The sequence below is a fragment of the Ustilago hordei genome (genome assembly GCF_900519145.1).
Source record: "Ustilago hordei strain Uho2 genome assembly, contig: UHO2_contig_01, whole genome shotgun sequence".
Classification (NCBI taxonomy): domain Eukaryota; kingdom Fungi; phylum Basidiomycota; class Ustilaginomycetes; order Ustilaginales; family Ustilaginaceae; genus Ustilago; species Ustilago hordei.
Genome location: NW_024545270.1, coordinates 357156 through 627182, shown reverse-complemented (window position 1 = coordinate 627182; position 270027 = coordinate 357156). Strand labels below are relative to the sequence as shown.

The window sequence follows — 270027 nt, the reverse complement described above, 5'->3', positions numbered from 1 at the left end:
ATGTGTGGCTCTTTTGTAACAAAGGCTGCATGTACACATACTTGCTGTGGTCATCAACCAGTACCAATGTGCATGTGTATTCTGTTGCATGTGATGAATTGACTATCAAGTCAATGTGGATGAGGTCAAGTGGGGAAACAGATTTCTCTCCACTACCTTGCCCCATTCAGGCTGTTGTACTCTTGGATCGGATGCAATGCTCACATGTCTGAGCTGTATCTGGATTCAGGTCTGCTATGTTGTTGCCCTTTAAGAAATTGATGATGGCTCTTGTCTTGTCTTGGCCTGGATGCCCTAGATGCTCATGCCATAATTGTTGTTTAGATACTTTGGCCTTGCCCTCTGCCTGCTCAAAATCTTCATTGACATCTTCAAGCAATGATGTTGATGTGATCATTGCATTTTCTTGCCATGTGTCACCTTGGAACTCTAAAAGCCCTTGCTTGCAATCCTTGGTCATCTTGAGTAGCATGCTGTTTGCTAAAAGTATCTGCCCACTGGTGGAATCCAATATCACTCATGCTCCTTCATCTGTCAGGGAATTAGTTGACAAAAGGTTAACATTGAGATGCCTAACATACAATACATTCTGGAGTAATACATCTCCATTGTTCATTGATACACTAGCATCTCCTATAGCTGTCACTTCTAGAACCTTGCTTCCAGCTGTGAATACATGCTTTTGACAGGTTTTAGGATTAATGAGCATGCTATAGGTGTTGACCATATGATAACTGGCCCCTGAGTCTAAGATCCAATGGGATGTCTCTCTTGAGTCTAGGGGCCTCTGCCATCTTGGTGTGAAGGAACACCAGATTTCCTATTTGGACTTGGTGAGGGAGGGGTTCTTGGGAATGGTTACTGTAGCATCACACTGACTGATCCCATGTCCAGGTTGCTTGCAGATCCAGCATTGAATCCTTCAGGGCCAAGCAGCAACCTTGGCACTGGTATGGTCTTCATCCTTCTCATTCCTCTCATCCTTTAAAGTTGGCTCATCTTGGTCATCACTGCTGGCAACTCTGGCACTGGCTTGGCAGGGATCAACCCTCTGAGCAGGGTTGTTCTCAATTGCCAACTGCCAAATGGTCAAGGCTGTAGCAAGGGTGCTGAAGGTGAGCTGGCTAATGGTGGTGACAGTCTCTTTGTACATTGGGTGGTGAATAGTGCACTTCTGTAAGTTAGAGAACAGGGTGTTGTCAGCAAATGGTTTTCCCAACAAGCTGCTTTCTGTCTGGATGGACCTAATCTCCTGAATGAGTTTTTGGACATCAGAGTTGAACATCTTAAGCTTGCCTAACTGAGTGATGAGTGCAATTCAGTGAGAGGTTGCAGTGGCTTTGTTGGTCAAGCCATCCTCAATCTTCTTCCAGACCTGATGGAATGTATGATGCTCCCTGATGATGTTGATGATCAAATAATTGACATTGTGTTCCCCAGTAGTATCAATGGTGCCATGCAATGCATTTGTCAAAGCATCATCAAAGGCACAGTTCCACTTAGGGTGCTTCTTGTTGTACATTCCCTTGAGGTGTTTCATGGCATGGGGAATGCATCAGAGGAAAGACTTGATATGGGCATTCCAACTGTAGTAGTTATGAGATGTGAGCTTGGGCACTGGCTCAAGAAGCTTCACCAAAGTGCAGAAGTTGTATTGTTTGCCACTGCCATCTAGGTCAGAGTTGGAGTCAGTTTCTTCATTGGCATCATCATTGATCACCTCAGTCTCCATCTTGTTGGTGGCCTTGTTGTTGGCAACTCATGGTTGAGAGGCCTTACCCTTTCTAACTCCTTTGGCTCTGCTTGCACCAGCTTGTGTTTCAGTGTTGTCTACCATAGTGGTTAAAGAAAAGGGAAAGGGGGGGGGGTCTCTAGCTCAGTTGGTAGAGCTTCAGACTCTTAATCAGTTGAAGATCACAAGTCCTATATGCTGACTTTAGCTACTAACAAGCTCTAGGTCCCAGGCATATGTCTACTTGAAATGTCTCTTAACCATTCAATCGATGAACTACTATCTACATAGGCATATATATACATGATGATTGCCTCCAAACATGTGTCAATCTGTGATGAGTCACGCTTCATGTCACCCCTGAGTTGTTGCCTCCTGTGTGTTATTATGATAATGCTTATGCATCCCACATGCATGCCACCATATGCAGTTTTGCTCCATTGATGGTTCGCTTATGCTCTATGGACCCCGTGAATCTCATTATGATGCCGACGCATCTTCAACTGGTGTTAGGGTTGATCTGGGTGAAGCTTTTCTGGTGCAAAAGCGAGGAGAGTGCGGGCCAAATAGGCGTTTAGAAAGCGGATCGCGCAGACTCAACACTCGCTCTCACATGTTCGCTGTATAAAATCTCACCGCATGTCGCATTGCAATAGACACGACAATGATGAGAAAGGCAAACCCAACTGCTGTTGCTATTCCAATAGACATGAGTGTCTTGAAAGGTAAACTCACATATGCTCGTCATCACTTGCACCAAGCAAATGAGCATAGTCATCAGCACTGGCAAAAGTGGGCAAGTTCTGCATCGACTTGTTCCTCTTCTTCTTATCCCCTTGCTTCTTGCGTCTCTTGGCATCTACACCTGTCAGCTCGTCTTGCTCTTGGTCATCGAATACAGCAGCACCGCGCTTCTTGCCGTTCAAGTCGGCGAAGGGAAGGAGATCATCCTCGTCCTCTTCAAAGACGTTGCCGGAGTCGGATTCGTCGTCTTGCCAGTCGTTAGCGTCAGCAGTGGCAGCAGCAGCTTTGCCGGCCTTTGTGGATTTGGAAGATTTGGCAGGAGCAGAATCAGCCTCGTCCTCATTCTCAGAGTCGGAGAAAGTCTTGCCGGGCATGACATTCGGTCCTTCTGCATGGCTCTCTTGCTGCTCATCATCCTCTTCGCCCTCAGCGGCAGGTACATCCTCCTGATCGCTATCAACATAATCAAACTCGTCATCATCCTCTCGATCACTATCATCAAAGGCCTCTAATTCCTCCTTACCAGGCATAGTAGCCTTGATCACCTTCCAAATCTCCTTCTCATCCGAATCATCGTCACTGTCCAGACTGGAATCGCTCTCATCTGTCTCCAACTCGATCTGCTTGGCACCGGCCGACAGCTGCTCATCATCCGATCCAGCAAGTGCATTAGAGTCATCGTCAGCACCAGTCTGGATGCTAGCAGCAGTTGGCTGCTTAGATTTGAGATTGAAGAACTTGTGGAAGAACAGCTGGTCGGCGGGGATAGAATCGGCGCGCTTCTTCCAGAAGGTTTCCGTGTTGAAGAATTCGTCCGACTTCAAAGCATGAGTTCGGGATCGAGTGACACCGGAAGCGACTTGTGTCATGGGTTGCATGGCACTTGCTCCTCGCAGGGAGCACTTTTGCTTGGGGTTGCGGTAGACGAATCGATCGAGGAAATGGGAAAGCGTGTTGAGGCTGAGATCGGCATTGGTGGTGATTTTGCCTCCTTCGACGAGTTGGAGTGCGTGGACAGAGACCGAGGGATGGTAATGTGAGAGTAGTGGAAGCACCTCCCAAAGGCACGTAGTGCCGGCGTTTGCGAATCGAGCTTCCCGTTTCCTGCCGTCGTACTTTGTAATCTCCTTCTTGGTCAGGGTGGAAGACTGCTTCTTTTCCGCAACAGCCTCGTCCTCATCGTCGCTGGAAGCAACGTCTTGGAAGTGTTCCTGATCATCTTCCTCAGGCTCGGTAAGCATCGCTCTTAACCCAGGCGTACGCTTGAAGAGCTCTCCAAGCAAATGCAAGCATCCACATATAAACGATGGCTGATGCAACGAAAGGATCTGACAAATACGCTTGACAAATGCCTTGACACGCTCTGCATCCTGATCTGCCTTGAGAGCCTGAAAGATGAGATTAAGATACATCGCCTGCTTACTTGAATCCTGCAACCTTGGATCCAGAAGGGAATCGTAAAGCACACGATAGAATCGATCCGTAATAGCCTCGGATATAAACACACCCTCAGATTCCTGCTGAGCGTTGCAAATGGTCAGCTGGAAAATGAGCTGCAAAGCCTGAATGCAAATGTTGAACGATCCCGAGTGTAAAATGCTGAAGATCGTATTAACATGCTTCTCAAACACAGAAGCTTGCATCTTGGCAAAGGGAAAAGCTCGACGAACACCAGTGAGGATAGCAACAACCATCTTCGACTCGGCCTCTTTGACAAGCTTCGCCTCTTCGACCATGGTGCTTAGAGCTCGCTTGCCTTTGGCTTTAGCTTTCTTGCCCTTGCCTCTGCGCGGTTGATGCTTCCATCGCTTCTTGTCCTTCTTTCTGCGTGTTTCCTCGCCCTCTTCGCCTTCTGCAGTGCCGTTGACTTGTTTGATCTCGTTCTGCTTGAGGATATCTTGGAAAAGTTCCAAGTAGAGCAAGATCAGCCGGTTGGCGGTAGTCTCATCTTTGATCGTCAAGAGAGTTTGGTTGAGTGTGAGAAGACCGTAGTATCGGGCGTGTGTGCTGTGGTTGCTCTGCGCCGGTGCCTCTGCATCCTTCTCTACACTAGCGACGGGTGTGGGTCGCATGATCAGATTGGCAATCTCGCCAACGACGATCAACTTGATCGCAGGGTGAGCGGTCAAGAGCTCGAGGATGTGATTGCTTGTCTTGGAGGCAACGCTACGTTCTGGATCACCGAGCTTGTTGACGAGCAAGCGAAGCAAGTTCTGTTCCTGCTCTGGTTTGTCACGGAGAAGAATGTAGATCTGAGTTGTGGCTTGCTTGCGAGTGAATGGGATAGTGTCGTGTGATTGAACTTGGAGGATTTGAAGGAACTGAAAGTAGAACTTCTTCAGGTGGTCTTCGAATGCCCACAACAGGATATGCGACTTGGCAGCTTCAGCAGCGACAAGATCTCCCGAGGAGAGTGCAGCAGAAGCGGCAGCTAGCTCAGGCTGGTCACGAAAGTATCGCAGCTTTCTTGAACCTAGACCACCTTGACTGGCGAGCCAATCGGCAAGAGCACGGGTAGCACGACTGGCCTCTTGACGACTTTTCTTGCGGGCCATGTTGAGCAAATTGTGCATATGCTTGACGTTGTGGACGGGGCTGCTCTGGACCAAGAGAGTGAGGGCAGAGATTCTGTCCGAGAGGGTGCCACCGCCTTCTGAGGAGAGAAGCGAACGAACGAATTGTGCATCGGAAGCAGTGAGAGTGCCGATGCTACCACCAGCCTTGTTGAGCGAGGACTCACTGCTAGTGATGTCATCGTAGGCACGGCTCTCTTGTCGCAGAAGATCAGCACCCATGTCGAGGAGCTGAGTGATGCGGTCATGCGAGAGGGAGTCGTTGGTGGCATTGGTGGGAGGAAGCTTGGGAAGAGATTGCGACATCCACGATGGTACGGCTCCGAGTCGTAATGGCCCCTTGACGGTAAGAGAGGGGTTCATCTTGGACTCCTTACCGACACCTTTGTCGTCAAAGAGCATCTTCTTACGCTTGGCGATGCGTTGTAGAGTTGTGCTCTCTGTGACTGTGTTCTGTGCGTTTTGTTTGGGTGGCTTCTGCGACTTTGTCTCGGCCTGCTTGCTCTGCTTGCCGGTCTCCTTGAACTTGCCATTGGCTTTCGACTTGTGCTTGGCGGTTTCTTGAGTGTTCTGCTTCTTGGTCTCTGCATTTTTGCTCTGCTCAGCAAGGGGCTTGGCATCCTTGCTCTGTTTCTTAACGGGTGTAGCCTTTGTGGAAGAGGGAGAAGCGAGCGGCTGAGAGGAGTTAGGGTTTGTCTGGAGCTGCTTCAAGAAGGCAGCTACTTGTCCGGAAAAGGCAACCTCATCAATCTGAACATCCGACTTCTTCTTGGCGTTGAGGTTTGAGATGAGCTCAAGATCTTCTCTGGATCCACCGAAGCTCTCAATCTCGCGCAGCAATGTTTCCTCATCGGCGCTGTCATCAGAATTGTATGCGTCTTTCTTCTTGCTGGCCTTGCTAGGTGTCGCAGCCTTCTTTGGTGTCGACTTGGAAGGAGCTGGTAGGTCGGCGAGTTGTTTTGTTGATGTGGTCCTGGCGGCTGGAGAGGAGGCGGCAGCAGTGGGTGCACCACCACCTTGAGATGGTCTGTCGGCCGCCGACCTGGCGCCCTTTGGTCTGAAGTCCCTCGCCATGGTGTCTAGTGAGGGTGTGAGATGGTATGACGGTGGAGGAGAGAGCTGGAGAAGAGAGCTGGAGGAGAGAGCTAAAGAAGCGCAGTCCTTCTTTGCTCGATAAAGGTGAGATCTGGTCGGAATAGAGTTGGCTGAGTTCAAGTAGATAAAGCCGCACAAAGCGTAGAGATAGTGTTTACGGCCGAGTAAAAGGCTTGCGCAAAAGGGGCTCAGCAGTGCATGCGTGCGTGCGTTGCAAGCGTGCGCGAGTGGCCAAGACTTGAAAATCCTTGTTCACGTTTGTATTTAGATCTATCAGTTGAAGTAGATAAAGCCGCACAAAGCGTGGAGACAGTGAAGGTAGTGCTTACGGCCGAGTAAAAGGCCTGAACATCTTAGCACGGACCACATGTGTCACAACCTACTCAAGGCAAATGCTTTGTTATGCTCCGCAGTCCGCCGCTCTTCTTTTGTATATATAGACTCCTAGCTCTCTCGCTCTCTCTCTCTCCTACTACCATCATCAACAAAGACACCTCAACCCCAACCACTGACGAATGACTCCAACACGCTGACGAATGACTTTAACTCTATCATCTTCAATCACAAGAAAACTTTAACTGGCTGCTGTTGCTTTTCTTCTCTCTCAAAAAAATGGAAAAATGGAAAAATGGAAAAAAGGAAAAGAAAAAAAAAAAAAAAAAAAAAAAAAAAAGTGAAATTTGGAATTTCTGATTTCTCGTCTCGGAAGTCGGACAAGCAATTAATGAGATCGATTTGTTTGTGTTAATTTATGACGGCCTAACATCCTGAAACCAACTAACTGGACAGCATGGTCGATTCAGACACATCCCACGTCAGCGAGAGATGCCTTCAAGCAAGGTCTCCAAGGCGCTGTGAGTCGATGGATCGAGCTTTTGCCTTGTCTGCTATTCGCTTACTTTGCATTTTGCGCTTTTGCTCATACTCTTTCGCCTAGAACAACGCCACGATTCTCTCGGTCGAGAGTGTGAGTGGGAGGCGTGGTTAGGTAAAAGGAGAGCAAGGGTCTCAGGCTTGGCTGCCGACGCAACCATGTCGCTGCTGGCAAAGCGCTATTCCTGCCATTGTGAGCTCGGAGATGGCATACTTGCACCTTGTCAAGATGCTAGAAGCCGCTCGGCGAGGGCGTGAGAGTGGGATGCGCTACGATGCACCTCTTGCAGCTTTCTCCCGAAGCTATGCTGGCGACGGCAGCATGCGCATGTGCGCATCCATCAAGCAATGCATCCATTGATTTCTGCGCCATGCTCTGCCTCCTTCTCTTGTCCTCCTTTGTGAAGCCGGTGGTTGTGCTGTCGAACTCAGCGACCTCGGCGCTGCTGCCGTTGTCGATGTCCGTTGGTGACCTTTTTCGCTTCGGTATCATGGTCGGCTGTCCCTCGCTATGCTGATCTGCTGCGCTACTGTCCTCTGAACACACCCAAGTCTGCGCAGAATCCTGAACTGCCAAGGCAGCTCTCTCTCTGTTCTCTCACGACCTTTGGCGCTCCTGAGCCTGTCTTGTCCTGTCCTGCGTTTGTCCTGTTCTGCTTTTGTCCTGTTCTGCTTTTGTCCTTCCTGATACATATACTCTCCCTAGACAAGTGCAGTTGGGCTGATTGCTCTTTCCTTTCTCCCATCGTCTATCTCACTCTCTCGCTCCCTGTCTCTTCTCCCCCCTTTCGACTTCTACTCCCCATCTTCTAGATCCAGCAGCGTTGATCGCGCTGGTATCACAAAGTCTTCCTCTATACACAGTCCTGTTATCAGGCTTTTGCACTGGCATCCCTTTCAACTTGAATCGGCTGCCTCATCACCAGCCCTTCAGTGCGCATATCCAACCACTTTTTTTAAAACACAATGATCTGCGCCAAGACCATCCTCCTTGCCTTTATGGCCATCTCGATCAGCCTCATGACTGTGGCGCAGGCGGCGCAGCCCACCATCTCGCAAAACGCAGCTGTCCGGCGACACGCGTGGATGATGAAGAACCAACAGATGCGTCGCTCGATCGCTGTTGCGCAAGGCAAAATGATCCCTCAGAGGAGACAGACTGCCGAGCAGATTGCTCAGGCTGCTGCTCTTAAGCAGTGGGACGATGACTTTCACGCTAAGAACGCTGGATGGCAGCAGGCTGCTATCGCTGCTCTTGAAAAGGGTCAGACACCACCCACCTTTGATGAATATTGGCAGGGCAAGTCGGGTTCAAGCTCTTCATCCAGTGCCGACTCTTCTTTGTCTTTATCTTCCGACTCCCCGGCACCTGCTCAGAAAGAGCAGAAGCAGCAACCCCAGCAACAGCAACAGCAGAAGCAGCAACCCCAGCAACAGCAACAGCAGAAGCAGTCTACCAACAACAACGACAGCAACAACGACAGCAACAACGACAGCAACAACGATGATGCTTCGTCTCAGGACAGCTCGGAAGACTGCTCTGATCAGGAGGAGGAGGTTCCCGCTTCCACCACGACTGGTGAAGCTTCCTCTTCCGCTAAGGGCGTTGCCGCTGCCGCGGCTACTGGTAGCAAGAACCAAGCCACCAATGGTAACGGCGGCAACAACAACAACTCCAACTCCGCATCGTCGTCATCGTCGTCGCAGGCTACTTCGGGTCACTACAGTGGACAGGCCACTTACTATGCTCCTGGCTTGGGCGCTTGTGGTTGGACCAACGGCGAGGCGGACTACATTGTTGCCATCTCTGCATCGCTCTTCGACTCGTTTGGTAGCGGCAACCCTAATAAGAACGCGGCCTGTGGTCACAAGATTGCTGCTACCTACGGAGGCAAGACGATTACTGTCTCTGTTGCTGACCGATGTGTAGGCTGTGCACGGGGCGACCTCGACTTTACCTCGACTGGCTTCTCGCAGCTTGCTGACATGTCGCAGGGCCGTCTTGATGGCTTGTCCTGGTCATGGATCGGTGAAGCTCCTCAAAAGCGCTCTAACGAACCTCGTTGAGATGGTTAACTGTTTCGTGGTCAGCTAGAAAGGAGTTTCCAACCTGGTCTCCACATTTCCTCTAGTCTTGTTGAAAGATGATTCCTAAACTCTGATCCTCTGAAACGATGCACTCATTAATACTATCAGCACTTGTAACTATACTTTTGTCTTGGTTGTAGCATACAGACACTCTTTGCAATCGTCTTGATCCTTTACCACCCTGCTTACACCCGCCTGTTATCGTTGAACGGCATCTTTTTCTTTTTTTTTTTTTTTTTTTTTTTTTTTTTTTTTTTTGTTGTGTGCAGCTCCGAAAGACATTCGATTGTCACGCGCGATGGTGGAAAGCGTGGTCAGGACATTGTTAGTTGTAGTTTCGTATGATTGATGATGATCGTGGGAGAGAGAGAGAGCGAGGAGAGAGAAGGAGTCTATATATATACAAAAGAGGAGCGGCAGAGGGCCGCATCGACTGCGGAGCAAAACAAAGCATTTGTCTTGAGTAGGTTGTGACACATGTGGCCCGTGCTCGGATGCTCAAGCCTTTTACTCGGCCGTAAGCACTACCCTCATAGTCTCTATGCTTTGTGTAGCTTTTATATACTTCAACTTTGTTATCGCGAGTTCGAGAGCGACAGATGATATTCGCACAACCAAGTATTGTCTAGAGGCTCCTCATCGGGATGGAAGGTGATCTCATCGGGATGGAAGGAAATCTCATCGGGATGGAAGGTGCTTCTAATCGCGTCTTTCGTCCAATTTTGCGAGGAAATTGCAATCGCTTTGTCGGGTAACAGAAATCTGGCTCGTTTGAATTGAAGATAACAATTAATACACAGCGTTATCGGGGTCACAATCAGACTCCCTTTACAACAGCCATATATTCTATGTAATGCTTGGTTTTCATTGGAGTAAACCTAAATGACAAACACACATATATATATACTCCATTCACTGCTCTAGTGACATACGAAACAAGATGTGTCACTTCATCTGTACCCCTGCATTGCTATGGTACTGGATGCCACCAGACCATCATCATGATGACTACTGCTTACTTCATTGTGTTCCTTGCTTATGTGAGCTCCCTGCACCTCAGTGTCTTGGCTGTGGTGCATGCATATTGCTTGAGATGCCAATGCATCTTCAACTCCCCCTTTCGACAGGATCTCCAAGCCTATCATCCTGGCCAATCGTGAAGTGTTGAGACCCTGCAGAGGCTTTGTCAGAACATCCGCAATGTTGTTTGCTGTTCCAGTATACTTGATCTCCACATTGCCCCCTTGCACATGGTTGCGGACGAAATGATACTGTGTGTCGATATGTTTCAGCTTCCAATGTTTGGCTGGATCCTTACTCACCTGTATGCACCCCTGACTATCTGTGTATAGTACGGGCCAAACGTTTGTGATCTCCAAATCCCAGAGCAGGTATGAAAAGAACAATGCTTCTCTCACTGCCTCGGAAGCAGCAACAAACTTGGCTTCAACTGCTGACAATGCTACACATTTTTGAATGTGAGACCTCCAGCTTACTGGACATCCATATACATATGTTATCGACCCTGAAGTACTCCTTTGCCCATTTGTGGGGTCAGATGCCCAGTTTGCATTGGTATACATCATTACCAGTGCATCTGAGTGCTCATTCGTTGACCCTCCTAGATGCAATTGATATCCACTTGTCTGGTTCAGGTACTTTACCACATGGATTGCTGCCTTCCATGCACTGTTGATTGGGGTCAACATGTATCATGCCAATATGCCAACAGCAAAGGCGATATCTGGTTGGGCTGTGTTTGATACCCATAACAGTTGACCAACTAACTCTTGATATTCCTTTGCCTGTTGAGGTTTGCATCTCTCACCTCTGGCAATGTTTGCTATGCACAACATGGGTATCCAAGATTTTTCACTTGCTTCTCTTAACCATTTGTTCACCATTGCTTTGATATATGCTGTCAAATCCAGAGATATCCTCCTCCATTCTCTATCACGTGTGATCTTTACACCCAGGAATTCTTTGATTCTTCTGTTGTCTTGCATCTCCCATTTGTCCATGATTTCCTGCTTGGTGTGATCTACTTCATCATGACTGGGTGATGTTATTAGCATGTCATCCACATATGTTGTGATGATTGTAATCTTGTTGCCTGTCCCTCTTGAGTATAAACATGGTGCACTTGGCATGCAGTGAAACCCAATTGTCCGGAGATGTGAGTCTAACTCAATATTCCATTCTCGGCCTGATTGTTTCAGACCGTACAGACCTTTCACTACCTTCAGAGCCTTTCCGGATGGTATTTTGATTCCTGGTGGAGGCTTGAGGTATACATCATGGTGTATGGTAGAGTTTAAGTATGCCTGTTTTATGTCAATAGAATCTATTTCCCAATCCTGTGTTGCTGTGATGGCAATCACCCCTCTGATGGATTGGATGGGTGCCACTGGTGTGAAAACCTCCATGTAGTTGACCCCTTCGCATTGAGTGAAACCTCATGCCATGAGCCAGGCTTTGAACTTTGTTGGTATGAGGTTTGCATCCATTTTGATCTTGAGTACCCAACACATGTTGACAGTGTTTGCACCTTTCGGGAGGTCGGCAATCTCCCACATGCCCATTGCTTCCAGTCCATCCAGCTCTTTTCGCATGGCTTCTTCCCAATGTTTTCTATCCTCTCCACTCATTGCTTCATGTATGGTTGGATCCAGGTTCTTCTTTTGTTCCAGTTGTGTCACCATGAGTCCTAAGAATTCACTGTCAATTTGAGTTTTGGTGATTGGTTCTGGTTCCATCATCTCTGCCATTCCTTCGCTTGATCTCTCTTCTGAACCTGTCTCCATATCTATGTATTCTTGCAATGGTTCCTTATCTGCTTCATCAAATATATTTTCCTCATTGTACCCTAGGTCTTTGAAATCCTCCTCTGTCATCATCGCTGGAGGTGTCTTCATGTCAACCGGTCGCCACTCCGTCCTGTCTGACCAACATTTGGATTCCATGAATTTAGCTGAGTTGCTCCAAAAAATGTTTGGACTGTAGTCTGGGCTGTAGAAAAGCCAGCCCTTTCTCTCTAGACTGTATCCCAAGAAAATGGATGCGATGGCTTGCTGGTCTAGTTTCTTATTGTCCTGTTTGACTTTGGGTATGTTTACCCATGCCAGACAACCAAACACTTGTAGGAGTCTCAAAGCTCGCTCTGGCAACTTGCCAAATATTGCTTGATAGGGGAACTCATTATCAATGCTCGGAGTGAGGTTGATTTTGAATGCCGCAGCTCTGATTGCATATGGCCAAAACCTCTTTGGCAGCCTCCTCTGCATTAGCAATGTTCTCATCTTCTCTCCAAGGGTCCTGTTCATTCTCTCCACCTGTCCATTTTGTTTGCTGTTGTACCCCACAGTGGTTTGCCACTCTATGCCCTTTTCTAATGACCATTCTAATGCATCGTTGCTTTTCCATTCAGTTCCTTGGTCGGATCAGATCGCTTTTAGCTTCCGATCCATCTGTGTCTCCAGGAACGAAACAATCCTTTTGAGTTGCATGAATGCATGACTCTTTCACATCAATGGCTGTGCATACACATACTTGCTATGATCATCGATTAGCACCAGAGTACACATATACTCTGTCACATAGGACAAGTCTATTATTAGGTTGATGTGGATGAGATCCAGGGGCCCCACAGCTCTTTCACCGCTACCTTGCCCCATCTGGGCACTTGTGCTCTTAGATCATATGCACTGCTCACATGTCAGAGCAGTGTTTGGATCCAAATGCATGGTATGCTTATTCTTTAATTTACTCATGATCATCCTGGCTTTGTCTCTTCCTGGGTGTCTGAGATGCTCATGCCATAGTTGTTCCTTTGAAACTTTCAGTTCATTCTTAATATGCTTGAACTCCTCATCAACACCTTCAAACAGTGATGCTGACATGACCATTGTGCTTTCTTGCCATGTGTCACCTCGGAACTCCAAAAGTCCTTGCTCGTGATTCTTTGCAATTTTAAGTGTCATGCTGTTTGTTAGAACAATCTGGCCACCAGTTGCATCCAATGTCACTCGTGCTCCTTCATCCATTAATGAATTTGTTGACAGAAGGTTAACATTAAGATGCTTCACATATAGTACATTTTGGAGGGAAATTTCCCCATAATCTGTTGATATGCTTGCATCTCCTATAGCTGCCACTTCCAAAACCTCGCTTCCAGCAGTAATTATCCACTTTCGGCAGGTTCTCGGGTGGATGAGCATGCTATAGTTGTTCACCATGTGATAACTTGCCCCCGAATCCAAGATCCAATGAGCTGTTTCCTTGGTGTTTGGGGGGTCTTGTGAGAGGGTGAGGGAGCACCATGCTTCCTATTTAGGTTTGGCAAGGGGGGAGTCTTTGGGAATGGTAACCATAGCATTGCATTGACTAATCCCATGTCCCGGTTGCTTGCAGATCCAGCATTGGATTTGGTGTGATCTTCCTGCATTCTTCAGGCTCGTGGGGCTATTGTTGGCTTTGGCTTCGGTCTCTCCAGTCCATTTGCTTTGATCATCATTGCCGGCAGTCTGGGCACTGGCTTGGCAGGGGTCGATCTTTTGTGCGGGGACACTCTTGACAGTGGTCTGTCAGATGCTTAGTGTGGTGGCGAGGGTGTTGAAATCAATTTGATGGACAGTGGCAACCATCTCCTTATAGACCAAATGCCAGATTGTGCATTTCTGCAGAGCCGAGAACAATGTATCATTGGCGAATGGTTTGCCGAGGAGGCTACTTTCAGTCTGTATGGACTGGATCTCTTGAATTAGCTTTCTGGCATCCAAGTAAAACATCTTTATGTCATTGAGCTGCAAGATGAGCACAAGTCTGTGAGATGTCTTGGTGGCTTTGTTCATGAGGCTGTTTTCAATCTTTCTCCATACTTGGTTGAAAGTAAGGTACTCTTTGATCACATCTAGAACAAGGTAATTTACATTGTATTCTCCAGTAGTGTTGATTGTTCCATGCAGAGCATTGATTAAAGCATCATCGAGGGAGCAGCTCCATTTCGGGTGCTTCTTGTTGTATGCTCCTTCGAGATGCTTCATCGCATGAGGCACAGATCGGAGGAAAGATTTCACGTGGGTGCTCCAGCTATAATAGCTGCGTGATGTGAGCTTTGGCACAGGTTCGAGGAGCTTTGCTAGGGTGCGAAAGTTGTATTGCTTGTCACCATCATCGAAGTCGGAGTTGGAATCGGTGTCTTTGTCAGCTTCATTGTCGATGGCCTCCGGCTTGTTCTCATTTGTGGCATTGTTGTCAACTCGAACCTGGGTGTTCTTGCCTTTTCTGCTTCCTTTGACCCTCATTTCGGTGTCTTCTACCATTGTTGTCGATGAGTTTCGGTTAGCTCAGTGATAGCTTCTTCAGACTCTTAATCAATTGAAGATAACAATTAATACACAGTGTTATTGGGGTCATGATCAGACTCCCTTTACAACAGCTGTATATTCTATGTAATGCTTGGTTTTCATTGGAGTAAACCTAAATGACAAACACACATATATATATACTCCATTCACTGCTCTAGTGACATACGAAACAAGATGTGTCACTTCATCTGTACCCCTGAGATGCCGATGCATCTTCAACTGTTTGACAGGATATCTGCCCTTTCAAAAAAAGAAAGGAAAAGAAAAAAGAAAAGAAAAGAAAAGAAAAGAAAAGAAAAGAAAAGAAAAGAAAAGAAAAGAAAAGAAAAGGGTTGGGGGCATCGTTCTGTTAGCCGAGACGCCAAGAAGAAAGAAAGCGCAAAAGACGCAAAAGACGCAAAAGACACAAAAGACGCAAAAGACGCAAAAGACGGCACAGTTGATGCGGTGCAATGCTGTGGTGCAATGCTGTGGTATAATGCTGTGGTGGAGGTTGGATTTGAGATCCAGTTTTCGTTTCTTTCAAAAAGAGTGATCGTGATGAAAGTTGGCAAGACCCCCGGGTGCTGTTCTCTTGTGTACCACTGACACAATGCCGCAGCAATCTTAGCACAATGTTATTCATGGCCCTTTCCACAGAAAGCATGTCATTCTTAATGAAAGCTGACGTGCAGTGACAGCGGGTCATGTGGCTTTTCGCCTGTAAGTCATCTCCTAAGTGAAGTTGCTCCAATCAATCGCTGCTGCTGGCCAGCCTCGAAGGGTTGAGCTGGAGTTGGCAGAAAAGCAAACCTACCGACCTCTGGCAGACAGAGATGCTCTCTGTTTCTCTCAGACTATGAGTTGGGAGAAGAGATGATCCTCTTGGCACACCTTGCTGTAGGCTGAGCCCTTTCGTGGCAAGTGTTGACTGGTATCAAGTGACGATTTACGAGGCCGCTTTGAAGCGTGCAAGAAGCTGTTTGTGACAGGAGCACATGCTCATGATACTGGCAAGGCAGCACAGTGGGCATAGAGAGATGAGCTGCCGAATGCATTCATTCATCTATCGGGCCGTCGAGTTGCCGCCGCTCTTCTTTGGATTTGCCTCTCTGCTTTTGCTCTCTCTCTGCTTTTGCTCTCTCTCTTTTTCTCTCCTTTTCCCCCTCTTCTTTGCTTTTCTCTGTGTCACTTGGCCCAACTACGTCCGTGCGTCGCGTTTTTGACTTGAGCAATTCTGCCCTCTTTATTTATTTATTTATTTTCTCTTTTGGTTCCACGCAAGATGCGGCACAGAGAGGCAGTGAGGCAGTGAACATTATTTCCGTGTGACACAGAAGAAAAAGAAAAAGAAAAAGAAAAAGAAAAAGAAAAAGAAAAAAGAAAAAGAAAAAAGAAAAAGAAAAAGAAAAAAAAAAGAGGGGAAATTAGAAACCTAGAAAAATTGGACTTCTCAGAAGAGGCGATACAGCTGAGACAGGCTCTGCTGCCCCATCTTTTTCCAGGCGCTTCTCTTCTTTGACTGTCTCGAGCCTAAACTCAGCCAAGTAATTCTCACTCTCTGACAGCGTCGGTCTGTGCTTCAACGACCATCTGCAACGACACCATCTGCAACGACCATCTCACTTTTCATCCTTCTCCTTTCTACCGTTTCCACTGCCACTCGGAACGACGGACGCTCCTTGTCCATTTCGCCAACAGTGCTCCTCTCTCACGACGACAGCTAAGTGTCAGATTGGCTTTACGCTCGGCTTTTCCTTGATTCGACCAGTCCTTACAGCCAATTTGTTATTTCATCTTGGGCTTCAACACCAGCTCCAGCTGCAAGCCCCCTTGCCAGCCACGAACACCGCTTCGAACCTTGGTTTGCTTGCGTCATGTACAGCACTCGACTCTAAACCTACTCTTGCGACGAGACGTTGTCCACTTGACTCCAGCAGCATCCGCTTCTCTCCGACTAGATTGACTCTGCAAAGTCAGACAGAGCCGCTCTCTAGCTTGTACACAGCCAACCTCGTGTGCTGCAGAGGCCAAACCTTGTCATCGAGAGAGATCAGCGTCGACTGCCTGCATGATTCTCGCTGGCCTCTTTCCAAGTCGAGTCCGTTCAGCTACCTCTCAAGGCACGAACCAGCTTGGCTCCCTCTCCCTCTCTTTTCCACCCGACCACTACAGTTGCTCTCGCCACAAGCTTGTGTGGACATCATGCCAGGCACCAACTCAACAGCCTCACCATCGGCCGCAGCGTCCAAGTCGCTTTCAGTCCAACCTTGCACCAACTTGGTCCGCAAACCAACCTGGGCTCAGATCAGCTTCGATGATGGCTTCCACCTCCATCTCGCACCTATTTCGACTCTACCTGCAACTGCAACAGCAACAGCAACAGCAACAGCAACAGCAACAGCAACGCTTCCTACTTCCACCAGCTATGCCAGCACCATTCACGCGCGAGCAGCATCGTCCCAGGATGGAGCGCCAACATTGAAACCGCCTGGAACCCCGCAAAACTTCTCGGATGCTTCGCCTATCCTCACAGCTACTACGCCAGAACAACTGCATTACGTCGATCCATCTGCTACACCAGTCGCTCGTTCTACTATGCATCAGCCTTTGCCGTCTCAGTCGGGTGGCATTCTCTCCTTCAAGCCGCCTCGACCCGTTTCCTCTGCCGACGCTTACATGCAACCTATTGAGACACTTCAGTCCGAGGCCTCAAGCCGTCCAGGCACCGCCAGGAGCCATCTCAGTGGTTCCAACTGGATGCACGATGCATCCGGCAACCGCAGCAGCGTTGGCACCACCTCCACCACTCCTTTCAACCAGGCCAAGCGCGCTTCTGTGCTCTCCTTTCAAACAGCCAACAGTGCAGGCTTCACCAGCGTCGATGATGCTAGAGGTTCAGATCGAGAGCATCTCACCGACCATCTAGTCCCAGCAGGCACATCTGCAGCTCTCAACATTGCTCCATCACAGCCCAACTCGATGCGTCCCTGGCTCGATCAAGGTCACTCTGGATACGCCTCCTCGCCAGACGAGCGTTGGTTCCCCGGAGGTCTGCCTGGCTCCTACTGGCACGAAGCCACGTCTCAAGCACCCACTCGAGCTCTGCCCACACCCGCAGCCGCCCCAGTAAGTCAACCCGTATCTGCCTCAGCCTACAGATTTTCTCCTTCCCTGCCTGCTCCATCTGATACACCCTCACGAGCGCTGCCTGTGACCAGCAAAACAGCCACAGCAGCCCTGCCAACCGGGTCTGCTGATGCTGTAACCAACGATACCATCACAAATCACCAAGCGCCGCAAAGCCCGCCTGTTGCGCCATCCTCAAACGTCGAACCGACCCTAGCTCCGATCAACACGCAAGCACTGGCGCCAACTTTGACAAACGCTCCTCTCTCTTCCACCACCATTGCTCCTCCTTCCGACGAGACAGCTCAAAATACGCGTCGATCGCCCCAAGTCACTCAAACGCCCAAGCAATCCTTACCATTCCCAGAAGACGATGCTCCACCGCCAATTGCCAAGGATGTTGGCATCGATGAGCCTGCTGGTCCCTTGTCCGCTTCTAACTCACCTCGCAATGCTCGCAATGCTCGCAATGCTGGCAATGCTGGCAATGGTGGCAATGCTGGCAATGGTGGCAATGGTGGCAATGCTGGCAATGGTGGCAATGGTGGCAATGGTGGCAATGGTGGCAATGCTGGCAATGGTGGCAATGGTGGCAATGCTGGCAATGGTGGCAATGGTGGCAATGGTGGCAATGCTCTTCTTGCCGATGCAACACCAGCTGACAATGTCATTCCACCACTCTTGCCATCCGAGGCAGTCACGAGCCGCCCACCACTTGCGCCGGATATGCTCATGAATGGTCCTGCCGAGCAGAAACCTGTCTCCGACTATCGCAAGAGACCTCTAGCCGATATCAGCCCAGCACAGAAGGCAGCAGGTCTCGCCCACCTTCAATCGCAGGCCAAAGCCGCCAAACAGGCCAACATGGAGATGCATACACACTCATCAGCTCCACCCACTGCTCCACCGGACGAGACACTACCCATCCCTGTCCTTGAACGTGGTCGCCGTAAGTCCACTGCCAGTCTCACAGCGAATGTGGCATTGGCACAGGCTGGTGCAACCGGACTAGCCACGAACGACATGGTCCATCGCTCAGACACACCAAGTGCCGAGAGTGCATCGCAGGAGTCAAGCGCACCCCCGGATGGTGAAGTCGAAGCGCGAGCAGAATGGGAACGAAGACGCAGGATGAAGCGCAAGAATGGCAAGAAGCAAAACGAAGCGACCAAGCCACACAAGGGACGCTCAGACACATTCAAGAACCAACTCAAGCCCTTGCAGCTTGTCCCCGCAGACAACTTGAGCAGCTTCTCTGATCGCAACCGTCTGCCGAACTCGGCCTCGAATGTTGCTGCTCGTGGAAATGGTGACCGACAAAGTATTGTTGTCGCCAATCGTGCTGCTAATGCCATTGCCTCTTCCACGCCCGATGTGCCTGGATCCGCACAGACGTACAGCACATCCCAGCTGCAGAGACTGCAAGCACGCGAGCAGAGAAGGAGCGTTGGTGCTTTCAGCGCTGCTATGGCTGCAGCCAATGTCGTTTCCAGCGGCAGCAACGGGCCCTACCCTCTCTTTGCCTCTCCCAACTCGGGTCCGCAAAAAATTGATGCAAGACAGTACGCCGGTCTCATGGCACAGCGCTCATTGGTCCCGCCTTTCGAGCTGCAGCATCGGCCAGACGGCTTGCCATCCGGCTTGATCGGCCCAGATGGTGTGCCAAGGAGCATCAACGATCCCGAAGTCTGCTTGGAATGCATGATGCGAGACGAAGACATGATCGACATCAATGTAACTGGCCAAGGGGTATGGGAGCGCGAGAGTGACAAGGAGTTTGAAGAGGCCGTTCGACTTGAGGCTGAAGAAGCAGCCAACGGCAACAGCCTCTACAGCCGTCCCAACGGAAGCAGCGGCCACAGCGATAGCATCAGCAGCCACCGAGACTCGCCAGGCTCCCGCAAGCACCGCAAGAAGATCGGTAAAGGTGAGCCTCTTACAGCAGACCGACTGAAACTGCACACTCAGATGAACCCACCCGCATCCTCATTCCGATGGCGTACGCTTCAGACATTCTTGGCTGTGCAAGCCAAATACATTGCTATGGAACAGCAGCGGATGCGCTTGGAAGCAGAGAAGAAAGTTCGACACAACAATGACTCGATCAGCAGCCGTGGCAGCATCTTGGCAGCCGAGTCTCCTCTGCCTGTCGAGCGTGGTCTTTCTTCACCCTTCGCGTCGCCTCGCGAGGCCTCCGCTGGTCAGCGTCAATCCATCATCCAGACCTCTGCAGAAGACAGCAATCTCACACCTCTGCAGAAGCAGGAGAAGGAGCGCGACATTGCTGCAGCACAAGCTGCACGCAAGAAGATGGCCACAGGCGCACAGGCAGCGCTTCCAGCTACAACACCACCTACGGGCTTGCCTGCGTTCCCAGCAACCCCATTGCAAACTCTCACGCCTCCTCAAGCTATCCCTGGTCGTCAGGGCAGCGACCCGGACGACTTGTTGACAGCATTGCCCACAGCTGTTGCAGCCGCGCCTGGCGGCATCTCGACTGCTACGAGTGGCCGCCGTGTGCCCTTGGGCTCCGCCCAGGCTGCTCGAGCTGCAAGTGTCCAGGATCTGCGGTCTGCTTGTGAGCAAGGCCGATCCGCTTCGGCCGGCTACCCACCAAGCCCGCCCGGCAGTCTAATGCCGCCTTCTCGATCTTTCATGGGCACATCACCTACCGCTACACCTTCGCGTCTCACTGCTCGTTCGGGCGCATCTCAGCTGTCTTTGATGCACAGTGGCTCGATGATCGACATGCATGTTGGACAGGAGGATCGCACAGAGCACCGAATCAACCAGAAAGGATTCTTGCCGGGAACGCCTTTAGCTGCCGAATCGCCCTCCGCTATGAACCGATCCTACTACGGATTCCCCGGGGACGGCGATTCTTCGCTACCAGATGCAGCCGCATTTGAGCGATTGCGCATGGTATTGGGCGAAGGTTATGTGGATCCGATGGAAGCAGGACCACGAGGACTCGGTCTGGATCGCGACGATAGCGGCAAGCGCAAGAAGAAAGGCTTGCGTGGTCTGTTGTCCAAACTCACTGGCAACAGCAATGGGCCAAGTCGTCAGAGTTCAGCTGGACCCGCAGATACCAGCATCAATGGCAGCACCGCCAGTCGCAACCCAAGCAAGCGCTCGCAAGGTTCGGGAAGCCCTCGTCCACGACAAAACTCGTTCAGCGCCGATCGCTCTCTCGATGCAACCGGTCCGACGATAAACGGCATGCTCAGCAAAGCACGCAGATCAACTTCTTCCTTCTTTCGCAATGGTGCCGAGCCAGATGTCGAGCCAAAGTCGCGCCCCATTGCTAACAACAGCAACTCCATCTTTCAGAGCCCTCCTGGTATGGCTAGCCAGAACAGCCTCGACCTTGGACCATTCCAGCCAGCCTCTCCCCAAAACAACACTTTCAGCAGCACAAATGGCAGGATCGTCCAGCAGCAGCCACAGCAGGCTTACGGAGGTTCCGACCCAGCCAGGATGAGAAAGGCATCCAACCCATTAATGCAAAAGTATCTCAACTCGCCCTTGCCTCAGACTCAAGCTTCGCCAGCGTTGCAGGCGTCCAACGGTTGTTTGACAAGCGAACAGAGGATCCCTGTTCACCCAAGCCAGATCTCGCCTGCCGACGCACGCAGCAGCCGAATGTCAAGCTTTGCTAGCATACGAGAGCTACATCCCTTGGCTTTGCAAACCATTCCGGACGGTGATGCACCGCCTGCGGACGGTGGAGTGGACGACCCTCGGCAGTCGGTGCGATCCAGTGCCGGCAGTGCAAGCTTGCGCAAAGAGCTTCCTTCGATGCCGACCTCCTCTGCTGGAGGTGCTCGTACAGGTGATGCTTCGTATGGCGCTCCCACTGAGCACCAGCGCATCGGCTCGAACGGTACGAGTGGAGTCAGAAGCTCGGTCGTCGACTCAATTCGATCCGCTAGATCTTCCGCTCTCGCGCCAGCACAACAACTCGGTCGACCGGCGCCTGCCGAATCCACTGGACGTGCAAGCATGCAGGCTTCGCGGGGTGCAAGTGGTCTAGGAAGGCAACCAGCTCCGCCAGCCATTCAGACAGACAATGGCTACGGCAGTATCATCCCGAACAATGCCTCTATCAACAGCGCATCCGGTCCCCAACGTCCACCCAAGAACCCTCGTCGACCAGCCGATGGAGCTCTTAATTCACCTAGCATCGTCGATCTCACCAATGGCAGTACCAACACCGGTCTTGTCCCTCCACCCCACGAGTTGCCTCAACACAGCCAATACGGTTCTTCATCAGACTACAACTCACCCGAAAGCACAGGCAAAAAATCGCGCTTCCGACTTGCCTTCGGTCGTAAGAAGCGCGAGTCGACCTTTGGACCCTCTGCAGGCATCAGCAACGACTCGAAACCATCCATCGTCATCGCTGAAGCTCCACCCGGAGCCAGTAGCACCTTCTTGCCAAACCTTGGCATGCGTAAGAGCTATGCAGGTGGGTTGGATGTGCCGAAACAGAGCTTTACGATGGAACGTCAACGTGTCATGTCTTTGCCCGCACGAGAATCGACGTCCTTGCCGCCTAGAAGTCAAAGCGCATTCGGTATAGCTCCCACCCAACGCTTTGTCTCAATGGACATTCCACGACGCTCAATGAATGTGGGTAGGGGTGGAAACAGGTTGAGCACAATGCCTTACGAGCAAGATGAACGATACCAGGAGGACGAGGATGATGAGATGGAGAGAGAGCCCGGATACGAAGCTGAGTTCGAGAGGTATGCCCAAGAAGCGGAAGAGGAAAGATATGCTGGTGCAAGAGGCGCCGCTGCCGGCAGAGGAGCAAGAGCAAGAGATGCCAGTTTCGGTAGGAAGAGCTTGAATCTCTTGCGAGAAGGTTTCAAGATGCCTTTGAGGAAAGGTTGAGCTGCTAGAGGTTTAAGCGCTTCATCTTATTCGCAACTTTTGCGACACAGTACAATTCTTCCTGTCATCTCCGAATCTTGTTTTGCTTGGAATGTGTGAGGTCCTGGCCAGAAGAAGTCTTTCAGTTGCAAAGTGGGTGGTGCAAGCTTCCTCATGTACGACTCTTCCAGAGCAGGCAAAGGCCCGAGGGACAAGGTTGCGGGCGGCTGTCTGTCTGTCACGTGACTCCAAACGCGTCCTGCCGAGAAGCAGATGTGTTGATGAAAAACGCCCTCACGCGAGGCGAACTCTGCACTTTCGTGCTCACCATCAAGCCGAAAGCATCAGGAATCGAAGCTTGACACACCACCATCTCTATAGTTTTGCTTGCACAGGCCCGTCATCATTATCTTCATCAGCACCGTATACACGACTAAACGCAACGACAAATTCAACCCCATCTTAGATCAGTGGTCAGCAAATCCAACAAAGCCGAAAAGGCAACAATGCCAGCCTCAACACTGTCGAGCGAGGCGAAAATCACGATGCACTCTGCCAAGGAGGTATATGAACACTTGAGCGATCTATCCACAAACCTGCATTTACCTGAAACCGAACATACATGGCAGAAAATAGAACAATCCCTCTTGCACATCCAAGCGATCACCCGTGGAGGAGCAACAAAGTGGCCAGACTTTATTCCACTGCTAAAAGAAAATGCTTCGCCCATCAACGATGCTCTTCTGTCTGAACGAACAAAGCTATCCGGCACAGCAGGGGACTTGTTAAATTCAATAGCTCCAAGGCTAGGCGATAAATTCGAGCCATTGGTGGCAGTGTTCGTGCCCACACTCTTGTTGATCTGTGCAAGGACCAATAAGGTTGCGGTGAAAAGGGCCGAGAAGAGTTTGCATTTGGTTGTGAAACATTGTAGACCGACCAGTGTTATTGCGTATCTGAAGGAGGCCATAAAGGATAAGGGCCAAGGCTTGAGGGCCGTTGCTGCTCGGACGCTGGTGTTGGCGCTGGAGGTTACGGAGAAGGAGAAGCTGGGCAGGAGGGTAGGAGATGTGGAAGCTTGTGTAAAGAGTGCCGCCACGGATAGCAATCCAGAGGTAAGAAAGTTGGCAAAAAGGTTGTTCGAGCTGTATCTTGACATCTGGCCAGAGAGAGTAGAGGCCTTTACCAAACCGATGACACCGACGATCAGGAGGTATTTGGCGCTGCCAAAGACAGGAGGCCTGCTTGTGGATATCCCACCACCATCCACACAGCCGTCTCTCTCAGCACAGCCTTACAGCTTCTTTCCCGACGTGCACAAGTCAACTTGCTCTTCCATATCTTGTTCCCGCGCAGGTCCAGGATTCAGCATGAACGATGCCACTTATGTCAAACGAGGTCTCTTGGCTGACCAAATCTCAGCAGCTCAAAGTGCTCGATTGGCTCGCATGCCATCGTTCAACTTTGACGACATGGCCAAATCTTCATCCGACAATGCAGCTCCAGCTGCAATGAAGAGGCAACCCAGCTTCGAGCATTTGCGTGGTCATGGTCAGACATCATCCGGTGCGCCCACATTCCGCGTGCACAGCTTCGACATTGGGCTTCAGGGGGAGCAAAGCAGACCGCGTAGCACCCATGCCCACGAAGCAGCCGTGCGCGGCGACATCAATGCACATACGCCGTCGTTGGCTTCAGCATCTGGAAGGAATGGAAAGACTGCCCTGCTGGCTGCTTACAAGCAGGCATTTGTCCGTGATGCCGGCGGAACAAAGCACAGTAGCTCTTCATTGGGCGAGCGTCGACACCGCGATCGATCCGACAAATCTTTCCAACACGGCGGCGACAAGAGGCGAGAAAAGACGGTTGCTGTCCGATTCCACTCTGAAACGGAGGTCAAGGATATCTCAGATAAGGACAAGGCAAGCGACCCTCTTCATCGATCAAAGTCGGTCCCTCACATTGCCATCCAAAGCAACACAGCGACAGACAGTCTTGTCGCTCAAGGGGCAAGCTTCAAGCCCAGCCACAGCGACCTAGCAGAATCCAAGAGAAGAGTGGAGGAGTGGCAAGATGACCAAGATGACAGGCCAGCAACTCCGTCCGAGCCGATCTGGCATGCACAAACCCCAAGAACGGCCGTCAAAGCGAGCCGAGTACCTGCGCAGAGGGTGGTCATGCAGTCGGCAGTCAAGGTGCCAGCTGCGCGCCTAGCTGCACCAACACCATCTGCTAAGGTTGCTGCCAGCCGTGTGACAAACGATTCGGCGTCGCTCGAGTCCAGTCCTGAACCCAAGGCCAGAGTTGCTCCTCGTACGCCAAAAGCTCAGCCCGCCAAGGTGGACGTGGCCATACTCACTCCATCTGAGGAGGCTAAGGAGCATGTCAAGCAAGACGAGAAAGCAGTGAAAGAGGCAACAGAGGCGGAAGCAGCCAAGGCAAAGGAGAACAATGACGCTAAGGCAACTGCTTCTAAGAAGCCCACTACCTCGACGTTGACTGCGCAGACCTCAAAGCAGCCGGTCAAGCCCACCACAGCTAAAGTAGCACCGGTCAAAGCGGCTCCATCAGCAGCAATTGCTGCCAAGGTGCGACTTGAAGCCAAGGCGGCTACCAAGGCGATTGCCAAGCCTGCTGGCACTGTTTCTAAGCCAACCATCACTCGAAAGCCTCTCACAGCTTCGACCGCAGCATCTCGCGCAGCGCAAAAGCCAGCCGTCTCGTCAACATCCAGCAACAGAACTGTCAAACCTGCAGGAATAGTCAAGCCAGCAACCTGCGCCGCCAACTCAGCTACTGTAGCTCAAGCCAAGCTCGCTGCATCCGTGAAATCAGCAACCTCGTCGTCCGCACTATCGACGACCGCAGTCACGAAGAAGCCAGAGACAAGCCTGAAATCACTTACATCTCGACTCACTGCCCCGACCGCCTCGACACGCAACAAGATCGTACCTGCAGCTACAATCAACAAGTTCCAGCCAAAGCCGTCGAGCTTGCTATCGAGTTGGTTGGCGTCGAAGCCTAAGCCAAAGAGCTCGATCGCCGCTTCGCTAAACGCCAAGAGCAAGCTTCTTGGTGCACAGTCTGGGGCTTCGCATAAGGCCAAGGCAGTACGTAGGGCGAGTATCAGAATGACAGCTCGCATCGAGAAGCATCGAAGAGTTTCAGCGACAGGTGCTCCCCCTGTTCACACCACTGCCGTTGATATGCCTGCCACGAATGCTGAGGAGACCGGTGTTGATGGTACAGTAGAGCCCGTAGTGGAGGCGCAAGCATTGCCAGATGTTGCTGTCGAGGTGTTGCCGATGCAAGATTCCGAGATAGCAGAGGACAAGTGCGAGGAGAAAGCACCGAAAGAGGAGGAAGCTGCTGCACTGTACCAGGAGACAATCTCGGAAGAGGTTGACGCTACAGGGCCTAGTCGCACGGAGGAGCCCACAATTGCTCAGTGCGACACATCTATGAAGAATGATGAAGCTCAAGTCTCTGAAGCGCAAGAGGAGTCCGCGGACAAGGTAACTTCATCCAACGACAAGGTGCAAGAGGAGCAAGAGACTGAAGCTACTCCAGTCAAAGCGCCGTTGACCAGGGAGGCGACTCCGGCCAGAATTCGCACGCCCTTGAGCGCCAAGGATGTCAACCTGCCCAAGGCTACATCAATCGGCAGTATGACGGCTGAGAAAGTGTCATCACCTCTTCTCTCTGACCAAGGGTCACGCTCACCTTTCGTCTCGTCTCCGCTGCGTCGCTCGGCTACCACCAACTCTACACTGCTTGCCCAATTCGAAACGCAATCTTCCTTCGAACAGAGCGAGTCAGAGTCAGACATGCACTTCGAGTCAGACAAAGTAGTACAGCTCAACTTTGCTCCTCGTCCGACCGTCTCGAGGTCACCAATGACCAAGACGCATCAGGTGATCACTGCTGCAAAGAAGCAGCTCCTTCTAGGCTTGGACTCTTCCAGTGACGCCTCGCTGGTAGAGGCTAATGCTAGCGACGAGACTCTGCTCCTGCAGTCGGCCACCAAATAGAAACTCACAACATTAGCGTATACCCTAGCACATACAGTATCTATCCTATCCAAGTGCTCTCCGTCATCGCTGTGCCAAGGAACAGTGGTAAAGTTTTCCACTGACAGGCTGTGTTGATGTGAGTCATGCTTGTCGATGCTGTCTGGGCCGATTTCTAGATCGGGCAGCTTTGTAGTTTTGACGCCTGATTTGGCCCGATGAGAAGACAGGTCTAAAAATTATTGCGATTGCTCTTCACTTGTTCACCTTTCCTCCTCACTTGTCAGCCTCCAACAAGCAGCTATACCGCATCCCTCCTTTTCTTGCATCGGACCATCGGACGTCCTCAAGAGCGGTCACGATCACCGGCCTGCGATCATATCGACGAACCTCTCTCGATCGGCTTGAGATCGCGGGAATCATCTTCCTTTCTGCAATCGTTATCAGGCTTAGATGCGACTTGGATCTTTCTACCGCTAGTCTGATCAGCTCTCTTCCATCATGTGGCCAACGGCCACTGCCCTCGTTGGCGTCCGCTCGTCTGTTTCAGCGGCCGAGCTCAGAGTAGCCTTGGGCTCAACACGCTCAATATCGACTCGTGCAGTCGCCATATCTGCACAAAGGATCCCATGTCAACCTGTCCTCTTTCCCAAACCATCCATCTCGGCAACTGCTCTGTCTAGACGCTCTTTTACGACTTCATCCGTCTCCTTCAACAAGGCCGAGCCAGTCAAAGCAGTGGCGCCAGGATCTCAAGCTCAACCAACACAAAATGACAAATCCGACCCCGAAAAGACATCAGCGGCTCAACAAGCTGCGTCGGGCTCGTTAGCTGCAACGCTCTCTTCACGCATCCGGGCACTCCTTCAAGCACAGCTGGCCAAGTCAGCGCCCAAGTCCAAGCATCGTGCCTCGCCCGCTCCGACCAATTTCCCAGACCTCAGGCGTTTGTTCTCCCTTGCGGTGCCTCAGAAGAAGAACATCCTGATCGCTCTTGGTCTGCTTCTCATCTCGTCATCAATCACTCTCACAGTTCCTTTCGCTATCGGACGTCTGATCGACTTCTTCACTTCCGGTCAGAAGGCACTCTACGGTCTTGGCTTCGGCACGGTCGCCGCCCTAATGCTTTTCACTTTCGCTCTTGGCGCCGGAGCGAAAGCGGGGAGCAACATTCTCCTCGAATTGTCCGGTGTTCGTGTCATCCAGGGGATCCGCAACCAGGCTTACCGATCGGCTCTTCGACAGGACGTCGAACTTGCTGACAAGGGTGCAGGTGATGTTGTCAGTCGACTCAGCGTCGATACCAACATTGTCGGGGAGTCGCTCACTTCAGACATTGGCGATGGTCTCCGTGCTGGTGCAACCGTGTTCTTTGCTGGTACTGCCATGTTCATGATCTCGTCCAAATTGACGCTTCTCATGATGGCTGTCGTACCGCCTGCTGCCATCGGTGCTGTCTTCTACGGTCGATATTTGCGGGATTTGACGCACAAGACACAGGAGGCAATCGGCAAGATGACACGTCTTGCAGAGGAACGCCTCTCGCCTCCTGCTTTCAGAACGTTGACCGCCTTCAACACTCAGCGTCAAGAGGCGCGCCGTTTCGAAGAAAATATCAGGGCGATTGTTGATCTGCAGACCAAGGAGGCCTACGCATCTGGCTTCTTCTACGCCGGTACCGGCTTCGTCGGCAACTGTGCTATCCTGACACTCTTGACATACGGTGGACACCTGGTTAGCCGAGGTGAGATCTCGGTCGGTGATCTAACTTCGCTGCTTATGTACACCGCATATTTGGGCGGAGGCATGGTCAGTTTGACCTCGTTCTTCGCTTCGCTCATGAAGGGTCTCGGTGCAGGCGCTCGAGTCTTTGAACTCATTGACCGCGAATCCAACGTTGCGCTTGGCAAGGGAGAGACACTTGAGATTTCTGGCACCTCTGCTCGCCTTTCGGTGCGTTTCGAAAAGGTTCACTTCACCTACCCATCGCGACCTCAGCAGCCTATCCTGCGTGGTGTTTCGTTCGACATCGAGCCCGGACAGTCGTACGCCCTGGTTGGTGGTTCTGGCGCAGGCAAGTCCTCTATTCACTCTCTCTTGCTCCGATTCTACGACCCAACAAAAGGTAAAATTCTACTCGCTGGCCAAGACCTCGCATCCTACCGCCCTGAAAGTGTCCGGAAACACTTGGCCTTTGTACCGCAAGAACCCATCCTCTTCGATGGCTCGCTCGAAGAAAACATCAAATACGGCACCGAGTCAGCTACCCGCGAACAAGTCGAAGAAGCAGCTCGTATGGCAGGTTGCGAATCCTTCATCTCAGAAATGCCCAAAGGCCTCAACACAATCATTGGCTCTCGTCAACTTTCAGGTGGTCAGAGACAACGTATCGCCATCGCACGAGCATTGGTTCGTAAACCTTCAATCCTTCTTCTTGACGAAGCAACATCTGCACTCGACTCAGCATCGGAATTGTTGGTCAACAAGGCAATCGAAGAGATTATCAAACAAGGAAAAATAACCGTTTGGATAGTCGCTCATCGACTCTCGACTATCAAGAGTGCAAATAATATTCATGTCTTGCAGGGCGGGAGAATCGTCGAACACGGTACTTTTGCTCAGTTGGATACGCCAGGTTCGAGGTTTAGATCTCTAATGGCTGCTCAGTTGCATGCTCGGCCTAAGTTGGTACAGGCAGGAGTGGAGGATTGTCGACAGGAGAGGGAGGGGAACTCATTATGTATGGTACGTTGATTTTATTCTCACTTTTCTCAATAATCGTTTTCATTCCCAAATCCATCACGTCCTTCACCTCCTAGTCTGTGCTACAACAGACCAACTTTTCCCCCCCAAAACCCTCACTGACACACTTCCTCTCAACAATCCCCCCCCCCCCTCCTCCACTCAGACGCCACACCCATCACCACCGGCACCAACACACCCAGCAATCCCAGCAACACCAACATGGAGTCTATCCTCCCTCCTTCCCCCCCCACTCTCCCAACTCAACCCAGAATTCGAACCAGAATTCGACCAAGATCAGCTCGACAAACTGCACAGACTCTCAGCGCTAACTGCACCACCGTTGGAATCCCAAGAACGAGCGTTGCTCAAATCCAACCTCGCCGCCATGTTGAGATTAGTCAATGGAGTTTTTAGCGATCAAGGCGCTTTGGCAACTGTGCGAGGTCCAGTTGACGCGAGACCGTTAACGAGGTATGATGGAATGTGGAATTTCTCTTTGCCTAACGAGCGCTCGGAGAATCCGCACAAAGCATGCGAGAATGATGCAAAGAAGAAAGAGGAGAAAAAGAAAGAGGAGAAGGAGGAGAAGGAGGAGAAGGAGGAGGGAGTTTTGCCTCGGCAAGCATTGCTGGCCAGGGTGGATGCCGCGAGGAAGTACGAGCGGTTTTTCGTTGTTGATCATCGCACTTAGAGTCGGGTATTCGAGACACAATTTGTACATACAGTATACCAGTACAGTAGGAGGGGCAATGCAGTGGTTTCATCCGAAGAAACAGTCGAGGAGCAATCCTGCTTGGTTTGAAAAACAATCATGCTCGTGCTACAGTCCGTAACACTGATTGTAAGCTCGACTTGATTCTCCTTTACGAGAGAGATGCCAACTCGCACTTGGGGTTTGAGGTTAAGCAAGTTTTGTCTTGGCTCAGATAACAGAAGATGCAAAAGTGCACAATGTCAGCACCTTGATTCTCCGTGCTGAAAAGATAATGTTGAAACAGTATTGAAACACGCTACTCGTACAAGATGAGACTAGAAGGGTAGAGGTACAAATAGAAAGACATGGGCGATAGGATATAGCGATAAGATATAGCGGTAAGATATAGTCCCATGAAAAAGGAGAGTCAAGATTTCAGAAGAGATTAGATAGGCATATCATCAAGAGCGAAAGCAACCGAAAGCACGACATTTGTAAATTCGTCCTCGTTATCGAACAAAGTGCAAGCCCAAGGCAGGTGTTCAAGTTTAGCCTTTGTTTCGTCTGACTGTGATACAGCAGCTGCGAAAGATTTCTTGCGAAACTGAACAAGTTGACGCAGAGTGGGTTGTTTGAACGGTATACCTGCCTCGATGAGAGCGTTTTGGTTGGCCTGACGAGCTTGCAACCAGTCGGCTTCGTTATCCGCTTCGAACTCGCTAGCGCCTGCAGGGAGGGGAAGGTCGAGAATAAGTGAGCAACCGGCCAATCGCTCGCCTGTGTTTCCGGCGTTTTCACGAAAACGCTGAAGGATCAGAAGCGAGTAGGAGGCAAACAAGGTTCGAACCATAGTTTCAATCCATCCGAACATGGCGTAACTGTGTGAAGTCAATTCCGAAGCTGACTTGCATGCTGCGACGGTATGGTTCAGAAGCATCTGAGATAACTCAGATAAGACCAAGAGTGCCTGGTCGAGAAGAGAAGCATCGACATGGTCCGTAATCGCTGGCTCATCCGTAAAGACAATGAGGACGAGGTACATCCACAGGGAAGCGACAGTGCCAAAGACGACTACTGCATCGCAGTCGCGCTTGCCAAGTTCGGCTTGCGAAGAGACAAGTAGTCTGATTTGTTCCGAGATCAGCTTCCAGACAAAGCTCTGACTTGCGGGCAAACGGACGTAGTATCCAGCAAGAATGGAACGAGCACTAGCCAGACATTCAGGCACTCTAGCGCGGTTCTCTTGCAGCCACTTGCGGTGGATGAAGGGTGGGATAGGAGCTGTGGGATCAGTGAGAACCATCAAAGCAGGGTAGGAGACAAAGTGGGCAGCACTGGCCTGAGCGATGGAGGCCGTCACCTCGCCGTTCTGGTCAGGTTGAATCCACCACTGCTTGGCGTTGGGCAACTGCGGAGCCGGTACGACCAGCTGGCCATTGCAGTCATATCTTGATTGGGGCCGTGTCTGAGCATCGGACAGAGAGCGACTGAGCGGATGACTGGATGCGTTGTTCGACAAATTCGAGTTACCTGCGCCTTGGGTGGATGGCTCCTGAAATGTTGGGAAGAAGCCTGGATTGTTCGAGAGACCCATAGTCTGAGCGAGTGATGCTGCAAACTTGGCCGAAATAGGTTTCTCAGCCACAGGAGAGTGCGAGATGGCTGCAAAGTTGCCGCTGATGGCTGAGTGCAAGCTAGGCCCCATCCTGTAAAGAGGAGATGGCACCACTGGCTCTGCAAGCCAACCGGAAAGGTCGATACCGTGCTGGAAGACACCGGATCGCAGAGGCGAAGGGTTGGGCCATGCGTTGCGGTTGTTCAAATTGGAGGTGATCAGTGTAGGAGGTCGTGGGGGCGGCATCATCGCATTGGCTGTTGCAGCAGAAGCTTGCTGTTGCATTTGACGAGCGTTTTGTGGCTGGAAAGTGGTGTTGCTCATGGCAGTACGAGCATTCCAGGGCTCCTGCATGACGCTGTCTTCCGGTATCGTGTTGTCTGGTACTTCAGGGAGGCTGGTAGTCCTGTGACGGCTCGAGGGCGCTGCGAGATAGTGGTTGTTGACGGTAGCCTGCAACTTAGAAGGATCGGATCGAGCGTGATTGATGTTGTGGTTGTTGAGACGTACGATTGGCGTTTCCTCGCCCTCCTCGTTGGCAAAAGTGACGTCGGATCGGTTGATATTGGTCACAATAGGTCCGGTGTTGGTACGTGAGAATCCGCTCGACTTTCTCGAGTTAATGTGCTGCGGACCAGGAGCAGCATCCGAGTCGAGGGTGAGGTCGTGGGAAGAGTGAGGCGACTCAGTGCGGATGGGTGGAGCGATGGAGGGGTATGGCTGACCAGAGATGGAGAAGCTGGCAAGGTTGGGAGGCACCGATTCAGGTTGTTCCACGATGCTGTGCTGCGAACGAGGCGACCCAAAAGCTGAGCCGGAAGCAGAGGATGCTGGATCATGCCATGAATGAGGCTCGCTGTCACTTTGGCTATCATAGTGGAATTCTGTTTCTCTCTTGACGTAGGCTGGATTGAGAGTCATAAAAGAGTTGGAGGACATGTCGAAAGCGGGAGTTTGCATCGCCCAGTTGGCGTTGGGCATGGTGGATCCCATGGCTGCTCCTGATGGGATAGCAGGGTGCATCTGAGGCGTCATGGAGTGCATCTGAGCATCCATAGCAGACATAACTGCAGCGGTTCTTGCCTTGCGGACGTTAGGATTACCAGATCGAGGGGCGTAGACGCATTGTTTTCCTCGGGCACGGCATCGACCACAGGAAGGGACCTCGAGATCGCATCTTGCCTTGGATCTGGCACACTCGTAGCAGCTCTTTTGTCGGTCGAAGGAGGGCTGAGCAAGCGCTCTGGCTTCTCTTGCGAGATGGCGGCGAAGCAAGTCATCGCGTGCAAAGACCTTGCCGCAGTTGGGGCAAGGAAAGCCCTGAGAAGAAGAGGAAGGACCTGGGCCTGAACGGCTCGAGGAGGTCGTGCTGAAGCTGGCGTCTCTTTGCGGCTCGAAGGAGCTCGAGTAAGATTCGTGATCGCTGAGTTGATCTGCAAGCGAAGAGGAAGACGCTGAAGCGTGAGAAGAAGCGTAAAAGGGGTTGTGAGCGGTAGGGACCTGTGCAAAGGCTGCAGAGTGTTGGAGTGACATTGTCGACACGTCCTGTAAACTGGGATGCGATGAACTCTGGTGAGCAAAGCCAGGATTGCTTGCGCTCATCCTTGTGCGATAGTCGACTGAGCCATCGAACGGCGTGCTAATGAATGGAAGAGGAAGGGTTTGAGAGCTAGAACATTAGCCTCTTTCTCGAAGCCGGAGCGCGGCGCTGGCCGTGTTAGAGACGATGGTGGTCGGAATGCTTGCGCCAAAGTGAGCTGTAGAAAACAAGAGCAAGGCTGGCTGGCCTGACTTTTGATGTCGGTCCCGAGAAGCGCTCGACCTATGATCTAACAAAGAAACCATACAGAAAAGAATAGCAGTGGGCGCCGTGTGGGCAAAAAGGGGAACAAGCTGATAAAAGTTGAAGTTGTTTGGGTCCCAATACTGGTGATCGGGGATAGTCTAAGTACAATGTCACTACTCGTTATAGCAGAAACATATACTCAATTGACTGAAGGAATGTGGCAAGAGCCTAGTGCTCTCTGTGAGATATATATACATGCAAGCAGCACATGTCAAAGGTGGGAGTACTCCTACTCAATGATCTAGCCTGACAATGAGTGGGACTTGGTTGTACCCAATCCTTAACTAAATTGGTTCAACTCAATCTTCAATCAGATCTGATTGGCTCCACTTGACCTTCAATCAGATTGGTTTGTGTCATCATGTTGGATTGCCAGTCTTTTCAACACCCCCTCTCAATCCAGCATGCCCCTCCATCACAGTTAGTCCAGAGAGTTGATGGAGGAGAAGCAGCATAGGCGCTGCCAGCGGTTTGGTCATCATGTCGGCCAGATTCTTGCTACTTTGGATTGGAGCAATTGCTAGTCATTGGCTTGCAACTTTGTCCTGTAAGAAAAAGTGTGCTATATTGATGTGTTTTGTCCTTTTAAAGTGTTGTGGGTTATTTGCAATAGCATGTGCTCCAGATGAGTCACTGTACAGAACTGGTATGTTCCAGTCAAAGCTTAACCTTTCATCACAGGAATGAATGATCAACATCCCAGCACTTACTTGTATCCCTGTTGTTGTTGGTGTGGATTGTCTTAATTTGCTTAAGAACATTGTGGTCCAGATTAATTCCCTTGCAGCTCCCACCAGTGCTACATACTCCACTTCCACTGAGCTGTTCACCACTGTCAGCTGAAGTCTTGATGACCAACTGCATATGAGTCCATCTATAGCAAATATGTATCCTGAAGTCAATTTGCAACAATTACATGATCCTGCCCAATTGCTGTCTGCCCAACCAGCAAGTATCGGCTCACTGATTGGCTCCCTTGCCAAGAGATTGATTCTCATTGTTCCCTTCAGATACCTTAGAATTCACTTTGCAGCTGCAAGGTGTTCTCCAGAAGGGTTTGCTATGAATCATGCACAGCATCCAACAGCGAAGGCAATGTCGGGCCTACTACCTTGTGCAATCCACAGTAGTGACCCCACCAGTGATGCATAGTGACACACCTCCTCAGCACTGGTGATGTCGGCTTCCCATGGGCTGAGTGAGTTGATTGTCTCTGTTGCTGGTGTTGGGGCTGTCCAAGCTTTGCTCATCCCAAACTTTGTTAAGACACTGTCAATATACCCATTCTGATCTATTGACAATGTGCAGGCTTCGCGATCGTATTGTACACTCAGTCCGATGATATGCGATACATTGCCCTGGTCCGTAATGCTGAAGACACTTGAGAGTTGCTGCCTTACAGCTTGGTGTATCTGACGGTGCTGGCTGTGATGCTTGTCTGTGCTGATGGGAAAACTGTGTGTCAGGGGTCTCGCGCCTGAAATCCAGGTCGGTCTGTCGAGATACTCGGTGACTATCAAACTGTGCGACAGCTATTGTCTCGGTATCGATCTCAATGAGCTTATCGCTCGGCAACTATCAAGTTGCGCGATGGGTGGCGTTTGTGTATACACTATCATAGGTTTCGGCTGACCTCTGTGGACACTCCATTCAGGGGTAGCTCGGCACGATCAATATCAATGCTATGATGACACCAAGGTCTGGTGTGAGTGTTGATGATGATGACGTTGATGACGTTGGTGTTAAGGTTGGTGGGTGTTGTTGATAATGAGGTTGATGGTGTTAGTGATAAGGTTGGTGGCATCAACATGAGTGTCCAGTGTGTTAACTTGATGCTTGAAGTGATCCCTGGACCACAGTGGACTACTGCCTTCGGTTCTATCTTGATTCAGACTGCTAACCTGCTATGGGCACCTTCAGACATCAGGTAGTGGTGATACAACACACACACTATGATGAGGAGCAACCTTGATAGATTGCTGCTATGCTGACTGAAACTAATATATACTTATGCTGAAGTGATAACTAGTTATGGTGAGTAGAGTGGATGAGGATCCACTCGACCTATGATGATGAGAAAGCATGGTTATATACCTCTTCACAGCATCGCCAGTGATGCTGCTCCTGCTCTCTCTCCAGAGAGTACCTTCTTCATCGAGTACTGCTTAGGGGCCTCTCCTGCTTGGCACCCCTGTGCCTCTTGAGCTGTGTCGACTCCTTCAACACTGCTCCTCCTCCTTGCTATCCTGTGGCTTGTTTGGCACCCCTGTGCCTCCTGAGTGGTGTCGACTCCTTCGACACTGCTCCTCCTCCTCATGACCTGGTGTCGACTCCTTCAACACTTGTCTCTCGAGCCCCTGAGTGGTAACCATCTGAGCTTGGTCCTCTTCGTGGCTGTGCCTGCTCCTTGAGCTTGGTCCTCCTCGTGGCTGTGCTTGGCCCTCCTTTGCATGTGAGTCTATAGGAGTCCATGGTCTCCATGGAGACTGCACTACGACCATGCTCTCTACTGGTGTCGACTAGATCTTCGATACCTGTGCTCCTTCCATATGAACCAGCGACCCTCCTGCTTCCTGAGCATTTAGGCCCATGACACCAACGAACAGAGGTTTCGGAAGGCAGTGGACCAGAGCTCTCCTTGATCTACATGGACTTCTCGAATGCCTTGGTCAATGATCACTTCATTGGGTTCCTGATGTATGTTGGCATGCACTTCCAATAACCACCATGCTGCCTCTTGGGATGCTTGGCCTTTGCTCATGAGACCTTGTGCCCAAATCATGCTGGAGTAAGTGTCATGGATGATGAGCACATATGTGAACTTGGTGGCACCACACAGTGGGCCCATCACATCCATTGACACTAACTCAAGCAGCTTTTTGACACTTCTGGGAAAGGCTATGTTCCGAGCAACAGCCTTACTATGTACACAAACATCACAGAGTATACCTGCAGGAGGTGTTGGACTCGATGGGATGTCATGGGATAGGGTCACTGGCCATGTGTGTTGAATGGCATCATGGCTTGCATGACCCAATCTGTGGTGCCAGAGCTCTGCCTTGCTGCAAGGCTTGTGTGCATGGTCCATGACATTCATCATTGCAGCAAAAGCCATGGAGACTGCAGGCTCAGGCATTTCATTGCTCCAAATCATCATTGCAGCAGCTGGATAGCCATCTCCACTTGTATGTACACAAATCGCATTACCATGCCTGTCCTGGACCATGATGAGTTGGTCCTTGAAGATCACTCAACTGTGGTTGCATGTGACTGACTTTGTCCTGATGAGGTTTGTCACCAGACCAGGGATGAGTAGACAGTTCAAGTATGTCATCTGCTCCCATTGGTGTGTCTTTGGGCTGAAACTGAGCAGACTGACTGTACCACCCATCTTGGTAGCATCAAGCTTTCCTCCATTGGCAGTGGTGATGCTGATTGAGTTATCCATATCATGCCACCCTTTTCCATGGTGTGAGGAGTTTACCATGACACAGGATGCTCCTGAGTCAAACACAAATGGTACAAACCATGGGGGGAGTTCAATTGGTGCCAGCCTAAGTTCCATGAAGAAGGCTAAGACTGGTGACACATCCTATTCCTCTTGCATGTCTGTGAGTGGCAATACAATACATGTGTTTGCCTGACCTTTTGGGACAGCCTTGATCTTACTCTCCTTCCATTGGGCATGTGCTGTGTCATTCAGACAGCAGTTGGCAGCATGCCTGATGTCACTGCATGCCCAGCAATTGATGAGTGTGGTGGCTTGTAGCATGATCAGCTCTGATTCCTCAGTCATGTTATGCATGCTCACTGAGGTGCTGTTGGCAGTGAGCTCATAGCATTGGCAGAGGACATGGGCCACACTTTCCATTGTTTCCTCCCTCCCATGGAGTTGCTCATGTAGAATGAATATCGAATTGAAGAGGGCATTCTTATCAGATGGTAAAGCCCGTTTGAGCATTCTATACCTGTGGTCTGGTGTCCAGGGTTCATGCAGGTATGCATGTAGCTCTGACACAAGTGCCTCCCATTTGATGAGGAAGTCGTATGCATTGCTACTGACTTGATCCCAGCGAAATGCATAAGCTGCACTAAGGAGTTCATATTCTCTAGTGGCCAAATGCTTCTTGCATTTGTCCACTGCCCAGTCAAAGAGGTCGACAGTGATCGGCATCAGCTGATCTCCATGTTCTGCAAAGTATTCAGTATGTAGTTTGTTTGAGAAACTACACATGACGATCAAGCTAAGCATTGAGTCGGCATCCTCAAATGTTGTCACCTTTCAGTCTAAAATGTTCCATGTGAATGGGACAACAGCCAGCATTGCAAAGATCCTGCGTCACCACACATGTATCGAGACTGTCCTTGGGTTGAGGAGATCCTGATCATCCCATCTCATTTTGTCATTCAAGCCAGAGAGCACCTTCAGATGATGATTTGTGAGTGGGCTAAGTTCAGGTGTGGGCCCTGGAGTGGCATCACACCCAACTAGCCACCTATTGGGTCCATCTGGGTTGAAATAGGGGGGATTGCCTCCAACAGATGTGGGGGTATCCATCTTCATTGGAAGGTTAGTCTGTTTGGGTGTGAGTTCTGGTCATCCTTCGATCTTGAGGTCAAGTATGTGAGACACATCCCATTCTTCATTTCTCACAAAGAGGTTCACTCTAGTTCACATTTGTTTACCAAGCTCTATTTGGTTTGCAAACAGGCCAAGACTGTGTGTTCCTTTGTAGAGGGCACTAATGCACTTGACCAGGATGGTCAGGGGTGAGATCATTTGCTCTTCATCATTGTCGATAATGTATTTCAACAACTGGCCATCCTTCGGAGCATTAGGCATGCCATAGACCTCATCTTCCATGACCTGATTAAAGTGGTCTTGGACCATTCTAGGCAGTTGTGGCAGGAGATTCTGCACAGTGACAATGAAGGAGTTGTAGATAGAATAGTTTACTTTAGACATACTGGTAGTGTTTTGGCAGATTGGGCTCATAACCTGATAAAAGTTGAAGTTGTTTGGGTCCCAATACTGGTGATTGGGGATAGTCTAAGTACAATGTCACTACTTGTTATAGCAGAAACATATACTCAATTGACTGAAGGAATGTGGTGAGAGCCTAGTGCTCTCTGTGAGATATATATACATGTGAGTGGCACATGTTGAAGGTGGGAGTACTCCTACTCAATGATCTAGCCTGACAATGAGCAGGACTTGGTTGTACCCAATCCTTAACTAAAATGGTTTGACTTGATCTTCAATCAGATCTGATTGGCTCCACTTGACCTTTGATCAGATCGGTTCATGTCGTCATGTTGGATTGCCAGTCTTTTCAACACAAGCTTGCTAAAGGTGGGGGGAAGGTGGGGGAAAGGTGGGCGCGGGCGTAACAGCACATCGCGTTTCCGACGACAGAGTTGCCTTTTTCCTCAACTTTTTCGCCTCTTTGTTCGAGCGATCCCGATGAGATCGGAATCTTTTGGCAGTACCCGATCTGGCTGTGCCCGATTCCCCACACAAATGAACGTGACCAAATCGCGAGCTTCGCGTCGCAGAGTGTTGTTGTCTTCTCTGTGTGTGTTGGTCTGGAAGGTCCAAATTTCAAAGAACGCAAACATGGAGACCTCTCCACAGCTCATACAGACAGTAGAGTAGCATATGTGCTCCGCATCGTCTCTCTCTCACCTCCATCCAGAATGGCAGCCACAGCTTCTAGTGCCTCTTGATCACCTCCTTCGAACTTCCATCAAGTCTCTCGACAACGTCAATCCGGCGTACAAGCAGCCAGCCACTAGGCGCGAACAAACATCCTCCAAGCGATCTCGATAGTCTTGACCACTCGCATATCTTGCTGGTCGCAACCACAGCACTCAATCGTCTAGGATGGACCTCAACTTCGGCACACCCGCTCGACTCGAGCGTCAGATCGCTCAGGATCTTTTAGAGACACAGTCCGAGTTCGATCTCTCGGTCCCAGGTGGTGACATGCGCGATATCAGCGCTTCCATCACACGGACACCTCTAGCTCCCTCAAATCGTCAGAACTCGTCATTCTCCAGCCCATCAGTTTCATCCGAAGCATCTATCACTTCGCCTTCCAAACACACCCATCTCGCCACCCCTCATGCTAACAGACAGCCTGTCACCCTTGCCGCCGCTATACAGAATGCGCGAGATCGTCGCAACAACGACGCTGGTCATTTAGCCAACGCCATGTCAGCTTCTTCATCCACATCGAGCCTCTCCGACACGCCTCATTCGGCTCAGTTTTCAGATCCATATTCTCACGTCAGGAGCTCCTCGCCACCACTCACTTCCACCCCTCACCCTACTATCCGCCCGCCCTCCACCGTTGGCTCCCGATCTCGCACAACCGTGACAGCACGTCTGCACCGTCCATCGTGCGCAGATGGCACCTCAACCCAACGATACGACGACACAACAAAAACATCAGCTTCTAGGGCAACTCGCTCCGCCCGTTCTGCATCCGTCGTTCTCGATGACCTCACGGAGTCATCCATCGCCCCGGAGGATGCCCCCCATCAGCAACGAGATGGCACAGAGCCGGAGACACATGACGTGGCGCAGCAGGATGGTCAAGAAGATGGCCGCGACTTTGTAGTCTATAATGCGCCCTCGGCCTCGTCAACCTCGCAGCAAGCCTCGTCTGCTATTAGTCAGGATCAAGAAGGCGCAGCCGGCGATGCAATCGATTGGCGCCAACGACGAGCGCAACGAAGGCAATTGGTTCAAGTCGATGAGTCTGCTGTCGATGATGACGAGAGTCAAGTTCAGCCCGATACAGAAGCACACACCCTTGCCTCGTCACAGCAAATCGCAACTATCGCAACGTGCGCCAGCTCTGTTGCCGAGACCGAGGATACTGTCGCTGCCTACTCAAGTCCTGCTGCTGCTCGTCTGGCCCGTCAGGGTATCATTCCAGCTTTAGCAGCTGCAACCAGGCCCGCGCCAGGCTCTGCAACAAGCACACCCAGTCGCCCGCTTCAAGAGAACTTTGCTACACCAAAGCAAGCTTCAGCCTCCGGAGAGCGCGCCAGAATGAAGCAGTATCTCCTCAACAGCGTCAAAGCAACAGGCAGGACACGTCCACGAAATGGCAGATCTTCTGACGCCCATCACGAGGCAATCGAACGTCTCAAAGCACAAGCACAACTTCAAAGGACACCAGCTTCACTTTCAGAAGGTGACGCCAGAACCAATCAAGACAGTTCCCCGCTCACATCTACTCATCCCACACCGCGCCGTAGAATGGACCGTGTAGGCAAAGCCAACACATTCGCTGCTGGCCGCACACCATTGCCCAAGGGAAGCGTCGCCGAGCTGCTTCGACGAGGCGCGCTCTTTGGTGTTTCCGACTCGAGCCATTCCTCGAGCGCGCTTGTCGAGAGTCCTCTTCGGGAAGGACCAGAGGCAGGCGAGCAAGCCAAGGATGATGAAGCTGCGAGCGCCCTCGGCTCTACAACCTACTCGGAGGCCTCATCCAATGACCTCGCCCTTGCTCCCAATCGCTCAAAGCATGGCGCAATGGGCTTGAGGGCCAACACATCTTTCCCAGGCTTGGGCGCCGCTGCTGCTGGAACAGAAGCTAACTCTGTTGCAAGGCCACGTGTCGACGCTGCAAAGTTGGCATTGTACCAAAGCAAGCTCAATGCTCGTTTGGATGCCGAGAATGAACAACTTAAACGTGAACGTGATCAGCTGCTGCAGAAGCTTGCTAAACTCGAGGCAGCATCCCCGGCTCAATCTGCACAGCCAGACGTCGAAGCGATCAATCAGCAGCTGCAAAGCCAACGAGAACGAGCCGATGTTCTCGACAAAGAGGCACAGGACCTTGCTGACCTCCTCGATGAGAAGCAACGCGAACTTGAATCCCTCCGAGGCCCACAGAGCCCAACACAAGCCAGAGGCGAGAACAAGCAGGAACTGCGGGACGAGATCGACGAGCTTCAACGACTGCTCAAGGAAAGGGACGAGGACATCGAAGAACTCCAAGCTCGCCTTGAGAGGGAACGGACACAAATGGAAGAGCAGGTCCAGCAGGCCAAAGCCTTCTCTTTCCAAACGCTTGACCGGATCGAGACCGAGAGGGACCAAGCACTTGAACGCATTCAAGCCTTGCAAGCAGAGCTTTCGGAACTGCAAGAGCGCCAACAGCATTCAGGCACTCAGCCACGCAGCGACATCAACGAGCAGTCTTCAAATTTGCAGCGCCGCATCGACGAGCTTGAGTCGGAGCGAATCATTTTGAAGGAAGAGCTCGAGTCGAAGACAGCGTCAATCGAGCAAATGAGATCGCAAATGGACCAGCTTCGAGACCAAGCAAGAAGCGATGCGGCCCGCATCCGTGGTCTCGAACGACGCTTGAATGCTGCCACCGCTCAGCTGTCCAAGGCAGGACACGCAGGCCAGGACGCCGACGACAGTCAACTTTCGCAGCTTGAGTCCCTCAAACACGAACTTCGCCAGACACAGGCGCATATGGCCGAGCTTGAAGCAAAGGAGGTCGGCCAGAAGACATCCACATCAGGTTCCGTGCAAGAGGAGAGAATTCGATTCCTTGAGCGCCAAAAGGCAGACCTGGAAGAGCGCGTACAGCAGTATCGGGAGATGATCAGCAAGGGTGTTGGCACGAACCTGGCAAACCTTTCCAAGGACGGTGAGATGGGCCATGCCACGCCTGTCCCACCAGCGACACCGGGAAGAACAGCTCTCGGATCTTCGCCACTCCCAAAGTCGGTTATGAGCTTGCGAAACATCTCGGCTGTCAAGACGCCTCGCTCTCCCGGACCTCTCAGCGAAGCTTCGTGGCTCTACAACGAATCGAGCCTCGGCGCAGCCAACGTCGTGGACAGAATTGCGTACCTCGAAGGTGCTCTCGACGACGCCAATGCCTCCATCGACGCCAAACTACACCAGCTCGACGAAGCAGGTGTTGCCCATCTCACCTTGGCCGAACGACTTCAGCAGGCGCACGAGCGTATCGCCGAGCTCGAAGCCGAGATCGAAAGGCTCCGAATGGCCGGTGGGCACAGCGCAGATACCTCGACTGCTAGCCCAAGCAAGAGCGTCAGCCAACGACAAAAGGTCTTCGCCGACGTCCATGCTCAGCTCGAAGCTCTTAAGAGCCGGTGGGCTGCCGACCACGACAAGCTGCAACAGCGCGAACGCGAAATCAAGCGTCGCGAAAAGGAGTTGCAAGACCGAAGCAGCGAGAAACATCAATATCAGGAGGTGCTCGCAGAGCTCAACCGCTTCAAGGAAGCCGCATCTTCATTGCAGCAAGACTTGCAAAATGAGCGAGCCAAGCAGAGGAGCAAGCTCGCCGAGACTCGAGCTGCTAGTCACCAGAAGGACTCGATCGAAGGCAGCTTATCCCGTACGCAGGCCGAGCTGGATGCGGTCAAGCGCAAGCTGGAAGAGAAAAAAGGCGGACTCGAGCATCTTGGACGTCAATACATGCAGAAGGCTGTACAGCCGGACAGCTCATTAGGCCATCGTGAGAGGGTCCAGCTCGATAGCCAGACTGAACGTCTTGCTGAACGCTTCCAAGCGGCACAGACTGAAGTTGAGCTGCTCAAAGCCGAACGTAACGATCTTCTTTCTCAGCGAGCCGGCCTGCACAAGAAGTTCGCTGACGCCAATGAAAACTACGAGCAGGTCCTTGCTGACCTTGCTGCTTCTCGAACTGCCTTGGCTGAGCACCAGGCGCAGTTGGACGAGCAGATCCTACAAATGGAGGCGGCGCACGCTGCATTGCGCTCTAAGAAAGCTGCTTACGAAAAGATCGCTGGCGATCGGGATAGACTCAGGGCAGAGCGCGACCTCATCGTGCACGATGTGGGCATGTTTGAACAAGAGCTACGCAAGCTTCGACGTGAAGCTGATCGACAGGGTCAAGACCTGCAGGCACTCCGAGCAGAGCGCGAGGAGGCTCGTCAGCAGCTTGCATTGGATGGAGCTGCAAAGGACCGAGAACGTGCCGAATTCATAGTCCAGCTCAGAAGCCTTGTGGATCAGCTCAAGTCCAAGACGCAGGAGGTGGATCGCATCAAGACCAAGCTCGACGAGCTGGAGCGATCCAGGACAAGCTCTGTTCCTCCACCATACGCTGAAGAGCCGTCGCTTATCGCAGCTAGGAAGATGCACCAAGCCGAATGCAAGGGTCTCATCCTCCAGATCAAGTATCTCAAGCTCAAGCTCAATCGTGAGATGGACCTTCGCGCTGACCTAACGCACCAAAAGCAGTACATCAGCCTGCTCCTTCAAGGCCTTGCACGCTCCGACGCCGAGCTTGGCCGACTCATCTTCGATCTCGACCTTCAACATCACGCAAGAGACACACGAAGAAGGCAGTCAGACGCCAAGAGAAGGTGGAACAAGGCTCTCAATGCAGCAACGGCTGTAGCGAGGATGCAGTTGCTGGCGAAGAAGGCAGAGGAGGTGGTAGACATCAAGCAGAGCTTGCAAAAGGCTCACCAAGAAGTCAAGTCGCGTAGGAATGTCTTGCCTTTGCAGGACCAGAAAGCAGGAACGGCGACCGCTGCCGACTTGGTTGGCTTCAAGGCTGGGTTAGCCAGCAGAAAGTGAAATCACATGACCTCTTCTCTTCGCTCTAACATCTCCGCCAACCTCGCTCACCGTCGTCATTCATCATCACCTACCACGGTTGCTCAGATCCACATTAACAGCCTCCTATTCCTATTGTACTACCAGGCAAGCCCCTACATCACTTCATCCCACACACGCACACACTGATCATCAGCGTTGAGGAATGCACAAGCAAGGGCGGCAAGTAGATAGCAAGATCGTCATAATTAGGAAAGCCTAAGTACAAAGCAATGCTACATACATATATATGTCTCTACTCATGGCTAGTGCGTGTGTGTGAAATGAGATGACACCTAGGATTGCACACTGTCGTAATAGGGGTAAAGGGGCATTGGTGGGCGATGATGAACGTTGATGAGCGTTGGTGGGTGGTGATGAGTGGCGACGGTGAGCGAGGTTGGCGGACATGTTAGAGCGATGAAAGGAGGTCATGTGATTTCACTATCAGGAAAGATATATATGCTTCTCATTGTTTTGTACCTACTTACTCTTGATATCAATTAACGATCGCTATCTACTCTGTCGCTCCTCGCTTGTGCATTTCTCAACACAGAAGACGATGATTGCCATGTGCTTTCGCTCTTGTACGGCACAAACATATCCAATCACTTTCTCAAACCACCATCGTAGCTGTGTGATTTCAGAGTGAAGTTTGACGGTGAGATTGCAGCCGTCGGCAACTGTGCGTGAGAAGGAACTTTCGGTAGACTCTCGACCGTTGGCAAAAAACTTTGTCTTGAATACCATCGTTGAGTGTAAGCTGTCAGGCGTATCCTCGCAGCGTCGGTTACGGACATCTGACAACGCTGCGAGGCACATAAAGCGCAGCAACTACTGCCGGCAGCGCCGAACCTCTTGAAAGCACCAGCGACGTGTGCTTTCAAAAACTGTCGCCAATGTCCGCGAGTTAGGGGAACATGTCTGTCACCGTTCTATGCCCGCTCGACCCGGCTAACTTGGACAGGTTGTTGTCGAGCTTCAGCATGCGACATTCTGATGTCCCTCACGTCACTGTAAAGACATGTGTCCTCGGTCTGCTGTCGGTTTCGCCTGTCTCTGCTTCTCCGTCAGGCAACGGGATGCCTTGATTCAACGGTACTCTGACACCACGGACGAGACCACTTGAAAACTCACACTTTTCTGCGCTATGCAGCGCTGCTCGTGTATACCAGCTCTTTGACCGACTGATTGAAGGCTCACTGTACAAGACATCATCAGCGAGACGGACATCACACGTACTTGACATGTCTTTTTATTACATGGTTTCCGTGTCTATGGTTGCCTGAGGTATCATACACTGTCCAAGTTGGATCTCTAAAACACTTTGTGCATTCATTCTGCATGATCGTCACCATTGTTGTCGTCTTCCGCGTCGTCGTCGTCTTCTTCCTCTTCTTCTCCTTCTGCCTCGTCAGCGTCACTGTCGCCTCTCTGTACGGCTTGCAGCTCGGGCACAAGCGTGAGCTCATCCTTCTTTGTGAAGTCCATGAAAAGCTGCGTCAGTGCGAACACTGCGAAGTCTCGATGCGTCCAATACGCAAGGTGGGCTCCAAACATGTCGAGGTATCCACTGAGACTGATACTCGCCGAAAGATGGTAGTCGATACACCCATGAGGATTGAGAGCACGGAAGCGACGTTCGCCACGCTCGAGCGAGTCCAGATCAAAGCCCTCCTCGACCGACTCCTCACTTAGGGCTGAAGCATGAATGGCTGCTTCAGGCTGAAGCAACTTTTTCCGGGTCCCAAACTCCGTCTGAATCTGACGAGCCTTTGGTGAAGGAGCTTGAGACGAGTGAGAGGATTCCTCTTGGAGATGCTGCCACTTGCGAACAATGTCGATGTAGTCAGAGTCCTCGACGACTCGTTGGCCTATCTCTCTGTCTTTAACCTGCTCCTTCTCATCACGGGATAGGTCAGCTGGAAGGACTCCTCGGTCGTTTTTAAGTATTTTAGCCTGTCTAATGATCTTGCCGACACCTTGGAAAGGGTGATCCTTATACTTTTCGAAGATGCGACTGACACTGATGCGGGGCAGAGCCAAGCTTCGAAGCAAAGCCTCCGTGGCGTTCTCGATTGAGATGGGTTTCACGAGCTTCGCATAGGCTGAGTCGACTGTTGGAGCCAGCTGGAACGCCACAGGGTCGTTCGGATTGAAACAGTTGTAAACGTTCTCGGCAGCAAGGCAGCCATAACGGCCCGCCTCGGGGTGGACGGCGTCCGAATCGACTTCGCAATCAGGATGACGATCGGTCCCACTCCTCGCAATGAATTGGCCACCGTCAAGGTGGAAAAAGAAGGCTAAAGGAGAGCCTATCAAGAAGAGGTTCTTGGTATTGAAGTGAAGGCAATCGTTGCGACGTAGATCTTGATCTGCATGTTGTGCGAGGGGAGCCACCTTGGAGGGCTGTGCTGACAAGATATCGGCTGCTAGCGCTGAGCCCAAGGAGTGACCAATGATTGACACACGGCCGCCCAGACGCTCAAAGTCTGGGTTCCGCCTGCAAAAAAGGCGGTATGTCCGGTTCAATTCAGACCTGACTGAATCGATCATCTTCTGGCGATGACGTGAGAGATAGAAGGGTACGTCGAGGACAACCTTGGTGATGACATTCCGGACCAACGGAATCGCAGCGCTATTGGTGATATCGTCTAGCGTGTAGAAGTTGTCGTTGCCTTCGGGCCTGTCGTTGAACTCCATATGCCTGCGCCAGCAGATGGGGAGGAATTGGGCACGGCGACCTCGTGATAAGCGGCGAATGGCAGGATCGCTGCTATTCTCGCTGGCAAGATTGCGAAGATGTTCGACGTCATAGATGAAGTCAAGAGCCTCGAAGTCCTCCGTGAGCTGTTGACCCATACCGTGGATGGCGAAAACGAGCTCCGGAGGCTCATCCTTGCGGTCGTCCGGTAATAAGTCAAGATCATTCTCGGAACGTCTCTGTCGATCAAGCTCATCTTCAGTCATTTGCTGCTTGACTTTCCGCTTCTCCTCATCTGCCGCTTCATTCTCGTCATATCCGAACAGCTTCTTGAGCCTTACGAGAGGTCTGAGTGCAGCATCGCTGGACGGTATAAGTTTTGCGGCAAAAGACCTTCGCTCATCCTTGTCTCCATTCGTCGAGGGATCCGCCTGATTCGATCCGTCGGCACCTCCTCCGGATGGCGGCTTGGAGGCAGTCTGTGCTGCACCTTCGCGTTTGGATACAGATTGAGCTCCGGCGCTGGAAGCCTTTCTTTGAGCTTCGGTGTACGTGGACAATCCTTTGCTTCGTGAAGCGCCATCTTTCTCATCATCGCCAGCCCAGGGCAGGGAGATATTGAAAAGGGGGCTGAAGGATTTCTTCTCTGCAATCTTTTCAGCCCGATCGAAGCCTCTGACGACAATGGATCCACCGACGACCGACAAGAAGCGTCCGCGCAGGTCCTGGGAGAAGATTCGACCGACCTCGGCGTCTTGAAAAGAAACGCAACCTTTGTCCTTCATGCTGGGAAGTGCGTAGAGATTAGACTTGTCTGTCTCCTCTTCAACTTCCGGACCGTCATTCTCATTGTCCTCTGTGGAATGCAGCCAGGGTTGAGCTTGAGAGTAAGCATTGTCCAGGTCGCGAGACAGAGCGTCGTCCCAGCTGATGGGGACGTACGAGGAATCCGTGAGACTTGAATAGAACCAAGTGGCGCGAACAACTTTCAGTGCGACACCCTTCCAGAAACAAGGAAAGAGAGTCATAGACTCTAGGTCGACGTCGAACAGGTTGTCTTCCATGACCTCTACTTTGGCCTTCCGCCCAGTTTCGGGCTGGTCGGGATCAAGGATATAGTTGACTTGGACCTTGTCGGAGTCTTTCTTCTGCTTGTCGCCCTGGTTGTTTGACTCTGCTTGCGAATCTCGATCGTGCTTGCTGCGTTCCTGTCCAGCGAAGGACATATAGTTGCGCAGCCCACTGAGCCAAGAAGAGCATGAGGGTGTTTGTTCTGACCAAGATGATTGACTTGCTGCTGAGTTGCTTGCAGACTTGGCCTTGTCCTTCGCTCGCTTTGCGACGTCAGTGGAGCCATGAAGAGCAGATTGAATAGCATCTACACCGGAGGGTGGTGCTCGAGGAAAAGATGTGGTGGACTGCTCCTGTTCATCTTTACCTTGATCTTGTTGCTTGCAACGTTGTCGCGCCCACCCCTCTCCGCCGAGCTGCTGCCATCTCTTCTCAAGCTTTTCATCGTCGTGTGGTTGGAAGGTGGCCCAGGTATCTCCACGAGCGTACATCCATCTTGCTCTCTGGGGAGGTGGAGAAGTCCTTTCTTGATGGGAAGATTGCGGGAATGATTGCGCTCGAAAGGGAGATGCATCTGATCTTTCAGTCATTTCGACGTTAGTGGCAGCAGGAGAGGCATCGATCGGTCCTTTGAAATAGAAGACATAGATGATCTTCTTGAAAAGTTGCAAGGCTTGCCTTCTGTTAGGTAAGCCGCATACTTGGAAAAGTGACAAAAATAGCCGAAACGAACCACCTCCGCGTGATATGTCAAATGACGACACGTTGACTTGGGATCTGCACGTGTGCATCTGATCTCCCGATAGCCTCAACCTTCCCGATCCGACTTTCTGGTGGAAAGAAGCAGCAGCAGCCCAAAGTTCCGTGAAAATGAGGCGAAACGCGCTCTAGCCCGGAGGTTGAGCCAAACAAAACAGCCAAACGACCCGGCCGAAAGGCTGGAATAGTCTCTAGACCAAAATCGAAAAAGGGGGTTCGAGGTATGTGGTGGGCGAGCGGCACAGACTCAGTTGAAGATGCGTCGGCATCTCAAGTAAGATGCACATGTTACGGCCGAGACATTGAGACACGGGAGGCTCACGTAAGCGAGAAGTACAATGAGGTACGTAATTGTTGTCATGGTGACAGCACAGTGGCACCCGGTATCATAGCAACACAGGAGTACAAATGAAGAGACACATCCTGCCTCGAATAGGACCAGAGCAGTGAATGGAGTATATATATGTGTTTGTCATTCAGTCTCATATCATGAAAACTAAGCATTACATAGAACATACGGCTGTGGTAAAGGGAGTCTGATCGTGACCCCGATAACGCCGTATATTAATTGTTATCTTCATTTGACTCACATGTTGTTGTTGTCCCCTCTGCAATTACACGATCGTCCTTCATGTCGACCACTCAGCCAAGGTGCATTGCATCCTCTTCTTCACCTATGCTATAAACCCTTCGCTTTTTGGCCTCTTCACCTTCAGCACGATACAAGGTCGGGGTGTCAAGTGTGCTCACATCCATATCCGCTGTCATGTTGACACCACCAAGTACAGCCGTGCTACTCCTAGTGCTTAGCATCGCTCCTTTTCCTACAATCGCACAAGCATCTAATCAAGCGACACTACTAGCTACCTCACCATCGCAATCCTCTACCAACCCTTCAGCTGTTGCCGACTCCTCAGACTCTACCGCCATGTCGTCCTCCTCTTCCCAGTCCTTCTGGGACAACCTGAGCAAGCATTGGACAGAAGCGGACAGCACAAAGCAGACGTTCATGGCTATTCTGCTCGTCATTCAACTTGTCGCTCTCTTTTTCTTTATCAAAAGCACCCTCGACAAGATGTTCGGAAGACGTGCAGAGTATCGCAACCAGCGAACAAAGAGGTTCGCACGCAGAGCTGCCATTGCCGCCGCTGGTGGTTCCTCCAAAGCCGGCATTCCTCTCAGCCATCAGCGCCCTCTCTATCGCTCTGACGCCAAGCCACAACTCCCGCCGAGACCAACGCAGGACCATCCGCTTGCTCGACCTTCCACTTCCTTGTCTCCTCAGTCCGCTTTCCAGACCACCTCCACCGGCGACATCATTCTCCCCTCTTGGACCGAGTCGGGTCCCACGCCACTCAACATCATTGTTGAAGAGCCAGAAGAGGGCCTTTCCCGTAGCAACTCTCCTCTCTCATCACGGCCACACTCGCCGCTTTACTATCGCGACTCCCCTCTTTCGCCCGTCTTTCCTGCCCGCCAGGATATGCCCCAACAACCCTGGTCAGCCCGCTCCGCCTCACCTCGTGATAACACTTCCCTCAGGCTTCGTGAACGCAACGACTATGGCATGCTTCCCTTCTCCATCGACCGCTCCTCTACTCCAGACACTCGTCTCGAAGATGTCAAACGTCCCTTGAACCGTTCCATCTACCATGATGAGCCATCCTCCCACTTCCCTCCTCAGTCTCCCTTCCCAGAACCTTGCTCTTCACAATTTATTTCGCCAGCTTAGAATTCACCTTGGTACATAAGATACCCGTTCATTCACAGGTCACGCCGTACACTAGTTCATCGCCATGCCCCTTACCCGCCCCCCTCTGCAACAGTCACCTTTAATTAGCATTCACCTTTAATTCTCCATCTCTGCTCCGTCTGCTCCACCATCTGTTCGCTTGTCTCGCATTGTTGATTCTTATCGCATTCCATTCACCTTGTAATTCTAAGAAATCTTTTCATCACTTTGCTCTCGTCCCTTCGACTGATCTGCATTGCTTCTCATGTTGCAATCCGGAAGGGTTCAAAAGTCATTTTGTATTGCATCTTGGTCTATGATGTGAGAACAGCCGCTTCATAGGCTAGAAGACTTCGGGGACAATGTTTCAGAATCATCCCCGCGCTTAGCAAACATGCACCGCTCCAGTCTTGCCGCTTGTGCTGTCCGAGATGGCTGTCCATACGCTAATGACGAGGACGATAGAGCCAAAGATCGCACAGGCTACACTGAGTGGTCGTGTCGACTGCCACCACTTTCGGTTGGCTGCTGCTGGTCGGAAGCGTACACTTGCTCCTGGCCGTAATGGCAGCTCAACGTCATCAACGTCGACCGACTCTCTTGCGGCACCAATGCCTCGGGCTGTGCGACCACCTTCCATTCTTTCCATATGATCGAGCGTTGATGGCTCTTCGTCGTCTGCATTATCATACTCGGCTGTTCGAATAAGGTTCTGACCTCGATCGATCGAGCCGTTCGACTGGTCGATGAGCGCTTCGTTCTCTTGGTCGGCCCGATCTTGATTGTTGTTGTTGTTGTTGCTTTGACCGCCCCTTGTTTGCCCTTGATCCCTCCAAGAGGAGCTTGTCAGATGAGGAAGATCCGCGGTAGGCACTCGCTTGCCTGTCTCGCTCGTCAACTTGAGGTAGCAAATGCTTGGGAAGATGAAAGCCAACGCCGTCGCACTGAGTCCACCAGTGAGCTCTAATACGATTCCAAGATCGCAGGTCAAGAGTGACACGATCATAGCAGTCATCACGAGACTCGAGGTGAAGATGAGATGGCGATTGCGGTCGAATTCTCCTGCAAAGAAGTAGGTCTCAAGTACCTCGCGGCAGACGAAACACTCGAGTGGCAGAGTGGTGAGCATGTTGAGACCGAAGAGTCCACGGGCGATATTGACGACCACGTCGTCATCCGGGAAGTTGTTCTATTGAGAGCGATGCGGATGAACGTGTAGTGTCAGTGAGCTGTTTGGCAGCTTTTCAAGATGAATTCGCGCAACTTACGAGAACGTTACTGAGGGTCCTCTCTTCGAAACTCCAGTAGCCGGCGACACTCATTGTGATAGTAGCAGCAGCAGCAATGACGGTCGAGTAGTGAGTCACTTGCCCAAACTTGTTCATCGAGGGCTCCTTCAACGATCCGTAGATGACTGTCGATCGGTGACAGTAGAAAAATGGATGAAGTGTATGTCAGCGAATCTGAGGACGAAGTTGATCAATGAGAGAGCAGCCAGAACATACGCAAGGAGTTGTGATGGCAGACGAAGGCAAAGCTGATGACAGAGATTGAACGGACTAAATTCGACACGTTGACGATGGTGAACTGTTTCAGGGTAGTGTTGAGATGTGGGTCAGTACATTCAACGCACCGGCGTTCAGGCGGGGGAGCATCTACTTACTCTGAGGCTAGGATCACCTTTGAGCTCTGCGGGCATGGCAGGACCGCGGATGGTGACAGCAATGATGATGACGACCATCGACACGAGTGCGATGGCACTTGCTTTGCTAAGCTTTTCGATGTTACGATAGAGCGACAGTGGATAGGATACTGCCAAGGTAAAGAATGTGATAACGAATTGTCGATTGGCGAGGAAGCTTCCGGCTAGAGACGGAAAGAGCATCTTGATGACGTGTGGAATGGTGTCGCCGATAACAACGCAGAAGGCACACATGCCGCCAAAGCCGAAGGCGAACTGGAAAATGGAGACAGCAGCCTTGCCGTTCTGACCGAAGCAATGCTCCATGATCTCGATGTAGGTGATACGGCCGCTGAGCTTTGCATTGAGTACGATAAGTCGAATCGTCCAGTCTGTGAGGAAAGAGAGACCGACGAGAAGGACCAGACCAGCAATAAAGCCAGACTCCCGCATTGAATATGGCAGACCAACGATACCGGCGCCGAGAATACTGTTGGCCATGTTGACAGTGGCATCGAAGACGCCCGCGCCTCTCTTGAGCCAGTCCGGCATACCTTCTCCATCCCAGCCAGGTACTCCAAGCGATTGGCGAATATTACGAAGATCATTGCTGAAGACGTCGAGAGAGGCACGGATGCGGGTTCCCGGTATGCGATCAATGAGCGACTGAGCACCTTCTCTGTTCAGCTGCGTGCGCTCATCTGAACCTGCGACAGGAGTATATCCAGTGCCATTGTTCGGTCTCAGGCCGATGTGAGATGACTGAACAGCAACGATGTCGTCTTGATCATCGATGTCGTCTGGATCCGCTTCGAACTGGGCTTCTTTGGACGACGTCAAAAATTTGAGAGGTAGAGGAGCGCGGTTGACCCCTGCTGCGGTGGAATAAGACGGTAAGTCTATGTCTGATGATGTTGAAGATGATGCTGGCAGTGCGTGGCTTGTTGAAGCCTGATGCGACGGACAGTTTGTGTTGTTGTCTTCGTCGTCGAATGAAAAGATTGTGGTGTTCGCGGCGCCTCCATTACCCGGACGCGGGATGGTATGGGAAGGATTGCTCATTGCGAGCTATGGTGCATATCTATCGACTGATCACGATTGATGGTAGTGCTCGCTCGCATCAAGATATGGGCGTTGCGATGCTGTTTGTGGAAGCTCTGGCTAGCGCAGCTTCGATCGGGAGTGCTGAGTTGCAGCTCCTGCACGGCTATATGGGATGCAGTGTTGGCCCCGTCGTACTAAGGCTGTAGCAATGATGGAAGCTTTGATGAAAGTGGTGTAAGTTATCAGGATGGTTGGTCTGTCATTGACAGGTGTGACTTGCACTGCCCGCATGAACCGTGCTCAGAGCCCAATTTAAGATCCATGTAAGATTTTCCGTACTAACATTCACAAGAAAAATTTGGCTGGAAGAGCCACGTGATGGAAAGGAAGCGCCGCCTGCTCGACTTTTTTTGGAGGTTACACACTGTTCTTCTTTCAACAACTTACCTCCACCATACCTCCTGTTCGACAGTCATCTGCCACGCACCCGACAGATAGCGTTTGTGCCCGGTGTCAACTCATCGATATGGCCGCCATCAACTCGGGCCCAGCCCAATCTCACCCTTCCCTGGTCCAGCCCATCATCTTTTGCGGTCCCGGCAGCAACCTTTACCCACTTTGCTCCAACACCGTGGCTACAGATGTCTCGAATGATGCCGCTTCATCCGCTCAAAACGGCCTGCCAAAGGCCATGCTGCCTATATTCAACCGCCCCATGATCGCATTTGCGCTGCAGCAGCTCCTTTCCGCCGGTCTTCGTCACACCATTGTTTTCGCACCCTCCGAGCAGCACTCTACAATCGCCGCCGCACTCAAGTCGCTCATCCTCATCCCACCGACACTGATCCAGTCCGGCAAGAAGAATGTGTCCACAGCAGCCGCTGCTGCTGCTGCTGCCGCCGTCGAAGAGGCTTCGAGGAATCCCAACATCTCTGTCTCGGTCGGCCTCAACAGCACTTCCGCATCTTCCAACACTCCAGCCGCTAGTAACGCTTACCTTTCAGGCAATACCTTCGCTGTCTCGTCCACGCAGCACGAGACTGTCATGCGCGTGGATCTTTTGCCTTTGGGGCCTGATGATCTTAACACCTCAAAGTCGGACTCGCGCAACTCCAGCGCAGCTAGCAAGTACAAGAAGCTCGGCACCGCTGGCCTGATTTCGTGGCTTCATTCCATCGGCAGGCTCGACAAGGATCCTCTCATCCTACCCGTCGACTTGGTCACACAATCGATCTCGCTTACGAATATTATCAACAGCCATGTCTCCGGTGTGCCTCATCCACCTGCTCTCACTTGTCTGATGTATGAAAGGGGTGCCGGTGAGGGCACCGGCAAAGAACGCGAGAAGGATGGTCCTCCTAAGCTCTTCAGCGCCTACGGCCGCACTTCGTCGCAATCCAGCAGCTCCGTCTCCGGTGGAAGCGATCACTGCACAACGCATCAGCTCCTTCTCCTCCACGACTCCGACGACATCTCTGATCTCGATTCCTCGGATCTTCACCTCCGCATGTCTCTCCTCTGGTCGCATCCTCACGTTCGCATCTCGACTTCCCTTCTCGACTCGCACGTTTATCTCTTCAATCTCCAGCAACTTCTCGGCTTGTTACGGTCCGACGGTGGTCAGAAGATGAAGAGTCTCCGCGAGGAAGTTGTTCCGTTCATGGTCAAGTGCAGCTGGATGACTGGTCTGCGCGAAAAGGCCGGCTGGACCAGTCAGACAGCCAAGAACCTGTCCGCAGCCGAGCACCTTCCTTCGTGGTACACTCATGCCGGTAAGGAGAACGCCACTTCCGCTTTGAGATCCAGCACCTTTGTCGAGTCCGAACTTCTACAGGCAGGCTCGCCCTTCCGACCTGCTCTTGTCGACATCGACAACCGTCCCTCACCTCTTTTCACCCCCGATCGTTCCCACATGGCATCACCTTCCGGCAAGCATGAAGATCAGAAGAGAATGGCCAACTTTAATAGACAATCCAAAGCATCAGCTAAGAAAGCCGCAGCTGAGGTTCAGGTCAATGCTTTGATCTTCCGACTCTCAGCTGACCGCAAGCACCCCATCGACCCTTCCACATCCGTCGAAGAGATTCGAGAACGCGAAGAGAGCGCCAAGCGGGAGCCTTTTATCGCTCGAGCAAACACGGTCCCGACCTACCTCGAGTGCAATCGATACGTGAGTGGTTACCACTTCATCCCGGATCTTCAGGCTCAGTGAAGTTCTGACTCTGTGAACACTTATCTCTTTCTTATTTACAGCTTTTGCGATGCTTGGCCAGTGGTCCAGCAGGGCAGGTTGGCGGCATGGCGCCCGGCGCTTCGGCATCCGCTGCCCTACCTGCCTCTGCCCTCTCGCACCCTCTTCCGAACCAGTCTTTGCCAGCTTCTGCCACTGCGACTGCCGCGCTGTCTATGGGATCCGCACAGTCTGCGATCGACTCGGCTTCAGCTTCGACCGCTTCAGATGCTGCAGCAAAGGCTCAGTTGGTGGATTCCAAAGCGCAGATCTCGTCCGATTCCTTTGTCGAAGGCCATACACGTGTGGGCGAGCGTACCACCATCAAGCGAAGCGTTGTAGGACGTGGTTGTGTCATTGGCAAGAACGTCAAGCTCATCGGTGCCATCGTCATGGATGGAGTTCGGATCGGCGACAAGTAAGTACCGCACAATGTGTTGCTGTATTGTGACCGTTTTGGCTGCTGATCAAATTCTCCCCTCTTTCCCACTTCTGCTTCCGTCATCTCTTCGCAGCGCCAAACTTGAGAACTGCATTCTAGCCGCCGGCTCCGTCGTCGAGGAGAAGAGCAACCTCAAGGATTGCGATGTGGCTGCTTCTGTTCGAGTTCCCTCGGGCACAAACAGCAAAGGCGAGAAGTTTGACGAGTGAGTTCGCTCGTACGCATGCATGCTATCGCAATCGCAATAGAAGTAGGGAAGCAAGTCTGGTTGTCTTTGTCCTTGTGAACAGTCTTCCTATTCCGCCCACCTGGCGTTGCCATCAAAAGCCCCTTGTATGAGATGAGATGCGCAGCGTCGTCATTGACATGAACGCCATCGGCAGTGCGTGACACGCAGCATTAGGCTGGCTGGTCCTGAGTGATGAAATAATAATAGAAGGACAGGTGTCGACACTCAGCGGTCGACGACAGTCAGAGCACAGTGTTCAAGCTATTGAGCAGAAACACTATACTATATTGACCTAGGGAAAGAACTCGGTGGCAGCCTCGAGCTCTCAGCTCGATATCTATATACAGTTGCGGCACATCCCCAAAAGTCCCTCTTAATGACGAAGTACGACAACGAGCGGGATCCAGTAGTACCCGATCCCTTACTTGTATCGGCTCTGCCCGATTCTCGATCAGGTCGGCTTTTCCCGATCCCTTCTCAGATCGGCTCATGTCATCTTCAGTGTCTTGCTGGATCGTTACCTTCAGCACTGAGGAGCTGTTGTAGAACGGGCGGCAAATAACGGCGAACACAAGTAGCGATTGCGCCAATTTAGAGAACTACGTGCAAGACAAGGACAAGTATATATATCTCCTCAGCATTCTGTGCATGCGTGTACGATACAGAAGCATGCTGGCAACTACCTTCTCCTCGGGCATCTGATAGCCGGTATGTCGATGCCTATCGCGATAATCGGCCCGACGCTAGCCGATACGACCTAGGACAACATGCTATGGATCCGAGTGAGCGAAGGTGGTGAAGATGTGAGATCGGAATAGAGGTCACATAATTTCCCTGGAGCCTCGGCCGCTTCGGGATTTGTGGTCAGGTTGACAATGCGCCCTCTTTTCTGCTGAAGATGACGATCCAGCACAACTCCAAGAGATCGGGCGGAACGGTTCCAATCGGGGATCGGGTAAATCTGATCTAATCGGGGATCGGGCAAGCTCGGTCTGAGAGAGAGATCGGATGTTATTGGATTCCACACGTTGTTACGCTCTGTTGTTGAGGGTGATGTTCCTACATATGGGATGTGTCAGCTTTTGTATATATGTCAGGCAGAGAGCTCGAGGCTCTCGCCATGTTATAATCATCATGTCAATATAGTATAGTATTTTGCTCTCAATAGCTGGAACTCCGTACTCAGACTGATATCTCCCAATCTTCCTCATCACTAAGTGTCGTACTCCTTTTATCATTTTCGTCTCGGTTTTTGGTGTTCAAACCTTGAAATCCTAAACTTTTAATCATTGCCAACATTTCCGGAATGCAAAGGTTCCCAACTCGGTCGCCGTGAATCCAATAAAACTTGACACGAAACATCTTGCTTAAAAGCCATGCAATCGTTTTACCAGGGCAAAATAAGATATGTCGAAAGGTGCTGAAGAATACAATCCAGCAAGGTATTGATGGGAACTCGGGCCAATACGGCTAGACATAGGGTGTGGCTTGGTCCCGCACGATGCAACGCTTCATATTAAATGGTATACACTCATGCAAGTTGTGGAAGGCCAATACTCCCACCTTCGACGGCTCCTCTCTCCCATATATATATATATCGAGCAGAGAGCTCCAGTCTGTTACACTGCTTGATCTAAGTCAATAGAGTTGAGTGTCTCTGTCCCAATAGCAGCAGTACTGTGCTTTGACTGATTTCGCTCGTTGAGCGTCGCTAGCTGTCATCTTTTATCAATGATCTGCTAGATTTTTCAACTTGACAAAACCACGCCGACACACCATGCTGGAGGTAACGATCCAGCACGACCCTGAAGATTGGGCAGAGCTGATCTAAGTGAAGGATCGGATACTACTACTGGGTCCCGCGCGTTGTCGTACTTTGTCATCGAGGATGATGCTCCCACATGTGGGATGTACCGACACTATGTATATATATAAGGGAAGAGCTCGAGGCTCTCACCACATTCTTTTCTTATGTCAATATAGTATAGTGTTTTGCTCAATAGCGTGAACACCTTACTAACACTGATATCTCCTGATAAGCGTTGTCGCTAAGTGTCACATCTTTTATCACTTACACCCCACGCGGGTAACAATGTATAATCAAATGAAGCCTTGCGACAACATTGTTCTTGAAACTGGACGAAGAATTAAGTTATCGAAAGTACGACTGTTTTTACTTATCAAAATTAAGTGATTTGCTGCCTTCCAAAATCTCTTTGAGGACGGCCCTACAAAGAATACGTGACTGCGTGATGTGTGGCAATGCTTTATCAAATTCACGACAGAGAAATCATCAAGGAGCAATAAACGGAACGGACACATAAATCCTCGACAAATGATTATGTTTGTACATGTCGTGGAGCATGATTAAAATTAACATATTACAGGACCCATTACTTTGAACAAAGATATATGACACTTAGCGATGCTTATCGGGCGATGTTAGTCAGAGCACAGTGTTCAAGCTATCGAGCAGAAACACTATACTATATTGACCATATACATAGTAGTGTCACATGCCAAAGGTGGGAGCTTCCTTCTTACTGACGAAATGTGTCAACGAGCGGGACCCAGCAGTCCCCGATCCCTGCTATATCGGCTTTGCCCGATCTCTCGTCACTTCGACTTATGTCACTTTTAGTGTCTTGCTGGATCGTTATCTTCAGCACATGGTAGCAGTCTCGAGCTCTCTGCTTGCTATATATATATATAGTGGTGGCATATACCCAAAGGTGGGAGTGTGCCCCTTAATAACGAAGTGCGGCAACGAGCGGGGCGCAGTAGTACCCGATCTCCCCCATATCAGCTTATATTCCCGTCATTATCTTGCTGGGTCGTATTCTTTAGCAGGGCACACTATTCAATCACTCGCTGCCACTTTTTTTGGGCCCGGAAGACACCAAAACAGAGTGCCTGGAAAAGACGGAAGTGCACTTTGCGTTTTCGAGCCTTGCACGCCTGACTTTGACTTTGTGATGATCCATTGTTTTCGTTAGACGGCATGCAGACTCGCCATCAGACGACATTCTTGATAAAAGATGACAGCTGGCGATGCTCAACGAGCGATATCAGTCGAAGCATACAATAGAAGAGGACATTTGGCGACACTCTATTGTGATGTATTCCGCTTCGACGGAACTGTTCACTGATAAAAGTGATTAAAAGGGAGGACAAGTTGCTGAAGGTAACGATCCAGCAAAGAAACTAAAAATGACACAAGTCGAAATGGCAAGAGATCGGGCGGAGCCGATACAGCGGAAGATCGGGTGCTGCTTAGCCCCGCTTGTTGTCAAACTTCGTCATTAAGAAGGATGCTCCCACCTTTGGTATGTGACACTACTATGTATATGGTCAATATAGTATAGTGTTCCTGCTCAATAGCTTGAACACGAGGGGGTTTCAATTCTAAGCTACCTCTGGATGGAGTGTCCACAGCAGTCAGTCAAAACCTGCAATAGCAATCAATCTATCACATATTCAAGCAAGAGAAGTCATAGAGGCATTCTACAACAGATCTTGACAAGAATAATAATACATGGCAACTTACCACATATCTTGACAGGATCTGTAATAGACGCATCTCTACTACAGATATCAGGTTTCAGGCGCGAGACCTCTGACACCGAGCTCCGTTGAGGCCCATTCTTGGGTGTCAGATGTCCTTCTCCACCATCTCCTTCTCTTGCCACCGTTGCCCCCCCTCGGTTCAGTCATCATGCCGTATCAGCTTCGTTCTCGATTGGCACCTGGCACCCCTCCTACTGAACCCGACGCTTTGATTCCAAAGCGTGGTAGGATCATTCTCCATTTGAGGCCTCGTGATGTTCCAGTCCCGGAAGCAGTCCTCCTTCTTCCTCAGTGGACCTGGTGCCCCTGGAGCCCCTTTTCTTGGGTATTGACCCCAAGACAGGTTTGTTCTCAGGTGATGATGATGAGGTTGGGTCCTCTACACCCCCCATTGTTCCTGCCTTGGTGCCTGCTGGTTCGGGCCTTTCTGGTCAGGACTACTCCCTGATGTCATCTCCTCCAGACCTTTATGACATCGACTCCAGATGTCCTCCGGTAGACCTTTCAACTCCCAAATGGCAGGCTGCATGGGAGGCAGAATTGGCTTGTTTGCCAACCCCTCCTCCTACTGCCAACAAAGTGATCAATGTGGCCTTGGCCTCCTCCAGGCCTGGTATGCCCATTTTCTGGCTGGAGGTCCAGCCCTTAACTCCTCCTCCTTGCTGGGTGGGTTGCCAAACCCCACCACCACCTCCTCCCAACTGACACCTCCCTACCAATGGGGAGATTGCTGGCTGGTCCAAAAGATTTGTTGTAGCCAACCTCATGGCCCAGATTGCTGATAGGTACTTCCTGTGGGACTGGGATGTGCCTACCAGATCCTTGCATGAGTGCTGACTTCATCATCTGGCCATGCTGCACCTGATGGAAGGCTGCATGCCATGGCCAAGCTGGAAATGTTGCTGGTGTTTCAACCTTGGCATCCCATGAGTACTTTTCTTTTGGCTTCTTCTGACTTTGCTGATGCTGACCCCCCTTGCCTTTCTTCTCCTTCAGCTGCTTCACCTTTGCCTTCCCCAACCCTTTTGGGGAGCGCAACCGAATTCCGTGTGCTTGTGCGCACTGCTACCTCGTGTCATAGGACCGGATGCACAGGAGGATCTGGAAGCATATGAGGAGTGGTGCAGGAATCGTCAGATCGGGCCGAACAAGGGTCCAAAAGCCGAATCCAACAATATCAGTAGTAGCGAGGTCCTACAACAGATCTCACTCAAATTGGTAAGAGCAGGAGCTTTCAGTGAAAACCACCAGAATCAATAGTATCATGATCATACAACAGATCTCACTGAAACTGGTGAAAGGATAATGATATCATGGATGGGTGGCAATGACATCTGGGTCTGCCACCAATGAAGCAGGGGACCTGCTTGGTAAATGAGTCCAGGGGTGGTAGATGGGTTAAATGAAAGGGGGTGCAAACTATTGCTCAGATGAGGTGGGAATGACCCCTGTTGATGATGAGACAATGTGAAGACTGTCCATTCACAGGAAGCACAAGACACAATGCTGACAAGCAGCACCACAGGATGGGTAGGAGGAATAGAAAGGATGAGGAGGAGGAGGAGCAGTGCTGAAGAGACACCCAGAGTAGGGCACAATGTTGCATGGTGACATTGCAAGAATGGTTATATAACCTTGCTCTTTGCCATAGCCATTGAGTGGATCTCCATCCACTCTACACCATACACTACTAGTTATAGCTTTCACATAAAATATACATTAGTATTTTCGTCAAGCAGTAGCAATTGTAAGACATTGCTCCTAATGTAGTGCATGTGTTGTATCACTGCTTGTTGACAGTCTGAAGGTGGTTCATAGTAACCTGTGGTCTGGATAACAATTGACACTGAAGGCGGTTCATAGCAACCTGTGGTCCAGCTTGCAATCATAGAACTGAAGGCAGTTGTCCACTGTGGTCTGGGGATCATCTCAAGCACTCAGTTGACACACTGGACACTTGTGTTGGCACCACCAACAAGTACACTCACACCAGACCTTGATGTCAGTACACAGTTCCTATTGTTATTGATTGTGCTGAGCTACCTCTGGACAGAGTGTCCACAGTGGTCAGTCAAAACCTACAATAGCAAACACACTACTACATCTTTGGGCAAGAAAAGTCATAGAGGCTTCTCTACAACATACCTTGACAAGAACAGTAATAGAGAGCACTCTATGACATATCTCGACAGGATCTGTAATAGATGCGTTTCTATTACAGATCTCAGGTTTCAGGCACGAGACCCCTGACACCTCGCTGGGTTGGGTCACTGCAAACATGACATTCCTGCTCATCTGGGCATGGAATATCCTGGTGACAGTACCCCCAGCCTACAGCCTCAGGGCTTGCACCATGCTGAGCAAGCTTACCTGACTGTGGCAGGTGGCAACAGTCCTGGACTTGTTTGTTCTGAGGAGTGGGTTGGTCTGTCATACTGCTCATCTACTACAGATTTCTGCATAATCTGTAGTTACATGTCTTCTCTCACAGATTTCGCTCAAATCGGTCCCAACTTCCTTTTTACAATTTCACCTTGTGTTGATCTAGCCTCGTCTCCCCCAACACCTCATACTCCTGGATGAGGTCTGGGCAGTTAAGATTAGTCATGGGTTCCCAAGAAGCTGCTTCTTCTGGGTACCCTCTCCAGAGCACTTTGTATTTGGTTGCCTGGTTGTGTATATGTTTCCCAATAAGTGCTTCAACCTCAAACTCAAGCTCTTCATCTGGTAGTGGCAGTATGACTGGTTGTGTGGACCATTGAGGTAGTGAGCTTGTCCTCGCCAGTTTGAGCAGAGACACATGAAACCCATCATGCACCCTCAGGTTCACTGGCAAGGTGATCTGATATGCTCTTCAGCCCACTTGTTCTTGGACCAGGTAAGGTCCTGCAAACCTGGTATCCAGCTTTGGCATAGGTTGCCTTGTCTTCCAGTTCTGGCAATTGATGTAAACCAAATTGCCAACCTTGAACTTGATGTCCTTGTGCTTCCAGTTGTAGTGTTCCACTGTTTGATGTTGTGCCTCCCTGATCTGTTCCTGGAGGTACTTGCAACACTCCTCTCCATCAACCATGTACTTGAGGCAACCAGGGTCATTCACCCCTAGTCACAGAGGGATGTCTGGATGGGCTTTAGGGTTCCATCCATAACATGTGAAGAACAGGGAGACTCCAATGCTGTTGTGGACTGTGTTGTTATACACAAACACCACTGTGTTGAGCAGGTTGGCCCAATCATTCTGCTCATAGTTGCAATACATTTGCAGGTACTGCTCCACCACTTGGTTGACCCTTTGGTTTGTCCATACATCTGTGGATGATAAGCTGTGCTGAGGGAGTGCTTAGTGCCTATGCCCTCAGCAAACTCTTTCCATGCTTTGGGTATGAATTGCCTGCCCCAGTCTGAGACCATATGGTCAGGGTAACCAAAGTGTCTGACCAGGTATCTCCAGAGCAACATGGCAGTCTGTTCCACCATGACAGTTTTGTGTGTTGGGGCTAGGATAGCATACTTGGTCAGTCTGTTGACAATGACCAGGATGGAATCATACCCTTTCAATAGTGGCAATCCTTCAATGAAGTCCAGCAATATGGAGCCCCATGGCCTGTCCAGTGTGGCTAGCAGCTGAAGCAGACCATACAGGCAATGGTGAGGAGCCTTGTATCTGGCACACACAGGGCAGCTAGCCACATAGTTGGCAATCCAAGCTGCCATGTTGGGCCACCAATAGTGTCTTTGTGCTGCTCTGATGGTGGTGTCCCAGCCCACATGTCTGGCCATGATGCCATCATGGCATTGAGACATCACCATTAACTGCAAGTGTTCAACAGAGAGAGATTGTCCATCAACTTCCTTGGCACTTTGTGTTTGGCAATCATTGGTTCTTCCCAGCATGGTTACCTTTGGTATGACCAATCTACCACCACTGTGCCACAAGCCATCCTTGATCTTGAACAGCTTCTTCACATGTATCTCCTGGAGCTCCAGGTCTAAGGGCTGGAAGATCTTGGCCAGCTCCTTGAGCCCTCATGTGGCTATCAACTCCATTGTGAGCATAGGTGCTACTAATACAGAATCGTCATCCAAACCCACTGTTAGGACTGATTCCACTGAAATTGGTAGTACTGTGTTTGCTACTACAGTTTCTGATGGATTTTGCTGTATCCTCCCTTGTTCACCATTTTTGCATTCTACCTTCTTGAATACCCAGGAGGGCAGCAGTTGCTGCACATTGTGCTTCTACTCCTCACCAACCAGCTGCATATCAACCCATTGGGTTCACCACCCTTATCTCCTGGTCTGTATTGCAGCACGAAATCAAAGCTGGCCAACAATACTGCCCATCTGGCTTGTCATCCTGTGATGCAGCACTGTGACTTGAAGTACTTGAGCACCTCATGGTCTGTGAGAAAGACTAGCTGGCTCGGCAGTCCTGCTAGCATGTGTCACCACTGGGTGAGGCATGCTACCATGGTGAGGAGTTCCTTGTTGTGAATCTCATAGTTCTTCTCAGCAGACAACATCTTCCTTGAATAGAAAGCTATGGGGTGCCAGCATCCTTCATGCTCTTGTTTGAGCACTCTGGTGATGGGGAAGTCACTTGCATCCATCTCCAACCTTGTTGGGAGATGGTAATTGAAGTGCCTTAGCACTCCAGCCATTGTGAATGCCTGTATGAGCTTGTGGAAAGCCTGTTGGGCATCTTCTGGCAACTCAAACTTCTTGAAGCATTCCACTGGTTTCGCCAGGGAAGTTAGTGGTTTGGCAATTTGTGCAAAGTGGGCTATGAATCACTGATAGAAGTTGGTGAAGCCTAGGAACCTCTGGATGTCATGAATGGACTCTGGCATTGGCCATTCCTTGACAGTTCACACCTTCTCTGGGTCCATCTCCACCCTGGTGGGTTTGATAATGTACCCTAAGAACTCAACTGTAGTGGTGTGAAACTTACACTTAGACAGCTTGGCAAACAGCTGGTTGCTCCTTAACCAGAGGAGGACCTGTGTAACATGCTGCACATGTTCTTCTTCAGTGTCACTGAAGATCAGGAAGTCATCCAGGTATACCACTACATAAACTCTGATGATGTCTCAGAAGATGTTATTGATGAATGATTGGAAGTGGGCTGGCACATTCACCAGGCCGAAAGGCATCACTAGGTACTTGTAGAGTCCTAACTGTGTGCTGAATGCTGTCCTCCATTCATCTCCCTTCACAATGTGGATGAGGTTGTATGCCACTTGCAAATCCAACTTGGTGTAGATCTTTGCCTTTCGAAGCAGGAACAGCTGCTCCTCAATGAGTGGCATTGGCACCTGGTTCTTGATGGTGATCTCATTCAGGCTGTGATAGTCCATGCAGAGTCTGAGGCCTCCATCTTTCTTTGGTATGAAGAGCACCAGTGATCTTGCAGGGCTCTTTGATGGTTGTATGAACCCCTTTGCGAGGTTCTCATTCAGGTACTTTCTCAACTCAGCCATCTCCTTGGGTCCCTTGAGGTACAGTGGGCCTTGCAGTGGCCTACTTCCTTCCATCAACTCGAGGTGGAGATCATGCTCAGTGTGTTGGGGCAGCTTATCTGCTTCCATCTCATCAAACACCTCCTGCAAGGGTTAATATGGCTCAGGTATATCTTCTTTCGATACCTTCTTATTGACTTCAGCTTCCATTTCTACACCCCTGTCAGCTCCAGTAGGTACAAACCCAAAAGCCAGCAGCAATGAGGGGAGAGTATCCAACAACATGAACCCAATGGGTCCATCTTCAAGGGCAGCCCATATCAGACATTCTGCCAAAACAAACTCATTCCCATGTATAGTGGGACATTTGGGTTGCTCGCCATAGAAGCTTGTTACAGTCAAATTCCTTGAATTTGGTGATAGACCTGTGTCTATCACAATTTCCTCCAACTCGTGTGTTACGGCAGTTTTTGCTGAAGTTGGTAATACTCCCATAACTCTGGCAGATTCTGCTGACTTTGTGTTCAACACCCCAGTTCCAGCTACTCCTGGTAGCTGCTTCCGTGCCTCTCCTGTGCCTTCCTCAGTGCTCTCCTGTGTTTGGGCTTTGAACTCTAGTTGACCCATGTCCCAATGTATAGTTGGCTTGAGCCTCCTTAGCTCTGTGAAGCCTAATATGAGGTTGTAGTCAGTGGTATTGGCCACCAAGACTTCTACAACTCCCAGTTTGTGCTCACCAATAGTGACCTGTATCGTCACTGAACTGTTGATGGTGAGCTGGTGTCCAGTGACACCATGTATCGATCTTGTTTTTGTGGGTTTTGTGGGTATTTGGTACTTGCTAATGAAGAAATCTGAAACTATAGACAAACCAGCACTGGTGTTGGTGAGTATGCAAGCCAGATGGTCTTGAACTGTTTCAGTTAGCTCTAATACTGCTTTTCCTCCACTGGTGGAGAAACATAAGGGGCAATCTTGATATATACATAGGGATGGCAATGGGGTTTGTAGGGCCATGCATGCCATTAGTGCATCACCCCACTGACGTTTCCCTTGTCACCATTGTCTTGGACCTCTTTATGGCCAGTGTCCACTGGTGGCTGGTACTGGCTGAAGTCCAGGTCATCAGGATTGGCCATTTCAGGGTCATCTGTTTGCTCATCTCCTGACTCAGGGGCTCCTTCCTCGAGGGAATCCTCTGTGGCCATCATGACTTTTGGTCCCATGGGTCATGGGCCCAGGGGATCCTGCTTCTTGCTCAGACAGTCTCTGGCCCAATGTCTGATGCCTTTGCACAAGTGACAGGCACTGCTGTTTGTCGTTGCAGGGCTCCTCTGTCTTGGGCCCTGAACAAGCTGGTGTGGAAAAAGCCAATTGGTTGGCCAGCCAGGGTTTCCCTGAGTTGCCTGTGCCAGCAGACAAGCTGGGTAAGCTTGTGCCAGCTGGTGAGCTGGGAACAAACTTGGAGCTGGTGGCATAGGCTGGCCTCCTGAGTTTGGTTGTGGTGGAGTGACACTTGGGTGCCTAGCAGTGGACTGCAGTAATAGCATCCTCTGCTGGTCGATCTCTTTGACCTCTTGGTACCATTCCCACCTTTTCACTGGTGGGTTCCACTCAAACTTCTCTTGCAGGCTGCATGTGAGACTGCCCTGGAAAAGATCTATGACTAGCTCATTATCATCTAGGTTGACTTGTCCTTCCAAGTCTCTGAAATGTTTGACATGGCATGTGGCAGCCCCTGGTGCATCACTAGTAAGGTGGAGGGCAAGCAACTTATTGTATGCCTCCATCCTGGTGTTATGAGGATTGAACTGTTCTGCTAGGTGCTTGGTAAAGTAGTGCCAGTCATGGAACAGTCTCCCTTCCTGTGCTCTGTCAATGCAGAGCTTGGAGGTCCACCATTTGCAAGCATTCCCTTCCAATTGAGCACCCATGTGATTGATCATGCATGCTTGCTCATAAACTTGGTTGAACTTGAACCAGGCTTCGGCTTTGAGAATGAAAATCTCAACATCCCTTGGGTTGAACTTGGGGAATGGGGTGGCAATTGGCTTCAATTGCAAGAGGTTGGGGTCTCCTGCTGCACTGGTGTTGTCCTCTTGCTTGAGGCTGTACAGATCCATCATAGGCCTGTTGTACAGGTCCACCCAGGGTTTGAGGTATCTGGGCCCAGTGGGGGAAGCATACTTCTCATAATTGATGCCAGCCTGCTTGTCCAAGTCAGTGAATGACACCAATCGCCTTGGTCATGATGCCAGGGTCAGTGTGGGCAGGTCTCCTATCATAGATCTGTCCCCTCCTGCCTGGTCCTCTGAGTGAGAGAGCACCACAGTCTCCTCTTCACTCAAGTGAGTGCAGCATAGGCACTCCTCACATTGGGCTTGTCTGGACAACTCTAGTTGAGCCTCCATTAGGACAAGTAGCCTCTCGAGCTTATTGTTAAGGCTTTCATCTGCCATGTTGATCATGGGGTGCTGCTTGAAAGATCCACTCTAATGTCAGGGGTCTCGTGCCTGAAACCTGATATCTGTAGTAGAAACACTTCAATTACAGATCCTGTCAAGATATGTGGTAAGATGCCATGTATTATTATTCTTGTCAAGATCTGTTGTAGAATGCCTCTATGACTTTTCTTGCTCAAATATGTGATAGATTGATTGCTATTGCAGGTTTTGACTGACTGCTATGGACACTCTGTCCAGAGGTAGCTTGGCACAATCTATAACATTAGATGTATTGTGCTGACACCAAGGTCTGGTGTGAGTGATGCTGTTGGCATTGACACAAGTGTCCAGTGTGTTGACTGAGTGCTTGAAGTGATCCCTGGACCACAGTGGACAACTGCCTTTGGTTTCTAATTATAGAGAGAGCCAGACCAGAGTATGAACCACCTTTGGTGTTGATTGATATCTGGACCACAGGTTACTATGAACCACCTTCGGATTGTCAGTGAGTGGTGATACAACACATGTGCTATGATAGGAGCAATGTCTTCCAATTGCTACTGTTGATGAAACTACTAAGTATACTTGTGTGAAAGTTATAGCTAGTAAGGTAAAGTGTAGAGTGGATGAGGATCCACTCACTTGCTATGAGGAGGAGCATGGTTATATACCATTCTTGCAGTGTCGCCTGTGACACTGCTCCTGTTCGGAGAGGCCTCCTCAACCCTGCTCCTGCTCCTCATCCCTCCTATCCTCTCCATCCACCTTGTGATGCTGCTTGTTGGCACCGCTTCCCTTGTCTCCTGTGGATGGATGGTCCTCCTGCTGCCTCATCATCATCAGGGGTGTCAGGGGTCTCGCGCCTGAAACCCAGGTCGGTCTGTCGAGATACTCGGTGACTATCAAACTGTGCGACAGCTATTGTCTCGGTATCAGTGACTAGCAAGTTGTGCAGTGACAGCAGGTGGCATTTGTTGTATATACTATCGTAGGTTTCGGCTGACCTCTGTGGACACTCCGTTCAGGGGTAGCTCGGCACGATCAATATCGATGTTATGATGACACCAAGGTCTGGTGTGAGTGTTGATGATGATGAGGTTGATGGTGTTGGTGATGAGATGGGTGATGTTGATGATAATGAGGTTGATGGTGTTGGTGATAAGGTTGGTGGTGTCAACACGAGTGTCCAGTGTGTTGACTTGATGCTTGAAGTGATCCCCGGACCACAGTGGACTACTGCCTTCGGTTCTATCTTGATCCGGACCACTAACCTGCTATGGGTGCCTTCGGACATCAGGTAGTGGTGATACAACACACACACTACGATGAGGAGCAACCTTGATAGATTGCTGCTATGCTGACTGAAACTAATGTATACTTATGCTGAAGTGATAACTAGTTATATGGTGAGTAGAGTGGATGAGGATCCACTCGACCTATTGATGATGAGAAAGCATGGTTATATACCTCTTCTCAGCATCGCCAGCGATGCTGCTCCTGCTCTCTCTCCAGAGAGTACCTTCTTCATCGAGTACTGCTCAGGGGCCTCTCCTGCTTGGCACCCCTGTGCCTCTTGAGCTGTGTCGACTCCTTTGACACTGCTCCTCCTCCTCATGACCTGATGTCAACTCCTTCGACACTGCTCCTCCTCCTCATGACCTGGTGTCGACTCCTTCGACACTGCTCCTCCTCCTTTGATCAGTGACAGTTCCTTTGGCTCTTGTCTCTTGAGCCCCTGAGTGGTAACCATCTGCATGCTCCTTGAGCTTGGTCCTCTTCGTGGCTGTGCCTGCTCCTTGAGCTTGGTCCTCCTCGTGGCTGTGCTTGGCCCTCCTTTGCATGTGAGTCCATAGGAGTCCATGGTCTCCATGGAGACTGCACTACGACCATGCTCTCTACTGATCTCGACTAGATCTTCGATACCTGTGCTCCTTCCATATGAACCTGTGACCCTCCTGCTTCTTGAGCATCCATGCCCATGACACTACCCCCCTCTTAAGAGCCGAGCTCCGTCGAGGCATGCTCTGGTCTGGTCCATGCTGACTCCTCCTCCTCCTCCTCGACAACATCGCCAACATCATCCTTCCTCCTTTTCTCAACATCATCCTCCTTCCTCTTCCTCTCTCTACTCCTCCTGTTCTCTCCCCCTTTCTCTACTTTGTCCACTCACTCGTCCCCCCTCCGACACCTCATACTCCTGGATGAGGTCGGGACAGTTGAGGTTCTCTACTGGTTCCCATGAAGCAGCTTCCTCTGAGTACCCTCTCCACAACACCTTGTACTCCGTAGTCCCATTGTGTGAACGCTTGTCGATGAGTGCTTCGACTTCGAAGTCGAGGTCCTCATCTGGAAGTGATGGTATGGTGGGCTGTTCAGCACATTGAGGAAGAGAACTTGTTCTTGCTGGCTCGAGCATGGAGACATGGAACACATCATGCACCCTAAGGTTTGCTGGCAATGTGATTCGATAAGCTCGGCGTCCTACCCGTTCCTGAACTGGGTAGGGTCCTGCAAACCAGGTATCTAACTTGGGTGTGGGTCTCTGTGTCTTCCAGTTTCGACGGTTGATATAGACCATATCACCCACCTTAAACTCGATGTCCTTGTGCTTCCTGTTATACTGGTCTACTGATCTCCGTTGTGCCTCTCTGATCTGCTCCTGGAGGTACTTGCAACGCTCCTTTCCATCCATGAGGTACTTGAAGCAACCTGGATCATTGACTCCTAGTCATTGAGGGATGTCAGGATGAGCTTTGGGGTTCCATCCATAGCATGCAAAGAATGGTGAGACACCAATGCTGTTGTGGACTGTGTTGTTGTATACAAAGGCCGCAGTGTCCAGCAGGTTGGCCCAGTCATTCTGCTCATAGTTGCAGTACATCCTGAGGTATTGCTCTATGACCTGATTGACTCTCTCTGTCTGACCATCAGTTTGAGGATGGTAAGCCGTGCTAAGTGAGTGCTTCACACCCATTTGCTCTGCAAATGCCTTCCATGCTCCTGATATGAACTGCCTGCCTCGGTCCGAGACCATGTGATCTGGGTATCTGAAGAGTCTAACCATGTGTCCATATAGCAACACTGCAGTCTGTTTGGCCGTGACTGTCTTATGGGTTGGAGCTAGTATGGCAAACTTGGTTAACCTGTCGACAATGACTAAGATAGAGTCATAGGTCTTGGAGTCATACTTCTTCGATGGTGGTAGTCCTTCGATGAAGTCGAGGGATATGGAGCCCCAGGGCCTGTCTGGGGTTGCTAGTGGCTGTAGCAAACCATATGGACGATGACGAGGAGCTTTGTACCTAGCACATACAGGACAACTTGCTACATAGTCTGCAATCCAAGCTGTCATGTTTGGCCACCAGTAATGTCGTTGAGCTGCCTTGATGGTAGCATCTCTTCCTACGTGTCCAGCAGTGATACCATCATGGCATTGGGTCATCACCATGAATCGCAGATGCTCTACAGAGAGAGACTGTCCATCTACCTCTTTGGCACTCCTCGAGTGTCGGTTGTTGGTCCTCCCTGGCATGATCACTTTGGGGATAACCAACCTTCCTCCACTGTACCATAGGTCGTCCTTGAGTTTGAAGGGCTTCTTCCTATGTATCTCCTGTAGCTCTTGGTCCAAGGGCTGGAAGGTCTTGACCAGGTCTTTGAGACCTTTTGATGTTATGGACTCCATCGAGAGCATAGGGGCCACTAGGGTCGAGTCATGGTCTGCTGTCTCCTTGAACACTCGAGGAGGCAGTAGTTGCCTCACATTGTGATCCTGCTCTTCACCAGCTGGTTGCATGTCTGTCCTTCTGGTGAGAGCATCAGGTTCACCACCTTTGTCTCCTGGTCGATACTGCAATATGAAGTCGAAGTCTGCTAGTAGTATGGCCCATCGAGCCTGTCGACCTGTGATGCGTCTCTGTGACTTGAAGTACTTGAGGGCTTCATGGTCAGTGAGGATGACCAGTTGGTTTGGTAGTCCAGCTAGCATGTGTCGCCACTGAGTAAGGCAGGCAACCACAGCTAGGAGCTCCTTGTCATGGATTTCATAGTTCTTCTCGGCAGAAGACATCTTCCTAGAGTAGAAGGCCACTGGATGCCATCGTCCTTCATGCTCCTGCTTGAGTACTCCTGCTATAGCAAAGTCACTTGCATCAGTCTCCAACCTTGTTGGAAGGTGGTAGTCGAAGTGCTGAAGCACTCCTGCTGATGTGAAGGCCTGGATGAGCTTGTGGAAGGCCTGTTGGGCTTCCTCTGGTAGCTCGAACTTCTTGAACCGTTCTATAGGCTTTACCAGTGCTGTCAAGGGCTTGGCTATGTGAGCAAAGTGGGCTATGAACCTTCGATAGAAGTTGGCAAAACCCAGGAACCTCTGGATGTCATGGATTGACTCCGGCATTGTCCACTCCTTGACAGTGTGCACCTTTTCTGGGTCCATCTCTATGCCCATTGGCTTGATGATGTACCCCAGGAACTCGACTGTCTTGGTGTGGAACTCACACTTCGACAGCTTAGCAAAGAGCCTGTTGCTCCTTAAGCGAGTGAGGACCTCGGTGACATGCTTCACATGTGCTTCTTCAGTGTCACTGAAGATCAGGAAGTCATCTAGGTATACTACCACATATATCCCAATGATGTCTTGGAAGATGTCATTGATGAATGACTGGAAGTGAGCCGGAGCATTGGCTAGGCCAAAGGGCATCACTAGGTACTCATAGAGTCCCAACTGAGTGCCAAAAGCTGTCTTCCATTCATCTCCTTTAGCAATCCGGATGAGGTTGTATGCTGCTCTAAGGTCTAGCTTGGTATAGATCCTTGCCTTCCGGAGTAAGAACAGCTGCTCCTCGATGAGGGGCAATGGTGCCCTGTTCTTGACAGTGATCTCGTTGAGACCTCTGTAGTCCACACAGAGTCTGAGACCTCCATCCTTCTTTGGTATGAAGAGCACTGGTGATTGTGCCAGGCTCTTCGATGGTCTTATGAACCCCTTCTCGAGGTTCTCATCCAAGTATCTCCTCAACTCGGACATCTCCTTGGGTCCCTTAAGGTATAGGGGCCCTTGAGGTGGCTTACCTCCTTCTATCAACTCGAGGTGGAGATCATGCTCGGTATGATGGGGCAGCTTGTCTGCTTCCACCTCATCAAACACATCTTGCAGGTGTTGGTATGGCTTTGGTATGTCTGCAGCTGTCACCACCTTGTCTACCTCCACCTCCATCTCGACTCCTTTGTCTGCACCTGTAGGTACAAAACCAAAGGCCGGGAGTGATGATGGTGACTCCTCCAACAGCATGAATCCTATGGGTCCATCTTCTAGAGCTGCTCGTAGTATGTGCTCTGCTGAGACAAACTCGTTACCATGAAGGGTTGGTCTCCTCATGGTCAGGTCCCCTGCTCTTGCTGCTTCAGGGGGTCTCCTTGGGGGTTGGTCCTGCTCCTGAGTCTTGAACTCCAGCTGGCCCATATCCCATTGTATGGTGGGTTTGAGCCTCTGTAGCTCAGTGAACCCCAGGATGAGGTCATAGTCTGCAGTGTCGGCCACTGAAGCTTCGACCACACCCAGATTGTGTGTACCAATAGATACCTGCATGCTCACAGAACTATTGATGGAGAGTTGGTGCCCGGTGACACCATGGATCGATCTTGTTTTTATGGGTTTTGTGGGTATTTGGTACTTACTAATGAAAGAATCTGAGACTATGGACAAACCAGCACCAGTATCAGCTAGTATCCGAGCAGGATGGTCTTGAACCATTCCAGAGAGCTCCAGTACTGCTTTGCCTCCACTGGTAGAGAAACATACTTGACAATCTTGATATATACAGAGTGATGGCGAGGAGGTTTGTAGAGCAATGCATGCCATCAGTGCATCACCCCACTGACGTTTCCCTCATCGTCATCATCATCATGCTCCTCCTCGTGATCGGGGTCCATGGGTTGCTGGTATGAGCTGAGGTCCATGGCCTCGGGGTCACCTGTCTCAGGGCTGCCTGTGTGGCCATCTCCTGAGTCGGTGGCCTCCTCAAAGGGGTCTGCTGTGGTGACCATAACCTTTGGTCCCACGGGTCGAGAGCTAAGAGGGTCTACCCTCCTGCTGGGGCAGTCTCTGGCCCAATGGCCAATACCCCTGCATACATGACAGGTGTTGATACCTGATGGAGCAGGGCTTCCTTGCTTTGAGGGTTGGGTGGGATGATGAGGAAGGGGTCGGTTTAGGTTTTGTATAGTTGCTTGTGTAGTTGCTTGTGATGGTGATCGAGCTGGATAAGGTTGAGTGGGTTGTCAGATGGGGATTGAACTTTGATTTGGCCGAGACCCAGTTCTTAGTGGAGGTGACATGGCATTTGGGAGTGAGTGTCTAGCAGAGGACTGCTGTAGTAGCATCCTCTGTCAATTGATCTCCTCGACCTCTTGATACCACTCCCATCTCTTCCCAGGTGGATTCCTCTCGAACTTCTCCTGTATGCTACGAGTGAGACTACCTCTGAAGAGATCAATCACTAGCTCATTGTCATCTAGGTTGACCTGTCCTTCCAAATCTCTGAACCGCTCTACATGACGGGTGGCGGCACCAGGAGCATCACTTGTGAGTCTGAGAGCCAACAGCTTGTTGTATGCCTCCATCCTAGCATTGCATGGGTTGAACTGCTCTGACAGTCGCTCTGTGAAGTAGTGCCAATCATTGAACAACCTTCCTTCTCTAGCTCTATCAATGCGGAGCTTGGAGGTCCACCACTCTCTTGCTGTCCCTTCCAGTTGAGCACCCATGTGATTGATCATCCTAGACTGCTCATACACCTGGTTGAACTTAAACCATGCTTCAGCTTCTAGAATGAAGATCTCCATGTCTCGGGGATTGAACTTTGGAAAGGGGGTGGCGATGGGCTTTGACCGGTTAAGCTCTGCCATGATGCTGGTGTCCTCCTTGTGGTCCAGGGGGTAAGGGTCCGTCCTAGTCCTGCTGTAGGGGTCCAGCTTAGTCTTGACATATCTTGGCCCAGTAGGTGAAGCATACTTCTCGTAGTTGATGTCCTCCTGCTCATCCAGGTTGAATGAGACTGATCGTCTTGGTCATGGTGCTGGAGTAGGAGTATGTGGGTCTCCTATCATAGACTCATCTCCTCCTCCTGCTTGGTCTTCTGAGTGAGAGAGGTCCATTGTCTCCTCCCTGCTCAGTTGAGCTCGTTGTAATCGTTCCTCTCGATGACCCTGTCTGGTAAGCACTATCTGTGCTTCCAATAGAGTGAGTAGTCTATCGAGCTTATTGTTGAGGTCTGGGTCTGTCATGGTGATCGTGAGGAGCTGCTTGAATGATCCACTCTAATGTCAGGGGTCTCGCGCCTGAAACCCAGGTCAGTCTGTCGAGATACTTGGTGACTATCAAACTGTGCGACAGCTATTGTCTCGGTATCGGTGACTATCAAGTTGCGCAGTGACAACAGGTGGTGTTCATTGTATATACTACCGTAGGTTTCGGCTGACCTCTGTGGACACTCCGTTCAGGGGTAGCTCGGCACGATCAATATCAATGTTATGATGACACCAAGGTCTGGTGTGAGTGTGGATGATGATGAGGTTGATGGTGTTGGTGATGAGATTGGTGATGTTGATGATAATGAGGTTGATGGTGTTGGTGATAAGGTTGGTGGCGTCAACACGAGTGTCCAGTGTGTTGACTTGATGCTTGAAGTGATCCCCAGACCGCAGTGGACTACTGCCTTCGGTTCTATCTTGATCCGGACCGCTAACCTGCTATGGGCGCCTTTGGACGTCAGGTAGTGGTGATACAACACACACACTATGATGAGGAGCAACCTTTGATGGATTGCTGCTATGCTGACTGAAACTAATATATACTTATGCTGAAGTGATAACTAGTTATGGTGAGTAGAGTGGATGAGGATCCACTCGACCTATGATGATGAGAAAGCATGGTTATATACCTCTTCTCAGCATCGCCAGCGATGCTGCTCCTGCTCTCTCTCCAGAGAGTACCTTCTTCATCGAGTACTGCTCAGGGGCCTCTCCTGCTTGGCACCCCTGTGCCTCTTGAGCTGTGTCGACTCCTTTGACACTGCTCCTCCTCCTCATGACCTGATGTCAACTCCTTCGACACTGCTCCTCCTCCTCATGACCTGATGTCGACTCCTTCGACACTGCTCCTCCTCCTCATGACCTGGTGTCGACACTGCTCCTCCTCCTTTGATCAGTGACAGTTCCTTTGGCTCTTGTCTCTCGAGCCCCTGAGTGGTAACCATCTGCATGCTCCTTGAGCTTGGTCCTCTTCGTGGCTGTGCCTGCTCCTTGAGCTTGGTCCTCCTCGTGGCTGTGCTTGGCCCTCCTTTGCATGTGAGTCTATAGGAGTCCATGGTCTCCATGGAGACTGCACTACGACCATGCTCTCTACTGATCTCGACTAGATTTTCGATACCTGTGCTCCTTCCATATGAACCCATGACCCTCCTGCTTCTTGAGCATCCAGGCCCATGACAAGTGCCTGCTAGTGGCCTCTGTATCAGTGTATCTTAATTTAACTGGCTCCCAATGTGGGGCTCGAACCCACGACATTCACCATGGCAGGAGAAGGAGATCACCAAGCTGGTGAGACAGCCAAGAAGACAAAAGGAGGAAGGAAAGGAAAGGTAGTCCAACAAGTACAGATTGACGATGAGGCCACTGATGGTAACAAAACTGAGTTCAATTAAGCAGAAGAAGGGTCAGACTCCGACGATGACAACGAATGGTACGACTACCACACCTTAGCCAAGATCGTGGAGGCAGTCCCCAAACTCACGTCGTGAAACTACTATAGCTGGAGCACCCTCATCAAGGCCACTCTCAGAGTTGTTCCCCATGCCATTCAGCACTTGGAAGGCACATATGATAACAACCATCCAAAATGGGACAGAAACTTTGATGACGCTTTAGCAGGTGTGCTATGTAGCACTTTAGACACCGAAGGAGAGCACAACATCCTCTACTTATTGCTTGACATTAGTAAAGCATATTTGACTTTCCACCAAACCTGGAAGAAAATCGAAAATGGCCTGACCAGTGAAGCTACTAGGATCTTGTGACAAATTGCACTCCTCACACAACTCAATGAAGTCAAGATGTTTAATGCCAATGCATGGAAGCTAGTCCAAGACATTAGAGTCATGCAAACAGAGACAAGCCTACTGGGAGCACCTTTCAGTGACGATGCCATATACACAGCACTCCAAAGGTGCACGATCTGGCACCCGGTCTACAAAGAAACGGTCGCCACTGTCCATCAAGTTAGTTTCGATGCACTCGCCACAGCATTAATGATGCACCAATCTGCAATCAAAAGCATCCCTGCCCAAAAGGTGGATCCATGACAGGCAAGTGCTCAGGCAGCTGGTAGCAATGAGCAGGACAGTGACACTGATGAGGATGCTGAAAGCTCAAAGGCTAAGACTGGACCAAGGAGGATTCACTGCTGGGTGTGCAGATGCTATGGACATGGCGCGAGAAAGTGCGATGCCACTGTCACCATCCCCGAGAACTCCCCCCTCACCCAGACTAAATAGGAAGTCTGGTGCTCACTCACTCCGAGTTGGCGAAGGCCCCCAAAATCAGACCAATCAATCCATTGGGTTCTAGATTCGGGAGCAACCTTCCACATGATTAATGACTACAGCATGTTGATCCATCCAAGAAAGTGCAGAAAGCATGTGTATACCGCCAGAAGTGAAGTCTTAGAAGTGACTGCTGTAGGGGACGTTAGCATATCAACAGAGTATGGAGAGATACTGCTCCAAAATGTTCTTTATGTTCACAGTCTCAATATTAATCTATTGTCAACCAACTCATTGATGGACGAAGGAGCACATGTGACCCTAGACCCTAAAGGGGGACAAATATATTTGGCAGATGGCACGATACTAAAAATAGTAAAGAATCACAAGAGTGGATTGCTGGAAATACAAGGTGATACATGGTGACCAAATGCGATGACTGCATCAACACTGCTGTTGGAAGGGGTGGATGAAGAATTTGGGCTAGCTGAATGGAAAACAAAAGTTTCCACAAAACAGCTCTGGCATGAGCAACTGGGACACCCAGGTCAAGATAAGTCCAGGGCAATCATCAACAAATTGAGAGGTGAACCTGTAGAAGCATTGGACCCAAACACAGCTCTGACATGTGAGCCATGTATACAATCCAAGAGTATGGTCGCCAGGATGGGGCAAGGTAGCGGCGAAAGAGCTGCAGGGCCCCTGGATCTCGTCCATATCGATCTAATCATTGATTCATCCCATGTGACAGAGTACACATGCATATTAGTACTGGTCGATGACTATAGCAAGTATGTGCACATACAGCCACTATCATGAAAAGGTCACACATTTGTGCAGCTCAAGAGAATCATTTTATTCCTAGAAATGCAAATGAATAGAACATTGAAAGCAATTCGGTCTGATCAAGGGACCGAATGGAGGAGCAACAAGGCACTGGAATGGACACTTGGGAAAGGGATAGAATGGCAGACCACCGTGGGATACAATAGCAGACAAAATGGACAAGTGGAACAAATGAACAGGAGTTTAGGTGAAAAGATGCGGACATTACTGATACAGAGAAACCTACCAAAGGTCTTTTGGCCATATGCAATCTGGGCAGCGGCTTTCAAGGTGAACCTAACTCCTAATGTTGATGGAGAATTCCCTTACCAGCTAATGTTCAGAAAGTTGCCAGAATGTTTCATACATCTCATGCATGTATTTGGATGTTTGGCTTGGGTAAATGTCCCAAAAGCCAAGAGACACAACAAGAAATTGGATCAGAGAGCAGTCCCAGCCATATTCATAGGATACAGCTTGGAGAGAAAGGGATGGCTGTTCTACAGCCCTGGTTACAGCCCAAACATCTTCTGGAGCAACTCAGCCAAGTTCATGGAAACTCAATGTTGGTCAGACCAAACAGAATGGAAGCCAGTGAACATTCAACCACCTCCAATTCTGAACAATGAGGAGGACCTAGCTAACTTGGGGTACATGGAGGAGGACCTCTTTAACAAGGATGATCAAGATCCCTTGAGTGAATACATGAGCATGGAGACAATCTTGGGGGAAGGGGAGCACAAGGAGCCGAGATATGAAGCACAAAATTCTTTTGGGCTAGTAATGACAGGGTTTAAGAAGGAGGAAAGGAATCTCAACCCAACCATTTGGGAGGCACTGGCTGGAGAGGACAAGAGGTTCTGGGAGGAAGCAATGTGCAAAGAGCTAAAAGGGCTAGAAGCAATGAATACATGGGAGACCACTGACTTACCATGTGATACAAACACAGTCAACACGCATTGGGTATTGAAAATTAAGATGGACACAAATCTGATACCCACAAAGTACAAGGCGAGACTAGTAGCACAAGGGTTCACGCAAAGGAAGGGGATAGATTATATGGAAATCTTTGCACCCGTGGCACCCATTCAGTCAATCAGGGGAGTACTAGCGATTGCTGCCATGCAGGACTGGGAGGTCGACTCAATCGATGTCAAGCAGGCTTACTTGAACTCCAGCCTACACCATGATGTCTACCTCAAGCCACCCATCGGAATGAAAGTGCTGCCAGGGAAGGTACTAAAGCTCATGAAAGGGCTCTACAGTCTGAAACAATCAGGCTGCGAGTGGAACATAGAGTTAGACACACAATTGCGAAAGATCGGCTTTCACTGCATGTCGAGCACCCCATGCCTGTACTCGAGAGGGACAGACGATTGACTCACAGTGATAACAGTGTATGTGGACAATATGCTCATTGCATCGCCTAGCTGGAAGGAAGTTGATCACACCAAAGCAGAGATCATGAGCAAGTGGGAGACAGAGGATAATGGACCAGTAAAGGAATTCTTAGGTATGAAAATCACATGAGACAGGGGCCAAGGCAAAATATCGCTCGACCTAATGGCGTACATTAAAAGCATGGTAAGTAAATGGTTGGAAAGGCCAAACAAAAGGTCATGGATACCGATGCAAAGCATTGCAAACACTGTTGGAGGAAGCAAATGTACTCCAGAGCAAGCTAAACGATATCAGGAGTTGGTGGGTCAATTGCTATGGGTGTCCAACACAGTATGGCCAGACATCTCATTCACAGTTGGAGTCCTAGCACAACATATGTCAGAACCAAATGATAGCGCATGGCAAGCGGGGATACATCTGCTGAAGTACCTGAACCAAATGAGCGAATATTGCCTGGAGCTTGGAGGAATGCATAGGAAGCATGTGAAACAGCCAGTGGTCATGTATACCGATGCAAATTGGGCTTTGGACCCTACCAATGGACGAAGGAGTATGTCTGGGGCAGTCACATATGTATATGGATGTCCAGTCAGTTGGAAATCGCATGTACAGAAGTGCATAGCATTGTCAGCAGTGGAGGCAGAACTAGTCGCTGCATTGGAGGCAGTGAGAGAAGCCCTTTTCTTCTTGTATTTACTCAGGGATTTAGGGATCACAGAAGTCGAACCAGTCTTGTACACTGACAGTCAAGGATGTATACAGGTCAGCAAGGATCTGGCCAAGCATTGGAAACTTAAACACATCAACACTAGGTATTACTTTGTTAGGGACCATGTGCAAGATGGCGACATATCGATTGAGTATGTTGAAACAGCCAGTAATGTGGCTGACATACTTACAAAGCCTCTCAAGGGATTCAACACAACAAGGATATCAAGGATGATAGGATTGGGCATGCCATTGTGGGGGGGAGTTGAAGATGCACCAGCATCACCAGCGCGCGACACAGTAAAAGGGAACACACAGGATTGGGGAATTGGAAAGGTATTGGGTGATGAGGAAGACAAACAGAACATGAAGCTAGTGGGAGCTAACACAGCCTATGCATGAGGATTAACACCATGGTATGCAAGGGGCATGTTGCTATGACAATGCCTATGAAAGCAGATATGTGGCATATGGACATGACTTGACAAAGTAAGTACAGACGGGTGCCCAGAGCATGTATATATAATACAAGTCATGTTGCTACCATACAACGAAAATTTAAGCCTTTTTATCTGAGACTACCCGATTGTGAGAGTGCCTGCTAGTGGCCTCTGTATCGGTGTATCTAAATTTAACTCATATCTTCCAACAACTGGCACTCTCTACCATGATGGCAAGGGATGTGATGACTTGCTTGCCTTAAGTGCCACTGGTGTACTCAAAGACTGGTCCATCCTTTGGTTCTTCAGGTGTACTGTAGGCCTTGTTGTTGATGACCCTACAGAAACAGCCTTGTAGCATGTTTGGGAGACAAGGGACGAGGTCCTCGATTGTCTCAAAAAAGTCCTTGTAAGCGGAGTAGTAGTGGTTCGACATAGTAGTGAATCTTCTTGTTGGTAGTGGATTGACTTGGGCTCATAACCTGATAAAAGATGACAGCTAGCGACGCTCAATGAGCGAAATCAGTCAAAGCACAGTACTGCTGCTATTGGGGCAGAAAAACTATACTCAATTGGCCTAGATGGAGCAATGTGGCAGACTGGAGCTCTCTGTTCGACGTATATATACAGTAACAAGGTGCTGCCGAAGGCGGGAGTATATCTTTCAAGATGAAGTGTGGCCTCGAGCGGGACCAAGCAACGTCCGAGGTCTTGCCGCATTGGCCGATGTTCTCACCAACACCTTGCTGGATCGTACCCTTCAGCAAAGCAGTGTGCGACAAGGCTGGTCACGGAAACAAAATCTTGTCCCAGGCGGTCGACATTGCCGATGATGCTTCCATCCACTGCCATCGCATCTGCCTTTCGATCGGGGCGTCTCCAATGAGAATTGATCCTGAGCTGAGAAGCCGATGACGGCAGGATTCTATAAGTCACTGCAAGGACATGGGACCCGGAAGACTGCCGGGACTGTTCGTCTGTTTCACTTGGGTATCGCTGATCCCTAGGCTCGGAGAGCGATCTCGGCGTCATCGTATCATCATCTCACCACTGGCGTGTAATTAGCTCAGTGCCCGAGACAGAGAGAAGAAGGCGCGACACAGTCTACTATTCACACAGTCGCTTTCATACTGCTGCACTTTGGGCTGACGACAAAGGAAAGGTTATCATTGCAAGCCGCTAATGGTGCCCTCAACGCCTTTCCTTACACGGCTGAAGATACCGGTGGCCAGATCTTTGGCACCACTTGCTGCCTCGCCCAGGTATTCCGGGTGGAGAAGATTGGCAGCCGCGCCGGCAACGGAGCCATCCTGCCTCGAGCCACCTGCTCCACCTCCGACCGCTAATTGCACGGGCCCAATGCTTAAATTCAGCGCCGGTCCACCGCTGCCCAGGTTGGCGGGGGGCTTTGCAAATCGCCCATCGAAGCGTGAAGCGGCATCTTGTATCATATCCAAGTATGTTTTGCTGTTGTGTATCGAGGTACCGCCGAGCAGAAATCTAGTCCCAGTGCCAACCATGCCACCGACAGGCGACTGTTGTGCTGCGACCTGTGCACCGCGTTGATGCTGAGCATTGAGGAGCGCGATCGAGCGAGCTTCTTCGTAGGTTGCACCACCAATGATGAACAAGATGACGTCTTGCGGTCTCTCTGCGGGATTTGATGGTGTACCAGTTTGGCTCGGAGATACGAAGGGATAGCTTGTGTCTCTTAACCTTCCGCGCATCAGGTTGTCCACCGTTTGGACCAGATGAGGGGTGTGCTGGGTGTATACATTTTCAACACCCTTGAGACCCTTGAGTGCGCTTCTGCCTCTGGAGAAGAAGTTCTCATTGGCGAACAGGTCATCCTGCCTTTGATCCGCTCCGGCGATGTTGAGTGTAACAAAAACTAGTGCGGCTCGACTTTCTGGAACGCCAGCTTGGAGCAGATCTTGCACCACCTTCTGGATCTGATTGCTAGGCAGCTTTTGATATCTCAATGCATAGAGGATAGCGACGCGGATCTTGGCGTCATGGGGAATCTTTGGTGATTCGATCTTGGCCTGAACAGCCTTGAGATCTGCAGCGTGACTTTCCACGCTGGCAAGACTCTGCTCCAACTCCGAGATCTCCAGCAGCGAGTCTTTCTCCACCCGACGACTAAGTTGGCCCAAAAGTGCAACGTGCTTGCTGACATTGCCGCCAAGTTTACGGAACTCTGGATACTCTTCAACGAAGCGTTTCATGTCGGCAACCGTATCGATGGTGGCATTCGAAGCGGTCCTGGACTGGTATTCTAGGACATACTTCTTGATCGAGGCGCCCAAGTCTCCGAAGTTGTCATAGAGGTTGGCGGAGAAGAAAGGATCCTGATCTCCGGACAGAACGATTTCCTGTAAAGAAGAGCAGGGATAGGTCGAGGCAGCGGCGTACCGCAAGGTCGTCAATCAGAAGCCGCTTCGCACCTTCGGCCTGCCCGTATCAATACTCACCTGGAGATCTGGACGTACACCATCGGCGTCAGCAAGACTAACACGCCCATTGCGGATACCGAGAAGCTCGTGAACCATTGCCTGATATGTCCATTGCGTCAGCAACGGTGTGACGGGGTCATTCCTGCGATCTAAGATTAGGAGCAAAGGGGCCGTTTCTGTTCTCCTGAAGTCGAAAAGACCCGCTTGGCTATTGTTGATTTGGTACTGTGTGGCGGGGAGCAAGAGCAGGGGAAGCATTGTAAATAAGTATCAATTAGTCTGACTTAATAGGTGTGGCAAGCCCCAAGACAGACAAGAGGTAGCACTTACTGAAAGCTCTTCTCCCAGCTTCTTTGCGAGCGAGCTCATCCTCTCGTATCGTATGATGGGGCGCTTCTTGAGGCTGAGCAAGAGAGCAAGGAGGCCTTTGATATGTTGGTCGAGACCTTGCTGATCCCATGCGGCGGGGCTGTCGGCCCAGATGCGTGATGGGGGGGTATCAATATTGAGTGAGAAAAGATCGGAATTGACTGGAAGGTAATCGGCAAAGAACTCTTGAATCTCCTTGACCACCTCGTGCTCGTCTGCTTCTGCGAGAAGTTCAATGTCCTGCTTCTGGAGGACGTTGGTGAAGTAGAGCCAGTAAGACTTATATTTTGGCTGGCGAAGCTCTCGAGTCAGAGCTGAGATCGATTGCGGTGTTGGACGAACTAGCGCGATGCAATTGAGATGGCGCATACGGTCGCGATTGGCATTGTCGACACGATCGGTGAGGTATACCTCATGGCTGAGTAGCGAAGACTGCGTGAAGGAAGTTGAGATGATGGGTGTGGTGTGCTGGTCGAGCAAAAGAACTTTGATACCTGTAACCTCGGTTATCATGCGTTGAATGTACGCCGACACGGCCTTGGTGACGTCCATAGCGGCGTCTAGCAGCGCGGTGTAGACCGACAGCGACAGCCTTGATGTGTCAAGGACGTCAGTGGACGATCCGCGGCGATTATGGGGAGACGGTCGAGAAGATGCTTGGTAGTGTATGTGTGGGTGAGAAGAAGGCAAGGTTGAGGCGGACGTGTGTATTTGTGTGGACGAGCAGCGCTGGTCCGTGCCATCGCCTAAATCCGAAATCCGAAATCCGAAAATCCGAAAATACGGAATACGGAATACGGAATACGGAATATGGAATGCGGAATGCGGAACCCGGGACTCGAAACTCGAAACCCGAAAAGTGCAACACAAGACACAAACATGTTGGTTGGTTGGTTGGTTGAATGCGTGCATACCACCATCTTGCGCAAGACCTCCTGTCGAGTGCCAAGGCCTGGACCACGATGCCATCAACTATCAGCAATGTGGTCCCCTACCATCCCAACGAGTACATCCAGACCGCGCTGACGGGCAACAAAGTGTCACGGAAGGCGACAATTCTGGGTTCACAGAACATCATCTTGGGCGGCAAATGCGTGATACAGCAGGGCACCATCATTCGTGGGGACCTCAAGAGGATAGCACCGCCATCGACTGCCTCAGCGACGACCGGAGTCCAAGCGCAGCAGGCACAATCAGTAACCATCATGATCGGGAGATACTGTCTGCTGGCGGAATCGAGCGTGGTCAGGCCACCATACAAAACATACAAAGGGTGAGTTTGGACGCTCTCGGCACATTCTTATCTGTTCAGCAAACATTGAAATACTCATATCCTGCCTTGTCCTGTCTGCAGGATTTTCTCCTACTATCCCATGAAGATAGGCGATCATGTTTCAGTTGGAGCTAACACGGTGCTCGAGGCAGCATCAGTAGGCGCACACGTCGAGATCGGCGCCAACTGTCTCGTCGGACGCTTCGTCATTATCAAAGACTGCGCACGCATCTTGGATGGCAGCGTAGTAGCGCCCAACACTGTTGTTCCCTCCTTCTCCATCTTCGGAGGTAGCCCAGCCAGACTGGTGGGCGAGCTGCCCGAGACTTTCTCTGAGAGCTGCGAAGCCAAGATGAAGGACTTCTATCAACGCTTCAGACCGGCGAACGAGCGTTGAGGATGATACTTGGCCAAGCGTGCATCCCTAATCCACTACGTCTACTTGTTGTCAAGGGCTAACAACAGCGTCCAAGTGTCATATCTGCTTCTAAGCTACTCAGAAATCCCAGAAAGGGAGGGCAACTCGGCTTCCTCAAGAAAGGTTTGTTTCCCTCCAACTCCGACCACTTGTACGTGCTTTCCGGCTTCAATGCTCCCCACATGCTCACTTTGCACCTTTTAACACCGAAAGGACCAAACACACGCACCTCTTTTCGTCGAACGAGATGGAGAGTAAGGAACTCAGTTAACAACACCTTCTCCCACCGCACCACCATATCTTGCGCAGCGCCAGCGAATCAATGCTCGCTTCGACTTGTTATGCCAGCACGCACCTTTCTGTCGAGAAACGCTGCGACTGCGCTTCTTGTCGACCTCGACATTGGCGACTAAAGCAGACGTAATGAAGATGCAAAGGTACAATCTGTTGATCGACTTGAACGGAACATGCCATATTGGAGATACTCCTACGCAGGGAGCTATTGAGGCGATATCGAAACAGGCTCGTCTGCAGCAGCGGTTTCCAGGCCGTGTCAACCTTGGCTTCTGCAGCAATACCAGCAAGGAATCGTCATCTTCGCTGCTCTCACGTTTGCGACGAGTGGGCTTGGGTGAGATGGTGTTTGGTGTAGCGGCTCTTTGCTTTGAAAAGATCCACGTTGAACCCTTTTCCCAGTCTCTTGGCTCGTCTTTCTCGCCGAGCTGGTTTATGCGAGTTGAGGACCTCACTGCAGCATTGGCTCCAGATTCATATACTCTAGCCTTCTGCCGTTGCAGTAAGAAGACTTGACATGCTGCGTATGAACAGCGTCAAGCCTTGATACCGCAACCGGCCACCACCATTTTGCCATGCCATGTTACATTTCGAATTTAACAGCGTACAATACACTTGAAAATTGCCTCCACCTCTGCCAGCCAAGGAACCATAGGCTTCCTTTCCCCCCCTTCTTCCCTGATCTGCTTCCCTGATCTGCTTCCCTCACCTCCTTCCCTCGCCTCCTTACAACCATCATCATCAAAAGTCGCCGCGACTGATAGCCGCAGTCTATACTTTTCGCACAATCTTCAATCCGCCCATCCGGTCACGCAGCCGCTGTTACTCATCGTTGTGTTGTACAACAGACACCACGGCTTCAAAACAAGAGAACCCATCTTTCTATCCGCTCATTATTGGCTTCTTGACTTTCTTGAACTACCAAACAAAAGCGGAATCACACTGCACTTGCCCGGTATCAAGCCGTATCCTTGGTCCCCACCGTGTATCCAGAGCCAGGATGTCGCCCAACTCGATAGCATCGGGTCCGACCTCATCACCGGCAGCATCAACCAAGAGAGATCGTTCCAATACTGTTCAAGATGCAGCAGCTCGTGGTCAAGCAGATCGCGGTCAAGCAGATCGTGGTCAAAAGCGAACCAGAGTCCGTCAAGCGTGCAACCGTTGTAAAGCACGCAAGATCAAATGTGGCGATCTGAGACCTTGCAAGAACTGCACCAGCCTCGGTCTCGTCTGCCGCGACTGGCGACCTGGAGAGGAGCCATACGAGCAAAACTCGCTTGCTCATCCCGCTGGACGATCTTCATCCGCACTCACCGAAAACCCGTCAGCTCCATGGCCTTCGACAGACTACCACTTTCCTCCACACTCTAACTCGGATCCACAGTTCCATCGTGCCAGCCGACATGCTGAGATGGATGCTAGAGCCGAAAGGTCGGGTTCCGCCATCCCTTGGCCCAATACCCCCTATGAACGATCACATCACACTGTAGCTTGGCCTCCCAAGCTTGATCCAAAACGTCACCGCTACCTTGCCTACCCATATGTGAGTCTCTTTTGATTCTACTGAATGTCGACTGGTTGCTCTAATACTGACCCTGTTGCCCTTGCTTCCCTTTCGAACCTGTAGGACTCAATCTACCGCAACGAGTTTGGCCACTTGAAGGCTCTCTCCTTGTCATCCGGTCTTGGCACGCTCTCTTATCTTCACGAATATCACAAACTGGCCAATGAGCAATTCCTCGATGCCCTCTGGCAGGTGCTCGAGGGCGAAAACCAAGAAGGTGCCAACATGCAAATGTTTGCTCTTGAAAACGAGTCGCTCTCTCCTCACTCTCATGGCAGTCACATGGGCTCTGGTCTTGGTGCGCCAACTGGTGCCTTTCCCGACTCTCTCGCAGCTCACTGGTCACTGGGCGGTGCTCCTTCTCTCAATGTTCCTTTCACCTTTGATGCAGCGGCTGGTCCCACACCCGAACGGTTCGCTTCCATGCAGATTCCCGCCAAACCTACCTTTTCCATCGCCAGCACCTCGTCCGCAGAGACCTCACCGGCCAACATTACTCCACAATCACAAGAGCCACGTCGGACTCGCTCAAAAAGCCACACTCTTTCCTCAGCCGCTAGTAGGAATGGCGAGCCTACATCCACCTCAGAGCAGAGCCAGCCAGCAAAGACCTATCTCGAAGCTGGGCCGCCGCCTGAAGACCTTTGGACTTTCATCAGCACCAAGATACCACAGCAACACCGACGCTCTCTCCTCCATACCTTCTTGTCCACCACCTACGTCCTCTGGCCAACCTTTATCCTCTCCGAGTTTCTTGTCACTCTCAAAGACGAACGTGAACGTCAGAATGCCACGTTTGTCTGTCTTGTCATCGCATGTTGTGCGGTCGCTGCTCGTCAGGAAGCAGGCAGCGTCAAAGGTGGACAGGCAGCAGAATGGGGTCGCAACTTTGGCTTCTTCGAGCTTTATCTCGACATTCGTAGGCTTGCTCCACGCAACACCGATTGGGCAAGCTTGAATCACATCCAGGCTCTCTTCTATCTTTCTCACTATTGCTTTGGCGCTTCTGGACCATTTGGCGTCACGAGGGCGCATTACCTGATCAACGGCTGCGTCTCGAAATGCTTCGACGTCGGACTTCATCGATCTGCAGAAACCTACACTGAGGCATTCACTGCTTCAGAGATCGAAGCCCGTCGTCGTACACTATGGGCTGTTTATTGCGGTGACAAGATCTCAGCTGCTTATGGACGACCTGTTATGCTGCGTCTCTCCGATATCGATGTGCCCGAGCTGGATGTCGACTCGGAGGAATACACGGAAAGGTTACCTGCTGCGACATCCTTTGACCGTGCATGCACGCTACGGCCATGGCATCGCGCTGCTGTTCGCCTCTTCTGCGTTCTGGAGCGTGTTATTGACAAGATCAATCTTCCCGCATGCAGTTCGTCGGCAGCTCTTGAGCGCGTTATGCGCAAAAAGCCAAAGCGACCTAGGCAATCGCAAAATCATGACGATAGTTGCATGGCTGACCACGAAGCTATTGGTTTTGATGAAGAGCTGGAGCGTAAGTATTATCAGCGTCCAGCTTTCACTTATGATGCTTGATGTAACTGACATTTTTTTTGTTTCTTCTTCATCGATCTCTTCGTTGTGCAAGTTGTCGATGATTTCCGATTCGCCGATACTCCCAAGCCAACATCGGCTCATGAAGATGACGCTATGTATCAAGCTCACGTAGAGCGTCTGCGGACAACAGCAGCTTTCATTAAGATCTTTATCTATCGTCATCTTTTTTGTATGGCAAACACCAATCTCTCTCGTCAACCACCGCGTATCGATTATCGCGATGAGATGGTCAAATGGTGTCGAGAACTTCTTCTTTCTCAACGCAAGATGATCCAACGCGGTGATTATACAGACTTTGGTTCTGTTATGTCTTATCAACTTAGTCAGACTGGTCGAGGTTTGATTCCTGCCATTTACATTACCTCTCGTTTGATCGATCCCTCGCAAGATTCAAAGTCGTCCGCTATTCTTAAAGAGGCACAGGAGTTACTTGTGCTTGCGTATGATTTGCTTAGACAGTTGTCTAACCGCTTTACAGCGTCTAACCGACAACTTCAGATTATGCAATCTGCTTTCCGTCGTCTAGATCTCAGTCTTAGGAAAAGACATCATGTCCGTCGTTCGTCAGGCGCGCATCAGGCTTCGTCCCATACCCGTGCTCACGGTAATGGAGAAAGAAATGACATTCAGGGTGTCACTGCACCTACATGTACGCATAAGGAGATCACTAGTGGTCTTGACCTTATCGCAGGTGTTGCTGGAGCAGAGTTGCTTGGCACAGAAGGTCTTGGAGAATCAACGGCGAGTAATGAAGAGGAGGACGACTTTGACGATCTTGATAGAGATAAGAAGCCTGGATGTAAGTTGACTTGTATCAACGTCCCTTGGGTTGCTTTGCTCGGTTGCGCATGCTGACTTTTACCTATGACAATTGCCATGGATTTTGTATCGACAGGGATCTCGGATTTGCCCATCAATCAACCGGCGGAGAAAACAGCTCCGCATCCGGTGAGCGCTTTTGTAGGATGGCCTCCTGCATCTGGTTCAGGGAATGCCTCCTCGTGAAGAGTGATCTGCCTCACAGGCATGCACACGCCAAATCCGTTTGGCACTTTGCACCATTCGTCCTCTGTGAAGCGTGATGTTGAGTCTGTGCGCGGCAGACTGTGTGAGCTGGAAGAAGGCCTCATGGCTGGAATGCGTGATACGATGAGATTGCAAGGAATGTAGAGCGATTGCAGCTTGAAGATGCTAAGAACTGCCTTCAGGCCTTGGCAGCAGCCACCCAGGCAGCAGAAACGAGGATAATAAGCATCCCTAAGCCACTCAGTGGCTGAATCGGCACGTGCAGGAAGACTAACTGATACAAGGATGCATAAACGATCTGCAAATACGTCAGCGATACAGCCCTTGCTGCCTTTTCTCGCTGTAGACCCATAGCCAGCAAGATCTGTGCAGCGAGACCGAAGATTCCGACGCACACAAGAAGTGCGATCCACTTTGGCTGAGTGGGGAGGAGGAAGTGTGTCCCTGTAAACCACATTAGGAAGCCGCTAACGATGGTCGAGTAGAGCGAGAAGTAAGCGACTGAATGGGTTGCTGATGCTCGATGACCGATAGCACGGATGGTGATGTACGCTCCCGCGCCTCCACAGACTCCTAGCAATGCAAGACTGATGTGGGGGGAAGAAGAAAGTGGATCGTGGAAGTCAGTATTTGGCATGCAGGAGAAAGACTGGGGGCGGGGGGAGGGCAAGGGTTATATGCTTACCCAACAGCAAAAAGACGCTGCTTCTCAGTGACGCCGTCAATGGCGACTAGGCCATCTGCGCCGTTAATCAGCGTCGTGTTGGCGCTGTTTCGTCTCAAGACATCAGTTGCAGTCAAGTTCTGCACGAGATGCTTGAGGACGGCGACGCCTGCTTGGAGGGTAGCATTGTGGCCATCAGTGTCGGTCACATTGAGGAGATCGACAGTGAGTGGATGGTCGAGGTCGGAATCAGCAGCCTTACGACCAAAGATGAAAGCCGGTCGTGCAATCAAGACGACACCTGATAGACTGATGATACCACCCAATGCCTCACGAAGGGTGAATGGCTCACCAAGTACGAGCAAGCCGAGCAAGCCAGTAGCGAGAGGAGCCAAGAAGGTGATGACAGTCGCATCGGCAAGCGATAGGAACTGAAGTGAGTAGTATAGACCGACTGCAAGACAACAAGCAAGAGTAGGATGAGGTGAGTAGAGTGCTCGAATCATGAGGTGCGGGATGAGCAAGTGACTTACAAAGACCAAAGAAGCCAACAAAGCCTCGCAAAGCCAAAAGCTTACGAACTTCCTTGGGCCCCAAAAATGGATTCTCGACACCAGAAACGAGCATGAAGCCGACACAACCAACCCAAGTGATGGACATCCTGATTAGGATGATTTCGAGCGCCGTGACGGGTGCACTCTCTTCTGGTGGAAGCATGTTAATCAGCTTATAGAAGAAGTTCATTGTCGAGAAGAACAACTGAGCCAGACCGAGGAGTAGGATACCCTCATTCCGCTGAATAAAGCCTCTCAACTTGGAAGCGTTGTTCTTCATGCGATAGTTCTTCGGACGTAGAAGCTTTGAAGGATCCTGTTGGGATGGGAAGGGAAGCTCGTTGATGCCATCGTGATCTTCGAACGAGCTACCGCGCTCAATGTCGCCAGAGGCAGAGATGGAATGATGACGGTCTTGAATTGGACTGCTGTCTGGAGTCCGATCGAGAAGGCGTGCTGTTTCGGGTGCATCTTGTTGATCGAATGATGGCCTTGTGGTGATCGAGACTTTACGTGATCTTGTTGCGGATGCTGGAAGCGCAGAGGCTTTGAATGCAGGTGAGAGGGAACGAGAAGGGATCGCATCTTCTGAAGGCCGACTTGATGTGGGTTGCTGAGCGGAGAGAAGAGGGCTTCTCTCGTTGCTCCGTTGCGAAGATATTGACGTTCTCTTCATTGTGTCTGGATGGGTGAAGGAGAAGGGAAAGTTGGGGTCAGGCAGTAAGTTGGCAATGCCAGGTCGTATCAGCAGAGCGCCGGGGCCTATCAACACGATCAATAATGCAGGATCGAGCAGGGACCTTTTCCCGCTACTTGCAGCGTCCTAACCAGCGAGAGCAATCTTTCTGAGTTCTTTTATGCTGCGGTCTGCTGCGGTCTGCGTAATGGAGGGTCGGATAGAGGGATGATGTTGATCGAACGAAGAAGCAAAAGGTAGGTCAAGCCGTGTTGGCCGAGTGAAAGGTTTGCAAGGGCTCGACTAACAAGATGGTCTCGGCAAATGATTGCCCAACTGTGCTCCAAGCTCTTCGATGTGGCGGTTGCCCACTTGACGGTTGTCGTCGTTTAGCACAAAGGAACAAGTGTCAAGCGGCACAAGATCGCACAAGCCTCTCTCCTACGGCTAAAGTGACGGTCCGGGCATGGCTGAATGAAGTAATGAAGAGTTGAGGGAGACACGTCGGCACTCCAACTGGATTCACAGGGTCCATGGAGTGTTACGGAGCCTGTGGAAGATAAGCGAGTCATCAATGAGACAAAGACACATATAGGTGGTAACACATGTGGGATGCATAAGCATTGTCACACTAACACGCAGGAAGTGACAATGCAGGAGCAACACAAGGAGCAGCTCATCACAGGCTAACACATGTGGAAGAGATTACCAAGCATATATAGATGACAATGTACATAGAAGCTAGTAGATAGAATTAACAACATAACAATGAAATTCCTCAACTGATTAAGAGTCTGAAGCTCGGCAGCTTCAAGGCACTTTGCCATCAAGATGCCACCCAGAGTAGACAGCATAGCCCTACTTGAATGCACCATGCAAGTGATCAGAGAGGTTCACACTGACTGGAATGAAGACCAAATCTTGGAGCATGCCTTTTCTATGATGAACCTCCAACCAAACACCAGCCAAGTCGAAAAGATTCCAAAGTCAGTACTCAGCATTGTATCACAGATCATCAAGCTCAACAAGAACAACTGGGCTATTTGGGAGCCCATGTTTATGGACTGTATATGGCCCATCAAGAATGCAAAGCAGATCCTTACCAGGGAAATATCTAGCAACCACATGGACTACAATGAAGAACTAAATAGTCACCTGTTAGGCCTCATCCTGTCATCATGCAACCACAGTCCTGAAAGCAGTATTCATACATACACCATTCAAGAACAAGGTGAAGAGGAACAACTCAGCTCTACACTGTACAAGAAGCTCAAAACAGCACTCATGATCAATGATGAAGTTAAACTCTCTGCCATTAATGACTGAGTGCATGAGATCAAGTTAGTCCACTGAAATGTCATCAACCTTGGAAAGGAACTAGATCGAATTTGGAATGATGCTGCAAGGCTGGGCAGTCACATGGATGAAAAGCTCAAGAAGTCCACCCTCTACTGCTGCATCAAGGACAACTGGCTATACACCCAAACTGTAGATTCCCTCAAGGCCACTCAACCTGGTTGCAACTATGAATATGCATACCATGCACTAGCCAAGAAGCACCAAGAAGCTGAGCTCTCAGGTCACATCCAAGCCACAGCCAGAGTCACAAGCAACAGAAGTTCAACAGGCCAAGCTGATGAGCATAGGCAGGTTCTCAACCAAGAGGGCTACATTAGGGGTAGGCACGACCCTGCAAACCCTAACGAACTGGCCAAGTGCTATAAGTGTAGGCAACCTGGGCACATTGCAATCAATTGCACCAGCAGTCAAGAGCAAACTCCTGCTCAGCAGGGATAGGGATTCAGGTGCACCCTTTTTGTAAGCAACACTGGCAACCATAACCAAAACAGTATGTGGATTCTCAACTCCAGAGCTACACATCACATGGTACATGATGAGGATAAGCTCATTGCTCCGATGCCAAAGCAAGGATCCATAGACACTGCAGGGCATGAACAGTTGCAAGTGCAGGCAATAGGAGATGCAACCTTGCAAGTTGGAGACATTAAAATACCCCTCACAGATGTACTTTATGTTCCCAACCTTAGCAAGAATCTATTGTCTGTTCCAGCATTAACTGAAGATGGTGCATGAGTGATATTTGAAGAATCTGGAGCTACAATACTCCAACATGATGGAAGCATGGTTAAGAGCAAGACCAACCAATGCCAGAAAAGATGGGAAGTTCACAGCAACTCCCTAGCAGCACAGCTCAATGACCCCCTTGAGGGCATTGATGATAACATGACACCAGCAAGGCCTGCAAGCCACACGATAAGCAAACTATGGCACAAATGATTTGGCCATCCCAGTAGAAATAAAACCCAGCAAATCCAAGCTCACTACCTAGGAAGAGAAACACAGCTTGAGCACAACTCAAAGGACTGCAATAGTTGCAGTCAGGCAAAGCAAACACATGCAAGAATGGCAAGCAGCAAGACAGAACGAGTGCAAGCACCATTAGAATTAATACACATTGACCTAATGACAGATCTACAAGGCCACCCCAACTATCATCATGTGCTAGTAGTTGTAGAGGATGCCTCATCATATGTATTCGTGAGACCACTCCTCAGCAAAGCAGAAGCATTCCCCACCTTGAAAGCATGGATCAAAAGGGCAGAGGTAATGATGGACCACATGCTAAAGTGCATCTGCAGTGACAATGGAATGGAATGGTCAAGCTTGGCAGCAGAGGAATGGAAGAAGAAGGCAGGGTTTAAATGGCAGAAAACCACCCCATACATCAGCATGCAAAATGGAAGAGCAGAGTGCACCATCAGATTGCTACAAGAAAAGATGTGAGCAATGCTCATCCAAAGATCAGTGCCAAAAGGTTTATGGCCCTATGCCATCATGGCTGCTGGACATGTACTTAATTTGACACCATCAGCAAATGCTAACAGAATTCTGTACAAAGACTTTCATTGTACAATGGCTCATGGCTTGGCAAAACAATTGCATGTCTTTGGCTGTCTCGCATGGGTTCACCTCCCAAAGAAAGATCATGCAGGCAAGCACAGTGTGAGAGCCATACCAGGAATTATGATCGGTTATGACGATGAGCACAAAGGATGGAAATTCCACACTCCAGAACACATGCTGTCTATCTGATGGAGTAACTCAGCTACATTTCATGAAGATAAAGGCTGGCATGATTGACCCAAAGAAAGGAGCCCACTGCAAATCGGATTTGAAAGTCTAGAGGCAGAGGGTACCAGATCAGAGACTGTCAACTATGAACCCATACTAGAGCCAGAGGAGATCAACATACAAGACCTGTCCTCACACATCTTCACTATGCAACCCATCAACACCGTTGAAGACAACCAATCCAAAATTGCCATTGAAGACATTATTGGGGAGGCCAATATGACCACCATGAACCTTACACCAACTTTGAGGGAAGCACTTGACAGTGATGAGGCACAGCAATGGCAAGAAGCCATACACAAGGAGTTAGATGGGCTCGAAGCCATGGGGACTTGGGAAATCATGGATGTACCACCAAACACTGAACTCGTTGACTCTAAGATTGTCCTCTGTCTCAAGCTGGATGCTGATGGGGTACCTGTCCAACATAAAGCAAGACTCGTCACACAAGGATTCACACAATGAGAGGGCATAGACTTTGAAGAAACTTTTGCACTGGTGGCACCACTCAGTGCAATAAGAGCCCTGTTGTCACTGGCAGTGGAGCAGGACTGGGAGGTCCATCAACTCGACATCATGATGGCCTACCTCAACTCCACACTCAAGCACATCATCTATATGAAACTGCCAGAAGGGGCAAAGGTACCAAAAGGAAAAGCTTATCAGGTAGTAAAAGGGCTATACAGACTCAAGCAATCAGGATGGGAGTGGAACATGGAGTTCAATAAGTTCCTGTGGTGCACAAACTTCCATAGACTCGATTGCACACCATGTATCTACACCAGAGGAAAGGAGGACAACTTTGCAATAGTGATTATCTATGTTGATGATACATTGATTATATCTCCAAAACTGACAACAGTCAAGCAAATTAAGAGGGAGATAGGCAAGAAGTGGAAAATGGAGGAGGGTGGCAACATATCCCATTTTCTCAGGATCAAGATCTCCAGAGACTGCAAGGCAAAGACTATGGACCTCATGCAAACCAGCTATGTCAAGCAGCTATTAAATGAGCATTTAGATAAATGCAGAAGAAAATCCAGCATACCACTCCAGGACATCCCAGTACCAGAGACGACAACAAGCATAGCCGAGCAGAAGGAATACCCACAAATCATTGGCAAACTCCTATGGCTTTCAAATGGAACATGTCCAGACATTAGCCAAGCCATGGGTGTCCTCGCACACTACATGACACAACCATCGAAGGAACATTACAATGCAGCACAGAGAGTGCTCCAATACTTGGACTGCACCCAGGATGTCCACTTGCAATATGGTAGCAACAAGCAACAAGATTTTCTGGTGGCACATAGCGATGCAAATTGGGCAAGCAATGCCATGGCACAATGTAAGAGCTTGTCAGGGTCAGCAGTTTTCATACACAGAAATCTGGTAGCATGGAAGTCAGTGCTACAGCACTGCACCACCTTATTGGCAGTAGAAGCAGAATTTGTGGCAGTGACCAAGGCTGCATGAGAAATTCTCTTCTTTGGGCACCTCTTCAAGGCCATCAGGGTTGACATTGGTATCCCCATAATTTTCTCAGATAACACAGGCACCATCCAGGTAAGCAAAGACCCTGCACAACATTGGAAGTTGAAGCACATTGACACCAAATACCATTTTATAAGAGACAATGTACAAGATGGAAAGGTCAAAATCAAGTACATTGGCACTGAAGACAACTTAGTGGACATCTTTACCAAACCAATAGGCAAGGAGGCATTGTGACATGCATGACAAGGGCTAGGATTGACACCACAGCAAAGTACAGCAGCTCAGCAGCCTACTGCCTTGCTGCTGAGGGAGACACATTGGCACTCCAACTGGATTCACAGGGTCTGCAGAGCATTACAGAGCCTGTGGAAGATAAGTGAGTCATTGATGAGACAAAGACACATATAGGTGGTAACACATGTGGGATGCATAAGCATTGTCACACTAACATGCAGGAAGTGACAATGCAGGAGTGACACAAGGAGCAGCTCATCACAGGCTAACACATGTGGAAGAGATTACCAAGCATATATAGATGACAATGTACATAGAAGCTAGTAGATAGAATTAACAACATAACAACGAAATTCCTCAACTTGAAGGATTAGCCGCTCTTCATTCCTGTTAGATCTCGTTTGAGCGAGAGGCGTGTGATTACAAATCCTCACCTAAATTCCAGTCAGCGTGTCTTGGAGCTGGGAGATGGTGTCTGTGCAGAGAGCGTTGGCTGATGCGCTGGAACCTCTGAAGTCTTGGGATCTCGTGTTTGCTTGAGCCTTGCGCACACCATTCACCTTTCGAACAAGCAATTGCGGCTCGACCGGTCACCGTTAGCCGTGCTGCACATCGATGGTACCCACGTATCATAGCCTCTAGTTGATCGAATAGCACACAATGGCCACCATCACTTGCCCCTCAGCGGGACTCTCGCTCTCTGCTGAGCGCCCAAAGAACATCGAAACGCAACACGAAGACATGGTGCATGACGCACAACTCGACTTCTACGGCAAGCGTCTTGCAACTTGCTCCTCGGACCGCACGGTCAAGGTGTTGGACATTGTCAACGGCACGCCTTCTACCAACGCAGAGACTCTTGAGGGACACCAGGGTCCAGTCTGGCAGGTCGCTTGGGCGCATCCCACGTTTGGCGACATCCTGGCTAGCTGCTCGTACGATGGCAAGGTGATTATCTGGAAGGATAACGGTGCAGGCTCGGGCAACAACACTGCTTCAGGACGGTACGGTTCTCAGTCAGCATACGGCGCTTCTGGATACACAGCGGGCGGATGGACAAAGATCAAGGAGCACACCCTTCACACGGCCTCTGTCAACTCGATCTCATGGGCTCCTCACGAGCTGGGTTCGATGCTGGCATGTGCTTCTTCCGATGGCAATCTTTCCGTTCTCACCTTCAACAATGACGGTACTTGGGCTGTGGACCTTGTAGCTGCACACCCTGTCGGATGCAACGCCGTCTCTTGGGCACCTGCTGTCGTGCCTGGCTCTCTGATTTCGGCAGAGTGTAGTGGTGCTAACGCATCCGGAGCGAGTGGGGAAGCAAAGCTGGTGAAACGATTTGCATCGGCTGGATGTGACAACACGGTCAAGATTTGGCAGTTTAGCGAAGAAGCCCACCGCTTTGTCGAAGCCGAGTCGCTGCAAGGACACTCGGATTGGGTTAGAGATGTGGCTTTCGCTCCCAATGTCGGCCTTCCGCGCAGCTACCTCGCCACCGCTTCGCAAGACCGTACTGTTTTGATCTGGACGCAGGACTCTGCCAATGGAGCATGGACAAAGACTGCATTGAACGCGAGACCTGCTTCCGGGGCTGCGGGGGATGGTAGTAACAAATTCCCCGATACTGTTTGGAGGGTAAGCTGGAGTGTCAGTGGTAACGTGCTCGCAGTGAGCTGCGGTGATGGCAAGATTACGTTGTGGAAGGAGAACCTTAAGGGCGCTTGGGAGTGTGTTAGCGAGATGGACTCCTAGCGCAGGGCTGACAACCGGCTTGCCAAGGCCTGTTCATTGGCTCGTCGTTGTAGTATCGTAGATCTGAGAGATTTGTTGTGCAAAACAAAGCATATCCCACTAATCGTCTCGGGAAGAATGTGTGCAAGCTCAACGCTCGGAACTCAGTCATTGGCAATGAGCTACTTTATGAGGATTGTGTATGTCGCAGCAAGCTTGCAATTCCTTCCAAGACGCGAGAGGAGTCCTGGGTGGGCAGTGGGTTAGTAACTTGGGCGATGTATGAAACATGAATTGGCCGCTCAAGGTTTCATATCAGTCATTCATCTCCAGATCGCACCGAAAGATCCTACAACTATGTCGAAGCTGAGCAGAGACCGGTGGGTGAAAGTATTAGCTGCCTGTATTGTAAGGTGTAGTGAGATATGAGATGCGATCATGCGACCAACTCGGAGTAACTTTCTCTACCAATCGCAGTGCCACCGAGGAGGTTGGGGAGATGAAAAGGGTTCGTGTGATATGCTTTTGTCATGACCGAAAGCGAAAAAAGGGTTTGGGGGGGAATGTAAGATTGGCGCAAGCTTACTATGGATGCTGGATTAGACGAGGCTGAGGAATGCGAAAGCTTGAATGTAAGGAAAGCGACTCAAGTGTCAGAAGATGATGCCGAGAACTCGCAACTGCGTCAAAGACTGGTATACCGGGAGGAAGGCGCTACGGACAGAGTTGCAAGCTCGCTCAAACGGGGCATCGACAAGATCTCAAGACTTTCATGCCGAGTCGCGCTCGCTGTCCTAAGCGTACTGAATGGTAGGGACAGGGCAATACACTAGCGACTCGGAGGATGTGACGATGGAGATGAGAAGAGGGTGCATGATATGATGAGAGACAAGGAGAGGGCAAGGGGAGATGAAGCTTGTTGTTATCGCTGTGCCGCTGCGTCTGCATTCTGGGGGGTGCCATGTGATGATGATTGTCGCTCATGTCTCGCTTGCACTGGCGTTAGGTCTGGGTTGGTGCGTAGATACTTAACAAAGTGCATTCCAGTTTATCACTGGTGAGCTGACAAGCAAGTGGAAGCTATGCAGCTGAACAATGCCTCCTTATACGGTTGCAACCCGAGGCAGAGGTGTCCATCTTTCCAACCGAAGGCGAGAGCATGAGGTCGAGGGATGGCCAACTGCGTCTGCATGGGTCTATGCTTGGCTAGGATGGAATTAATATGGATGCAAGTATGCGAGAGCCTACTGAGTTATAGCCCCTGAGCGTGAGTCTGAGCGTGAGTCTGAGCGTGAGTCTGAGCGTGACTGTATAGCAAGATACGAGAATCTTGGAGCCGCTCAAGGTGCTTGGTAGCGGGCAAGTTGGGTCTTTGGATCGTCGATGAGCAGTCTCTGACAGCGACGTTCTTGCAGCTTACCTATCCCTAACGCCGCTCATTGGACATAGCCGCCGACCAGATTAGCAGCCTATTAGCAGCCTGGGATGATGCAGGGGCGAGAATCTTCCGCAAAGAATGCCAAGGGGGGGGCGCTAGTCTAGGAGAAGCTCACATTGGCGTTTCATTGAAAGGTGCGCATGCTCTTGGAGACAGTCGAGCCTCGCCTCGTTTGCCCAGTCTAGTGACAAGGTTGTCCTTGGAGGGGAAAGCAGGGAGCGAACCATGAACTGGAAAGCTGTATGCAGCAGACGATCCTCAGGCCACCTGGATGCTGTCTAGCAGACTGATCATATGAAACTCGACTCTCTTTACCCACACCAACTCGGGGCCAAAAGAGATGTCTGCGATCTGACAGATTACGCTGAGTGTTTATAATCATTTTTGGATGGATTTTGTGATGGTGTTTTTCCCTTTTTTTTTGTCCCTTTTCCCCTTTTCCCCTTTTCCCCTTTTCCCCTTTTCCCCTTTTCTCTGATTCTCTACTGCTTTGTTGTTTTGCCAAGCGTGACAACCGATCCTCGAACAGTGCGGACAGAAGCCCGGGTGTGCATTTCCCTTTTTTCTTTTTTTTCTTTTTTCTTTTTTCTTTTTTCTTTTTCTTTTTTCCAAATGATTTTTGGATTTTTGTGGGTGTTGACATTATTATTATGATTATTGTTTATTATTGTTATTGGGAAAGAGGCGCGCGCTCTGTCGGCTGTGTGGATGTGATATTATTGAATTATTGCATCTCAGGAGAGGCTTGCAAGTTGAATTTTGTTTTTGCTGAGATAGACTGACAATGTACACTGGCAATCGACAACTCTCATCCTTGCTTGCTTTCTTGCTTTCTTGCCCGCCTCTCCTGCTGCCGGACTTCCGTAGTGACAGTCTGGATTAGTATTGGTCATGCTTTGTTCAACTGAGCCTTTTCGGAAGCGTTGGCGCTCTTTCTCTCTTTCTCCCTCTCTCTCTCTCTTTCTCTCTTTCTCTCGTCTCCATCATCCTCATCCTCCTCAGCCTCTCCATCTCTCCACCGATCCGCCTCCCGAGCTACATCTGACATCCCCGCTAGTTGGCATCGCATACAACCACCCGCACTCTCACTCTTCTCTACTCGACCCCCCCCCCCCCCCCGACTTGCCTTCAGCACGGCATTTCCCATTCGATTCACAGCCCTATTTTGCTGCTTTTCCAACCGAACTTTGCTGAATCACAAGTGCATCATCCCATACAAGCTTGGAGCTTATCTTGTTATCCCATTGGTCGAACGCCAGTGCACCTCGCATCGCAGCCACATCTCGATTCGCAACTGTCGATCGAGCTAACCCCCCAGATCCGCTCTCTCCCCCCTCCCTCCCTTTGATGTACTTTGAGATCCAGCTCTAGCTCAATCGCAAGCTTCCAGCTCAAAGGTCGCCGCTCATTTCCCATGCTCGCCATTGCTTCTATTGCATCCAAACCTTAACTTGTTCATCTCTCGACAAAGAACAACCTAACGTCATTCTCCAGTGAGTATTGCTTTCCCACCCCATCCTAGCCCTTTCAAAGGCCTCGACCAACCTCTCAAGGTTATCCTTTTCCGCGATCTGGTCAGCTGCTCCTTTCCTCCTCAGCACCGAGCTAACCCTTTGGCCGTCAATTCCGCCTCCTCCTCCCCGTCTCCACAGTCCTTGGCTATAGTAAACCCCCCGCCAGACAACAGTCAAAAAGCCCGCTCGGGCAGGGATGGAGGTCAGCTAAACCTCTCAACTCTCACACATTGGCTCTCCACAGCCAATCCCTCGAATCTGCAATGGCTGCAGCGACAGCTACCATCTTGGCTTCGCCTCCCGATTTCGCCAGTATGGAGCACCGTACCGCTGATCCGCATCGCCATACCAAAACGCTTCGTTCCCAAAGGTCCGCACCGTCGCCATCAACACCAGCATCCCCTTTCCGACTTTGTCCAGCCTCACATTCGCCATCCATCCCACATCGTCGCATCTACAACATCGATCACGAGTCTTCACCAAGCCCATCTCAATCAGTCGCTCCCGAGCCTCGATCTTCTTCTACCTCACTTACACCTTCTCTCTCTGCATCCAACCCTTCACCGACAAAGTCTCTTTTACCTTTGGCCCTACCATTGCCTCCAGGCTCACCAACACCTCCTCTCGCTCGCAACAAGTCCCCTCATCCTAGCAGCAGAGCAACCCGCAATCAGCATCTCACCAATCTTCAAGCCGCTTCCCTCTCCACGCCTGAGCTTCATCTCGCTTCAGATCCCATGCTTGATACACAAGAGCCATCCTTCTTACCCAAGCTCCTAAGAGCATCGCCCACTCACTCCCATCAGGCCATGTCCACTCCCCGCAGCCAAGGTCAGCCAACCGCCCATGCCCCATCCGACAGCGCCTCTCCCTACACAGCAGTAAAGCCAGGTCTAGCCTATGCAAGCTTCCGTGCTGCCATGGACGCCGTCGATTCCCACAACCACAGCTCGCCTTCCCTTGCCATCCCCGGCATCCCCGGCATCCCCGGCATCCCCCATATCCCTGGCATCCCAGCTGAGCTCCACTCACGGAAGCAGAGCACTGTTACCTTGCGAAACGCAGATTTCTCCACAACAGCATCTTGCACAACATCATCCTCCTGGACCAGACAGAACGTCAGCACAGATACTCTCAGTCCACCCAAGCAATCCAGCTCCCGACCTTCATCCGCCAAAGGCACGCCTCAATTCAAGTCCTCCGGAGCTACTTGGTTTCGACGCAATCGCAACCAAGGCAAGACGAGTGGAAATATGCATTTCAACCCTTCCGCCCATGACGACGGTGCCACCAGCACTCCCGTAGCAGACTCTTGCACACAGATCTCGATGCAGCCAAGCCAGACGAGCGCTGCGACAGCCGGCTCTGGCACAACATTCTTGTCTGAAACCAACCTCACCATGCTTTCGACTGCAACCGACGCATCCTTTGGCATGTCTGATCTCGCATCGCCTCAAACCGCACTCGACAGCATCCGTAAGGCCCGTTCCTTCATGATCAACCAGCTCGCTCGTCTCGCCGAGCCAGAGCGCAGCCTTGACGAGCAGCGCATCTCTGCGCTTGTCTCTCAGATGAAAATCCACGCTCACGACCCCAGCATCGAGGCTTCACGCTTCTGGCACAGCATTGCCGACGGTGTCCTTCTCTGCTTACTTGCCAACAGGCTTCGACCCGGTAGTGTCGATCGCATCGACCGCAGGCACCAGCAGTGCCTCAAGGCAGACAACATCTCGAGCTTTTTAAGAGCAGCACGAGACCATCTCGGTTTGCGATCCAAAGATCTCTTTCAGAGCTTCGATCTTACCGATGGCACTCTTGAAGGCTTGCTTCGTGTTGTGCACACGCTTCAAGCAGCCGACAAGATGATCAAGCGCACCTCCAAGGTGTCTGCCACACGAGCCAACCCTATCAAGATTGAGCCAAGAACCACCTCCATCACTCCTCCTTCCACACCCCGCGTCCAGGAGCGAAAGCTTCTCTCTGCCGGCAATGGCGATCTGGAACGCATCGACAACAGCTCCGAGCTCTCCCTGAACCAAGACACACCCAAGAGGACTATGCTCACCATTCAGCAGAACAGGCGTGAGGCCGAACATATCCTCATTGGCAGATCCCACTCGTCGCGCTTCGATTCTTCTTCCTCGGACTCGAAGCGTCCTTCCATCGAGCTTGGCTATCCAAAGCAAAAGCCTTCTTCAATCACCTTTGCCGACTCGGTCAAGCAGAAGAGCTACAACGGCGACGAAGAAGGTCGTATGCCCTACCGCGATCGCAAGCTCAGTGAGTCAGCCATCAGCTTGACTGGTGTCGCCGAGGAGCCAGAGGACGGTGTGGCAGCCAACGGTGACGTCTTGCCCACTGCCGACTCCTTCTCCAGCACTCCATCTGCCGCCATGGAACGAGGACAAGGTAGGAGGGGCAGCAGCGAATCGGACAAGTCTAGCAAGAATCACGCTCTCAGGCCCGTCATGCTCGCTCGCAGCACATCTCAGAAACGAATCAGTCAGGAGCTCGCGCTTGGACAGCTTCCAAGAGCGGTCATTGGCTCCACTGAGAACCTTGACGACTACCTCTTCACATCAGGCAGCCCTTCCCGACACGCTCCGACTCGACGACACAGTGCTCGACTCTACCCTGGTCCTTCTCTGCTCAACCCATCGCGCGAGTCACTGCTCAACCTCAGTGCTCCATCAACCGGCGAGTCGGATGTATCGCCATCCGCTCGCGTGCCCTTCCCTCGCGGAACGAACGACTCGCCAGGTGCTCGTAGGATGGCCCGTCACCTCTCTATCAACGCTGGCAGCCTAGACTCGTTCTCTCTGACATCCGGGCCCAGCTCATCGACTACAACCAACGGCAGCAGTGGCTCGCCCAAACTCAGTTCTCGACCTCAATTTAGGCACATGCGCTACTCTTCTGATCTGCATCTACCGCTGCTCAACCGTCCGACGTCGATCGGAGCACGCTCGCCGGACCCTTGCCTCGACGAGCGATCCTACATCTCGACCTCTCGCAGCCGCTTCGACTCGGAGATTGGATCCATCTACACCAACCCCCTTGGCAGTCTCACCACCGATGAGAATGGCTCTGCAGTCACGCGTGCAAGCCGCGATGCTACAGCTCCCAAACACAAGCTTGTCGTCACAGAAGCAGGCAAGAACATCATCACCTACCAGCTTGGCAACTGCATCGGACGTGGTCAGTTTGGATCCGTCTATCGCGCTTTGAACTTGAATTCCGGCCAGATGGTTGCCGTCAAGCGAATCAAGCTCGAAGGCCGCACTGATGACGAGGTCACCGAGCTCATGGGTGAAGTTGACCTTCTCAAGAGCCTCACACATCCAAGTGTCGTCAAGTACGAGGGTCTCGTCCGTGGTCCTGATGTGGTCTCCATCATCTTGGAGTACGTCGAGAATGGTTCGCTCTTGCACACTCTCAAAGCGTTTGGTAACTTCCCCGAAAAGCTCGTTGCCAGCTACGTTGTCAAGATCCTAGAGGGTCTCAATTACTTGCATGAGCAGAACGTAGTGCATTGCGACTTGAAAGCGGCCAACATCTTGACGACAAAGAACGGCAACGTCAAGCTTTCCGACTTTGGTGTCTCGCTCAACCTCAAAGCGGTCAAGAAGATGGGCAACAAGAATGATGCGATTGGCACTCCCAACTGGATGGCTCCTGAGGTCATTGAGCTCAAAGGTGTCACTACCGCTGCCGATATCTGGTCGCTTGGATGCACAATCATCGAGTTGATCACCGGAAAGCCTCCATACTACGATATGCTCGCCATGTCGGCCATGTTCAGGATTGTGGAGGATGACTGCCCGCCTATCCCGGAGAAATGCTCGGATGCCCTTCGCGATCTCTTGCTGCAATGTTTCAACAAGGATCCTACAAAGCGACCCAGCGCCGAGACACTCTTCGAGCACCAATGGATTCGACAGGTATGGACTGGACACAAAGAGTTGCGACCACAGGACAGCGTCCCCTTCCTGCGTAGAATCAGCGCCGATGTGCGCCGACTTGATCCACGCATCTTTGAGGAGAAGGAGGAAACCTCTGCAGCTCAGCCAGCCACGCAAAGATCCTCTTGTTCGCCTCCTCGTGCCATGCTGCAGCGTCCCGACTTTCAGGGACTCCGTGCTCACACTTTGCCAGCCGAGTCGTCTGCTGGAAGCGTCACTGACAAGGTCAATGGCATCTCACCCACCACTTCTCCGCCTAACCCCACATCTTCGCTTCCTAGCCTCGACACCACATCCACGCACGCCTCTTCGAAAGCGACAAACCAAACAGCCTCGCCGACACTAACCAGTCCAGCGCTTCTCTCGCCTATGGCTGATTCCTCTTGGCTTGATCTTGGCTTGATCGCCGATGAGCAAGCCAAACCACACGCTTTCGTCAAGAGCACCTTCAGCAAAGCTGTCGTTTGCAAGATCTGCCGCGAGCCTGTCAAGAAGCATGCTGTTCTTTGCGAAGAGTGTGGTCTTGTGTGCCATGCTAGGTGCGCAGTCCATGCTCCTTCGCCCTGCAACTTGCGTGCTCAGCTGCTCCTATTCCAGCAGCGAGCTTCTTTGGATCAGACGAGTCCCGTATTATCGGCAGCTCATCTTGCCTCGGTCTCGCCTCTGCATGGCAGCGGCGGCGCGACAAACGGCTCTGCTCCGATCAACTTGCGCTTCCCCTTTGGTATGAGGAGGCAGTCCAAGTCACCCACCGTCGACTCGCAGCCTCAGGTGGCTTTTGGTGCAGCGGCGTGTCCAGAGAATGAGGCTGGAATACCGCCTTGCCCTCGGACCAGCAACGGTGCTTTGGGAGGCAAGCCTGCCAAAGATCCCAACCTTGTTCGCAAGCGTCGTATTTCGTTGATCGCCGGTCGTCAAAGATCGCCTTCTCCCTCGCCTGAAAGCACGGAAGCTTTGCGAAGTCCCTACGGCAATGCCGCGCTGCATGGCGTTCGACGACATAGCTCGATGAGCTATGGCAGTATTAGTGGCAACAGTAGCATCTCAAGTGGTGGAGGCCACATTATCATGGGTCACTCTAGCTCTCGGGCTTCTTCGTCCCAGCAACAACTGACGCACCAGCAGCAGCAAGGATTTGCACAACTCGCATCAACACCAGTACTGCCCATGGAACAAGAGCAACTTCACCATCGTCCACCAATGGAACGATTCCGTCGACGTTTGAGTTCTGGTGTAGCACGTGGTACTCCTGATGTGATGGCGTCAGCTAAGAAGATGGGTAAAGCTGGCATCGCTACAGGACAGGTTACGCCAACACTTCAGACGACGATCGAACGCAAAAATTCTCGTAGAGTCTCTTCCAAGTCTGATTGCATTGTTATGTAGGCGCCAAGCGCAACTTGCTCTCGTCTCCTATTGCACATTCGAGATGCTTTGCTTTGCTTAGAACTTTGATATACCAACTCTAGCATCTATACTTTATATTGCTCCATCTCATCATACCTATCGTCTTGTCCTATACCTCGCTTTCAAGCAACGCTTTTTTTTTTTTTTTTTTTTTTTTTTTTTCCATTTTTTTTTTTTTTTTTTTTTTCTTCTCTGTTGAAGACGACGATTGCAAAATGGCAGAAAGTTTCTGCTGGGTTGAGACTTTGTTTGCTCATCTTGGTGCAATTTGTTCTTGTAGCTTTTGATATCATGCTACATTTTAAGTTTCTTGGATTTGGCTTGATGACACACAGGAGTTGGGTTAGCCATGATATGATGGGTCGTATCGGCCAAGTTTGTGGCGGTTTGAGAGAAGGTTGATGATTGGTAGGGTGATGGAAACTAGTAATACAAATGATTCGGTGTACAGTTATGTTGGAGGCGGATGGTCAAGTGAGTTGGGATGTGATGGTTGGGTGGTGCGGGAGGTTTCGGGGTTGCGGGATGGCGAGTGTGGTTGCGTTAGAAGGTGGATTGGCGGTTATCTTGTTCGGTTGCTTTGTGTTTGTTGTGTTGTTGTTGCTGTTGTTGAGTGGGGTTGTAGGGTGAGTTAGGTTGACTTGCAAACGGATCTTTGGTCTTCGCTTCTCTTGCACTATCTGCATTGCCCCTGGTTGCCGGCGTTGGGTTGTAGTTCGGCAATTCAAACCCGCCTCCTGCTCCTCCTGCTCCTCCTGCTCCTCCTCCTGTGTTTTCCTTGCAATGGCGATTAGCTCGTCTTGTACTAGCCCAATCCAACTGTTCCCTCTCCGTGCTCCTATCTCTTGGAAGTGGTTTTGCATCTTGCAACGACAACCCTGGTACCAACCTCTGCATATAACTTCCCCCTGCAATCACCTGCTCTCCCGCACAACTATGATCAACACAATCATCCTGCTCCTTAACCTCTTTCTCCTTCTTCCTCCTATACATCATACCTATTACCAACAGAAGAACCAAAAGAAAGAAGGCTCCGAGTACAATGCCTATGATCGTTGCAACCATTGTCTTCTGGGCCCCTGTTGTCTTACGTCTGCCTTTGTCTCTGGCCAAACAGCTAGTGTTGCCGAGCGCGTTGGGCAAGATGGCAGCTTGAGAAGAGGTGAGAGAGGTCGTAGAGGGAGATGTTTGATCGAGGATGGAGATTAGAGCGATTGAATTCGGAGGTAGGTCGACAGGGTTCCAGGTGACATGATCGACACCTTGGTCGATATGTTCATGGAAGACAAGTTTGTGGGTGGCAATGTCTCGGCCTTGGATGGTGTAGTTGCCAGTGGCGGATATGAGGATTTCAGCAGGTTCGCATGATGTTAGGCTTGGCAGAGTCACGTTAGCCCCGTGAACTAGCAGGAGGGGAAGAATGCTGAGTAGCAGCGTTAGATAGGCATGGTTTGATTTGATCTGCATTGTTAGTAAGTGTGAGATGGGGATCGTGTATGCGATATCAGCAGGAGTGATCGGTCTAGCAAGGCCGTGTGATGGTGAATTGGCTAAGGATGATGTCCAGTATAGATGAGAGTGCGCGAGCGTTTCCTATATCAGCTAAGCAGAGCAAGCCAGGTTCGCCTTTCGACTCAGCAAACAGGGACCACCGGCGCTTTGCTGCTACGACGGCGCAACTCTACTTGGCAGTATCCAGGCCAAGCTTCACTGGTGGGAGACGGGCGTTGAAGGTGGGTGGCAAATGAAATCAAACCTTTCCCTCTGTAAGTTGACGCTCCGAAACACACTCATACTCATACTCATACTCATACTCATACTCACACTCACACTCACACTCACACTCACACTCACACACACTTTACTCACGCTCCGAGAGGTTTGGATCGCATGTCAAGTCTCTCTTCTCTGCGCTGGACAAAAGGGGACAGAGAAAGCAGAGGGTTAGGGAAGGAGGAGGAGGAGGAGGAGGAGGAGGAGGAGGACCCGTGGGGTTGGAGCAACGTGGCAAGAAGCTCAGCGAATTCTTTTGGTATGAAACTTTAACGGCCGAGTCGTTGGGATCGGATCGGGAGAAAGAGTGATGCATTTCCCGATACCGACCCGATTAGACTCGTAAACTCCACATCATAACCAAGCTTGTGCTCATCTTGTCCTCCTCCCTCTCAACGACACACTAGCAAACTTGATCAGAGCTTCTTGGCAGCTACGAGCCCATGCCAGGCGCTCTGCCACTGCCCATCCTCCTACCATCTTCTGCACGCTCCCTCCGGCAGCTTCATCCGCTTTTACACCCACAGCCGAGCCATTTCTTTGCAACCATGTCCTCCTCCTCCTCCCCCTCCCCCTCCTCCCCCACCTCCCCTCACCCAGAAGCCGAGGAGCCAGGCTATCCAGATCGAACATTCACAACACAACACCTCCCCTGCGATCCCACCTGCACTCTCACATTCTCCGAAGCCGGTCCTTCCCGCTACACCCACGCCCCAGAACCATACACGAAAGCGATCCCACTGATCACCTCTCCTCTCACCCGTTCATCCCTTTCCACCGCAGCCGCACATCTTCGTTCCAACCAGCTCGTCTCGTTCCCCTCCGAAACAGTCTACGGTCTCGGTGCAAACGCTTTATCCCAATCCGCCGTTTCCAAAATCTACGCCGCTAAGAAAAGACCTGCGGATAACCCGCTGATCGTCCATGTTTCGGACCTATCTATGCTCGACACCCTTCTTCCCGCCACCTATCAACTCGGTGCAGCATACGAAGCGCTGGTCAAAGCCTTCTGGCCAGGAGCACTGACGCTTTTGTTTCCCGTGGATGTGGACAAGCCAGCGGTGCCGAGCGTGGTAACGTGCGGACATGCGAGTGTTGCCGTTCGAATGCCCTCCCATCCGATAGCCAGAGCGCTTATTGCAACCAGTCGCTTACCGATCGCGGGTCCGAGTGCGAATGCCTCTGGTAGACCGAGTCCCACTACGGCGGCACATGTTATGCGTGATCTTGGTGGTGCGCTTGATTCTCATCCCAACCAAGAGGCTGGTCGAGAGCACAAGGGGAGGTTGAAGTATATTTTAGACGGAGGACCGTGCCAAGTGGGTGTCGAGAGCACCGTCGTCGATGGCATCACAGCGGAGAATGAGTTAAGGGTCTTACGACCGGGTGGTGTGACAGTGGAGCAAATCGAACAGGTGTTGAAAGAAGCAGGATTGCAAGACATCCTGAAATTGTCCGTTTACGGCAAAGATATGCAAAGAAGTTCAGAACAAGAAAGTAAGCCAACAACACCAGGGATGAAGTATAAACATTACAGTCCTACTGCTCCAGTTGTCAAGCTTTTGTCAACTAAACTCTTCCCTAGTGCCATCGCTCGACCTTACCATTCTAATGCAACTTCATCGACTCAAGCGCTGAACTCGCTCATCAACCAATCCCCTAATTCAACACGTACAACGCCTCAAACTTTCGCCAAGGTCGTTCGGGAACAGATTGCCTCCCTCCTCACCTCTTCCAACGCTGGAACAGGAATGATCAATATCGGACTAATGACTACTCGGGACTCAGACCTCTCCCGACACATCTTTTCTTCCTTCACCGCTTCTCTCTCCGTACACGATAGTAGCGGAGAGAGTATTCATCGCCTTCTCCTCCCCCCACGCCTCCTGATTGGATGCGAAGGAGTCATGATACACCCCTTCGACCTCGGACCTTGCACCACAACAGAGGTGTACGCACAACGAATGTTCGATGGACTTCGAACCCTCGATGAAGGTCCATTACTCGGAGGAGTAGGGCGGTGCCATCTGATCTTTGTAGAGGCCCTAGACGATGCAGGAGTTGGGTTGGCAGTGATGAATAGACTCAACAAGGCTGCCAGTGCTACTGTTCTATTGGATTGCTAGTTCATCTCGACCGAATAGAGTGCTGTAATTGAAGATAACAATTAATATACGGCGTTATCGGGGTCACGATCAGACTCCCTTTACCACAGCCGTATGTTCTATGTAATGCTTAGTTTTCATGGTGTGAGACTGAATGACAAACACATATATATACTCCATTCACTGCTCTGGTCCTATTCGAGGCAGGATGTGTCTCTTCATTTGTACTCCTGTGTTGCTATGATACCGGGTGCCACTGTGCTGTCACCATGACAACAATTACGTACCTCATTGTACTTCTCGCTTACGTGAGCCTCCCGTGTCTCAATGTCTCGGCCGTAACATGTGCATCTTGCTTGAGATGCCGACGCATCTTCAACTGCTGTGTTACCTGTTCAGATGCACCATTTTTTTATTATTTTTTTTTGGCTGTTTGTGTTAGAGTGTTGCAGTGTGCAAAACGCGTTTCAAAAAAAAGAGGCTGCGCAACGAGTTAAAGCATGTCGTTTCTCAGCAAGAAGCATGCGACCTCTGAGAGTAGACATGCATCTATACCAAGCCCATATATAAACACCAACCTCACCCACTCTTGCTTGGCACATTACCCAGACTGACTGCCAAGCATCAGGATGCTGGCCAATAGATAGCTGGTGTCTTTCCTTCACTATATTTTCTCAATCATGTTTAAGCCTGATCAGCTCAGTATCATACATGCATATTCATCAACACAATCAACACTTGTGATCATTGACTTTGACAGACACTCTTCAACTGATTAAGAGTCTGACTGCTCTTGCCATACAATCATTGCATTTCGCCTTGCTCACAACACACTCTCAACTTGATTTGCCTTGAAAACTAAGACCACTGCACCATGCCTTTGCAATCCAACGACCCACACATTGCCAACAATGCCTTACTTCAGAATTCATCCAACAATCAAGCCGAAATGATTCATGTACTCCCCAAACATCACGGTGTCATAGGGTCTGCACAGAGGATTACACCTGTGCAAAAAGGTCTGGAATGAGACATAGGGTGCCTTATGCACACAAATTGTGAAATCAACAGCATTGCGGGTTTCCAGTTGATTTTGCCAAATGCACCACCAGAAGATCCTTTCAATGCATAACAGGTCAGACATTCACATGGAGGTAATGGGATAGTCATACAGATGGTTACCATCACTAGGGGGCAAGAGAGACATATTGGAGGAGATCACATGCAAAGAAGGGGACTGAGCTCAGAAGCACAAGGTTGCTTACCACACAAGGGGGGACATGCTCATGACCACATGAGGCTAACCACAGGGACAACCACATGGATGGGAAGCAGGACAATAAAGTTGATCACCCAATCAGGGGATTCACAAAATAGGGGTCTGGAGAATGGTCACAGCTTAGGCAGAAGGAGAGCTGTGTTAAGAAGACCAGCATATAGGCCATGGGGAAGAGGAACAGTGTCGACTCCTTCGACATACAGGTGAAGAAGAGAAAGGGGACAAGGAGCAGTGTCGAGAAGATCAACACACAGCTCAAGGAGAGGAGGAACAAGAGGATGAGGAGGATGGGAACACTCCTCAGAAGGAGCAGGAGCTGTGCCGCAGGCGACATCGTACAAATGCATAAATACTCTCACTTCTCCATAGCATATGAGTGGATCATCATCCACTCTACTCTATACTTTACTCACTCTTTACTTGACTCTTAGTTTCATATCATTGCAATAGCAGGGTGTCACAGGATCGGGAATCGGGTAACCAAACCGAACATAGTGAGCAGTAAAACCACTACACCAGCTAGACCCTTAGCTGGTGTACCTGATTCACACAACACTGAAGTATAAGCATTTTCACTCTCAAATGCTCCAGACTCGGAGAACGGAATTCCTATTCCGGTGACACAGGGCTTTGCAACAACATCTCAAATGTGTGTGTTGTATCACTGTCAGACATCAGTTGTAGGCAGTATCTTCAACACCTGCAGTCCAGCATCTCACTATAGGCAGTGTTGTTCAACACCTGCAGTCCAGTCAATCACTGAAGGTGGTGTATAACACCTGCAGTCCAGTACCTCCTCTCATCTGTAGGTGATAACCTTATTGTGGTCCAGATATCAATGAATACCATCAAGCAACAGCACTATGAACACTTGTGCTGTAACAGAAGGCTGTATCTTATAAGCATTCCCAATCTAAGTTCTACAGACATGCCACATAGCCTCTGAACAGAGTGTTCAAGGTGGTCAGTTGAAACTTACCAGAACTTGGTCATCTGGTTACTTTCACCAAACATACCAAAAAGAGCTCACTCAGTTGATCTCACCCATATCAACTGGAACCACCAAACCTGGTTTCAGGCGCATGACCGCTTACACGCTGCTGGCGGCGCTATGCGTCATCAGATATCTGAATCAGACTCAAGATGATGTGTTGAAGGGCATTTGTCAGAAGTTAATGATCACATGTGTCGAGTCGATTGCGATAGTGAGCATCTCTAAGTACATGACAATTGCTAGTGTATATATATGTCTTGGTGTCCTGTGTATCCATGTGCTTACACAAGAGCAATGAGGTTGAGGCCCCAGCATGGAGATTACAGAGATATGTGTCAGCTATCTACTGGTCAGTGCTCTAAAGCCCAACAGCTGGCATGGTGTCCATTGGCTGGTACTCTAAAGTCCAGCAGTTGGCCCGGGTGGTGTGTATATACCCAAGTAAGCAAAGTTGTTATTTGTGTGAAATTGGAGCTGGAGTCACATGCTTGGAGAAGCTGCATTCCCAGAGTAGAGGTCACATGCTTTCACTTGATGTATTGCAGATTGGCAGAGCAAACATGAATGAAAATGTCATCAAAGCCTACACAGGTGCAAATTGGGCTCCAGATCCCAACACAAATCAGAAAAGTACCTCAGGCTTGGTTGTTAAAGTCTTTGGTAGTATTTGTCAGCGGTCGCATGCCCAAAACCTGATATCTGTAATAGAACTGCATCTATTACAAATCCTGTCGAGATATGTGACAATGCTTGTGGTATTATGATTCTTGTCGAGATATGTTGTAGAGACATCTCTATTACTTTTCTCACTTGAAGATGCAGTAATGGTTTTGCTATTGCAGGTTCCGACTAACTGCTGTGGACACTCCATCCAGAGGTAGCTTGGCACAATCAATAACTTGAATGTATTGCATGACACCAAAGGTCTGGTGTGATTGGGATAGTTGATGTTGTTGACATGAGTGTCCAGTGTGTCAACTGAGAGCTTAAGGTGATCCCTGGACCACAGTGGATGACTACCTTTGGTTCTATGACATGAGCTGGACCACAGGTTGCTATGAACCACCTTCAGTGTTGATCATATCCAGACCACTGGTTCTATGAACTGCCTTCAGATGTCAGTGAGCAGTGATACAACACATGCACTACAATGGAAGCAATCTACTTGTGATTGCAACTATGCTGACTGAAAACTAATGTATACTTATGTTGCAGTGATAACTAGTTTATGGTGTAGAGTGGATGGGGATCCACTCACTTGCTATGAGGAGCATGGTTATATACCATCCCAGCAATGTCACCTGCGACACTGCTCCTGTCCTGTGAGGCCCCTTCGACTCCATGTCTCCTCCTCTTTCCCACTGCTTTTCCATCCACACTAGATTGCTGCTCATGTCATATCCCTTGACCTTTGTGGATGGATGGCCACTCACTGCTTCATCTCCATTGGGGGCCATCCCACTTCATCCAAGTGGTGACTCACCCCCCCCCCCTCCCCCACTCTCATTACTCCATGTCATTGGTGCCCACCTGCTGGCACCAACTTCAATGTCATGTAGGGCCCCTACCTCATCCAGTGGCAACCCCAGGTGTCCTCCCCTTCTAGCCTTTTATTGTACAAACACCCTTGCCATTGATCTCTGCAGGACATGTCATACAATCCAGTTTATTGCAGATTCCAGTGTGATTCATGATACCCTTATTGCTTGTACCAATCTAGATGAGATCTGCCTTAGAGCCACTTCTCCTACAGATTTCAGTGGGCTCTATTGCAAGTCCTATGATCTGCCCAATTCCTTGATTCCCATGCTCCCTTCATATGACTTGACAGATCTTCCTGATTCCTGCACATCCCGTCCCATGACAGTATTGTCAGCTGGAACTCACACATCCAGAAATGTGTCACCAGTTCAGAAGTCAAAGCTGAATATATTGCTGGTTTGGCAGCCACCAGAGAGGTGCTGTTTCACAGACACCTCCTCTGTGGTTTTGGTTTTGGAGATCATACACTGGTCATGTTTACCAATAACACAGGTTGTATTCAAGTGACAAATGATGTAGCCATGCATACCAAACTTAAACATATCAACACAAAATATCATCTCATCCAAGACCATGTACAAGAAGGGGATATCGAGATTAAGTATATTAAGACCATTGATAATATTGCTGATTTCCTTATGAAGCCAGTTTCCCAGAACCTCTTATCACACACTCAAAATAGACTGGGAATGGTCAATATCAGACCATACGATCACTCAGTTAGCAAAGGGGGGAGTTAAAGCATGTGGTTCCTTGGCAAGAAGCATGTGACCCCTCAGAGTACACATGCATCTATGCCAAGCCCACATTTAAACACCAACCTCACTCACTCAGGCTTGGCACATTACCCAGACTGACTGCCAAGCATCAGGATGCTGGCTAATAGATAGCTGGTGTCTTTCCTTCACTATAGTTTCTCAATCATGTTTCAGCCTGATCAGCTCAGTATCATACACACATATAGAGGGCATTGAGGCATATATAACTGCTTGATTCATCATGTACTTAGGAATGATTCATCATCGCAATCGACACTTGTGATCATTGACTTCGACGCACGCTCTTCAACAACAAACCAAAAAAGAAACCAAAGATCGGCACGGGCCAACTCCTTGCCGTCTCTTCCCCTCCCCCCTCCCCCTTCCCCCTCTCTCCCCTCTTCACTACAACCACCACGCACTCTCAAACCATCTTTTACGATCTTCTAGCAACAATGAAGCCCGTCATTCTGTACACCGCGGGCACGCCCAACGGCCAAAAATGCTCCAACTTCACCGAAGAACTCCGCTCGGCCTACCCTGACTTTCAAGTGGAATACGTTCCCATCAGCCTGGGCAAGAACGAACAGAAAGAAGCCTGGTTTCTCGAAATCAACCCCAACGGTCGAATCCCCGCATTAAAAGACCCCAATAGAGGCGGCCACTGCGTCTTCGAAAGCGCTGCGATCATCCTTTATCTCGAAAAATACTATGATCCAAAACATATCTTTAGTTGGACGGATCAAGGAGATGGCATTGATAAACGCTCTGAGGTGCTTAGTTGGATCTTCTTTGTCCATGGTGGAATTGGTTTGTATCAACTCTTATAGCAGGTGAGAAGAGAGATGGGATTGTCGCTGACGAAAACCATTTTTGCTTTTGGCGGGATTGAATAGGTCCGATGCAAGGTAAGCCTTCCTTCTTTGCACCCCTCTCCCCCTCGTCCCTTTGCTTTCTCAAAGGCTAACTCGGTTATGCTTTGCATCTTGGTCTGTGATGGTAGGTCAAGCAAACCACTTCGTCCGATATGCACCAGAGGACATACCATACGGCAAAACACGCTACGTTGACGAAACTAAACGGCTCTATTCCGTTCTCGATTCTCGGCTTCGTACCCACCCCTGGCTTGTCGGTGACAAGTACTCCATCGCCGATATCAACGCCTATCCTTGGTTACAGTACTACAAATGGGCTGGCTTGGAGGATGAAGATGTTCCCCAAAGCGTCAAAGATTATATCGATAGAAACTGGGAAAGAGCAGCGGTGAAGGAGGGGATGAAGGTTCCAGGTGGCAACTTGGAGTGGATCGAAAAAATGAGAAGCAAAGATTTCTTTGAGAAACATGCGGACGAGGCTGAGAAGGTAAGTCCATTACTCACCAGAGACTGTGGCTATCCAGAGGAATAGCATAGCTGACCAAAACTTGTGCTTTGTGTGCCAACGGCGAGTCAGAAAGCAGCTGAGGCCTCAAAGTGGATTCAAGATGCAATGAAGAAAGATCCCCAGTCGAAGGTTTAAACGCCCTTCCAACTTGTCACCATGACATGCTTCGTCCCAACATGACCGTCTATGCTCTACTGAAATACGAAACCCAACTGTGTCCCTTGACCAGCGTCGATCGGCCTACTTTCCTGTCGCACTTTCCTGTCGCACACTCAAGACGGCTCCTGTTGAGAAAAGGATGCAATGTAATGCTAAGCAGCATGAGATTTGGTGCGGTTGCTAGTGCTACAAAAGGGAAAGAAAAAAAAAAAAGAAAAGAAGAAAAAGCCTATACGACTTCGTAAACAGCCATCACAAGACAAGCCAAAGCGACGTACGGACTTAATCGTTCACCTGTTCCAGCGGAGGTTGCAATGGACCAAAAGGTCAGCTTTTCTTTCATTCACGTCGGAAACCAGAGAAGAGAGGCAAGGGGGAAGCTTACCGATGCGAGCTGATTTGAAAAACACTCCTAAGAACCCTTCTTTGTTCCGATCGATCAATGCTGGTGCAGTAGCTCGCACATATGTGCAGGTGCAAATGATAAGCAGGACTACGCGGAGGAGCGAGTGAAAGTTGAACAGCGCCGACTGCCGCAAGACAAGAAGCCAAGAGCACAATTTTCCATCATAAACAAGTACACAGCGTCAGTCAAGTAGCAGTAACACCAACGCAAGCAACAGTCTGCGACGAAGAGACCTACCATTCTGACCCTGTGTTATTGTGTTGAACTTCAGGCGACTGCACGTGCCGAAGGGTAATACAGCTAGCGATGACGGGTAGGAGCGGCTTCGAAGGCGTACCGAATGCGAAGATCGCCTGGTACCCTGCTCGTTGCTTCTGGCTGCAAGCCAGCTGTGGGAGGATGGGTAGCGAAGCGTCCGAGGAATGGCACGATGGCGGACTACGTGGAGATGATGATGGTGCGGTGGAAAACAGGCTTGTCCGTGCGATCTTGGACAGTCTGTGCACGGAGGCCAATTTCCGCGGGTGAAAGTGTGTGTGTATGTTGGAATGTAACATCCCGACAAAAATGCTGGCAGCACACGTGACATCACTTTCAGAAGTAATCGGATACAGAATCGTACGATCGGGCCGATCTTGCTATGCCATCGACCTCTTGTCGCATCATTCGACATTGCCTCGCTCCCCTTGATCAGAACTACCTTCCCTGCACACAAGCCTCAAACACGACAAACCTCGAACTCGTCAAAACACAGACCGTATCGCCTGCAAACAATGACATGTCAAGGCCCACCCCTCGGTCGAAGCGACTACTCACGATGGCGTCTACGAGTTTCCGACGGCGGTCGACATGTATGGCACTACCTCCGTGACGATGCTGAATGCAAAGCATGGCCGCAAAGCATTCAAGACAAGTACTGGCTCGGTCTTCCCACCGACCTTCCGCAACTGCCGAGAGCCAAAATACCGCTTGATGCAGCCAAAAACGGCCTCTCGTTCTACCGCAACCTCCAGTCTTCCGACGGTCACTGGGCAGGTGAATATGGAGGACCGATGTTCCTTCTCCCCGGTATCGTCATCGGGATGTATGTCACCAAGACTCCGATTCCGGAAGAATGGAGGATCGAAATCGCTCGCTATTTGTGGCACCGAGCGAATAAGGATGATGGTGGCTGGGGGATTCATATTGAAGCATCTTCAACCGTCTTCGGCACTGCTCTTAATTACACCCTGCTCCGTTTGATCCGGGTGAGTGCCGATCATCCTATGATGGTCAAGGCGAGGGGGACGTTGCATAAGTTGGGTGGTGCGACGGGCATTCCCTCTTGGGGGAAATTGTGGTTGGCCATCCTGAATTGTTATGAATGGGAGGGGATGAACCCTATTCCTCCCGAGCTTTGGTTGTTGCCCGATTGGCTTCCCATCCACCCCTGGAGATGGTGGATCCATACACGCATGGTTTACATCCCTATGGGCTATCTTTGGGGGAGGAGATTCAAAGCCGAGATGGACCCACTCATCGCTTCCCTCCGCGAGGAATTGTACGTTCAGCCGTATGAGTCGATCGACTGGCCATCTCAACGTGGCAACATTGCCCAAGTAGACACCTTCTACCCGCACACCAAAACTCTCAAAACCCTCATGGCTCTCGTCGGTGCCTACGACCACTGTCACATCCCCGCTCTCCGCAAAGCTGGCATCCAACGTGCATACGATCTTTTGGTGCTGGAAGACGAAAACACATCCTACCAGTGTCTCGGACCGGTCAACAAGATGCTCAACTACATCGCTCGTTGGGATGTTCAAGGCCATGATAGTCACGCAATGCGAATGCATCGTGAAAAGCTCAAGGATTTCATGTGGATCGGTGCAGAAGGAATGATGATGACAGGTACCAACGGCTCTCAGCTCTGGGATACTGCTTTCATCGCTCAAGCTATGGTCGATTCCGGTCTTGCTGCATCCCCGGAAAACAAACAGCTCACCCAAAAACTGCTCGATTGGCTGGACGACTGTCAAATCCGCTCCAACCCACAGCATCACAAAACATGCTACCGATTCGCCACCAAAGGCGCATGGCCATTCTCCACCAAAGAACAAGGATATGTAGTATCCGACTGCACCGGAGAAGGCCTCAAAGCAGTCATCATGCTGCAAGAAAACGTTGCTTACCTCGGCAAGCAAGTGTCTCGCGAACGCATGCACGACTCGATCGACCTCCTACTTACAATGCAAAACAGCGGTGGTGGATTTGCGAGTTACGAGAGGATCAATGGACCTGCGATGCTCGAGCTGATCAACCCAGCAGAGGTGTTTGGAGATATTATGATTGAATACGCCTATCCCGAATGCACTACTTCCGTCGTTACCGCCCTGCTCAAGTTCACCAAAATCGACGACTATAGGAAGCAAGATATCAAAAGCACCGTGCATAGCGCAGTCAAGTATATTCTAAAGGCGCAGAGAAAGGATGGAAGTTGGTTCGGAAGTTGGGCCATCTGTTTTACTTATGCGACCATGTTCGCGGTGGAAAGCCTGATGTTGGCTGGACATACGTATGAGAATAGCGATGCGATTAGGAAAGCCTGTGAATTTCTGGAGAGTAAACAGATGCTCGATGGCGGTTGGGGCGAGACTTACGAGGCAAGTTGTCCATCCTTCCTTGCTTTCTTGAGTCGATGGAAGCGGTGAGTGTAGAAAGCTGACATTGATTCTTCTTTTCATGTTGTGGTGGTGGGCAACAGTCCTGTGTGAAAGGAGTCTACACGCATGCGGCTAAATCGCAAGTTGTACAGACAGCTTGGGTTGTTATCACGTTGCTTCATGCCAAGTATCCGAAGAAGGATCGAATCAAGAAGGCCGTCAAGGTGATCATGGATCGCCAGCTTAGCGATGGATCTTGGGCCCAAGAACAGATCGAGGGCATTTTCAATAGGTATGTCGCCAACACCGATGCAGACCGATGCAGCATTACAACCGAGCCTTAACGTCTGCGCTCTGCCCCATTTCTCAATCTTGCTCGCTTCCGTCCCCCTTTGCGCAATACAGAAACTGTAAGTGTTCCCGCTCAGCAAGAAGAGCTGACCAAAGATTGGGATAGTCCGAGCTGACCCTTACCACACACTACACACTCTGTTTGATGTGGACGACAGGTGCGATCTCCTATCCGAACTACAAGTTCAGTTTCACCATCTGGGCGCTTGGGAAAGCTGCTCGCGAACTGGACTGGAACTGACCCGAGCTAGGCATCTAATGGAATTGTCTTTCTCTCGTCTCTTTCGACCAGTGTGCGAGTGAAGCTAGGTGGGATCCGGGGTTCAAGCAGGTCCGGCCTCTTGAGCCGCTTCTGAATTGTTTGGCTCTGGTAAGGAGCGAGCAGTGCCCTGCTTGTTCTGCGATGGAACGACAGGTTTGAGATGCGGGATACCCATCTTCGACTCCAGCTCGAACCATGGGTTTTCCATGAAAGAGGTCTGAAAGAAGCCGAGTTCCGCTGGTTGCGGTGCCAATGCCGGGTCTCGAGATGGGTCTGATAGTGGGGTGAATGGTGCTGAGCCGCCGCCTCGGTGACCGCCTCGGGTTCCTCGTCCACGACCACCACCAGGGCCGCCCCGATGTGGTCCATGTCCTCGAGCAGCCTGTGATCGTCGGCCTCGATTGGGTGGGGTGTAGGAGTTCATGATGGCTGAGCAACCAAAAAAAGCACTGCTGGGTTGCTGGCTTTTGATCGAAATGCCGATTCAACCGACGAGGTGGTGTTGGGTGGCAAGAAGATGATGGTTGGCAAGGTGATGGTTGGCAAGGTCAGTTGAATGGGTTGCGACACGTCACGTGCGACACATCACGTGCGACACATCACGTGCGACACATCACGTGCGACACATCACGTGCGACACAATTCCACACACACTGCTCTTGTGCATCGGTAAATTACTGATTTCTCAGCCTTGGCCCATTTCTCTTCTTGCTTGCTAACTTTCCTTCCCACTCACCACCACCACCCCTTCCTCACCGCATAGGAAAGCTGGACCATACAGCATGTCATCAGGCTCAAATCGCAAGGGCCTGTTGCCCACATCCCAAGACAACCCGAGCAACACCGCCTCCAATGTTGCCAATCCACCTCCTTCCGTCCAACGTCGCTCCTCCCAACCGCTTCCCGGTATTTCGGCCACTGCCTCCTCACTCCGCAGTCGTAGAGTCCGTTCCACCTCCGCTGACTCGACAGGCTCCATTCCAGAACTCAGCGGCATCGATGATGAAGCTCCTGGCGACTACGATCCTGGCATGCAGCCTTCCACTACCAGTCGCTCTGCTCGAAGCCATCTCCCCGCCAACTTGCTGAGAGCTGCTCTTGTGCCTGCTGGCTCATCCCAGAACCAGTCCAACAAGCCAGGATCCAACGCAAGCGCCCAAGCACCCAAAAGAATCGCCCCTGCTGCCCCACTCTCGCCCCCTCCTGCACCATCGAATCGTTTCAAGGGTACTCCTGCTCGTGCAACTCGCTACTCGCTTCCCGTACGGGCAGAGAAACCAGTCCGAACCACAAAGACATCTGGAAAACACGTCGTCTTGCCCTCCGAATCGCAGCTTGCACCTTTGCCTGGTGAGGAAGATGATGATGACGATGACGATGACGATGACGACGAGGAAGAGTCGGAGGAAGAAGAACAAGTGACGGATGATCAAACCGATGATGCAGATCAATCTGCTACTGTAGGAAAGACAGCTGTGTCTGGTCAAGATACCAAACCAACCTCGGATTCACAAGCTGTTCTGCTTGGGGGTCGCGGTGTTGGTCGAGCCCTGGAAGTCGTTGGTGCTACCAAGCCACCTGCCAAAGTGCCCGTCACTACTCCTCGACCCGGTCCTACCATCCCATCGAATCGACACACAGCACCTGCTCCAGTATCCGGCAAGCTCGTCACCCCAGCTGCTAAGGGGTCGCAACGACCTGCAGCGTCTTCCGCCCTTGCTCGTGCCGCTGTCTCTTCCGTCTCTGCTGCGCAGGCACGTCATGCACAAAAGGCGAAACCGAAAGCTGCCACTACTTTCCGTGGCGCTGCTACCCGTGCCCCGCCTCTTCGACCGCATAAGTCGGGACCTGTGTATCACACATTCGAACGCATGCCTCCGAGTGCTAGACTCATGACTCCACTCCCTCGCTTGACCGCATACAGTATCTCCACGTCCATCCATCTAGGTACGCTTCTGGGCTTCTTGCGTCGTGAGCACGGCGTCAAGCCCCGTCTCTACGACGAGTGTGCTTATGCAGTCTATACAAAGCCGCTCTTGCCTGGGTTCGGACGTGCAAATGTCAGGTCTGCTCCGGAACCACGCAGTGCTAGCCCCGGTGCCGAGTCAAGGCGCGAGAGGGAGTTGGAACAGCGAGAAGAGTTTGGTTACCTCGGAACGTATTTCGAGCATCGGCAGGAGGAGGAAGAGGACATTGATCAAGATGGTTATATCAAGGGTGGTGAGGGACGTGGTTCCCATAGCGAGAGTCGAAGGAGGGGTGGTGGAGAGACTTCGGCTTGGGAGAGTGAGGCCGAGAGGTGGACTCCCGGTGAAAGAAGAGCTAGTCGCCAAGAAGCAATGCTGGTTGATCGAGATCGAGATCAAGCTCAACGTATTCCAGAGGGTAGCGGTAGCGCTCATGCTCGAACGCAGTCGACGGATAGCAGCACTCTTCCTGTCAGCAGTAGTCTGGATGATGAGGATCAAGGTATGCTTGCTACTCCACTTGCTAGACCTGCTCGTGCTCCACGTAAGGCTTCCGATAGCGATACCGAAGCGGATGCGGGTACGGGTGGAGAACCAAGATCTTTCTTACTCGAACGTCGTCGTGCAAGTCAGAGCTCTGTTTCTGACGTTGAAGCTCTACCGCCTTACCGTCGTTCTGCATCCCGCACCGACATCGCAACTGATCAGAACGAGCTAGCTATCAACATCTCCGACTCAGCCGGTGCACGCGATATGATGCTCCAACAACGTGCCGAAGAACGAGGCGAAAGCAAACGCATGGCTCATTCCTATCCATCCAACGAACTCAGCATGAATTCCGATCTGGACGAAATCCCCGCCAACCCTTCTCCCTCCCCCCACGAAACTCAAAGTGCTTGCTTAACACAACCTTCGGCCCTTAACCCCCTCCAATCTCTGGACGAAACAACCGTGGCCGACCGCTTCCCCACCTCCAACGCCAACGCCAACGCCAACGCCGAACCCCCTTCCTCCTCTCGTAAGCCTGATGACTCGCAAAACGAGGCATCGCAACCGAAAGAGCGCCGAACGCGAAAGTTGCGTAGACGAAAACGTCGTTACGCAGGCCCCAACATGGCTTCTCACAATCACGACACTTCCGCCAACCTAGACACGGCGCGACCTATTCTCGAAGCGCTCCAATCCGCCGAACTCGTTATCCTTCCCTACGGAGTACTGGTAATGTACAACTTTTCGGCCGCCGAGGAGCGAAGGATCATTGAAGATGTTCTCTCCTCCGGATGTGCAAGAGAACGGATGGATGAAGGGGCAAGAGAGACGGAGGCTTTCCATTTCTGTTACGATCCCAACATCTCTGCTCCTAGGATTTTCAACGATTTCTTTACTTTCCGTGCCCCCAACCACCTCTTGAAGCTTTCTCTCGCTCACGCCATTGCCCAATCCACGAAACTTTCCGTGTTCGAAGAACGAATGCAAGCAACGCTAGAGCTCACAAGTCATATTCCAAAGCAAATGGCCAGCACTGGCGAGTTGAAGCTAAAGAGGAGAGAGGCACTACGCTTGACTGGAAGGTTGTTCAAGTTGAGGGTAGATGTCAACTTGACCAGTAACGTCTTGGATACTCCAGAGTTGTTCTGGTCCGAAGCAAGTTTGAAAGCGTTGTACGATGCGATTAGGGATTATTTGGAGATTGATGAGAGGGTTGAGAATTTGAATGAAAGGTTGGCCGTTGCCAATGATTTGTTGGAGATCATACATGAACATATTGCCAATACGGCCATGTCGAAGATGTAAGTGGTCCAACCCGCAGCAGCCTTACTCTACTCGACTTGGTCAGGATGGGATTGATTGCTGACGCTGATTCTTATTCTTTCTTTCTTTCTTTTTTTTTTTTTTGGTGATGGTAGTACATGGATTGTGATTATCCTGATTATCGTGGCATGTGCCGTAGCAGTGGGTGAGATTTCAGCAAGGTTCATTGTAGGAGCGAACAGAACCGCGGAGGAAGGGTTGAGGATCATCAGGGCTGCACAGCTGTTGGTTGCTCAGTCGCAGGGCGAGGCGCAGTCGTTAGGGATTGGGCAAGGCGGGTCTTATCTTGCCTTGCCTGAGTCGCTTTAGTCTCTCGCGATGTGGATTGTGCTAGCAAGCAGCGCTTTCTTTTCTATTCCAGCATGTGTGTATTCTTGATGCCCATCTGAGGATGTGTTGCTTGATAAACTCGCCTTCATCGATGATTTGTGATTTGGATATGGTGTCAGTCTATGGCCTGTCTCTTTCGCTGCATGGTCTGTGCGCGCAACTTCGGATCATCGGCAAGAATTAATTTTCAGTTTTACAGTCACGTCCAAAATTGCCCTGCATCTAATTAATTTGATATGGTCTTCTCAGGTCCCTTTCATGATGATGACCAGTACCCTTTGTTCTCTTTGACAACACCCACTTTGGGTGGTATGGTTGCAAAGCTTTGATAGCCTGCTATCAGAATACATGAGAAAAAAGGATGGTCCCACCAAAGAATATGCTGGAATTTAGGTTGCCACTTTTTGAAGCCCCTCCTCCTCCTCCTCAATTAATTCTGTACCTTGTGTAACTCATCACTTTGCACAGAATTGAGCTAACAGACCATGCTTGAAACTTTGTATGATTGTAGTATGATATAAATGAAGATGTTTCAGGGTGTTTTGATGAGCTTAGGACAACATCTGGCAATACTGCTGCCAACATGGCAAGGAGGGCAAAAAATTGATATGGGGAGGACTAAATACACCACTGCTCACCTATTACAGGTCAAAGAGCTGCTCCAAGCAGGTTTCTCAACAAGGGAGATAGCAACTAAACTGTCTATCAACAAATCCAGCATTGCTGAACTGGCAAAATGGGTACCAGAGAGTGAATATGTGAAAAGGACCCCTGGGAGGTCCTCCTCTCCTCACACCAACAGGCATTACTCACCAGAGGAATTAGCAAGAATTCTTATACTTCAGCTACTGAAGCTTCAGCCCACTGGCTATGGAACTATCAACTTCATTTGTCCAGACAAACCATTACACATGCACTGAAGCAAGCTGGACTTAAGTTTAGGGCAAAAGAAGAAAACCCTTGCTCACAGATAAACATAGAAAGGCAAGGAGGGTGTTTGCCAAGGAGTATAGACATTGGACTGTTGAACAATGGAAGAATGTCATCTGGAGTGATGAATGCAAGGTTCAACACATTGGAAAGGGCTTGGAAAAACAATACTGGTCCATGGATGTCAACTATGATATCTATATACCTACACTGCAGGGGGGTTGACCACAGCATCATGATTTGGGGGTGTATGACCTGGGCAGGCCTAGGTCTAATGGTCTATATAGATGACAAACTGAATTCAGAGTGTTACATTGAGTTGCTGGAGGAAGTGGTGCCTGGTAGCATCTTGAAGTGGAAGAATATACAGAGAATTCCACCAAGGGATAAATTGAACTTTCAGCAAGACAATGCCTGCCCTCACACTGCCAAAGTCACCAAGGAGTACCTGGAGGAGGTCAAACTCAATGTATTGCCCTGGCCTGCAATGTCTCCAGACCTGAATCCTATAGAACATGTGTGGCAGCAGCTGAAAAAGCAGCTATATCAGTAAAGATATATTATCAACAACAAAGCTCAACTCATTACAGCTATCAACAGGTTTTGGGCAATGTTTCCCAAGGAATCAGTCCAGGCACTCATAAAGTCGATGCCCAGTGTCATGGGCCTGGATGCGCAGGAAGCAGGAAGACCTGTCAAGTCATATGAAGGGAGTGCAGGAATTGAGAGATTGGGCAGATCATGGGAGCTGCAGTAGAGGTCACCAAGATCTGTAAAATAGAAGGCTCTATGACAGATCTGACCTAGATCAGCACAAGCAATAATGGTACCACAAGCCTCACCAGGATCTGTGGTAAACAAGGTTGTATTACATATTCTGCAGAGATTAGGGACAAGGAGGATTGCACAACAGATCCATTGGAGACAAGTGGCAAGGACTTTCGAGGGCACCACCAGATGAGGGAGGGGCCCTACATGATGATGAAGTTGGCACAAGAAGATGAGGGCTGAAGCCAAGAGGTAGATGAAAGAGGGGGTGGGGGAGTGTGCACTGTCAGTAAGATGAAGTGGGGTGACCCCTATTGACAATGAGGGGGAGCTGGCCCTCATAGCCACAGACACAAGAAGAGCAAGAGCTGCCAAGGATGAGACACAATGGCAGTGCCTCTGACACAGTGCTTGAGGAGGGAGTACACCCCTTGGTATAGCAGGAGCAGTGTTGCAGGCAACTCTGTGAGAGGTGTTGTTATAAGACATGCATTCTATTCATGGAAGTTGAGTGGATCCCCATCCACTCTACACCATACACAACTAGTTATCACTTCACATAAGTATACATTAGTTTTCAGTCAGCAAAAGTTGCAATCAAGTAGATTGCATCCATCATAGTGTGTGTGTTGTATCACCACTCACTGGCATCCAAATGTGGTTCATAGCAAACCAGCAGTCTGGATAACAATAGAACCAAAGGCAGTTGTCCACTGTGGTCCAGGGATCACCTCAAGCACTCAGTTGACACACTGGACACTTGTGTCAGTGCTACCAATTGTATCACTCACACCAGACCTTGGTGTAGTTGCAATACATTCATCATTATTGATCATGCCAAGCTACCTCTGGATGGAGTGTCCACACCAGTTAGTCAAAACCTGCAATAGCAAAACCACTACTACATCTTCAGATGAGAAAAGCAATAGAGAAGCCTCTACTACATATCTCAACAAGAATCATAATACACAAGACATTACCACATATCTCGACAGGATTCATAATAGATGTGTTCCTGTCACAGATATCAGGTTTTAGGCATGCAACCGCTGACACCCAGGAGGTTACAGGCTGTATGGGTTGCAAAAGGGGGCCATACAAAATACTAAAGTATAGTATATAGTAATTTAGGAGGAGCTTTACACTCAAAAAAAGTTGTGGCACTTTCACTGTGCACAAATGTGGTCCAATCACAACAAAACTTATATGAACTTGTAGCTCTCAATCTCAGCTTTCCAACAATATGCCACAAGCTACACTTCATTGAGGATACCTGCTCTTCAGAAGCCAAGTTGATGTGTGGTGATGAGCAATTAATTATCCTAAAAGATGCTGGGCAATTTTGGATGCGACTGTATTTAAAAAGGCGCTCCATACGACACACGATTGATATTAGTAAAGAAGTTTTCGGTCCCGATAACTGGTGATTAGGGAGAGTCCGAGTATGATGTCACTACTTCTTTAAGGCAGAAACATATATACTCGATTGACTAAAGGAATGTGGTGAGAGCCTAGTGCTCTCTGTCTTGTATATATACATCTGAGTGGCACTTCCCAAAGGTGGGAGTACCCCTAGCTAATGATCTACCATGACAACGGGTGGGGCTACGTTGCGCCCGATCTCTTGTCAGATCGGTCCTCCTGAATCTCTGATCAGATCGACCTGTCCCGATCCTTCCACCATCGGCTTGTGTCACCTCTCATTATCATGTTGGATCGGTACCTTTGTCAACGATGAGCTTCTAAATTTTTTACATTCCCAACTCAAGCTCAGCTGCACACCTCCTTCCACCACCAACGACCATCACCCACCAACCTGGCCACTTTGTTGCAATTCAAGATGGCCGACACAGCCACCGCTAGCGCAACGGCCAGCAGTAGTATCACCAACAGTCTCTCCTCCACCATCCCCGATTCGGAATGGAAGCACCCCGTCTACGGCCCAACTGAGAAATATACTCCTGGCATCGCCCCCATCAAACCTGAATACCTCCTACCCAAACCACCCTCCGCCGCTCTGCAGACAAAAGCTATTGACGATGATGCAGCGGAGAGATGCACGAATCCAGCCTCCAACTCGTCTTCTTCCAACACCAACATTGGCGCTGAGAGTGGGGGAGAAGCGGGGAAGAAGTTAAAAGGAGCAGCACGCAAACGAGCACGAAGAGAAGAAGCTGCCGCACTAGCCGCCTCCCAACCTTCTGGAAAGAAGAGCAAGGCAGGGGAGAAAGGTGGACAGAATAAAGCTCGTCAATTCGCCTCCTTCAAGGATGGTAAGCGCTACTGTCATGGGTTTCTTTCGAGAGGCGAGGAGGGATGTAAGTTCGCCAGGGAGGGCGGGGAGAAAGGGTGTAGGTTTAGCCATGATTTGGTAGGGTATCTCCAAGCGAAAGATAAGGATGTCTTTCTTCCGCCTGTACCACATGCAGAATTGGAAAAGTTATCAGAGGAGCAGAAACAGCAGTGGTTGAGAGAACAATACTCTTTAAGCCTCCTCCCATCGTCGGCGGGCGATGGAGTTCAAACCTTCGTCCGACCCAACACATCCCCCTCAACAGAGAAGGCGGAAGAAGTGGCAAAGGCTCAAGTGGATCCAGCACATCAGAGCCTGGACCTAACCACATCGTGTCCCATTTTTGCGGTCAAGGGATTTTGTACTATGGGTTGGAAGTGTCGTTTCCTTGGCTCCCATGTTAGAATTGTAGGAGCTTCGAGTTTGATTGATAAGGATGGGGGCAGTGGGTTTGCAGCAAGTGGATTGGAATTGGTCAGGGATGAACAGAGGCTTAAAGCTTGGAGAGAGCGACCGCGTGCGTTTACCCTTGCAAACAAGCATGCGGAGCATGATGCGGATCAAGAGGAGTTAAATTTTGGCACAGGCGCAGGGATGAAGTCTATGCGTGTTCGCAAATACCCTTTGCCCAAGACGAAGGCTGTGTTGAGGTATTTGGAGCAGGAAAGTAAGCAGTTGGCCAAGGTGGATCCTCAGGGATCGACTGCTGGGAAAGCGCCGGTTCCGATCGAGATTGTGGAAGAGGCTGTTGCTGCCCATAACAACCGCCCTTTTCCCGCTGCTCCTCCTGCTGCTGGTGATGTTGGTGGTGGGATGGGAGAGGGGGATATTGAAGAACTGGAGAACGCCATCTGCAACTCCACTTGCTCTGCTGTTGCTACTCGCGTAGCTGAAGCAGCCAACGCTTCGACCGGGATTGATATCGCGCGCATCCGCCCATCAGAAAAACGTCGTCTAAACTGGAAAGGGGAACTTTATCTCGCTCCCTTAACCACCACTGGAAACCTTCCTTTCCGCCGGATCTGCGCCTCGTTTGGCTCCGACATTCACTGTGGAGAAATGGGTCTCGCCGAATCTTTCCTCCACGGAAACGCTTCCGAGTGGTCTCTCGTTCGCCGCCACGCCTCGGAACGAATCTTTGGTACTCAATTATGCGGTGGCAAACCCGATCTACTCGTCCCCGTAGCCGAAGCGTTGAAGGCCGAGATCGGAGATGGGTTGGATTTTGTCGATATCAATTGCGGATGCCCCATCGACTTGGTTTACAACAAAGGGGCCGGTTCTGCTCTCCTGGATCATCCAAGCAAGCTTTCTAAGATCGTCAGAGGAATGAATGCAGTCCTCGGGGATACACCTCTCACGATCAAGTTAAGGACGGGAACAGGAGCAAAGCAGACAACCCACAAGATCTTCGCCAAGGTTCAAACCGAATGGGGTGCCTCTGCTGCCACTTTACACGGTAGGAGTAGGAAACAGAGATACAAGAACGATGCCGATTGGGGCTACATTGCCACTTGCGCCCGCACTCTGCGATCTTCCGTCCAACAATGGAACGAAGAAAGTCGGTATGCCGACGAACCAGAAATGGTGCCCATTCCCATCTATGGAAATGGAGACGTGTACAGCTGGCAAGACTACTACGAACGCCTATCCCGGACCGCAGTAGACGGCGAAATGATTGCGAGAGGCGCACTGATCAAGCCTTGGCTGTTGACGGAAATCAAGGAAAGGAGGGATTGGGATATTAGTTCCAGAGAGAGATTGGATGTGTTCAGGCAGTTTGCCGAGTATGGTCTGAGTCATTGGGGAAGTGATACACATGGAGTGAACACAACTAGGAGGTTTATGTGTGAGATGATGAGTTTCACCCATCGCTACGTTCCCACTGGCTTGTTGGAGTTTCTGCCCGCGAGGATGAATGACAGACCGCCGCTTTTCAAGGGGAGGGATGAGCTGGAGACCTTGTTAGCTAGTGCCAGAGGAAAGGATTGGGTCAAGTTGAGTGAGATGTTCCTGGGCAAGGCGACGGAAGGTTGGAGTTTCACTCCGAAACACAAAAGTAATGCCTATGGGGATGCGGAGGGGGCCGAGCAGCAGGGATAGGGAGAGGGTCGAGCGATTGATTTGTGTTGCGAATGATGATTGATTTGTATCCTGTTGCTACTGAAGTTGTATGTGGGAAGTGTGTGCTGTTTGATGTTGAAGAGCGTAGCGACGATGACGACGGGAGTCCAACTGAGAAAGGGCTGTTAGAGCGTGAGAGCGAAACATGCTTGATGGGTCCGATTTGGGCGATTCTAAAAGTCATTCTTCATCGTCCAAATTGGACGTTTTCAAAGCAACTCGGCCATTTCCTTGATGATTGCAATCAATGTTACTGCCACTGGAAGCTGCAGCCTCGTTCGGCTCATATTGACTCAGATACCACAGCCAGATGACACATATCTGATAGAAAGACAACAATTCCATTCTGGAACACCAAGGTAAATATATATAAAAGGAGCCAACCATTGAGATCAACTACATGTCCAGAGTATGACAACTGCTGGAAGACTCGGCTTGATCCCTTGCCACTTTTTTTCCCCACCTTGTACCTCTTGTCAACCTTGCTCTTCCTCTTCCTTGAAATCCAGGTCATCTTTGACCCTCTCCAGCTGTTCCCTTGCCTTTGCAGCATCCTTACTTCTCTTAGCCATTTTTTCCTCCATGTTCATGCTGGCATTCCACACATGACAATGCTCCATATTCTTTCCATTGTTCTCTACACACATTGCTTTGGCCACCTCCTCATCCAAGAACTCCTTGTACCCCTGCTTGTACTCCTTCCTTTTCTTACTCTGCAATGCTGGCAGAGCTTTTGTGGAATGCATCACTGACTTATATCCTTTCTTGGCTTTCATGCAAAGTGTATTGTAGTTCTGCTGGGCATAGCAGCCATTGAATTGAGGGTACAGGTGCTCAATCTCCACATCACTCATGGCTTTCATGCTCAGAGGAATGTATGGCAGTAATTGTGAAAGCTTGTACTTGTTGTTGGTGCTGACAGCCTTGATGACACTATTGTCACCAGCATGAAGGATCAGAAACTTGTGGTCATTGACAAGATGGGAAACAAAAGTAATCTTACTGGCTGAACCTTGGTTCTAATGGTGGTGACAACAACAGACAGGACAGATTATTGTTTTTTGTCCAAAGTCAAAAGGCAACCAAATGGAACTTTCGAACTTCTTTGTATTGTTGGCCTCAACAATGGTGGTTTACTGGTCTGGTCAATGATGCCTGTGATGTACAAGTATGTCTTAGCATCTGCATCTGGCCTTGTATACCAGTCTTGAACAATGCAAGAGGCAACAGGGCAGACAAAGAAGGTGGTTTGCTTCCATTGCTAAAAGCTGCAGGTGAACTGCATGCAGATGTTGTCAAAGTCCAAGTTGTGGGAGGACATGGCATCATAATGCTTTTGGAAGCATTTGGGGGAGCATGGTCAGTGTCATCAAGAGGGGAGTATTTGCTGCAGACAAAACAACAGAACTGTTTTTGTTTGTCTTTAAGAAAAATGTTGAAGATCTTGGAGACTTTGACAAGCTTTCTTGCCCAACTTCTTCTCCATCTGGTCCAAGTGAAATGTCTTGTTGCAGGAGGGGCAGAAGTGAGAGGCACTGTGCAGAAGCCACTGAAGCAAGCTGGCATCAGAACCATGTCTAACACTGCCATTGTTGAATGGATGAGGTTGCTGTGCAACAGATATGAATGACAGCATGTTTGCGCTTGTCAGTGCCAAGAGACCAACTAGAGCATCTTTGAAAGGGAGCTTGACACCACTGTTGATCAGGTGGAATGTGTCAATAATCCCATCTGTCACAGGGCCTGTGCAGAAAACCCTGGACAGGCATTGGATGCACAGAGTGCATGTAATGCGAAATTGGTCGAGTCCCAGGTTTCTGACCGATTTCAGCGAAAACAATCAGAATGAGCCCATTTGAAAGATATTGCAGGCTGCACTGCAAAAGGAGATCATCAATGCAACAAGAGTCATGCAACCACATAGAATTGAAGGGACACCTGCCACTTGGGATGAAGTGGGTGATACCCCTCTTCTACAATGAAGTCACAGGCAGGACTGGTGGACTTGGTAGAGGCAGAAGCTCACTTTCACACAAGGCCAGGAGAAGTAGGAGGAGCATGGGAAGTGTCAAGGAAATGCCCACGCCACTCATGAGGAGGAGAGGCAGTGTTGCAGGCAACACTGTCCATACATGTATATATATCTTCACTTTGTTGCAGTAGAAGAGTGGATCCTCATCCACTCTTTATTATCTGGCTATAGGTGCAACAATAACAGTCCTTTCAAGTATTGTCTTCAGCTGCAATCCAGTCCTGGCTAGTCAGGCATATGCAAGCATGCTACCTGCCCTCACAGACAGACCAAGACAGACACACATGGAAGCAGCCAAAACTCTAACATTATTTTTTGGCCATTTCTTCCTGATGAATTCCCCTGGGTTGAATTAGCGGCGGTCGCTAATTCTGTTACGCACGCATCGACGCCCCTCTCTCCCTCTCTTGCAATATTTCCAGTCAAATGCACCGACCACCACGACCACGACGATCACCAGACCAACATTAGATCTCGTCGACATCATCAATCATCGTCACACCATCATCTTCCCCCTCGATACCTTCACCACACCTCACACCCTCAGCTCGCTCTCTCACATCAACCTTGAGTACAGATAGGATAACTTCAAAGGAAAGGGTATCGGTGGTTACAAAGGTCGTCAGAGATGGTCTCAACTTTATACCTCGCCGGAGGATCCGGTTTGACCACCCTTTCCGCTGTGGGATTGTATATGCTTTTGACAGGTAAGTTCAATCGCCTTGCCCTCCCATGTTCGTTCTGATGTGCTGCTGTGCTAACACCTTTCCCCGCTCTCTTACTTTGTGCTCGCTCGCACAAACAGGCAAGGGTGAAGCATTCAACATAGGACAATTCCTGGAAGAAACCTCTCCTTACGCATGGGCAATGATCGGTATCGGACTTTGCATCGGTCTTTCTGTCATCGGTGCTGGGTGGGGAATCTTTATCACAGGTGCAAGCATTCTGGGTGCTGGTGTAAGAGCTCCTAGGATTACAACCAAGAATTTGGTTTCGTAAGTTGATCATCCCTTCCTCACGATCAGGTGCATTCTGGTGTGTTCTTTTCGGCTGACTTTGGGTTTTGCTTTCTACCGAACCCTCGCTGTCTCTTCCGGGCACGCTTCTTGTGGATCGTCTATCTGATACACCATCCCCGCTTACGCTCGCTCACCATCCCCGCTTACGCTCGCTCGAATACACTCGAATGCTCCTTGCAACCTCGCTCGCATTCAACCTCATCCGCTCGCATCCCGCATCCCGCATCCAAACTCGCTCGTTGCAACAGAATCATCTTCTGCGAAGTCGTAGCAATTTACGGCGTCATCATGGCCATCGTATTCTCCGCTAAAATCACAGGCAACTTGGAGGGGGGAACAGATGGGTTGTGGACACCCAACAACTATCTCACTGGACATGTGCTCTTTTGGGGTGGCTTGACGGTTGGAATGTGTAATTTGTGTTGTGGAGTCGCGGTGGGTATTACGGGTAGTAATGCTGCGGTGGCTGATGCAGCTGATCCACAGTTGTTTGTCAAGATCCTGATCGTAGAGGTTTTTAGTAGCATCTTGGGGCTGTTTGGGTTGATTGTCGGATTGATTATGACGGGGACTGCTGAAGAGTTCAAGTGAAATCACCTGGGGTCGATGGTGGTGGGGGACGGGAGAAGAGAAGGAGAGCAGGAGAAGGGAGAGCAAGGAGGCAAGGAGGCAAGGAGGCAAGGAGGCAAGGAGGCAAGGAGGAATTTGTTTGTACGGCTAACTTGTATCCAAATGCCATGTTGCGACGTATTACAGCTTGCACAAGCTTCTGCTTGACGCAGGCAAGAGACGAGAGACACTCTTGTTCCAGCATAGTGCGCAGCTGTGCGAGTGTCGTTGCGCTCAACACCTCTCAGATTCGAGATGCTGAAAGTGGTTCGTATTCCCCGTATTCCCGTTGATCAAGCTCAGATCTGTTGGACAACTCAGAAGCACCATCTTTCGCACACACTGCCAGAGAAGATTGTGAGATAAGGATGCAAAGTGTATGCATCCAAAGTACAAGTCCGCTGCAAGCGTTTGCTTATCCGTTGCTTGCTATCGCTGTCAGCATAGCTCATCCTCCGAAAGCCACCGCCTACGATTTCACCTAACAAAAGCCCATCTAAGACACCTTTCTGCGGCCCAACTCTCTCTCGGCTGTATGTTCAGTGACTGAGTTTAGCTTTCCCTCGGAAGCGTCTCCTGGTGATGGTTTTTTTACCGTTTTTGGTTTTGATTCGGGCCAAGAATCCATGTCTACGTTTCCGGATTCGTTGAGATGGTTGATATTCGGATCCGTAGGTTACTGTTCTTACTTGCTCCCCGACTGTTCCTACATTTTTGTTCGATGCGAGTGGGGAGAGGACTGAGCTTGTGCTTGTGCCTCCGAAGAGAGGTGATGTGAATTGTGGTCGACGGAGTAATGGGCAAGGTACGAGTTTTGGTGTAGATGTGCGAACAAGTGGTGTGGTGGGGGAAGAGGTTGATGCGATGGGTGTTGGGATAGCGGTAAGTGTAGGTGTGGCGATATGTGTGGTGGTGGTGCGGGTTGCTGCCCGTAAGAGGGGACGGAAAGGTGATAGACGAGGCATTGCTTGCTATGGCTTTTGAGGGGTGATCCTGTGCATTGGTTGATCATGGTAACGAGGAAGAAAGTGCAAAAGATATATGGAAACAATTCTTGCACACTTTTTGCACACTTTTTGCTCACGTGACTCGAGCTGAAATTTAACAGAATATATCTTCGTTTTTGGGGCTCCGTGAAATAAGTTAAAGTTTTCGTATGATTGATGATGATGGTGGGACAGAGGGAGAGAGAGAGAGCATGAAGAGAGAAGGAGTCTATATATACAAAAGAAGAGCGGCAGAGAGCCACATCGACTGTGGAGCATAACAAAGCATTTGTCTTGAGTAGGTTGTGACACATGTGGTCCATGCTCAGATGCTCAAGCCTTTTACTCAGCCATAAGCACTACCTTCACCATCTCTACACTTTGTGTAGCTTTTATATACTTTAACTCCCCCCCTCAACAGCATATGTACCCCGTCCATTATGCTGTTGTTTCAAGGTATATCCTCCATTCTTTAACATCATCACATAGCTCGGGGACTCTGTTTCATACGCCACTGCCAGTATTTGCAGGTGTAGCCCAGATCTTGCTTGCTGTATTGCCTGTCTCCCGATTGGCTTGGTGAGTACATCTGCCAAATTCCTTGTGGTGTCCATGTACTTGATTTGCACCCTTCCCTCTTGAACATTGTTATGGATGAAGTGATACTTGGTGTCGATGTGCTTAAGCTTCCAGTGCTGTGCTGGGTCTTTACTAACCTGTATGCATCCAGTGTTGTCTGAGTAGACTGTTGGGGTGCCTGTGGCAATGCCAATTGAGTGTAGCAGCTGCTTGAGGAAGAGCACCTCACATGTTGCTTCCATGGCTGCAATGAACTCTGCCTCGATGGCGGACAGTGATACACATTTTTGTGTTGCTGACTTCCAGGCTACTGGGTTCCCGTACACTAATGCCACTGACCCTGATGTACTCCTTCTCTGAATGGTGGCATCACTTGCCCAGTTCACATCACTATGCACAATCAGTGGCTCTTGTGACATATTTCCCCTATAAACTAATCCAACATCCTTTGTGCCTTCGAGGTAGTGTAAGACCTGTTGTGCTGCCTGATAATGCTCTTGAGATGGTTCATGCATGTGTCTAGCAAGGACACTCATGGTGAGGCTGAGGTCAGGCTGGGTGCTGTTGGCAACCCAGAGCAGCTTGCCAATGATCACCAGATACTCCTTCTGTTGTGCTGCACTTGTGACAAGGGTTCCCTCTGGTATGCTCTGCATTGGAACCATGGTTGGCTTGGTGTGTTTGTCCAGGTGCTTAGCCAGCACTTGGTCAATGTACCCTGACTGACCAATCATCATGGTGCACATCATACAGTTTCAACTGATTTTGATGCCGAGGAAGTGAGAGACCTTGCCACTATCTTCCATCTTCCATCTCTGACCAATCTGCTTCTTAACCTTTAGGACTGTTTCCAGCCGTGGTGCTATGACTAATGTATCATCAACATAGATGACCACAATGGCCATATCTTTGCCCTGTCCCTTGGTGTAGATGCAGGGAGCACACTCTACCTGGAAGAATCCTATGCATCGCAAAGACCTGTCGAACTCCTGGTTCCATTCTCACCCAGACTGCTTTAGGCCATACAGGCCCTTGACCACTTTGTATACCTGTCCGGGTGCTACTCCTGATCCCTCCAGTGGTTTCATATAGATTGCTTCTTTTAACCTGGAGTTTAAGTAGGCCATTGTGATATCCAGTGCATGCACCTCCCAGTCATTCTGTACTGCTAGTGCTAGGATAGCTCTGATTGCTCTGAGGGGTGCTACTGGAGAGAAGGTTTCCTGGTAGTCGATTCCCTCTCTCTGTGTGAAGCCCCTTGCCACCAGTCGCACCTTGTGCTTTATGGGCACACCATCAGCATCGAGCTTTAGCCAAAGCACGACCTTAGAGTCCACAAGTGGTACTCCTGGCGGGTGATTCACCACCTCCCAAGTCCCCATTGCCTCGAGTCCTTCCAGCTCTTTTCATATTGCCTCCTTCCAGAGCTGGGCGTCCTCACCATTCATTGCTTCCCCAAGTGTTGGGTCCAGGTTCAGTACTGCTGTGTTGGTGGCGCCTACTGTGCTGTCTACAGCTGGTAGGAGATCCTCCACTGCGGCTTCTGATCTGGTTTCCTCCTCCACTATGGCTGGTGTGACACCCTCCTCCTCGACCTCTGTGGTCACCATGGGCTGGACTGCCTCCTGTTGGCGATCACTCCATCCTTTGTCCTCATGGAATGTTGCTGAGTTGCTCCATTGAATTGATGCAGGCTGGTCTGGGTTGCAAAACTTCCATGCTTTGTGCTCATCATCATATCCAATCATGATGGCTGGCTTTGCTCTAGCCCCGTACTTGCCCTGCTGGTCCTTCCATTGAACATGGACCCATGCCAAGCATCCGAAGACTTGCAGCTGCTGGGCCAGCTTGTGTGCAGTGGTTCCATAAAAGGCCTCATGGGGGATGGTCTTGGTGGCCGATGGGGTGAGGTTCATCACATGTGCTGCTGCTGTGATTGCATATGGCTGCAACTCTCTGGGGCAAGCTTGACCAATGAGCATTGAGCACATCTTTTCTTGGACTGATCTGATCACTCTCTCTGCCCATCCATTCTGGACACTGATCCCTGGGACACTCTTTTGCCACTTGAAACCCTCTTGAGTTTGCCAGTCTTCAGCTCCCAAGCTGCACCACTCTCCTCCATTGTCGCTGCAGAGCATTTTGAGTTTCCTGTCTGTTGCTCATTCCATCCTGGTGATCCACCTTCTCAGCACCAGGAGTGCAGCACTCTTAGTGCAGAGTGGTTCCATGTAGATCAGGGAGGAGAAGTTGTCCACAGCAATTAGTGCATAGTGGTAGTTGGCATGGCCCTTAAGATCTGTCATCAAGTCTATGTGTACTAACTCTAGTGGCACCTCCGCTCTCTTTGACTCTGATTGGCTCATCTGCGCTCGGGTCTGTTTTCCTTGACTGCATGCATTGCAGTGCTTTGATTCATGCTCCATTCTCTCATCAGTGCTGAGGTAGTGTGCCTGGATTTGCCTTGTCTTATCTCATCCTGGGTGTCCAAACCTCTCATGCCAGAGGTAGCTATCTTTGTCTTCCTTTGAGTTGTTGTCTCGGTTTCCTGTGTTCTGGTTGTCCTCTGGGACATTGTTGATTGTCTCCTCCAGCTCCAAAGCCAGTGCTTGTCCTCGCATGTCAAAGCGGCCTTGTCTCCTGTTCTTCTTGAATTGCACTTGGGTACCATCATTCTGCTTTATGGTAGTCCCAAACTCATCAAAGATTACTTGTGCACCATTCTCGATCAAGCCTTGTATGGACAATAAATTAGAATTGAGCTTCGGCACATAGAGCACATCCAATAGCTGGATGGTAGCCTCACCAACCCAAAGGGAGGCATCTCCTATGGCTTTTACCTGAAGCTTTTCATCCCCTGCTGTACTGATCTGACTGTCCTTGCTCATTGAGGTGAGCAGCATTCTCTCATCATTTACCATATGATGAGTTGCACCTGAATCAACAATCCAGGTGTTGTATGCTGATTGCTCCCCCCTGTCGATCGCTAGGAAGGTGCACCCGAGTTCCTAGTGACTCACTTCCTGTGCCACATGAGCAGCAGGTTTGCTCGTGTTTGGTGCAGGGTGGTTGTTGGTGTTTGTGCAATTACAAGTGATATGATTGGGTCCCCCACATGCATAGCATCTTGGAGGAGCTGAGGGATTACATGGATTGCACCTGCCCCTGGGCCCCTGCTCCACCTGACCAGTACCCCCTTGCTCTGTGCTTGTAGCAACCCTGGCTGCTCCTCTGATATGACCTGAAATCTCACCATCCTGCTGTTTCTTGGCAAGTGCGTGGTAGGCTTCATCATACTTACAGTCTGGTTTGGCTGTCTTGAGCACATCAACAGAGTTGGCATAGAACCAATCTTGTGCCATGCAATGGTAGAGCATGGATTTCTTTAGGTCCTCATCAAGGTGCTTCCCAAGATGTGCAGCATCATTCCAAATGGAGTCAAGTTCCTTGCCTAGCCTGACAACATTGTGATTGTACAGATGTATGGTGTGGATGCAGTCCTGCAGGCCCACTTGCTTCACCACATCATTCAATGTTAGTGCCTTCCTAAGCTTAGCATAAAGCGTACTTCCAAGTTGGGCCTCCTCATCCACACCCCTGACAGTGTATGTGTCGATGCAGCTTTCCAGGCTGTGATCACAGCAAGCATGGATAAGACCTACCAGCGCCTTGTCCAGGTCCTCATCATATCCCTCACTTCCAGGTGCTATTTCGCTGTATAAGATTTCCTTTGCATTATGCACCCATTGCAGACAGTCGATAAAGGTGGGCTCCCAGGTGTGCCAGTTGTTATCACTAAGTTTCTTAATGTGTGCAATGGCACTTGAGACATCCTTGGGAATCTTTTCTGCCTCCCCTCTTGGAGCTTGATTGCTAATGCTGACGAGACCCATCACCTGTACAATTGCCTCCTCTGCTGTCAGCGCTGGGTTTGCCAACTGTAGTATCCTGACCACCTGCATAAGCCAACCCTCCTCCCGACCATTGCCCACAGTCACAGCCACTTGATCATCATCTCTCTCCTCCCTTCCTGTCTGTCCTGCTCATGTTGATGGTGGCATTATGCTTATTGTCAGACTATTGATGGTGAATGTCGTGGGTTCGAGCCCCATGTTGGGAGCCAGTTAAAGTTTTCGTATGATTGATGATGATGGTGGGACAGAGGGAGAGAGTGTGTGTGTGAAGAGAGAAGGAGTCTATATATACAAAAGAAGAGCGGCAGAGAGCTGCATCGACTGCAGAGCATAACAAAGCATTTGTCTTGAGTAGGTTGTGACACATGTGGTCTGTGCTCAGATGCTCAAGCCTTTTACTCGGCCGTAAGCACTACCTTCACCATCTCTACGCTTTGTGTAGCTTTTATATACTTTAACTAAATAGGCCGGTGATAAAGTGAGTTCTTCTTGGATTGCGTGACTCGGCCGTGTCCTAACCACCACCCACCACCTCCTTGCTTCCTTCTTTCTTTCTTCAGACCACCATCATCAACCAACACCTCCATTACCCTCCTCTCCACTCTTAGAAGGGGGAAAAAGAAAACAAACAAACCCCACAACATGTCCGACGCAAACCAAGCTGCCTCATCGGCAGAGCAAATCGCAAAAAACGCCCGCCTAGCATTCGAACAATCCTCCCAACTGCTCTCCACCTCCTCCTCCGCCGACTCCATTCGTTCTTCCGCTCTTCTCTCCATCCGTTCCGCTCTCGAACACAACAAATCTCGAATCGAGGATGCAAATTCTCTCGACATGGAAGCAGCTAACGCTTTGGTTGCTGCTGGAAAACTCTCCTCCTCGCTCGCCTCTCGTCTCGACCTATTCTCCAAACCCTCCAAATGGCAATCTCTCCTGGATGGAGTATGCGATGTAGCCTCACTCCCTTCTCCCCTTGACCACGTACAGCTTGCACGACGTCTAGCCGAACCAACGCGCACTCAATCTGCCATCGATCTCTACCGCATAACTTGCCCTATTGGCGTGTTGTTGTGTATATTTGAAGCAAGGCCGGAAGTGGTGGTTAACATTGCCTCTCTCGCGATCAAGAGTGGAAATGCAGCGATATTGAAAGGTGGCAAAGAAAGCAGAAACACAGCGGCGGTGTTGAGTGAGATCATCGCTGAGGCATTGAAGCAGGCTGGCTTGCCAAGGGGATTGGTGCAGAGTGTTGAGGGGAGAGAGTGTGTCGGAGAGTTGTTGAAGTTGGATGAATACATTGATTTAGTGATTCCGAGGGGTAGTGGAGAATTGGTTAGGCGCATTAAGAGGGATGCTAGGATGAGTGTTATGGGTCATGCGGACGGTCTTTGTATTGGGTATGTTCATGAGGATGCTGATCTGAAGCATACCATTGGAACTGTGGTGGATGCCAAGACGGATTATCCCGCTGCTTGTAACGCATTGGAGACACTATTGATCAACCAAGCTTTGGTCCAAGACTCTGCCTTCTGGCCTTCTCTTGCAGAAGCGCTACTCAACGCTGGAATCGAGTTGCGTTTGGACTCTGCAACTCTATCTGCTCTTAAAACTTGCTCGCCCGATCTCTTGACAAAGTACACAACCGAAGGGAAAGTGAAACACGCAACACCAGAAGACTTTACCACCGAATTCCTCGATCTCACCCTCGCCATAGCCACCACTGCCAACCTGGATTGCGCAATCTCGTACATCACAACTCACTCCTCAGGCCACACAGACTTGATCCTAACCTCTCCGACCCTAAGCCCCAACGCAGCAGCCGAGAAGTTTGTGAAAAGTATCAACTCAGCAAACGTTTTCGTCAACATTTCCACCCGCTTTGCCGATGGATTTAGATTCGGCTTGGGTACTGAGGTAGGTATTAGTACGGCTAAGACGCATGCTAGAGGTCCTGTGGGTTTGGATGGTCTGTGTATATACAAATATGTTGTCAAGTCGACTGTGGAGCATGGCGAATGTGGCGAGCGAAAGAAAGGCGCTCAGATAGCAGCAGAGTTTAATGGTCCAAGGAAATGGTGTCATAAGCATATGGAGGCTAAGTATCCCACTTTGTGATCCGAACCTCTTTGTTTCGTCAGTATCGCTTTACGAAATCCACCAATGCCAACGATCTGGTTCAAACGAGCTGGTTCAAACGAGCTGGTATGATTGTTCTGTGCTCTCTGTTCAACTGCACATCGATCCTTGCATACACTCAGTCGAACTGGATGCGATTCAGAACCTGAAACGACGACGGAATCTTTGTTACACAACATCAACAGACGAAAAAAAAAATCAATCAAATCTACATGTCTCGAGAAAACACCTTTGAATCCATCCCACCTCTCCAAAGATCTCGCCCTGCTACAAGAAAGCGTCGAGCTGAGCTTAGTCAACGTCCATCTCGCCAGGACCATCAGCCTTGTCATCCTCGGCGTTCTTGTGAGCCTCAGCCTCGGTGGACTTTTCGTCCTTCTTTTCGTCCTTGGCAGGTGTGGGAGCTGAAGTTGTATCGACGCGAGGCTTGACCTTGCTCATGCTGTTCGAAGTTCGTGTCGCGGACCAAGGGATTGGAAGGGAGTAGGAGAAAGGAAAGGTGGAGATGGGTGTCAGTTTTTCAGCTTTGGTTTTTAGGCAGAATCGTAGGGCTGAGGGCTATTCCTTCTCCGACGTTGACGATCGGGTCTACCACCAGCGCATTTGCGGGGAGAGAGAGAAGAGTTTGTGTTGCTTTGACTTCCCGAGGCAGATGGAGTTTCTGATCTGGGTCTTATGCGATCATTCGCCATCACCGCTGCGGGAATGGTAGGAATGTCGACTTCACCATCTTCTTCCTCGTCATCCTCGAAATCCTCCTCGGTGGACAGAGCCATTTGAGCCGACGGCCCAGGATCAGCGTCAAAATCGCTCAATTCGCTGGGCAAATCCAACGCTGAAGCAGGAGTAGACGAAACGTTGGTTAAACACAAGCCTTCACTACTGGGTTGCGTTTCCATTTCGCTTCCTCCACTAACTCCTACACCACCAGTAGCAATAGCAGTGGAAGTAGTGGCAGTAGTGGGGATGCTGGTACTCCTACTCCTCGTGTTGCTACTACTGGCCGCAGTATTGGTAGTCTTGGTCGTCGAGGAGGGAATAGGAATAGGGGGTCTAGGGGATACGTACATAGGATGGCAGAAGTAAATCACCTCATCCTTCTTCTTGAGCATATCACTGCTCAAAATCTTAGGATCGGCATTCTTAGGCAATTCGCTCTGCTTGTAAAGTCCATCATCCAACCATTTCGCCACGGTAGCACATTTTTCAATCACCTTCTGCTTGTCCTCCTGGGAAATGTGACTGTAAGCGTCATCACCACTCTGAGCCATCTCCATGTACTTGTTAATCGCCTCCCTCAGCGCGGAAGCTGCTTTGGGACGATCCTGGAATTCGCTGTATCGGAATTGAATCGGACCGCCGATCTTCTGCAAAGCATCGATTCTCTCGACGTAGGCAGACTTGTTGGCATCCTCACCTTCTTCCGAGTAGAGCCACTCCTCCTGTGCGTTAAGAGCAGCGAGATACTTGTCCTTTTCTTCAGGAGTAATGAAAAGCTTGTATCGATCGTCAAGCTTGGATCGCTGGTCGTAAATCATCTCCTCCAACGCGTTTTTGCGGTCTTCGGTGTCGATGACAAGCTTGTCGTTCGAGTAGAGCTGACCTTCGACCTCCTTCATCTCGGCAACGAGAGCGGCATCCTTGCCACCTGTGAAGCCGGAGACGATGGTGAGATCAGCCTTGCGCTGAAGCTTCTTGACCTTGCGGATCTCGGTCTTGAGAGCGGCAGCATCTTTGTTGTCACCGTCGGTCTCCATAGCAGCGGGGTCGGTAAGGGGAACCTCTTCCTCCTTCTCGACCTCCTCAACAGTGTAGGCGGACTCGAAGTTGAGAACACCGTGGAGATTGAGACGAGCCTTGACCTTGACGATAGAGTGGTCACCGTCAGCGTTAGGGGTAACACCTTTGATGGAGAACTTGCCGATCCAAGGGTTAATGCCCTGAGGGATCTGATCGGGAGCGGCGTAGTGTGCCTCGAGGTCAAAGTTGTCCTTGCGATAGAAGGTGAGGATCTTGGTGGAAGGGATGGGGTTGTTGGGCTGGAAGACAACAAGCTCCGTGTCCTCATCGGGGACATCGGCAGCCTTGTCCCAAGTGACCTTGATGGAGTAAGGAGTGGCATCGTGGATGGTAAAGTCACGGACCTTGAAGACGGGAGAGAGGACGGCACAGGAGAGGGTGCAACCACGAGCCACAGCCTCGTCCTGGTTCGAGGTGAAGGAAAGAGACTTGCCGAAGAAGTCAGCAATGCGCTCCTTGAGGGCGGGGACACGCGAAGAACCACCGACCATCTCGATCGAGTGGATCTGGTGCTTGGCCAAGCCAGACTGGGCAAGAGCAGCCTCGAGGGGAAGAGTGACACGCTCAAGGAGGGGAGCAATGAGCTGCTCAAACTCGTCACGCTTGAGCTGGGAGCTGGCGTCAATGTCCTCCATCAAGTTCTCGACGTTGAGAGGGGCAAGGGCGTTGGCGGAAAGGACCTTCTTCAAGCGCTCGCAACCAGCAGCGAGACGGAAGGTGGCCTTGGGGCTGGAGAGAACATCGATCTTGTACTTGCCCTTGAACTCGTTGGCAAAGTGGAGGAGCAAGGCACGGTCAAAGTCACGGCCGCCAAAGTTGCGGTCGGCAGCGGTGCCAAGAACGGTAAGTTGACCCTTGCTGAACGAGACAAGAGCGACTTGGTAGGAAGAGTGACCAATGTCGCAGAAGACGACGTTGCGCGGGTTGTCGGCGTCGGGCAAGTCGGTCTTGGTGATACCGTAACCGAGAGCAGTGGCGGTGGTGTCGTTGAGGAGACGGAGAGGGTTCAAGCCGGCAATCTCGGCGGCGTCGAGGTAGGCACGTCGCTGAGCATCAGTGAACCAGAGAGGAGTGGAGAGGACGACATCGCTGACACCGGCACCACCGAGTTCCTTGGAGGTAGTGTCACGGAGCTTGACGAGGTACATGGCCAGAAGCTGAGTAGCGGAGAAGACCTGCTCGTCGCCGGCAAGACGAACCTTGACACCGACCTCACCCTTGGCATCAACAAGTTCGGCATTGATGAAGTTCTTCTCGACCTTCTGAACCTCAGGGTCCTGGAAGGTGCGACCTACGAGACGCTTGAGGGAGCCGATGGTGTTTTTGAAGTTGGAAGTCTGAGCGGTGGCAGCAGCCTCACCAAGAGCTCTTGCCTTTTGACCGAAAGAGACGAGGGAAGGAGTGGCACGGTTGGAAACCTCGTTGGCGATCACATCGACACCACGAGCACGGGCAACGCCGATCTTGGACGAGGCATTGCCCACGTCGATACCGACGACGGACGACATGTTGTGCGGAAAGGATGAGTTGGTACAAGGACAAGCAAGACGACCTAGATGCGAAAAGAGAGACGACTGTGTTTAGTTGGACAGAAGCTCTAGAGTACCGAGATGAAAGGATGCGGAAAAGGAAGCCGACAGTGTGCGAGTTAATACGAGAGGTAGGGTATATTCTCGAGTCGAAGGGAATGATGGTGGTGAGAGTGATGGTGGTGAGAGTGATGGTGGTGAGAGTGATGGTGGTGAGAGTGATGGATGATGGTAGTGGCGAGTGTGCTCTGCTGTGGCTATGAATCTTCCTGAGAGGGCGAGAGTTACACACAGTTGGTACGTGCGAAAAAAAAAGAAAAAAAAAAGAAAAAAAGTTCTTCTCGCTTCTGCCAAAACCTTCTTGAAGATTCGCGATCCTCTAGTTGAAGTAGATAAAAGCTACACAAAGCGTAGAGACTGCGAAGGTAGTGCTTACGGCCGAGTAAAAGGCTTGAGCATCCGAGCACAGACCACATGTGTCACAACCTACTCAAGACAAATGCTTTGTTATGCTCCGCAGTCGATGCGGCTCTCTGCCACTCTTCTTTTGTATATATAGACTCCTTCTCTCTTCACACACACTCTCTCTCCCTCTGTCCCACCATCATCATCAATCATACGAAAACTTTAACTCCTCTTCCCAATCGAGCCTTTTCCACCCTGGCAAGTAGTGAAGAGCAGAGCCATAAGCACTTGTAAGCATAGCAAGCCTAGCCTCGTGGATTGGTAGCTTCTCTTCAAGGTTCGCCTCTTCAAGGTTCGCCTCTTCAAGGTTCGCCTCTTCAAGGTTCGCCTCTTCAAGGTTCGCCTCTTCAAGGTTCGCCTCTTCAAGGTTCGCCTCTTCAAGGTTCGCCTCTTCAAGATCCGCCTCTTGGTGATCGTCCTTGGAAATTTTCACGAAAAGGATGTAAGATCGGCACAAACTTGTCGGCCGATTGAGACAAGATCGAAAAATAGGATGTTAAATGTTAGGCTACGGACAGCCTAACAGCAACATTCTTTGCTAAGCTCCTGCCTCATGACCTCATCCTACACCAACAGCTGAGCTCTACTTGGACATGTCCGACCACCTGCTCCTGATCCCATATCAAGTTGCTTCATCTTGCTTTATCTCTTCATCATGCCGCTTTCGACTATATCATCCTTCTTCTCTAGCTGGCTCTTCCTTTGGGTCTGCTCTTCTCGCATTCTTCAACACCACCTAACGCAAAGCAACAATGACTCGCAACATCCTAATCGCCCTACTCCGGAATGACCTTCGGCTTCATGACCATCCCATCTTGCATCTTTGTTCCGACCCCACCCCCTCCAACGCACAGTTTCAACAACCCGTGACTCACGTTCTCCCCGTCTACGTCTTCGATCAACGCCATATTGAGCTATCCGGATTCCCCTCTCTCATCAAAGCTGATCGTGCCTCTGGAGGAAAAGGCTCGACCCAATTCGCCAAAACGCGCCAACTAGGCTTGTGGAGAACTGGAGTCCACCGAACCAAGTTGATCAACCAATCTCTCTTCGACCTCAAACAATCTCTCCGTTCCATCGGAAGCGATCTGTCGATCTTCGCTGGAACTCCGGAAGCTGTTGTGCCCGGGCTGATCAAGGGTATTCGAGACTCTGGGGATACGGTGGAAGCAGTGTATTTGGGTAGGGAGGTCAATACGGAAGAGGTGGATGTGCAGAAGCGACTGGATACGCTTCTGGGCCAACTGCAGTGTCCGATCAAGCTGTTTGAGGGCAAAAGTTTGATCCATTCCACAGATTTGCCCTTTCCTGTGGAACAGCTTCCGGATGTGTTTACGCATTTTAGGAAACAGGTTGAAAGGCCGGATATGTTTAGAGAGCCAGTGCAGGCTCCCAGTAAGCTGAAACCTTTTCCTAAGGACGTAAGCATCCCTGATTCCGCCGGGGTCTTTTCCCTCTCTACAAAGAAGGAGGAGGAGGTGGAAAAGCATCTACTCAAACCTCTAATCGAACAACCAGCGCTGGCTCATAACGAGTTGCTAAGTAAGGTATTCAACCAGTCTACGGGCCAAGTGAATGTTGCTCACTCTGCATTCCCCTACAAGGGTGGAGAAACAGAAGCATTGAAGCAACTCGACTACTATTTTGCAGGTGGAAAGCGTTCCCCTGGTGCATCGTACAAAGAAACTCGAAACCAGATGTTGGGTGCAGGCTACAGTACAAAATTCGCTGCCGCCCTCGCTCATGGCCTTCTCTCGCCCCGACTCATCGCTCAGAAAGCCAGCGAACTGGATCAAGCCACTGGCACAGCAAACGCAAAGGGAGGAGGTTATTGGATCATCTTCGAGTTGCTCTGGCGAGACTACTTTTATTTCGTCGGATGCAAGTTCGGTTGGCATCTCTTCACTCTCGGTGGTATTGAAGAGGTTCTATCTCCCGAGCGTGCTCGATCGAAAGCTTACGATTGGAAGCATTCCAACTCACTCAGTGACCAGAAAGACCCGTTTGTTAGGTGGGCAACAGCAAAAACAGGTGTGCCCATGATCGATGCCAACATGATCGAACTCGTTCAGACCGGGTTCATGAGCAATAGAGGAAGACAGAACGTAGCATCCTTTCTCACAAAGGATCTCGGCTGGAACTGGAGATACGGAGCGGAATTTTTCGAAACTTGGTTGGTCGATTACGATCCCAACTCCAACTGGGGCAATTGGCAGTATGTTGCAGGCGTTGGCAATGATCCAAGGAGTTCGAGACAGTTTAACCCGATCAAACAAGGCAAGGATTACGATAATAGGGGAGAGTATGTTGCTACTTGGATCACTCAGTTGAAGCTGGTGGGTGAGCAGTTTAGACATCATCCTTGGACGCAGACGGGAGGTGCAGAATTGCGAGATTACCCAAGTCAGCCCATGTTGGAGCAACAGATGTGGCATAAGCATTACTCCAACCTTGGTCGTGGAGGAGACCGAGGTCCCGGTAGAGGAGGTCGTGGTAATGGAGGTCGAGGTCGTGGTAGAGGAGGTCGTCGAGGCGGAGGAAACAGACATTAATCCTCAATACCTTCTCACTCATCACACAATGCACACCATAGACTAGACCAAGCCAACAATTGCAAAGCAATAGAAGCTTCGATTCGAATGATATTGGTAGACAAATCTCATGTCGGTCTGCCTACAGAGAGAGAAAGAGTAAGTATGCCTGTAGGTATTGTGTTGTGATCTTTCTGTGCGTCCATCTCGTACTTCTGATCGATCTTACGGTCGTGTGCTAGTAACTGCAGATCAGACAGGTTTCTCCTTCACCTCTTGCTCGTTGCTCGTTTGTATCTGCTCAAGCTTCACCAGGCCAAATCTGTCGACCACCAAGCCTACAATATCGCTCCATTCGACCATGGCACCCGTACCTAAATCTCCACAAGCCAGCTTCTTTTCGATCGGAGGCATGACTTCATACCCCAAAACCTGCCTCACTGTTGCAAGGTGCAGCGAAGTGAGCGGATGGAGGTACATAAGAGTGTTCATCGCTGGGAATAACACCACCGAAGGAGAGTGCGAAGTGGTAGGCTGGGGTAGCGCTCTCAGAAAGGATGTAACCAAATCATCACATATCCCAGCATTCAACTTGGCCAGCGTATTAGCACTGCACGGGGCTACCAGCACTATATCTGCCCATCTCCGTAGTTGGATATGTAGGATGGGATCTCCTATCTTTGTGAAGCTCGTCCATTCGTCGGTGTTGGTCCAGACCTTAGCCCTTGGTAGGTGTTCGCTTGGCGATGAGTTTTGACTTGCGGCAAGGTTTTCCGCAGCCAGATGACCCACACCGTACACCTCATCCGCTTGCGCTTGCGAGGAGTATTCTCGATTGAGCTCCTGTATTCGTTCCTTGTCGTAGAAATGCAGTGAGTTATCAGTAGCAACAACCATCACCCTCACTCCCCTATATCTCAGTAACTCTTCCACCATCAAAGGCACCTTGACACTCGCCACACTACCCGTGCTGACTAGGACCACATGTAATGGTCTATCCTCGCTCGGCGGTTTGCTGAGGGGTGGGTAAGGAGACCTTAGCGATGCCGGCAATTCCCTCTCCTCCTCCGCTCCTCGTCTTTCTTCTGTAGTGATTGCTACTGCAGGAGCGAGGAAAGTTGAGGATGCAGATCTGGGTGTACCGGTGATGCGGTTTAGTTGAGCAGCTAGGTAAGATGTTGTTCTACCCAACTGCGGTTTGGAGGGTGGTGGTGGGCCGGGCAGCTCACGAGATACGATGCGGGGCGAGGCGATGGATGGAGATGCACTACTGGTGGCGGTAGAGGTGGGAGCATCTGAGGGGTGACCGAGACCGATGCCGATGCCGAGCGAGGTAGATGAAGGTGAGGAGCCTAGACGGGATAGCATGGAGAGACTTGCTAGTCTGTCTCCAATACTAGGCTTTCCTTCGGTGGGCGTGCTGGCGATATCTTTTGTCTGTTCCCCAACATCCGTGTAATCAGTAGCTTTGACGTTGGGGAGGGAGCTATTGCTCCATGTCGTACTGCCCAGTGTCGGTCTACTGGTCTCTGTAGACTCTGTTGAAATCGCCGCAGTGTCACCACCATTGGCAGGCGGAGCGGGCGGTGGATAAGCACCCATCATCCTCCGCCCCCAAACTCCTACACCACTACCCATAACTCCAGCTGCCAATTCTCCTATCTCTTGCGCTACTCGTCCTCTCAATAACCCCCTTCCCCCTGTTCCTCCTCCCCCTGTTCCTCCTCTCCCTGTTCCTCCTCTCCCTGCCTCTTTAACCCCCTCGACACCTTGACTGCCCTTGCACTCCTTCTCGGCATCATCGACTTTCAATGGCCCACCAATAACCCCAGCGTCCAAACCTAAATGCTTGACATCCACCCCTTGCAAAAACACCACGGCAGCTTGCACATTCACCAAACAATAACTGCCTTCCCCCCTCATCAACGACTCTCGCCTGAACCTCTGGACGTATAACAAATTACTCGCCAACCTGGGCGGATTGGACCTGACTATACTGTAAATCAGAATCGGTAGGATGAGATCTGCGCTTGTCCCTTCTCCTCCTTCTTTTCCTCCTGCTGCTTGATTCTCGTCGCTAGTACCAACAAGGTGGATTTTGGGAAGTTTGCCTAGCCCCTCGACGAGAACTTTATGAGACTCAATCAAAACATCGAGTTTATCTCTGGGAGAACGGCGATGTTGAAGTTTTGCTAGCTCTGACCCACATGCTGAGACTAGAGCTTCTAGCTGATCCAGGAAAACCTTTTCTGCACCAGTTGAGGAGGGTTCGGGGAGATCTAATCCTAGATGTCTCATCGATAAACCGAGAAGGTTCAAGGCAGCAATACGCGAAGACAAGGTATGATCTTTAAAGTCATCTTTGGAAGTGGTTGGGTTGAAGATTCGATCGTATACCTCTTCGCATAATACTGCTTCGATTGTTTCTAGCTTTGCATGCATTTGCTTTGCCGCATCTTGTTCCTCTTCTTCTTCATGCTTAGTAGCTGAAGTGTGTATCTTATCTAGCTGATCTTGAACTGAAAGGAATAGATCCTGAAAAATCGAGGCCAAATCCTCAGCATCGACCAAGTACGCCGGGTTAGCAACATTGACCGGCGAGTTTACCCTCTGGCCTCCTCCGCCTTCAGACCTAACGGAATGGATGGGAGGCAAAAATGAACCAGCAAAGGCCGCTACCACTTGCCTCACATCCTCTTCTATTCCTTTGTGCGCAAGACGAGCTTTGATTCTCGCATCTAGAGTCTTTCTTATCCCACGCATCACTGAAGATCGCCGGACGAGATGGTCTACTACCCAGACTGAAATTGTTCTTCTTCCTTTCTCGTTTGCCTCTATACTTGATTGGCTTCGGGCGCTTTCTGAGATCTCAAGGCCCAGGGTGCAAGATGGTTCGGTATCCCAGTTCTCCTGAGGTGTAACAGCATTAGGCGAGAGTCTCTGAGCATCAACCATCTCCTCCCCCACAGTTCCAGCCTGAAGTTGTTGTCGTCTTCTCTCCCTCCCACTACCGCCAAAGATACTTGCGAATGACGCTGAAGCTCGAGATCCAGCTGCGTTGAACTTTGAATTTGATCTCGCCCTGCCACCTTGACTGTTGTGCTTACTTGCATTGATCGACAAAGGCAAAGGGAAAGCAGTGTTTCTCTCTCGCAACTTGAAACTGGGATACTTGACTCCCTCTACCTCGGTTAGATGCGGCAATGGTGAAAGCCGCTCGATCACTTGTTGCCTTATGGTTGCGTCTTTGAGGTTTGAATTTGGTTTGGTAAGAAAGCTCTGCATTACTAGCTCTACCTCTCCTTGTTCTGAAGTCGGTAAAAGAGTGCCTCGAAGACCAGAAAGTGTTAGCGCCGCAGATTCTTGTTTCGTCGAGAGAGCGAATAGTGTATGGTCATACGCAAAGCTCGCACTAATCTGATTCGAACTCGTAAATATACTCGGTGCATCCCGGGGCAGTAACAATGTCGCTTCACCATTCGCTAGCAACTCGGCAACAGAGGCCCATTCTCCATCAGTAGCTGCTTGAAGAGCTTCCAATATGAGCCAACCGGCAGACTTGTCGTTAAGCCCCAATCGGCGCGCTTCGTCTTGAATCTGTTGCAACTGCATTTTCGCTAAAGCTACAGCAGTGTCGTTGTGCGAACTATCGCGTGGTGGTGGAGCCGCGGCATCTGGGAGGGAGATGGTGGGGTATGAAGGTGAAGAGCGGGTTGAAGGTGAAGGTGAAGGTGCTGCTTGTGAGAGTTGTGATGAGTGAGATTGGAAGATGGAAGCTGCGTTCGGGCGGAGTGAGGTTCGTTGTCGTGGTGCATAGTTTAGGCTGTGGTAGGCTCGAGGGGGTGGTGCTGAGGTTGTAGGGGTGGAGGATTGGGTGGAGTCGTTAGTAGCCGAGGTAGAGGTTTCGGGGTTGAAATTGCGTCCGATGGTACTGCTTTGCCATTCTGCTCGGTCGGCGGCCTCGAGGCGGGTGATGGGGAAGCGTGGTGAGGTGCAACGAGAGGAGGATGAGGTGCTTGTGCCAGGTTGGGAGCTGCTTGTGCCTCCGCCGCGGGTAGACTCGCCGCTGTCGCTTGGTGTACGCTGCATCCTTCAAACTTGCCGCACCGTACACGACTGCTGATGTGGTAAGATGGAGGATTGGAAGGAGTGGTCCAAGTGAGGATGGTGATGATGATGAGCGTGTGGCAGCGTCTTAACTTTCCGCTGAGAAAAGGCACAACAACGAAAGCGTGTTGGTCGCACAAGGCCAATTCCAGTCTCTTTGCATTTCCCGCCCTTCTCGCACGGACATGAAGCTCACCAAGATCCTTCATACCTACACCTCTCAGACATGAATCGACACAAAAGGGTCTGGATTGTGAATGGGCATGGTATAAATAGATGAATAAGTTGGAGAGCTGCAACGCTTCCTGGCTAGGGACTGGGATGCGGGTATAGGTTGTTGTTTGCCATGTTTGTTTTCCTTCTGCCTTAAGGTACCGCGGTGAGACCTCTACCCAACCGCTCATCCATGCCAACCGCACCCACACTAGGTGGATAGCCAGTCTTGATCGCAAAAGTTGGACTCCTCCCCTTGCCACCACCCGCCACCTCCTCTTCCCTGCCCAACCAGTATTCATCCCTTATGGGCAACTGCAGAACATTCATCTTGGGCGTTATACAGACGAGTGTATTCGATGGAATCTCCATCCAATCTGCCTTTTCAAACGTCAAAGGTTCGCTTGCGACGACAATGATCTTCTCTCTCTTGTCCATCTTTACCATCCTATACGTTCCCGGACTGTGTTCGTAAAAGCTCGTCCCGGAGGAGAAGTAGAGCGACGCAGCTTGGTCGTGTTTACTGGAAACGTAGCGGGTGCAAATGATGCATTCGCCGTCCGTGGCACAGAAGTTCATAAGTGAAGGCTCGGTTATTCCTGCCTCGCGGGCCCAAGTGTTGAAGTCGGAGATGGTGGATAGCATTGCATCTCGCAGCTCTTGATATGAGAAGGGCTCGGTCTGGAGCGGGTTGGAAAGGTGAGAGAGGAAGACGGCGAATGCGAATTCCGAGTCAGTGTGTCCTTGTGGGAAGAGGAATAGAGGTTCGGGTAGGGAGGCAAGCACCTTCCTCTTGATCTTGGAGAAGTCGGAGATCTGGCCATTATGCATCCACATCAACCTGCCGTATCGCCAGGGATGACAGTTGGTCTCGGATAGCGCACCAGCGGTGGAGGCTCGAACATGAGCAAACACTAGCGGCGATTTGATCTTGTCAGCGAGCCGTTGGAGGTTTTGATTGTTCCAAGCGGGAGTGACGGAAGTGAAGATGCAAGGGGCAGTGCCGAGTTCGGGGTCGGGGAAAGGGTCGTACCATCCAACACCGAAGCCGTCGCCGTTGACTGCCCGGGTGGCGTCGAGACGAAGACGAGAATCAAAGGCTTGGTTGATGATCGAATGGGCAGGACGGGTTACGAGGTGGCAAAGTTGGATCGGGTCCGCGCCTTTGAATACTGTATACGGCATGGCGAGCAGAGCGAGCAGAGCGAGCAGAGCGTTGCGAGAAGAGTGAACGAGGAGAGTAAGTGAAGAGGAGGAATGGTCAGCTTCAAACCCATACAAAGCTGCGTTGAGGTGTGAGAGGCTTACCGAGTAAACGACACATTACTTCCCAACCTCGTGTCTAGCAGTGTACTTGCTTTCCCGGTGACGAGCGTGAGCGGGAATGTTGTGAGATAGAAGATGGTGTGCGAGAGTCAAGAGGAACAGACTAAAAACGACTCGGGTTGCATGTCATTTGCCTATCTTATCGCGCCATAAATATTCCTTATCGTCTCATAAATATTCCAGTTGAAGATGCATCGGCATCTCAAGCAAGATGCACGTGTCACGGCCGAGACACTGAGGTACAGGAGGCTTACTTAAGCGAGAAGCACAATGAGGTACATGATTGTTGTCATGGTGACAGCACAGTGGCACTCAGTATCATAGCAACACAGGAGTATGAATGAAGTGACATGTCCTGTCTCAGATAGGACCAGAGCAGCAAATGGAGTATATATATGTGTTTGTCATTTAGGTTCACACTATGAAAACTAAGCATTACATAGAACATATGGCTGTGGTAAAGGGAGTCTGATCATGACCCCAATAATGCTGTGTATTAATTGTTATCTTCAATTGATTAAGAGTCTGAAGAAGCTATCACTGAGCTAACCAAAACTCATTGACAACAATGGTAGAAGACACCGAAATGAGGATCAAAGGAAGCAGAAAAGGCAAGAACACCCAGGTTTGGGTCAACAATGATGCCACGAATGAGAACAAGCCAGAGGCCATTGACAATGAAGCTGACAAAGACACCAATTCCAACTCCAACTTCAATGATGGTGACAAGCGATATAACTTTCACACCCTAGCAAAGCTCCTCAAACCTGTGCCAAAGCTCATGTCATGCAGCTATTATAGCTGGAGCGCTCACATGAAATCTTTCCTCCAATCTGTGCCCCATGCAATGAAACATCTTGAGGGAACATATGACAAGAAGCACCCAAAATGGAGCTGCTCCCTTGATGATGCTTTAATCAATGCCCTGTGTGGAACAATTGACACTACCAGAGAATACAATGTAAATTACCTTGTTCTAGATGTAATCAAGGAGTACCTTACTTTCAATCAAGTATGGAGAAAGATCGAAAATGGTCTCATGAATGAAGCCACCAAGATGTCTCACAGACTTGTGCTCATCTCACAGCTCAATGATATAAAAATGTTTCACTCAGATGCCAGAAAGCTAATTCAAGAGATCTGGTCCATACAGACTGAAAGTAGCCTCCTTGGCAAACCATTTGCTGATGATACATTGTTCTTGGCTCTGCAGAAATGCACGATCCAGCATCTGGTGTATAAGGAGATGGTTGCCACCATCCATCAAATTGATTTCAACACCCTTGCCACCACACTAAGCATCTGGCAGACTGCTGTCGAGAGTGTCCCCATGCAAAAGATCGACCCCTGACAAGCCAGTGCTAGAACCACCAGCAATGACAATCAAAATGAATGGGCCAGAGAGACTGAAGCTGAAGCTGACAACAGCCACACAAGCTTGAGGAATGCAGGCAGACCATGCCAAATCCGATGCTGGATCTGCAAGTGACCCAGACATGGTATTAGTCAATGCAACACCTCGGTCACCATTCCCAAAGACTCCCCCTTTGCTAAACCTAAATAGGAAGCATGGTGCTCCCTCACCCTCCCATTGAAATGGCAAGACCCCCCAAACACAAAAGAAACAGCTCATTGGATCTTGGACTCGAGGGTGAGTTATCATATGGTGAACGACTATAGCATGCTCATCCATCCGAGAACTTGCCGAAAGTGGATAATTACTGCTGGAAGCGAGTGTCATGGGCCTGAATGCTCAAGAAGCAGGAGGGTCACTGGTTCATATGGAAGGAGCACAGGAATCGAAGATCTAGTCGATACCATTAGAGAGCGTGGTTGTAGTGCAGTCTCCATGAAGACCATGGACTCCTACAGACTCACATGCAAAGGAGGACCGAGCCCATATGTGAGGAGGGCCAGGCACAGCCACGAAGAGGACCAAGCTCAAGGAGCATGCAGATGGTTACCACTCAGGGGCTTGAGAGACAAGAGTCAAAGGAACTGTCACTGGTCAAAGGAGAAGGAGCAGTGTATAGGGAACCGGCAAGCAGGTCCTGAGGAGGAGGAGCAGTGTCGAAGGAGTTGACACCAGGTCCTGAGGAGGAGGAGCAGTGTTGAAGGAGTCGACACCACTCAGGAGGCACAGGGGTGCCAAATGTCAGGGGTCTCGCGCCTGAAACCCAGGTCGGTCTGTCGAGATACTCAGTGACTATCAAACTGTGCGACAGCTATTGTCTTGGTATCTGTCTTGACGAGCTAGTCATTCAACGACTATCAAGTTGTGCAGTGACAGCAGGTGGCATTCATTGTATATACTATCATAGGTTTCAGCTGACCTCTGTGGACACTCCATTCAGGGGTAGCTTGGCACGATCAATATCAATGCATAGGTTATGATGACACCAAGGTCTGGTGTGAGTGTTGATGATGATGAGGTTGATGGTGTTGGTGATAGGGTCAGTGAGGGTTGATGGTAATGAGGTTGATGGTGTTGGTGATAAGGTTGGTGGCATCAACACAAGTGTCCAGTGTGTTGACTTGATGCTTGAAGTGATCCCCAGACTGCAGTGGACTACTGCCTTCGGTTCTATCTTGATCTGGACTGCTAACCTGCTATGGGGCGCCTTCGGATGTCAGGTAGTGGTGATACAACACACACACTACGATGAGGAGCAACCTTGATAGATTGCTGCTATACTGACTGAAACTAATATATACTTATGCTGAAGTGATAACTAGTTATGATGATGTGTAGAGTGGATGAGGGTCCACTCGACTGTCAGGGGTCTCGCGCCTGAAACCCAGGTCGGTCCGTCGAGATACTCGGTGACTATCAAACTGTGCGACAGCTATTGTCTCAGTATCGGTCTCGATGAGCTAGTTGCTTGGCGACTATCAAGTTGCGCGATGGGTGGTGTTCGGGTATATACTATCATAGGTTTTGGCTGACCTCTGTGGACACTCCATTCAGGGGTAGCTCGGCACGATCAATATCAATGCTTCGATTATGATGACACCAAGGTCTGGTGTGAGTGTTGATGATGATGAGGTTGATGATGTTGGTGATAAGGTTGGTGGGTGTTGATGATAATGAGGTTGATGGTGTTGGTGATAAGGTTGGGCATCAACACAAGTGTCCAGTGTGTTGACTTGATGCTTGAAGTGATCCCCGGACTGCAGTGGACTACTGCCTTCGGTTCTATCTTGATCTGGACTGCTAACCTGCTATGGGCACCTTCGGACATCAGGTAGTGGTGATACAACACACACACTACGATGAGGAGCAACCTTGATAGATTGCTGCTATGCTGACTGAAACTAATATATACTTATGCTGAAGTGATAACTAGTTATATGGTGAGTAGAGTGGATGAGGATCCACTCGACCTTTGATGATGAGAAAGCATGGTTATATACCTCTTCACAGCATCGCCAGCGACGCTGCTCCTGCTCTCTCTCTCCAGAGAGTACCTTCTTCATCGAGTACTGTTCAGGGGGCCTCTCCTGCTTGCTTGGTACCCCTGTGCCTCTTGAGCTGTGTCGACTCCTTCGACACTGCTCCTCCTCCTTGCTATCCTGCTTGCTTGGCACCCTTGTGCCTCCTGAGTGGTGTCGACTCCTTCAACACTGCTCCTCCTCCTCAGGACCTGGTGTCAACTCCTTCGACACTGCTCCTCCTCCTCAGGACCTGCTTGCCAGTTCCCTATACACTGCTCCTTCTCCTTTGACCAGTGACAGTTCCTTTGACTCTTGTCTCTCGAGCCCCTGAGTGGTAACCATCTGCATGCTCCTTGAGCTTGGTCCTCTTCGTGGCTGTGCCTGCTCCTTGAGCTTGGTCCTCCTTGTGGCTGTGCCTGCTCCTTGAGCTTGGTCCTCCTTGTGGCTGTGCCTGCTCCTTGAGCTTGGTCCTCCTTGTGGCTGTGCCTGGCCCTCCTCGCATATGGCTCAGTGCTCCTATGTGAGTCCGTAGGAGTCCATGGTCTCCATGGAGACTGCACTATGACCATGCTCTCTACTGGTATCGACTAGATCTCCAATACCTGTGCTCCTTCCATATGAACCAGTGACCCTCCTGCTTCCTGAGCATTCAGGCCCATGACACACGAGTGATATTGGACACAACCGGCAGTCAAATTTTTCTAACAAATGGCATGACACTTAAGATTGCAAAGAATTGCGAGTGAGGACTTTTGGAGTTCCAAGGTGACACATGGCAAGAAAGTGTGATGGCCACATCAACACCATTGTTTGAAGGTGTTGATGAGGAGTTCGAGCATATTAAGAATGAGCCAAAAGTTTCAAAGCAACAACTATGGCATGAGAATCTTGGACACCCAGGAAGAGATAAAGCTAAGGTGATCATGAGCAAGTTAAAAGATAAGCATACCATGGAATTGCATCCAAACACTGCTCTGACATGTGAGCAGTGCATACAATCCAAGAGCACAAGTGCTTGGATGGGGCAAGGTAGCAGCAAAAGAGCCATAGGGCCCCTGGATCTTATCCACATTGATCTAATAATAGGTTTGTCCCATGTGACAGAGTACACATGCATGTTAGTGCTGGTCGACAATCATAGCAAGTATGTGTATGCACAGCCATTGACATGAAAGAGTCATGTGTTTATGCAACTCAAAAGGATTGTTTCATTCCTGGAGACACAGACAGATCGGAAGCTAAAAGTGATCCAATCTGATCAAGGAATTGAATGGAGAAGCAATGATGCATTAGAATGGTCGCTAGAAAAGGGCATAGAGTGGCAAACCACTGTAGGGTACAACAGCAAACAAAATGGATGGGTAGAGAGAATGAACAGGACCCTTGGAGAGAAGACAAGGATGTTGCTAATGCAGAGGAGACTACCAAAGAAGTTCTGGCTGTATGTGATCAGAGCTGTGGCAATCAAAATAAACCTCACTCCAAGCATTGATAATGAGTTCCCTTACCAAGCCATGTTTGGCAAGTTGCCAGAGCAAGCTTTTAAGACTCCTATGAGTGTTTGGTTGTCTGGCATGGGTAAACATACCCAAAGTCAAATGGGACAACAAGAAACTGGACCAGCAAGCCATCACATCCATTTTCTTGGGATACAGTCTAGAGAGAAAGGACTGGCTATTCTACAGTCTGGACTATAATCTGAACATGTTCTGGAGCAATTCAGCAAAATTCATGGAATCAAAGTGCTGGTCAGACAGAATGGAGTGGTGACCAGTCAACACAAAGGCACCTCCAGCAATGATGACAGAAGAGAATTTTGAAGATCTAGGATATAACAAAGAAAATATATTCGACGAAACAGATGAAGGGTCACTACAAGAATACATGGATATGGAGACAGATTTGGAAGAAAGGTTAAGTGGAGGAACAGCAGAGGTGATGGAACAAGGATCAATTGCTGAAACTCAGATTGACAGTGAATCTTTTGGACTTGTAGCAATGTGTCAGGGGTCTCGCGCCTGAAACCCAGGTCGGTCTGTCGAGATACTCGGTGACTATCAAACTGTGCGACAGCTATTGTCTCGAGATACTCGGTGACTATCAAGTTGTGCAGTGACAGCAGGTGGCGTTTGTTGTATATACTATCGTAGGTTTCGGCTGACCTCTGTGGACACTCCGTTCAGGGGTAGCTCGGCACGATCAATATCAATGTTATGATGACACCAAGGTCTGGTGTGAGTGTTGATGATGATGAGGTTGATGGTGTTGGTGATGAGATTGGTGATGTCGATGATAATGAGGTTGATGGTGTTGGTGATGAGATTGGTGATGTCGATGATAATGAGGTTGATGGTGTTGGTGATAAGGTTGGTGGCGTCAACACGAGTGTCCAGTGTGTTGACTTGATGCTTGAAGTGATCCCCGGACCGCAGTGGACTACTGCCTTCGGTTCTATCTATATCCGGACCGCTAACCTGCTATGGGCACCTTCGGACGTCAGGTAGTGGTGATACAACACACACACTACGATGAGGAGCAACCTTGATAGATTGCTGCTATGCTGACTGAAACTAATGTATACTTATGCTGAAGTGATAACTAGTTATGGTGAGTAGAGTGGATGGGGATCCACTCGACCTATGATGATGAGAAAGCATGGTTATATACCTCTTCACAGCATTGCCAGCGATGCTGCTCCTGCTCTCTCTCCAGAGAGTACCTTCTTCATCGAGTACTGCTCAGGGGCCTCTCCTGCTTGGCACCCCTGTGCCTCTTGAGTGGTGTCGACTCCTTCGACACTGCTCCTCCTCCTCATGACCTGTGTCGACTCCTTTGACACTGCTCCTCCTCCTCATGACCTGTGTCGACTTCCTGTCTCTCGAGCCCCTGAGTGGTAACCATCTGAGCTTGGTCCTCCTCGTGGCTGCGCCTGCTCTTTGAGCTTGGTCCTCCTCGTGGCTGTGCCTGGTCCTCCTCGCATATGGGCTCAGTGCTCCTTTGCATGTGAATCCATAGGAGTCCATGGTCTCCATGGAGACTGCACTACGACCATGCTCTCTACTGGTATCGACTAGGTCTTCGATACCTGTGCTCCGTCCATATGAACCAGTGACCCTCCTGCTTCTTGAGCATCCAGGCCCATGACACTACCCCCCTCTTAAGAGCCGAGCTCCGTCGAGGCGTGCTCTGGTCTGGTTCATGCTGACTCCTCCTCCTTGACAACATCGCCAACATCATCCTTCCTCCTTCTCTCAACGTCATCCTCCTTCCTCTTCCTCTCTCTACTCCTCCTGTTCTCTCCTCCTCTCTCCACTCTGTCTACTCACTCGTCCCCCCTCCGACACCTCATACTCCTGGATGAGGTCGGGACAGTTGAGGTTCTCTACTGGTTCCCATGAAGCAGCTTCCTCTGAGTACCCTCTCCACAACACCTTGTACTCCGTAGTCCCATTGTGTGAACGCTTGTCGATGAGTGCTTCGACTTCGAAATCGAGGTCCTCATCTGGAAGTGATGGTATGGTGGGCTGTTCAGCACGTTGAGGAAGAGAACTTGTTCTTGCTGGCTCGAGCATGGAGACATGGAACACATCATGCACCCTAAGGTTTGCTGGCAATGTGATTCGGTAAGCTCGGCGTCCTACCCGTTCCTGAACTGGGTAGGGTCCTGCAAACCGGGTATCCAACTTGGGTGTGGGTCTCCATGTCTTCCAGTTTCGGCGGTTGATATAGACCATATCACCCACCTTAAACTCAATGTCCTTGTGCTTCCTGTTATACTGGTCTACTGATCTACGTTGTGCCTCTCTGATCTGCTCCTGGAGGTACTTGCAACGCTCCTTTCCATCCATGAGGTACTCGAAGCGACCTGGATCATTGACTCCTAGTCGTTGAGGGATGTCAGGATGAGCTTTGGGGTTCCATCCATAGCATGCAAAGAATGGTGAGACACCAATGCTGTTGTGGACCGTGTTGTTGTATACAAAGGCCGCAGTGTCCAGCAGGTTGGCCCAGTCATTCTGCTCATAGTTGCAGTACATCCTGAGATATTGCTCTATGACCTGATTGACTCTCTCTGTCTGACCATCAGTTTGAGGATGGTAAGCCGTGCTAAGTGAGTGCTTCACACCCATTTGCTCTGCAAATGCCTTCCATGCTCCTGATATGAACTGCCTGCCTCGGTCCGAGACCATGTGATCTGGATATCCAAAGAGTCTAACCATGTGTCCATATAGCAATACTGCAGTCTGTTTGGCCGTGACTGTCTTATGGGTTGGAGCTAGTATGGCAAACTTGGTTAGCCTGTCGACAATGACTAAGATAGAGTCATAGGTCTTGGAGTCATACTTCTTCGATGTTGGTAGTCCTTCGATGAAGTCGAGGGATATGGAGCCCCAGGGCCTGTCTGGGGTTGCTAGTGGCTGTAGCAAACCATATGGACGATGACGAGGAGCTTTGTACCTAGCACATACAGGACAACTTGCTACATAGTCTGCAATCCAAGCTGTCATGTTTGGCCACCAGTAATGTCATTGAGCTGCCTTGATGGTAGCATCTCTTCCTACATGTCCAGCAGTAATACCATCATGGCATTGGGTCATCACCATGAATCGCAGATGCTCTACAGAGAGAGACTGTCCATCTACCTCTTTGGCACTCCTTGAGTGTCAGTTGTTGGTCCTCCCTGGCATGATCACTTTGGGGATAACCAACCTTCCTCCACTGTACCATAGGTCATCCCTGACCTCGAAGGGCTTCTTCCTATGTATCTCCTGTAGCTCTTGGTCTAAGGGCTGGAAGATCTGGACCAGGTCTTTGAGACCTTTTGATGCTATGGACTCCATCGAGATCATGGGGGCCACTAGGAGCGAGTCATGGTCTGCTGTCTCCTTGAACACTCGAGGAGGCAGTAGTTGCCTCACATTGTGATCCTGCTCTTCACCAGCTGGTTGCATGTCTGTCCTTCTGGTGAGAGCATCGGGTTCACCACCTTTGTCTCCTGGTCGATACTGCAATATGAAGTCGAAGTCTGCTAGTAGTATGGCCCATCGAGCCTGTCGACCTGTGATGCGTCTCTGTGACTTGAAGTACTTGAGGGCTTCATGGTCAGTGAGGATGACCAGTTGGTTCGGTAGTCCAGCTAGCATGTGTCGCCACTGAGTGAGGCAGGCGACCACAGCTAGGAGCTCCTTATCATGGATCTCATAGTTCTTCTCGGCAGAAGACATCTTCCTAGAGTAGAAGGCCACTGGATGCCATCGTCCTTCATGCTCCTGCTTGAGCACTCCTGCTATAGCAAAGTCACTTGCATCAGTCTCCAACCTTGTTGGAAGGTGGTAGTCGAAGTGCTGAAGCACTCCTGCTGATGTGAAGGCCTGGATGAGCTTGTGGAAGGCCTGTTGGGCCTCCTCTGGTAGCTCGAACTTCTTGAACCGTTCTATAGGCTTTACCAGTGCTGTCAAGGGCTTGGCTATGCGAGCAAAGTGGGCTATGAACCTTCGATAGAAGTTGGCAAAACCCAGGAACCTCTGGATGTCATGGATTGACTCTGGCATTGGCCACTCCTTGACAGTGCGCACCTTTTCTGGGTCCATCTCTATGCCCGTTGGCTTGATGATGTACCCCAGGAACTCGACTGTCTTGGTGTGGAACTCACACTTCGACAGCTTAGCAAAGAGCCTGTTGCTCCTTAAGCGAGTGAGGACCTCGGTGACATGCTTCACATGTACCTCTTCAGTGTCACTGAAGATCAGGAAGTCATCTAAGTATACCACTACATATACTCCAATGATGTCTCGGAAGATGTCATTGATGAATGACTGGAAGTGAGCCGGAGCATTGGCTAGGCCAAAGGGCATCACTAGGTACTCATAGAGTCCCAACTGAGTGCCAAAAGCTGTCTTCCATTCATCTCCTTTAGCAATCCGGATGAGGTTGTATGCTGCTCTAAGGTCTAGCTTGGTATAGATCCTTGCCTTCCTGAGTAAGAACAGCTGCTCCTCGATGAGGGGCAATGGTGCCCTGTTCTTGACAGTGATCTCGTTGAGACCTCTGTAGTCCACACAGAGTCTGAGACCTCCATCCTTCTTTGGTACGAAGAGCACTGGTGATCGTGCCGGGCTCTTCGATGGTCTTATGAACCCCTTCTCGAGGTTCTCATCCAAGTATCTCCTCAACTCGGACATCTCCTTGGGTCCCTTAAGGTATAGGGGCCCTTGAGGTGGCTTACCTCCTTCTATCAACTCGAGGTGGAGATCATGCTCGGTATGATGGGGCAGCTTGTCTGCTTCCACCTCATCAAACACATCTCGCAGGTGTTGGTATGGCTTTGGTATGTCTGCAGCCATCACCACCTTATCTACCTCCACCTCCATCTCGACTCCTTTGTCTGCGCCTGTAGGTACAAAACCAAAGGCCGGGAGTGATGATGGTGGCTCCTCTAACAGCATGAACCCTATGGGTCCATCTTCCAGAGCTGCTCGTAGTATGCGCTCTGCTGAGACAAACTCGTTACCATGAAGGGTTGGTCTCCTCATGGTTAGGTCCCCTGCTCTTGCTGCTTCAGGGGGTCTCCTAGGGGGTTGGTCCTGCTCCTGAGTCTTGAACTCCAGCTGGCCCGTATCCCATTGTATGGTGGGTTTGAGCCTCCGTAGCTCAGTGAACCCCAGGATGAGGTCATAGTCCGCAGTGTCGGCCACTGAAGCTTCGACCACACCCAGATTGTGTGTACCAATAGATACCTGCATGCTCGCAGAACTATTGATGGAGAGTTGGTGCCCAGTGACACCATGGATCGATCTTGTTTTTATGGGTTTTGTGGGTATTTGGTACTTACTAATGAAAGAATCTGAGACTATGGACAAACCAGCACCGGTATCAGCTAGTATCCGAGCAGGATGGTCTTGAACCATTCCAGAGAGCTCCAGTACTGCTTTGCCTCCACTGGTAGAGAAACATACTTGACAATCTTGATATATACAGAGTGATGGCGAGGAGGTTTGTAGAGCAATGCATGCCATCAGTGCATCACCCCACTGACGTTTCCCTCGTTGTCATCATCATCGTGCTCCTCCTCGTGATCGGGGTCCATGGGTTGCTGGTATGAGCTGAGGTCCATGGCCTCGGGGTCACCCGTCTCAGTGCTGCCTGTGTGGCCATCTCCTGAGTCGGTGGCCTCCTCGAAGGGGTCTGCTGTGGTGACCATAACCTTTGGTCCCATGGGTCGAGAGCTAAGAGGGTTTACCCTCCTGCTGGGGCAGTCTCTGGCCCAATGGCCGATACCCTTGCATACATGACAGGTGTTGATACCTGATGGAGCAGGGCTTCCTTGCTTCGAGGGTTGGGTGGGATGATGAGGAAGGGGTCGGTTTAGGTTTTGTATAGTTGCTTGTGTAGTTGCTTGTGATGGTGATCGAGCTGGATAAGGTTGGGTGGGTTGTCGGATGGGGATCGAACTTTGATTTGGCCGAGACCCAGTTCTTAGTGGAGGTGACATGGCATTTGGGAGTGAGTGTCTAGCCGAGGACTGTGTCATGGGCCTGGATGCTCAAGAAGCAGGAGGGTCACTGGTTCATATGGACGGAGCACAGGTATCGAAGATCTAGTCGATACCAGTAGAGAGCATGGTCGTAGTGCAGTCTCCATGGAGACCATGGACTCCTATGGATTCACATGCAAAGGAGCACTGAGCCCATATGCGAGGAGGACCAGGCACAGCCACGAGGAGGACCAAGCTCAAAGAGCAGGCGCAGCCATGAGGAGGACCAAGCTCAGATGGTTACCACTCAGGGGCTCGAGAGACAGGAAGTCGACACAGGTCATGAGGAGGAGGAGCAGTGTCAAAGGAGTCGACACAGGTCATGAGGAGGAGGAGCAGTGTCGAAGGAGTCGACACCACTCAAGAGGCACAGGGGTGCCAAGCAGGAGAGGCCCCTGAGCAGTACTCGATGAAGAAAGTACTCTCTGGAGAGAGAGCAGGAGCAGCATCGCTGGCGATGCTGTGAAGAGGTATATAACCATGCTTTCTCATCATCATAGGTCGAGTGGATCCCCATCCACTCTACTCACCATAACTAGTTATCACTTCAGCATAAGTATACATTAGTTTCAGTCAGCATAGCAGCAATCTATCAAGGTTGCTCCTCATCGTAGTGTGTGTGTTGTATCACCACTACCTGACGTCCGAAGGCGCCCATAGCAGGTTAGCGGTCCGGATATAGATAGAACCGAAGGCAGTAGTCCACTGCGGTCCGGGGATCACTTCAAGCATCAAGTCAACACACTGGACACTCGTGTTGACGCCACCAACCTTATCACCAACACCATCAACCTCATTATCATCGACGCCACCAACCTTATCACCAACACCATCAACCTCATTATCATCGACATCACCAATCTCATCACCAACACCATCAATCTCATCATCATCAACACTCACACCAGACCTTGGTGTCATCATAACATTGATATTGATCGTGCCGAGCTACCCCTGAACGGAGTGTCCACAGAGGTCAGCCGAAACCTACGATAGTATATACAACAAACGCCACCTGCTGTCACTGCACAACTTGATAGTCACCGAGTATCTCGAGACAATAGCTGTCGCACAGTTTGATAGTCACCGAGTATCTCGACAGACCGACCTGGGTTTCAGGCGCGAGACCCCTGACAGACTGCTGTAGTAGCATCCTCTGTCGATCGATCTCCTCAACCTCTCGATACCACTCCCATCTCTTCCTGGGTGGATTCCTCTCAAACTTCTCCTGTATGCTGCGAGTGAGACTTCCTCTGAAGAGATCAATCACTAGCTCGTTGTCATCTAGGTTGACCTGTCCCTCCAAGTCTCTGAACCGCTCTACATGACGTGTGGCGGCACCAGGAGCATCACTTGTGAGTCTGAGAGCCAACAGCTTGTTGTATGCCTCCATCCTAGCATTGCGTGGGTTGAACTGCTCTGACAGTCGCTCTGTGAAGTAGTGCCAATCATTGAACAACCTTCCTTCTCTAGCTCTATCAATGCGGAGCTTGGAGGTCCACCACTCTCTTGCTGTCCCTTCCAGTTGAGCACCCATGTGATTGATCATCCTAGACTGCTCATACACCTGGTTGAACTTAAACCATGCTTCGGCTTCTAGAATGAAGATCTCCATGTCTCGGGGATTGAACTTTGGAAAGGGGGTGGCAATGGGCTTTGACCGGTTAAGCTCTGCCATGATGCTGGTATCCTCCTCGTGGTCCAGGGGGTAAGGATCCGTCCTAGTCCTGCTGTAGGGGTCCAGCTTAGTCTTGACATATCTTGGCCCAGTAGGTGAAGCATACTTCTCGTAGTTGATGTCCTCCTGCTCATCCAGGTTGAATGAGACTGATCGTCTTGGTCGTGGAGCCGGAGTAGGAGTATGTGGGTCTCCTATCATAGACTCATCTCCTCCTCCTGCTTGGTCTTCCGAGTGAGAGAGGTCCATTGTCTCCTCCCTACCCAGCTGAGCTCGTTGTAGTCGTTCCTCTCGATGACCCTGCCTAGTAAGCTCTAGCTGAGCTTCCAATAGAGTGAGTAGTCTATCGAGCTTATTGTTGAGGTCTGGGTCCGTCATGGTGATCGTGAGGAGCTGCTTGAACGATCCACTCTAATGTCAGGGGTCTCGCGCCTGAAACCCAGGTCGGTCTGTCAAGATACTCGGTGACTATCAAACTGTGCGACAGCTATTGTCTCGAGATACTCGGTGACTATCAAGTTGTGCAGTGACAGCAGGTGGCGTTTGTTGTATATACTATCGTAGGTTTCGGCTGACCTCTGTGGACACTCCGTTCAGGGGTAGCTCGGCACAATCAATATCAATGTTATGATGACACCAAGGTCTGGTGTGAGTGTTGATGATGATGAGGTTGATGGTGTTGGTGATGTCGATGATAATGAGGTTGATGGTGTTGGTGATGAGATTGGTGATGTCGATGATAATGAGGTTGATGGTGTTGGTGATAAGGTTGGTGGCGTCAACACGAGTGTCCAGTGTGTTGACTTGATGCTTGAAGTGATCCCCGGACCGCAGTGGACTACTGCCTTCGGTTCTATCTATATCCGGACCGCTAACCTGCTATGGGCACCTTCGGACGTCAGGTAGTGGTGATACAACACACACACTACGATGAGGAGCAACCTTGATAGATTGCTGCTATGCTGACTGAAACTAATGTATACTTATGCTGAAGTGATAACTAGTTATGGTGAGTAGAGTGGATGGGGATCCACTCGACCTATGATGATGAGAAAGCATGGTTATATACCTCTTCACAGCATTGCCAGCGATGCTGCTCCTGCTCTCTCTCCAGAGAGTACCTTCTTCATCGAGTACTGCTCAGGGGCCTCTCCTGCTTGGCACCCCTGTGCCTCTTGAGTGGTGTCGACTCCTTCGACACTGCTCCTCCTCCTCATGACCTGTGTCGACTTCCTGTCTCTCGAGCCCCTGAGTGGTAACCATCTGAGCTTGGTCCTCCTCGTGGCTGCGCCTGCTCTTTGAGCTTGGTCCTCCTCGTGGCTGTGCCTGGTCCTCCTCGCATATGGGCTCAGTGCTCCTTTGCATGTGAATCCATAGGAGTCCATGGTCTCCATGGAGACTGCACTACGACCATGCTCTCTACTGGTATCGACTAGGTCTTCGATACCTGTGCTCCGTCCATATGAACCAGTGACCCTCCTGCTTCTTGAGCATCCAGGCCCATGACACTACCCCCCTCTTAAGAGCCGAGCTCCGTCGAGGCGTGCTCTGGTCTGGTTCATGCTGACTCCTCCTCCTTGACAACATCGCCAACATCATCCTTCCTCCTTCTCTCAACGTCATCCTCCTTCCTCTTCCTCTCTCTACTCCTCCTGTTCTCTCCTCCTCTCTCCACTCTGTCTACTCACTCGTCCCCCCTCCGACACCTCATACTCCTGGATGAGGTCGGGACAGTTGAGGTTCTCTACTGGTTCCCATGAAGCAGCTTCCTCTGAGTACCCTCTCCACAACACCTTGTACTCCGTAGTCCCATTGTGTGAACGCTTGTCGATGAGTGCTTCGACTTCGAAATCGAGGTCCTCATCTGGAAGTGATGGTATGGTGGGCTGTTCAGCACGTTGAGGAAGAGAACTTGTTCTTGCTGGCTCGAGCATGGAGACATGGAACACATCATGCACCCTAAGGTTTGCTGGCAATGTGATTCGGTAAGCTCGGCGTCCTACCCGTTCCTGAACTGGGTAGGGTCCTGCAAACCGGGTATCCAACTTGGGTGTGGGTCTCCATGTCTTCCAGTTTCGGCGGTTGATATAGACCATATCACCCACCTTAAACTCAATGTCCTTGTGCTTCCTGTTATACTGGTCTACTGATCTACGTTGTGCCTCTCTGATCTGCTCCTGGAGGTACTTGCAACGCTCCTTTCCATCCATGAGGTACTCGAAGCGACCTGGATCATTGACTCCTAGTCGTTGAGGGATGTCAGGATGAGCTTTGGGGTTCCATCCATAGCATGCAAAGAATGGTGAGACACCAATGCTGTTGTGGACCGTGTTGTTGTATACAAAGGCCGCAGTGTCCAGCAGGTTGGCCCAGTCATTCTGCTCATAGTTGCAGTACATCCTGAGATATTGCTCTATGACCTGATTGACTCTCTCTGTCTGACCATCAGTTTGAGGATGGTAAGCCGTGCTAAGTGAGTGCTTCACACCCATTTGCTCTGCAAATGCCTTCCATGCTCCTGATATGAACTGCCTGCCTCGGTCCGAGACCATGTGATCTGGATATCCAAAGAGTCTAACCATGTGTCCATATAGCAATACTGCAGTCTGTTTGGCCGTGACTGTCTTATGGGTTGGAGCTAGTATGGCAAACTTGGTTAGCCTGTCGACAATGACTAAGATAGAGTCATAGGTCTTGGAGTCATACTTCTTCGATGTTGGTAGTCCTTCGATGAAGTCGAGGGATATGGAGCCCCAGGGCCTGTCTGGGGTTGCTAGTGGCTGTAGCAAACCATATGGACGATGACGAGGAGCTTTGTACCTAGCACATACAGGACAACTTGCTACATAGTCTGCAATCCAAGCTGTCATGTTTGGCCACCAGTAATGTCATTGAGCTGCCTTGATGGTAGCATCTCTTCCTACATGTCCAGCAGTAATACCATCATGGCATTGGGTCATCACCATGAATCGCAGATGCTCTACAGAGAGAGACTGTCCATCTACCTCTTTGGCACTCCTTGAGTGTCAGTTGTTGGTCCTCCCTGGCATGATCACTTTGGGGATAACCAACCTTCCTCCACTGTACCATAGGTCATCCCTGACCTCGAAGGGCTTCTTCCTATGTATCTCCTGTAGCTCTTGGTCTAAGGGCTGGAAGATCTGGACCAGGTCTTTGAGACCTTTTGATGCTATGGACTCCATCGAGATCATGGGGGCCACTAGGAGCGAGTCATGGTCTGCTGTCTCCTTGAACACTCGAGGAGGCAGTAGTTGCCTCACATTGTGATCCTGCTCTTCACCAGCTGGTTGCATGTCTGTCCTTCTGGTGAGAGCATCGGGTTCACCACCTTTGTCTCCTGGTCGATACTGCAATATGAAGTCGAAGTCTGCTAGTAGTATGGCCCATCGAGCCTGTCGACCTGTGATGCGTCTCTGTGACTTGAAGTACTTGAGGGCTTCATGGTCAGTGAGGATGACCAGTTGGTTCGGTAGTCCAGCTAGCATGTGTCGCCACTGAGTGAGGCAGGCGACCACAGCTAGGAGCTCCTTATCATGGATCTCATAGTTCTTCTCGGCAGAAGACATCTTCCTAGAGTAGAAGGCCACTGGATGCCATCGTCCTTCATGCTCCTGCTTGAGCACTCCTGCTATAGCAAAGTCACTTGCATCAGTCTCCAACCTTGTTGGAAGGTGGTAGTCGAAGTGCTGAAGCACTCCTGCTGATGTGAAGGCCTGGATGAGCTTGTGGAAGGCCTGTTGGGCCTCCTCTGGTAGCTCGAACTTCTTGAACCGTTCTATAGGCTTTACCAGTGCTGTCAAGGGCTTGGCTATGCGAGCAAAGTGGGCTATGAACCTTCGATAGAAGTTGGCAAAACCCAGGAACCTCTGGATGTCATGGATTGACTCTGGCATTGGCCACTCCTTGACAGTGCGCACCTTTTCTGGGTCCATCTCTATGCCCGTTGGCTTGATGATGTACCCCAGGAACTCGACTGTCTTGGTGTGGAACTCACACTTCGACAGCTTAGCAAAGAGCCTGTTGCTCCTTAAGCGAGTGAGGACCTCGGTGACATGCTTCACATGTACCTCTTCAGTGTCACTGAAGATCAGGAAGTCATCTAAGTATACCACTACATATACTCCAATGATGTCTCGGAAGATGTCATTGATGAATGACTGGAAGTGAGCCGGAGCATTGGCTAGGCCAAAGGGCATCACTAGGTACTCATAGAGTCCCAACTGAGTGCCAAAAGCTGTCTTCCATTCATCTCCTTTAGCAATCCGGATGAGGTTGTATGCTGCTCTAAGGTCTAGCTTGGTATAGATCCTTGCCTTCCTGAGTAAGAACAGCTGCTCCTCGATGAGGGGCAATGGTGCCCTGTTCTTGACAGTGATCTCGTTGAGACCTCTGTAGTCCACACAGAGTCTGAGACCTCCATCCTTCTTTGGTACGAAGAGCACTGGTGATCGTGCCGGGCTCTTCGATGGTCTTATGAACCCCTTCTCGAGGTTCTCATCCAAGTATCTCCTCAACTCGGACATCTCCTTGGGTCCCTTAAGGTATAGGGGCCCTTGAGGTGGCTTACCTCCTTCTATCAACTCGAGGTGGAGATCATGCTCGGTATGATGGGGCAGCTTGTCTGCTTCCACCTCATCAAACACATCTCGCAGGTGTTGGTATGGCTTTGGTATGTCTGCAGCCATCACCACCTTATCTACCTCCACCTCCATCTCGACTCCTTTGTCTGCGCCTGTAGGTACAAAACCAAAGGCCGGGAGTGATGATGGTGGCTCCTCTAACAGCATGAACCCTATGGGTCCATCTTCCAGAGCTGCTCGTAGTATGCGCTCTGCTGAGACAAACTCGTTACCATGAAGGGTTGGTCTCCTCATGGTTAGGTCCCCTGCTCTTGCTGCTTCAGGGGGTCTCCTAGGGGGTTGGTCCTGCTCCTGAGTCTTGAACTCCAGCTGGCCCGTATCCCATTGTATGGTGGGTTTGAGCCTCCGTAGCTCAGTGAACCCCAGGATGAGGTCATAGTCCGCAGTGTCGGCCACTGAAGCTTCGACCACACCCAGATTGTGTGTACCAATAGATACCTGCATGCTCGCAGAACTATTGATGGAGAGTTGGTGCCCAGTGACACCATGGATCGATCTTGTTTTTATGGGTTTTGTGGGTATTTGGTACTTACTAATGAAAGAATCTGAGACTATGGACAAACCAGCACCGGTATCAGCTAGTATCCGAGCAGGATGGTCTTGAACCATTCCAGAGAGCTCCAGTACTGCTTTGCCTCCACTGGTAGAGAAACATACTTGACAATCTTGATATATACAGAGTGATGGCGAGGAGGTTTGTAGAGCAATGCATGCCATCAGTGCATCACCCCACTGACGTTTCCCTCGTTGTCATCATCATCGTGCTCCTCCTCGTGATCGGGGTCCATGGGTTGCTGGTATGAGCTGAGGTCCATGGCCTCGGGGTCACCCGTCTCAGTGCTGCCTGTGTGGCCATCTCCTGAGTCGGTGGCCTCCTCGAAGGGGTCTGCTGTGGTGACCATAACCTTTGGTCCCATGGGTCGAGAGCTAAGAGGGTTTACCCTCCTGCTGGGGCAGTCTCTGGCCCAATGGCCGATACCCTTGCATACATGACAGGTGTTGATACCTGATGGAGCAGGGCTTCCTTGCTTCGAGGGTTGGGTGGGATGATGAGGAAGGGGTCGGTTTAGGTTTTGTATAGTTGCTTGTGTAGTTGCTTGTGATGGTGATCGAGCTGGATAAGGTTGGGTGGGTTGTCGGATGGGGATCGAACTTTGATTTGGCCGAGACCCAGTTCTTAGTGGAGGTGACATGGCATTTGGGAGTGAGTGTCTAGCCGAGGACTGTGTCATGGGCCTGGATGCTCAAGAAGCAGGAGGGTCACTGGTTCATATGGACGGAGCACAGGTATCGAAGATCTAGTCGATACCAGTAGAGAGCATGGTCGTAGTGCAGTCTCCATGGAGACCATGGACTCCTATGGATTCACATGCAAAGGAGCACTGAGCCCATATGCGAGGAGGACCAGGCACAGCCACGAGGAGGACCAAGCTCAAAGAGCAGGCGCAGCCATGAGGAGGACCAAGCTCAGATGGTTACCACTCAGGGGCTCGAGAGACAGGAAGTCGACACAGGTCATGAGGAGGAGGAGCAGTGTCAAAGGAGTCGACACAGGTCATGAGGAGGAGGAGCAGTGTCGAAGGAGTCGACACCACTCAAGAGGCACAGGGGTGCCAAGCAGGAGAGGCCCCTGAGCAGTACTCGATGAAGAAAGTACTCTCTGGAGAGAGAGCAGGAGCAGCATCGCTGGCGATGCTGTGAAGAGGTATATAACCATGCTTTCTCATCATCATAGGTCGAGTGGATCCCCATCCACTCTACTCACCATAACTAGTTATCACTTCAGCATAAGTATACATTAGTTTCAGTCAGCATAGCAGCAATCTATCAAGGTTGCTCCTCATCGTAGTGTGTGTGTTGTATCACCACTACCTGACGTCCGAAGGCGCCCATAGCAGGTTAGCGGTCCGGATATAGATAGAACCGAAGGCAGTAGTCCACTGCGGTCCGGGGATCACTTCAAGCATCAAGTCAACACACTGGACACTCGTGTTGACGCCACCAACCTTATCACCAACACCATCAACCTCATTATCATCGACGCCACCAACCTTATCACCAACACCATCAACCTCATTATCATCGACATCACCAATCTCATCACCAACACCATCAATCTCATCATCATCAACACTCACACCAGACCTTGGTGTCATCATAACATTGATATTGATCGTGCCGAGCTACCCCTGAACGGAGTGTCCACAGAGGTCAGCCGAAACCTACGATAGTATATACAACAAACGCCACCTGCTGTCACTGCACAACTTGATAGTCACCGAGTATCTCGAGACAATAGCTGTCGCACAGTTTGATAGTCACCGAGTATCTCGACAGACCGACCTGGGTTTCAGGCGCGAGACCCCTGACAGACTGCTGTAGTAGCATCCTCTGTCGATCGATCTCCTCAACCTCTCGATACCACTCCCATCTCTTCCTGGGTGGATTCCTCTCAAACTTCTCCTGTATGCTGCGAGTGAGACTTCCTCTGAAGAGATCAATCACTAGCTCGTTGTCATCTAGGTTGACCTGTCCCTCCAAGTCTCTGAACCGCTCTACATGACGTGTGGCGGCACCAGGAGCATCACTTGTGAGTCTGAGAGCCAACAGCTTGTTGTATGCCTCCATCCTAGCATTGCGTGGGTTGAACTGCTCTGACAGTCGCTCTGTGAAGTAGTGCCAATCATTGAACAACCTTCCTTCTCTAGCTCTATCAATGCGGAGCTTGGAGGTCCACCACTCTCTTGCTGTCCCTTCCAGTTGAGCACCCATGTGATTGATCATCCTAGACTGCTCATACACCTGGTTGAACTTAAACCATGCTTCGGCTTCTAGAATGAAGATCTCCATGTCTCGGGGATTGAACTTTGGAAAGGGGGTGGCAATGGGCTTTGACCGGTTAAGCTCTGCCATGATGCTGGTATCCTCCTCGTGGTCCAGGGGGTAAGGATCCGTCCTAGTCCTGCTGTAGGGGTCCAGCTTAGTCTTGACATATCTTGGCCCAGTAGGTGAAGCATACTTCTCGTAGTTGATGTCCTCCTGCTCATCCAGGTTGAATGAGACTGATCGTCTTGGTCGTGGAGCCGGAGTAGGAGTATGTGGGTCTCCTATCATAGACTCATCTCCTCCTCCTGCTTGGTCTTCCGAGTGAGAGAGGTCCATTGTCTCCTCCCTACCCAGCTGAGCTCGTTGTAGTCGTTCCTCTCGATGACCCTGCCTAGTAAGCTCTAGCTGAGCTTCCAATAGAGTGAGTAGTCTATCGAGCTTATTGTTGAGGTCTGGGTCCGTCATGGTGATCGTGAGGAGCTGCTTGAACGATCCACTCTAATGTCAGGGGTCTCGCGCCTGAAACCCAGGTCGGTCTGTCAAGATACTCGGTGACTATCAAACTGTGCGACAGCTATTGTCTCGAGATACTCGGTGACTATCAAGTTGTGCAGTGACAGCAGGTGGCGTTTGTTGTATATACTATCGTAGGTTTCGGCTGACCTCTGTGGACACTCCGTTCAGGGGTAGCTCGGCACAATCAATATCAATGTTATGATGACACCAAGGTCTGGTGTGAGTGTTGATGATGATGAGGTTGATGGTGTTGGTGATGTCGATGATAATGAGGTTGATGGTGTTGGTGATGAGATTGGTGATGTCGATGATAATGAGGTTGATGGTGTTGGTGATAAGGTTGGTGGCGTCAACACGAGTGTCCAGTGTGTTGACTTGATGCTTGAAGTGATCCCCGGACCGCAGTGGACTACTGCCTTCGGTTCTATCTATATCCGGACCGCTAACCTGCTATGGGCACCTTCGGACGTCAGGTAGTGGTGATACAACACACACACTACGATGAGGAGCAACCTTGATAGATTGCTGCTATGCTGACTGAAACTAATGTATACTTATGCTGAAGTGATAACTAGTTATGGTGAGTAGAGTGGATGGGGATCCACTCGACCTATGATGATGAGAAAGCATGGTTATATACCTCTTCACAGCATTGCCAGCGATGCTGCTCCTGCTCTCTCTCCAGAGAGTACCTTCTTCATCGAGTACTGCTCAGGGGCCTCTCCTGCTTGGCACCCCTGTGCCTCTTGAGTGGTGTCGACTCCTTCGACACTGCTCCTCCTCCTCATGACCTGTGTCGACTTCCTGTCTCTCGAGCCCCTGAGTGGTAACCATCTGAGCTTGGTCCTCCTCGTGGCTGCGCCTGCTCTTTGAGCTTGGTCCTCCTCGTGGCTGTGCCTGGTCCTCCTCGCATATGGGCTCAGTGCTCCTTTGCATGTGAATCCATAGGAGTCCATGGTCTCCATGGAGACTGCACTACGACCATGCTCTCTACTGGTATCGACTAGGTCTTCGATACCTGTGCTCCGTCCATATGAACCAGTGACCCTCCTGCTTCTTGAGCATCCAGGCCCATGACACAATGCAACCAGAATGGAGAAAGAACCTGGACCCAACCATACATGAAGCAATGAGTGGAGAAGACAGAAAGCACTGGGAGGAGGCCATGCAAAAGGAGCTGGATGGATTAGAAGCAATGGGCATGTGGGAGATCATTGACCTCCTGAAGGGTGCAAACACCATCAACATGTGTTGGGTACTTGAGATCAAAACCAATGCAAACCTCGTGCTGACAAAGTTCAAAGCCTGGCTCATGGCACAAGGTCTCACCCAACATGAGGGCATTGACTACACAGAGGTCTTTGCACCAGTAGCACCCATCCAATCCATTTGAGGGGTGATTGCTGTTGCAGCAATATGAGATTGGGAAATAGACTCTATTGATGTAAAGCAAGTGTACCTGAACTCCACTATACACCATGATGTATATCTAAAGCCCCCAGTAGGAATCAAAATACCACCCAGAAAAGCATTGAAGGTAGTGAAAGGACTGTATGGTCTGAAACAATTGGGCTGAGAATGGAACATTGAGTTAGACTCACATCTCCAGATGATTGGATTTCATTGCATGCTGAGTGCACCATGCCTATACTCAAGAGGGACAGGCAACAAGATCATGATCATTACAGCATATGTGGATGACATGCTGATAACATCACCCAGTTGTGATGAAGTAGACTGCACCAAGTGAGAGATCATGGACAAATGGGAGACACAAGACAATGGAAGGATCAAAGAATTTCTGGGTATCAAGATCACATGTGTTAGAAAATGGAGGATGATATCTCTGGGTCTAACAGCATACATCAAAGAAATGGTGAACAAATGGTTAGGAGGAGCAAACGAGAAATCTTGGGTACCCATGCTGAGCATAGTGAATGTCACTGGAGGTGAGAGATGTGAACCTCAGCAAGCAAAGAAGTATCAAGAGTTGGTCAGCCAACTATTATGGGTCTCCAACACAGCCTGACCAGATATTGCCTTTGCTGTTGGCATATTGTTGTGATATATGTCAATCCCGATCGACAGTGCATGGAAGGCAGCCATTCATGTGGTAAAGTACCTGAACCAGACAAACAGATATCAGTTGCACTTAGGAGGGGAGACAAATGAGCACTCAGATACACTGGTAACGATGTATACTGATGCAAACTGGGCATCTGACCCCACAAATGGATGAAGGAGCACCTCAGGGTCGATAACATATGTGTATGGATGTCCAGTGAGTTGGAAGTCTCATGTTCAAAAATGTGTGGCATTGTCAGCAGTCAAAGCAGAGTTCATCGCTGCTTCCAAAGTGGTGCAAGAAGCATTGTTCTTCTCATATTTGCTCCAGGACTTGGAGATCATGGATGTTCAGCCCATACTATACACTGATAGCCAGGGGTGCATGCAGGTGAGTAAAGATCCAGCCAAACATTGGAAGTTAAAGCACATTGACACATGGTATCATTTTGTCCATGATCACATGCAAGAGGGTGATGTGGCAATCAAATATGTCGGAACAGCAAACAATGTTGCAGATGTCTTGACAAAACCTTTACAGGGTCTCAACACCTCATGATTGGCTAGGATGATAGGGCTGGAGATCCTGCTGAAGGGGGGAGTTGAAGATGCATTGGCATCTCAAGCAAGATGCACATGTCACAGCCGAGACACTGAGGTACAGGAGGTCCACTTAAGTGAGAAGCACAATGAGGTACATGATTGTTGTCATGGCAACAGCTCAGTGGTACCCAGTATCATAGCAACACAGGAGTATGAATGAAGTGACACATCCTGTCTTGGATAGGACTAGAGCAGTGAATGGAGTGTCATTTAGGTTCACACTATGAAAACCAAGCATTACATAGAACACATGGCTGTGGTAAAGGGAGTCTGATCATGACCCTGATAACGCTGTGTATTAATTGTTATCTTCAATTATTCCGCCTTCCTTTTTGCCCGCTCGGGAGTTTAATCGTTCCAAAAAAAGGAAGAAGAAAAAAGGAAGAGAAATTGAGGCACAAAAAAGAAACCTGAAATTCGGCGTGTTGGTCTCTGGAGAAGTGGGTCGAAAACACTGGTTGCATTTCCTCTTCTCAACACCATCCATGATCCAAGCTCGAGCCTTGACCGCTACAAGCAATCAAGATGACATTGCTAGCATCGTTCGACGACAACCTCGACCAACACTCGAATGCCAGCACATCGAATCAAAAGCTATCGGTCGTGGGTGGAAGCCTCGGCTGGAGCCCGCAACACTGGTCCTCAATCCTCCGTCCGCGCAAGTTGATCTCACATAGTGATGGACTCTGTAGCTCCGTTTACCGCGTCTCTCTTACCTCTCCGCCTCCATCATGGCCATACACTCTTAGCTCAACGTCATCCTCCCGTGCAGTCTCGTCGCTTGTGCCTCTGGCAGATGCAGCAAGCAACGCAGGAGGCTTGCAAGGATGGCTATGTGTAAAGAGAGTCAGCCCCGACGAGCAACCGCAGCCGCACAACGTTAGTCGAGAAATAGCACTTCTCTCTTCTCTACCTCAGCATCGAAATGTCGCGATGCTGTTAGCAGCGGTCTATGACGAAACAGATGCCTTCGGAGCAACGGTAGATTTAATAATGCCATTGTATGCTGCAACGTTGGAAGAGGTGCTTTTGGAGCCTAGCCTTCTCCCACCTTCTCTGCGACCAAATCAAGATGCAGGTGAGCAGCAAAGGCCGGCCAAGTCAATAGAGCATCTTTGGACAGCAACCAACACAGTACAAGGCTTCATGATCAACGTAGCAGAGCAGTTGGTCGAGGGGATAGCCTTTTTGCATGAACAAGGAGTGGCTCATAGAGACATTAAACCATCCAACATCCTACTAAGTCACACTGCGGTGGTCAAGTTGATCGATCTAGGAACCGCATACACCGGCAAGCCGCTAAACGATCCATTGGAACAAGGTGGGAAGATGGTCAAGAGTGAAGGAGAGAGGGGAAGAATGGTACATCAAGTGGGCACCGGAGTGTTTAGGGCACCCGAATTGCTGTTTGCTCCCAAGACCGGTTATGATGCATATGCGATAGATGTTTGGTCTCTTGCTGTGACCATAGCACATTTCTTCACTCCACTTACACCCACCTCGAGCACGAATGTACAAGAGGAGGACATCTGGAACCAGCCAGAAGAGAAAGAATCGGTCGACGAGAGAAGAGATTGGGAAAAAGCATTCGATTCTGCTACCAGCCTTGCTGCTCAAGATGCGCAAGGGGAGGCGGATAGCCCGTTGTATTTCCAAGAATACCATCCGCACCCAGCCCTGGACCATCCTAGGAGTGCTTCAGGCTACATTCGAACTCAACTCTTTCAAGGCGAGAGGGGAGACATAGGTCTAGCTGCCTCCATCTTCGCTCTTCTCGGACTACCCACATGGATCGAGCAATGGCCTGAAGCAGAACATTTTCAACCTCCTCTGTCAAAGCTTCCTTTCGCACCGACCAGCGGTACTGGCTTGATGGATGCTCTTCCCCTAGCCAACGAGTATCAAGATAAGGCAACGGTGCGAAAAGTAGTGGAGAAGGTCCTTGTGCCTTGTTTGCAGTTGTCAGCTGCAAAGAGACCGATGGCAAAGCAGCTGTCGGCTAGCATCAAGTCATGGTAGCGACGGGTTGGGGCCAATCAATCTCAATCCAAGCCAGCAGAGACTGTGGAGTATAAGAGAAAAAAAAAAAAAAAAAAAAAAAAAAAAAAGTATAGTATTTCATGTGACCATCACGACAAACGAGAAAACAATGAGCCCTTGGGAACAGTGAGAAAAGCCTTGTAGCGCTATCCCTAGAAATATCGAAGCGAGATCCCATATAGGTGACCGTACTGCGGCTCCAAATACTGCTAGAGAGTTTGCGCGACCAGGCAGAATGATGCTGGGTGGTGTTGGTACATAGGGTGGCGAGAGTGCATCAGCTTCCCTTGGAGCCAGGACGAAGCAGTCATAACAGGTGCAAGAGGGGGTACAGCTGAACAAGGTATACTAGGTGGACAGGATTAGCCAAGGTGGAGAGATGTGTGCGATGATGGTGGTGGTACATGATGCAAGAGGAGAGAGAGAGAGAGAGAGAGAGAGTTACAGAGGAGAATGCGATGGTGACGGGAAAAGAGAGTAGAACGAGGACGGAGGGACAAGCATACTTGTACACGGGAGTTGCAGGCTACGACAACAGATCCTCAGTCGACGTCAATGCGAGAGAGTGAGGCAAGAGAAGGGGGCGAGGCGAGAAATGAGAGGACAGGTGACCGATGCCGCTACTGTGTCCACTTGCTTTTCCAACCAACAACGTTTGACTGCAGATCTGATTAGATCTCGGCAGAGACGACGGCAGGTGCAGCGCGAGGCAAAGGCAAAGAGATATCCGCGCCGAGTCTGGGCTGCGACTGCTGCTGAGCATCGCCAAGGTGACGATATTTGGGCTGCACCTGGCTAGGCAGGCGTGGGCTGGCAGCGCGCAACTCGGTGTCGAGAGCAAGTTCAGCACCGGTGACGTTGTCAGACTGCGAGCGGCTGAGGCTGCTGCGTCTGCCAGCAACGCCCTTGTTGCTGCTAGCTTCGGTGACGGAAGCGTTGCTCTGCGCAAGCTCGGCAGTCCACTTGTCCCATTCGACATCAGATGTCATGAGACGGTAGTCGATTGCCTTGAGAAAAGCTCGCTCGAGCTTGCCGAGATCTTTGGCAGCAAGACCCGAGATCTTGGCCCAAGCTCTGTTCGAGTAGGTGCGGTCCTGGACAAACTTGGAAGCGACCATGATGGAAGCGAGGAACATGCGTCTGGGGCAGCGAGTGAGACAGAGCTCTTCCTTATTCATGCCGTGCAAAGGCGAGCTAGACTGAGCTTCGACTTCGACTTGAACGCCGGCGGCGCGAGTGGATTGTCTGAGCGACATCTGTCTAGATCGTTTGCAGGCTTCACCGAGACGAACGCAATAGAGCAACGAGGCCTGCAAGGTGGAACAGGATGCACGGGCTCGACGGAGCGTTTCGCGGATGAAGACCTGAAGAGGAAGCGCGCTGTTGCCCTTGGCGAGATCACAGGACTCGGATGGGGTGGAGGCATTCCAGATGGCGTCGAGCGTTCTGACGGCGGCATCTGCAAGTAGAGTTAGAGGGTCAAGATCAAAGACGTTCTCATCACCGTGGTCAGCGAGACTGTTCACAGAGGCGGAAGAATGCAATGACAGGGGCAAAGGAACACCGGGGCGGGAGTCAGTGGAGATGGTGTATTTACCAATAAGAGAGTCTACCAAAGAGTTCTTGGTGTCGTCGGATGCAGACGACGAGGAAGAAGATGCAGAAGAGGAGGGAGAAATGCCAGAAGTGATATTGAGAGGTGCAGATGTAGATACCACCGGGGCTGCTGCCTGCACGGGCTGCTGGGAAGCAGTGCTAACAACTTGGTTGGCAAGTCTGAGGACCTCACCCTGCAAGTCGCGAAGACGCTTGGCACAACGCTGTTGCTCCTCCTGAGAAGCAGCAAGCAAGTCGGCACGCCATGAAGCGAGGTCGTGTTCAATCTGCTGAGACGAGCTTTCGCTCATGGAGCTCTTGCGAGACGAAGGAGTCTGCTCGCCAAGCCAAGTGGTCTGCGTCTCATAGCCGGACTCGAAGAGGTCATTCTCGGAGCAAGAGAAGACCGAGGCATGGCTGGAGGGGGCAGAAGACGAGGTGGAGTTGGATCGAGATCGCTTGCCGCAGACAGTAGGAGGCATCAATGTGAGACCGCGATTGTTGGTGTTGGTAGATGATGAGAGATGCGGTTTGCCAAGGACCGATTGCTCAAGGGCAGTGGTGTGGGAGGCGAGGTTGAAGCCGTTGAGCTCAACGTAGTCGGCGATGGGCACAGCAATGCCATCGACAGCAAAAGGGCCAAGAGGCTGCATGTTGGGCAAGGGGGGATGCGGGGGTGAGGTGCGATTGCTGGAGGCGGATGAAGCAAGTAGAGCGTATCTAGACTGAGAACAAGGCAGTCGGAGTTGGACTTGACTGGATGAGCAGGGAAGCTGGCAGACAAGACTGACAAGGTGCAAGTGTCGGAACGAGAGAGTAATGAAAGACGGAGGGTTATGAGCCAGTGCGACGAAACCAATTCACGTAGATGAGGACCGGATGGATTGGCGGTGAGGACGGCAATCCTGATAGTGTTGGTTGAGAAGCGAGGACCCTAGAAGAAAAGTGTAGCGAGGCTCGCCGAGTAATGATAGCTAGAACGCTATGATGACGTTCTTGATACCAAGAGTGAGGGTGAGATGAGCTTCAATGAAGGAGCCGATCAAGAAAGGTGGAAAGGGGGAGCTTGAACAATGTTTGTATGATGCAGAAGACGTTACTTAGAGTCGCCACGAAGGGCGGACGACATGGGAGATCATTGTGTGTGTGTGTGTGTGTGTGTGTGTGTGTGAGTTCAAGAGTATGTCTGTGTTGGTGGCTTAGAAAGTCAAAACAGCAGGCTGAGTGCAAAGTGACGAGACTGAGGGTCAGGAGCTAGGAAGAGACTAGCAGAGTTGCTCAGCCTTGGCGTCGAGCGATGGACGTGAAAGGCTGAGTGGTGGCAATGCAAAGGGGATAGAGATGACGAGGAGGAAGGATGAATGGCCGACTGGATGTGGAAAACTACTGAGCGTGAGATCGGGTTGGCAGATCGACTAGGAAAGACGACAATGATACCAAGAGCCTAGAGGTTGGGGCGCGTGCCTCGTGTGAGCTGTTGAAGTCGGTGCTATGCTGATGATGTCGAGTGGCTGAGTCGTGATACTGAGCGTTGAGCGTAGTTGAAGATGGGAAGAAGGATGACGACTACAGCGGGTGGTGGTGAGAAGTCGAGATGGAGGAGGAGGAGCAACTGCCAGGCAGACCAAAGGGCGGAGCGCAGCAAATGCTCAGTTTCGATGCTCAGTTTTGTGGCTCAGTTTTGTGGCTCAGTTGATTGTGCTGTGCTGTGCTGTGCTGTGCTGCTGTTGTTGAGCAGTGTTCAAGTTGAGTGGCGACGGAAATGAAAGTTGCGGCAAGAAAAGACCCTAAAACTCGCCTGCAATTTCGCCTGCAATTTCGCCTGCAATTTCGCCTGCAATTTCGCCTGCAATTTTTGCCTGCAATTTTTGCCTGCAATTTCGCCTGCAATCTCGATCTCGAGCTCAAATCGTCCAAGCGCAGGGGGAGTCACCTCCAAGTGCGCGCGCACTAGAACAGTCAAAGCGGGCGTCGCGTTGACGCACTTGACATGATCAATCTTGAGGGCTGGCACTTGAGCAGAGGGGCCGGCGCGTGACTCCTTTCCCTAAAATCCGCCTGGAAAATCATCCTCGATTTCGGGCTGTTAGGGCACATGAGCACAGCTTTCAATTTTTGAGCATTTCTTTACCCAATTTTGCCTCCACTTGACGCCATTTCCCCCCCACCTCATTGCAAAGACTGCTGTAGTGCTCTCTGCACCTCACCAAATTCCAGAGGAAAATCATCGAAAATTGGCGAATAATTCCATCGAAATCCAGCGTCTGGCGGCACAGAGTCATGATAAAAAGGACGAGCCCCACGAAATCAAGTCTCGCCTCGAACTAGATCGGGCGATACCCGATCTCTCACTATCTCTGCCCTGCCCGATCTCTTAACATATCGTCTCATGTCATCTTTTAGCATCATCCTGGTTTGTAACCTTCAGCAAGTCATGGGCCAGGCCTCTCCACATCGAACAGGGTAACAGCAATTTCATCTTGTAGAGAGAAGAGAATATTCGTTGAGAGCTCTGCAATAAAAAGCTGCGACCGAGATTGAACTGCGCTGAAAGCGATTTCTATGCACCGCAACTCAGGCCCTATAGCCAGAATCGCATCTCTCTCTCCATAAAGCCGGCCTTTCTTCCAGATTCGGCTTCGGATTTCAAGGCCCAATTATTTCTCGTGCGAAAGTGTTCCAGCAAAATATCGGCGATTGGAGCCCCAAAATTACCTCAGCATGACAATTCAAGATGCTTAGCCTCCACCTTGTGCGCCTCAGAAGCATGGCTTAGTTCATCAGCAGCCTTGGCATTTGCCATTTCTTTCCAAGCTGTTGCTCTCCTCTTGAACACAATCTTGACCTTCCCGCATCCACATACATAGCTAGCATCTATCACATCCCAACCACAGTGCTTGTATCGGCAACCATCACCATGTCGAAGCTTACACGAACCACTTTGACGACGAGACCTCTTACCGCTGCTGCGAGTAAGTCGCTATCCGCTCCTCGTCGCCCTGCTGCCCCTGCTTCAGCAGTCAAGGCTTCGACAATACAATCACGTCGACTTGCAACCCAAGCTACAATCTCCCCTGCCAGCGCAGTAGCTCGTCCATCTCGTCTGATCTTCGCAGCCACACCTTCCTCAAGTCGCAAGCTGGCCACTTCAACCGCCCTCCCGAATACATCTCACCACATTGACTCAGACATTGTCATTGTCGGCGGTGGGGTCGTCGGTCTCGGTCTAGCTTGCGATCTCGTCGCCTCCAAATCCTTCAACCCCTCCTCAACCCCCAATTTCAACCCCATCACTCTCATCGAAGCATCCGACCTTTCAAGCCTACGCACTTGGGCAGACGATCGAGCAAAATACCTTTCCTCCCAGCAAGCATCTTCCTCCTCCTCCTTCTCATCCTCCTCTGCACCACCTTTGTCCGACAACTTGGACTGGGAGAACCGAGTAATCTCCCTCACATCTGAAAACCTCAACTGGCTCAAACGCCTCGGTGTCTACCCTTATCTCGTCGAACATCGGCTGCGATCGATCAACTCTATGCGTGTTTGGGATGGTCTTTCAGGCGCTCTACTCGATTTTGATTCTTCCGACTTTTCCTCTTCCTCTTGCTCTTCCTCCAGCCCTAGCTCCACTTCTCAGATCAGCGTGATGGTCGAGATTTCCAACCTCCAACAAGCTATGCTGCAATTCCTCGAACAGGGGCCCGGCAAGAACATCTGCTCTATCAAACATGGTGCCAAAGTGGACTCTATCCTTCCCGGCTCCAAGATCCAAGCAGACAGCGAAGCGGTGGAGCAAGATCCATGGCCACTCGTGCAGTTGAGTACTGGAGATGCTGTTCAGGCAAGGTTGTGCGTTGGTGCAGATGGACCTAATTCGCCCGTTCGAAAGTATGCTGGCATTGGTGATTATGGTTGGCCTTATAACAGCAAGGGCTTCGTCGGTACTCTCAGGTGTAAGGGGCTAGAGAGTGGCGAGCCGATGGTGGGAAATACGGCATATCAGAGGTTCTTGCCCAGTGGAACGATCGCCTTTTTGCCATTGAGCCATTCAAGCGGATCGATGGTTTGGACATTAGAACCGCAAGTAGCCACTGCCTTGACCCAGTTGCATCGTGATACCGCCGGCTCTGTAGATGAGCCTCTAGCGAGGTTGGTCGATGCAGCTTTCCGTTTACCCTGGTCTCACATCGAAAGGCTCTTCGAAAGAGTAAAGGCTTACACTCGATACCCGTTGGCCGAAGGTCAAAAACGCGATTGGAGCTGGCTCAATTCCGAGATCCCAACCGAAGCTCAGTGGGCAGAGCAGAGCCTCGGTCTTCTTTTACCAGAAAGTGGAACAGGTCAAGTACCGCCCAAGATCGGGAGCATTGATGTTAAGAGTGTTGCCAGTTTCCCTTTGAACCTCAAACATGCGGATGCGTATTTGGGGGCTTCGTTGAACAGCTCCTCCTTGTTGCCCTCTGGATTTTTGGTTGGAGCGATGGCAGCTCTTGGCCTAGCGCCCCAGGGTGCAGGGCAGGGGTCAGGGAGGGCAAGGACGGTGTTGGTGGGCGATGCGGCTCATACGATCCATCCTTTGGCTGGGCAGGGGTCAGGGAGGGCAAGGACGGTGTTGGTGGGCGATGCGGCTCATACGATCCATCCTTTGGCTGGGCAGGGGTTGAATTTGGGTCTTGCGGATGTAAGAGCGCTTTCACAGACGTTGAGCAAGGCCTTGGATGCAGGAGCAGATGTGGGCAGTTACAATGCCTTGAAGGGGTACGCGAGGCAAAGGTATTGGGAGAACCAAAAGATGATTTCTGCCGTCGATCACTTGCATTGGCTCTATGCCGCTACACCGGTGCCACTCAGTCAGCAGGCTGATGGTGGGATGGCGCAGAGAGAAAGGGATGGCTTGGTGAAAACCGCAGCGAAAGAGGCAATGGGTAGAGGAGTCGTTTGGGCTAGGAGTACCGCGTTGGAAGTGATCAATGAGTTAGGGTTTGTTAAGAACGCATTTATGCGTCAAGCTGGTTCCACGGCTACCTCTGCTTCTAGTGCGCCATGGCCAACTTGGAGAAGAACTTATTCGACTTGCACCCGAAGAACGACTTTACCCAAGTTCTCATTGGGCCAACAAGTGCGAATGCACTCGTCGCACCCATCTGGTCCTCTTGCTTCCGATGCATACACCTCTCCAGCGAAGCAAGAGAGTGCAGCAACAACCTCGACTCCCTCTCTCGCCTCCCTGACCCCATCCCAACGCCGTGCATTAGTCGACATGCTCCGCGTTGACCACTCAGGCGAAATCGCAGCAAACACCATCTACCAAGGTCAAGCAGACATCTTCGGTGCACTCGGTGACACCAAAAACAGGGAGATGGCAAAGGAAATGTGGGAAACGGAAAAGAAACATCTCCAAGTCATGCGTGCACTTCTGCGTCAACACAATGTCCGTCCGTCGCTTCTTCTACCCCTCTGGTCAGCAGCCGGCAGGGCGCTGGGTGGTCTTACCGCGCTATTGGGACCCAGAAGTGCCATGGCCTGTACAGAAGCAGTCGAGAGCGTTATTGGAGAACACTACGACGACCAATTAAATGAGCTCAAGACAATCTTGGAGAAAGAACAAGTACATGATTCCTTACCCTTGCTGAGTGGCATCATCAAGGAGTTTAGAGATGATGAATTGCAACATTTGGATACTGCCGTCCAGAACGAAAGTCAGCAAGCCGCTGGTCATGCTCTTTTAAGTGCCCTCATCGCAGTTGGTTGTAGAGGTGCCATTTGGGTCGCCAGTCGTGTATAATCCATCACAACCATTTCTCGCTTTTCAATCCAACTTGATGTAGTTCTTATCCCTGTCAGAGGTGTTGCGGGGAAGATATCGCGTTGGTCGATGAAGTTGTCTATTTGTGCTAAGCGGGAGCACGGTTGTAGCAACTAATGCATGGCCGAGCTGCATTCGCAAGTTAGTAGGTCCTCTGCAATTATCAGTAAGGTCGTGGTCTTCGGAAGAGGGGGACCGCTAGCTTGCTCGCTTGCTCGATCAACTCTGCGTTTGTGGTAGTAGAGCTTCGCCGTCGCTGCGTGTTCAGAGACTGTGTGTGTGATGAAGAATGTGGTATCGTAGCGTGCAAGAGATGAAGAAGGTGTGTGTGTGTGTGTTTCACTTCTTACCCTTCTTCTTAGCGCCCTTCTTGTCCTGCTCTGCTTTCCTCTTCGGTGCTGCTCCCTCGCGGTTGACAGTAAAGAAACCGTCGAGTCTTCCCTGCTGTTTCTGACCTAAACTCTTCTGCAATTTCTCACACCCCTTTCTCACCCTATCCTCGCTAAATCCCTTATCCTGACAAAGGAACTTAACCATTCCTTCGACATCCGGTGTTTCCCACTTCAAATCCAAATCTTTCCCCTTTTGTACATGCGGATTCTCAAAGATCTTCCTCGCCTCCTGAAACGGCCAGTGTTCTGGAATCTGGACTGATTTCTTCGCCTCCTCCTTGAAATGCTCGACTACCTTCTCCAATGTCTTGTGCTCTCGGATCAGCTTGAGCGCTGTTTTCGGCCCGATGCCTTTGATGGGATCGAGATAATCGCAACCGAGAAGAATGCAGAGATCGATGAATTGAGCCATATCCATCCCCAACCCCTCCAAGGCCTTGGGTAGATCCACCTGATGCACCGGTAACTTCTTCTGCTCCGACGCAGTCAGATGCTTGAGCAAGATAGGAGTGCCGAATGTGAGTGTGTCCATATCTTCGCTTCCCGCTGCGTACACCTTGCCTGCCCTAGCCAACTCGGCACATTGAGCCTCTGCTTCCGATGGAGCAATGACACAGGGGATACCCATTAGCTTTAGCAAATGTCTGACCTCTTCATTGTGCTGTCTCGTGGGGCGGACTTGTCGTCGAGCCAATTGATCCATTTTTTCCACATCGGCAACATCTTTCTGTTCTTCTTGCTGTTCACGAGCCTCTTCTCGACGACCGAACCTTTTCTGAAGAAGCTCTTTTTTGAGATCGGGAGGAGTTCCGTCGAAAACATACATCGGTTTGATGCCATAGTCGATCATCCTAAGTGTTCTGTAGAAGAAGCCGAGGAGATGGGAAGTCGTTTCTCCGGATTCGGTCATGAGCTGTTGTCCATCGTTTTGACGTACGGCGATGAGGAACTGGTAGAGAGACATTGAAGCGTCGATGGCTACTTTTCGACCGAAGTAGGTTTTGATTTCCATTTCTCGGATTGCGCCGGGCGCTTCGTCCGAGATGAGTGCTGTGAGTCCCTTGATGCCCATCTTAAACTAAGCCCTGTGTTGCGGGTAGGGGGGGGATGGAGAGAGCGAGGATGATGGTGGTGGTGAGGTTGCAATGAGCTCAGCTTGAACGGGTCTGTGCTGAAAAATGTGAGATTTCATTTTCTTGTGTTTGTGCTTTACGCGTTCTCCTTCTGTTCGCTTGCCTGAGGCAAACAAGATGACTAAGACACGACAAATCAAAATTAAATTGCAAAAGAAAAAAAGAAAAAAAGAAAAAAGAAAATGGAAAAAGAAAGGCCCGAGTTCCGAACTTTGGCCAGAAGTGTTGCTCCACCCAGTCTTGATATCAACACCAACTGGCGAGCTCAGCATGCAGCCATCAACCAACAACTCTTATCGTCTCTCATCGACACTGTGGGGAAGAGCTCGCAGGCATGTCTGCAACGGCTCACTGCCTCGACGGTGACGACGACGAGTTCGACTCTCTCTTCGATGATCAGCACTTTCTCGATCCAGAGTTGGAGGAGAGCCTCGCACACGCAGAGGCAACATATACCGCTTCGCAAGCAGTCCAACAATGCTGCACGCCCTACGCCGCAGCGGCAGCTCCAGCTTCGAACTCCTCTTTTAGACTCGATGCTGGCGAACCATGGTCTCGTTCCGCGATTCGCAAAGGCACATTCGTTGAACCTGCTGCGAAGAAGCAGCGTTTGCATCCTCGACCTTCCAGCTTCGGCCGTGTCACCGCCGCTCCACCAAGGCAGCGTGAGCTGGAGGTAGACCAAGTGATTGTGCGAGATCTTCGCGAGCACGAGTCTGGCGACAACGACGACGAACAATGGTGGGCAGGCAACAATGCACTCGATCAAGTCGAGGAAGAAGCGATTCGCATGTCTCAACAACTACCTCCATCTCAGCTGCAGCATCAACGGCAGAACTCAGTAGGCACATCACACAAACCGCCAGATACCAAGCCACCACCACTACCGGCAGCAACAACCCATAATGCAGCGGACAACGGCGAGCTCGCCAAGCTCCAAGCCCAAGTAGAGAGACTCCGCAGCGCACAAAAAGCTCAACAAGAGATTGTCGACAAGCTCAAACAAGAAGCCTATCGCAAATCCGGTGAAGTCGCTGTCGTCCGTCAAAACTTGAACAAGCTCAACCAAGAGAACATCGAACTACGCGAGCGAAAAGCTGCAAGCGATCGAAATCACAAGATTGCAATCGAGAACCTGCGGAAAGAACAGGAGCAACGATTGCAACGGCTCGAGACCGAAACTGCGTTTAGAAGGGTAGAACAAGATACCAGCCGTCGGATATGGCCCTCTAGCGTAGCCAGGTTGCCGCCTATTGGCTTGGGTAGTGTGGTGGTGGATAGGAGGCAGGAGAGTCAAGTCAGGGCTGGCTTGACTACTCCGACCAAGCAGAATAGGTTTGGGGTGAGGGGGAGTGGGGAAAGTTCGGGGAGTAGACAGAGATATGATGGAAATGTGGCAGATAGGGAGGAGCCGGGGACGCCGTCTAGATCGGCCGTGAAGGGTGCCAGCAAGTTTCCCAAACCTCCTACCATGGGGACGAGGTCGGGGGGGAAGAGTAAGGCTTTTAAAGGGTTGCAAAACTCTTTTGCTGATTTTGCACCTGTGCAGGACAAGCTTAGGCAGCATCAGCAGCAGCAGAGGATGTCGCCAACAAAGACGATGGCAGTGGATGGCAGTGCAAACAAGGGTAGGACGTTGGCGCCGGCAGATTGGGATGCGGATCAGTCGATGGAAGCGGGTATGGGCGATGAGGATCAAGTTGTTATGGCTGATGACCACAGTCCCACGCACAAGTCTCCTGCAGGGCAGCAAGATCAACTCTCACCTCGTCCCGAACTCGAACGCCTGAATCAAATGGAGCATAATTACCTTGCAGCAGTATCCGAAATGCTCGATCGTCGTACCACAATCGTCTCACTCCTCCTCAGCCATGCTTCCCCTCCAGCTGCCGCTCCAACCTCCTACCCCACCAACCGCTTCAACCCTACCGGCTCACATCCCCTTTCCCCCTCAGATGACTCCTTGTCAAGCAATGGCACACTCAGCCGTCTCATCTCGGCCAATCTGCCTTCCGATTGCCCTAAACCCCTCGTTTCCCGCTATCGCCACGCAGTCGAATCTCTCCTCACCAGCCTTGGTCGCGCTAAAGTCATGGAACGGGAAGAACGCAATGATGCTCTCCATTTTCTCTCTGTCCAAGGTAATGCCGAAGAAGTAGACTTTTCTTCTGCCACCATGCATCTCTCGCACGCGATAGCTTCGAGTCTGATGGCGATGGGAGGGTTATTGTTGAGGTTGTGTCAGACGGATTTGTTAGTGGATGTGTTGAGGTTGGTTGGCTGTTTGGTGGCCTTGGTGCCGAGGTTTTGGATGGATTTGCAGTCTTTACAGGTTGATGCGGGGCAGACAGGCGATGAGCAAGCGAGGTGCGGGGGATGGACAACGCCGATTGAGATAAGGGAGATTTTGGTTCAGTGTATACATGATTGTCGGCCATCACACGGAGATGATGATGCGATGTGCGAGTGGAAGCTAAGCTCGGATGCACGAGAAGACTTACTCTTAGCAGCAGTGTCTGTGCTTGAAGCTATGTCGCGGTATCCAGATGCTAGTCTTGCTTGCGCTCATCATCCTTTGCGGTTGCTTGCAAGGCCAGGAGTGTTGCATAAGCTGTTACATCCTGATCGGAGCAGTCATGTGATTGGGTGTATTGTTCGCATGCTCAGTTCGATGGTGTCCAACGCACCACTTGTTCACGAATGTCTTGCGTCTAAAGCTGATACTACGGCAACAAGTAGGAGCGCGAGTCACGGGTTGCGAGCCAAGACACGATTCCCTGTTCTCGAGCTTTTGGTCAAACATTTGGTGGACAGAAGATTCGATCGACCCCAAACAGAATGGCATCCTTTACATTGTGCCATCTTGACCTTTCTCAGCCAAGCAGCGCTCAAGTGCGCAGACACACTGGTGGTGTTAGCTGACAGTGCAGCACTTTTGGCTGCGCTAATTAGGTGTTTGTCGTTGGATTCGGATTTTCTTTGGTTGAAGAGTCGACCGTCGTTTCTCCTTCCCCATTGTCATTCTACATACAAGTCAGGCTCGGATAAAAAAGTAGATCAGACAGGAGCGGATATTGTGCAGGTAACAGAAAGGATAGTCATGGATACGAGACTTCTCAACTTGCTCTACAACTACCCGCTGCCTTTGCCCGCTGATACAAGGTTCGAGCAAGGTGCAGGCGAGCAGAGGATGAGCCCGATCTCGTTAGCAACTAAGCTCGATCAACCGGAGACGTATAGTATGTTGAATGGGATTAGGCAAAGTTTTGTTGTAGCCCTATCGAGGGTTGCGTTCTGTAGCGAACCTGATTGGATTGGTCCTGAGCGAAAACTACTCTCTTGCCTTCTCACTGATCTACGCCGCAAGACCGACTCATCCCACAAGCCGGAGGCAGAAAGATTAGCGGAAGAGCTACAAAACGAAATCAAAGGATTGGACAGGGTGTCGATGCTACTCGAAGCGATTGCGGACGTAGCAGGTGACTTGGCAGATATCGTTCTAAGTCCGGACGAGATTGACAGCGTTTATGATCTTCTTGCGTCAGAGGAAGATGAGGAGGAAGCAGGGGAGGGAGCAGGGGAGGGAGAGATGGACGTTGATTCTGAAGAGCTGCAAAGAGCAACGGTCGCAGGAGGGCAGATGGAAGAAGACACAAGAATGGTAGCGCAAGAGGTGGAGGAGGAGGAGGAGATGGGGAGCGAGACAGAATCCGAACCTGAACTAGATACTTCCACTCCACGGAGGAAGAAGGCCGAAGTGAAGAGGAGAGGCGGGAGCAAGTCGGTCAGTCCAACGAAGGGGGACAAGGTTGACGTTATCGTTGTCGATGACTCGGATTGAGGGCTCAATACTACACTGACAGTTTGCCATGTGTTGTCTTATCAGAATGCAGTCATGTGTTTCTGGGGAGTGAAGTGAGCCTGTGAGATGCTTGTCGTCAAGTGAGTCTGTGAGATGCTTGTCGTCAAGTGAGCCTGTGAGATGCTTGTCGTCATGCGACGTCTTTCGCCAGCTTGTGTGTCTTGCTGATAAATGAATTGAAAATGAAAGATGTGTGCTAAAAGTGAAAGAACAAAGGCGAAAAGACGATAGACTTGGTGCTAGGCGGAATCAAAGAAAACCTTGCTGGCTACTGGGCACATTATACAGCAAAGGGTGCCAGAATTCTGCATGCTGGCACTGTGCGCTGGTCTTACAACCACTGATCCTTACTCCAACCAGCATCCTGCAAGAAGGCCGCCATGACCTTACTTCCGGTCTGCAACAGTGGATGACCTGCGACCACCTGCAAAAATCTCTCCAATCCTTCCCTTCTCCCCTCGATCACTTCATCTGTAAATCTATTCGTAAAAACCTTGCCTGGTAGTGGAGGGATGTTGACCCTTGTACTTTCCCTTTCGAGAATATCTCTGAAGTACTCGAAATCGCTATACCTTCTCCTCACTGAGGAATACCTCAGCTTGAAAGCAGGGATGTTTGTACGGGTGATGATTTCATAATCGGTGTACATTTTCCGACCTACGCCGTGAGTGAGTGGGTTTCGGACTTCGACCTCGAGAAAGTTTTCGGGGACTCCGTACATGTCTTGCATCGTTTCGCGGCGTGGGGTGGAGAGGGAATCGACTCGGGCGAAGGGGGAGTAGGAAGGGATGGTATAGTTGGAGGATGGGAGTGGGTAGCCTGGGGTGAGTTGGCGGGGAGCAGCGGCACCTGTGGATGATTGAGTGGATGATTGAGGGGCGAAAGAGGAGTGTTCGTTTGGAAGGAGGGTGGAGGGTGTGTGAGATTGGAAGCGGGAGGCCGAGGTGGAAGGGTTGGTGGTGGGTTGGTTGACGTTGATGTTGGATGGGAATGCTCCGGTTTGCTGCTGAGGTGGTTGTGGTTGGGGAGAGGCAGGAGTGATTTGCTGCTGCTGATGCTTCTGAGAAGAAGGATGCTGGTCTATGGAGCTGATAGCTGAGCCGTACGTGCTGGGAGAAGAGTGTGCGTTCGAATGCTGAGATTGGGTAATACCTGCGGCGGTCGCCGATGCTGCACGGTATTGATTGGCATTACTTGCTCCAAAGCCTGAATCAGCCCTTTGCAGTGCTGGCCCACTGCCAAAACCTGTGTCTTGGTCGTAGGGATCTGCTTCCTGCGCTAAGCTTGCACCGCCAAAGTAGGAGCCTGGTTGCTGACGTTGCTGCTGCTGTTGATGTTGAGTCGAGAAAGATGCGAAAGCACCAGGCGGGGAAGCTGCGAAGCTGGTGGAAGAAGTTGCGGTTGGAACAGCGCTGGCAGTGGCAGAGGAGGAGGAGGAGGAGGAGGAGGCACCAGGAGCAGCCCAAGGATCTTCTTCGGCAGTATCGGTACCGCCCCAAGCCGAAGTGGAGTTGTGGCCTGGGGAGAGCGGGCCTGCGTTATAGAATGCCATGGTTGCGATATGCCTTGCCTATGCCTTAAAGTGAGCTGCTTGTGAGCGATCAAAGTAGTGGGATCGACGATCGAGTCAAAAGCTGAGGATGGATGATGGAGAGAGGTCAAGGGCGAGGCGGGTGACGATGGATCAACTGTCAGCTGTCCAGTTCCGTGCCTTCTGTGTTCGAACACGCACGCTTTCTCTCTCTCTGTCGGCTTGCCTATTGATCTAAAAATCCATCAAATCGGGAAGAATCAAATCGGGAAGAATCAAATCGGGGTGAACCTTTGGATACGCTCGGAATTCGGGGGTTGCTTGACACGTCAAAAAGCTGGAAGAAAGCATTCCGCCTCTTTGCGTTTCGGTCGCCATCCGCTTTCAACTTTCACAGACCGTCGGACACACGGAAAGCGAAGAGATAAGGAGACAAGATGGGGACAATCGGGATCCCAGTCAAGCTCATTCACGAGGCAGTTGGCCATGTCATTACGGTCGAGCTCAAGGGCGGCGCTTGCTATCGCGGCACTCTTTACGATGGTAAGTAGCACAACTCTCGCCAAAACGATCCCAGGTTAGCAGGACGGCTGACGCTTTTTTTTTTTTTTTTTTTCTCCTTTTTTTTTCCTTTTTGCTTTCTGTCCATGATCGGTGCTGACAGCGGAGGACAGCTTCAACGTAGCAATGAAGGATGTTACAGCGACAGCACCGGATGGCAAGCAATCGCATCTGGAAAACATTTACATTAGGGGCAACATGCTTCGATTCATCATTGTGCCAGATATGCTGCAACAAGCGCCCATGTTCAAACGTATCGGACCAAATGCGATGAAAGGCCGTGGTATCGGAAGTGCTCGTGGCCGAGCGACTATCCTCCGAGGTAAGCACTCCTCCTCCCCATCTTGGAGTAGATGGTTGGTTGAATGGATCTGGCTGACGATGCAATCTCTGATGATGACAGCGCAAGCGCGGCGTGGACGAGGAGGATCTACAGGTCCAACCAGCGGTGGTCCCAGCGCACGACCTGCCGTTCGAAGATAGGATCGCAAGGGCTCTGGAAACAACAAGCATTTCCTTTCTCTTTTGCCTTTCTTTGAAGGGTCTTGTACTTTTAGCAGCAACAACCACTCTCTCGCCAATCATACGATTCCAACAAAGCCGATAAGTAGGAGGTAAGTACGGGTCAAGGCTGGTTGGAAAGCTCTAAAGAGGCTATTGAGGCTATTAAGGCTATTAAGGCTATTAAGGCTATTAAGGCTATTAAGGCTATTGAGGCTATTGTGTTGCGATTTTCGGAAGGGTCCCGACAAAAGACTCCCACGCCTCGTCGAATTTATCTATATCGGCTCGGTTTCTCCGATAGCTGTCGAGCTTGCTTTCAGCCTGCTTAAGGCAGCATTGCTGTCTTGAGTCTTTACGGCAGTCCCGTGGGGCTCAGACGTTGAGATTCTTTCTCACAGCCAGAGAGGTGTGAGAAAGAATCTTCTGTTGCCGTCTTTCTAGTCGGTAATGCCGACAATTGATGATCAGTGCAAGTCCGATCGTGCTACGAGAGAGGTTTGTGAGAGCGATGCAATGCTGCAGTAGATCGCTGTTGAGTTCTGAGAGTGAACCACACAGTTGCCATCTTGTCTTTACGCGATCACCCGACGCTCCAGCGAACCAGAAGAAGAACTGACGCACATTTTGCTCAATTTTCAATGCGTCAGCCTGATTCAGGTGGGTCAATTCACAACAGACGCTTCCTTCCACCGCATTTTCTTTTTTCCTTTTTCCTTTTTCTTTTTTCCTTTTTCCTTTTTCTTTTTTCCTTTTTCCTTTTTCCTTTTTCTTTTTTTTTTTCTTTTTTTTTTTTTCTTTTTTCCTTTTGGTCTTCTCGCTGCTCCTCAGTTGACCGCGCAGAGCCAGCGAGCCTTGTTTTCCACATCTCCACCTCATCGTTACCTTGTTGCTCCTTTTTCCGCTTCCACATCCATCATCTCTCATCCTACTTTCTTTTCATATATCGCCTCTTTAGGCTTCTCTTCGATACCTCTCCATATCGGTCTCTTTTGTCACCAGTCACCAGTCACCAGTCATCGTATTCAATCTCACCCTCACCAACCCCATCCGCACGCACAAACAGATTGCCTCTAGCTTCCGCACTTGTCCTTTCCCGGCACCTGTTTTATACATTGATTATCCACCACCCAAGTCACTCGCTCTCGACTGCCATCCATCACGAACGAAAAGCTTGCTCAGGCTTTATCATAGCTTCATCCTGTATTGCAATCGCTGCTCCATACCCGTAGCAACTTGTTCACAAGGTAAGTTCTCTTTCCGCATCTTCTTCGCGCCCTCTTCTTTCCCCATCGCCCGCACCGCCTCAGCTTTCCGCAACACACCGCTTTCCAGTCGATCACTGGCCCAGTCACCATCGATATCGATGGTAGCGACAACTGCAATTAGCTCCGCTTCGACTCTTGCTGCTCAAGCTTGCCGATAAGGTCGCCCTGTAATCCTTCCTCCTATATCTCCCCCTCCCTCAGTTGCTGAACCTTCCCATCTACCCTCCTCTCCACCACCAACCCTTCCGCACCCTTTCGCTGGTGCTTGTCTCCAACAGTCGTACGCTATCCCTTTCTCCAATCCAATCACACAACTTCCAATCTCACAACTTCCCATCCTTCAGGACCTCCTCAACCCGCACAAACCCCACCACCTCCATCCTTCTTCCTCAAACTCCTCCAACTGTTGCCTCGACAAGGCTGGTTTGCCAATACTGATCAACTCAATCCCTTCTTTGGTTTCCAATCCCTCCTCCTCTTCACACCATGTCAGAAGTTGTCAAGCGTCAACGAGATTCATCTACTACTCCTCAACCCGAAGCAAAACGTCCTAACCTAGAGACCGACAATACTTTCCCACAAGTCCAGCGCGAGAACACGGACAACGACGACAAAGATCAAGTCAAGCTTGAGAACGAAGACGACGACGACGACGACGACGACGACGCCCCGGGCTCCCCTATTGACCACACCCATCACACCACTGCTGACAACATGGCTTCAGACGCTTCGACCAAGCCAACCAAGGAGGAGAAGGACGCTGTCGACCTTGGCTCCGCTCTCACCGCAGATGCAACCTCCAGCAGCGACGTCAAAGGCGACAACGGTTCCGTCTCTAATGGCGCTGATGGTGACCAGGCCGCCGGTAGCGTTGGCGACTCTTCCGAAACACAGGCCACTCAGATCTCGATGCGAACCTTGATTGTTACCAGCGACGCCAGTATCATCATCGGCAAGTCCGGCAAGCACATCAACGAGATCCGTGACAAGAGCAATGCACGTCTCAACATTGTAAGTCTGCCACCATCCAAGCTTCAGTCTGCAGCCCACCCAAAGTTATCGCATACTGACTTGGATCGTGTCTCCTTTGCTCCCTCATCCCTCTCATAGAGCGAGATCATTCCTGGCAACCCTGAGCGCATCTTGACGGTTTCCGGTCCCCTCGATGCTGTCAGCAAGGTAAGTCCTTCAAACCCTCAAGTCTCACACCTCGAAACTTGTCAGCTCGACAAGTAGAACGCCCAACTGACTTGTGTTATTTTCTCTCTCTCTTGCCTTGCGTACGCCAGGCCTTCGGTCTCATCGTTAGAAGAATCAATGACGAGCCATTTGACCAGCCTTCGGTCCCCGGTTCCAAGTCTGTCACCATCCGTTTCATCGTGCCCAACTCGCGCATGGGTTCCGTGATCGGCAAGCAAGGTTCCAAGATCAAAGAGATCCAGGAAGCCTCCGGTGCCCGCCTGACTGCCGGTGAAGCCATGCTTCCAGGCTCCACGGAACGTGTCCTGTCTATCTCTGGTGTCGCGGATGCAGTCCACATTGCAGTCTACTACGTCGGTACCATCCTTCTGGAACACCAAGACCGTAACGCCAACAACCTTGCTTACCGTCCCACTGCCGGTGGACCCTCCACTCGTCCACCGGCCCCCGCCAACCCCTACGCGGCTGCCCAGCAGCCCTTTGGTTACGGCGCCCATGCTCCACCCTTCGCTGGCGCCGCCGCTCCCGCAGTAGGCGCAGGTGCAGGTGCACCACAACTCCCACCCGGCTCCCAAACCCAACAAATCTTCATCCCCAACGATCTTGTTGGTTGCATCATCGGCAAGGGAGGCTCGAAGATCAACGAGATCCGAAGCATGTCTGCGAGTCAAATCAAAATTATGGAACCTGGTGCCGGTATTGCTGCAGGTGGTGGAGGTAATGAGAGGCTGGTCACCATTACTGGTCCTCCGCCCAACATTCAGATGGCTGTTAGTCTGCTTTATCAGCGTTTGGAGCAGGAGAAGATGAGGCTGGCACAAGGTGGTGCGCCTTAAGTATTGCCAAGTTAAAGAGCAGTCTCATCTTCTGGTCGGCTCGAAAGTCTAGTCGAAAAAGGTTTTTTTTTCTAAAAAAAACAAAAAACAAAAAAAAACAAAAAAACAAAAAAAAAAGTTACAGAGCTCAGCTGTTAAGGGCAATATCTCGCCTGTCCGAACTGTCTTCTGATCCATGTAAAATAAGCTGCTTTGTGTCTTTTCAGTGTTTCTCACCTTGCCGTTTCTGCGATTCGGCGAGTTTGTGTAACTTTTCCCTCTCGATATGATCCTTAGCAATGTATGTTGACACAGGCCTTGAGACACACGTTCCATATGAGATTTCACAGAGGAATTGCAATTGAGAAAGAGTAAGTGTACAATGCGATGCTAGGATCCGCTCATTCCTCCTTCAATGGAGGAACTTGACTCTCATCAGTAACGTCTCCGCTTCGCATCAATGTCTTATACCTCGTCAACTCATCAGTTAGATACTTTAACCTCTCCACTATCTCTTGACTTTCTCTCTTCTCCAACGCCTTTTGTCTCTCCAGTAATGGTTGCAACTGTTGGTTGAGATAAGCTTGCATCTTTGCATTCAACCCTTTGATTTCCTCGATCATTTTGCTTGATCCTGATGCATGGTTGCCTTTTGTATATCCGAACTCTTCTTTCAATCGATCCTTGAAAATAAGAACCTTCTCATACTCTTTAGAAAGTTGAGTAACACTCTTCACATGTTGCTCTTTCAATTCTCGCACCTCGCCTACTAATCGATCCCTAGCACCCTTCCACTCGGAACTTAGTGCTTCATAACTTTGTTCGGCCCTCATTCTTTTAATTCTTTCCTTTCCTAATTCTTCTTCTACCTCGCGAACTCGTGTTCCCCACTCTCGTGATGCTCGTCCTAGTTCCTTGGCTTCGGATTCTGCTTTTCGTGCGCGCTCGAGTGCTTCAGATATTTGACGGTCTTTGCGGGCGAGGATGGTGATAGAAGAATCATTCTCCAGTCGTGCACGGGATAGCGTGCAACGCATTTCTTCCGCTTGTGCTTGAAATTGTGCACCTTGCGATCGGGCAAGAGTGAGGGAGGAAAGAGTGGAAGAGAGTTGAGTTTTCACCAGCTCAAGTTCGGTTGTGAGGTGGGAAAGTACTTTTCCTGTTCCAGAGGGAGAGCGGGTCTGGGAGGCGGGAGAAAGTGCAAGTCCCGAGCCAAGGCTGGCTTTGGCAGTTGTGGTTATCGTTCTTGTTGGTGCAAGTGTTGCGGCTGGAGTAGCGGTGTTGGATCGTTGCTGCTGGGAGAGAGAAGCCAATGGTTGGGCTGTGGTTGGGATTGAGAGTGCGTCTGATACTGATGATGCGGGTGCGGGTGCGGGTGCGGGTGCGACGGGTGTTTCAACTACTGATGAGGCTATTGGTTCTAGTGTCGGTGCTGCTCGAGCACGATCTGGTGTCCTTGGGTCAACTACTTGTTTCGCAGCTACAGCAGCCGTTCGCTGATCCTCAACTTGCTTCGCAAGCCCAGCTATCCTCGCATCTCTTGCTGCGAGCTCTCGCTTGAACCTCTCCACCTCCACCTCGCCCTTCATCCTGCCCAGCTCTACCAGATTCTTATCCGACAACCCAGTGGGAATATTCGACATACTAACATCAAAGCTCTTTTCCACATTCCCATCAGCGTTCGCATCTCCGTTCCCATTCGCCAGCGATTGACTTTGTTCTTGCTGAACTTCATGCAGCAGCTCCAGCCCAAACAGCGTTTCCTCCACGTTAGGTGTCCAGAGTGAAGACCAACGAATGGGAAGCGAAGTTGTGATCTGCTTTGATCGTGCGAGATCGTGCAACGTACTCGCTGAGGCTGGAGTGAGAGTTCGTACGAGAACTGGGTCGAGCAAGATCGTTTTCAGTGAGGAAGAGGGTGGGGAGAGTAGAGCTTCGATGTGGGGCTGTATTGAACCGGTGTGTGCTGTGCCGATGAAGATGGCTTCTGGCTTGACGCGATTTACTAGCTCAGCTAGGGCTGGGGGCTCAAGCCGGTCGCGGTGAAACTCCTGCCTGAGCTGATCTGTTTGAGCTGCTGGTGCGGAGAGAAGCGTTGAGGATGCAGCTCTAGCCACGAGCCCTTCTGCATTCTCTATCGCTGCCTTTGTGGCTGAAGAAGTGAACGCGAGATGTACTGTCATCGCTCCACTGACCGCTGCCGGCGTTGGATGCTCCTTGATAGGCGTTGGTGGATCGACCATATTCCAGCTACCCGAAGACGACATTTGAGCTCCATTCGCCGCAGGATTAGGTGAACTAAACACGCTAGCTCCACTGACGCTTCCACCTGCGCCTCTCAACCTTGACATGAACCCTCTCCTCGCCGTACTTGCGCCTCGTGCAGGGTGGTGGGAGAGTGACATTCGCCTATCCTTCTCCGCTGCTCGCGGCGCTGCATTTGCTTCTGACGGTGGGTCGATGAGACCATTCTCGTACTTGATCGCTTGGGACTTGACCGAAGGTTTTGAGGCGGTGGTGTTGGTTGATTCAGTGAGCTTTTCTGTGCTACATGCTGCTGGTGAGGTTGAGCCGCTGGCTAGAGGAGCCTCTGGGTGTGTATGAAGGGTTCGGATGAAGGGGAATGAGGTGTCGTCTATGTCGATGAGGAGCCAGGGTGAATAGGATTGGCGAGAATAATCGGCCGAGGAGCAAGAGGCGGTCTTGCGTGATTTGAAAGGGACCGAGCAGGGAGCTGCTTCTGATGATGTGCTGGCTTTGGGAGCCGGCATGGTGGAAGAGGCTCTTATGGCCGCCATGGTGAGGGGCCATCGGCCGAGCCGAGCAAGTTAGTCGAAGCAGTAATCAGGCGGTCAAGGTGACTTCGGGTCTGCCGAAGTGGGCGAGAGTTGGCGTGGGAAAGTTCGATCCTGGGATCAATCCCTCCTGATCGGAAACGGCGATGCCAGAGCTGAGTTGTGCCAGCTTGGTGCGGTAGACCGAGCGTCGGACGATGAGAGATGTGATGGAGGAACAGGAAGCCACAAAAGCAGCTTGCCTAGGTAGCCCAGTTCTGCACTGGCTCTTCTATCACCGCTTTTGCATTCAAGTCGGTCGTCGAAATCGTTCGAAAGCCTCTTATGTGATCGCTTTCGATCAAGCTCAGCTCTGCTCTGGAAGCCGACGACAAGATTGAGTGTTGTTCGTGATAGAGTGGAACCTTGATTGTGTGTGCTGCTTTGCTGTGTTGCTTTGCTGTGTTGCTTTGCTGTGTTGCTGTCGGGCTGCGCAAGGGTGTGTGCGCATTTTGCCTGTTTTTGTCTGCTTTTTGCCTGCTTTGCGTGCATGCGTGCGTGCGTCGCAGAACACAAATCACAGACAGACAACACACACTTGCACGCTTGCCTGGCGCTGTGCTCTGTCTCTGTCGGCGCGCGTTCTTAATTGCATCCTTTTCTTATCGGAAGAAATTCGCCATGAGACAGGACAAAAGAGAAAGAGAGAGAGAGAGAGAGAGAGAAAGAAAATGACTTTAAGGCGTCTTGCCACCTTGCCTTCAGCTTCATCTTTGTGTTTCGGGAATGGCTGCCCGATTTCACAGATCATATCACAAGTGGCTAGCCTGTCCCAACACTCTGATGAGCTGCGACATCACCAACACATGATCTCAGGTTTGCGGTCTTCGTTCCATCCATCAACTCGCCTTGTCTCGAAGTCAGGTTGAGAAGAAATACAATCTTTATTCTGAGTGATGAAATGGTCCAAGTCATTCTTACAAAAGCGTCGAAACCAAACTCTTACTAAACAACCTCGCGTTGCCGTTCGTCTCGACCAACTTCTCCAAAAACAACTCATCATTCACTGCGCTCCAATGTCTTCTCTCCTCCTTCAACTGCGCAAAGATCGCCGCCGCCTCCTGCTTCGACAGTGGCTTACTCGTATCAACAACATCGGCCTTCTTTACCACCTGTCTCGCATGTTCGAGATGCTGTGGTGTGAGCTTTGTGTATGCGTTGACGGCTTGAGTCGTAAGTTTTGACCAAGTCTTTTCTGCAAGTGCGATCTGGAGTTCAGGTGGCGAGAGAAACTCGGTATGCGTTGTTGAGAGGGCCGAGATGAAGGCACCCCGCTTGATAGCGGATGAGGTGAGCAGGGAGAGAAGGGCACGAGCAAGACCCAATTCGTACGATTCCAGAGGCAAGAAATCGGGATCTTTGTACAGTGTTGTTCGGAACAAGGATTGAGCGTCATCGACAGCTACTAGAACGGGACGTTCGGTTTGAGTGCAGAGAGTCTTGAAGGTGGCTTCCAGGATGGTCTGTGTTGTTGCTGCTGATGAAGAGTCCCCCGTTCCGCGCTTTAGAAGAACATCAAGTGAAGTGCCTGCTTCAACCTTTTCACCTTCAACCTCAAAAGCTTCCGTAGTCTTGATCGTTTTCAAAGCACCACTGTTGACCTTGAGGATGGCAGAAAGGAGTGCTCTGGTCGCTTCAGGTTGAAGGTATGCCTTGTGCTGAGCGTTGTAGGTGTACAAAGTTGACGAGTTGATCAAGTTGATAGCGCGTGGAACCGAGATGACCACCCATCCATCGTCAAGAGCGTAGGCGATAGATTGAACCAGGAGCATCGACTTTCCAGATCCCCGGCTGCCATCGAGAATGATGCTTGTTCCTTTGTTGTCTTTTGCTGCTGCATCGAGTTTGTCGAGGACGTCGAGGGTTTGTTGTCGGACGAGGGAGCGAGGTTTGGGTTGTGTAGCGAGCTCGCGTTCAAGCTCCTGCGGCAATCCGAAGGTTTTGAATGCAGAAAGGGTCTCCTCGGAGAATGCAAAAGTCTGGTCGGCAGAGGCGCGGGTGAGACTTTCGGCGTGAAGAAGGGGCAGATGCGACATGTCAGGAGACCCGATGTGGAACTCGGATGTCTTGGAAAGGCCCACAGAGGAATCGGCACCTCCTTTGCGACGACCACCGGTAGAGCGAGGTCCCGAGTGAGCGGCCTTCTTCTTGACGACGGCTTTCTTCTTGACTGCGGCTGGTTTCTTGGCGGCTGCCGAAGCGATTGCGGAAGTCCTGAAGTTGCGAGATGGGCCAACGAGGGGAGCAGAAGCCATCAGCCGCAAAGAGCTACCGATGCGGGCAGCAGAAGCCATGTTGGCGGATCTGTATCAGATGATAGGGGGGTGATGGGGTGATGATGGTGATAGGCTGATGATGGTGTTTGCAACAGCGCTGAAAGATGAGGCTAGAACAAAGTCGGAAAGTCGAAAGCTCGAAAATTGCTTTGCAGGCTGTTATCGGTTCCGATGGGTGCAGAAGCCAGATCTCGCGTGAAGCTGACCGATGTCAGATCGGGAGGCCGATTCTCGAATTTGCCAACAAGGTGCAGTTTCGCGTGGAGAATTTGTGCCCTCCTGCGCTGCGATGATGACGGTCTGTTTGTGTGCACGGGCCATCCAAATCGAGCGTGTGCAAGCAAGGCACTCGATTCTAGATAGCTACATCACCGCTCCATCCATCCTTCTCCATCCATCCTTCTCCATCCATCCTTCTCCATCCATCCTTCTCCATCCATCCTTCTCCATCCATCCTTCTCCGTCCATCCTTCTCCACCCCCCCTCCATTCAACATCATCTCCTCTCCTTACATCTGGGAGTCGACTGCTAGTCCTTCCAGCACCTCAACCTTCTCTCTTACCACTTCTTTGATTCAAGTCACCATGGCGACCCAAGTCCACCAGCTATCCCTCGGCCCACTCACGGCGCACTCGTTCAACGCTGATCGAACCAAAGTCGCTGTCTCTCCCAACTCCAACGTCGTCCACATCTACGCCCAATCTGCCGCCGGCTGGACCCTCGAGCATACTCTTGCTGAACACGACAAGCTCGTCACCGGTATCGACTGGGCTCCTCAGTCGAACCGCATCGTCACCTGTTCTCAGGATCGAAACGCCTATGTCTGGCAGCTTCAGCCTGACTCCCAGGCCGGCGCTCAGGTCTGGAAGCCCACGCTTGTGCTCCTACGTCTAAACAGAGCTGCTACGTTTGTACGATGGAGTCCCAACGAGGACAAGTTCGCCGTTGCATCCGGTGCAAGAATTATCAGTATCTGCTCGTTTGAAGAGGATAATGACTGGTGGGTTGCCAAGCACATTAAGCGTCCTTTGCGATCTACGGTGCTTTCGATAGAATGGCACGAGAATAATGTGCTCTTGGCTGCTGGATGTGCTGATATGAAGGCTAGAGTGTTCAGTGCTTACATCAAGGGCGTTGATGCTAAGCCTCCCCCCAGCGTTTGGGGTGAGAGGTTGCCTTTCGGTACGGTTTGCGGAGAGTTCTCCACTCCTGCTGGAGGTTGGGTTCACGGAGTCAGCTTCAGCCCCAGTGGCGATGTGCTTGCTTTCGTTGGCCACGACTCGTCCCTTACTGTCGTTTACCCTAGTGGTCCTGAACAGCCTCCTGCAGCAGTCCACGTCATCCGTTCTCCCACTCTGCCGTACGTCACTCTCACCTTTGTTAGCGAAAAGCAGATCGTAGCTGCAGGACATGACTGCCAACCAGTCCTTTTCCAAGGTGACGCCCAACAAGGTTGGTCCATTGTGAAATCACTCGATGCTGCCGGAGCTGCCGCTTCCAAGGGCGCCCCTCCTCCTCCTCCTCCCAAAGCTCCCGGTCTCGCCGGTCCAGGCAGGTTGAACAATGAAGCGTTCAACAGATTCAAGTCTGCTGATAGTAGGGGCGGTGCTGGCTCGCCCGCTCCTCCTACTCCAGGTGGTGCAGGTGGAAGCGTAGCTGGAGCTCTTGGTGCAGTTGCCGGTGCAAGCGTCGCTGCGGATGGTGAACTACACACTACGCATCAGAACACGATCACTAGTGTGAGACCTTTCTCGGGTGCAAAGGGCAGTGTTGATCAGGTGTCGACTTCGGGTGTCGATGGAAGATTGTGCGTGTTCAGTGTGGCTAAAGGTATGCCGGTGGGTGGTATTCAGAAGGGGTTGTCTAGTTTGCAGATCTAAGATCCTTATCTGATGGGGGAGATCGTGTTGTTCTGCGACCGACTTTGTATGTTTACTTTCCCTCCCAGAAGAGGGTAAGTTGCAATCCATAAGTTAAGATTCCTGACACGATTCGCTCAATCCTGCTTGACCTCCTATGGTTGTTTCACACAGACACGCACAGTGAAGCTAGCAAGAGATTTATCGACTATCGACATTGTCTGTCTGTGAAGTCAGAGAGCGAGAAGAACTAGTAATACAGTGTAGAGACAGGAAAGACGATAGCATAACAAACAAGAAAATGAAAATGCTGCAAAGGAGAATGCTACGCTGAAGATACTCGAAGGTTTGTAAAGTCGAGTCGAGCGTTTTGATGTGAGTGGGATGCAAAAAAAAAACAAAAAAACAAAAAAACAAAAAAACAAAAAAAGGCAGATGCTGAAAGACGAACAGATGCGATGCGACAAAACATTACAAAGAATAAGAAAGAAGAGTACTTTAAAGTGAAGAGGAAGAGGAAGAGGGAGTTGGAGCAGGCTGGTTGAGTTTAGCAGCGCGTTCCTTCCATGCGCGGTGAACCCAAGGATGATCGCGGATCTGGCTGATGGTAGCACGTCGTTCTGGATCAACCTCGAGACAGAGGAGGAGGAGATTGAGTGCGTCAGCAGACCAAGCACCCTTGGGTTTGCTTATGCGACCTTTGATCGCGGCGGCTGCGTCTGGGAATGGACATTGACCGGAAAGGAGGATGGAAAGGAGAACACCGAGCGACCAGATCTCAGCCTGGGGTGCACGGTATGGTTTGCCTTGGAGGATCTCGGGACTGGCGAAAGTCATTGTGCCAAAGAAGCGGTTGAAGTAGGGCTGAGGCTTGCGAACGTCGGTGATGACAGCAGAGCCGAAGTCGATTAGCTTGACATTGAAGTCGGCGTCAACGACGCAGTTCTCGTCCTTAATGTCGCGGTGGCTGATACCGATGCGGTCAAGGTGCCAGACAGTCTCGACAACTTGGGCAAATACCCAGCGTGCTTGCTCTTCAGTGAGACGAGAGTGCTGCTCGATACATTCAAACAAGTCGCAGCTGGTACGGCGCTGCATAGCAGCTGGGCGGAGCTCCTTGCTTGGTACAACGGGCTCAGGTGCAGCCGGCTGCCAGGGCGTACCGTGATGCTCCATGACAAGGTAGAAAAAGTTGCGGTCATCGAAGAGATCGATGAACTTGACTACACCGGGGTGGTCAACAACCTTGAGCACAAAAACCTCCATGGGAATCACGCCGAGCTTCGGGTCGCGGACCCAACCGTGGGCAGGCACCTTGTCCTTGAAGATAAACTTGACGGCGACGGGGAAGCGATCAGTGTTGCGCTTAGCTGCGACGACAAAGCCGAAGCCACCGCTGCCGAGCTCGTCGCCAAGCGTGTAGGATGAAGCAAAGCGAGGATGGAGCTCGTAGTCGGCCAGATGACGAGCTGAGACGGTCTGAGGAGGAGGCAAGGGAGCGCTGAAGGACTTCTCCATTGCAGGTGCCTTGAGTGCAGAGCAAGGTGAGAGTAGCGAGGAGTCCGGCACAGGTGCAGCACCGACATCCGAGGAAGCTTGCTCAGGGAGCATAGGCTCGGGGCTCATGCGCTGGTCAATCTCGATCTCGGTCTCTTGGTCTGCAAAAGAGATCTTCATGGCAGGTGCCGAAAGAGGCTGAGGGCTCGTTGCGTTGACATTGAGGGTTTGAGACTCGGAAGGGAAGGCCTTGTCAAGGTTGAAGGGCTTGGGAACGGCCTTGGTGCGTGTGCTTGACTTGAGTCGGTTGGCACTGAAGGATCGCGAGAGATCGGCGCCGCCGCCAAGAAGGCTCTCCTTAGCACGCAGCTTCTTGCTGCTTGATGAGGAGACACCGCTGCTCGGGCTGCTCGATCTTCGCTGAGCCATGCCGGAAGCCTCATCGGGAAGGCTCTTGGTCAGGGTGAGGGGCGAGTAGGGAGGAGTGAGAAGTGTCGAAGGCGAGCCAAGGTTGCGGCCGGGAGAGAGCTCCTGAGCGCGACGAGGGATGGGAGAGCCCAATGACGAAGGATGCTCGTTGCTCTTGGACTTGCCACGCATGCTGACGCTTGCAAACTCCCTTGAGAGGGGTGACATACCGAGCGAGCCGTGACGCTGAAGAGGAGCACGGACAGACTTGGACAGACGAGGAGTAGAAGCGAGAGGATATGGTAGCGATGCCTTGGAGAGCTGGGGTGACAAGGAAGACGTTGAGGCGTCATCGCCACGCATCGATGAGTCGGTAGCATCTCCGAGACGCTTGCCCTGCTCAGCCTCCATCATGGAAGCGACGAGGGGAGTTGGTGGCAAGAAAGGGCTGAGGGGAGCGCCTGTAGCAGCACCATCGCGAGCACCAAAGAAGAGAGTTCCTCCAGGAGTTTGCGGGAAGTTGGGACGAGCAAATGCCGAAGGCGTCAAAGCAGGGAGAGTGAGCTTGGGCTTGTTTGAGCGGTTCAACGGCAACGAAGCTGGTGCTTGGCTCTTGGGCGAGAGGCTTGCGAATGCGGGAAGGGTGTTGTGAGAAGTTGATAGTGCAGCCGAGGCATGGTCCATGATAAGGGAGTCAGTTGGGTTCGAGGCAGGACGAATCTTTCTAGCGGCGAGGAGGTTCTTGGTGGGTCGTGAGGAAGTCGTCGAGGCGACATGCTTGGTGTGAAGACCAAGGACGTTGAAAGACTCGCTTGGGTCGTAGAGTTGGTTCGCAGCAAGGCTAGGCTTGAGCGGTGTACGGAGGTCAAAGCTCGAAACGGAGCCGAGCGATTGGCTGAGCTCGGGCTCAAAGTCGCCGGAGCTGCTGGAAGAGGAGAGGGAATGTGTTGACTGGGAAGAGACCATGTTGGTCATGAGGGTGATGACAGCACGTTCGATGACAGCTGCCTTGAGAGGGGCAGCAACACGGATCTCGTCATAATCGCATTCCATATCCTCGGCGGGGTTCCAGGCGCGCTCAGGCTGAGCGAGGTGCTGAAGCGTTTGGTTGGCACGGGAATTCAATGTGGAAGCATACATCTGTGTATGTGAGAAAAGTAGGAGCGGAGCGGTGGAGGTCAGCTTGGACGCTCGAATGCTAGTAAGAGAGGCGAATAAGAGCAACGAGAGAGCGGAGACATACCTTGGGAAGGAAAAGGAGCAGTAGCGCAGTGAGCAAGTGATCAGGCAGAAGTCGAAGGCATAGATGCAAGGGGCTGTGAGACTGCTGGTAAAGTGTGTGACTGCTGGTAAAGCGCGCGGGTGCTAGTAAGTGTTGCTGTGGAGAAAGGCGCTGGATGGATTCTGATGAATGCTGGCAATACAATCGTTCCTGATGCTGCTGCTGGGCTAGAGATGGGGACAAACACAAGAGGTGGTGTTGGAAGTGAGGTTGACAAGCAAGAAGCTACGCCGTGCAAGCAAGACTGTGAGCGAGTGAAGGGAGATGTTGCAGAGGCACTGGTGAGGTCAAGAGCGAATACCGACGACGATGGTGATGGTGGTGAAGGTCGAGAACGGGAGGGAGCATGTAGGAGAGAAGCAAGATGGAATGCTCTGGGTTGCTGCTAGCAGGACATTTAGCGCACACCAGCAACGAGAGGGATGGCGAAGAATGAATGCTTTTTTCTTTTTTTTTTCTTTTTTTTCTTTTTTTTTTCTTTTTTTTTCTTTTTTTTCTTTTTTTTTTCTTTTTTTTTTTCTTTTTTTTTTTTTCTTTTTTTTTTTCTTTTTTTTCTTTTTTTTTTCTTTTTTTTTTCTTTTTTTTTTTCTTTTTTTTCTTTTTTTTTCTTTTTTTTCTTTTTTTTGGCTACAGACGGCAATGAAAGTCGAGATATAGAGGCAATGCAGGAAATCGCCACTATAAGGTCCGACAGAGGCAAGGCCACGAGGACTCGGCGTCGGCGATGGTCAACGGCGGCAAGCAGTGACAGCACCAGAAGAGAGAAGGAGAGATGAGGGCCCCCGCACCCAGCTCCAGAGAGGACAGGCAGGAGCGGACAGGCAGGAGCGGACAGGGGCTTGAGGCACGAGAGAAGAACAAGAGAGTGCAAAGGTCCTATGATGGCGCAAACCTGGATATCCAAGATAGAAGCGAATGCAGCAGCAATACGGCGAGAGAAAGCGACGTCGCAGCGGATCAAGGGAACAAGGAGGAGGCCTAGCAGGATAGCCCGGGTTTGGACTGAGCTTTCCGGGGAGGTATGAGCAGCCCGTTTCTTTCCAAGTCTCCTCTACCCAAATCTCATCTACCCAAATCTCCTCTAGGCTTGAGTCAATTTGATTGTTATAAAGAAGCGAGCTGCCGCCGATCGTGCGCTCATACATCTTGATACCGCGCTCTGCAAGCACGAAACCGTTTGCGCAGACGGCAAGGATCGCTTCTTCTCCTCCTTCGCACATCCTTCTTGCGAACCTCGCCGGAATACCGTAGGCCGCCTCGCTAGAAACTCGAACTGGAACGCCAAAAGACAATCCGTGTCGATCTTGGTGGTCGCATCTCGTTCACATCATTTCTCTATCGACGGTCGATCGTCGATCATCTCTGACAAGTCAGCGAGGCAAGGTTTGGTTTTATCGAGGAGGAAACAAGAGTTTCGAGCTAGTCAGCTTTGCTGGAAGGCGAACAAGGAATCAAATTCAGGAACCATGTTCTTCTCCTCTCCTCATGCCTTACCCCCGCTGTCAATCGCGATGGCCTTACATGGCGATTCGAATCATTCATGCTTAATGCGATCATGTCCTCCACATCTCAGTTACAGTACGATGCTTAAGACTAGTCGGAGACCCAAACAAGGTTGCTCGACATCTGGCTGTCTGTTTCAAACCCAACACAGAGGATACAGAGATACGCTCGGCGAAGATCTCGTCATGGGGCATGCTACTCCATCTGCACCATCACTTTGTTCCAGCATCGGCGGTCCTTTGACATCCTCATCCTGAACCAATCTCGGTTTTGCTCAACACCATTCCAGACCGACATCATCCTCCACAATGAGAAGATGTCAAGGGTCAGGCCATGGTACTCTCAAGATCGCGACATGGGGCCTTCTTATCGACGCATGCTAACTCATCTATCTGAACACCTCCTTCTTTCGGCTCCTCTCATTCCGAGCATAGTCATGATGTCGTTACATGGCCGAAGTCTGCTTTCGAGCGAGCTGGAGAAGCCAAGCTTCTTCATCAAGCACAGCTGATTCCAGCTGCCGATCGGTCGATCTTATCCGCCTTTCAGGCAGAACCAAGGCAAAGGAATGCCGATTTGATTTGATTTTCGAATTTCTTCTTCCCTTTTTTTTTTTTTTTTTTTTTTTTTTTTTTTTTTTTTTTTTTTTTTTTTTTTTGTTTTTTACCGATTTGCAGATTAACGGTTACATTTACGCGAATCCCAGGAACGCGTCTTTTGACGTGTCGTGACGTGACGCGAAAGTGCCCGCAATCCGAACATTTTCTAGGATTGGTCTTAGTTTGGAAAGCTTTGACAGGTTGGTGTTTCGCAAACTCTCCCAATGCCCAATAGGCCGCTTTGTTAGATTATGCGAATTCTTGCGAAAATTTGGACTCGACGCCCAGTATCGCTTGACAAGAAGGTGATACCGTATCTCGTTCACCTCATCTCTTCCGATCCACACTCAGTTCGACACACAGACCGCACCATTGTCGACACCCAGCTCCTTGCATCCTAACGTCATTTTCAGAAATGTCAAGGAGGCGGGATTGTAGCTGATATGGCAAGGGGGTTGCTGATGTCGGAGAGAGAGCGAGATTTTCTTCGCCAGTATAAACACGCTGCAAATCCCTCAAGCAATCACAAAAATGCGGGGTCAGGAACGCAACCCCGAAAGTCGAGTTTTCAGACTGCTGTTGTGCTGTCCAGCATATCCCACTATTCACGCATAGAGTACCCTAAATGTCGACAACCATATAGTACGCCACTGACAAGGTGGGTTCGCAGATCCCACCTTCAGCATGCCTTCGCCGTCCCGTGCGATGCATTCTGTGACGGAGGTGGTGAAAGCAATAGTGGGTGGCGGAGAGGCTGACGCGGGTAAGTGCATGTGCTTAGCCGAGGTCGGACTATAACTGCACCTCCTCCCTGTGTTGCATTCAGCTCGCCGGCACGTGTCCCAACGAATCCAGCTCTGGCCATCTGGTGGTGCTACTGTCTTGAGACGGCGTTTGGAAGAAAGAAAAAAAGTTGAACAGATAGGCGCCACCCGTCCTCGGAGACGGTGATCATTGCAAATGAGCGGCAAACGAGAGCTCCACGAATTATTACGGACAATAGCCAGGGACTAAGCCACCGAGCACTTGCCGCCGATACTCCGCACCTTATCCCTCCCATAACTATTGCACAAGCCACACTTGGTCGAAGCGGAGCTGGAATAAGTTAAACGCAATCAAAGCATGGAACTCGCTGGTGGGCTTTCCAAGCGCTTCAGATGAACCCGATACAAGAGGTGGAATCTGAGTTTCAAATTCCGTATCTTCTCCGAGAGGGTGAGAAGAATTCAATCTCCTTCTCCCTCCCGCTCTCCTTCAGATCTGCAGTAGCCGCCTTGTTGAGAGCGGCAGAACCAGCATCAATCTCGCCATCACGCAGCCACCTCGTGACCCAGATCTGCCACATACCAAGCACCTTCAACCTCAGGGGCTAGGGATACGCGCTGAGCACCATCTACAGCATTATACAGCGCAAGTTGGAGATCTTTGTCAAAGGGCAAAGGACTCGGGAAAGATGTACACGCCAGGAGCAAGATGTACCTTTGACACAAGGCATGCAAGCCAAAGTAAGCAAGCGAGGATGACTTCATACTGAAGGGCGGTAGAACAAATGGCGTCTCTCTGCAATTGCGCAGGAGACCTTACTTGACATCTTGTGTTAGGGTGTCATGTGCCTGAAGAGCAGTATTTGTTCATCTTCAGTTATATCAGTCTTACTACCAAACGCTTAGAACTCTCTCAACATCTGTACGCCGGGTTGATCTTTCAGTGAGACCGAAGTCAAAGGCAGGACGGGCTGTTCAGTGGCGTAGACTCTGTTACAGTGCGGGCCTTGGAGGAACGACACTTTTCGCTTTTGTTAGACTTCAATACTTTTTCCATGCACTGTCTGTGAAGGATATCAGTTGAAAATGCGTTGGCATCTCAAGAAGAATGCACGAGTTGCAGCCGAGACACCGAGGGACCAGATGTGTGCATAAGTGATGAACACAATGAAATACATCAAGGTTGGCATGACAATGGTTCAGGGGCATCAAAGAAAATGGCAACACAGAAGGTCACAGAAGAGGTGACTCATCTGACTCAGACATGACTAAAGATAGCAACAAGGTATATATATGTGCTTGTGATAGTGATCCATACAAACAAAATACTAAGCATTACAAGAAGCATACAACTGTGGTAAGGGAGCCTGAATGTGGCCCCAATAACAGCGTATACTAATTGTTATCTTCAACTTATCTTAACAGTAAAAATCTGACTTAATGTCCCGCACGAAAGGAAGTCTGACGCGCATCAAACGGTTCCGAATTTCGCTGAATGATTGGTAATGCGACCATGCTGAGCCAACTGCACACCGCACATGTTCGAACGCAACTCAAGCTGGCTCCGATGCCACTCATTGTCGTTGTCGTCGTCGCCACCACTTCACCACCACTAACCAACCACCGGTCATATCTGTTGTCGTAGTCAATCGTCACAGTAGGTCATTGCAAATATGGCTGCTCTTCGTTCGCTTTCCCGAGTCGGTATGTATCAGATGCAGCTGCCAACTCTGGCGGCCCGAAACCCGCCACTTTGTCAACTTGTTGTTTGCTTCAAGCTGATACTGACTTTGTCTTTCTTTGATTGATCTTCTCCAACTCACACGCCTCTCCAACTCACACGCCTCTCCAACTCACACGCCTCTCCGACCCACATTGTGCTCTCTACTCGATCTTCAATTCCGACTTGCAACTCTTGACTTGCATCCAACCACGGACGTACACAAACTCACACCAACAACCACCATGATGCGCGCAACTGCACTTCGACTTTACTTCCTGTCGCCGCCTGCAATAGGCCTCGCCGCCAAGCCCACCACCAGCATCGCCTTGACTCGCTCTTTCCAGACTTCGACTCTCAAGTCGGTACCTAAGGTCGCTGCCGCCGCTGCCAACAACAACAACGCTGCTGGACCTTCCAAGTCGAACACCCGCTCCATCTCCTCCACTGCCCCGCGCTCCGATGCTGGCCCCGACGGCCCTGTCCCTCTCATGTCCGTCGCTAACCGTTCTTCCAACCAGCTTTCGCTCGAGACCCCCAAGAACGGGGTTGAATATGTCCTATCCAGCATGGACAAGATGGCCAACTGGGCCCGTCAATCTTCCTTCTGGCCCATGACCTTCGGTCTCGCCTGTTGCGCCGTCGAGATGATGCACGTCGCTACCGCCCGTTACGATCAGGATCGACTGGGTATCGTTTTCCGTGCCTCGCCTCGTCAGTCCGATTGCATGATTGTTGCCGGTACCTTGACCAACAAGATGGCACCAGCACTTAGGAAGGTGTACGATCAGATGCCCGAGCCTCGATGGGTCATCAGCATGGGCTCGTGCGCTAACGGTGGTGGATACTACCACTACTCGTACTCGGTTGTTAGGGGCTGTGACAGGATTGTTCCTGTTGATCTGTATGTGCCGGGTTGCCCACCTACTGCAGAGGCACTGTTGTACGGCTTTTTGCAGCTACACAGGAAGATCAGGAGGAACAGGAAGACTACTCTTTGGTACCGAAAGTAAGCCAAACACACAGATATTCAATCCAGCTGCGGGGGTAGGTAGGTAGGAGCATTTTGTCGTTGTCGCTTGTAATACATTCTTGATTCCGCACGAGCAGTGTTCGTCTCCTCAGTCTGACAGGTGCAACGCTTTTACTGTTTCTGTAAGCTCGACCTTCTGAGATGATCTTTCTGAGATGATCTTTGTCTGGCGCAGGGCAAACGTTTGAACGAGACAATGCTCTCTTGAAAGCGGTTGAAAAGCTTGCTGGGACGTTGGAAGGACATTTCTCTTGCACAATACATACGATCAACACAAAAGAGAGCAAAGAACAAAGTGCACGTCTAATGTATGATGCAATTCAATGGGTATTACACTACTATCCTGCTGCTTCTTTTGCCTTCTCTCAGTCTGGGCGAGGCGTTCAACCGAACCACTTGTAAATATACCAAAAGCAAACAAGCGTAAAGATGGCACCTAGTGCAAAAATCATGTTATCCTGTGTACTTCTTCTCTCGATATACCCGATCACATCTCTACTCAACCCCAGCGTATTTGCTGCATCTCTCAACCTCCTTTGTGTACGCTTCAGAATGCCTCTCTGCTCTACCAAGTTCCCAAAGACCTCTCTACCCTGTGCAATAAATGTATCCAACTGTTGCTCTGTCTGCTGAATGAAGGAATGTTCTCTCAATGCATGACTTTCTCTTACTGAAAAGCCTCCACTTGCTCCACCACCGAACATGGCAGCTGCCGAATCATTCATCTTGTACGCCGCTAAGGGATCATGTTCTTGTGGGTTTGCCGAGTTGCGTGCGTGAAGAGAGAAGGGGGATTCAGCCAGAGCGATACCGCTTGCTCTTCTATTCGCTCCACCACCGAAAGCGTTGCTAGTCGGGGACCGTAAAGTGGATGTAGAAGACCCGTTTTGTGCTGAGCCACGGTTGGAGAGGGAACCTTTGGTTTTAAGACGAGCGAGCTGGGAAGAGAGTTCGGAATAGTCGGTGCGGAATTTGGCGACACGGTTTAGCGCTTTCTCTTGTTTGGACTGGATGAGCTCTTTTTTGGCGAGCTTTTCGTATTCATCGATTGTGCGTTCGAGAGAAGAGAGTGAGACAGTGACCGGTCCGAAGGAGGTAGAGGGGGCAGAATCGCCTTCAGAGTCGATGCGAGAGATGTCGGATTGGATCGAGGAAAATTGACGTAGTGCTTGGTTGTATAGTGAGTTCATCTTGGTAGATGCTGTCCGCTAACCTGCCGATGGATGCGACTAGGGGTAGAAGTGCGACTTTCACTGGTGCTTCGAGCAGGCGCGGGTGAAGAACTGCGTGGTTGACAAGACAAGGGGATGATAGAGCTAAGTGTAGGTATATGAAAGCCAACTGAAACACGCATGTACATTTCGAGTGTTGTTCTCGACGATGATGCAACGTGCGCCGAAGCTCCGCCAGTCGAATTTCGGAGAGCAACGTTGTGAGATCCTTACTTTCCTCACAATTAAAAGAAGCGCGCCTCCACTGCGATTTGAGAAGAACCCTGAACTCTATGCAGTTGAGTTGAGGGAGATGCGTCGGCACTCCAACGGGATTCACAGGGTCTGCGGAGCGTTACAGAGCCCGTGGAAGATAGGCAAGTCATCAATGAGGCAAAGACACATATAGGTGGCAACTCATGTGGGATGCATAAGCATTGCCACACTAACACACAGGAAGTGACAACACAGGAGCGACACAACGAATGGCTCAACACAGGCTAGCATATGTGGAAGAGATTACCAAGTATATATATGATAATGTACATAGAAGCTAGTAGATAGAATTAAACAAAAAACATAACTGCAAAGATAAACAAAATTCCTCAACTGATTAAGAGTCTGAAGCTCAGCAGCTTCAAGGCACCTTGCCATCAAGATGCCACCCAGAGTAGACAGCATAGCCCTACTCAAACGCACCATGCAAGTAATCAGAGAGGTTCACACTGACTGGAATGAAGACCAAATCTTGGAGCATGCTTTCTCCATGATGAACCTCCAACCAAACATCAGCCAAGTTGAAAAGATTCCTAAATCAGTACTCAGCATTGTATTGCAGATAGTCAAGCTCAATGAGAACAACTGGGCTATCTGGGAGCCAATGTTTATGGACTGCATACAACCCATCAAGAATGCAAAGCAGATCCTTACTGGGGAAATACCTAGCAGCCACACAGATTATGATGAAGAACTAAACAGTCACCTGTTAGGCCTTATTCTGTTGTCATGTGACCACAGTCCTGAAAGCAGTATCCATACATACACCATTCGAGAACAAGGTGAAGAGGAACAACTTGGCTCTACACTATACAAGAAGCTCAAAACAGTGCTCACAATTAATGACAAAGTTAAACTTTCTGCCATTCATGACCGAGTACATGAGATCAAGTTAGTCCACTGAAACATTGTCAACCTTGGAAAGGAACTAGACCAAATTTGGAATGATGCTGTGAGGCTGGGCAGTCACATGGATGAAAAGCTCAAGAAGTCCACCCTCTACCACTGTGTCAAAGACAACTGGCTATACACTCAAACTGTAGACTCCCTCAAGGCAGCTCAACCCAGTTGCAACTACAAATATGCATATCATGCACTAGCCAAGAAATACCAAGAAGCTGAGCTTTCAGGTCGCATCCGAGCCACTGCCAGAGCTGCAAGCAACAGAAGTTCAACAGGCCAAATTGGCAAGCATAGGCAGGTTCTTAACCAAGAGGGCTACAATAGGGGTAGGCATGACCCTGCAAATCCTAATGAACCAGCCAAGTGCTATAAGTGTAGGCAACCTGGTCACATCACAATCAATTGCACTGGTAATCAGGAGCGAGGATAGGGATTCAGGTGCACCCTCTTCGTAAGCAACACTAGCAACCACAACCAAGACAGTACATGGATTCTTGACTCTGGAGCTACACATCACATGGTATGTGATGAGGATAAGCTAATTGCTCCGATGCCAAAGAAAGGATCCATAGATACCACCAGACATGAACGGTTGCAAGTACAGGAAATAGGAGATGCAACCTTGCAAGTTAGAGATGTTAAAATACCCCTCACAGATGTACTTTATGTTCCTAACCTTAGCAAGAATCTATTGTCTGTCCCAGCATTAACTGAAGATGGTGCACGAGTGATATTTGAAGAATCTGGAGCTACAATCCTCCAACATGATGGGAGCATGGTTAAGAGCAAGACCAACCAACACCAGAAAAGATGGGAAGTTCACAGCAACTCCCTAGCAGCACAGCTCAATGACCCCCTTGAGGGCATTGATGATAACATGACACCAGCAAGGCCCACAAGCCACACGATAAGCAAACTATGGCACAAACAATTTGGCCATCCAGGCAGAAATAAAACCCAGCAAATCCAAGCGCACTATTTAGGAAGAGAAACACAGCTTGAGCACAACTCAAAGGACTGCAATAGTTGTAGTCAGGCAAAGCAAACACATGCAAGGATGGCAAGTAGCAAGACAGAATGAGCACAAGCACCATTAGAATTAATACACATTGACCTAATGACAGACCTACAAGGCCACCCCAACTACCATCATGCGCTAGTAGTTGTAGATGATGCCTCATCATATGTATTCGTGAAACCGCTCCTCAGCAAAGCAGAAGCGTTCCCCACCTTAAAAGCATGGATCAAAAGGGCAGAAGTAATGACAGACCACACACTAAAGTGCATCTGTAGTGACAATGGAACAGAATGGTCAAGCTTGGCAGCAGAGGAATGGAAGAAAGAGGCAGGTTTTAAATGGCAGAAAACCACCCCATATGTCAGCATGCAAAATGGAAGAGCAGAGCACACCATCAGATTGCTACAAGAAAAGATGTGAGCAATGCTCATCCAAAGATCGGTGCCAAAAGGTTTATGGCCCTATGCCATCATGGCTGCCAGACATGTACTTAATTTGACACCATCAGCAAATGCCAACAGAATTCCATATGAAGATTTTCATCGCACAATGGCTCATGGCCTGGCAAAACAATTGTGTGTCTTCAGCTGTCTCACATGGGTCCACCTCCCAAGGAAAGATCATGCAGGCAAGCATGGCATGAGAGCAATACCAGGAATCATGATTGGTTATGACAACAAGCATAAGGGATGGAAATTCCACACTCCAGAACACATGCCATCTATTCGATGGAGTAACTCAGCTACATTTCATGAAGATAAAGGCTGGCATGAACGACCCAAAGAAAAGAGCCCACTGCAAATCGGATTTGAAAGTCTAGAGGCAGAGGGTACCAGATCAGAGACCATTGACCATGAGCCCATATTGGAACCAGAGGAGATCAACATACAAGACCCATCCTCACATGCCTCCACTACACAACCCATCGACACCATCGAAGACAACCAATCAGAAATTGCCATTGAAGACATTATTGGGGAGGCCAACATGACCACCATGAACCTTACACCAACATTGAGGGAAGCACTTGACAGTGATGAGGCTCAACAATGGCAAGAAGCCATATGGAAGGAGTTAGATGGGCTCAAAGCCATGGGGACTTGGGAAATTGTGGATGTACTGCCAAACACCAAACTCGTTGACTCTAAAATCGTCCTCTGCCTCAAACTGGATGCTGATGGGATACCTGTCCGACATAAAGCAAGACTTGTTGCACGAGGATTCACACAATGAGAGGGCATAGACTTTGAAGAAACCTTTGCACTGGTGGCACCACTTAGTGTGATAAGAGCCCTGTTGTCACTGGCAGTGGAGCGGGACTGGGAGGTCCATCAACTTGACATTATGATGGCCTACCTCAACTCCACACTCAAGCACATTATCTATATGAAACTGCTGGAAGGGGCAAAGGTACCAAAAGGAAAGGCTTATCGGGTAGTAAAAGGACTATATGGACTCAAGCAATCAGGAAGGGAGTGGAACATGGAGTTTGACAAGTTCCTGCAGTGCTCGAACTTCCATAGACTTGATTGTGTGCTGTGTATTTACACCAGAGGAAAAGGGGACAACTTTGCAATAGTGATCATCTATGTTGATGATACATTGATTATATCTCCAAAACTGACAATGGTCAAACACATTAAAAAGGAGATAGGCAAGAAGTGGAAGATGGAGGACAGCAGTAACGTATCCCATTTTCTCGGGATCAAGATCTCCAGGGATTGCAAGGCAAAGACTATGGATCTCATGCAAACCAGCTATGTCAAACAGCTACTAAACAAGCATCTAGATAAATGTAGAAGAAAATCCAGCACACCGCTCCAGGATATCCCAGTACCAGAGATGACAGCAAGCATAGCCGAGTGAAAGGAATATCCACAAATCGTTGGCAAACTCCTATGGCTGTCAAACGGAACACACCCAGATATCAGCCAAGCTGTGGGTGTCCTTGCACATTACATGACACAACCATCGAAGGAACATTACAATGCAGCACAGAGAGTGCTCCAATACTTGGATGGCACTCAGGACATTCACTTGCAATACAGTAGCAACAAGCAACAAGATTTTCTGGTGGCGCATAGTGACGCGAATTGGGCAAGTGACACCACAGTGCAATGCAAGAGCTTGTCAGGGTCAGCAGTCTTCATACACGGAAACCTGGTAGCATGGAAGTCGGCACTACAGCACTGCACTGCCCTATCGGCAGTAGAAGCAGAATTCATGGCAGCAACCAAAGCTGCATGAGAAATTCTCTTCTTTGGACACCTCTTCAGGGCTATCGGGGTTGATGTTGGTACCCCCATAATTTTCTCAGATAACACAGGCACCATCCAGGTAAGCAAAGACCCTGCACAACATTGGAAGTTGAAGCACATTGACACCAAATACCATTTCATAAGAGACAATGTACAAGATGGAAAGGTCAAAATCAAGTACATCAGCACTGAAGATAACTTAGCAGACATCTTTACCAAACCAGTGGGCAAGGAGGCACTGCAATGCACCTGACAAGGGTTAGGACTGACACCACAACAAGGTACAGCAGCTCAGCAGCCTACTGCCTTGCTGCTGAGGGAGACAGTTGAGGGAGATGCATCGGCACTCCAATGGGATTCACAGGGTCTGCGGAGTGTTATGGAGCCCATGGAAGATAGGCAAGTCATCAATGAGGCAAAGACACATATAGGTGGCAACTCATGTGGGATGCATAAGCATTGCCACACTAACATGCAGGAAGTGACAACACAGGAGCGACACAACGAATGGCTCAACACAGGCTAGCATATGTGGAAGAGATTACCAAGTATATATATGATAATGTACATAGAAGCTAGTAGATAGAATTAAACAAAAAACATAACTGCAAAGATAAACAAAATTCCTCAACTAGTTGCTAAAAAAGCAGAAAAATGGAGAAAAAAAAAAAAGAAAAAAAAAAAATCCAGCTTGAAATTTCAGAATTTTCTTCTCAGGCAAGCGTGGAGGGACCATGGCATACTGCGCTCTACTGTGCTCTGCGCTTCGGTCACTCTTCTGGGCAACGTTATCCGGTACAACCTTCTCCTCACTACTTTTCCACTTCTTCCCCTGATCATTCCTCCTCCTCCTCTTCTCCTCCCGTCTCGACAGCAGGCCCTTTGTCATCAAGATGGCTTCCACCTCTACTAACGGCGCTGCTGCTGCAGCCGCCTCCGGCTCCGGCTCCACACAGACCGCCGACATGACCTCGCGCGACTACTACGCCGACTCGTACGCCCATTTCGGCATTCACGAAGAGATGCTCAAGGATGAGGTTCGAACTCGCTCCTACCGCAACTCAATCATTAACAACCCTCATCTCTTTAAGGATAAGATTGTCCTCGATGTCGGCTGTGGTACCGGTATCCTTTGCATGTTCGCTGCCAAAGCCGGCGCTAAAAAGGTCATCGGTGTTGACATGTCCAACATCATCGACCAGGCCAAGATCATCACTGAAGTCAACGGTTTCAAGGACACTATCCATCTCGTCAAGGGCAAGCTCGAAGAAGTTGATCTCGGTCTCGGACCCGATGGCAAGGTCGATATCATCATCAGCGAATGGATGGGTTACTTCTTGCTCTACGAGAGCATGCTCGACACAGTCCTCATGGCAAGAGACAAGTACCTTGCTCCTGGAGGAATGATGTTCCCTGACAAAGCCACCATGTATATCTCCGCCATCGAAGACCAAGAGTACAAGGATGAGAAGATTGGTTTCTGGGACGACGTCTACGGTTTCAACTACTCTTGCATCAAGGACATTGCTCTCCGTGAACCTCTCGTAGACACTGTTGACATCAAGAGCGTCGTTTGCGACCCTTACCCCATCAAGCAGCTCGACCTTCTCACTGTGACAAAGCAAGAGTTGTCGTTCGAGTCAGAATTCACTCTCAACGCAACAAGGGACGACTACGTTCACGCATTTCTCGGCTGGTTCGATATCTCCTTCGACGCCTGCCACAAACCAGTACAGTTCTCCACCGGTCCTCACTCGCGTTACACCCACTGGAAACAGACTGTTTTCTACACAAAGGATGTTCTGGCTGTCAACCAGGGCGACTCTATCACGGGCAAGTTGGTCTGCAGACCTAACGAGAGGAACAACAGGGATCTCGACATTACTATCGACTACGAGGTGCACGGCGCTACAGCTACAAAGGGGAGGATGGAGTACAAGATGTCCTGAACTACCTTCCCCTTTCATTAACTTAGCACAGTTCAAGCCACCAACATTGCAGGCTTTTTGTGGCTTTTTATCATTTCTCTTTGTAACTAGGTTCCCCTCTCTTCTCCTGTAGAGGGTGCGCAATATGTAGATCATTCCAGGTATCGAGATGCCGGTGTGTCTGCTTGGAAGACGATGCAGCCGTTAGAAAGTATTTGAATCAAGTCTCAACTTGCTCACAAGTCATTAGAGGCGCTCATTCGCACATCCTTGGCACAGCAGAATAAATCTCTTCAGCAAAGGTGTCTATTGCAGCCCAAATGAACAGAGCTCAGAAAGAAACAACCTTGGCCCCACTCTTCTGCTTCTTCGCACTCTTCTCCCCCGACGCCGATTTGCCCTCAATCTCAACCTGTGCTCTCTTCCTAGCAAAGTTATGGAAATCATCCTCATCTCCACCCAATCCTCTCTCCTCCTTTGTCGATCCAACAATAACCTGGTTGACCAACTTGTTTGCCTCTGGATCATTCTTTTTGCTCTTGCCCTCGTTCCTCAACGCTAGTGGACAGTCCTTCGCCAAGTGCTCCACGGAGCTGCAAAGTTTACAGCTTCCTCCTTCGGGGTACACACCCCTACCTGCATTGTGAGGGCACTTTGAAGAAAGGTGACCTTTGGAATGACAGATGAAACAAGTGGCGTAAGGAAGTTCGTCGTTCTTCATTGCAGCTTTGCGGCACTTAGAGAGTGTGTGTTCCGTAGATCCACAGCGGAAGCAGATTCCCACTGCATCACGACCGATCATGGGTCTATCGCCTGAAGTGTCGTCCGACTTCTTCAGAGAGATGGATTGGGCATCGAGAGCGTTTGGACAGTCTTTGGCGGAATGACCCATTCCACGACAAGCGAAACATTTCAGTTTGGATTGACGTTGTTCTGCTCGTTCCTCTCGACGCACATCGCGGCGATCCATTCTTTTCTCTTCATCTGTTTTGTTGTTCCAGCTATCACCGTTGCTCTGGCCGTTCCTGTAGGTGTTGGTAGGGTTGCCTCCGCGAGCGCCCCATCCTCCATCACCGCCTATACTGGAGCCATTATGGGAGTGAGGGTGGGTGGGAGCCGACCAAACATCCTTCTGCCTAGACTGCCACATGGTATCTGATTGTGGTGCACCCAAACGGATCAGTTGACCTTTGGGTCCGTATTCGAACGATCCAAACATCTGCTCGACTTGTCGTTCAATATCGCGCGTCATCTTTTGGAACCTCTTCTTGCTTTCTTCCTTCTTGGCCTTTTTGGCTTTGAGTTTGAGAAGTTTGGCTCGTTTGAGGAGTTTTTCTACTGTTGGTGTTTCAGCATCGGCTGCGGCCTTCTCTTCGGCTTCATTGGTGGTAGTGGCGGAGGCGGAAGTGGATGCAACGGGTTCGGTCGACTCAGCATCTGCCTTTTCGGTGGTGGATTCTGTGGAGTCAGTTTCCTCGCTCTTGTTCTTCCTGTCCTTCTTGTCTTTCTTGTCCTTCTTTTCCTTCTTTTCCTTCTTTTCCTTCTTATCCTTCTTCTTGCTCTCCTTTGAGGGAGACTCGGTAGGTTCGGAAGGCTGCATCTCTACTTTGGCGGGAGAAGCTACCGGTGTGGAATTGATCTCGGGCTCGCTATCCGAATCAACGGTCTTCTTGGCGAGCGACCGCCTTCCATCGAGCTTTGTATATCTTGTCATGGTATCCTGTTTGTTCTATGCGATTTCGTCCAGGGTCGGGGTTGATGTATGGTGGGAAGACGAACAAGTTGCAAGTCATTCTAGGAAGAAGAGAGTGCGAGCGCCACCAAAATTTCAAAAAGTTCACCTTTCTCCACCAAAATTTTCCCAGACGACATCGCTTTTTACAGGGTCCAATTTTCTCTATTCTGTTATCTTACTTACCCTAACACTGTCAAATACTGCCGTGACCGGCGGTGGAGGTTTCTAGACGTGTTCGGGCCAGTTGAAATTAGCTACACCACTAGGAGACCACGGTCAGGCACTCCTTTAGTCTGATGCTCTATGTGAAAAGGCTTAAATTTTCGTAAGGTGGTGACGACTAAGCTAAGGGCATATATACATATTCTCGGCACCTGACTGCACTCCCTATGTTGAGTCATGCCCATGTGCCACATATCATCTCTCATAAGTGTTGTCATATCAACATGTCCCCTGCATACCATGGCGTCAATCCTCGTGCATAGGCTGTGTTAGCTCCCACTAGCTTCGCATTCTGCTTGTCCTCCTCATCGCCTGATGCCTTCCCGATTCCCCGATCCTGTGAGCTACTATTTAATACATCACGCATTGGCGATGTCGGTGCATCTTCAACTCCCCCCCTCAACGGCATATCCAATCCTATCATTCTTGATATCCTTGTTGTGTTGAGTCCCTTGAGAGGTTTCGTGAGTATGTCAGCCACATTGTTGGCCATTCCGATGAACTCGATTGATATGTCACCATCTTGCACATGATCCCTAACAAAGTAGTATCTGGTATCGATGTGTTTGAGTTTCCAGTGTTTGGCCGGATCTTTACTGACTTGTATGCACCCCTGGCTATCAGTGCGCAGCGTTGGCGTGACTCCGAATACTCCTAGATCCCTGAGTAAATACGAGAAGAAGAGTGCTTCTCTTGCTGCTTCGGAGGCTGCGACCAGTTCTGCTTCCACTGCCGATAGTGCCACGCACTTCTGTACATGTGATTTCCAACTAACTGGACATCCATACACATATGTGATTGCTCCGGACGTACTTCTACGCCCATTTGTAGGGTCAGAAGCCCAATTTGCATTGGTATACGTAACCACCGGTTGGTCTGCGTGACTCCTGTGCGCTCCTCCTAAATTTAAGCGGTAATCGCTCATCTGGTTCAGGTACTTTAACAAGTGTATCACAGCACTCCAAGCACTGTCGATCGGTTCTGACATATATCGTGCCAAAGCTCCTACTGCGAACGAGATGTCTGGCCTCACTGTGTTGGACACCCATAAAAGTTGCCCCACTAGCTCTTGATATCGTTTGGCCTGATCTGGGTTACACTTGTTTCCTCCAGCGATTCCTGCTACACTCTGCATTGGTATCCAGGTTCGTTCACTTGTTCTTTCTAGCCACTTACTTACCATGCTTTTAATGTATGCACTTAGATCGAGTGTGATCCTGCCTTGTCTCCTCTCTCGAGTGATTTTGATTCCTAGAAATTCTCCTACAGGTCCGTTGTCCTCTGTTCCCCACTTGTCCATGATCTCGGCTTTGGTACGGTCGACCTCCCTTCTGCATGGCGATGCGATCAGCATGTCATCCACATATGCCGTAATGACTGTGAGTTGGTCGCCCGCTCCCCTTGAGTAAAGGCATGGGGTGCTCGGCATGCAGTGGAAGCCAATACTTCGGAGGTGGGTATCCAGCTCGATGTTCCATTCCCGACCTGATTGCTTTAGACCGTAGAGCCCTTTTATGAGTTTCAATACCTTTCCTGGAGGTACCCTGGTTCCTACCGGTGGCTTTAGGTAGACATCGTGACGCAGGCTTGAGTTGAGGTAAGCCTGTTTGACATCGATGGAATCGACCTCCCAGTCCCGTACGGCTGCGATGGCCAGCACTCCCCTTATTGCTTGGATGGGTGCTACTGGCGCAAATATTTCTGTGTAGACCGGGTGTCGAATCGTGCACCTCTGGAGCGCGGAATATAGTGCATCATTACTAAATGGGGCACCTAGGAGGCTAGTTTCCGTCTGTATGACCCTGATCTCTTTGATTAGTTTACGGGCATCAGCATGAAACATCTTTGTCTCATTGAGCTCGGCAAGTAATGCTATCCATCGCGAGGTTCTAGCTGCCTCGCTGGTAAGACTCTTTTCGATCTTCTTCCAAGCTTGATGGCAGGTCAGGTGGTTCTTGCTGATGTCGAGTAGGAGGTAAAGGACGTTGTACTCTCCTTCGGTGTCTAAGGTGCTTCGTAGGACACCCACTAGGGCGTTGTCAAAAGTTCTGTTCCATTTCGGGTGGTTTCTATCGTACGTGCCCTCTAAGTGTCGTGTGGCATGAGGGACTACTCGGAGGTTGGCCTTGATGAGTGTGCTCCAACTATAGTAGTTGCGTGACATGAGCTTGGGAACCGTCTCCAAGATTTTGGCCAAGGTGCGGTAATCGTATCGGTCATCATCGTCGTCCGATTCTGATCCTCCTTCATCCTCATTGTCAAAATACTCGGTTTCGTTACCGTCAGTGACCTCTTCGTCAATTTGTACTCGTTGTGGCATTTTACCTTTTCTTGTCCTCTTGGCTGCTTCACCCATGCTGGCTTGGCGGTCGTTATCTCCCGCCATATTTGAATGTCGTGGGTTCGAGCCCCACGTTGGGAGCCAGTTGAAATTAGCTACACCACTAGGAGACCACGGTCAGGCACTCCTTTAGTCTGATGCTCTATGTGAAAAGGCTTAAATTTTCGTAAGGTGGTGATGACTAAGCTAAGGGCATATATACATATTCTCGGCACCTGACTGCGCTCCCTATGTCGAGTCATGCCCATGTGCCACGTATCATCTCTCATAAGTGTTGTCATATCAACATGTCCCCTGCATACCATGGCGTCAATCCTCATGCATAGGCTGTGTTAGCTCCCACTAGCTTCGCATTCTGCTTGTCCTCCTCATCGCCTGATGCCTTCCCGATTCCCCGATCCTGTGAGCTACTATTTAATACATCACGCGTTGGCGATGTCGGTGCATCTTCAACTGGGCCACGTCGACGTTGCGCACCCTCAGAAAGCTCAGTCTTCTGAGCGCTCGTAACCCTCTGTTCTTTTCACACCATCATCCTCAATCCTTCACTCCCTTACCGCAGGATTAAGATGGACGAAATACGCAAGATCCCGCCCGTGACACGCTTCCTGCTCGGTGCCACCGGGGCCGTCACCCTACCATGCGTTCTGGCCATCACTACACCCACCCGGTTTGTCCTATTCTGGCCTTGGGTCATTTCCAAATTCCATATCCACCGACTCTTCTCCTGCTTCTTCTTCGCCGGCAGCGGTCTCAAGCTCCTCTTCGATCTCTTCTTGCTCTTCCGTAACAGTCAAGATCTGGAATTGAACCATTTTGGTCGTCGTACAGCAGACTACACTTGGGCTTTGCTGGTTATGGGAACCGTGATTCATGCTGCCAACTATCCCCTCGGATCGGCGGTGCTGTTTGGTCCCATGCTGAACGCGCTAGTGTATGTATGGGCGAGGGCGAATCCAAGTAGTAGCGTCTCATTCTTTGGGATGGTCAACTGTCCGAGTAGGTGGTTGCCATATGTGTATATCGGAATAGATCTACTCCAGGGAGGGCCTGCATTGGCGGTTCAGAGTGGAACCGGCTTGTTGGCTGGCTATGCTTACTGGCTTTTCGATCAGCTTCTGCCAGCGCAAAGAAGAGGCAGAGCTCAGGGGAGGAGCTACATCCCCACCCCAGGCTTTCTGCAATCTCTGCTTACGGACTCGGTAGACCCAGCACTGGCAGGACACAACATGGGAGACCGCAACGCACGCCGCTTCGCAGGAGGCACAGTCTGGAACGCTGCTCGTGACCGTGGTCATCGACTCTCTGACCGAAACGCCAGTAGTGCTTCACCTCGCCCAACAAGCATCGCATCCGCTCTTGGCGCAGGAGCGCGATCTACCTTGTCCACGCTCAACCCATTCAACCGCAGCTCCTCGTCCAGCTCTTCCCGCACCGCAGGTCCAAACAGAGAAGAAATGCTAGCAGCAGCTGAGCGTCGTCTTCGCGCTTCTCAATCTTCATCTATTGTAGGACGAAACGCTGCTGAAAAAGTCCCCTCAAAACCAGCAGGATCAAACACAGCAGGTAGCACCAGCTTGAACGCTCGTTCATCAGCAGCAGCAAGCCGTGCTTCACCAAGTGCGAACTTGAGAAAGACAGCCGCTGGTGGAGCACAGTCGAATATGTTCACTTTCGGTCAGCTCAATGAAAAAGGTGCGAGGAAGCAAGGTGAGGGGGAAGAGGATCATAGCTCAAGCGGAGGAGCTGTGGCGGAGCAAAGATGGGGAACGGAAAAGGCGAAGGCGAAGGCGAAAGATAGCGATGATGAGGTGGAGGAGGATGTTAGTACGGGTCATAGTTGGGGTGGGAGTGGTCAACGACTCGGTGACTAGATACTACACACTCCCATCTTACTTTGGAGATCATTTATGCATTGCAATCGTGGCAATATTGCAGTACTGATGTGCGCGAAACGTGTGACTACAGATTGTGCTGAGACCCGACAGCTTGAATGAGAAGCTTGTAAAACTCAGTAGCCTTTACCAACCCATGAATTGTCGTCCTCTCGTCGACTGTGTGAATGTTCTCCTCCTCTCCTTTGATCGGGAACGGCAAATCCGAACCAGGACTGAAACGGAAGATATGCTTCGTAAGCTTCCAATAGCTCTTTGTGTCTGTGTTTCCACCCATTACGTCGGGGGCAATCAGGATGTCTTTCCACACAGCTCGCATGACTCCCTGCAATAGGACCCAGGGTTTGGCGCTGCCGAGTGGTGTGAATGGTGCTGGCTCTAGTGCTGAGTTGAATGCGTCCGAGAGTACCACTCTGCCTTTCTTTCCTTTCGTTGAAGAAGAGATGAATGACCACTGAGGTGTTCCATTGCCCTCCACCTCTAGCCCGAGCTTGCGTGCAACAGGGGAGATAGTACGATGCATGTGTTTCCTCACATCATCAGTATTCAACGTCACGTCAATCCTGTGGTTCACCACGGTAGAGGCTTGTTCGGGTAGAGCATTGATCTTGACGCCGCCGGAGACAAGGTCGACTGCTTGGGTTGTTTGAAAACCGAACCGTTGTTCTCGGGACATAAATTTAAGGACCTTTTGGGCTTGCTTCTGTAGCTTTCGCTCTGCCCATTTGCAACGAGAACTGACCTTGCGCTCGAGATGAGCGAGCTTTTTGAGCGCGATACTAAGTTCATGATCTGCTTTGGGTGCATCTCGTGTGCATTGAAGATACTGGAGAGCTGGGTTTACTTCTTGTGGGGATTTGCCGAAGAGTTGGATGGCGGGAGTGAAGGGCTTCGCTTCAATGGCAGTAATGAGCTGGGCGAGCAGGCCGATAGAGGTATGAGGTTGAGGCGCTGAAGAATGGCCACCAGGAGTGTAGACAGTGATTCGGGCATCGAGGTAGCCCTTCTCAGCAACTGCGGGGGCAGCAACAGGAATGCCCAGGTTCAAATCGATCTGACCGCCCTCGTCGACAATCATCGCTACTCCATCGTCGCCGTATCTCTCATGAAGGAACTTGGCAAGCTCGATGCCTCCTTGCGTACCTGCACTCTCTTCGTCAAAACCGAATGAGCATACAACCGTTCGCTCAGGTGTAAAGTTAGACTTGAGAAGGCTCTCGAGTGTAGCAAGGATAGAGATGAGGGATGCTTTGCAGTCGCCTGCACCTCTGCCCCAGACCAGGCCAAGGTCATTGTCGATGAAGCCTGAGAACGGTGGGTGTGTCCAGAATGGGATGGTCTCGGGCTCGACAGGGACGACGTCTTGATGGGCCATCAGCACGAGCGGGGCAAGTGACTCGTTGGAGCCAGGGAAGGTGTACACGAGACCCCATTCGTTAACTCTTTCTAGCTTGATGGGCGAGTCATCGGCATGAATTCGCGGAAAGGAGGAGCGTATATAGTCGTGGAAGGGAGCAAAGACCTTTTCCCATCGAGCTGGGTCTTGAGCGACACTGGGCCAGTCATCGCCCACGGTGGTGTCAACTTGCACCGCGCCGGAGAGGAGTTGAGCCAGTTCGGAGCTGGATGGCAGCTCGAAATCGTTGTTAGAGCCGTCTAAGAGCGATACATTGGATTTTGGAAGCTCGAAAGCGGGAACTTGTGGACATGCTTCGTTGTCGTGAGAGATCGTCTGCTTGGGCCATTCGACTGCTCTGTGGAAGAACATGAAGCAGATAAGACCAAAGGTGCAGTACTGCAGCCATCTCAGCCACCACTTGTGACGAGGATGATGTGCTGTTTGGCTGAGAGCGGTCGGTAAGGCATGCTTCGTCTCTTCATGTCGACCCATCTTTGCGAATGTTGTCGATGAAAGTGAAGGTGGAAAGGCAAGATAAGAGAAAACGGCTATGCAATGCGTGTGGTCGCGTGCACGGTTGAAAAGTGTGAAAGGCTCCGCGGATTCTCGGCAAGTCGGTTTGCACAGCTTTGCTTCTGCACCACGACCATCAAGACCTCCAGACTCGCAATTGCTTTGGGTTCCGCGACCGCCTCCATTCCTCGCTTTGTCGGCGAAAGAAGCTTGAGAGGCTTTGAAAGGATGCAAGATGGCGATCAGCTGGCTGCAGAAATCGACAAAGCCATCAAGAACATGACACCTGCACTGCCGGCAGAGGTGTTTGCTCACATAATCGACTGGCTCGTAACGCCAATAGATCCCAACGATTCGACACTACCGCACCCGTCAGGCGCTGACCTTGACTATGCCCCTGCACTGCCATCATCGACAAGTAGCGACCTACTCTCGGCCGCATCCTCATGCACATTACTCCACCAGATCGCAAGTCGAGCTCTCTACCGAAGGCCGCTTCTTGGGACACTCAAGTCGCTCAACTCTCTAGCTAGCACCATCTTTGCAGACGCCAAGAAGCTGTACAGTCCTGACCATGGTCAAGCCTCGGCACGCGCCACATGGATCCGTTCGCTCCACCTGCCGCCTGGCGACGGACTGCTTCAACCCGGCGATACGTTGGCAGACCAGGCGGACTACGTTGAGAGCCTGCGGACGCTCTTCAATCATGCAAGTCAGCTTGATTTCGTCTCGCTTGAACACCGCCAGGCAGGTGCAGCTTTGCTTGAATTTCTCTATCCTGCAACCACCTGTCGACCTCGCCGACTGACGCTTTCGAACCTCTCTTTCTCGGCACCGCCATTCTCGACGATGCAGTCTTTGGCACCCTTATCCAAGCTTACACATCTTCACCTCATCAAAATAGTACCTCCGCCCACATTGATCTCGTTTCTGATCGGCAAGACGATCAACGCAGATGAACAGGGCAATGTGCCAAAGAGCATTGAAGCAGGCTTGTCGCCACGTCAAACACTCGAGTGCCTGCGCCTGTCACTGCTGCCGCCGGATGCGCTGGTCGAGTTCGGAGCGTACATAGGTTGGAGGAAGGCATGGAAGGGGTATGAGCAGCTTCCTGTGCAGCAACAGGCTCACGAGCCTGCCCCTCGCGCTCCACGTGGTCCAGCAAGACGTTTTGCAGTGCAAGAAGCATTGTATGATCTCGCGACGCATTCATCTCGGCTACCACGACTCGGATTGCTGTTACTCGAGCTTAGTCCGTTGGGTCCGTTACCATCACCGATGGTAGAAGAACGCGAGAATGACCCCTCTGCTACGTTCTTCAGGGTGGGAAGGAACGCTCCGGCCTGGCCAATGCTTGACGCTCGCGAAACGGGGAGAAGAGGAAAAGCAAGTGTTGCTGACGTCAGAGCAAAACGCTCGAATCTGCATGACTTCAAGGATGCGATGCAGATACCTCCAGTGGCAGCAAACCATCCAGATACGGCAGCTGCCTCCCCTTTGGGATTGCCAGAGGAGGAGGATGGTATCGATCCAGTCGACAGTCTCGACGAAGAGTCTAGCCAAGTGCCTGCCGTGACGCCAGAAGAACTACGCACGGCCGAGAGAGACAAGTATTGGCGTCTCGTCGAAGAAGGCAAAAGGGCACTCATCAAGCTTTGGCGACCGTCGCAAACTGAGCCTGATGTGCCAGACATTCGTGTCGTGACTGCCAGACGGGGAGGACACGATCGAAGAGAAGTCTTTCTCGATTTTTACTGTCAAGCTCAGCACGAGCCATCCACAGCCACAGCTACAGCCACAGCTACAGCCACAGCTACAGCCACAGCCACAGCCACAGCCACAGCCACAGCAAGCCGCTCGAATGGTCACAGCTGCTCAGCAGAAGCAAAGCGACTTTACGGACAAGCCGACGAGGTGGGATGCTGGGCAGATCCAGACGTCTTTTCGCTCGTCACAAGTGCGCCGTACCTCTCTTTCAAGTCACTCGGTGAAGCCGATCGCGGCTGGTATTGGACAGGGGAGCTGCCTCGCCAGACGAGTGATCGACTGAAAGCCGTGCTCCCCTCGCAAGTCACACGGCCATGAGCCTGAGTGCAATCGAAACTCTGGTTCTGTCCGCACGACAAGGCTCGGAAGCTCAACAGCCCGCGGATGTCACACTCTAATCACAAGACAGGTCTGCGCGACATGACAGGGCCACACCCTCGATTCTCGCGACTTGATCAGACTCGCTCGAATGGCTGGTGTGTTTGCCAGCTTTGTACCTTCACTCCCTCGTTGTTCAGATTGGCAAGTGCGAACTAGTAAGGCTATGGGATGCTGCTCGACACGATCATTCTGCAGACATGCCTCGTTCCGCAAATACGCCGAGAGCCACTGCACGGGTCGAGACCGAGATCCGCATCGTGGCTACAAGGCATTTTTTCGAGTTCAATCACGATCCGATGCGAGACTTCTACAGTCAAGCTGCAAGCCTGACGCTTAGCCAGTTGATCATGACAGAAAAACGAGTTGCACTGCAGGAACAGAACGCCAAGCTGCATCAGCTTCTGCCGGCGAGGGGCGTGATGAGGGGCGACGTTGGGGTTCGCGCCGATCCGGATGTATTCTCACTCGTCATGACACAGCCTTGGCTACCGTATCAGAGAACAAAGGATGGCAAGGTAGCATTTTGGACAGCTTTCCTCCCACGAGATGCAGTGAATGTCGTCACTTCCCCTTTGACGGTACCTCTGGGCAAGCGGGTATTCTACCCTGTACTTTTTCATCTAGATCGGGCAATTCTCGATGAAGAAGGACAGCAGGAGCTGCTCCAGCTGCAAGCAGGTGGTCAAGCCAGCGATGACGATCATAGCAACAGCAACAATCAGGCGGTCACTTCGTAGCAGTGACCTGTGCTATACGTGGACAAACATCCCAATCTTGGCTATTGTACAGATGTAGTTCGGCCATGCAAATCAAATCGAGCAAATGAGGCTGGAGTCCTCAGCCAGCCATTGAAAGTCGCAACAGGACCCCTCTGGCCATCTGCTTCTTCCTCTTCCAGCTCTTCATCGACTTTGCCAGCATTCACCATCGAATTTTTCTCTTCCTCCCGGCGTTGCCCGCCTCTTATAGCTGTCGCATCCCTCGCCCGACTCAGAAACCTCTCCACCACTTTCTGCGCATCTTCCCTCGAACCCAGTAGCTCATCCTTTCTCTTTCTGTGCGCCTTAGTCCCACCTCCAAGCAAACCTGCTTTCGCATCGCAGTATAGCATTTCTCCCTTCGCCTGATCAAGATCTTTTCCGCTTATTGAGCTATACAACGTCACAACAGATTGATAATAGTTCAACTTGCACACCACCGACCTAGCTGCTGACTTCAATGGCTCGCCCAGGCCTCCTTCTTTTGCTTTTGCCCGTTTTGTGGGTGCACCCATCTTTGTGCCCGATACCAGATTCTCCGTCTTCCCACCCTCAAAAGTCGGTGAAGCAATGTGAAGGACTGAGTTCGGGCAGCTGCTTGGATCATGATTCGCTTTGAACGCCTCCGTCTTATCTTTCGGTCCTTGTTGAGCGGTGGTGATGTCTGAGGAGAAAGCAGACCAAGCTTGTTCAAGCTTGGATTCTCGACTGTCTGCAAAGGGTTGATGTGACCAGCCTGCTTCCATTTCCTGACCTTCTTGCTGCGTTCGGGCTCGGTTGAGGGCTCGTTTGCAGTCTTTCGCCAATACTCTTCTGAGGGCTGCTCTTTGCTTCTCTTCCGTCTCTGAACCTGATGGGTCGAGGGGAAAGGAGGGAAAGATGTGCCGTGTAGGATGGTCGGAGATGGTGATGGAGTTAATGTATATTGGTGTGAGGAGGGCTGAAAGGAGGCTGCCTTGGATGCCTATTTCGGATGCGTTCCATAGGGCGATTTTGTCGCTGCAAGACATGGCAATGCTTGGCGGTGAATCTGGGCGGCCGGGCTTGGTGCGGAGTGATCCGGTGACGCTGTTGGAGGACGACGAAGGGTGGGAGGATGATGCTCGGCCTCGGACGACGCTCCCCTCTCCTCCTGTTCCTCCTGTTTCAGCATTCCGACATAAGCCGGAATCGGTGGTGTGGAGTTCAAGCAGCTCAGCAAGCGTAAGTGCACCATCCTTGCCAGCAACTTGATCCTGAGCGGCACGCTGAAACTCGAGCAACTTGTTACTTGCGTCTCCGCATGGTAGCGTCGACACGTACAGGTGCACTTGCACTTCCTGGCTTAGCTTCCTCCTCTCTCCGTCCTCAACCTTCTCGAACAGCTTCGGCCCCCCTTCTTCTCCCGTGTTGACCTCGCTGTGCAGCCGATTCAGAAGCCAAAGGCGAGCGCCTCTTCGTGCGAGAACTTCTGCGTGTTGATCATGTAGCACATCTCCATTGGGCGGTAGCGAGGTGTAAGGTAGACACTTGAGTCCAGTTGCTAGCGATATAAGCGCATAGTCTCGTCCAGAGGGAGACGTCGGAGACGGGAAGGAAAGGATAAAGGCGGCGAGAACAGTCCATTCGAGATGTCCGTTGGATTTGGTTCCCGGTTTGGCGCCACGGGGAGGTAGTTTGTTGAGGTAGGTCGAGATCGCTAGAGATGCAATCTTTTCATGGTCGATCTCTCTGCTTTGTGCTTCGGTGCTGTGAAGCATCCTGGCCCCACCTGAGAGGAGAAGCAGAGGGAGTGTGGTTGTTGCGAACGGAAAGGACAAGCGGTCAAGAAGAATGCAATCCAGGGTCCAATCGCCAGGCACAAAAATTAATAAATAAAGAAAAAAAGATTGTTAGACCGCAATAATTCACAAATTCGACATATGGGCGGTGAATGCGCGATGGCAATCATTTGCGTTTTGTTGCTTTTTATAGAAAACGCTCCGAAAGCGGCAGGCGGATCGGCGTCTGACATGCCAAGCCCTCACGTTCCTTGAGCCTCGCTTACAATTTCTGCCCCTTGTGCTATCTATGCGTCCACCACTTCCATCCGTGCTTCCTCATCCTCACCACCATTTCATACTTTCGCTCGAGATTTGACCTATACCCCAGGATTCCCTCTAGATGCCTCCGATTTGCTTCATATAAATACCCTGACATAGACATAGACATAGACCCGAAACTAGAGGACAAGGATGGCTTCAGCAGAACAACTCCACCAGCAGCTGCACCCCGGCTTTCCACACGTACATCACCATCGAACGCTCAAAGAGACTCTGGAAGGCGACGACAAGACCACTAGCGCCGAATCTGTGTCTTCCTCTCGCTCTGGCTCTCCTTCACCCAACGAAGATGGCCAGCATGCTTCTGCGAAAGAAAACGGTGATGGTGCACCCAAGACCAACGGCGATGCAGAACCCTCTTCCTCATCCTCAGGCCCCAGGGGATCAGCCTACAAGATCAAGCTTCATTGTCGATCCTTTGACCCCATAGCTGACTCTCAAACACTTCCTCCAGACGAATTACCATCGCATTGGGTTCCCACCGTTATCTCACAGCTCTCTCGTGTATCCTCGACCGCGTTCGGCAATCTAACCTTACCATGAAACAGCACCTCATCCCTCAAACAACAGCAATCGCAGCAACAGGAGGAGGAGGAGAACGAAAAGGAAGAATCACACATGCTGCATCGCCTAACATTCGTCAATCCGTGGGAGCATAGCTTCCGTAAACCTAGTATCAAAACTGTCTTGAACGGCGGATTGAAATGGGGTCTACCGGATAGCTATATTGAAGGATCAGGCAAAAAATTCGTACGTGCGAGTGGGTTCAAGTCGAACAAGAAGATTGCGAGGGAGCTGGAAGGGGCAAAGGCAGATTTAGGGGAAGGATGGGATAACGTAGAAGTTGTGGATCCTGATTGGGGGTGGCCTGCTTCTGGCCTCAAGAAAGAAGTTGATCATATTCGACAGAAAGATGATACGCAGCCAGAAAGCAAAATGAATGAAAGCGATGCTGACGATAAGGCGAAAGAGAAGAGTGTGAAAGAATGGCAAGATCCAACGAATCCAGATAAGGTCGCTGATAGGGTGACTTGGCTGGGTCATGCATCTACTTTGCTTCAGCTTCCGCCGCTTTCCACTAGCACAACGAGTGCGAGTGGAGGAGGAGAAGATGTGACTTCGAGATCGATCAACATTTTGTTCGATCCGATCTTTTCAGAACGTTGTTCACCTTCGCAATCAGCCGGACCACAACGGTTTACACCAGCTCCTTGCTCTGTTGACGACCTACCACCGATCGATTTCGTCATTATTTCGCACTCGCATTACGATCATTTGGACTACCATACGTTCCGTCAGCTAAGACACCATCGGGGCGACAAGATCCACGCGATTGTTCCGTTAGGAGTCAAAGATAAGCTCACCGGAAGCGGCGGGCTTGGATGGCACAAAGACCAAGTCTCGGAGCTGGATTGGTGGGACAATGCCTCGCTCACCATCCCTTCCTCTTCAGGAGATAGTGGAGAGCTCAAGATTTTTTGTACACCAGCACAGCACGGCAGCGGCCGTGGAGCAGGAGACAAAGACGCCACCCTCTGGGCAAGCTGGGTTGTTCAATGGCAGTCTTCTTCCTCAAGTGGGGAGAAGAAGAGATTCAGCGCATTCTTCGCTGGAGACACCGGACTCAAATTCCACCCTGACAGTCCTCATAAACGCAGCAAGTACCCTGCATGTCCTGCTTTTGCAGATATTGCAAAGAAATTTGCACTTTTCGATCTTCTCCTTCTGCCTATCTCGGTCGGTTCTTCGCTGAGCTACTTCAGATCCTGGGATCCTTTCCCTCGTGCTTTCTCGCCTTTCCCGCGGGTAGCGAGCACGTTGACATCGAGTATTCACATGGATCCATATGATGCAGTCGAGTGTCATGGTATCTTCAACAAGAACGGAGCCAAGAAGGGTGGGAAGGGAATGGTGAGTATGGCAGTGCATTATGGCACCTTCGTACGGAACGAAGAGCAAACGAAGGCAGATGTGAGAGAGTTGAAGAAAGCTTGTAGTATGCAGAAGCTGAAATTCCGACGAGTAAAGGATGGGAGTGATTTGATAAAGGGAGAAGAAGAGGAGAAAGAGGAGGGAGCCGAAGATGTGTTCTTAGTCGCTGATCAGGGTAAGACTGTTTGGCTTCCCATTCGCTCCAGCTCTTAGACTCCTGATTGAAACATAGATAATCACTTATACCCGCGGCACACTGCATGGTCGAAACTGCTTGCAATGCAAGCCGAATTTTTCATTCATATACAAACGAATGTGTCTAAACGCTGAGATTAGGTTTAGATGTTCTTGTTCTTATGAGCGTTCTCCCCAACCCTGTGGATCTGGAAAATCCTGCCAATGATCCAATCCTTAACCCTTGTAGGCAAGTAGTAAGAGATCCAAACAGTCAGACTCTTCTTCCCTGTGAAGAGATAAGCACCTGGGTTGTTTGCGCTGACCCACTTCCTGACGTTCCTCGCGAAAGTCTCGCTGGGTGTTGGTTCACCCTGTTGGCTGAATTCGGCACGGAACTTGACGAGGTCTTCGACATGTTTGTACATTGAGTCTGCTGGAAGGTAGCCCAAGTCGCCAGATTCGGACGAGCCGTGGGCGGATTGATTCTTCAGCGTGTTATCAGCGATCGAAGACTTGATGGCACCAGGAGCGACAACGACAACTTTGATGCCGAACCCGGCGAGTTCGAGACGAAGGGTATCGGAGAGAGCGTGGACCGCAGCTTTAGAAGCGGAGTAGGGGGCACCGAAAGGCATGCATGCAATGGCGGCGACAGAACCAATGTTTACGATTACGCCCGATCGACGTCGGATCATGGACGGAACTGCGGCTTGAGTTACTGCGATCAATCCGAAGAACTACGAAGTTAACCACAAATGCAAACATAGTCAGATCTCTCTTCCCTTTGTGCTCTTCTTATAGGGAGTGGTCTGGGTGCTTACATTGGCATCAAAGGTCTTCCTAATGTTATCCGCTGGCGTTTCCACCAAAGGGCCCACAGCAAGATTTACCCCAGCGTTGTTCACTAGTATGTCAATCCGGTCCTGTGTGGAGTCGGTGATGACTTTGAAAGCAGCCTTGATGGAGTCTGAATCGGTAACGTCCAACCGAACACGTTCGATTCCGGCAGGAAGCTCTCGAAGAGACTCGACGTTGCGCGCGGTAGCAAAGACTCTGTAGGTTCCCTGAGCGTCGAACTCGATGGCCATGGATCGACCGAGACCGGAGGAGCAGCCGGTGATCACGACGACTTGACGCGGGTCTTTAGCTACGGCTAGATCTGACATTCTTGATGTGCTTTCTGAGGTGATGCTTCGAGTAGTGAGCTGGTTCGAGGAATGAGTTGATTCGATAAGGAAGATTCGATAGTGAAGATTCGAAGAGTGAGTTGGTAGAATGAGGAAGGAGGAGATAGGGATGGATGGGGAGGAGAAAGAAGCGTGGAAGAGGTGGGGTACAGATGCTTAGCGTTAGGTGATGCACGGTTCACAAATTCTTCTTGCCCCACCTACGTTGTGGGAAATTTCAAAGGAGGGTTGTCCGATAGGACGAATCTGCACACCAACACTAGAGAGGTTTCGGTAACTTACCTACGACCAACGACGAACTCGTAAGCGAGTACGTCGGAGAGGTGGAAAAAATGGTGGTTCGGAAGCAACAACATTTACAACGACCAACTCGGGTTTCGGACAGCACAATTCTTTTTTATTTATTTAAAAAAAAAATCCACTTGATGCGTCTGTGCGATTAATAAGCATGAGCTCACCAACCCGCGTCCCTCGGAACCGGCTGATACAGTGAGATCCGTGAGCTGGCGGATCACGGGCCGGTAAAGTTGAGGTTCACGGCCTCGGCTGGCACACTCCTCACTATACTTTCACACTCAACTCATCATTAGTAAGCTATATATGTTACATTCCTCTCAAAAACATGCCTGAAGAGCAGTTGGGCGTTGACTTTTCCAACGCCTGACTGCTACCAATGGAAAAGGGTCTTGGTCAGCGTCCACGGCCTCCGGCGACCGAAACCTCACTACTCAAACAACACAGCGCACACATCCGACGTTTTACACAATCATTTCACACTTTGCTGCAGCGGACATGAGCTTCGCTTACGGGAGACGTACCACGAGACTGGTCCATGTGCCGCGGCTTCGCAGGGTGAGACGAGGTTTCAAGAAGAAGCAAAAGCGATGACATGTGTATGACGCCAGTACCAAGTTCGTTTGGTTGCCGAGCTTGAAGCCCCACAAAAATCAGCTGAAATTTATGCGTGAAAATTAAAAGAAAAGAAAAAATGTGAAAGAAAAGGCCAAGCGAAAATAAGGTCGAGAAATTGACCACAAAAAAAGGGTCTTGCCCCGCGCACAGACTTCTTCCTCCACACGACACCTCGCCACTGCACACCATCATTCGAACTGCCTCTCAGTACATAGAAATCACGATGCCAGACAAGAAAGATAGCAATAGCGCTAGCGCCAAAGTCGAAGCAATGAATCCTTTCTTCCCTGCCCCCCATGGCCCCACATTAGCCGGAGTAGCTGCTCTGCTAGCCCAGCCCACAACCCGTAATGTCATAGTCCTCGCCGGCGCCGGGATCTCAACCTCCGCCTCCCCACCCATCCCAGACTTCCGCTCCCCAGGGACAGGTCTCTATTGCAATCTTGCAGCATGCAACCTTCCATATGCAGAAGCAATCTTCGACATCTCCTACTTTCAGCGTCATCCACAACCCTTCTTCACCCTTGCAAAGCATCTCTATCCTGGAAACTTCAAACCTGCACTCGCACATTACTTCCTCGCTCTCCTTCAGAACAAAGGAAAGCTCAAGCGGGTCTTCACACAGAACGTTGATACTCTGGAGCGAATAGCAGGTGTGGAATCAGACAAGATCGTTGAAGCGCATGGTAGTTTCGCCACCTCCACGTGTATTGTCTGCAAGCATAGGGTTGATGATGATTGGATCCGGGCGAAGGTTATGAATGGTGAAGTGGCTAGGTGTCCAAGAGATAAGTGTTTGGGCAAGAAAAGGGGAAAGGGAGACGGAGAAGGGCTAGTGAAGCCGGATATTGTGTTCTTTGGCGAATCGTTGCCCTCGACGTTTTTCAGGTGCATGCCAGACTTCAAAATGGCCGATCTGCTGATCGTAATGGGAACTTCGCTGCAGGTTCAGCCTTTCGCAAGTTTGATCGATGCTGTGTCAGCTAGTTGTCCGAGGGTACTGATCAATTTGGAAAGGGTGGGCGAGTGGGCCTCTTCGGATGGGTTTGGTGGGGGAGGAATGGGTGGAGGCATGTATAACGAGACAGGGTTTGACTTTGATGGTTTGACGTATGGTGGGAAGGACAAGACTAGGGATGTGTTTTATGAGGGTAAGGCTGATGACGGTGTGGCAGAATTGGTGAAGCTCGTGGGCGAAGAATGGGAGAAGGAGCTCGCGAAGCTGAAGGAGGAAGGATACAAGAAGTTGGACAGAGAGGCGAAGCCAACAGTGGATGTGAAAGAACTGAAAACTGATGAGAAGGAAGTGGCGAGCAAAGACCATGGAAGCGAAGCCACAAAGCCTGAAGACAGCAAGCAAACGGCCAATCCGACAATCAAGGACGATGCTAGCAAGTTAGACGAGCTCACTCACGATCTCGAGACAAAAGCGAAGCTCGATGACGAAAAGCCAGATACGAAGGATGAGACGAGAAAGTCGAAAACAAGTTCCCTGTAACGACAGACGCTGTATATTACACTAAATCAAGGAACAAGATTAGATCGCAAGTGCTCTGGGACCAGAGTTGTATAATCATGATATCGTTGGGTATATTGTAGTGTCAATGAGTTGAAATTGAGGTTCAAGCTGAGCCTGATGTTGCAAGGCTGTTGGTGGCGGAGGGATGGCTGCGGCCGCCGCGAACGAAGGTGTTGTAGCTACTGATTGCTGTGTGATTCCATTCTGCCCTTGCTGTGCGTACTGGTAACGCTCGTGCTGACTAGGGTACGGCTGGTGCTGATGCGTGTGATGCGGGGTGTAGACAGCAGATGATGCTCTACCTCTCCCCCTCCATTCGCCTCTTCCCCTTCCTCCACCCATACCTCTCCCCGCACCGCCTGCTCTCGGCGGTGGTCTCTCTGGCAACTTCCCCTCAGCTCTAACCTCTGTCTCTAACCTGTCAAACAACATTTTCTTCGCTTCCTCCTCAACTGGTTCCCTTGACATCTTTCCCGCAGGATACGTCAGCACATAATGAAATCCTTCCTCCGTAGTTGCCTTCTGATACGTCCTCAGGAAATGCGGTAGAATCTCCAAGGCTTGTTCTGCTGTCTTGATCGTCTCGTGATCTTTCCTGATGCGCAGACGTTCTTGAGCGGCTTTGATCGAGATGGTGAGTGTGAGTGAGATTGTGATAATCTTCCTTGTGGAACCCTCGGCTGATGAGATCTCTTGTGCGAGCTCGAGCCAAGTACGGCGTTGTTTGGCGTCGATGTTGGTGCGGTCGATGACAACGTTGTGGCCTGCAAGGAGGCCTGTTTGGGCGGCATAGAGAACTGCACGTCGGTCGCCTAGCTCGTCTTGGTTACAGTGACGCCATGTTGGGAAGCGATCGACTAGGGCACGTGCGAAGGTGGACTTGCCGCTACCGATCAGGCCTGAGAGCACGAGAAGGTATTGCTCTTGGACCGGTCCATCTTGGTTTGCGGCATCTGATGGCTGTGTGGGTTTAGGTGAAGATGGTGCAGCCGGAGCTTCTGGCGGTGCAGGCTGAGAAGTGCTTGCCTCGACCTGCGTGGTGGCGAGGGCAGGTGTCGGAAGCATGACGGGATGACCTAACCTAGTGAAGGGAGACAGGGTCCTTCACATGTGTCCCTTTGCATATCCAACAAGTGAGCTTTCTTCCAAAGTCATCGTTCTGCGGAACTGCAAGCTCTTTTCTTCTTAGCCAAAAAAAAAAGTTAGTTGATTTTTGCACGTGACGTGAAGCTTTCTTCTGAACATCGCTTGCGTTTTTGCTGCTCGTCATCATCGTCCTCATCAGCTGAAACACCAGTGTGCTACTCCACATCGCCTCTTGACTTTACGTAGCAACTTCAGCGCATCCCGCTCATCCTCACTCGCTGCGTCGTCGGTTCGATCTTACTTCGATAGGGCTCTTCTTCACGATGTCTTTCGCAACCGGTCTAGGCTCGTCCTTACGGACAGCATCCAGCAACAGCGCCGCTGCCACTGCCTCTTCATCTTCCTCCGCCGCTGTTCGATCCTTCTCCGTTTCAGCTCGAGCCTTAGCCAAGGCACGTAAGCAGCGCAATGCCGCTGACCCAATGGCTCTTCGCAAAATGGCCAAATTCAATTACGACGATGTTCCCACCCTCGGTCACGCCATTCTCCAGCGCAAGCGCGAGATGCTTCAGCTTCTCCGCACAGTTGAGTTCGAGATCCCTAAGCTGGCCTCTTTCCGTCAAAGCTATACTCCACCGAAGCCATCTGAGGTCCTTCAGTTCCGATTCCAACATTACCAGGGCGAAAAGCACCCAGCATCGCGCAAAGTCGTTCTTTCTGTCGATGTCGACGCTCTCTCAAAGGCCGGTGCTGTAAAAGATGCAATGTCGAAGCACAAATTGCTGTTGCTTGCGGGAAGCAGGTTCCACGCAAAGGGTGGAAAGGAAGGTTTGGAGCAGGGCAAGGGAGAAATCAAGATCTCCTGCGAGTTGTTCCCGAATGAGAGACAGAACATGAAGTGGTGTTCGGACACATTCGATGCGCTGGTCAGGGAGGCAAATGTGAGGAGTGAAGAGGTGGATGCATTGCCATTGGATCCAAGGGCCGAGTTGATCAGGGAGGACAAGAAGAGACATTACTTGAGGGCCGATAGGCCATCGTTCAAGGATTTCCCCAAGGAGTGGTTGTAACATCATCAGTCTGTAAACGAGTCCAGCTCCTAGAAACTAATGCAAGTGTACTAGTATCGCAACTCACCCCGTTGGTACTCATATTGTTTGGTGCAAAGCCGAGCGAAGCCGAGCCTCACAAGCGTTCAGTGACGAGAGCTGCGTCAATGCTATGATGACTGTGACACGAGAAAGTCTGCCGGTCCGAGCAAACAGCATTGCACCTATACAGACATGTCTTGCGAAAAGAGATGTGAATCTGGACGCCCTGAGCGAGTAAAAATTGTACCGACTTGATGCTTACCTGCAGCAAGGGAGTGGGAACAACATCGCTCAATCGCGATTTACGTCCCGATCTGCGATCTCTAGAGTGAGTTCTCAACAAGTGTGTTAGACTTAGACTACGCACATGATTTGTCTTAGAGAGTCTCAACCTGTCAGGTAAAGCGTGACTTTTCATTGGCTGCAGATAATCAGCAACACCTCTTACCAACGCTTGCTGTCTTGGCCGCCCTTTTCGACAGCTCTTCCACACTCGAACGCCTTGTTCAGAAACTTTGATCCTCACATGGATGCTCTTCTTCTTCAAGTGTTTCGAGTACATGCCATGAACGCCGACCATTGTTCCGAGGGATGTGATCGATTAGCCATTCGAGCGTGATCACTTGGTCCAGGTTATATAGATGTGTGTGCATTGCAGCGTCGCTTTCTATGCGGCAAGGTCTTGAAGGCAAGAGCAGACAAGCAGATAGCGGAGCGTGAAACTCCTCTTCTTATCTTTCTGTGCCGGTTGTTGCGGGCGTGTCCTCTTATCTTTGGCAGTTCTCGGCGTGGTGGGCAGGTGTGTCAAGTCAGGCAAAGCTCTTGTATTTCATCAATCTTGCCACCTTCCCACGCTTCGTCGTCGCAGCAGCTGTCTCCCCCACCGGCGTTTTGACAATGACCGTTGCTACTGTAGTAGTTGCCAAGTAAACGTGGCTTGGGCTGACACTTGTGTAACAACGTTCAGGGTCTCAGAGTGGGCGCGTGGCACCGTCTAAAGCCTATTGCAACGGTGCGCTGTGGGGCATGATAGACCCACCATTGTCTTGAGTCGGTAGCGTTGCCTGATACTCGTCGTCACACGACGCTTTCACACCATCTCCCAAGTGTCAACGTTGACAAGGGTCGACTGAGTACAAGGCGTTATCAAATGAATAGGACAACGTTGACAATGTCCCACGAAGAGGTGAAGCAGGGGCCAAATTCGATCGTAGAACCAGGAACGAAGAAGCGAAAGATAGTGGATGCAAAGGGTCGCTTGCCGAGGTCTTATGCCTTTTCTTCTCAGTCCTTCTGTCGCTGGTTGTTCATCCTCCTTTGATCAACACCGTCTCCTTATTGTGTACCGCAAGGTCAGCCAAGCGGCCTTCATCTATGCCTCGTGGGGTTCAAGTCGTGGATGGGCAAGACATTCTTTCGCCCCTCGTTTCTTGGCCCTCTCCAAAATATCGTAGTCCATGTCTTGGTGGTGTTAGACGATCTTGGCAACCGCCTGAGATGAGATAAGATGGTGGCTGATGACTGGAGCGCGGAATTGTATGTGCAGAATGAAAGCAGGAGCCGAAGAAAGCGATGGCTTGAAGTTTGTTTCCGTTCTGCTCCTATCTATCAACGGATCAGGATGCCGTGAGAAAGAGAGATAACTTCAATGCAAGATGCAAGTTGCGGCGGAGTGGAAATCATGTCGACCCTTTCGCCTCCTCCTCATTCGCCGGCACCGTGTGTGTGGGAACGGTAGACTCGAAGTTCCACAAAGTTGTGAGAAGTAGCTGCAGATCTTATCGAGCTTTAGCTCCGTTCCTGGCAGGTAAGCCATGTTGTGGGTTTTGTCCTGTATCCGGGGTCCTTGTACAATACTGTAAGGGATCACAGATCGACCCGAGTCAAGCCCCACCACCCTTAGTGCCCCGTATGGCCATCTTCGTATGCAACCTATATAAGCTAGCTGCATCCTTCTCACCCCACTTTGCGCCTTCTTTCTTCTTGTTCTTCCATCCTCCTGCACTAGCGCCTATACCCACCGGCTCCTTCAGCAGCCGCAACCAAGCAAGCACAGTACAGCATCCCTAGCTGACTATAAGGCTCCGCCCCCGCCTCCGCCCCCGCCTCCGCCCCCGCCTCCGCCCCCGCCTCCGCCCCCGCCTCCGCCCCCGCCGCAGTGCCCCTTCCCTTTCTCACCACCAACTGTCGCATTCAGCGATTGATTAGCGCAGGATGATCAACTCAACGTACACGCCCGAGGGCAACATCGTCACCATGACCATGGTGGCAGGTGAAGAGACCGAGGTGGTCTACAACCTTGGCAACTTGGCCTGGATCATCGTGTCCACAGCGCTTGTCTTCATCATGATTCCCGGTGTTGGCTTTTTCTACTCCGGATTGTTGAGGAAGAAGTCGGCTTTGTCGATGCTCTGGATGTCAATGGCACTTCTAGCTGTTGTGTCATTCCAGTGGTTCTTCTGGGGCTTCTCGCTTGCTTTCTCGACTTCTTCGACCAACCCCTTCATCGGCGTAAGTCTCGCTCCTCCGCTACTTCTGGCAACATCCTCGCCATACCGTGTTGCAGTCAGACTAACTCATTCCTCATACTTTAACTTGAATTGCTTTTCATCATGCAGAACTTGGACAACTTCGGACTGATGGGCGTCGACATTAATGCATCCACCGGCGGAACTGCTGTTCCTCAGCTCCTTTACTGCATCTACCAGATGATGTTCGCTTGCATCACCGTTGTCATCGCATGCGGTGCCTTCGCTGATCGTGCTCGTCTCGGGCCCGTCTTGATCTTCGCCTTTGCCTTTATCACCATCGTCTACTGCCCCATCGCTTACTGGACATGGAACGTCGGCCTTGGCTGGTCGAACAAGATGGGCGGTCTGGACTTCGCTGGCGGGACACCCGTGCACATTGCCTCTGGTACCGCCGCTCTTGCCATTTCCATCTTCCTCGGCAAGCGCAAGGGCTACGGTACCGAGAAGCTTGCTTACCGTCCTCACAACGTCGCCTACTGCATCTTGGGAACCGTCTTCCTCTGGTTCGGTTGGTTCGGTTTCAACGGTGGTTCTGCTCTCGGTGCCAACTTAAGGGCTGTCCAAGCTATGATGGTTACCCAGGTTGCTGCTTCCGTTGGTGCCTTGACTTGGATGTTCTGGGACTGGAGGCTCGAGAGGAAGTGGTCTGCTGTGGGCTTCTGCTCCGGTGCTATCTCGGGGTTGGTCGCTATCACCCCTGCCTCTGGTTACGTCGGTACCCCAGCTGCTGTCGCATTTGGTGTCGTTGGTGGTACCGCTTGCAACTTTGCCACTGGTCTCAAGAACGTGCTTGGCTACGACGATGCTCTTGATATCTTTGCTGCACACGGTATTGGTGGTGTGGTTGGAAACATTCTCACCGCCTTCTTCGCCGACAACAGGGTCGCTTCCTTCGATGGTTCGGCGCTTATCCCCGGTGGTTGGATCAACAAGAACTGGATCCAGCTCGGTTACCAGCTTGCCGACTCCGCTTCGGGTTTCGGCTGGTCCTTCGTCGTCACCATGATCTTGCTCTTCGCCATCGATCGCATTCCTGGATGCCACTTCAGGGCAAGCGAGGACGACGAGATGCTCGGTATCGACCTGGCTCAGATCGGCGAGGAGGTCTTCTCTGTGCCTTTGCTGCATGACTTTCACCGACCAGAGGCTGGCGCTGAGGTGACTCACGCTACCAGATCGGTCGATGCCAAGTACTCGCCATCACACAGCGAGAAGGATCTCGAGGCTGCTCGGCGCACTTCCTCGTAAATGGCAAGGATTTCTTGTTCCTAGCCTCTTGTCACCAATATCACTTTCGTTTTCAGTAATACCAGATGGTGCAAAAAAAGTAGCCCTTGTGCCGTTTGAGCTTGACTGTGACATCGAGTCCTATACATTTCTTCCTCATCCTGATAGAGTGGAATGGGCAGGAATAGATTGATAGCGTCGTCCGCTGGCCCATCTCGTCTTACCATGATGCTTGTACATCTCCACTTCACGCCATCTGAAAAGCGTCCGACGTCCGCACACTGTCTGAAGGCTGCCTGCACAAGGTTCGCACGCCAGCCTCACGACGTTTGGATGGTGACGCTAGGTATGTTTCTGAGCTTACAAGTACACTTTGACAAGTAAATAAGAGAGCCAGAAGATCACGAGGATCTTGTCACGATCAACAGAACTTCCATTTGTGGTTACAGTTGGTGCAAGTGACAAACGTAGTCATCGGTTCATCTGCCGACCTTGTTTGCATCTGATAATACCTTGTCTTCCTCTGCTTGCATCTTCCGCACTGGAAAGCATCAGTTTCTGCCTCCTGCGCAGCCGCTCCCTTTGCCTTGAACAAGTTCTGCATTTGCAGTTCTTCAATCTCTCGTTTCCTCTTATCACTTGCCAGCTCTTCGTTGGTCATCGTGACAAGCTTGTCAGCTGGAATATCGCGTTCAATGACACGTACGCGAAGGTCCGGGTTGTTCTTGTCTTTGATGTTGAGCGAGAGACTGCGAACTTTGTTGCGGTAGTCAGCGGTGACAGAGCCTTTGCCTTGGTTGGCGAGTATGGCCGCTTCGACAGCTACAGCGGCATCAAAGACTTGTGAGTCGTTGAAGCCGCGTTGCTCCTTGTTGATCTCGAGAGATTGGTAGAGAAGCTTGAGACAGGCATTGCGAACTTTGTCGTTGAGGATTTCAAAGTCGATTTTGGTGTTGGAGGCTGGTGCTGCTGATGTTGGTATATCCGAAGGTGATATGTCTGCTGCTGATGCACCATTGCCGGTTGTACCTTCTGTTTTAGATGGTGGTGCAGGGGATGCGGTGGAGGAAGGAGCTTTGCTGCTGTTGGCACTTGACTGCTGCTGCTGTGCTCTTTGCTTGTCTACAGTCGCCTTCCAATCCTTGACCAACGACTTGGCCTGATCTGCCACTTTCTTGTCTGAATGCGAACGAAGCTTTCCTACAGCGACACCAATCTTGCTTTGACGGATGATATCTTCTGTCGGTGTCGAAAGGCCGGATTTGAGCGTGGAGAAGACAGAGAGAATGGCTTCGGAATCGGAAGAGCCAGCAAGTTTGGATAACTGCTTCTGCAGATTCTTGAGCTCGTCGAGCGAGAGGTCTTTCGAAGACATTGTACCGGTCCTATGTATCCCAGTGTCTGTGTTGGAGGCCAGTGAGATAGAGAGTGTGGGCTTCCGAGCCGTCTATTTGACGTTAAAGAAAGAACGTTATTGTGTATCACAGTCCAAGAACGATGAAAGGTTCAGCATTGCCTTCGTGAGGTATGCGGATGCGATGTTCTTGCTCGGGGTTATCGCTGCTGAGCTGTTAGAGTGTGGGTTTGATAGTATAGGTGGCGTTGGAGATGGAGGTAAGGTGTGAAGGTGTGATGAAGAACAGGCTGAGTCTAGACACGAAAGGTGTCGGACGTGACAAAGCAGGAACATTCAATTTTGAGCTCACATGCTCACAAAATCTAAGTCTCAGAATTGAATGCGACTAATGAGCCGGGCAAAAGTCTGTCGAGGAATTTGAATTTGAATTTGAATGCCGAATGCCGAGTTCGAGTTGACATTTTGGTGATTCTTCGCAGTCGCATTCACCTCTCAACACCCTGCTTTCATCGACATCATCCTTCAAAACCCCGGGAAACTTAGCCTGTTCAGCCTCAAGGGTCATTCACGCAGCGCAGCCATGGCAGTGGTATCTACGTCAGCTAACCAAGCTGGCCCTTCGACGTCTCCAGCGACCGAACAGCCTAGCCTGCCTCCACTTTCAGATCTGTTCGCCCGGTCGTCCAAACGAGCGCGACTGCTATTCCACATCGACGACGATTATGACTTTGACAAATTCGGCGAAGCATCGGCATTGGAACCGGCCAAGGACCATCTTTCGTCCAAGATCAGCTCGGAGTATGCTGATGCAAAGATATTGCCGCCTGCCATTTTAGCGCAACAAGCAGCAGCAGCAGGGCCTGCGCGCCCAGGAGCACCCAATGCGGCCGGCGCAGCAGCGAGACCCGCCAAAAGAAGAGGAGATGAGACATACCTATCAAGACTGATAGACCAGCTGGATGGAGGATCAGCAGCATCGACCGGGGTTGTTGGGCCGGTGGGGCCTTCATCTTCTAGTCAAGCGCTTACGATTCGCAGCACGAATGGCACCTCGTCCGCAGCGCGACCGTCTTCATCGACAGCATCATCTTCCGCGTTAGCACTTGCGTCACATCGCGGTGGATCCTCAGGACTGCTATCTCAGACTCTTATCCAGAAGAAGGAGATGGCGAACCGCAAAGCGAAACCGGCTTTCCATCCCAACTGGAAGCTCTCGCGTGTCATCTCAGGTCATCTCGGCTGGGTACGATGCGTGGCTGTCGAGCCAGGCAACAAGTGGTTTGCTACAGGTGCAGGTGATCGTATGATCAAGATCTGGGACCTGGCGTCCGGCGAGCTCAAGCTTTCGCTCACGGGTCACATCTCACCTGTTCGTGGCATCGCCGTGTCCGCAAGGCATCCCTACCTGTTTTCGGCTGGTGAAGACAAGGTGGTCAAGTGCTGGGACTTGGAGACCAACAGAGTCATTCGACAATACCGTGGACATCTTTCAGGCATCTACTCGCTTGCCTTGCATCCGACATTGGATGTCGTCGTTACTGGAGGCAGAGATGCAACAGCGCGTGTGTGGGACATGCGGACACGAACCGCGATCCATACACTAACGGGACACCGCGGTACAGTAGCTTCCGTAGTATGCCAGGACTCGGAACCGCAAGTGATCTCCGGCTCGATGGATGCTACAGTCAAGCTCTGGGACTTGGCAGCGGGTAGGGCAATTACCACGCTAACTCATCACAAGAAGAGTGTTCGTGCTCTCGCCATCCATCCGACACAGTACACATTCGCATCTGGAAGTGCAGGAGGTAACAACATCAAGACATGGCGATGTCCCGAAGGTACGCTTGTCAGCAACATGGCACACGATACGATTGTCAACACCCTGAGTGCGAATGCTGACGGTGTGCTATTCAGTGGTGGTGACGATGGAAGTCTCAAGTTGTTTGACTATGCCACAGGAACTCCCTTCCAGGTTGCGGAAGATGTACCACAGCCTGGATCTTTGGATGCTGAGGCAGGTGTGTTCTGCTCGACCTTTGACCAGACTGGCACGAGGCTTATCACTGGCGGTGCGGATAAAACAATCAAAATCTACAAGGAGGTTTGATTGTTGCTTCGATAGCGTTGTACAATGATGTATTTTTCTACATCCACTCTTAACAAATCATTACCGCACTTGCCCACATCTACATGCTCTGCAGAGCCTCATCGCTGTCTTTGCTGTTCTTTGTTGGCCTGCGTATACTGCAATGACTGCTCAAGCGTCAAATGTGAGCCATCTTCCATCCAGACTGAGGATGCCAAAGGACTGTTGTGGCTGGGGGGGGGGGATCTATCGTACGATAAATCTTCACCCAACGAACAACGGGGAGAAAAAAAAAAAAAAAAAAAAAAAAAAAAAAAAAAAACAATTTGGCCGAAGGCTGATGAGCTCGGAAAAAAGGGCTCAGCAGAACAACCTTCGTCTCTTGCAAATTTCGATATTCACCACGCACACGAGCTGACCATTGCGAGATTCAGGCAGAGAAACTCAACAGACCAACACTTTCGGCAAAAGCAAGTCAGCAGCAACGGCAATCTTGGAAGGATCGCCAGAAGATCAACTTTGCATCGCAAGATCAGTCGATAAGCTCGACGCCAAGTTCAGAGCATCACTACAGCAAGGATCATAAGGGCGGACCGACAAAGTCGTAAGATATGTCGCAGCATCGCAGAGGGGCCGACTCACATCCAGACGAACCTCCAGAAAAACGAAGGACGCTTCAGATCAAGCTAGGCAGACCACGTCCACAGACCGACCTTCAGCAGCCGGAACAGGCATCTCCGTCGCTCAACCGTGCAATCCGCATCTCGCTCAAAAGGAAACCTTCGATACCAGAATCGCATGCGACTCGACCTCGCTTTGCAGCTGCAGTTGCCTACCAAGACGATGAAGGTGACAATAATGACAAAGGCGACGATGATGAGGAGCAGCAAGTAAACACCGGTGCAACTTCAGATCAGGAAGACGAGCATGACGAGGACGGCCATGATGATCAAGAGGACGAAGAGGACGAGGGCAAAGATGGCGAGGAGGGTGACGAGGACGACGCAGACGGTGACCGTGACGGCACCGATGGAAAACAAGACGTTGGAACCGGAGAAGGCGATGGGGGGCTAGACAACAATGCTACTGATGCCAACGGCGGAGCAACGAGCCCACGTGTGCGCGGCAAGAATGGTGCTTTTAGAAGGACGAGTGGGAGCAGCTCAAATCCCTCTCGTCGACCCATCAAGCGCCTCCGTTCCAAAGGTCTTTACGAAGCACTTCCAAAACTCATCGAAAACCTTCAACGTCGTGATAGCTACAAGTTCTTCTGCGAACCTGTCAACCCAGACAATGTGCCCGGCTACACCGACGTCATCAAGACGCCTATGGACTTTGGCACCATGCAGCGCAAAGTGGATGACCGCTTGTACAGCCACATGGACGAGTTCAGGGTCGATTTCCAGCTTGTCATCTTGAACGCCCAGACATTCAATCCAGAAGGCACGCTTTACTACAACGAAGCCAAGCGAATCGGTACTTGGGGCAACAGGGCCATCGAGCGAGAAGGGATGGCAGTCAACGACAACGGTCGTGCAGGTGTCAAGGGCGACGAGATCAGGCGTCAGAAGAGACTGGCGAGAGATGCTGTAGCCTCGTCTTCCGCCGCAGTCATGAGTCCGGATACGCCCGCTGGCGAAACCTCTGGGCGCAGACAGCTGCGTGTCTCGACCCTTCAGCAACAACAGGCATTGGACGATGGCAGTCAGATGATCCATGTATCGACGCCCTCAGGCATAGATGGCGTGTCAGGCGACCTGTACACTCGCTCCGCGGCGCGAGGATCACATTTTGCCTTCAGTGCCGGTGTCGAGGCTATCATGGAAGCTGCTCGCGTCCCATCGCATGCACGACAAAGAGCTGCTGTTGCGCTTGGCCTTGTGGGCGGCACACTGACCCGCGAAGACTCTGTCCAACCAGGTTATGGGGTCAAAGGCGAAGGAGATGTTGAGATGGATCTAGATGATGAGGACGATATGGACGTGTCGGACGAGGAAGGTGGCCGTGCAAGTGTTGCCAGAGGAAGAGAGTCTCGTGAACGTTCCGTCACCGTGGATGGACCGGCAGGCTCTATCAGCCGTCGATTTGGCTCATCACAGCCCGGAGGCACTCCCTCTACACCCATGGGCCAAAGACAGCCGAGTCCAGATGCGCTGCGAAAACGTCTTGCAGCTGTGAGGGGTACACCGATCCAAGCATTAGCGAGTCCCATCGGACCGAACGCGACTGCTGGAGGCACGAGTAGAGCGTCCAAGCATGCTAAAGGAAAGCAGCGACTTGGTGCGCCCGGTACACCGAAGCGACTGTTGGCGCGAACAGGGAACATTGGTCCGGCTACACCTCTCTCTGGCATTGGTGCTTCAACTGGTGCTGTAACGGACCCTGCCGCTGCCGCCGCTGCAGCAGCAGCACAAGTGATGGCCAATGTCTCTCAAACGCATTTGCAACCAGGCATCGCAAACTACTCTTTTGATGACGACGGCTCCATCAACCCTGAAGACATCGATGATTTGCAGACTTTCTTAACCCTTCATCACAGTGACAGACATGTTCTCATGCCGACAATCGAATCACTTCATCCGATTCCTTTTATCCCTAGCGACTATGCTGGCAGCGGTGTTGGCGACAAGGACAAGGATCAGGATAAAGACAAGGACAAGTACGGCAAGGAGAAGGACAAGGAGAAAGCTAAGGACAAGGGAGCAGGCGCCGATGATGGCGATGATGATGATGAGGACGGAAAGGGCGAGGGAAGGGAGAAGGGCGATAAGGATCCGCTCTCGACTTTGCCCCCCGCACGACCAGGTGCGCCAGATCCGCTGTACTCGGCGATTGCACCTGAACCCGAGCCCTTCCAGTGCAATTTCAGCCACGATGTGGATGCTCTTCCGCCGCATTTCCGCAATCTGCCTTTCTACACACCGAGTCTCCGCGCTGAGATCAACATGGCAAAGCCCACGGAAACTCAGAAGGACAGACAAGCCGAGGTGCCTTGTTCATGGAGCAACCCAGCCTACATAGAAGCGTTGAAGAATGACAAGCGGCCGAAAAAGCAAAAGGACAAGGAAAGAGAAAGGGAACGCGAGACGCTGGAGGATTGGAGTTACTTCCGACCGATCCTGACGCGGTTGCTGGAGATCACTGATCTTGGGCCGTACAGCGCGCTTGTCCCAACGGCAAAGATCAATGCTCGAGACGCAGGTATCACGAAGAGCAAAGCTGCTGAGCAAATCGAGGCACCGAGCGGCACCGGACTTGCCACGACACTACTAGCTGAGGATGGCATCGAAGCCATCAAGGTTGAGCTGAAGCGAAAAAGGCAAGGTCTAACCCTGCCAGAGCAGCTGCTCGATCGATACATTCAAGCTGCTCGCAACGGCGATGCAAAGGCTGGGAAGGAGCTCCTGACGGTCGAGCAGAGACAGGATGCATCTCGTATCTTGTCAGACATGGTGTATGCTGGAGTAGTCGGCAATGCTTACATTCGCAGCGTTGGAGAATTTGTTGGAGGTGCAATGCATCACGCTATGCTGCTGGATGGAGCGGACGACGAGGAAGAGCATCAAGCTGCGGCGGCAGAGAGACAACTCTTGATAGCCGCAGTACTGGGTCAAGCCAGGGAGGAGATCGACATCCCCGAGCCGACAGCTGCTTCTCGACGCGGACCGTTCATGTGGCGTGACACGACCGAAGAGCCGGGTGGCGGTACAGGCACACCTTTGGTTGCTCCGAACGACGGCGATCAGGATCAGCAGCAGGGTAGGGCTTCAACTGCTCACACGACCGCTATCGGCACACCAGCAGTCGCAGGAATAGAAGAAGTCAAGCCGGCCATCTCCGGGTTGTTGGAGGAACTTGATGTGGTGGAAAAACAGCTAGCGCCACTGCCCAAGCCTCTAGCTCAGATGGTTGAGGAAGAAATCATCCGACCTATCACCGGCAACACGTTGGACGTTCTTCACCTTGTTGCAGTCTATCTCAAGACACAAGGCTCTGAAGCGCTCGATGTGGAAGAGGTCGAGGCAAGGCTGTTGAAGGAGCAGGCCACCCGCCACAAGGTTGAGGGACTCGACCCCTCGCTGCTTGCCGACAATACCGGGAAGAAGTCAGAAGTGGCCGTAACGATGACTCCACCGCCGCCAGCAGCAGCAGCAGCAGCACAATCTCAATCGCAATCGCAATCGCAACCGCAGCCTCAGGTAGACATTCCGTTGCCGTTCACAGCGGAAACAGAATGGTTGAAGGATCAGCCCGAACTCACGCGACTTTTGGACGAGGCTCGTCAAGATGTCGACAGTCTAGGTTCCATTGTCAACTACATCATCCAAAGCGCCTGATTTCAAGCGCATGCTTCCGTTGGTCATTCCTGGCAGGCAGAAGCAACAAGAAGCGATACATTGTATGACAAAGATGCGTGTGTCTACCATTATACTCGTATCTCACTCTCTAATTGGTGTATTACTAGCAGACCGTTCTTGTGAAAGTGAACTCGTTTGTTGTGTGTGATTGTGTGGACTCGGCGACATCCGAAAGCATAGCCGCATTAAAAAAAGATGTTTGTTAGACCCTGTCTTTGATGTACGAATACTGAAAAAAGAAAAGGCTCAGCGCTAGCCGCTAGTAGGCGACGCAAAATCGGGTGATTTTCACGACACAAGAGGGCAAAGGATAGACACTGGCGACGTGGCTGCTATTTTCAGGCGTAGACGCGTTTCAAAAAATCACCCCATCTTGGCGGTGTGCTGCTGCTTTATTTTGCAAATGAGAAAATTTGAATCTAAGCTAAGCATTCGGCGACTCTTGGAGGCTGTCCTAGGATCGACACTTTCCTTTCTATGACAGCACAAATTGGGCTGTTCGCTTCCAAAGTAACACGCGTGTTGTTCGACTCTGCTCTGCTCGCCATCCCACCACCATCACGTCAAGGCTCCTTCATCACACTTGGAGCTTCGTCGATACCATCCTATTTGGTAGCGCTTTTGCTCCTGTCGTCACGATGGAGTTCGTTTCACAGCAGTTCAACTCGACCGTCGGGTCCCTGATGAAGCCGGCCACCACCCAGTTTGCCTCGGACCTTTACAAGAACACCGACTTTGCCTCGCTCAACTTGCTTGAAAAGGCATGGGCCAACTGGTACCTCTACTGGGGCAACCCTGTGATTGCCACCGGTATCATGTCGTTCATGATCCACGAGATCGTCTACTTTGGCCGTGCCATTCCTTGGATCATCATCGACTCGATGCCATCGATGCGCAAGTACAAGTTGCAGGATGACAAGGTGCCCACCCCTGAACAACAGTGGAAGTGCACCAAATACGTTCTTCTCTCGCACTTCACCGTCGAGTTGCCACAGATTTGGTCTTTCCACCCCATTTGCGAATACTTTGGTCTTGCCACCCACGAGGTACCTTTCCCACACTGGACTAAGATTGCATGGCAGATCGGGCTCTTTTTCTTGTTCGAGGATGCTTTCCACTACTGGGCTCACCGTGCTCTTCACTGGGGACCTCTGTACAAGCACATTCACAAGAAGCACCACGAGTACTCGGCTCCCTTCGGCCTCGCTGCCGAGTATGCTCACCCTCTCGAGGTCCTCATTCTCGGCACTGGTACCATCGGCGGTCCCTTTGCTCTTTGCGCTTTCACCAAGGATCTGCACATCTTGACGGTCTACATCTGGATCGTGCTTCGTTTGTTCCAGGCTATCGACGCTCACTCGGGTTACGACTTTCCCATTTCGCTTCACAACTGGATCCCCTTCTGGGCTGGCGCAGATCACCACGACTACCACCATCAGGCTTTCGTCGGCTGCTACTCGACCTCGTTCCGCTGGTGGGACCACTTCCTGGGCACTGACCTTTCATACAAGCGTGCCCGCGCTCGTCAGGCCGAGAAGAAGCGACAGGCTTTGGAAGGTGCCAAATCTGCTGCTGCCAAGGCTCAGTAAAGGCTTCAATCTTTAGGCTGAACACCACTCTGTTTGCTCCGTCTCTCATCATTGCATCCTCTACAGATGATGTGTTTTCTGAGCGCAAGGATCGAGTATCAAGTTCTCGACTTGTTGTACATAGTTAATTGGCGACAGAGAGCTATGCTTGACTCATTCGCTTGCGCAGTTGCAGCGTGGTCAAGACATCCTTCTCTCTCTCTGCCCCCTTCCATCTCGAATAATTATAGAACACTTAACACAATCCCCTTGTACTGCTTCTCTTCTCGTCTGTGCTGTTGCAATGTTCCGTAAAGCGATGAATGAGCTTTCTCTTGCACTGTCAGCGGTACCGATGCGGCAGAGTTTTCAGAATTGGACCTGAATTTTCACTCACGTGATGTTGCACGTGATCTACTCGCGCAAATGCCTCCACTTTTCCTGCACAGCTCATTTTGCATGAACCCACGGTGTTAATAATGACTGTATCTACTTTGATTGTGCGACGAGAGTGTCAAAGATGGTGGAGCTGGTTCGGATTCCAGAACAAGTGGTTCGGATTCCGGAACTACTTCATTTTCCGGCCGACACTTCCCTTTGTTGGCTAAGAAAATTAACCCTCTAAAAACACAGCTTATACAGTATGCATGTAAACTGTCCCAAGATTTTACATGTCACCATACATCACTCTAATGCTCAATAGCTATAAGTTGTATTGCCACACTGTCTGATATCATCTGAAAGCACTGCTTCTTCTCTCCAAGACTGTGGAATTGATATTGACATTGACTAAAAAAATTGTGCTATGAAGAAGAGCTGAATTTTTTTTTATTGTGGGACAGTTTATGGAGCATGCTCCCAAATAGCAACACCACTCCATTCCTGACCTTGTGGGCTTTTGACTACAATGAAACTTGTAATGTAACTTGGTGGGCACCTTCATACACATTGAAAGTAGTGACATGGAAAGTTTCAGCTCAATCAGATGACTGTGAGCAATCTGGCAGCACTTCCAGTCTGACACCATCATATCTATACCATCATGACAAAAACCACTCCCGAGAAGCACCAATTGGCACTCCTTTGCCTCCAAAATGGAGAATCTACCTGTTCAGTTGCCATGAAACTCAGTCTGAGCAAGTCTATGGTGTCTTGCATCAGCAAAAGTGCCTCTGCTGATGCTCCAAAGTCAAAGGGGGGCCAGCCGAGAAAACTCCAGCCTCGTCATGTTCGCTTCCTGGACCACTATTTCGAGCTCAATTCAACGTCCACAGTCAGGAAAGTGTCATGGGCCTGACTGCGCAGGAAGCAGGAAGACCTGACAGTTCATATGAAGGTAGCACAGGAATTGAGGGATCAGGTAGATTGGTGGATTTACAGAAGAATTCAGTGAGATTGGTAGTAGACACAGTTCTATGACAGATCTCATTGGGATATGCCCAAATGAAGTCAATTTCACAGATCCTACCAGAATCTGCAGTAAGTATGACAGTATGGCAGATTTCACAGAGATCAGTGACAACGACATTCATATGACAGTTTCACATGTGAGAGGGACTATGCTCACAAGCGAGGAGGATCGAGCACTGCCAAGACAGGGACCAAGCTCATGAAGTGTGCAGATGGTTACCACTCAGGGGCTCAGGAGATAAGCAGACAAGAGAACTGTCACCAGTTGAAGGAAGAGGAGCTGTGTGATGGGCACCAGCGAACAGGCCATGAGGAAGAGGAGCAGTGTCGATGGAGTCGACACAGCTCAGGAAGGACAGGAGCGACAAGGTGTAATGGGCCTGAATGCTCAAGAAGCAGGAGGGCCACTGGTTCATATGGAAGGAGCACAGGTATCGGAGATCTAGTCAATACCAGTGGTGAGCATGGTCGTAGTGCAGTCTCCATGGAGACCATGGACTCCTACAGACTGTCATGGGCCTGAATGCTCAAGAAGCAGGAGGGTCACTGGTTCATATGGAAGGAGCACAGGTATTGGAGATCTAGTCGATACCAGTAGAGAGCATGGTCATAGTGCAGTCTCCATGGAGACCATGGACTCCTATGGACTCACATGCAAAGGAGGACTGGGCCCATATGTGAGGGAGGGCCAGGCACAGCCACAAAGAGGACCAAGCTCAAGGAGCATGCAGACAGTTACCACTCAGGGGCTCGAGAGACAAGAGTCAAAGGAACCATCACTGGTCAAAGGAGAAGGAGCAGTGTCAAAGGAGTCGACACAGCTCAAGAGGCACAAGGGTGCCAAGCAAGCAGGATAGCAAGGAGGAGGAGCAGTGTTGAAGGAGTCGATAGCTCAAGGAGGACAGGAGTGGTGCTAGAGGGGCCCCCTGTACAAGTACTCGATGAAGAAGGTACTCTCTGGAGAGAGAGCAGGAGCAGCGTCACTGGCGACACTGTGAAGTGGTATATAACCATACTTTCTCATCATCAAAGGTTGAGTGGATCCTCATCCACTCTACACACACCATAACTAGTTATCACTTCAGCATAAGTATATATTAGTTCCAGTCAGCATAGTAGCAATCTATCAAGATTGCTCCTCATTGTAGTGCATGTGTTGTATCACCACTACCTGATGTCCGAAGGCAGCCCATAGCAGGTCAGCGGTCTGGATATAGATAGAACCGAAGGCAGTAGTCCACTGTGGTCCAGGGATCACTCCAAGCATTAGTCAGCACACTGGACACTCGTGTTGACGCCACCGAATTACCACCAACACCATCAACCTCATCATCATCAACACTCACACCAGACCTTGGTGTCATCATAACCTACATATTGATATTGATTGTGCTGAGCTACCCCTGAATGGAGTGTCCACAGAGGTCAGCTGAAACCTACAATAGTATATACAACAAACGCCACCCACTGTCATTGCGCAACTTGATAGTCACCGAGTGACTAGCTCATCAAGACTGATACCGAGACAATAGCTGTCACACAGTTTGATAGTCACCGAGTATCTCAACAGACTGACCTGGGTTTCAGGCGCAAGACCCCTGACACCAAGCTACCCCTGAACAGAGTGTCCACAGAGGTCAGCTGAAACCTACAATAGTATATACAATGAATGCCACCCACTGTCATCGTGCAACTTGATAGTCGCCAAGCGATGTAGCTCATCGAGACCGATACTGAGACAATAGCTATTGCACAGTTTGATAGTCACCGAGTATCTCGACAGACCGACCTGGGTTTCAGGCGCGAGACCCCTGACACAAAGCTCAATGAGGAGGAGGAGTCTCAGTGGAGACTCTTGTACAGTATTCGGCAGTGAGGGTACTCTCTGGAGAGAGAGCCGGAGCAGCGTCACTGGCAACACTGTGAAGAGGTATATAACCATACCTTCTCATCACAAATGGTCAAGTGGATCCCCATCCACTCTACACCATATAACTAGTATTACTTCAGAAGCATAAGTACTCATTAATTTCAGTCAGCATAGTCGCAATCAAATAGATTGCCTCTCATTGTAGCATGTGTGTTGTATCACCGCTCACTGACATCCGAAGGCGGTTCATAGTAAACCAGCTGTCAGCGGTCGCACACCTGAAACCTGAGATCGGTAGTAGTGTCGATACTATTACCGATTCTGTTGAGTTATGCAACAACACTAGTGGTATTTCGATTCTCAGTGAAACATGCGATAGAGCTGTCTCTCTCACTTTTCCTGCTCGAATCTGTAGTTGTAGTATTGCTATTACAGGTTTCGACTAACCGCTGTGGACACTCCATCCAGAGGTAGCTCAGCACGATCAATATCAATATGTGAGTATGGTAACACCAAGATCTGGTGTGAGTATCTTGTTGGTAATGTGATAGGTGGCATCAACATGAGTGTCCAGTGTGTCGACTATCGCTTGAGGTGATCCCCAGACCACAGTGGACTACTGCCTTCGGTTCTATCTTTATCTGGACTGCTGGTTTGCTATGAACTGCCTTCAGATGTCAGTGAGTGGTGATACAACACATGCACTACAAGGAGGAGCAATCTATCGATTACTACTATGCTGACTGAACTAATGAGTACTTATGCTTCTGAAGTAATACTAGTTATGGTGTGTGTAGAGTGGATGAGGATCCACTCATCCACCGATGATGAGGAGGCATGCTTTTATACATCTTATGCAGTGTCGCCTGTGACACTGCTCCGGCTCTCTCTCCAGAGAGTACCTTCTTCGTCAAATACTATCCAGGGGCCCCTGATGAGGCGCCTCCTCCTCCTCTAGCCCTGCTTGCTTGTCGCTCCTGTCCTTCTTGAGTTGTGTCGACTCCTTCAACACTGCTCCTCCTCCTCATGACTTGCTCGCCAGTGTCCTTTACACAGCTCCTCTTCCTTCAACCAGCGATGGTTCTCCTGGCCCTTATCTTGTGAGCCCCCCTGAGTGGTAACCAGCTGCATGTTCCTGAGCTTGGTCCCTGTCTTGGCAGAGCTTGGTCCTCCTTGCATGTGAACTTGGTTCTCCTCGCATGTGAAATTGTTGTATGAATGTCCTTGTCACTGATCTCCATGGAATCTGCCATACGATCATACTTACTACAGATTCTGGTGGAATTCGTGATATCAACTTCATTCATGCAGATCTCAATGAGATCTGTCATAGAACCATGTCTACTACTGATCTCACTGAATTCTTCTGTAATTCCCACGATCTACCTGATTCCTCGATGCCTGTGCTCCCTTCATATGAACTTACAGGCCTTTCTGCTTCTTGCGCATCCAGGCCCATGACACCAGTGGTCCAGATTAGATAGAACCGAAGGCAGTCGTCCACTGCGGTCTGGGGATCACCTCAAGCGATAGTCGACACACTGGACACTCGTGTCAATGCCACCAGTATCATACTCACACCAGACCTTTGGTGTCATCATCAAGTTCATCCAACATCATATCGTTATTGATCATGCTGAGCTACCTCTGGATGGAGTGTCCACAGCAGTTAGTCAAAATCTGCAATAGCATTACTACAACTACAGATTCTAACGAGAAAAGTGATAGAGATGGCTCTATCGCATATTTCACTAAGAATCGAAATACCACTAGCATTGTCACATAACTCAACAGAAAGGGTAATAACATCGATACTACTACTGATCACAGGTTTCAGGTGCATGACTGCTGACATTAGAGTGGATCATTCAAGCAGCACCCCACAATCACCATGACAGACCCCAGCCTCAATGACAAGCTTGATAGGCTACTTGCCCTATTGGAAGCTCAGCTCGAGCTTACCAGGCAGGGTCAATGAGAGGAATGACTTTGTCATGCTCACCTGAGTGGAGAGGACACGAACAAGCTCTCCTGCTCAGAAGATCAGACAGGAGGAGATGAATCCATGATAGGAGATCCACATACTCCTACCCCAGCTTTGCGACCAAGACAATTGGTCTCATTCGCCAACTTGGACAAGCAGTCTGACATCAATTATGAAAAGTATGCCTCACCCACAGGGCTGAAGTATGTCAAGCCCAGAGTGGACCTGTACAGTAGGATCAGGATGGATCCTTATGGCCTAGACTCGGAGGAGGATGCTAGCATATTAGTAGACCTCACGTGATCAAAGCCAATTGCCACTCCCTTCCCAAAGTTTAACACCAGAGATGTGGAGATCTTCATCCTCGAAGCCAAAGCCTGGTTCAAGTTCAACCAGGTCTATGAGCAATCAAGGATGATCAATCAACCATAGCATATGAGTGGATCCCCATCCACTCTTTTACTTATTATACTACTTACTCTATCTACTCAGTTATGTACCATTGCAATAGCAGTGCTCTTGCAACGACTCTCAACATGTGTGTTGTATCACCATTAGTCAACAACTGTAGGCAGTGTTCTTCAACACTAGCAGTCCAGTGCCCTTACTGTAGGTGGTGTTCTTCAACACTAATGGTCCAGTCCCTTGCTGTAGGTGGTGTTGCTTGACACTTGCAGTCCAGTCAGTTATTGTAGGTGGTGATTCACACCTGTGGTCCAGTAACTCCCATCCTCTGTAGGTGATTAGCATATCATGGTCCAGACAACATCCAAGAGCATTATCAACAGTACTATGAACACTCATACTGTAGGAGAGGGTGTATTACCCACTCACCAACAAACAATGTTCATGCTGTGCAACCTCTGAATGGAGTGTTCAAGGCAGTCAGTCAAGACTTACCAGGCAGTGATGCTTGGTTATGTTTAGGCAAAACATATCAAGTAGACCTTGCTCAATCAACCTCAACTAGTCTCTGGCGCATGACCGCTTACACCGGTGCCGCCACACATCACGTTGAGCGATTCGGGGACTTAGAAGGACAAGTCAATCTGGATGACAATGAACTAGTTATTGATTTGTTCAGAGGCAGTCTCACATGTAGCCTACAAGAGATGTTTGAACAAAACCCACCCATGAAAAGGTGGGAATGGTATCGAGAAGTTGAGGAGATCAACAGGCAGAGGATGCTGCTACAGCAGTCCTCTGCTAGGCATCTGAGCGCCGCTCCATTGAGACTTAACCCAGGAACCCAACCTACACCACTGGCACAAGGTTCATTCCCAGCTCGACCACTGGCACAAAAAACAATAGGAAACACTAGTTGACCAACCAAATGGCTATTGCCTCATCAGCTTGTTCAGGGTCCAAGACAAGGAAGCCCTGCAGTAGCAAGCAGCAGCACTTGTCATCTGTGCAAGGGGCTTGGCCATTGGGCAAGAGTTTGCCCAAGCAAGAAGCCAGACACCTCGGGACCATGACCAATGGGCCCAAAAGTCATGGTGACTACTGAGTCCTCCTTTGAAGAAGGAGACCTGGAGCCAGGGGATGATTGAACAAAGGGCCCAGAAATGGTCGATCCTGATGACCTGGACTTCAGCCAGTACCAACCACCAATGGATGCTGGCCATGAAGAGGTCCAAGATGATGTCAACAAGGGAAACGGCAGTGGGGTGATGCACTGATGGTGTGCATTGCTCTACAAACCTCATCACCATCCCTTTGTATATATCAAGACTGCCCCCTATGTTTCTCTACCAGTGGAGGAAAAGCAGTATTAGAGCTCTCCAGGATGGTCCAAGACCATCCAGCTCATATACTTGCTGACACTGGCACTGGTTTGTCCATAGTTTCAGATTCTTTTATTAGTAAGTACCACATACCCACAAAACCCACAAAAACAAGAACCATACATGGTGTCACTGGACACCAGCTCACCATCAATAGCTCAGTGAGCCTTCAAGTAGCCATTGGAGAGCACAGCCTCAGAGTAGTTGAAGTCTTGGTAGCCGACACTGCCAACTATGACCTCATCCTGGGTTTTACTGAACTAAGGAAGCTCAAGCCAACCATACAGTGGGATACAGGCCAATTGGAGTTCAAGACCCATGACCAGGACCAACCCCCAAAACAGCCCCCTGAAGAAGCTGTAACTAGGGAACTATATGCAAATTTGGCAGAATTCATCATAAGAAGTGATCTATTACCAAATTTGGTGAAAGATGCTGTAACTAGCGAGCTAAAACAAGAGCCTGCCATAAGGGACAGCCTATTACCAAATTCAGCAAAATCAGTTGTAATGAGCTTCTATGACAAGAAACTGAAACACCCAACCATTCATGGGAATGAGTTCATTTCAGTGGCAAGCCTGATACAGGCTGCCCTCAAAGATGGACCCATTGGGTTCATACTCTTGGACCTCCCACCCTCATCACTCCTGGCTTTTGGGTTTGTACCCACTGGTGCCAACAAGGGCATAGAAATGGAAGTAGAGGTTGATCAGAAGGTATCAGCAGAAGATATACCTGGGCCATATCAACATCTGCGAGATGTGTTTGATGAGGTGGAAGCAGACAAGCTGCCCCACCATACCAAACATGATCTCCATCTAGAACTGATGAAAGACAGTAGGCCACCACAGGGCCCACTGTACCTCAAGGGGCCCAAGGAAATGGATGAATTGAGGAAGTACCTTGATGAGAATCTCACAAAGGGGTTCATACATCCCTCAAAGAGCCCAGCGAGATCTCCAGTGCTTTTTGTACCCAAGAAGGATGGAGGTCTCAGGCTATGCATGGACTACTGTGGTCTGAATGAGATCACCCTCAAGAACTGGGCGCCAGATAAAGTCAAGAAGGAGCTGTGTCGAAAGGGGGCATCACACATCATCAGGCAGAAGGAGGGCATGAAGGTGAGAGGGCAGTGTTGCATAACCCTTATGCTGTGCAAATGGTAGGAGTGCAGTATCAAAGGGATTGGTGCCAGCAGGACAAGACAGTGCCTAACAGGGGACAAAGGCCCCTCAAGAGGAGCAGGATAGGTGTTGAGGGAAAACACCAACTGGACACATAAATACTCTCATTCTACCACAAGCATACGAGTGGATCGGCATCCACTCTGACTTGACTTACTTACTTTATACTTTACTCAGTTATGTATCATTGCAATAGCAGTGCTCTTGCAATGACTCTCAACATGTGTGTTGTATCACTGTTAGTTGACAACTGTAGGTGGTGTTCTTCACACCAGTGGTCCAGTTCATTACTGTAGGTGGTGTTGCTCGACACCAGTGGTCCAGTTGGTTATTGTAGGCAGTGATTCACACCAGTGGTCCAGTAACTCCCATCCTCTGTAGGTGATTGGCATATCACTGTCCAGATGACATCCAAGAGCATTAACAACAGTACTATGAACACTCATACTGTAAGGGAGGGTGTATCACCCACTCACCAACAAACAATGTTCATGCTGTGCAACCTCTGAATGGAGTGTTCAAGGCAGTCAGTCAAGACTTACCAGGCAGTGATGCTTGGTTATGTTTAGGCAAAACATATCAAGTAGACCTTGCTCAATCAACCTCAGTTAGTCTCTGGCATGCAATCACTTACATTAGAGTGGATCGTTCAAGTTGTGCCCCATGACAACATGATGGAGCCTGACACCAAGGATAGGTTTGAGGAGCTGCAGAGAATAATGGAAAGGTCCGAGGAAAGAATGGAGAAGCTCCTATCAATGAATTGGACAGTTACCAATCGCTTCATGCAAAGGTTGGAGTCATTGGAAGCCCTCATCAGGAGCAACAGTCAGTCTGAGGAGACTACCAATGAGGAGTCATTTGAACCCAACCCAGCACCCAGACCACACAGGGCAGGGTCATTCCTAGGTCAAAACACACAATCATATTCAAACTATGAGAAGTATGCAACCCCTACCAGGCCAAGGTACAGACAGCCCTACAAGGGAATACCTAGGGACACCGAATATGACATCAAGAACATGGGGGAGCCTTCCCCTGGTCAGTCTAAACCACTTTCCACCCCTTTCCCAAAGTTCAATCTGAGGGATGTGGAAATCTTCCTGATTGAAGCTGAAACATGGTTCACATTCAATCAAGTATATGTCCACAAGAGCATGATCCATCACACAGGGTCCCAGTTGGAAGGGAATGCTCACAAATGGTGGACATCCAAGATATGAATTGATCACGAACAACAAGGGAGACTGTTCCATGACTGGCATTATTTCAGACAACACTTGACCGAACAATACAACCCCTGCAATTCGAGAATCAAAGCCTACAACAAGCTACTCAACATGCAACTCACAACTGACACACCTGGTGCAGCTACTCAACATGTTGAATGGTTCAGAGACCTCAAAGGGCAAGTCAATATGGAGGACAGGGACTTGGTTATTGACTTATTCAGAAGTACCCTCACCCACAGTCTTCAGGAGAAGTTTGAGCAAAACCCACCCACAAGTATTTGGGAATGGTATCAAGAGGTAGAGGACATTGACTGTCAATGTATGGTGATGCAACATTCTGCCTCAAAATATCCCAGCATACTTATGTCTTGCATGAACCCAGTAGCACGAGCAACAACATCAGCAATTCCACAGGCCTGACAACCTGGACCTGTGACTGCAGGTAATTCATACTGACTTGGTAATTGTCCCCTGCCTCCTCACCTGATACAAGCCCAGAAGCCAAGGGAGGCTAACCCTCAGGACAGCAACACCTGTCATTTATGCAGAGGCACAGGACATTGGGCAAGGGATTGTCCCACTAGAAAACCTTCTGTGCCAATGACAACCAGACCTAATGGACCAAAAGTCATGGTGACTGTAGAAGATGCCCCCAAGGGAGAATCAAGTCCTGAGGAGGAAAGCACAACTGAAGAAGAGCTGCAAGATGCATATTCAGTCAAGCAAGCCAGCCTTGAGCTTGCTCAGTTATCTCTTGCTGACAAAGCAGAGAGCGATTATGAGGAGGACGAGGAGGGAAACATCAGTGGGACAATGCCCTGATGGTGTGCATTGCCCTACAACCCTGGTCACCATCCATTTGTACATATCAAGAATGTTCCATTTGTTTCTCTGCTAACACAAGCAAGGCGATGCTTGAGTTAACAGGTATGATCCAAGATCACCCGGCTCAAATACTTGCCAACACTAGCACAGGCTTATCCATAGTTTCAGAATCTTTTGTCTGCAAGTACCACTTAAACACAAAACCAACAAAAACACGAACTGTACATGGTGTCACTGGACACCAACTTGCCATTAACAGCTCTGCTATGGTGCAGGTAGTTATTGGAAAACATGAACTAGGGGCAGTGGAGGCATCAGTAGCCGACACTGCTGAGTATGACCTCATTCTGGGTTTCTTGGAATTGAAAAGGTTGAGACCAACGATCCAGTGGGATACTGGCCAACTCAAATTCAAGACCCAAGCTCAGAAGGACCAACCAGAAGAGTCGGGAGCCCTATGACAGGTGCCCCTGAAGATAAACAAAAAGGATCCCCCTGATAAGAACTATAAGTCTATTAAACTTCATGGACATGAGTTCATATCAGTGGAATGACTGATCCAAGCAGCTTTGGAGGATGGCCCTATTGGGTTCATGCTGCTAGACACTCTGCCCTCATCTCTTCTGGCATTTGGATTTGTGCCTACTGGAGCCAATCGAGGGGTAGAAATGGAGGTAGAAGCAGATAAACCAGTTATGGTCAAGGACATACCAGAACTGTACTGACATCTACGAGAGGTGTTCAATGAGGTGGAAGCAGACAAGCTACCACCACACACAGAGCATGATCTACAGCTTGAACTGGCTGAAAATAGTAAGCCCCTCAAGGACCATTATATCTCAAGGGACCAAAGGAAATGGCCAAACTCTGCAAGTATCTCGACGAAAACCTAGCCAAAGGTTTCATATGGCCATCAAAGAGCCCTGCAAGATCACCAGTGCTCTTTGTACCTAAAAAAGATGGAGGATTGTGACTCTGCATCGATTACAGGGGCCTGAATGAAATCACAGTCAAGAACTGAGCACCATTGCCACTCATCGATGAACAGTTGTTCCTCCTATGCAAGGCAAGGATATATTCAAAGCTGGATCTCAGAGCTGTGTATAACCTTATCCATATTACAGACGGAGACAAGTGGAAGACAGTGTTTGGAACCCAGCTGGGTCTTTATGAGTATTTGGTAATGCCTTTTGGCCTAGCTAATGCTCCTGCCCATTTCCAGTCATTTATCAACCACATCTTCTGCAATATCATTGGAATATACGTGGTGGTGTATCTGGATGACTTCCTAATCTTTAGTGACATGAAAGAGGAACATATCATGCATGTCATCAAGATATTGTCATGCTTGAAGAAGCATCGACTATTCGCCAAGCTGTCAAAATGTGAGTTTCGCATGGACACCATCGAATTCTTGGGGTATATCATAAAACCCACAGGGATAGAAATGGATCTGGAGAAGGTGTGAACAGTTACAGAATGGCCAATGCCAGAGTCAATCCATGACATCCAGCATTTCCTAGGCTTTGCAAACTTCTATCAGAGATTCATGGCTCATTTCACATGCATCGCAAAACTGCTTACATTGTTAGTAAAGCCCATGGAACGATTCAAGAAGTTTGAGTTACCGGGAGATGCCAAGCAGGCTTTTCACAAGCTCATCCAAGTGTTTACAACAGCTGGGGTGTTGAAACACTTCGACTATCACTTGCTGACATGGCTAGAGATGGATGCTAGTGACTTTGCCATTGCTGGGGTATTAAAACAGGAACATGAAGGATGCTGGCACCCAGTAGCTTACTATTCTTGCAAGATGGCATCAGCTGAAAAGAACTACAAGATACATGATAAAGAGCTCCTAGCAGTGGTGGCATGCCTCACCCAGTGGCACCATATGTTAGCCAGACTACCCAATCAACTTGTCATTCTTACAGATCACAAAGCCCTCAAGTATTTTAAGTCTCAATGATGTATTACTGGAAGACAAGCTAGATGGGCAGTATTGTTGGCCAATTTTGATTTTGTGCTACAATATCATCCAGGTGACAAAGCTGGAGAACCAGATGCATTAACTTGGAGGAGAGACATGCAACCTGTTGGGGAGGAACAGGAACACAATGTGTGACAGTTACTACCATCCAGGGTGTTCGAGAAAGTTCAAGATGTGAACAAACCACAGGACATGACTGAAACAGCAGGGGTTGCTTCGATACTGATAGCAGCCATGCCAACAATGGAGGCTATCACTTCACAAGGATTACTAGGCCTAGTCTGAATGTTCCAGCCCCTAGATCAGGAACTTCAAGAGATGCAAGCCCAGACACCTTTTGAAACCAAGAACGGGCTCTGGCACAAAGACGGATGCCTGGTCATTCCAAAGGTAACCATGCTGGGAAGAACCAACGAATGCAGGACACGAGGTGCATGAGAAGTAGATGACCAATCCCTCTCAGTGGAACATCTACAATTCATGGTGATGTCTCAGTGTCATGATGGTGTAACCACCAGACACGTCGGACAGGACGCCACTATCTGGTCTGCCCAAAGACACTACTGGTGGCCTAATATGACAGCCTGGATTGCAGACTATGTGGCGAGTTGTCCTGTATGTGCATGATACAAGACACCTCGACACTAACCCTACAGTCTCCTCCAACTGTTGTCCACACCAGAAAGGCCATGGGGATCCATATCATTGGATTTCATTGAAGGTCTGCTGATGTCAGGAGACTATGACTCCATCTTAGTCATAGTAGACTGACTGACCAAGTACACAATCATGGTCCCGACAACAAAGACCATAATGGCAGAACAGACAGCTGTACTTCTCAAAACAAACCTCTTTCCACTATTTGGCGCCCTGGATCACATTGTCTCAGATCATGGAAAACAGTTCATATCCAAGTCTTGGTCTGCATTCATAGACAGCCTAGGTGCAAAACACTTGCCCAGTACATCTTATCACCCCCAAACCAATGGGCAGACAGAATGAGTAAATCAGGTCATGGAGCAGTACCTTCAGATGTACTGCAACTATGAGCAGGATGATTGGTCTAGCTTAATTCATATGGTGGCATTTGTGTACAACAACACTGTGCACACTAGTATTGGCATATCCCCATTTTTTGCTTGCTATGGTTGGAATCCCAAGTCACATCCAGAGATACCTGGAAAACTTGGGGTAAATGACCCAAAGCTTGCCAAATACTTCATGAACAATACAGAGCAAATTAAGTATCTTCAAGATCATATCAGACAAGCTCAGAGTCGGGTGGTCAACCAATACAACTGCAAATGGAAAGATATTGAATTCAAAGTGGGTGACTTAGTGTATATCAATCGAAGGAACTGGAAGATGAGATGACCAACCCCAAAGTTGGACACAGGGTTCGCAGGCCCATACCCGATCAAAGAAAGGATTGGTAGAAGGGTGTCATGGGCCTGGATGCTCAAGAAGCAGGAGGGTCATTGGTTCATATGGAAGGAGCACAGGTATCGAAGATCTAGTCGATACCAGTAGGGAGCATGGTCGTAGTGCAGTCTCCATGGAGACCATGGACTCCTATGGACTCACATGCAAAAGGAGAACCGAGCTACATGCGAGGAGGGCCAGGCACAGCCACGAGGAGGACCAAGCTCAAGGAGCAGGCACAGCCACGAAGAGGACCAAGCTCAGATGGTTACCACTCAGGGGCTCGAGAGACAAGAGTCATAGGACACCGGCAAGCAGGTCCTGAGGAAGAGGAGCAGTGTCAAGGGAGTTGACACCAGGTCATGAGGAGGAGGAGCAGTGTCGAAGGAGTCAACACCAGGTCATGAGGAGGAGGAGCAGTGTTGAAGGAGTCGACACCACTCAAGAGGCACAGGGGTGCCAAGCAGGAGAGGCCCCTGAGCAGTACTCGATGAAGAGGGTACTCTCTGGAGAGAGAGCAGGAGAAGCATCACTGGCGATGCTGTGAAGAGGTATATAACCATGCTTTCTCATCATCATAGGTCGAGTGGATCCTCATCCACTCTACTCACCATACAACTAGTCAATACTTTAGAAACATAAGTACTCATTAGTTACAGTCAGCATAGCAGCAATCTATCAAGGTTGCTCCTCATTGTAGTGTGTGTGTTGTATCACCACTACCTGACGTCTGAAGGCACCCATAGCAGGTTAGCGGTCCGGATATAGATAGAACCAAAGGCAGTAGTCCACTGCGGTCCGGGGGTCACTTCAAGCATCAAGTCAACACACTGGACACTCGTGTTGACGCCACCAACCTTATCACCAACACCATCAACCTCCTTATCATCAACACTCACCAACCTTATCACCAACGACATCAACCTCATCATCATCAACACTCACACCAGACCTTGGTGTCATCATAACCGAAGCATTGATATTGATCATGCCAAGCTACCCCTGAACGGAGTGTCCACAGAGGTCAGCCGAAACCTACGATAGTATATACAACGAATGCCACCTGCTGTCACTGCACAACTTGATAGTCACCGATACCGAGACAATAGCTGTCGCACAGTTTGATAGTCACCGAGTATCTCGACAGACCAACCTGGGTTTCAGGCGCGAGACCCCTGACAAAGGGCATATCAAATCAGTCTACCAGTAAACCTCCAAGTCCACAATGTTTTTCACATATCAATGTTGGAGCCGGCCAGGATGAGCACACTTCCACATCACTTGCAGATTCCAGTAGAGCCACCATTACCAGAAGAGGACCTCAACTTCGAGGTCGAGGCCTTACTGGACAAATGAGTTCGTAATCACAAGATCAAATACAGGGTACTCTGGCAAGGGTACCCAGAAGAAGTGGCATCATGGGAGGCGATCGACCTTCTTGATTGCCCAACCCTCATCCAGGAGTATGAGGAATCAGCAGGGGGACAATGACTATAAAAGTTTCAAAAAGAAAGTGACACAAACGGAGAAGAGCAAAATGTATCGATGGAAGGCAAAATTCTGTTCAAATTTCGTAGCATCTCATGCAAGTTGACAAAAAAGACACAG

At 50.5% G+C, this 270027-nt stretch overlaps 89 protein-coding genes across 89 annotated transcripts; 49 read left to right on the top strand and 40 right to left on the bottom strand.

The window, feature by feature from the left end:
- Positions 1 to 922: 922 nt before the first annotated feature.
- Positions 923 to 1732, bottom strand: UHO2_00183 (uncharacterized protein; the record flags this gene model as incomplete). Its single annotated transcript, XM_041556803.1, has 3 exons — positions 923 to 1300; positions 1376 to 1525; positions 1637 to 1732. 3 exons carry the CDS (start codon positions 1730 to 1732, stop codon positions 923 to 925), a joined length of 624 nt encoding a protein of 207 aa, XP_041412737.1.
- A 731-nt stretch (positions 1733 to 2463) lies between these two features.
- UHO2_00182 (uncharacterized protein) lies at positions 2464 to 6123 on the bottom strand (the record flags this gene model as incomplete). The annotated part of the gene is made up of 1 exon (XM_041556802.1): positions 2464 to 6123. The coding sequence occupies one exon, from the start codon at positions 6121 to 6123 to the stop codon at positions 2464 to 2466; it is 3660 nt and encodes a 1219-aa protein (XP_041412736.1).
- Positions 6124 to 7983: 1860 nt separating this feature from the next.
- On the top strand, positions 7984 to 9084 carry UHO2_00181 (uncharacterized protein; the record flags this gene model as incomplete). Its single annotated transcript, XM_041556801.1, has 1 exon — positions 7984 to 9084. One exon carries the CDS (start codon positions 7984 to 7986, stop codon positions 9082 to 9084), a length of 1101 nt encoding a protein of 366 aa, XP_041412735.1.
- Positions 9085 to 10817: 1733 nt separating this feature from the next.
- On the bottom strand, positions 10818 to 12404 carry UHO2_00180 (uncharacterized protein; the record flags this gene model as incomplete). Its single annotated transcript, XM_041556800.1, has 3 exons — positions 10818 to 11226; positions 11332 to 11490; positions 11587 to 12404. 3 exons carry the CDS (start codon positions 12402 to 12404, stop codon positions 10818 to 10820), a joined length of 1386 nt encoding a protein of 461 aa, XP_041412734.1.
- A 1284-nt stretch (positions 12405 to 13688) lies between these two features.
- Positions 13689 to 14426, bottom strand: UHO2_00179 (uncharacterized protein; the record flags this gene model as incomplete). The annotated part of the gene is made up of 1 exon (XM_041556799.1): positions 13689 to 14426. The coding sequence occupies one exon, from the start codon at positions 14424 to 14426 to the stop codon at positions 13689 to 13691; it is 738 nt and encodes a 245-aa protein (XP_041412733.1).
- A 2229-nt stretch (positions 14427 to 16655) lies between these two features.
- UHO2_00178 (uncharacterized protein) lies at positions 16656 to 22478 on the top strand (the record flags this gene model as incomplete). The annotated part of the gene is made up of 1 exon (XM_041556798.1): positions 16656 to 22478. The coding sequence occupies one exon, from the start codon at positions 16656 to 16658 to the stop codon at positions 22476 to 22478; it is 5823 nt and encodes a 1940-aa protein (XP_041412732.1).
- Positions 22479 to 22963: 485 nt separating this feature from the next.
- UHO2_00177 (uncharacterized protein) lies at positions 22964 to 26488 on the top strand (the record flags this gene model as incomplete). The annotated part of the gene is made up of 1 exon (XM_041556797.1): positions 22964 to 26488. One exon carries the CDS (start codon positions 22964 to 22966, stop codon positions 26486 to 26488), a length of 3525 nt encoding a protein of 1174 aa, XP_041412731.1.
- A 480-nt stretch (positions 26489 to 26968) lies between these two features.
- Positions 26969 to 29903, top strand: UHO2_00176 (putative ATP-binding cassette (ABC) transporter; the record flags this gene model as incomplete). Its single annotated transcript, XM_041556796.1, has 2 exons — positions 26969 to 29212; positions 29376 to 29903. 2 exons carry the CDS (start codon positions 26969 to 26971, stop codon positions 29901 to 29903), a joined length of 2772 nt encoding a protein of 923 aa, XP_041412730.1.
- A 448-nt stretch (positions 29904 to 30351) lies between these two features.
- UHO2_00175 (uncharacterized protein) lies at positions 30352 to 33123 on the bottom strand (the record flags this gene model as incomplete). Its single annotated transcript, XM_041556795.1, has 1 exon — positions 30352 to 33123. One exon carries the CDS (start codon positions 33121 to 33123, stop codon positions 30352 to 30354), a length of 2772 nt encoding a protein of 923 aa, XP_041412729.1.
- Positions 33124 to 39251: 6128 nt separating this feature from the next.
- UHO2_00174 (uncharacterized protein) lies at positions 39252 to 43976 on the top strand (the record flags this gene model as incomplete). Its single annotated transcript, XM_041556794.1, has 1 exon — positions 39252 to 43976. The coding sequence occupies one exon, from the start codon at positions 39252 to 39254 to the stop codon at positions 43974 to 43976; it is 4725 nt and encodes a 1574-aa protein (XP_041412728.1).
- Positions 43977 to 45329: 1353 nt separating this feature from the next.
- Positions 45330 to 48260, bottom strand: UHO2_00173 (uncharacterized protein; the record flags this gene model as incomplete). The annotated part of the gene is made up of 1 exon (XM_041556793.1): positions 45330 to 48260. One exon carries the CDS (start codon positions 48258 to 48260, stop codon positions 45330 to 45332), a length of 2931 nt encoding a protein of 976 aa, XP_041412727.1.
- Positions 48261 to 49294: 1034 nt separating this feature from the next.
- Positions 49295 to 50260, top strand: UHO2_00172 (uncharacterized protein; the record flags this gene model as incomplete). The annotated part of the gene is made up of 1 exon (XM_041556792.1): positions 49295 to 50260. The coding sequence occupies one exon, from the start codon at positions 49295 to 49297 to the stop codon at positions 50258 to 50260; it is 966 nt and encodes a 321-aa protein (XP_041412726.1).
- Positions 50261 to 50645: 385 nt separating this feature from the next.
- Positions 50646 to 53003, bottom strand: UHO2_00171 (uncharacterized protein; the record flags this gene model as incomplete). Its single annotated transcript, XM_041556791.1, has 4 exons — positions 50646 to 51449; positions 51529 to 51674; positions 51766 to 51847; positions 51924 to 53003. The coding sequence occupies 4 exons, from the start codon at positions 53001 to 53003 to the stop codon at positions 50646 to 50648; spliced, it is 2112 nt and encodes a 703-aa protein (XP_041412725.1).
- Positions 53004 to 53511: 508 nt separating this feature from the next.
- On the top strand, positions 53512 to 55866 carry UHO2_00170 (uncharacterized protein; the record flags this gene model as incomplete). The annotated part of the gene is made up of 3 exons (XM_041556790.1): positions 53512 to 55155; positions 55239 to 55633; positions 55731 to 55866. The coding sequence occupies 3 exons, from the start codon at positions 53512 to 53514 to the stop codon at positions 55864 to 55866; spliced, it is 2175 nt and encodes a 724-aa protein (XP_041412724.1).
- A 3735-nt stretch (positions 55867 to 59601) lies between these two features.
- UHO2_00169 (uncharacterized protein) lies at positions 59602 to 60713 on the top strand (the record flags this gene model as incomplete). Its single annotated transcript, XM_041556789.1, has 3 exons — positions 59602 to 59677; positions 59746 to 60066; positions 60535 to 60713. 3 exons carry the CDS (start codon positions 59602 to 59604, stop codon positions 60711 to 60713), a joined length of 576 nt encoding a protein of 191 aa, XP_041412723.1.
- Positions 60714 to 61492: 779 nt separating this feature from the next.
- Positions 61493 to 63347, bottom strand: UHO2_00168 (uncharacterized protein; the record flags this gene model as incomplete). The annotated part of the gene is made up of 6 exons (XM_041556788.1): positions 61493 to 61531; positions 61599 to 61764; positions 61824 to 61909; positions 61987 to 62230; positions 62348 to 62555; positions 62711 to 63347. The coding sequence occupies 6 exons, from the start codon at positions 63345 to 63347 to the stop codon at positions 61493 to 61495; spliced, it is 1380 nt and encodes a 459-aa protein (XP_041412722.1).
- A 551-nt stretch (positions 63348 to 63898) lies between these two features.
- Positions 63899 to 65938, bottom strand: UHO2_00167 (uncharacterized protein; the record flags this gene model as incomplete). Its single annotated transcript, XM_041556787.1, has 4 exons — positions 63899 to 64236; positions 64405 to 64490; positions 64617 to 65056; positions 65099 to 65938. The coding sequence occupies 4 exons, from the start codon at positions 65936 to 65938 to the stop codon at positions 63899 to 63901; spliced, it is 1704 nt and encodes a 567-aa protein (XP_041412721.1).
- Positions 65939 to 66141: 203 nt separating this feature from the next.
- Positions 66142 to 67371, bottom strand: UHO2_00166 (uncharacterized protein; the record flags this gene model as incomplete). The annotated part of the gene is made up of 2 exons (XM_041556786.1): positions 66142 to 67119; positions 67240 to 67371. 2 exons carry the CDS (start codon positions 67369 to 67371, stop codon positions 66142 to 66144), a joined length of 1110 nt encoding a protein of 369 aa, XP_041412720.1.
- A 1637-nt stretch (positions 67372 to 69008) lies between these two features.
- Positions 69009 to 74640, bottom strand: UHO2_00165 (uncharacterized protein; the record flags this gene model as incomplete). Its single annotated transcript, XM_041556785.1, has 8 exons — positions 69009 to 69236; positions 69527 to 70080; positions 70150 to 70618; positions 70670 to 72937; positions 73033 to 73050; positions 73237 to 73480; positions 73772 to 74419; positions 74468 to 74640. 8 exons carry the CDS (start codon positions 74638 to 74640, stop codon positions 69009 to 69011), a joined length of 4602 nt encoding a protein of 1533 aa, XP_041412719.1.
- Positions 74641 to 75926: 1286 nt separating this feature from the next.
- Positions 75927 to 76907, top strand: UHO2_00164 (uncharacterized protein; the record flags this gene model as incomplete). The annotated part of the gene is made up of 5 exons (XM_041556784.1): positions 75927 to 75954; positions 76063 to 76096; positions 76166 to 76284; positions 76522 to 76631; positions 76719 to 76907. The coding sequence occupies 5 exons, from the start codon at positions 75927 to 75929 to the stop codon at positions 76905 to 76907; spliced, it is 480 nt and encodes a 159-aa protein (XP_041412718.1).
- Positions 76908 to 77330: 423 nt separating this feature from the next.
- On the top strand, positions 77331 to 79100 carry UHO2_00163 (uncharacterized protein; the record flags this gene model as incomplete). The annotated part of the gene is made up of 2 exons (XM_041556783.1): positions 77331 to 77686; positions 77777 to 79100. 2 exons carry the CDS (start codon positions 77331 to 77333, stop codon positions 79098 to 79100), a joined length of 1680 nt encoding a protein of 559 aa, XP_041412717.1.
- A 183-nt stretch (positions 79101 to 79283) lies between these two features.
- Positions 79284 to 80231, top strand: UHO2_00162 (uncharacterized protein; the record flags this gene model as incomplete). Its single annotated transcript, XM_041556782.1, has 1 exon — positions 79284 to 80231. One exon carries the CDS (start codon positions 79284 to 79286, stop codon positions 80229 to 80231), a length of 948 nt encoding a protein of 315 aa, XP_041412716.1.
- A 1204-nt stretch (positions 80232 to 81435) lies between these two features.
- UHO2_00161 (putative vacuolar protein sorting protein VpsB) lies at positions 81436 to 83646 on the bottom strand (the record flags this gene model as incomplete). The annotated part of the gene is made up of 3 exons (XM_041556781.1): positions 81436 to 82644; positions 82744 to 82950; positions 83056 to 83646. The coding sequence occupies 3 exons, from the start codon at positions 83644 to 83646 to the stop codon at positions 81436 to 81438; spliced, it is 2007 nt and encodes a 668-aa protein (XP_041412715.1).
- A 410-nt stretch (positions 83647 to 84056) lies between these two features.
- On the top strand, positions 84057 to 84764 carry UHO2_00160 (putative dynactin Arp1 p25 subunit RO12; the record flags this gene model as incomplete). The annotated part of the gene is made up of 2 exons (XM_041556780.1): positions 84057 to 84367; positions 84449 to 84764. The coding sequence occupies 2 exons, from the start codon at positions 84057 to 84059 to the stop codon at positions 84762 to 84764; spliced, it is 627 nt and encodes a 208-aa protein (XP_041412714.1).
- A 1315-nt stretch (positions 84765 to 86079) lies between these two features.
- UHO2_00159 (uncharacterized protein) lies at positions 86080 to 89220 on the top strand (the record flags this gene model as incomplete). Its single annotated transcript, XM_041556779.1, has 4 exons — positions 86080 to 86625; positions 86710 to 88153; positions 88247 to 89014; positions 89111 to 89220. 4 exons carry the CDS (start codon positions 86080 to 86082, stop codon positions 89218 to 89220), a joined length of 2868 nt encoding a protein of 955 aa, XP_041412713.1.
- A 199-nt stretch (positions 89221 to 89419) lies between these two features.
- Positions 89420 to 91135, bottom strand: UHO2_00158 (uncharacterized protein; the record flags this gene model as incomplete). Its single annotated transcript, XM_041556778.1, has 3 exons — positions 89420 to 89828; positions 89927 to 90359; positions 90439 to 91135. The coding sequence occupies 3 exons, from the start codon at positions 91133 to 91135 to the stop codon at positions 89420 to 89422; spliced, it is 1539 nt and encodes a 512-aa protein (XP_041412712.1).
- Positions 91136 to 91966: 831 nt separating this feature from the next.
- Positions 91967 to 93229, top strand: UHO2_00157 (uncharacterized protein; the record flags this gene model as incomplete). The annotated part of the gene is made up of 4 exons (XM_041556777.1): positions 91967 to 92434; positions 92510 to 92813; positions 92866 to 92953; positions 92986 to 93229. The coding sequence occupies 4 exons, from the start codon at positions 91967 to 91969 to the stop codon at positions 93227 to 93229; spliced, it is 1104 nt and encodes a 367-aa protein (XP_041412711.1).
- Positions 93230 to 94867: 1638 nt separating this feature from the next.
- On the top strand, positions 94868 to 95767 carry UHO2_00156 (uncharacterized protein; the record flags this gene model as incomplete). The annotated part of the gene is made up of 1 exon (XM_041556776.1): positions 94868 to 95767. One exon carries the CDS (start codon positions 94868 to 94870, stop codon positions 95765 to 95767), a length of 900 nt encoding a protein of 299 aa, XP_041412710.1.
- Positions 95768 to 96682: 915 nt separating this feature from the next.
- On the top strand, positions 96683 to 97777 carry UHO2_00155 (putative SEC13 - protein transport protein; the record flags this gene model as incomplete). Its single annotated transcript, XM_041556775.1, has 1 exon — positions 96683 to 97777. One exon carries the CDS (start codon positions 96683 to 96685, stop codon positions 97775 to 97777), a length of 1095 nt encoding a protein of 364 aa, XP_041412709.1.
- A 3194-nt stretch (positions 97778 to 100971) lies between these two features.
- UHO2_00154 (uncharacterized protein) lies at positions 100972 to 106056 on the top strand (the record flags this gene model as incomplete). The annotated part of the gene is made up of 1 exon (XM_041556774.1): positions 100972 to 106056. One exon carries the CDS (start codon positions 100972 to 100974, stop codon positions 106054 to 106056), a length of 5085 nt encoding a protein of 1694 aa, XP_041412708.1.
- Positions 106057 to 106620: 564 nt separating this feature from the next.
- On the bottom strand, positions 106621 to 107544 carry UHO2_00153 (uncharacterized protein; the record flags this gene model as incomplete). Its single annotated transcript, XM_041556773.1, has 1 exon — positions 106621 to 107544. One exon carries the CDS (start codon positions 107542 to 107544, stop codon positions 106621 to 106623), a length of 924 nt encoding a protein of 307 aa, XP_041412707.1.
- Positions 107545 to 108398: 854 nt separating this feature from the next.
- On the top strand, positions 108399 to 109976 carry UHO2_00152 (uncharacterized protein; the record flags this gene model as incomplete). The annotated part of the gene is made up of 1 exon (XM_041556772.1): positions 108399 to 109976. One exon carries the CDS (start codon positions 108399 to 108401, stop codon positions 109974 to 109976), a length of 1578 nt encoding a protein of 525 aa, XP_041412706.1.
- A 5007-nt stretch (positions 109977 to 114983) lies between these two features.
- On the top strand, positions 114984 to 116046 carry UHO2_00151 (putative theta class glutathione s-transferase; the record flags this gene model as incomplete). The annotated part of the gene is made up of 4 exons (XM_041556771.1): positions 114984 to 115338; positions 115425 to 115436; positions 115532 to 115890; positions 115981 to 116046. 4 exons carry the CDS (start codon positions 114984 to 114986, stop codon positions 116044 to 116046), a joined length of 792 nt encoding a protein of 263 aa, XP_041412705.1.
- A 1203-nt stretch (positions 116047 to 117249) lies between these two features.
- Positions 117250 to 119166, top strand: UHO2_00150 (putative lanosterol synthase; the record flags this gene model as incomplete). Its single annotated transcript, XM_041556770.1, has 1 exon — positions 117250 to 119166. The coding sequence occupies one exon, from the start codon at positions 117250 to 117252 to the stop codon at positions 119164 to 119166; it is 1917 nt and encodes a 638-aa protein (XP_041412704.1).
- Positions 119167 to 119792: 626 nt separating this feature from the next.
- Positions 119793 to 120155, bottom strand: UHO2_00149 (uncharacterized protein; the record flags this gene model as incomplete). The annotated part of the gene is made up of 1 exon (XM_041556769.1): positions 119793 to 120155. One exon carries the CDS (start codon positions 120153 to 120155, stop codon positions 119793 to 119795), a length of 363 nt encoding a protein of 120 aa, XP_041412703.1.
- A 358-nt stretch (positions 120156 to 120513) lies between these two features.
- UHO2_00148 (uncharacterized protein) lies at positions 120514 to 123819 on the top strand (the record flags this gene model as incomplete). Its single annotated transcript, XM_041556768.1, has 2 exons — positions 120514 to 123488; positions 123606 to 123819. 2 exons carry the CDS (start codon positions 120514 to 120516, stop codon positions 123817 to 123819), a joined length of 3189 nt encoding a protein of 1062 aa, XP_041412702.1.
- Positions 123820 to 124448: 629 nt separating this feature from the next.
- Positions 124449 to 125323, top strand: UHO2_00147 (uncharacterized protein; the record flags this gene model as incomplete). Its single annotated transcript, XM_041556767.1, has 2 exons — positions 124449 to 124580; positions 124643 to 125323. The coding sequence occupies 2 exons, from the start codon at positions 124449 to 124451 to the stop codon at positions 125321 to 125323; spliced, it is 813 nt and encodes a 270-aa protein (XP_041412701.1).
- Positions 125324 to 125925: 602 nt separating this feature from the next.
- On the top strand, positions 125926 to 126576 carry UHO2_00146 (uncharacterized protein; the record flags this gene model as incomplete). Its single annotated transcript, XM_041556766.1, has 2 exons — positions 125926 to 126158; positions 126207 to 126576. 2 exons carry the CDS (start codon positions 125926 to 125928, stop codon positions 126574 to 126576), a joined length of 603 nt encoding a protein of 200 aa, XP_041412700.1.
- Positions 126577 to 127378: 802 nt separating this feature from the next.
- On the top strand, positions 127379 to 129934 carry UHO2_00145 (uncharacterized protein; the record flags this gene model as incomplete). The annotated part of the gene is made up of 1 exon (XM_041556765.1): positions 127379 to 129934. The coding sequence occupies one exon, from the start codon at positions 127379 to 127381 to the stop codon at positions 129932 to 129934; it is 2556 nt and encodes an 851-aa protein (XP_041412699.1).
- A 497-nt stretch (positions 129935 to 130431) lies between these two features.
- Positions 130432 to 131545, bottom strand: UHO2_00144 (uncharacterized protein; the record flags this gene model as incomplete). Its single annotated transcript, XM_041556764.1, has 2 exons — positions 130432 to 130974; positions 131093 to 131545. 2 exons carry the CDS (start codon positions 131543 to 131545, stop codon positions 130432 to 130434), a joined length of 996 nt encoding a protein of 331 aa, XP_041412698.1.
- A 1070-nt stretch (positions 131546 to 132615) lies between these two features.
- Positions 132616 to 133597, top strand: UHO2_00143 (putative PPA1 - H+-ATPase 23 KD subunit, vacuolar; the record flags this gene model as incomplete). Its single annotated transcript, XM_041556763.1, has 3 exons — positions 132616 to 132694; positions 132793 to 132982; positions 133255 to 133597. The coding sequence occupies 3 exons, from the start codon at positions 132616 to 132618 to the stop codon at positions 133595 to 133597; spliced, it is 612 nt and encodes a 203-aa protein (XP_041412697.1).
- Positions 133598 to 134154: 557 nt separating this feature from the next.
- On the bottom strand, positions 134155 to 134580 carry UHO2_00142 (uncharacterized protein; the record flags this gene model as incomplete). The annotated part of the gene is made up of 1 exon (XM_041556762.1): positions 134155 to 134580. The coding sequence occupies one exon, from the start codon at positions 134578 to 134580 to the stop codon at positions 134155 to 134157; it is 426 nt and encodes a 141-aa protein (XP_041412696.1).
- A 5156-nt stretch (positions 134581 to 139736) lies between these two features.
- Positions 139737 to 141209, top strand: UHO2_00141 (putative PRO2 - gamma-glutamyl phosphate reductase; the record flags this gene model as incomplete). Its single annotated transcript, XM_041556761.1, has 1 exon — positions 139737 to 141209. One exon carries the CDS (start codon positions 139737 to 139739, stop codon positions 141207 to 141209), a length of 1473 nt encoding a protein of 490 aa, XP_041412695.1.
- A 312-nt stretch (positions 141210 to 141521) lies between these two features.
- On the bottom strand, positions 141522 to 144538 carry UHO2_00140 (putative heat shock protein Hsp88; the record flags this gene model as incomplete). Its single annotated transcript, XM_041556760.1, has 2 exons — positions 141522 to 141754; positions 141871 to 144538. 2 exons carry the CDS (start codon positions 144536 to 144538, stop codon positions 141522 to 141524), a joined length of 2901 nt encoding a protein of 966 aa, XP_041412694.1.
- A 1238-nt stretch (positions 144539 to 145776) lies between these two features.
- Positions 145777 to 147576, top strand: UHO2_00139 (uncharacterized protein; the record flags this gene model as incomplete). The annotated part of the gene is made up of 1 exon (XM_041556759.1): positions 145777 to 147576. One exon carries the CDS (start codon positions 145777 to 145779, stop codon positions 147574 to 147576), a length of 1800 nt encoding a protein of 599 aa, XP_041412693.1.
- Positions 147577 to 147807: 231 nt separating this feature from the next.
- UHO2_00138 (uncharacterized protein) lies at positions 147808 to 151644 on the bottom strand (the record flags this gene model as incomplete). Its single annotated transcript, XM_041556758.1, has 1 exon — positions 147808 to 151644. One exon carries the CDS (start codon positions 151642 to 151644, stop codon positions 147808 to 147810), a length of 3837 nt encoding a protein of 1278 aa, XP_041412692.1.
- A 384-nt stretch (positions 151645 to 152028) lies between these two features.
- On the bottom strand, positions 152029 to 153060 carry UHO2_00137 (uncharacterized protein; the record flags this gene model as incomplete). Its single annotated transcript, XM_041556757.1, has 1 exon — positions 152029 to 153060. One exon carries the CDS (start codon positions 153058 to 153060, stop codon positions 152029 to 152031), a length of 1032 nt encoding a protein of 343 aa, XP_041412691.1.
- A 709-nt stretch (positions 153061 to 153769) lies between these two features.
- UHO2_00136 (uncharacterized protein) lies at positions 153770 to 154552 on the top strand (the record flags this gene model as incomplete). The annotated part of the gene is made up of 2 exons (XM_041556756.1): positions 153770 to 153984; positions 154153 to 154552. The coding sequence occupies 2 exons, from the start codon at positions 153770 to 153772 to the stop codon at positions 154550 to 154552; spliced, it is 615 nt and encodes a 204-aa protein (XP_041412690.1).
- Positions 154553 to 159917: 5365 nt separating this feature from the next.
- Positions 159918 to 161144, bottom strand: UHO2_00135 (uncharacterized protein; the record flags this gene model as incomplete). The annotated part of the gene is made up of 1 exon (XM_041556755.1): positions 159918 to 161144. One exon carries the CDS (start codon positions 161142 to 161144, stop codon positions 159918 to 159920), a length of 1227 nt encoding a protein of 408 aa, XP_041412689.1.
- A 156-nt stretch (positions 161145 to 161300) lies between these two features.
- UHO2_00134 (uncharacterized protein) lies at positions 161301 to 163852 on the bottom strand (the record flags this gene model as incomplete). Its single annotated transcript, XM_041556754.1, has 3 exons — positions 161301 to 163373; positions 163469 to 163486; positions 163664 to 163852. 3 exons carry the CDS (start codon positions 163850 to 163852, stop codon positions 161301 to 161303), a joined length of 2280 nt encoding a protein of 759 aa, XP_041412688.1.
- Positions 163853 to 167491: 3639 nt separating this feature from the next.
- Positions 167492 to 168718, bottom strand: UHO2_00133 (uncharacterized protein; the record flags this gene model as incomplete). The annotated part of the gene is made up of 1 exon (XM_041556753.1): positions 167492 to 168718. One exon carries the CDS (start codon positions 168716 to 168718, stop codon positions 167492 to 167494), a length of 1227 nt encoding a protein of 408 aa, XP_041412687.1.
- Positions 168719 to 168874: 156 nt separating this feature from the next.
- Positions 168875 to 171426, bottom strand: UHO2_00132 (uncharacterized protein; the record flags this gene model as incomplete). The annotated part of the gene is made up of 3 exons (XM_041556752.1): positions 168875 to 170947; positions 171043 to 171060; positions 171238 to 171426. The coding sequence occupies 3 exons, from the start codon at positions 171424 to 171426 to the stop codon at positions 168875 to 168877; spliced, it is 2280 nt and encodes a 759-aa protein (XP_041412686.1).
- Positions 171427 to 172377: 951 nt separating this feature from the next.
- On the bottom strand, positions 172378 to 173800 carry UHO2_00131 (uncharacterized protein; the record flags this gene model as incomplete). Its single annotated transcript, XM_041556751.1, has 2 exons — positions 172378 to 172692; positions 172853 to 173800. 2 exons carry the CDS (start codon positions 173798 to 173800, stop codon positions 172378 to 172380), a joined length of 1263 nt encoding a protein of 420 aa, XP_041412685.1.
- Positions 173801 to 174932: 1132 nt separating this feature from the next.
- UHO2_00130 (uncharacterized protein) lies at positions 174933 to 175244 on the top strand (the record flags this gene model as incomplete). Its single annotated transcript, XM_041556750.1, has 1 exon — positions 174933 to 175244. One exon carries the CDS (start codon positions 174933 to 174935, stop codon positions 175242 to 175244), a length of 312 nt encoding a protein of 103 aa, XP_041412684.1.
- A 1799-nt stretch (positions 175245 to 177043) lies between these two features.
- On the top strand, positions 177044 to 178537 carry UHO2_00129 (uncharacterized protein; the record flags this gene model as incomplete). The annotated part of the gene is made up of 1 exon (XM_041556749.1): positions 177044 to 178537. One exon carries the CDS (start codon positions 177044 to 177046, stop codon positions 178535 to 178537), a length of 1494 nt encoding a protein of 497 aa, XP_041412683.1.
- Positions 178538 to 179229: 692 nt separating this feature from the next.
- Positions 179230 to 180807, bottom strand: UHO2_00128 (uncharacterized protein; the record flags this gene model as incomplete). Its single annotated transcript, XM_041556748.1, has 1 exon — positions 179230 to 180807. The coding sequence occupies one exon, from the start codon at positions 180805 to 180807 to the stop codon at positions 179230 to 179232; it is 1578 nt and encodes a 525-aa protein (XP_041412682.1).
- A 2264-nt stretch (positions 180808 to 183071) lies between these two features.
- UHO2_00127 (uncharacterized protein) lies at positions 183072 to 185939 on the top strand (the record flags this gene model as incomplete). The annotated part of the gene is made up of 1 exon (XM_041556747.1): positions 183072 to 185939. The coding sequence occupies one exon, from the start codon at positions 183072 to 183074 to the stop codon at positions 185937 to 185939; it is 2868 nt and encodes a 955-aa protein (XP_041412681.1).
- Positions 185940 to 186299: 360 nt separating this feature from the next.
- Positions 186300 to 187424, bottom strand: UHO2_00126 (putative DNA repair endonuclease rad2; the record flags this gene model as incomplete). The annotated part of the gene is made up of 1 exon (XM_041556746.1): positions 186300 to 187424. One exon carries the CDS (start codon positions 187422 to 187424, stop codon positions 186300 to 186302), a length of 1125 nt encoding a protein of 374 aa, XP_041412680.1.
- Positions 187425 to 187819: 395 nt separating this feature from the next.
- UHO2_00125 (uncharacterized protein) lies at positions 187820 to 191326 on the top strand (the record flags this gene model as incomplete). The annotated part of the gene is made up of 1 exon (XM_041556745.1): positions 187820 to 191326. The coding sequence occupies one exon, from the start codon at positions 187820 to 187822 to the stop codon at positions 191324 to 191326; it is 3507 nt and encodes a 1168-aa protein (XP_041412679.1).
- A 352-nt stretch (positions 191327 to 191678) lies between these two features.
- Positions 191679 to 192899, bottom strand: UHO2_00124 (uncharacterized protein; the record flags this gene model as incomplete). The annotated part of the gene is made up of 1 exon (XM_041556744.1): positions 191679 to 192899. One exon carries the CDS (start codon positions 192897 to 192899, stop codon positions 191679 to 191681), a length of 1221 nt encoding a protein of 406 aa, XP_041412678.1.
- Positions 192900 to 193315: 416 nt separating this feature from the next.
- UHO2_00123 (uncharacterized protein) lies at positions 193316 to 193922 on the top strand (the record flags this gene model as incomplete). Its single annotated transcript, XM_041556743.1, has 3 exons — positions 193316 to 193421; positions 193543 to 193761; positions 193843 to 193922. The coding sequence occupies 3 exons, from the start codon at positions 193316 to 193318 to the stop codon at positions 193920 to 193922; spliced, it is 405 nt and encodes a 134-aa protein (XP_041412677.1).
- Positions 193923 to 195694: 1772 nt separating this feature from the next.
- On the top strand, positions 195695 to 197244 carry UHO2_00122 (uncharacterized protein; the record flags this gene model as incomplete). The annotated part of the gene is made up of 3 exons (XM_041556742.1): positions 195695 to 196219; positions 196319 to 196387; positions 196498 to 197244. The coding sequence occupies 3 exons, from the start codon at positions 195695 to 195697 to the stop codon at positions 197242 to 197244; spliced, it is 1341 nt and encodes a 446-aa protein (XP_041412676.1).
- A 380-nt stretch (positions 197245 to 197624) lies between these two features.
- On the bottom strand, positions 197625 to 200021 carry UHO2_00121 (uncharacterized protein; the record flags this gene model as incomplete). Its single annotated transcript, XM_041556741.1, has 1 exon — positions 197625 to 200021. The coding sequence occupies one exon, from the start codon at positions 200019 to 200021 to the stop codon at positions 197625 to 197627; it is 2397 nt and encodes a 798-aa protein (XP_041412675.1).
- A 953-nt stretch (positions 200022 to 200974) lies between these two features.
- UHO2_00120 (uncharacterized protein) lies at positions 200975 to 202351 on the bottom strand (the record flags this gene model as incomplete). The annotated part of the gene is made up of 1 exon (XM_041556740.1): positions 200975 to 202351. One exon carries the CDS (start codon positions 202349 to 202351, stop codon positions 200975 to 200977), a length of 1377 nt encoding a protein of 458 aa, XP_041412674.1.
- A 566-nt stretch (positions 202352 to 202917) lies between these two features.
- On the top strand, positions 202918 to 204213 carry UHO2_00119 (putative Arp2/3 protein complex subunit sop2; the record flags this gene model as incomplete). Its single annotated transcript, XM_041556739.1, has 1 exon — positions 202918 to 204213. The coding sequence occupies one exon, from the start codon at positions 202918 to 202920 to the stop codon at positions 204211 to 204213; it is 1296 nt and encodes a 431-aa protein (XP_041412673.1).
- A 477-nt stretch (positions 204214 to 204690) lies between these two features.
- UHO2_00118 (uncharacterized protein) lies at positions 204691 to 207237 on the bottom strand (the record flags this gene model as incomplete). The annotated part of the gene is made up of 1 exon (XM_041556738.1): positions 204691 to 207237. One exon carries the CDS (start codon positions 207235 to 207237, stop codon positions 204691 to 204693), a length of 2547 nt encoding a protein of 848 aa, XP_041412672.1.
- An 870-nt stretch (positions 207238 to 208107) lies between these two features.
- On the bottom strand, positions 208108 to 208599 carry UHO2_00117 (uncharacterized protein; the record flags this gene model as incomplete). The annotated part of the gene is made up of 1 exon (XM_041556737.1): positions 208108 to 208599. One exon carries the CDS (start codon positions 208597 to 208599, stop codon positions 208108 to 208110), a length of 492 nt encoding a protein of 163 aa, XP_041412671.1.
- Positions 208600 to 210165: 1566 nt separating this feature from the next.
- Positions 210166 to 210590, top strand: UHO2_00116 (uncharacterized protein; the record flags this gene model as incomplete). The annotated part of the gene is made up of 2 exons (XM_041556736.1): positions 210166 to 210244; positions 210403 to 210590. The coding sequence occupies 2 exons, from the start codon at positions 210166 to 210168 to the stop codon at positions 210588 to 210590; spliced, it is 267 nt and encodes an 88-aa protein (XP_041412670.1).
- A 1620-nt stretch (positions 210591 to 212210) lies between these two features.
- Positions 212211 to 212978, top strand: UHO2_00115 (putative NADH-ubiquinone oxidoreductase 19.3 kDa subunit, mitochondrial precursor; the record flags this gene model as incomplete). Its single annotated transcript, XM_041556735.1, has 1 exon — positions 212211 to 212978. One exon carries the CDS (start codon positions 212211 to 212213, stop codon positions 212976 to 212978), a length of 768 nt encoding a protein of 255 aa, XP_041412669.1.
- Positions 212979 to 213381: 403 nt separating this feature from the next.
- UHO2_00114 (uncharacterized protein) lies at positions 213382 to 214188 on the bottom strand (the record flags this gene model as incomplete). The annotated part of the gene is made up of 1 exon (XM_041556734.1): positions 213382 to 214188. The coding sequence occupies one exon, from the start codon at positions 214186 to 214188 to the stop codon at positions 213382 to 213384; it is 807 nt and encodes a 268-aa protein (XP_041412668.1).
- A 2689-nt stretch (positions 214189 to 216877) lies between these two features.
- UHO2_00113 (uncharacterized protein) lies at positions 216878 to 217639 on the top strand (the record flags this gene model as incomplete). The annotated part of the gene is made up of 1 exon (XM_041556733.1): positions 216878 to 217639. The coding sequence occupies one exon, from the start codon at positions 216878 to 216880 to the stop codon at positions 217637 to 217639; it is 762 nt and encodes a 253-aa protein (XP_041412667.1).
- A 1918-nt stretch (positions 217640 to 219557) lies between these two features.
- On the top strand, positions 219558 to 220613 carry UHO2_00112 (putative HMT1 - hnRNP arginine N-methyltransferase; the record flags this gene model as incomplete). The annotated part of the gene is made up of 1 exon (XM_041556732.1): positions 219558 to 220613. The coding sequence occupies one exon, from the start codon at positions 219558 to 219560 to the stop codon at positions 220611 to 220613; it is 1056 nt and encodes a 351-aa protein (XP_041412666.1).
- Positions 220614 to 220923: 310 nt separating this feature from the next.
- Positions 220924 to 222306, bottom strand: UHO2_00111 (uncharacterized protein; the record flags this gene model as incomplete). Its single annotated transcript, XM_041556731.1, has 1 exon — positions 220924 to 222306. The coding sequence occupies one exon, from the start codon at positions 222304 to 222306 to the stop codon at positions 220924 to 220926; it is 1383 nt and encodes a 460-aa protein (XP_041412665.1).
- Positions 222307 to 223169: 863 nt separating this feature from the next.
- Positions 223170 to 224935, bottom strand: UHO2_00110 (uncharacterized protein; the record flags this gene model as incomplete). Its single annotated transcript, XM_041556730.1, has 4 exons — positions 223170 to 223300; positions 223363 to 223678; positions 223730 to 224041; positions 224105 to 224935. The coding sequence occupies 4 exons, from the start codon at positions 224933 to 224935 to the stop codon at positions 223170 to 223172; spliced, it is 1590 nt and encodes a 529-aa protein (XP_041412664.1).
- A 524-nt stretch (positions 224936 to 225459) lies between these two features.
- On the top strand, positions 225460 to 226764 carry UHO2_00109 (uncharacterized protein; the record flags this gene model as incomplete). The annotated part of the gene is made up of 1 exon (XM_041556729.1): positions 225460 to 226764. One exon carries the CDS (start codon positions 225460 to 225462, stop codon positions 226762 to 226764), a length of 1305 nt encoding a protein of 434 aa, XP_041412663.1.
- An 88-nt stretch (positions 226765 to 226852) lies between these two features.
- On the bottom strand, positions 226853 to 228676 carry UHO2_00108 (putative CPS1 - Gly-X carboxypeptidase YSCS precursor; the record flags this gene model as incomplete). Its single annotated transcript, XM_041556728.1, has 1 exon — positions 226853 to 228676. One exon carries the CDS (start codon positions 228674 to 228676, stop codon positions 226853 to 226855), a length of 1824 nt encoding a protein of 607 aa, XP_041412662.1.
- Positions 228677 to 228925: 249 nt separating this feature from the next.
- On the top strand, positions 228926 to 230782 carry UHO2_00107 (uncharacterized protein; the record flags this gene model as incomplete). Its single annotated transcript, XM_041556727.1, has 1 exon — positions 228926 to 230782. One exon carries the CDS (start codon positions 228926 to 228928, stop codon positions 230780 to 230782), a length of 1857 nt encoding a protein of 618 aa, XP_041412661.1.
- Positions 230783 to 231042: 260 nt separating this feature from the next.
- On the top strand, positions 231043 to 231582 carry UHO2_00106 (uncharacterized protein; the record flags this gene model as incomplete). The annotated part of the gene is made up of 1 exon (XM_041556726.1): positions 231043 to 231582. One exon carries the CDS (start codon positions 231043 to 231045, stop codon positions 231580 to 231582), a length of 540 nt encoding a protein of 179 aa, XP_041412660.1.
- A 41-nt stretch (positions 231583 to 231623) lies between these two features.
- On the bottom strand, positions 231624 to 233342 carry UHO2_00105 (uncharacterized protein; the record flags this gene model as incomplete). Its single annotated transcript, XM_041556725.1, has 1 exon — positions 231624 to 233342. The coding sequence occupies one exon, from the start codon at positions 233340 to 233342 to the stop codon at positions 231624 to 231626; it is 1719 nt and encodes a 572-aa protein (XP_041412659.1).
- A 474-nt stretch (positions 233343 to 233816) lies between these two features.
- On the top strand, positions 233817 to 235829 carry UHO2_00104 (uncharacterized protein; the record flags this gene model as incomplete). The annotated part of the gene is made up of 2 exons (XM_041556724.1): positions 233817 to 234158; positions 234255 to 235829. 2 exons carry the CDS (start codon positions 233817 to 233819, stop codon positions 235827 to 235829), a joined length of 1917 nt encoding a protein of 638 aa, XP_041412658.1.
- A 125-nt stretch (positions 235830 to 235954) lies between these two features.
- On the bottom strand, positions 235955 to 236959 carry UHO2_00103 (uncharacterized protein; the record flags this gene model as incomplete). Its single annotated transcript, XM_041556723.1, has 2 exons — positions 235955 to 236530; positions 236615 to 236959. 2 exons carry the CDS (start codon positions 236957 to 236959, stop codon positions 235955 to 235957), a joined length of 921 nt encoding a protein of 306 aa, XP_041412657.1.
- Positions 236960 to 238115: 1156 nt separating this feature from the next.
- Positions 238116 to 239390, top strand: UHO2_00102 (uncharacterized protein; the record flags this gene model as incomplete). Its single annotated transcript, XM_041556722.1, has 1 exon — positions 238116 to 239390. One exon carries the CDS (start codon positions 238116 to 238118, stop codon positions 239388 to 239390), a length of 1275 nt encoding a protein of 424 aa, XP_041412656.1.
- A 75-nt stretch (positions 239391 to 239465) lies between these two features.
- On the bottom strand, positions 239466 to 240476 carry UHO2_00101 (uncharacterized protein; the record flags this gene model as incomplete). Its single annotated transcript, XM_041556721.1, has 1 exon — positions 239466 to 240476. The coding sequence occupies one exon, from the start codon at positions 240474 to 240476 to the stop codon at positions 239466 to 239468; it is 1011 nt and encodes a 336-aa protein (XP_041412655.1).
- A 344-nt stretch (positions 240477 to 240820) lies between these two features.
- Positions 240821 to 241567, top strand: UHO2_00100 (uncharacterized protein; the record flags this gene model as incomplete). The annotated part of the gene is made up of 1 exon (XM_041556720.1): positions 240821 to 241567. One exon carries the CDS (start codon positions 240821 to 240823, stop codon positions 241565 to 241567), a length of 747 nt encoding a protein of 248 aa, XP_041412654.1.
- Positions 241568 to 243802: 2235 nt separating this feature from the next.
- UHO2_00099 (putative high affinity ammonium transporter) lies at positions 243803 to 245367 on the top strand (the record flags this gene model as incomplete). The annotated part of the gene is made up of 2 exons (XM_041556719.1): positions 243803 to 244099; positions 244207 to 245367. The coding sequence occupies 2 exons, from the start codon at positions 243803 to 243805 to the stop codon at positions 245365 to 245367; spliced, it is 1458 nt and encodes a 485-aa protein (XP_041412653.1).
- Positions 245368 to 245767: 400 nt separating this feature from the next.
- Positions 245768 to 246721, bottom strand: UHO2_00098 (uncharacterized protein; the record flags this gene model as incomplete). The annotated part of the gene is made up of 1 exon (XM_041556718.1): positions 245768 to 246721. The coding sequence occupies one exon, from the start codon at positions 246719 to 246721 to the stop codon at positions 245768 to 245770; it is 954 nt and encodes a 317-aa protein (XP_041412652.1).
- Positions 246722 to 247283: 562 nt separating this feature from the next.
- UHO2_00097 (uncharacterized protein) lies at positions 247284 to 248810 on the top strand (the record flags this gene model as incomplete). Its single annotated transcript, XM_041556717.1, has 1 exon — positions 247284 to 248810. The coding sequence occupies one exon, from the start codon at positions 247284 to 247286 to the stop codon at positions 248808 to 248810; it is 1527 nt and encodes a 508-aa protein (XP_041412651.1).
- Positions 248811 to 249400: 590 nt separating this feature from the next.
- Positions 249401 to 253126, top strand: UHO2_00096 (uncharacterized protein; the record flags this gene model as incomplete). Its single annotated transcript, XM_041556716.1, has 1 exon — positions 249401 to 253126. The coding sequence occupies one exon, from the start codon at positions 249401 to 249403 to the stop codon at positions 253124 to 253126; it is 3726 nt and encodes a 1241-aa protein (XP_041412650.1).
- Positions 253127 to 253785: 659 nt separating this feature from the next.
- On the top strand, positions 253786 to 254736 carry UHO2_00095 (putative ERG25 - C-4 methyl sterol oxidase; the record flags this gene model as incomplete). The annotated part of the gene is made up of 1 exon (XM_041556715.1): positions 253786 to 254736. The coding sequence occupies one exon, from the start codon at positions 253786 to 253788 to the stop codon at positions 254734 to 254736; it is 951 nt and encodes a 316-aa protein (XP_041412649.1).
- Positions 254737 to 270027: the final 15291 nt, after the last annotated feature.